Raw genomic sequence first — 259,559 nt, forward strand, 5'->3', positions numbered from 1 at the left:
ATATTACATTTTAAAATGTCAAAATATATTGTCTACTCACTTCCCTGCAACAATAAAAACGTAGCATTGAAATGTATATTCTTTGCATAGAGCCAAGAGGTCAGCATCCTCTCGTCATATGGATTCGCAGGTCAGAGTTTGCCAAACTTGAACTCTTGTAATAGGGGTGTGGAGCAAAGCCGTTAGGTGTTTCTCAATGCTAAGAATGCAGAGAATGGACTTGCATTCTTATGTAGACCAGTCTTGTCAAGCTACAGTATCTTGGAAGAACGGACTCAGAAGGACAGGAGGACATAGAAGGCATCTATTGCGAGCTTTGAGATGTGCTGTGATCTTTCTGTTGCGCAACTGCCCGTCCCAGCACATTTGTAGCTAGTGAGAGAACTACTGGCATTATCACACATCAGTGATAGCATTATTATCATCACACCAGTGAGGTATTGCAGGACTAGTGATAGGTTAAAAGAATAAAGTCTGTGAACAATCGTTTCCTCCATGTGTTTTTACATTATTAAAATAGTCAGCATTTGTTGTTTTGCTGGGGATTGAGTATGAAGACTCAATTATTGTTTTAAAAAAATAAGAGGAATCATAAAAATTGCATTTTGTTTTTTATTTAGTACTGCCCTGAAGAAGCTATATGACATAACAGATAATCACATATATTCCACAAGACAAAATAGTAACTGAATTTACAAAGATGATCCAGTTCAAAAGTTTACATTTCCTTGGTTCTTAATATGGTGTGTTGCTTTCTCTATGATCAGTGGCTGTTTTTGTGTAATACTGTCATTGTTCATGAGTCCCTTCTTTGTCCTGAGCAGTGAAGCTGTCTACAGTGTTCTTAAGAAATATTTCCCCAACTACTGTACATTCTTTGGTTTCCCGACATGTTCTGCTCATTTGAGTTCTTCCCAACTGTGGCTATATGATATTAACATCCAGCTTTTGACACTTTGGAAAACAGAGGGACTCATACACAACTATTACAAAAGGTGCAAACATTCGTTGATGATCAAGAAGGCAAACCAAGAACCAAAGGGATGCAAACTTTTGAACAGGAAGATTTGTGTAAATTAGAGTTAATGTTGTGTTATATAGTTTCTGAAGGGTAATACTACATAAAAAATATGATCTTTTATCTCTTATATTTGTATACAGTCTGAAAGGGGTGTGCAAACTTCTCCACTGGTATAGTTTGTGAAAATTTATATTTTATTTTATATTTTGATTTTCACGATTTAACCAAATTTTTGCTTTTTTATGTACAAATTCCATGTAGTCTTTTCTATTCTTATGATGTCAAATTGCATGTGTAATTGTGAAATTACTTGTAATTTTAAGTACACATTTTAACACGAAATTCATTGGAACCTAAAATGTAGAATGCAATCCTCACATCTCAACATTTAAGGGCTTGTACTATGTAAAAAGTGCAGTGTAGCTGTCTGAATATGACATTGTCTTATACACCTATTTGGTCATGGGGAAATGAACATTCACAGTGACAGCAAAACACCTCACTTAGATTTTCACGTGTTGTTCGAATGGACAGCCTCTTTCAGCTCATTGTTGAAAACGCATTTCAATTTTGGCATTTCTAACTTGCACTGACTGACAGGACGATAAAGAGCACAAGCACCAAGCGTATGAAGTCATTGCCATGGTAACCAGATATATTTCAGATGATTTGCGGCACAACAGAATTGCTTCTCTTCTCTGCAAAAGATCCCAGAGACAGTCTGGTCACCCTAGTAAACATGGGTTTCTTGCATTGTCTGTTTTTTGTTTTGTTTTGTTTTTTTTTGTTTTTTTTTTAATAAGCTGGTTTTTGATTGTTATCAGCATATTGCTGTGCATGTAAATATGCTCAGTGTTGGCTGGGAGGGGCTTGTCTGTTAAATGTAGCTGTGAGGCTAACTTCCTGCTCTCTTGCATTGCCTTGCATTTTTTGCGAGTTCCACCAATTACTAGTGAAGGGAAGTCCGATTCATTTCCGCGAACTGGTTCTTTCGAACAGTTCATTTCCGCGAACTGGTTCTTTCGAACAGTTCATTTCCATGAACTGGTTCAAAAACCTGTTCAGCGGTTCTTTTACGTCATCATGCAATGATGTCTCTAGCGTGTAATTCTAACTTCCTGTCATGGTTGTCACGCTCAGAGGTGGGTAGAGTAGCCAAATACTGTACTCAAGTAAGAGTACAATTACTTTAAAAAAGTAATTACTCAAGTAGAAGTAAAAGTACTAAAATAAATAATTACTTGATTAAGAGTAAGAAAGTATCCAATTAAAGAGTATTCAACTAGTGAGTAACTTGTTACTTTCACAAATGACATAATGGACGTTAACTCCCTACATTCCATTACATAATACACATTTAACATGTATTACAGAATTATTATTATTATTATTATTAATGGAAATGGAAAAATTAAAATTATCTCATCATTTACTCACCCTCATGCCATCCCAGATATGTATGACTTCCTTTCTTCTGCAGAACGCAAATTATGATTTTTAGAAGAACATTTCAGCTCTGTTGGTCAGTAAAATGCACATAAAGAAATCATAAAAGTAATCAATAAGACTCCAGTAGTTAAATCCATATCTTCAGATGTGATATGATGGTTGTGGGTGAGAAACAGATCAATATTTGTCATTTTTTGCTAGACCTTCTTCTCCCTTCCCAGCAGGGGGTGATGTGCAGAGAAGAATGTGAATCACCATAAACACAAGAAGAATGTGAAAGTGATCTGTTTCTTATCCACACCTATCACATTGCTTCTCAAAATATTGATTATCCACTGGAGTCTTATGGATTACTTTTATGCTGACTTATGTGATTTTTTTTTTTTTTTTAGCTTTAAAATGTTGGCACCCATTCACTTGCATTGTATGGACCAAAATTGCTGAGAAATTTTTCTACAAATATTTTTCATTTGTGTTCAGCAGATGAAAGAATGTCATACACATCTGGCACGAGGGTGCATAAATGATGAGAGAATTTTCATTTTTGGGTGAACTATCCCTTTAAGGGCTCTTGTCAGATCTGGATGAATTTGTCAATATGAAGAGAGGTTTTGGAAACAATTCAACCCCGGTCACGGAACACTCGCTGTGTCTGAAACCACCCCCAATCCACTATATAGTGCACTATTTCGGGTGTACACCATTTTGTAGGAGTGTCTGAATTCTGAGTGAGCCACTCGTTCCCTACTTTTGTTCACTTATTCTTACCCACAATGCACTCTAATTCTGAGTGTACATTTGATGTACACTCCACGATAATCCACTGCAGGGAAGATGTACGAGCTGGGAGTTTACTGCTTCCTTCACTCCTGCAATGTTTTATTTCATGCTGATTATATTAAATTACTTTTTTACTAATTATTACTTGATTAAAATAACGTAATAACATATAGAGGGGCAAAACATACAGATACATTTTAAAATGTACTCTTTATTTATATTTATACAGAATTGTGCCATTAAGCTGAAGAATTCTTTATTTACTAAATAATTCACTGAGGTGATATTATTTTAACTCAGGAGACTGCTTACAGTGGAAATGATAATTCTGTGGATGATTTACTTTGGTACGGTTATGGTCAGATGAGGGCGCTATGCGCCCAGAAATGCTTGTATTGGAGTTTAAAGATACTAAAGTATAACAAATAAATACAATAATGTACATTTGATAAAATGTGTTTACTCTTAATAGTAACATATATATTAAAAATGACAAACAGAATTAAGATTTATTGTATTAATATATCACTTAATAAGAATAACAAGTAAGGCCCAAGTATTGTAAAAGTTCATTTGTGACGTTGTTTCTGCGACAGCCCCAGAGCTCCGACGCTCAGTGCATACGTCAGCATCTGAATTCACTCACACATTTTGTTCACTCACTGCTGAGATATAGTGCACTCACTGCCATTCACTATAAAGGAAATAGTGAATGAGTGAACGATTTTGGACACAGCGACTCTCTTCGCTGTGGATGCACATAAATGCTGTCTGTTCACGCTCCAGTTGTCAATCACACAAACGGCAGAGCAAAAGGCATACACACTTGGATGTTTACATGGATTTATTCAGTTAATCAGCCCGAAGTAGCTGCGATGGCGCGGGGTAAATGCTTAAATACTGCTCATGACATGTGGGACAAAGCGCACTGATATACTGCTGCAATGATTTAAAAATGTACACTTAAAAACTGATGTCATAAGAGCCCAGTTACAGAATCACCCTGAAAATGACCATCACCATGTCACAGAAAAGCCCGCGTTATCATTGGAGCCACAACTTACCTCAGCGTGCTGCCATAAGTTGGAGCTTCAATTTTAATCAGAATCAGAATCAGAATTGACTTTATTGCCAAGTAAGTTTTCACATACAAGGAATTTGCTTTGGTGTTTGATGCATACAATAACAATAAACAATAAACATAGTAAGATAAATAATAAACTATTTAAGATACAATATATAGAAAAAAGTAAACTGACTGGTTTTAATAAAGGAGCTGTACAGTTGTGCAAAATATGTGCAGTTGTGCAGGGATGTGCAAAATATGTGCAGAATATGAACCATAGAATGTGCAAATGTTCACTGTTCACAGTTCACAGAAAAGTTCACAGTTTGAGTATAATAAAAAGTGCAATAGACCAGATAAATGTTCTTTACGTTGACGCAAGACAGATGTGGAAACTATGTTAATGTAACTGTGAAGGTTCTAACAGGAAGGAAGCGGGAAGCGGGTTGGCAGTCCAGGTAAATCAGCTTTTATTCAAGCATTCAGCTTCACAGACAAAGTATAGATTTTTCAGCTTCATAAACAAAGAGCAGGCTTTTCAGCTTCACGCAACACTAAACAGGCTTTCAGATACAGACGTGGCTTTTCAGCTCCACACAACTCTCTCTGCCTCACTCGCATTCTCGGCGGCCTTTTCAAGCCCATCTCCGTCATCACTGTAGTGAGAAACAGGTGTTACGCATCATTAATCACCAGGTGATGGTCCTTACCACTTCCTCTCTCCCCAGTGACAGACACACAACCACGTCCCGCTCCACAGTAACGTGTAGTGGCTATGGAGGTGGGATAAGAGACAGTGTCAGAGGGGTCCTAGGACTTGTTTATGAGGCCAGCTGCAGACGGGAAGAAACTGTTCCTGTGGCGTGAGGTTTTGGTCCTAATGGACCATAGCCTCCTGCTGGAGTGAGTGTCTCAAAGAGATTGTGTCCTGGGTGGGAGGGGTCAGCCACAATCTTTTCTGCCCACCTCAGAGTCCTGGAGAGATGGCAGATTGCAGCCAGTCACTTTCTCAGCAGAATGAATGACACGCTGCATCTGCTTTTGACCTTGGCATTGGCAGCTGTGTACCAGATGGTGTAGAAGTGCACCATCATTGTCTTTGGCAGGTTGAACTTCTTCAGCTGCCGCAGGAAGTACATCCTCTGCTGTGCTTTTTTAATTAGAAAGCTGATGTTCAGCTCCCACTTGAGGTCCTGGGAGATGATGGTTCCCAGGAAGCGGAAGGACTCCACAGTGTCAACTGGAGAGTCACACAGGATGATGGGGGTGGGTGGGCCAGGGTTCTTCCTGAAATCTAAGACCATCTCCACTGTCTTCACAGCATTGAGCTCCATGTTGTTCTGACTGCACCAGGTCATCAGATGATCAATCTCCCACCTGTAGGTGGACTCATCCCCACCAGAGATGAGCCCAATGAGGGTGGTGTCCTCTGCAAACTTCAGGAGCTTGACAGACTGGTGACTGGAGGTGTTAGTGTACAGGGAGAAAAGTAGAGGGGAAAGAACACAGCCTTGAGGGGAACCAGTGCTGATGGTCCGGGAGTCAGAGACATGTTTTCCTAGCCTCACGTGCTGCCTCCTATCAGTCAGGAAGTCTGTGATCCACCTGCATGTGGAGTCAGGCACACTCAGCTGGGACAGCTTGTCCTGCAGCAGAGCCAGGATGATGGTGTTGAAGACGGAGCTAAAATCCACAAATAAGATCCTGGAGTAAGTTCCTGAGGAGTCCAGGTGCTGGAGGATGAAGTGGAGGGCCATGTTAACTGCATCGTCTACTGACCTGTTAACTCTGTAGGCAAACTGCAGGGGGTCCAGGAGTGGATCAGTGATGGCTTTGAAGAGGTAATCTTGAAATATCCGCTTGTCTTGGAGGCATTGCATGAAAATGAAGGCATTGCATGAAAAATCTATTCTTTTTTCACTGTGCGGAGCGAAGAAAGTGTTTCACTTTGAAGAGCTTGATGTTTCAGCAGTGATAGACTTGGCTTGAGTGACAGTCTGTGACAGCGCGCTCAGCTGTGTGAACTTCCACTGCTGTAAATGTCCCATTCAATAATCTCTCAATAAATCATGCATTAATTAAAATTAAACCCAGTAATGTAATGACAGGAATGCCGCCCATTGTAATGAAATAAAAGTTAAAAAAAAATTCATTACAAATTTTCTTGAGTGAGAGTAAAAAGTACCCACTTTTAAACCTACTCTAAAAGTCAAAAGAGTTACTCAAGTAAATGTAACGGAGTAAATGCAGCGCATTTCTACCCACCTCTGTTCATGCTCAAACATTTAAATAAAGCCATATGTGAATGCACATTGCTGATTATTACCTTTTATTCAATTCAAGTTATAATAATAATGGCGTTTATTGACATCAGTGTTTCATTCTGTGATCCTGCATGTCAAATTTGACTGATATTGATTACATCTTGGATAAGTTTCCTACATTAAAGTTTTGCACCTAAAGCAACCAATACAGAGACTGATGCACAAATGCGGATATGTTCAACGTGTCTTAAATTTTATTTAATAAAACTACTTATAAGAATATTTCCAGTACTTTTGGTTGTCGTTAAAGAAACTTACAGTTCGCTCGTTCATGTCCTCGGTACACGCATGCTCATAGGATCAGCAGCTCACTCATCAGACTCCTCTGTAAATCTCTGCAAACTTCGACTGTTTGTGGACCAGCTCTTTCGGTTCTTTTTGAGTTGGACATGACCGAAGAGCTGATTTTGATTCTGCCTGTAGGTTTGATTCCTTCATTTCAAACGGGTTCTTTAGTTCAATAACCAGTCTAGAAACTCATAAGAGCCGCCTGCCTGTATGAATCCAACTCATTCATTTCGAACTCAATGTCAGGCTACTAGTCATCTGCATTTAGTTAATGAAATTAAATTTCTTGAAAATATCCATCACAGTTAGCCACACAATTCATGAAGTCTAATTAAAAAATGCAATTACAACTAGAAGACTAATATGTTATTAATAATTTGTATTAGTAACATAATTGAGTAAAAATGCCTACTTAATTCTCGAGACCTTCATTTGCAAATATTTTTAAAATGATTAAAAAATAACACAGAAAGAAACCTCTGTTTTCTAAATCTGTTTTATAAATGTTTTATTTGTATACTATTAATGTCTCAACGCATTGCAAGTCCTCGGTAATCCTTGGCAAACTTCGCCAGTTCATGGACCGTCTCTTTTGGTTCTTTTTATGTCGGACACGACCGAAGAGCTGACTTTCGATTCAGCCTGTAGGTTTGATTCCTTCATTTCGAATGGGTTCTTTGTGTCACGCTCAGGTGAGTTCGCCGATTTGTTTAGATTGTTTTGTCATTTTCTCTCCCCCATGTCTCGCAGGCGCGGCCAACATGCATAATTGGTGTTTCCATGGGAACATTGATTGTTCACAAGGAAACACTGATCACGCCACTGATTAGCGTGCCGAGCAACACCTGTTCTCCTCTAATTCACATCCTTCTTAAGCCCGTCGTGTTCTCAGAATCTTTGCTAGATTGTTTTCTTTTAGAATTTCTGTGGCTTTTTCTTTGCAATTCTTCCCATAAGGCCTGCACCCCTGAGTCTTCTCTTTACTGTTGTATGTGAAACTAGTGTTGAGCGGGTAGAATTCAATGGAGCTGTCAGCTGAGGACATGTGAGGCATCTGTTTCTCAAACTTGAAACTCTGATGTACTTATCCTCTTGTTTAGTTGCACAACTGGCCTTCCACATCTCTTTCTGTGCTTGTTAGAGCCAGTTGTCCTTTGTCTTTGAAGACTCTAGTGTACACCTTTGTATGAAATCTTCTGTTCCCTGTCTGTCACTCACTCGATGTTGTGTCGATGTAGTGACACTAGGGGTTTGATCTTGAGAGCCCCGATCACCTTTGCTTAAAATAGAAAAGGCCAATGAAAATTGGCGAGTGGAATTTGCATGCCACTCTCTGCCCCGGACATAAGGGTATAAAAGGAGATGGCATGCATCACTTATTCAGATTTTTTCTTCGGAGCCAAATGCTTGTGTGTTCGTCCTCTTACCCTTTACTATGCTGCTGGATTCTTACGGTGCATATCAGTGGTCACCCTCACACAGTTGAGTGCTGTGTTTCCCCTGGAGTCTGCAGGTGCTAAAAGAGTATATTAGAAAGAGTATATTTCCTTCTAAAAGAGCTCACGCAAATGCTTCTTTTTAAATATCCTTTTAAAATATGTCCTTCCGCGTTTGCGCTACTGGATGTGGCCGTTATCTCTCCCCTCCAGATACCCATGAAGTCTGCCTCGAGTGTCTGGGGTGCCAGCACGTTGAGGCGGCTTTCGTGGAAGGGTTATATTCTCATTGCGAGAACATGCCCATGAGAACATTGCGGTCACGGCTCACTTCCTTCTTCATGAAGCAAGGAGCCACCGCGGCTGCTCCCCAACCCGGTCCGTCCTGGGCTGACGCTCAGCCGGACGGGTCGGCAATCCGTGGGGATCTGGATGTGGACATGGGAGCATTTCTGCCGGCTCAGCCCCCACGGACCTCCCATCCCCCAGTACGCTCGTTCTGTCCAGACGAGCTGTCAAGCGATGCAGGCAGTCTGCCTCAGGGTGGGTTTAATGAGTCGTTCGCGGCTCGCGAAGTCGTGGAAGGTACCTTTTACTGCCTGTACACACTTTGCGGGCTCGTCCACTCTGACTACACTCCACAGCGGAGTGGCTAAGGGATATGTTGAGTTTCCCCAGGTAGAGCGCGCCGTAGCGGTGCATTTATACCCGCAGGCTGTAGCCAACTGGCGTGACCGACCAAGGCTTCCTTTCAAGGCCTGTAAGTTCTCTTCCTCTTTAATGACGAAGGCTTACAAGGCCACAGGTCAGGCCGCTTCCACCCTGCACGCCATGGCCATCCTGCAGGTCTATCAGGCCAAGGCACTAAAAGACCTGCACGAGGGTAGAACCGACCCAGGGCTGATGCAGGAACTGCGCACTGCGACTGACCTAACTTCGTCGCACACCCTGGGGGAAGAAATTCACGCTTGTGGTCCAAGAGCGGCACCTGTGGCTCAACCTTGTGGAGATGCATGATGCCGAGAAAGTCCACTTTCTTGATGCAGCCATCTCCCAAGGGGGACTTTTTGGCGACACCGTCGAGGATTTTGCCCATCAGTTCTCAACGGTGAGAAAGCAGACCGAGGCAATTAAACACATCCTGCCGCAGCACGACCCAGCCGCCTTCAGGCCACCAAGGTCCCGCACCCCATCTGCTTCATGCCAGAGCCATTCCCCTGCGGTGCCAGCCCCGGATCCTGTACCATCGGAGCCCACACGCCGGCCTCAGAGAAAAATATCCTCCCACGGGAAGTCGGCTCCACCTGCCAGTCAGCTGGCCCCCAAGAACCACAGAAGGGCTTCGAGGCGTTCCTGACTTGGCCCGCCCAGGGATGAGGTGACCGCTCCTTGCCTGGGACATCTCTCCAGCCCCACCATTGCCCCTGGTCCAGCGTGTGGTGAGTATGACATTTCCAAGTGCCCTCTGGGCCTCGGCACCCACATGGTCAATAAAAGAGCAGTTTCCTCATTCCCTGGGCCAGCACACTCGCAACGGCCAGGCACTGGAAGTCTTTCCGGTCAATCAGGCGAACGCAAGTACTTCCCGTTCCCTCATTCTCCGTCGAGAGACAGCCGGCGAACAGGTAAGTGTGCTGGTCTCTGGGGCCGCTCGCCCACTCCAGTCATCAGCCACTTTTGCAGGCTTGTGGAGCAGCACGTCCCCCTGGACTGTTTTCCAGGTGGGGCGCCTGCTCTGCCTTGCCGCGAACCACCCTGCCCGGGCACGGTAAGTCCAGTCGTCCTCCTGGTGCTGCTGTCATGGAGACTGGAGTCCTGGTTAGAGCTCTCCAGCCCCTCATGGTGGCTCATCAGGACGATTCGCTTTGGCTACGTGATCCAGTTCGCCAGACGCCCGCCCCAGTTCAGTGGTATCCTCTCCAATACGGTGCAGGGCGAGGGTGCCTCCGTATTTCAGGCATAAGTTGCCACTCTTCTGTTGAAGGCAGCAATAGAGCTTGTCCCCGTAGCCGAGTTGCACAAGGGCTTCTACAGCCCTTATTTTAACGTGCCCAAGAGAGGGGGTGGGTCGTGCCCAATCTTGGACCTGCATGCCCTGAACAAGGCCTTACATAGGCTTCTGTTCAGGATGTTAACACAGAAGCACATCCTGGCATCAGTACGACATCAGGATTGATTCGCAGCCATCAACCTGAAGGACGCGTACTTTCACGTATCGATCCTTCCTCGACACAGACCCTTTCTTCGGTTTGCTTTCGAGGGACGAGCATACCATTACAAGGTCCTCCCCTTTGGTCTGTCCCTGTCCTCTCGTGTCTTTACCAAGGTCGCAGAGGCTGCCCTGGCCCCGCTAAGGGAGAAGGGTATACACATTCTCAATTATCTCGACGACTGGCTAATCCTAGCTCACTCGCGAGATCTATTGTGTGCACACAGGGATCTTGTGCTTCAGCACCTCGACTGACTCGGGCTTCAGGTCAACTGGGAGAAGAGCAAGCTCTCCCCTGTGCAGAGCATCTCTTTTCTCAGTATGGAGTTGGACTCGGTCACTCTCAGGGCACGTCTTATGACTGAACGTGCTCTGTCAGTGAAGACCTTCAGGCAGAAGGTAGTGGTGCCAGTGAAACAATTTCAGAGGCTCCTGGGGCATATGGCATCCTCGGCGGCGGTTCTCCCCCTCGGGTTGATGCATATGAGACCGCTTCAGCACTGGCTACAGACTCGAGTCCCGAGGTGGGCATGGCACCACGGCACCCAGTGTGTGACCATCATGCCACAGTGCCGTCAGACTTTCAGTCCTTGGTCAGACCTGCCGTTTCTATGGGCAGGTGTTCCCCTAGAGCAGGTCTCAAGGTGCGTCGTGGTCACGACAGACACCTTGAACTCGGGCTGGGGTGCCGTATGCAATGGGCAGGCAGTGTTGGGGCTCTGGACGGGGCCCCGACTCCATTGGCACATCAACTGCTTAGAGTTGCTGGCAGTATCACTGGCCCTGAAGAGGCTCTGGCCGTTGATTCAGGGCAAGCATGTGTTGGTCCGAACTGACAACACAGCGACCGTAGTGTACATAAACCGCCAAGGCAAGTATGCATTTCCTCCTGTGAGTCTCATTGCACAGACCCTGTGCAAAGTCAGGGAGGACGAGCAGCAAGTCCTGTTCATTGCACCGTACTGGCCCAACCGGACTTAGTTCTCAGATCTGATGCTCCTGACAGTAGCACCTCCCTGGCACATTCCCCTGAGGCAGGACCTTCTCACTCAGGGGCAAGGCACGCTCCAGCACCCACGGCCGGACCTCTGGAATCTCTATGTCTGGCTCCTGGATGGGATGCGGAAGGCAGGTCTTCCGCCAACGGTGGTAGACACGATCACTCAGGCCAGAACCCCCTCTATGAGGTGGCTGTATGCCTTGAAGTGGTGTGTCTTCGCTAACTGGTGTTCTTCCCATGGGGAAGACCCACAAAGATGCTCTCCCTTCAGAGGAGGAAGACCCGGCCCTGTCGTTGCTGTGTCCAGTTCTTTGTCTGTTTTGGAGGACAGCAGAAGGGGAAAGCTGTCTCCAAGCAGAGGTTGGCCCATTGGATTGTGGATGCCATTTCTCTTGCATACCAGTCTCAGGACTTGCCGTGCCCCTTGGGAGTCCAGGTGTACTCCACTAGAAGCGGTGCGTCCTCCTGGGCACTGGCAAGGGGGGCCTCTCTAGCAGACATATGCAGAGCTGCGGGTTGGGCTACGCCCAATACCTTTGCGAGGTTTTATAACCTACGCATAGACCCGGTTTTGACCCAAGTGTTACATGGTAACAGCAGGTAGACCGGGCGGCCGGTTGGGTGTACCGCTTGCATTGCGCCTTTCCCCTTTTTCAAAGGTGATATTGTGCGCTTTTTGTCTACAACAGTTCCCCGTACCGGTGAACTCCGGACGCCTCTTTAATTCTTTAGCACTGTCCAGTGACAAACTCAGCGGAGGAGTAATGCCACCAGGTCCAGTACTCGTGGTATTCCCCTTTTCAGGTGAGCCCATGTGCTTGGGCTCAGTGCTCTATGCGTGGTGATTCCCCTTTGGTAATCCCGTATGATGAGTTTCCACTGTTCGGTTTCCCCCTTAGGTGAAACCTGTGTTTCCCCTCATCAGAGCTTTCTCTGTCTCGGCCACTGTGCTGCGTACCCTCTCTGTAGATAGGGTCCTCCTGTGGTATCATTCCATATGTGTACTTCCCTGTTGGTAAGTCCATGTGAGGTATGCTCCACATGTTAACCTCCCTCCGGCAGGATGTGGTCTCTGTAGTGCTCTCCTTCCTGGAGAGGGAAGAGCACTTCCCAGCACTATTCTAGAAAATGCTCGGCGAGAGATTGCTTAACAGAAAATTAAGAAAGGCACCGCCGGTAGCCTGCTTGGGTGAGTGCCCTCTCGCCCCTTAACGGGACTAGGGAGACACCTTACCTAACTCACTGGAAGGTCGCGACATGGTTAAGTGCTTGCTGCGAGGCACACAGCAGCTTGCCTGTGTCCACTCTTCCATGACTCGTGACACGGTTCAGCGCCTGCAGAGTTTCTTATAGGAACCCTAGTGTCACTACATCGACACAACGTCAAGTGAGTGACAGACAGGGAATGTCTTGGTTACTGATGTAACCTCTGTTCCCTGATGGGGGAACAAGATGTTGTGTCCATCCTGCTGCAGCGCTGAACCGGCCGCTGATATGGCCGGGACTCTCTATCGGCTCCTCAGCATAAATCTGAATGAGTGATGCACGCCATCTCCTATCATACCCGTATGCCCGGGGCGGAGAGTGGCATGCAAATTCCACTCGCCAATTTTCATTGGTCTTTTCTATTTTAAGCAAAGGTGATTGGGGCTCTCAAGACCGAACCCCTAGTGTCACTACATTGACACAACGTCTCGTTCCCTCCATCAGGGAACAGAGGTTACATCAGTAACCAAGACGTTTTTCGGTAATTTCAAGCATTGTATAGCCTTCATTCCTCAAAACAATGACTGACTGATGAGTTTCTAGAGAAAGCTGTTTCTTTTTTGCCATTTTTGACCTAATATTGACATGCCAGTCTAATTCATACTGTGGCAACTCAAAAACAAACACAAAGACAATGTTAAGCTTCATTTAATGAACCAAATAGCTTTCAGCAGTGTTTGATATAATGGCCTGTGTAGATTTGATCAAAAATTAAAAAAAATTTATGGTGCTGTTTCTTTTACATCAGTAATATCCTGACTATACTTTGTGATCGGCTGAATGCCACTTTGGTGAATTAAAGTACCAATTTCCTTCCGAAACAGCAAAATCTGTACACTATTCCAAACTTGAGTCAAGTATTTTAAACTTGCAGATACCCTGTTTTATTGATAAGCAGTGTTACAATTTCTAAGGCCTTGTTGAATGTGTGCCCCACATGCCTCACAAAGTATCTGTGATACATGATTTATTTTGTGGGTTTGTTCTGTATGGACATGCAGTATTAATTTTATTTGTTCAGGTCTAAAAAAAGGTTTAAAAAGTCTTCATTTTTTTAAATTAAGATTTTAAAAACTCTGCAGCAAACCTAAGATAGAAATCAAGTATTTTTAGCCTATGTAAGGTACATTTTAATTACCACAGAAGCATGTCAAGTCTTAACCAAAACACATAATGAGACGTTTTTGTCTGCAAGTTCAAAGCAATGCTTGATGCTAGTGTTGACGCCTTGATGCAAATCATGAACATGGCTTCACAATTGCTGTAGCAAAGCGGATAGCCACAGTTTACCGGCAGATTAATATTTTGGAGGATGAGAGTTTATGTGGGGACAAGTTTTTAAAATTATTTATCCTCCGATTTAGACTTTGGAAAACATTAAATGTTACTTAAATTGGGGGTATTTTAGTGCATTCCTATCTTTATACTGTGGAAGGCTTTATTTCTAAAATGTTAATAAAGCATTCTATTGTCATATTTTGTTTTGTTTTCTTTCCTGAGATGGAAATAAATGCATTTTGACAGGAAAATAAGTATATGTATATAGTGTCAAATTTCAGCACCTTCAAAACCTGCGATTAATCGAGAGTAACTACAAAACAAAAATTATGCAATTTAATCATGATTCAAAATTTTTATTGACTGACAGAACTAATTCTTATATGATAAAGTTTGGGGAGAAACAATCCAGGTATGTACAGTAAGTCATTATTCAGGAAAAATCTTGAATTTCATATAGGTTTTTAACAACATGAGGGCGAGTAAATAACAGAATTTTCGGGGGCCACTGTATAAATAATGTGGCTATGCATACCTCTTTTGACTTTTTTCTTTCCAAAATGTCCTATGAACACTTCAGCAAGCAATAGATGTGACTTATGTTATTGTGAATATGCTCATAACTGACAGTTGGCATGGGTTACACTCTTCCCTCAAGGGCCCATTTCACCAAGAAGTACCATGATGGAAAAATACTAGGGCAAATTTGAACAAGTGTAGCCTTGGCATTATATAGGAGAGCAGAAAGACTAGAAGACAGACATACAGCATCAAAAACTGCAGAGTGGTTGGAAGAGCCTGTTTTAAAATTCTCCTAACAACATTATTGTCATTGTGCATGACAGTGATACTAATATTATGGATGCTGCAAATATATTGGAAGAGAACCATGGGTGGTGCAACACCTGATTAAAAGACGGCACGCATCGAAAGAGCCACAGTATTTGGGATGTGGGATATTTTTTTACAGAAGATAAAAGATAAAAAGAAATTAATGAGCAGACTTGGGAACTATTATGCTCAGGGTGTAAGCATGAGATGGAACAGTACACTGTATGTTTAAACCATTGAATTAATGAAGGCGGTCTGTAACCTAAACTACTGCAGGCCTACCTGCATGTGCAATTAGGCCTCTGCAAATGATCCATAATGAAGCAGCACGTCTGGTCTTCAACGTACCAAAGAGAGTGCATGTCACAACACTCCTTGTCTCTTCCATGATCACTTGGCCATGCACACATTAAAAATGAATAATAATAATATATTATTATTGTTGTTGCACTCTAGTCTCTCTTGATACTATTATGCAGTTGAAACTTTGTAATGCAGCACTTTTCATACTACTGTCTCCTTAAGATGAATCGCTTATGATGTATTATTGCTCTTTTGTAAGTCGCTTTGGGTAAAAGCATCTGCCAAATGAATAAATGTAAATCTAGAAAAGACTCGAGATGACTGGAATTAATACAAATGTTACATATCATTTGGTGTAAGCCCTGTCCTATGTTTCAGCACTCAGACACTTTTGAACCATCATATCCTGCCAGAGGCAATGACGGCACTGGAAGGCAGCTTACTCCAAAGGAATTAGAACCTTATTTAAACCTATGCCCCCAAAAGGAAAATAAATGAAATATAAATAGAAGAAGAAGAAATATAAATGAATGATGCAAACATGAGCCTGTATATGACTGTACAAACATGCTACTTTTGTGCTATACCCTGCAGAAGGGTAGGCTAGCTTATGAGAATTGTTGAGTCCTTGCGAATGGGTGAGACTTATTTGTGCAATATCTTTCCAGAAGGATAAACAATGCTTTGTGATTGAGCCCTTCGATAAGGGTGAATGTTGTTTGTGCAATACTCTTTGCTGAAAGATAAACAATGTTTGCATTTCAGCCCTTCAAGAAGGACAAACGTTGTTTGTGCAATACCCTTGCGGAAAGATAAACAACATTCTGACCTCTCTGGCCTGAGCCTTAACCCCCCCCCTTTTCTGGAGAGGAGCCGCTGCCCTTTCGGCCGACCCAGTGCCGGATGGTTTTCCCCGCCTCTGTGAATCCGGAACAGCTCTAGGGATAGGAGAGGGGGAGGGAGGAGTGAGAGAGAATGAGAGCGAGAAAGAGCAAGAGAGAGGGGGAGAGAGAGAAAGAGATGGAGAGAGAGAGAGAGAGAGAGGGAGAGAAAAAAACTTGTCGGCTCCCGGACACGCCGCCCACTTGGTCCTCAGCCAGCTGGTCCACCTCCATCCCCGATGCCAGGCGATGGCACTGGTCTCGCTCAGCCAACCCTTTCGGTAGCCTGCTGACGAACCCGTTGCGTCTCACCAGATCATGTATCCTTGGCACCGCGTTCTTGAGCCAGCAGCGAGGACTCCAGGACAGTGTGATCCTCCTCCAATTTTCCCGGGTTTCGGCACCAGTGTAAGGCAGTTCTTGGAAAAGGAGAATGCTGGAGCCCACTTGACAAACACATAGACATTATTGTATCGCACACAATAAGGCTGCTTTTCAGCAGTACACAAAAGGTTTGGTTTTCAGCTTCACTACACATACTCTCTGTTGGTTTTTCAGCTCAACACTACACAGCTTCATTGAGTCTCTCTCTTTCCCTGTGTCTCTCCCCAACTGCAGCTCTCACTGCAGCTTTATCTCTTGCCCATTAACGCTGTAATCAGCCACAGCTGGGCAAGATAATCCGCTGCAGGTGTGCAATGCGGCCTCGCTCCGCATAGTCGCCGCTCGGCCTGCCCCGCTCTCCACAGTGTAATACCTTTGCCAAAAGATAAACAACTTTCTGTGGATGAGCCCTATGATAAGGGCAAATGATGCTTGTGAAATGCCATTTGCAGAAGGATAAACAACATTTACTTTTGAGCCCTACAATGAGGGTGAATATTTTTTGTGCAATACCCTTGTCAAAAGATATACAAAGTTCTGTGTTTGAGCCCTACAATGAGGGTGAGTATTGTTTATGCAATACCCCTGCACAGATAAACAATGATTTGCTATGTGAAGAGAATTAAATGCTTTATTTGAAATCTTAGACACCAGCTCGCTGGTCAAGCTCCGTCAACGTGGCTTTCGAACAGCATTGCTGACTATTCATCTAGTGAAGCTCTGCTCTCTTCGTAACAAAACGGACAAAGTACATCTCCTCACCCATACAAACAAGGACTTTTCAAACTCTGCTGCCATGTGCTTCACAGAAACCTGGCTGAGTGAAGCCATTCCGGACAATACGTTTCATCTGCCAGGCTTTCAGCTGTTCAGAGCGGATCGCATTGCAGGGTTAACGGGGAAGACAAGAGGTGTTGGAACATGCTTTTACATCAGTGAAAGTTGTTGTACAGATGTAACAACGTTGAAGAAGATGTGCTGTCCAAATTTGTAAGTGCACTTTATCAACTGTAAGTCTTTCTACTCGCCGAGGGAGTTTTCCTAGTTTATTCTGGTGATTGTTTATATTCCTCCACAAGCGTGCATTAACGCAGCACTGCAACAATTGGCTGATCAGATCACTTATTATTCTCTGTGATTTTAACAAAGCCAGCCTCACCAGAGACAGAAATATACTGGATCACTGCTACAACCCCTGGCAAAAAATATGGAATCACCACACTTAGAGGATGTTCACCCAGCTTTTTTACTTCGTAGCAAATAAACGAATCACAGATATGACACAAAACAATTTTTGTTTAATAGCTGAACATTCTGGCTTCGTGAAACATCCCTAAAACATTAATGGCATATTTTTTTCCAGATCAAGTAGAGGAAAAATGATAAAATCACTCAATGTTGAGGAGAAAGTTATGGAATCATCAACAAAAAAAATCACAATTAGTACTTTGTTGCTCCTCCTCTGGCTTTTATGACGGCCTGAATTCTTTGAGGCATGGACTTCACTAATAAAAAACAATATTCTCCATCGAGCTGGTTCCAGTTTTCTCGAATAGCGGTTGACAGATTATCTTTGCAGGATGGAGCCTTGTCATGGACCAATTTTTTCAATTTCCAACATAAATCTTCAATCAGATTGAGATCCGGACTGTTTGCTGGCCATGTCATTGAGTTGATATGCCTTCCCTGAAGAAAAGCTTTAACACTCTTTGCTCTGTGGCAAGATACATTATCATCCTGAAAAATGACTTAATCATCACTAAACCTATTTTCTATCAATGGAATGAGAAAAGTGTCCAAAATTTCAATGTACACCTGTGCATTGATGGTTGAGGTAATGATTGCCATCTTCCCTGGTCCTTTAAACTGACATGCAACCCCATATCATAAATTACTTGGGAAATGTTATTGTTTTCTTAAGGCAGTCATCTTTATATGTTTCATTAGAATGGCACCAGACAAAAGTTCCAGAATTATCGCCTTGGCCAATGCAGATTCGTGATTCATCACTGAATATCACTTTCATCCAATCATCCACACTCCATGATTGCATCTCTTTAGCCCACTGTAGCCTTGTTTTCTTCTGTTTAGGTGTTAGTGCTAGTTTTCGTTTGGCTTTTCTATATGTAAATCCCATTTCATTCAGCCGTTTTCTTACAGTTATGTCACAAACATTGACTCCTGTTCCCGCCCATTTGTTTTGTTGTGTATTTTCTATTTTCAAAGCATATTGCTTTGAGTTTTTTTCATGACGCTTTGTCATCTGCCATTTTGTTTATACTTGCACCAAATTTTATACACAGCTGACTGGGAACAGCCAAATTTTGCCACACTCCGTGTTGGATTTCCTTCTTGAAGGAGTTTTATAATCCTTTCCGTTGTTTCAATTAACAACTCGCTTGTTGGGGCCATGTTTCCTTTCAACAGCCCCAACAGCTCGTTAAGGTCTGTGAGCATTCTCTTTTAACTGCAAACTAATTAGCATTTTTAGACTTGTGCTGGTATTTGTTTTAGAAATGCAAATTACAATGTGATTCTATATTTTCTTCATCAACATTGAGTGATTCCATAATTTTTTTCCTCTACTTGATCTGGAAAAAAAAATGCCATTAATTAAAATAATGTAATATAATTTGTTTGAGGAAAGTTTCACGAAGCCAGAATGTTCAGCTATTAAATTTTTGTGTGTGTGTCATATCTGTGATTTGTTTATTTGCTATGAAGTAAAAAACTGGGTGAACTAAGTCTGTTGATTCCATAATTTTTGCCTGGGGTTGTACACTACATTAAAGGATGCATATCGCTCTGTCCTTTGAGCAGCTTTGTGACTCTCTGATCACTGTCTCGTTCATCTTCTTTCAACCTATATTGCACAAACTTAAATCAGCTAAACCTGTAGTAAAGACTGTAAAAACTGATTGGAGTGTTTTTGAGGCTGCAGACACCAATCTGGACGAGCTCACAGATACTGTGACATCATATATCAGTTTCTGAGAGGATATATGCATCCCTACTAGGACTTATTTAACATAAAGCAATGACAAACCATGGTTTACAGCAAAACTCAGGCAGCTTCATCAGGCCAAAGAGGATGCTTACAGAAGTGGGGATAAAATAGTGTACTATCAGGCCAGAAACACACTGACAAAAGGGATTATGCCAGTTCACACATCCTCTGTGAGCGTGGCGTGAGCAAGGCGTCAGAGGCACGTGAGAAACAGAAACGCCTCTGCGCAGGAAATACAGTTATCTATGGAGTCCTATGCCAAATAATTTCCTAAATAAGGTTGTAATAAGCTACGGTTATTGCTGCTTCAAGGACAACAGCGGGCAGTCACTTGCACTTCATCGTTATCAGCACACTTGGTTGTGATTGGTTAATGTTGAGTCTAAACTGTACACCTATACACAGAAAGGCAAAAGGTCCGGCAGTTTATTAATTCTTTATTTATTTTATTGAGTTTACTTGCATGCAGACATATACATTTTAGTGTACTATAGGTTCGGTTTGAATCATTTTGATTTGCTTTTATGTCTTTTCAGTAATCTCCTGATTATTTTAGTGTTGTACTGCACCTTGAGCCACTGAGCTCAGCGTGAGCTGCACGGCAAAAATAGGATCAATGCCAAAACTATCCGCTCACTGCTGCATGTGGGACGCATCTGGGACGCTTCACCTCGCGACTCACATTTGCAGTGTAAATGCTGTCATCTGTTAATATGGATGCTGAACAGAAAATGCGCCACTCACACCTTGCTCATGCCTCGCTCACGGAGGATGTGTGAACCCAGTGTTAGAATGGCTAAAAGAAGCTACTCTGAGAAGCTGTAAAACAAGTTTTCAGCTAATGACCCTGCATCATTGTGGAGAGGCCTGAACTACATTACAAACTACAAGACACCATCCCCCAACACTGTAGGGAATCAACAATTGGCTGACAACCTGAACGTGTTTTACTGTAGATTTGAAAAGCCCAGCCTCACACCCTACACCCAATCTAACCTTCACTTCACACAAACATCAACACCTCCTGTGACTCCCCTCCCCTCCCCCCTCCTGCTATTCAACCTGCACTTAAGATCTGTGAAGAGGATGTGTGCCGGGTCTTCCGGAAACAAAAGACAAGGAAATCACAGGGCCCAGACGGTGTTTCACTCACTTGTCTAAAATCCTGTGCTGACCAGCTGGCCAGCATCTTCACACAGATCTTCAACAGATCACTGGAGCAGTGTGAAATTCCCTGCTGCTTTAAATGCTCCATCATCATCCCTTTCCCAAAGAAACCAAAAATCACAGGACTTAATAACTACAGACCCATCGCTCTGACGTCTGTGTTCATGAAGTAATTTGAGAGACTGGTGTTGGCCCACCTGAAGGACATCACTGGACCCTTTCTGGATGCCCTTCAATTTGCTTATCGAGCAAACATGTCTGTGGATAATGTAGTCAACATGGGATTGCATCATATTCTGCAATATCTGGAAAGACCAGGGACATATGTAAGGATCCATTTTGTGGACTTCATTTCAGCTTTCAACACCATCATCCCAGCTATTTTTCAGACTAAGTTAAACTAACTCTCTGTTCCCACCTCTATCTGTCAGTGGATCACCAGCTTTCTGACAGATAGGCAGCAGTTAGTGAGAGGGAAAATTCACTTCCAGCACCTGTACGATCAGCACTGGTGTCCCCCAGGGATGTGTGCTCTCCCCACTACACTTCTCCCTGTACACAAATGACTGCACCACTAAGTCCCCTCTGACAAGCTCCTGAAGTTTGCATATGACCCTACTGTCACTGGCCTCATCCAGGATGATGATGAGTCTGCATACAGAAGGGAGGTCAAACAGCTGGCTGTCTGGTGCAGTCAAAACAACCTGGAGCTGAACATGCTCAAAACAGTGGAGATGATAGTGGACTTTAAGAGGAACACCCCGCTCACCATTCTGAACAGTGCTGTGGCAGCAGTGGAGTCATTCAGGTTCCTGGGCACTACCATCTCACAGGACCTGAAGTGGGAGACCCATATTGACTCCATTGTGAAAAAGGCCCAGCAAAGGTTGTACTTCCTTTGCCAGTTGAGGAAGTTCAACCTGCCATAGGTGCTGCTGATACAGTTCTACTCAGCAGTCATTGAGTCTGTCCTCTGCACTTCAATAACTGTCTGGTTTGGTTCAGCTACAAAATCAGACATCAGAAGACTGCAAAGGACAGTTTGGACTGCTGAGCAAATTATTGATTGCCCCCTGCCCTCCCTTCAAGAACTGTACACTTCCAAAGTGAGGAAAAGTGTTGTAAAAATCACCCTGGATCCCACTCGCCCAGCCCTCTACCTTTCTGAACTGTTGCCATCTGGCTGGCGCTACAGAGCGCTGAACACCAGGACCATCTGGCACAAGAACAGTAATTTTCGCTCAGGCCATCCATTTCATGAACAGTTTAAACTGGCCCATTGAGCAGTAATTATATGCAATACACAGCTTAGTCTATTTATATTTATCCAACATATCCTACCTCTTCTGCCATTACATTCCCTTGCACTATCTGTATAGATGGTGTATTTGTACATATGTTTATATGATATATATATATATATATATATATATATATATATACACTGCTGGCCAAAAGTTTGGAATAATGTACAGATTTGCTGTTTCGGAAGGAAATTAGTACTTTAATTCACCAAAGTGGCATTCAACTGATCAAAAAGTATAGTAACGACATTACTGATGTAAAAAACAGCACCATCACTATTTGAAAAAAGTCATTTTTTATCAAATCTAGACAGGCCACATTTCCAGCAGCCATCACTCCAGCACCTTATCCTTGAGTAATCATGCTAAATTGTTAATTTGGTACTAGAAAATCACTTGCCATTATATCAAACACAGGTGAAAGCTATTTGGTTTGTTAAATGAAGCCTAACATTGGCTTTGTGTTTGTTTTTGAGTTGCCACAGTATGCAATAGACTGGCATGTCTTAAGATCAATATTAGGTCAAAAATGTCAAAAAAGAAACAGCTTTCTCTAGAAACTCGTCAGTCAATCATTGTTTTGAGGAATGAAGACTATACAATGCTTGAAATTGCCAAAAAACTGAAGATTTCATACAAAGGTGTACACTACAGTCTTCAAAGACAAAGGGCAACTGGCTCTAACAAGGACAGAAAGAGATGTGGAAGACCAGATGTACAACTAAACAAGAGGATAAGTATATCAGAGTCTCTAGTTTGAGAAATAGATGCCTCACATGTCCTCAGCTGACAGCTTCATTGAATTCTACCTCATCAACACCAGTTTCATGTACAACATTAAAGAGAAGACTTAGGGGTGCCGGCCTTATGGGAAGAATTGCAAAAAGCCCCTTTTGAAACAGAAATCAAAAAGAAAAGGTTAGAGTGGGCAAAGAAACACAGACATTGGACAACAGATAATTGGAAAAGAGTGTTATGGATCTTAACCCCATTGAGCTTTTGTGTGATCAGCTAGACTGTAAGGTGTGTAAGAAGTGCCCAACAAGACAGCCATATCTATGGCAAGTGCTACAGGAAGCGTGGGGTGAAATGTCACCTGAGTATCTGGACAAACTGACAGCTAGAATGCCAAGGATCTGCAAAGCTGTCATTGCTGCATGTGGAGAATTTTTTGATGAGAACTAGAACTAGAAAAGTAGTTTAAGAAGTTTTGGAGAAAAAAATCAAATTTTAATAGTAATTTTTCATGTTATTAATGTCTTGACTATACATTGTGATCAGTTGAATGGCACTTTGGTGAATAAAAGTAACCAAACCAATTTCTTCCCATTAGAGCAAAATCTGTACATTATTACAAACTTTTTGGCTGTCAGTGTATATTTATATTTTGTCTTATTGTGTGTCTCTATATATACTTATATTTTCTATCCGCTTTTTATTTTTATTCTATTTATTTATTATCTCTATCTTGTTGTTGTATTGTTTGTGCACCGGAAGCTTCTGTCACCAAGACAGATTCTTTGTATGTGTAAGCATACTTGGCAATAAAGCTCATTCTGATTCTGATTTGTGAACTAGAGCATCCAAGCCCAGTGGAGCATGTTTCATGAAGTACCAGAGGTGACAGTGCGTGGTCTATGGGAGGCAAACAGTTTCACCTGTGCTTTCCCGAATACCTCCCAAATCCTCTGAACTAACGGCCTGGCACCCTGACACAAAAGTAAATCTGCTCTGCAGTTCAGGTGGCTGAACACGTGCACCACACATATTGACAGGAGAAACGACTCACTTCAAAGGAATATTCGGTGCACCAGATTCAACATTGGGGATGACCGCACTCCTCCTTTGCGATTTATATATGCCACAACAGCTGTGTTGTCCAGGTGGATCAGAATGTGAAAAGGTACACAAGGTTCTAAGAGCCAGTGGGATTGCAAGCACTTTCAAGCAATTTATATGCCATGCAGTTTGCACACCTATCCTGTTGCCGAATGCTGGATGATCATCGCACAGGGCTCCCCATCCTGTGTTGGACACATCTGTTGTGACAACTTTGCATATTACTATTTGGCGGAGCAAAATTCCCTTCAGATAAAACTTGGGCATCCTTCAAATAGTGAGCATGGCTCAACAGTGACACATCATTAGGAGGCGAAGGCAACCGTGTTGTCTAGCGTGATGAAGGACCTTTTAGTTAAGCTAACACTGGATAGGTCTTATCTTTAACAAGACTTATGGGGTGATGGAGGCTGCTTCAGCCATATATTCTAGTGCTTGTTGGAGCCAACGCAGCGGTAAGGCTATCCCCAGCTTGAAACTCATCAAGCATAAGAGGATAGACTAAATGCATTTGTCAGTCAAACATGCTGACATGGTTACTGAGTTTCATTCCTAAGAAATAAACTTGCTGAATAGGTACCAACAAACTATTTGCCCAATTGACTCTGATGCCCAACTGTTCAAAATGCGTGAGCAACAGGTTTCGTAAATGTGCGAGAAGCCAGGGACAACCCAAAGTATGGAATTCTGTTCCCTCGAGGGTGAATCTTAAAAATGGTCAGTGGCAATTTGTACATTAAAGTACGAGTCTTTCAGGTCAATTGACACAAACCAGTGCAGAGGGAGGACAAGAGACAAACTTGTTTCTGGTCACAATCTCTGAAAGTAGACTTCCTGAGTGTACAACTCAAATGCCTTAAGTCTAGAATGGGCCACAGTCCACTGCTCTTTTTGGCGATAAGATAATAATGGCTGTAAAAGCCTTTTTGCTCTTTGCCACTTGGTACACATTCTGTTGCATCTTTGGCAAGGAGACTGTACTTCAGAGCATAGAATTAGCATGTCCTGCACCGACACAGTGGAGGAGAGTACACAGTTGAAGCGAGACACTTGGAGACTGCATCATGCATCCAGGTATGCGTGTAAGAGGCCAGTAAGGGCAATCTTCCTTTTAGGCCCAGACCACTGGGGCATCACCTGTGGCTCTGTCTCTACTCTTTGGGGAGGAACAGGAGTGACGTTGGCACTCTGTTGTGCTGGCCACTGCCCTAAAGAAAGCGTGAGTGAACTGGTTAAGCTACGGCACCATCCCACCTTAGCAGGTTTTATTTGTATGCCAGCAATTGCTTTTTAGATGACTGGAACCTCTCATTGAAGGCATTAATAGCTTCACCAAAAAGGCTGTCAATAGGGTTTCCAACTTTCTACCAGCCAAATACAGGACATTCCATGAGACACTCTGCAGTGGTTAAAGAGGTCCACCTAGAGCTTGTTTTCATAGAAAAACAATTAAAAAACAGCATGGACTGACGCAAAAAATGTGTTCGTGGTGAAAGCCTCCTAAGACGCTTTAAATGAAAGCTGCTGTAATACAACAATCAGAAAGAACCACATTTCTAGCAATCTTAACTTTTAATAACTTTTTTTTTAAATAACAAAACTGCAAGCAATGAAGAAAGACCATTTTTTTCTGTCAAGCGTATTCTTCCCCATAATTAAGCTTAAAGCTTTTTCGTTTTTAAAGCTCAACAAACTGTCTTGCTTGTAGACAATATACAGTATGTCTAATGTGTTAAAAAATAGTATATATCACAACAACCAAAAAATATTTGGCCTTTCAGGGCCACTGTCTTAGTTCTAATCTAGGTACTGCTTTAAGCAAGCAACCATGCATTATAATGGATTTTTATGTAGATTGAGCCTTAAAAAATAAATAAGTAAATAATATTTGTATTTAGACCCCCAGTGACCAAGCTAAAGGTGATGTGGCAAGGAACACAAACTCCATCAGACATTGGTTAATGGAGAAAAATAACCTTGGGGGAAACCAGGCTCACTGTGGGGTTCCATAGTGGCTAAACAGCATGAATATAATGCCAGTATTAGTCATTTATGTACAGTACAAGTCAGGATTTAAATGAGTAACTAATTTAATTAAACTAATTAAATGTAAGGGGCCAATGTTTTAACAAAATGTTGTTGAATGAAAAGTATGATTTATAAATAAAAGTCTTTGAAGTCCATCCGGAATTGACTGTGTAAGTGAAGAAGATGCATTGTCCTTTGTTATTTGGCTGTTGAAGGCTTTAGTTGGCAATTAATTTATTGTTAATATATTCCATTTTTAAGAGAGTGTAGTCCATCCTTTGACCAAGGTAATGAAGGCAGAGGTCAGTGAGGTGCATCACAGTTCGACTGGAAGCTTGTGACAGTTCATTTCGGTAAAATCCATCCTAAATCCAAGGTTCAGGCAGTGGCAAGTGAAGTATCCCATGTCTTAAGGTTGGAGCTGCCATCAGTTCATCCTCTATGAAGTCCATTGTAGTAGACTGAAGTGATGTCTGGCTGGCACAGGCTGCAGTTAGTTGTCATCACTCAGTGACATGTAGCAGTGGGAGTCAGACATCAGTCAGGACTGGCACTGGACCTAGCAGGCTTTGGTAACCTCAGGACATGTATCCCGAGGTTGAGACAGGGAGAAAAGTAGAATAATATTAGCGTAGATGCCATTCACTTTAAAGCATATTTATAGAACATGAGAATTGTTTCTGGATCTGGCAGACCTGACTAATGCATTATAACTATGAGTTGATGGATAAATTAGGTGTATGCCTTACTGAATAGGTGAGTCTTTAGTCTAGATTTAAACTGAAAAAGTGTTTCTGAGTCCCGAACAATAAAGAAGACTATTCCATAGTTAAAGAGCCAAATGGGAAAAGGATCTCCCTCCTTTTGTGGAATTTGGTATTCAAGGTATTATTAACATGCCAGAATTTTGAGATTGTAGTTAACGTGAAGGAATATAGTGTGATAGAATGTCGGTTAATTACTGTTGAGCTGGACCATTCAAAACTTTGGAAGTAATTAACAGAATTTTAAAATTAATATGAAATTTAAGAGGTAGCCAATGTAGCAATGATAAAATGGGGCAAATATAATAATATTTCTTGGTTCTAGTCAGCTCTCTAGCTGCTGCATTTTCAAGCAATTGAAGTTTATTTATGAATATTTTATTTGCACATGTGTGTGAATCTGAAATGGACAAACTGTGTCCTGTATGGATTTCATATGGAGTGCAACTTTGTTCCCTAAAATACAGAACGATTCCTTATTATATGAGATGGTTGGCAACACTGCCTGTCACCCAGATCTGACATATTAAGACAGATATGGCATTCAGCGGACACCAGGCTTCCCATAGATCTTCCAATAGCCTGGTGAGTGATCTTGGTTGCCCGGCGTGCTAAATCTGAGGCGGGATGCAGCTTCTGAAAGGACTCGGGGTCTATGCCACTTTCATCCAAGTCCTTCAGCAGGTCCGCTTGGTAAGCCTGCAACACCACCAGCCTGTCCTGTTGAAGGTTTGGCCTTACCCAGCAAAGTGGATGTGAGCCTACATGGCTTGGATGGATGCTTTGGCTTAGATTTCCACACCAGTGCAGAAGCGATGGGGTATAAATGGGCTGCGACTGCCTCTTCAATCAGGGGAAGCTCGGGAAAGAACGCCACCAGACAGTGTGATGCGTGATCATGCTGGTTTGGTAAGAACTTTTCATGCAGTAGAGAATGCTCGGGCGCAACATGCCAGGGCTATTCGAGCAGCAGTCTCACGACTGCCCAACCAAGACACTCCATCAATTCAGTCCCAGAAGGAGATCTTGCACTGTTTTCCATCGCACAAGAGGAAATACTAGCACACTTCTTGACTGAGTGTAAACAGGTCTCAGCATAAGAGGCTTCAAACGATATAGCATATCCTTCATTGTCTTCGTTGCCAAATGTGATAGAACCATGCGTGCCAATGATGGGGTGCAGATCATCACCGGCGACAAATCCTCCTCATAGTCTCCATACTTAGCATCCCGGCCTTGCTTGCCTCCCCTATGCGGTCCCTCGGGAGCCTCAGAAGGAATACAGTGGGAGGGAGGGGAACCGTCTTTGGCTTTCAGAATGAAAGTGAGCTGAAAGCAAAGCATCTAGAGTTTAAAGTGATGACAGTGAACAAAATCAGTCTCCCCATGCGCTGCTTCAGTATTAGCTCAGCCCATGCATAAAAGTGCTCGTGCCCATCAGACAGAGGGATATATTGCTTGCATGGTGAAAAGATCTAGTGTTGAAGTGACCGACTTGAAAGGGAACTATATACTTATTTATATAAATTGCAGTCTTTGCCATTTAATAATCACTCTAGGACATATCACGATTGTAATTTGTTTGCAGAATGTTTACGCAATGACGTTTGTAGGTCAGACATTATTGGTTTTTGGTTTCGGAGCATTTTTATAAGTATGAGTACAAGTACGTGAGCACAGTATCGGACCCAATTCCGATACTGGTATCGGGACATGCCTAATTTTAAGAAACCATTGCTTTCTCTTAAGAATGCTTTTTTATATTGGACCTTTTTTGTTGGAATTAATGTAAGGAGCAATAGTCTAATTTATGTGGTAAATAAAACTGGTATTGAGGAAGAGAGAGCAGAAAAATAATGAGGCATGAATAGTGTGCTTTTGTAAATGTCTATTTTTGTTTTAACCCCAAATCCATTGCCATAAAGAGGAAAAGACTGGGACATAAACTGATCATTTTGACATCCATCACTTCATCCATCTATCAATATTCTATAGCTGCTTATCCTACATAGGGTCACAGGTAGTGCTGGAGCCTATCCCAGCTGTCTCAAGCCGAAGGCTGGGAAACACCCTGGCGAGGTAGCCAGTCCATCACAGGGCTAACACAGACAGACAAAGACATTCACACTCTCACTCAAACATACGAGCAATTTTAGAGTCTCCAATTCATTTGACTTGCATGTCTTTGGACTGTGGGGGAAAATGGAGCAGCACTATGGGAACAAGGGGAGACCATGCAAATGTCCAGGTTCAGCCGGTGACTTGCTGTGAGGCGACAGTTCTACACACTGAGCCACCGTGCCACCCTAGGGTGCAACATGTCCAAAACAAAAGACTTAAATTATAATTTTGTAGGTGTCATCTATCATAGCTGCTTTCTTCATCACTGTTTTCAGAAGAAATTTAATGTTGTAGTAATTGTGTTCTATTAAGTATTTATTGTGTATAACCAGTGAGAAGAATTAAGTATGCAAATGTGGAGGCATGGATTATATGGCAAAAATGCCAGGGTTCAGGGTCAGAAAAGGGCAGGGTGGCCATATTAGGTGGTCCAGTCTAGTTGGTTCCAGAAATAAAATTACAGGCATATTAAAGACCCCTTTAGAAGAGATAGCTGGGACACTAAATGCCTAAATGTACTACGCAAGTATGTGAACACAGACGCTTCTAGCGATTTTGTGCATTTTTGCATTTCAAAATGTGGAAGACTGCAATTCATAAAACAACACAAGTACATGTTGCATTCTCAACATTGCCACAGTGGGCGCTACAGCAGACATTAGTGTGAATTATCCGCTTCTACGGTGAGTTTTCTCTTTCAAATCAACTACTGTAATTGTGGAGCAATAGTTTGACAAGAATATTGCTATTGCAGTTAAGTTAAAGTCAACATATGTATAGCAATTTACTAGAATGATAACACATCCAGTTTAAAGGCACTGACGTTTGTAACTCTATGGCCCCCTTGAGTAATGAGGTTTGTTCCCGCCACTACTGCAAGAATGCAGGTTAAGCATGTTCAGCTGGATCTTGTGTTGGCAGTAAGGTGCCCTAGCGCTCGCATCTGCGTTCAAGTACTTGCGGCCTTAATGCTCCTTTTTTCATTCGGCTGCCAATTGATTATCCAGGTTAGTCAAGAGGCAATGGAAATTATGTTGAATTGCTTACAAAACAGGACTAGAGCTGTATGCTCTGAATTTGTTGTACTGTCTTAAAAAAGTAAATAATATTGTGCATTCAATCAACATTATTCTTTGAATATAATCCCATTTTGAATCTAATAATTGTACTATTTATTTGAGAACCTGAAATCTACCCACAAGATCTGTCACAATGTCATTAGAATTTTTTAAGTGTCCTGTTGTGCCCTGAGATTTCCCCAGTATGAACCACAATTCCATTAAACAACCATTGATACATGTAGTTACATCAAAAGGAACACTACAAACAATTAAAAAAGTAAACATTAACAAAAACATTTTAACCAACCGACCAGAGTAGCAATTGTAAACTGGTGCTGTTTTTCCATATACAGATATGATATCACTTATGATAATAGGTGGTCAAACAAAGTCTAATTAGCACGAATGTAATATACTGTAATTGGGCCCTTGGTGATGTCAACTGTCTCTTGGTCCACTCTAATCTTAGGCCTGCACCCCTAGAGTGCTGCTTAGCGTGTTTACTAGCAAGATAGTAAGTAACTCTGACCCTTGTTATAGCAACAAAAACTTGAGATGAGGGCCCTTGAGATGGGTCTAGCCAAATAAGCAAAGTCCATTAATGAGAATTTAAGAGTTAAGAGTTGCCTAACCTTTTTTTAAAATGAGTAAAGTTAAACAAAGTCTATCTTCATGACTTAGCAATGTTAATCAGTTCCTTCAATAATTGCTGGGAAATTATTTTAAAAGTGACACAATACAAAAGAAAAGAATACAGTTTGTGATGATATGTAATTAGTGGTGGCAGAAGACATATAAACACATTAAAGCTTGATATAACTCTTAATAAAGCCTATTTCTATTTCATCCATTTTTGTATAAATACAATGTACATGACTTAACAGGTTACATGCAGGCCAACATGGCATTCTTGAGAGTGCATGATAGAAGCTCATTCACACTGCTCTCATGAAAACTTTGCATGTATTATAAGAATATTCTAATTGTTAAATAATAATGAATACTCTGTGAAGAGCTCATTCACTGGAATTTTTAATCATTTTGTTATTAACAGTGAATTCGCAGAAACGCATTATTGTATGCAATACCACAATGGCTATTTGGTCTAACACTGAAAGTATCCTTCTGTAGTGAACAAAGTGTATTAAAATAGAATACTGAACTTCTTCTTTTTTTTTTTTCTTCATCTTTTATATTTGTTTGAATAAAACACCACCTGCAAAGGAGCTGATCATATATGCATAATAGGTTTGCATAATATTTAATTCACAGACTTCAAACTAATTATTTATTCCTTTTCTTCTGATGTCTATCACAGCTAATTCTATTATCATATATTTAATCATATCTCAAAAGTCTCTACACTCTCCTATGTACTGTATGTATTAATAGGACCTATAGCAATTTACTGGAATATTTTTTGTACCTAACATGCTCCTTAGCTTTTTATTTAATTGGAGTGCGATATCTTTAGGTGGTTGTTTGATACAAATGTTTTACATTCATTATGTTGGAGCATTTCAATCCACTTTGCTTTTGTGGATGGCGCTGGACCATTACTTTGTGATAAGCAAACTTCTTTATTTTTATAAATATATGGAAATCCCCATTTTTCTAAAGTTTGTTGTTACACCATTAATCAGAAATTGACTAATGAATATCACGATGGTCTCTCTGGTAGGAAGACTGTCATTTTGTGTAACAAATGTTATTGATCACTGTTTTTGTGAGCACATGCATTGGTTAAGGTGTTGATTCAGTTAGCATGTGGAGATATATCCATTAACTTTTGACTGCTTTTCTTATACCAGCTGCAGATATTATTCTGAAAACTTTTCCTATGTTGTCATTTTTGGCTCTGTGTTCAAATCTGGAAAGGCCCAAATGAAGGCTATTGACACATGTATTACGTATAACATTGTTATGACAGGTAGTTTGATTTTTACCTTGATTGCATTTATGCCTTATAAAATAAGAAATCATTTTTAAACTAGCAGTCGTGTATTTGTGAGCACAACGTACTTACTTTTTCCAAGTTTTAACCCAATTATTTATGGGGTAAGAACAAAAGAAATTAGAAAAAAAGTTTCTACAGTTGATAAATATTGTAAAGGTTCTACCCTTGTAATAAATCCAATAAAGATAGCTTTATTGGAACTTAATATAAATTAATATAAACTTGAATATAAGGAGATATTGTTTTGCTAATGCTATAGCATAAAATAGCTACTGTACCGTGTATGTGAAATAAATATTTACAGTCCTTTGAGATCAACAAGTTTGATACAATAAGCATGTATAGCTTTGAACTTAGAATAATGAAATACCATCAATACCATGGTAAATGTTTAAAACTGGATGGGGTAATAAAGAATTCCATTCAAATTCGAACAAATGCCCACAAATTGAAAATATATAATTTGTATATTGATGCTAAACCATATGATTTTGGAACTTGTATGGAATAGTGTGGGAAATACTGTTGAAAGATATATGCGCCTTTAATGCTTCAGACATAAGGCTGAATTCCAGTAAGTGCATCATTGTGACTGCCATTATGTTACTCATATTACTCTACTAGTACTAACTTGACACTGAGTGGACAAACACATAGCACTCTCCATCAGCTTAAGTGCAAGGATCACTTTACCAACATCTCTCATGCCTACCTAATATGTCCTACAAGAATGTGTGTACTCTTTAGTGCTATGTAAGCTCTCTCTTTGTGAGAGAGATAAAAATAGTTGACTTTTCTGTTAGTGCTTACTTATCTATGGATGGATGGCTGGATGGATGGATGGACCCTGAGACCAAATTGATTTAAAGTAATTCCAAAAATGTGCGAAGTGAATTTAGTTCTGTGAAAAGATCTAGCATCATTTGTTTGCAGAAGCAACATGATTTTCTTTCTTCTGCAGAACACAAACAGAAGATATTTTCAAGAATGTATGGGGTGTTTTTGTCCATATAATGCAAGTCAGTAGAGTCCAAAACTTTCAAGCTCCTAAAATGACATGAAAGGCAGCATAAAATGTATGCATGCATTCGAAACCTTACTTCTGAGAAACTGACAGAGAAACAACAAATGCTTCCGTGTAATAATAAAAAAAAAAAAAAAAAGTGTTCAATTTGAGGCAGTACTACACTTTGAAAGTTCATACACTAGATGGCTGAGTGAACTGTGCATAGTGGTAGTGCAGAGTGCATCATTTTGGACACACCATGTCTATTGTTTTATCATTTAATACCTAACAAAATTCCTCTGAATTTGTTTTGCTTGAAATTGCACTTATAAATGCCACTTGGTTTTAATTTATTTTTAATGTAATGACATTTATTCATTTTTAAGCATGGCTTAAATTACACTCCATCTCATTGCATGTTATTCTCTGCAAATACTGCAGCTTCTGTTACCAAGGACAAATGTTCATGTGAGCATATTTAACCATTAAAGTGCTTTCTGATTCTGAATGTCAGCAGATGGCACTATTTAGACAAAAACTGTTTTGAGTGGGTAGGGCATAACATTTTAATAGAGTGCAAATAGACAGTAACTATGCATATGCAGCACCAGCATACAGTTAAACAGTAATAGTACAAGAGTGCAATGAAACATTAGATGTACACGTAAAAGGCCTTATTCATGAAAAACACGCAGAACAAATGTCTGTGTAAATTGTAATTAAAAACATTCTTGTGTAAATTCTCACATTTACCTGTAATTTAATTGGACAATATGAATAGATTTATGATTTACACAGAATTTTTTTCTTCTGCTGGTGTTTCACAAATAAGATCCATGTATCAGTAGATTAGAAATACTGATTTAATGCAGAGTCGTCAGACGTGTCCTTATAAAAGCCTTTATAATAAGTCTATCTCGGAAAGATTGACCAATTAAATTGTAAAATGTATTCCTGAGAACTGTAGGCCAATGATAGGCTTATGTTCAATAATTTGGAAATAAACAATATATTTATTTTTAAACCAAATTTTGGATCACCTAATCAATACTGTACTTGACTGCCACTGTAACGATGGGTACTCAGAGTGGAAGAGACGCAGGAGTAGACACTTTAAATCTTTTAATAAACACTGGCGTGGAACAAATAATAAAGCTAAACTTCACAAAATAACCATTAAAGGACTGACAAATGAATAAACAAAACTAGAGGGTATTTATACACAAGGAGCTAAATGAAGGAATGGAATACAGGTGAGGATGATGAGGAGCAGATGGAAGTGATGAGGGAAGTGAACTATGGGAGATGTAGTCCAGGGGAAAACTTCAAAATAAGAGTCCTTGAAGAACACGAGGGAGATGGACTGTGACAGCCAGAGTAATGTTACATATTTTAAATATCTTATTATATTTACTGTACACATTACGTGTATCATTTTTTTAATATGATTATTTATAATATTTTAATCATTATACTTTGAATTACTTTTATTTGGGGGCCTTTCTCTACAAATATTGATTGTATGTGATTAATTGTGATTAATTGCCAAATCATGTAATTAACTTGAATTCAAACAGCCCTAGTATAGATATATCAGTATATCATGTGCATTGAAAATCAGGTCAGATATTACACAAAGTAAACAATACCCACAATAATAGTGGAGTTTTTGGAAAGAAACAAATATCATTTTCATCAATGGTCAAAATGCTCAAGTAGTGACTGCTACCAGGAGAGGGCATACAGCAATGCGTAGGATCTATGGACAAAGAATAATATGAACTTGCATCTCTCTTGATTTTTTAAATTATTTTTGTCTTCTTTTCCTTCAGATATTATTCATTGATATTATTAATAAAAAGAGTGATTATTACACATACAAGAGAGAGTCTACCTCAAAATAATTAGTGCACAGCTGCACACATTCTTAAATCCTGACAAACACCCTTAGATGTTTACACAAGTAAACATATACATGCAGCTGATGTAATATGTCATGGTTCATATTGTTTAAAGGAATAGTTAACCAAAAAATTAAAATTCTCTCATCATTTACATTACTTACCCTTATGCCATCCCAGATGTGTGACTGTCTTTCTCCTGCAGAACATAAATAAAGATTTTTAGAAGAATATCTCAATTATGTAGGTCCACACAATGCAAGTGAATGGTGACTAAAATTTTGAAGCTCCAAAAAGCACATAAATGCAGCATAAAGCAATCCAAATGCAGGGTTGGGGAGAAACAGAATACATGTAGTGGTATTACGTATTTAAAATACAAAATATAAGTAACTGTATTCCACTACAGTTACAATTTAAATCATTGGTAATTAGAATACAGTTACATTCAAAAATTATTTTGATTACTGAAGAGATTACTTTGCATTTTATTGTCATTTGTTTCATTTAATATTTAGTCCTTTCAGATGGAAAACATTTATACATATAAATGATGTGATCTAAGGTGCATTTGAACAGCGGTGAAACACTTTCTTAATGATGTGTTACATTCATACGAGCAGACAGAGAAGTACGTTTGAAGTAAGTTTGGAGCAGAAGAAATAGAAATAAACCTTGTGTAAATTGTCAGCTTTACGCTAAGCTAAAATGCTATTTCTAGCCATTTTACATGCACGATACGATCATATTTTTTTATCAAGAAAATTCACGTTGGATGATAATTTCTTTTTTCTGGTAAGACCTTTGATATTAGGGCAAAAATCGTATCCTTGATAATAATTTTTGTTCTGTTTTCCTGTAAAAATATCTAAAAATCCTTAAAACAAGATCAATTAGATTGATCTTGTTTTAGAAACAACACTGCATAAGATATTTAGGTTTTTCAGAGAATGTATTTTTAACATGTGTATTTTGTCTTACTGTACTGGCAGAGTTTTTATAGTGAAAACAAGTGAAAAAAATCTACCAGTGCTGAAGAAGTAATCCAAAGTATTTAGAATACGTTACTGACCTTGAGTAATCTAATGGAATACATTACAAATTACATTTTACAGCATGTATTCTGTAATCTGTAGTGGAATACATTTCAAAAGTAACCCTCCCAACCCTGTCCATATGACTCCAGTGGTTTATTCCATGTCTTTTTCAGTGATCGAATCGCTTTTGGGTGAGAACAGACCAAAATATAACTCCATTTTTATTTTCCATCTTTTCGTTGCAGTTTCTAGGCACGATTGTGATTTCAAGCTCGATTATCTTTCTAGTGCTTGACGTTTGTGCAGAGTGCTAGATGGTGCTTGGAAAAGTAATCAAGCTTGAAATCATGATCGCCAAGAAGACTGCTGATGTCATGATTTATAGTGAAAAAGGAGTTACATTTTTGTCTGCTCTCACCCAAAACTCATTGGATCGCTTCAGAAGTCATGTATTTAACCACTGGAGTCTTATGGATTACTTTTGTGCTGCCTATATGTGCTTTTTGAAGCTTCAAAGTTTTGGTCATCATTCACTTGCATTGTATGTACCAGCAGAGCTGAGATATTCTTCCAAAATTCTTTGTTTTTGTTCTGCAGAAGACAGAGTGTCATATACATTTGGGATGGCATGAGAGCAAGTAAATGATGAGAGAATTTTCATTTTTGAGTGAATTATCCCTTTCAAAGTATAGTATACATTTAAATCGACTAACATTCACACTAAATACGGCCAGTAGTGTAGTAATTTTTTCCTCATTTAAAAAGTTTAACTCCTGATTTTGATTTTGTTTGATTTGATTTAAATACCTGTGTAAACACATATGGGTGTTTCTTCAACTTCGGGCACTTTCATGTCCCAGGGGTTTCAAGGTTTTTTGTTTTTTCATATGAAGAAGGACGTAACCACATATTCAGGATTGGTGGGGACCAAATGCAATAATTTAATAATCAACCATAGAAAAACCTATACCAGTAGAGCACTATTATGAATATTGGGGGGACATGTCCCCCTCAATGTCTATGGTGGTTACGGCCAGTAGTGTAGTCTAGGGCATACGCAGGCATAGGCCCACCTATCTTTCAAAGGATTCTGCGTATGCCCACCTAAAATGAATTATGATACATATAGCCACCAGAACAGTGAGGAGGCTTTTGACCCATAACTTTTAATTATACTGAGGTGATGCCAGAATACAGAGATTCTGTCTAATCATGCACGGAGCAGCGGGAGGTGGGAGCGCTGAACTGAAGGCACGGGCAGAACTGACAGTATGACTCAGCTGAGCTACCAATCAGAATGTTCATTTTAGACGCGGCTGGATATTTTCTAACCAATCATATTTTCCGTTTCAATAAGGGGTGGGACAATTCTAGCATTTACAGTGAAATGCAGATGCGGCACCAGCGCTGGAGTCACCACAATTTTTGCTGTATATTTACTTACTTTGATGCTAAAAGTAAAAATATTAATGCATTTAAATAAAAACATATGCTATTAAACTTTGGGAAAATACTGAGTGTCATTGCACCCGTGCTTGTTTTTTATGCTCTTCACAGATGGCAAGCTGTCCCATAATTGTTTCAAATGTAATTTTGTTCTGTCTTTTAAATTCACAGTATGCCCATTTCTTCAGTCATTACTACACTACTGGTTACGGCCCTGTGAAGATCTCAAAACTTAATTAGAAACCTTTTTACCAGGCCCTTATCAAAAATGTTTGGAACTTTTCATGTGCCTTTTATGAACAGATTTTACAGTTTTAGCCTCGTCCCAGATGCAGACTTTCAATATTAAAGGTGCACTCAGTAATTTTTTCCTCATTTAAAAAGTTTAACTCCTAAAGACATGAATTGTAATTTTGCAATATATGTAGGAAATCATGAGCACTCACATTAAAATGAAGACTCCAGTCATATCAGTAACCTTATAAAAGTTATAAAAATATTTATTTTACATGGAGAGGGTCCGCACATGGGGGCTGCCATGTTAGAATCACATAACCAGCTGAATACTACTCACTTAATCTCAGTAACCGTCCTGTTATTTGACACTTTCACTCATTGATTAAAGTAATCATGGCTGACTGTGAATAGTACATTTCTACAATGGCATCTGAAACTGAAAACTATTGATTTTAAATGATGCTGCATCCAAGCCACTAGGTGTCACTGTAAGTCCAAGATGACACAAAGACAAAAGTTACTGAGTGCACCATTAAACTATGAATATCCATTATAAAAAATTTAAATAAAAATATTACGTTTAACACTATAATAATCTAAACAAACAGTGAAGTTAAACTATTTTAATAGTTATTGTGTGAAAATGTTTTCTATCAATATTTAAAAAATTACAAAACAATTGTGGCGTCATATTCACTACACCAAACAATTTTCCCCTTAATAAAGTTTTTTCAAAAGTTAGTGTACTTGTTTACCAAGTCAACAAAAGTGTCAGCGAAGAGCATTCTTGAGATGAAATATGAGACAAGTAATGAAGAATACAAAGAAAAATCACACGAAATATCACTTGTCAGCAGAACATTTTTACTAGCCATCAAAGAACAGACTAAAAGTATTTTATTCCAAAACATTAAAAATGTAATTTTCATGACTTTCAGAAAAAATGATAAAATGTGCTAAAATTGCCTGAAGTTGAAGAAATGCCTGTATTAAATGCAGACATGAGTGCATTATCAAGTATGGTAGTATAAGTATGGTCAAGTGTGCATAGGTCAACAATATGAGTGAGTGTCTCTGTTTTAAATACTGTAGTTCTTTTTTCTCTCTCTCTATTTTCTTTTTTTTTTTTTTCTCGGATGTAGGTAGATATTTTGCCATTTATTTTACATGGCACTTTACTTGAGAGATCTGGAATTCTTTGGGCTACAATAAAGTATTTATGACTACATTAAAACAAAATGAATCAATGCTTACAGTATATCAACCAGTTTATAAAAGAAGTCTATTCCCCTGCATGATGAAACAATTATTTTTTATATACAAATTCCAAAACAAACAGGTTCAAAGGCAAGAAGTTACACTGCATTACTTAACTGTCTTACTGTAATAATGTCACTGCCACTGTAAAGCTATAACTAATTTTCTCTTATTTTTGTTATTAATCTTTAAAGCAATTAGAAATACATGACACCCCACAGGTAAACAAATGAACACAGACAAAAACAGAAATATAATTGCTTCATCTACCTGTTTAAGTGGATGCAGGGAGGTCATTAGAATATATATGAGGTCAAGTCAGCCGTTGTATAGTTTGTTCTGTAATTCCTTCGGGAGTACAGGTCAAACTCACTGTATATATGCTCTCATTAGAATTACTTCAGTTCTTAATGGAGGGCCCTGCTCTAGAGGTGTATGACCAAGCGACAGAGAAGCCAAGAAACTCAGCCAGGTATGTCTAAATTTGAGTAATTATGACCAAAGTGAAAATTTTCAAGTAGGATGTAAAATGGATAATGGTTCTTGGTTTGTTAAATTCAAATGTTGTAATGGATATATTTGGGAAACTTAATGCCATTTTTTTTGTTGTCTTGGTAGATGTTTTCTTTTAAACATTAATTACAAAAAAAGGATTTAATATATTGTTCTTGCAGCTGAAGTGAAGTGCCATCAAGAACATTGTGTCTTAAAAAGACATCTGCCAGAAAGTATCAAACAGTTAAGATAAATTTGCTTTATGTTTTATCTTTAATTCTTTTATCTCATTGATATTTAAGTTAGGTATTTGTGGTGTTTAGTGTACTATGTGACAATGGCCACTATTGGCTCATCACCAACATAATGTGCATTTTTCCCCCATCAATTGACAACTATTGATTCATTTATGTGTACTTACCCCCAATTAAACAGGTTTCAGAGACCACTTTCAAAGTGCCATGATTGAAGAACTCCAAAGAGCCAACATTTCACATACAAAGTTCATATTTATGGGATTTCCGGAGACCTACAAATACAGACGTCTGCTTTCCCTGCCATTTTTTGTCACTTACATTTTGGTTGTGGTGGGGAATTCTTTACTACTCTTTGTGATAAAAAATACTGAAAGTCTTCACAGTCCCATGTACATTCTAGTGTCTGCTTTAGCAGTTGTCGACATCATTGTACCCACAGCCATTGTCCCAGCAATGCTTGTTGGCTTTCTCTTTGACTTGAATGAGATATCTTTAGCTGGATGTTTGACACAAATGTTTGTTACTCATTTCTTCTCTTCTGTAGAATCCACCATACTTTTAGCCATGGCTTTAGATCGCTTTGTAGCCATTTGCAAGCCATTGCATTATACTGAAATCATGAACTCGTCCATGTTTTTGAAACTGCTTCTTTTAACATTGATAAGAAGTGGCACTATAATGTTCACTCTTGTCGGTTTAGCTGCAGCTTTGTCTTTTTGTGGGTCTAATGTTATTCATCATTGCTACTGTGACCACATGGCTTTGGTTAGTTTGGCTTGTGGTTCAATAACCAAAAACCATGCGATGGGACTAGTTGTGATCATCTGTTTTGTGGGAATTGACATATCTGTCATTTTCTTCTCCTATGTGAAAATTTTGCATGTTGTGTTAGGAACTGCAGCAGGAGAGGATCGTTGGAAAGCCTTCCATACCTGCAGCACACACTTAATGGTTATGATGTGTTTTTACTTTGTGGGCAGCATTACATTTCTCTCACGGAATCTTAACATTCCAATTCCAATTGATGTTAATACTTTTCTGGGTGTCATGTATATAGTGCTACCAGCAAGTGTCAATCCGATCATTTATGGTGTGCGGACAAAAGAAATAAGAAATGCTTTATTGAAAATGTTCAAAATAAATATGAATAGAGTTTCCATTGTAAAAATTTCAACGATAAAGATTTGAGTCCCAGTTCAGTCTTTCATTTTGTCCATCCAGTAATCTCAACCAACGAAATAGAAAATTTGAAGTCGGAATGTGTTTTTTATATCAGAAACAGTGATTATAACCAATTTAATCATAACCATGTAAGTCTGTAATATGTACCCTCATTTGAATTATGACAAAGTATTTCGGGTCTGTTCAACCTTTACCTTAACTCTCCTGATTTTCTGTGCAGATCCTTTACATGCAAAGCATAGCCTAATCCTGTTCCCTATCGCCTATACATTCTAATAAATGATTGTTTAACATTTCAAAGAAATGACAGAAACTGTGTGGTTGTGGTCTAAAGATTACAGATCTGTTACCAATTCAATTACTGGTTCAGTTCTAAGTTATGGTGACGCAGGAGTTACTAAGAAAACAGTCCTTCTTCATCACAATCAAGGGCATAAGAACAATCCAAAAAGTTGGGGGAACACATTATAAATATCATAAGTATTACATGGTTTTAAATCCTAGTTCAATAAAGAAGCACACACATCCAGTATTTTGTGCCAGATCAAATCATGAAGCGATAAATTATAAGTAATCAAATAGATCCGCACACTGTTATATTATTCCCATTTTTTGATTAAAACTAATGTTTCGTTCAAACTGATCTTCATCAGCCACACATCAGTAGGCAACAAATTATTCTAAATACATTTTGTTAAGCTCAATTGACAGCATTTGTGGCATAATGTTGATTACCACAAAAAATAATTTTGACTCATCCCTCCTTTTCTTTAAAAAAAAGCAAACATCAATCGTGACAGTTAGTCACTTACAATGGAAGTGAATGGGGCCAATTTTACAATTAAAAAAAACCCCGCATTAATTCTTCTGTTAAAACTTGTGTATTATTTGATCTGTAAAGTTGTTTAAGTCTTCGTATTTGCAGTCGTTTAAGGGTTTAAGGCATTACTTCGTCATAGCAATGAAGTTGTAAAATTGGATATAACTTTACACAGAAAAGGTTAGTAAGTGATTTTATCACACCAAAATAATGTTAACATGCATATTGTTTATGTCTTGTGGATATACTTTTACAACATTGAATATTTAACGTATACAGATAAGCCCATTCACTTCATTTGTAAGTGCCTCAATGGTGCCTTTTTTAAGGAGGGACGAGTCGAAATACATTTTTGTGGTAATCTACATTATGCCACAATTGCTGTCGATCGAGCTTAACTTGTATTGAACCCGGAATATTCCTTTAAGACAAAGTAACATAACAAAGTCTATCCGTTCTTTTTGCATTCTTGTGGACTTGTTTGACGTTATCAACCACTTACAAAAAAAATACAAAAGTTGTAGGATTTACATATCGCAGCACATCTCAGAACTCGCATAGATGAGTTTTACATCCTCATTTCTTCTGAGTTCGCTCTTTCAAGGTAGTTATGCAAGACTGATTTTAACAAGAACGCATTCTTAGCATTGAGAAACATCCAATCATATCAATGCCTGATGAAGATCAGTTCGATCGAAACGTAGCTATTTTCAATCAGTAAATAGGAATAACGTAAGAGTGTGTACTTGAGAGACTTTACTTGTACATTAAATCCCTAGTTGCCATGGACACACTCATTTGAGGCACCATTTAAAAGCTTAAAATCTAAACTTTCCAGCAACATCAGTCACAGTAGCATTTTTGTTAAATAAGTTTAATAATTTGGCCTAAATCATCTATGAATATAAAAATAAATTTTTGAACTATATAAAACGTGTATAAAAATTTAAAATGTTTCTAGCAGTGGCTCAGGGCACAAACTGCGCCAGCAGTTACCCGATTTGTGCCTTTAAGCAAAATTCTTAATCCAAGGATGCTCCATGAGGATTTTCTCTGCAATTACAGTACTGTTTCTTCTAAACATTTGAAAAAAAAAAAAAAAAAAAAAATAGCAGCTCTAATATCTGTGTATCTCTTGAACAAACCAAAAAGAAATTATTCTATCAACATGGGACACTTCCTCTCCTTATACAATGTTTTTTTACAAGAGGACAGAGGTTGATCATTTGCAAACTCATTATCCTAAGGCTACAATAACCCCAACCAAAAGTCTCTTATTTTAGCTGTGAAAACAAAGTAAATGAGCTCTGGGATCACCAAAGGTCCCTGTTATCAAGTGTCTAAAGATAAGGCCACTCTTAACCAGCCCAAAGCTAATTAAATCACCAGCCACAGGAAACATCTGCTCATAATTAGTCATTTATGTTGCTCAAACAGTAAGTGCTAATAAACAGAAATTTATTGATCTGTGTGATTCCAAAATAAATTAACAAAAGAGCAATTTACATGGATGGTGTGCACTTCTTCAAGGTTTCACATATTCATGATTAAAATAACAATGTTAAAAGGAAAATGGTTTTCAGTAGTTAGCTAATAGTTAACTGTTTGAAAAAGCTTGCAGTTACCACCCTAACTTTGTACATTATTAATTAGCACTGATGTCAAACATAAGATGTGTTTTAGGCTCCACATTAATCCAAATACATTTGAAAAGAAAATTCTTTTTACGTTTCTCATCACTGAAACGTATGAAAACGGTTAAATCCCCTTACAGTGCATGTGAAAAAAAAATTGCCGTTCCATGTACGGTCTGAAACGCAATTGTCCTCATGTTCCGTCACAGGACAGCAATTCCAAGTAAATGTCTTTGAAGGAATGCAATGTGAAGGTTGTACAAAGTAACATTTATCTTTAACAATGCTAACAAAGTGGGGGTCTGGGTAGCTCAGCAAGTAAAGACGCTGACTACCACACCTGGAGTCGCAAGTTTGAATCCAGGGTGTGCTGAGTGACTCCAGTCAGGCTTCCTAAGCAACCAATTGGCCCGGTTGCTAGGGTGGGTAGAGTCACATCAGGTAACCTCCTCATGGTCGCTGTAATGTGTGGTTCTCGCTTTCAGTGGGGCACATGGTGAGTTGTGCGTGGATGCCATGGAGAATAGCGTGAAGCCTCCACACGTGCTATGTCTCCGCAGTAACATGCTCAAAAAGCCACGTGATAAAATGCACAGATTTACGGTCACAGATGCAGAGGCAACTAACATTCATCCTCTGCCACCCAGATTGAGACACATCACTATGCCACCACAAGGACTTAGAGCACATTGGGAATTGGACATTCCAAATTGGGGAGAAAAGGGGAAAAAATCCCTACAACATGGGCTGCCATCTTGATTGTTTTAGATTGAATGGATCACGTGACTGTGTCACCTGACAACAAATACGTCATCGTTTTCAGATATACGTTTCCCTGTCTACACTACAATGCGAAAATGGCATTTTCAAATTTATCCATTTGGGGTAGCGTTTTCAAAAAGCTTAGTTTTTGCTGGACAAAAATGCCATCAAAATTTGGACCAGGGTTGTGTAACATTCAGAACTGAATGAGGAATGCCAGTTCAATTCCAAATCAATTCCTGAATTTGGTCTGAATTTGAATTGAGGTAGCAAAAAGGATGTAGAATTGCAATTTGAATTTGAATTTAAGGAAGTAGAATTAAAATGGAATGAAATTCAAAGAAATTCATATTCTGTTTTTAAGTTTATTTTTTAATAATACATTAGATTTTTCAATATATCATGAAACATGTTATAATATTATCACATGCATAACAAATGGTGTATTTCCAGAAACATTGCACTGTAAAAAAAAATTCTTAGAGCAAGTAATGCATATTAATGCATTATTTTTATTGCAATTAATTAAGTTTAAATTGGCCTACACAAAAAGTTTATGTGGTTCAGTCCCATTCAGTCTCTTCCCAGCATGCACTTGGGCATGAATAATATGGTTGCATTGTTTGGTAATTTGCATGGTTTTATTTACATTTTTGTTGTTCATTTTGTCACGGTAGGTAACTTGTTTTGTGATGTCAGGATGAATTTGTTTTTCTAATAAAATTATCAATTTGTTGATTGAAACGCTTGTCACGTTTCATTTACCAAGTTTTGAGGTCTGTGCGTGGCATTTAGAAATATATGATTTTACTCCTCAAAAGTGTTCATGTGATGACTAAAAATGTGATGTTATTGGTTGAAGATAGCAAGCGCATCACTTTCCATGAAATATACATTTATAGAAATGTACATGAGATGCTCAGAGTATTGAACAGTTTAAAACCATGTAAATAAAGGAATTGTAATTGTTAAATATGTAAAATCAATATATTTTATACATATTGTACAACTAATATGTAAAAGTCATGGCAGGTTGACATTTTAAGTTCAGTTTATTTACTTAAAATTAAGTACATTAATTCAAATTTAAAAAAATCAATGCAAACCTAATTTCTTTAAGTTGTACAAACACATCAATTTTTACAGTATTAATAATCAATAATAAATATAATAAAATGTAATAATGTTTGAAATGCCACCAATAGAAATTTGATTTGATTTGATTTATTTCACTCTATTTAATACATTTTCATTTTATGGACCATGGTGCAAAACACTTCATTTCCCAGAATGCTCTAATTTTCTCAATGTATTAAACAATTAATAGATTGAAATTTTAAATCTATTTTCATGAAGTTATTTGAAATCAATGTGGTGGACCATTTCTGGTGCTGTACAGCAAAAACAAGGTATATTTTGAGCTTTATTTATTATTATTATTATTAATAATTTCAAGAAATTTTCTGTCTAAAAAGTACAAAAAAAAAAAAAAAAAAAAAAATCTATCTATTAGGGAATAAATAGGCACTTTGTCAAAAATAATAACATAAAAAGGGGCCTGGGTAGCTCAGTGGTAAAATACACTTGCTACCACCCCTGGAGTTCGCTAGTTCGCTAGTTCGAATCCCAGGGTGTGCTGAGTGACTCCAGCCAGGTCTCCTAAGCAAACAAATTGGCCCAGTTGCTAGGGAGGGTAGAGTCACATGGGGTAACCTCCTCATGGTTGCTATAATGTGGTTTGTTCTCGGTGGGGTGCATGGTGAATTGAGCATGGTTGCCATGGTGGATGGTGTGAAGCCTCCACACGTGCTATGTCTCCGTGGCAATGCGCTCAACAAGCCACGTGATAAGATGCATGGGCTGACTGTCTCAGACGCGGAGGCAACTGGGATTCGTCCTCCATGAGGACTTAGAGTGCATCGGGAATTGGGCATTCCAAATTGGAAGAAAAAGGGGAAAAATCCCCCCCAAAAAATAACATAATTATTAGTCACAAAATGTGTCTTTGACTAATGAAAGTCCAAGTAGTGACTGTTTTGAATTTCTTTTAATTGCATTTCAGTAAATTCCACTTCCTATCATTCCAATTCAACTTCCTGTGGGGCGTTGCCAATTCAATTCAAATTCCAACTCATGAATTGAAATGAAAAATGAGTTAATTCTGAATTTTTCACCACCCTGGTCTAGACGGAAGGCCAAAACATAGGCTGTGTCCAAAACCAGTAAAATGCTGCCTCCGGAGGCTGTATACAAAGGTAGGAAGGGATCAAGGCATGTCAGAATCCAATGTCCTCGTCACATCTTGTCTACTGAGATACCTTCATCTAAGGCAGCATAGATATATCCTTCACTGCCTATCAAATCCCACAATCCTATGCGTGCAGATCCACAGCGGTTGAACTGAAGAAAGAAAATGGCGGCCAAAGAGGCAGTTTATAGCCACTTTGAGGATAAATGTAAGTTTTTCCACTTTTTCCAACTTTTGATTCCATTTCTAGCAAGAAAGTACTATTGTAGTTATTACAAATATACACTTGGTTATCGCCAAAACTCTCATGATTTTGTTCTAGATTACTAGACCTTTGTGGTTCGGCTGGACTGAATGAATGCTGGTATCCTAGCAATGATGTGACATAGCGCTGCTAGGAAGCCTGTCTGAAACCAGTTTCCAGAGGTACCTTTGTACGCAAATGCTGTCTGATATGTCATTGACTGATTGGTCAGTGAGGCAACAAGGTAGCTACCTTTGGTTTTGGACGCAGCCATTGAGAAAAAGATGCGTTTTCAAACAAAAACATATTAGTGTGGATGTGGCCTTGTATGACCCCAAAAGCAAGCAGAAAAAGAAAACACAGTCTAAATAACTTTGATTCACTTACCAGAATGTGCTGTCCCTCTTCTGGTTCCAGGAAATCAACAAAAAATGTTGTTCGCTCCTTGAGACAAAAGTCATTATCCAATATCAAAACAAATATCCTTTTCCCAGATCTACAGTAACTGTATCTTCACTTTCTTTGCCATTTTTGTTGTTTCTTTAAGTCAAAAAAAGAAATGATAATAATAAATAAATAGATACAATTAAAAACTCAAGTATTTACCTAATTTAACCTATTAAAAAGTCCTATTCCAATGCTAAAGAATATAAATAAGTTTTCAAAAAGGATTTAAAAATGGCTATTGAAGAAGCTGACCTCACATGGTAAAGACTATTCCAGAGTTTACGACGTACCACAGAGAAGGCATGATCACCCTTAGATCTATAGCGACAACGAGGAACCCTCAAAAGAAGTTGATGAAAAGGCCTGAGTGCTCTGGTGGGGGAGTAAAGGATGAGAAGATCACTGATGTATTTGGGCGCGTGAGCAGATAGTGCCTTGTAAACATAAAGCAGAATTTTAAAATCGACCCTGAATTTAATGGGAAGCCAGTGTAGAGATGCTAATACAGGGGTAATGTGATCCTTCTTTCTTGACCCTGTCAAAAGTTTGGCTGCTACATTTTGAACAAGTTGTAGGCGGGATAACGCAGTTTGAGGGAGGCCATTGTACAGTGAGTTACAATAGTCTAACCTTGATGAAATTAGTGAGTGGATCACAATTTCAAGGTCTTTGTTGGAAAGAAAATATTTGACTTTAGCGATAGATCTCAGGTGGAAAAAGCTACCCTTGACAATGGCACTAATTTGCTTATTAAAAAGTAATGATGAATCTAAAATCACTCCAAGACTTCTTACATGATCTTGTACATTCGAAGACAGAGGATCTAACTGGGTGGCCAGGCCAGGTAAGCAGGACATGGGGAGACCTAAAATCAGAATTTCAGTTTTGCTTTCATTTAACTGTAAACAAACAAAAAAAAAATGTTTGCCAGCCAGAGTTTACTATCTGTTATCAAATGAACACTTCTTGTCTAAGCTCACTGGTAAGTAAAATTGGGAATTGTCAGCATAACAGTTATAGGATATGCTGTACTTCTGGAAAACAGAGCTCAGAGGAAGCATATACAAGGAAAATAATAAGGGTCCAAAAATTTACCCTTGAGGGATGCCACATGATAAATGAGCCAATGTAGAAGAGAAATTCCCTACATTTACAAAAAAACGCACTATCTTTTAGATAGGAGGCAAACCACTGGAGGGCCATACCCTTGATGCCAACCCTACAGTCGAGACGAGTGAGAAGAATGTTATGGTCGATAGTGTCGAACGCGGCACTAAGATCTAATAAGAGTAAGACAACATGTAAGCCTGAATCCATGGAGAGAAAAATATCATTAGTAACCTTGAGCAATGCAGATTCAGTGCTGTGCAAGGGTCTGAAGCCAGACTGAAATGTGTCTAAAATGTCAAATGTATTTAGATAGGAGTAAAGCTGTGAATAGACAACTCTCTCCAAGATCTTGGAAATAAAAGGCAGTTTAGAGATTGGCCTATAATTATTGTGTATTGCCGGATCCAAAGAAGGCTTTTTTAACAAAGGATGTAGAATCGCATGCTTGATGAATTCGATTAAAGGAATATTTCGGGTTCAATACAAATTAAGCTAAATCGACAGAATGTGGCATAATATTGATTATCACAAAAATGTATTTAGACTTGCCCCTTCTTTAAAAAAAAAAAAAAAAATCTGGGTTGCAGTGAGATACTTACAATGCATGTGGTATAACATGATGTTTAACTGGCATCTCACAAAACCAGAAGTGGTTATGCCCACACTTGTTTAACTGGAAATCAAACATGGCAATTATATGCTAGTGAGCCTAAGGGCTTTGATTGTCTTCTTAGCCTTTGATTGTTTTTTGTCCTAGAATCCAATCAGGAAACATAGAAATCTCTTTGCCTTTCAATAATTTTGCACATTTGGGTTTGCTGACATGTCTTTAGAGGGCGGGGTTTAATTCTGTGGCTAAATTTGTGGAAGTTAACAAAATGCCTAGGGCTCTATTTTAAGTGCTCTAGCACTAAGCGCAGCGCTATGCCATAAGTCACACACACAAAGTCATTGGGCATGACCATGAAGTTTTGGTATTTTCGTGCAAGCAAGCGCTAAGTCTAGGCACAAGTGGGTTTGGTGAAATTATGCGCACAAAGCGCTAATGGGCTGGGTCAAGTGCAATTTAATTCGGAGGTTCTTCTCCGGCACCATCTGTGTCCTGTTATATAGTCCATTCCCTGTCAAGCACCAGCAATATAAAAAAAAACTGCACATTCATAAGAAGTTTGTAGTGTAAATGGACTGTATGCAATGATTTAGGAGAATAGAAATATGGACTTTTGTTCTTTTGTGCGTTAACCCTGTTGAATTTCAGGCATATTTTTATGACAGTGACATGCTTCTTGTTGATATACGCTCCATTAAATTATAGAGAATTTAAGTATTATCAATCATTTTCATCTACTGACACACAAATCATAACTAGTATTAACAGTGAATGTATTGGAGCGCACTTCATTTCTACCGGTCGATTTTGATTTTGAAAATTTTACTCATTTATTGAAACACGAAACATTTTTACCAAACATATTTCTAAATTCAAATGACACTAAACAAAAATATAATAAAAATAACAAAGTGGTAAAAAAAATAAAAATAAAATCATACCAAATCTAAACATTTTACTCTTTCCAACTTTTTCCACCGGCCCCTTTATGACAACAGGTGGAAAAACATCAATACAAATTAGATCATAAATACACATTTTAATATAAACAACATAATAATAATAATAATTGAAAAATAAACCATGATCTACTGTAAAGGAAGTTTAACATAAATCTTATAAATATTTGTTTCATACTACAACAGTGATCGTCATGGACATAATTTGATGTTCCACTGTTTTTCAGAATTTAGAAATGGACTTTATTACCACCTACTGATGGAATCTCCAAACTGCAAATGCAGGAACTGAGTTTAGATGACATGCTTTTGAAACGTCTTAGCGAAATTACCTATTTCTTAATCAGGGTTGGGAGGGTTACTTTTGAAATGTATTCCACTACAGATTACAGAATACATGCTGTAAAATGTAATTTGTAACATATTCCGTTAGATTACTCAAGGTCAGTAACGTATTCTAAATACTTTGGATTACTTCTTCAGCACTGGTAGATTTTTTCACTTGTTTTGACTATAAAAATTCTGCCAGTACAGTTAGACAAAATACACATGTTAAAAATACATTCTCTGAAAAACCTAAATATCTAATGCAGTGTTGTTTCTAAAACAAGATAAATCTAATTGATCTTGTTTTAAGGATTTTTAGATATTTTTACAGGAAAATAATACAAAAATTATTATCAACAATATGATTTTTGCCCTAATATCAAAGGTCTTACTAGAAAAAAATTAATTATGATCTAACGTGAATTTTCTTGATAAAAAAATATTATAGTGCCTGGTAACGTGCATGTAAAATGGCTAGAAATAGCATTTTAGCTTAGCATAAAGCTGACAATTTACACAAGGTTTATTTCTATTTCTTCTGCTCCAAACTTACTTCAAACGTACTTCTCTGTCTGCTCGTATGAATGTAACACATCATAAGAAAGTGTTTCACCGCTGTTCAAATGCACCTTAGATCACATCATTTATATGTATAAATGTTTTCCATTTGAAAGGACTAAATATTAAATGAAACAAATGACAATAAAATGCAAAGTAATCTCTTCAGTAATCAAAATACTTTTTGAATGTAACTGAATTCTAATTACCAATTATTTAATTTGTAACTGTAGTGGAATACAGTTACTTATATTTGGTATTTTAAATACATAGTCCCGTTACATGTATTCCGTTACTCCCCAACCCTGTTCTCAATTAACATACAATACACCCACAGTTTGCGGCCATACACCCCGTGATAGTGCAAAGACTCTCACCCATGGCCACTTGCATTTCCAGCACTTTAATCTAAAAAGTGAGCCAAGAAAGTTTTAGTAAAATAGTGACACCTCTTTTAAGCATGTCATGCAGTAATAGTAGACAATAATGATAAATAATTATCCATAATACAAATCATTATTGAGTTGCCATTTTATACATAAATTATTTTGATATAGTCTACTGTTTGCAAATACATACACAAAGAATATAAAGAAGAGCCACAGACTTATTTATATATACAACATAATGGTTATATATTTAATTTATTGTAATTTCTCTTACATGAATTCTTCCATACCATTTTCTTTTGACACATTATTTAAATAATCAATGTTTATTTATTTATTGTTTGTGGTTCATTCCACTCAGAGAAATTATAACATTTCAATTAACTGGTCAACCAATTTTGTTTTCTTTTTCTATTCTTTTCTTTTCTTACTTTCTTTTTACAAAATTTTTCATTCACAAAACATACAAATTATTGACATGTTTCATGCATTAAGTCAAGGCCTCATTCATATAATATCATCTTTGCAATGTATAAATGGATACATTTCCAGACACATTTAATCTGATTTGAGTAGTTCTCCAGCTCAGGGATTTGCTGGAAAAGTCTAGAAGAGTTGGACAATTATGCAATTGTCCATAGAAGATTTAAGGATACTTTACTTTGTTCATAATATACAGTAGGAAGAGTAATTGGAATGTTTGTAGCACATGTCTATTCATAGGTGTTCTTTTTGAAAAGCTTCAAATTATGTAAAAATATCCTATAGCAATATATAATCCCTCAAATGTATATAGGTATGGTTTATAATTGATTTCATAGAAAACCATTGCAACAAACTATTGAATATTGTTAAGAGGAAAAAAAATATACTTGTTGGATTGTGACTTGTAGTCTTATTATCAGTAGTGTGTCCATGTCTTTTGTTAGGCAATACAGATAATTTTCCCTGAAAAAGTAAAAAAAAAAAAAAAAAGAAAAACTATTTTTAGTCAACATCTGCAATGACTAATTCAAAAACGTACTAAAAGTTCAGTGGGGGATGATACATTATAAAGGTTATTAAATTTGGCAGCTTTTATAATAAACATACTAAATCCAAATCCTTTTACAGTAATTAAAACAGAACAAATTCCATTAATTATGTTTTCAATACTAAGTCACGCCTTTCAAACTCCTCTGTTCTAATCAAAGGAAGAATCTATAAAACAAAGCAACAACAAAGGCATGCTACCACTGACGTTTAATTTAGCTATGATGAAAAGCCTTTGCCTCAACCTCAAAAGACCCTCAAATATAAGAGGCACTCAGTGGTTGGTCTATCAGCTAAAACCTTACCTTCTAATCGCTTTGACGACAAGGTCACATTTTTCTACACTTAAGTTTTATTTTACACCCTTTCAGGATGGAAGAGAAGAATGTGAACAAGAACACTACAACTGCACCAATGTGAGTGTGTTAAAGGGTGTCCCACTTTTCCAGGTTATCTCAAAAGGGTCTCTTATATGTCATAACACAGTAAACACTCAAATGTTTTGTCTATCTGTCATTCAGCTTGGGCGAATCGGCACCCTCCTCATCTTCATCTTTGTCGTCTTTTGGCCCGATCAGTCGTTGTCGAGCGAAGTCCTCAAAGATGATGTCATCGTCACTAGGGACAAACAGTAGAAAACATTTACTTTTTTCCCCTTAAAATCACGTTTGTTCTGTTTATTACTAGCTTCTTCTTTTTTTCATATTAGATATAGACCAATAATAAGTTTGAAACAGATATTCACACTTTTCTTTTACAGTAAATAGGTTATCAGTTTTTTGATAATGTATACCAATAAATGGCAATATTTGGTAAAGAACAGCATCCATCAATGGTATTACACCACTGTGAGTTCAACAGGAAACAACAGAATTCACAGTTAAAGTTACTTCTTTCTTCTGCATTTCATTCTTAGGGCCATTTTTTACATTTATGAGAGAAATTTTCTAAATATACACTGATGAGCCAGAACATTATGACAACTCACAGGTGAAGCGAATAACATTGATCATCTTCTAACAAGGCCACAAGTCAAGCTCTGTGTAGATTAGATGGTAAGCGAAAAATCAGTTCTGGTAGTCAACATGTTGAATGCAGGAGAAATGGGCAGGAGTAAAGGCTTGAGTGACTTTGACAAGGGACATATTGTTATGGCCAGACGACTGGGTCAGAGCATCTCTGAAATGGCGAGTCTTGTGGGGTGCTCCCGGTCAGCATTGGTGAGTACCTATCGACAGTGATCTGAGCAGGGACAAACCACAAATCAGCGACAGGTTGTTGGGTGCCCAAGGCTCATCGTTGCACGAGGGCAATGTAGGCTATCCCGTCTGGTTCGAACCGACAGAAGGTCTACTGTGGCACAAGTCACAGAAAATGTTAATGATGGTTATGGGAGGAATGAGTCACAACACACAGTGCACCGCACCCTGCTGCGTATGGGGCTGCATAGCCACAGACTGGTCAGAGTGCCCATGATGACCCTTGTCCACCATCAAAAACGCCTACAATGGGCACTCGAGCATCTGAACTGGACCTTGGAGCAGTTGAAGAAGGTCACATCACATGGACGGCCGTGTATGTGTGCGCCGTTTACCTGGGGAAGTGATGACACCAGGATGCACTGTGGGAAGACGACAAGCCGGTGGAGGGAGTGTGATGCTCTGGGCAATGTTCTGCTGGTAAACCCTGGGTCCATTCATGTGGATGTCAATTTGAAATCTGTCCCCTACCTAAACATCATGGCAGACCAGGTACACCCCTTCATGTTAATGGTATTCCCTGAAGGCAATGGCCTTTTTCAGCAGGATAATGCACCATGCCACACTGCACACATTGTTCGGGAATGTTTTGAGGAACATGATGAAGAGTTCAAGATGTTGCCCTGGCCTTCAAATTCCCCAGATCTCAATCCAATTGAGCATCTGTGGGATGTGCTGGAGCAACAAGTCTGATCCACGGGGGCTCCACCTCGCAAATGCAGGATTTGAAGGATCTGCTGCTATGTCTTGATGCCAGATACCACAGGACACCTTTAGTGGTCTTGTAGAGTCCATACCTCGGTGGGTTGGTGGTGGTTTGGCGGCACGTTGAGGACCAACAGCATATTAGTCAGGTGGTCATAATGTTTTGACCACGTCTTTTTTGGTTAAATGGTTAAATTTAACCAATTCATTAACATAAGAAAAAAATGCATAACTAGGCCTAGAACTGAATACTGAGACCTATATTAGATGTTACAAATAAAAAACAGTGGAATTCATTATAGGGGCATTTTTTTCACTATTAGCGGCGTTTGTCCCTGTGCCCCATTCATTCTCAAGTGAGAAATGCATAGCATTCTAAGCTTAACAGTTAGGCCCCCAAAAAAGATGAAAATACATTTGCAACAATTTAAATCACAAAACAAAATAGCAAAATTATTTTGCATTGTTATTAATATTGTTGTTATTTTTATTATAATTTCACCCTTAAATGCATGGGTGTTTCGCCATACATTATTACATACTCGTGTTTTTAGAGACCCGACACATATATCTATCACAAATGGATCTATAAAATGCCCAGATAATGTAAAATTATAAAAATAAAAAAAATCAAGACAATTAGAAAATATAAGAATATAATATACTCTGATATGTTTTGATGTTTTATTTTTCAAATATCAAAAAGATGATGCAACAAATCTAGAATAGGATTCATTACTTCCACACTGAAATTTTATGAGACACAACTGGCTGTCAAACACATACTGAGCTACACATAACACATAATCTACACATAACCTACACATATGTATTTTCTCAGGCACTTTTTGAGTTTAACCCTCATGGGTCGACGGACACGTCGGCGCGTCCTGCTGGATTTTTTCCTCATAACAGCGGAAACAACTTAAAATACATTTTTGGGCATACAGATAAGTGTAAGACATCATTAGAGACTATAAAAGGTCTACTTTTATTTGTGTACACTCACAATAACAACAAAACCTTGTGCTTTTGTAAAATAAAGAAAATAAACAGGGTGCACTTTCAGCCGTCTCTGTCTCCGCGAGCATCTTTCTGAAACATGTCACAAAAATGAACTGAAACTCCGCGAATACTTATCACACAAACATGAAACATATGTCTAAAGAAAGCTTAAAATGTCTACTTTTAAATAAAACAATTAAAATGTAAAAAAATATTCTCCTGCAATGTAATTTGTATGAAACAAAGCAATGTACAGTTTCTCCTGGCTCAGCTCATTATCGCTAATGTGACCACACCCAGCAGCAGAGCACGCTATTCATACGGTAATGTGCTGAGGCAATCAATGCAAATGGTAAACGCCCCCAATAGTGCCTTAAAAAGCATCAAGTTCATTCACTTTCTTGCGCGTTTGGAAGATGGCACACTACACAGGTGAGGAAGAGTTCACATAAGAGCGGGACTCCGATGAACGTTTGCATTTTGAAGAGCGACTTGATCCAGCCGAGGATACAATTTCGGATGAGTAAGTCATTTAGTTTTACTTACATATTAGTTGACATGTATTTTATATAAACATGTACATATTTTACTAGTTGGACTATTTCCAGACTTGCCATCCAGTATTCAGTGTATTGAAATTTGAAATATGTCCTCATAATTGTTGTTTCAGTTAAAGCAGGTATTTAAATTGTATGCTGTATGATATAAATATGATATGTAATATGATATAAAAATAATGATGAAGTAATGATGCTGAAAATTCAGTTTAGATCACAGGAATAAATTGCATTTTACAATATATTCAAATAGAAAAAAGTTATTTTAAATTGTAAAAATATTTCATAATATCACTGTTTTTGCTGTATATTGGATCAAATAAATGCAGCCTTGGTCAGCAGAATATTTTTCTTTTAATACATTAAAAAATCTTACCAATCTAAAACTTTTAAATGGTAGTGTGGGTCTAAAGTTTTTAAGTAAAGTCTTTATGTAAAGAAAATGTATAGTCAGATTATTTCTTTTAACTTCAACTTGATTTTGTGAATAAACTACAAACAATACATTCAATCATTAAGTCTCCTCACATTCATTCTCTTTCAGTCACATTCCTCATTCATAGGCCCAGGGGAGGGGTCTTTGTCTCCTCAGGTGTGAATCACATCAATATTCATGATCATTCATGCCTCCTCGCATATGGCCTTTCTAACACTAAAAGTGTCTTACAAAAGTTAAATGACTATATTGTTTTGTATGAATGAGTGATCAGGATGGTTTTCACATCATTTTTGTCGTAAAAACTCTAGGCTACAAGATACAGTTCTCAAAAGTCTTGTGAACAAATGTTTAGTATGTGTTATATGGCCTGATTTCAGTGACTTAACATTTTTGTTTTTTCAAAACCACGCATAAATGTTATTTTCTCAAAAATACAAACATGTACATACATGTAGTTCACATTATTGTAGTCCAGTTTATGCTGAATACAGTGTTATCAGACTTTAGCTATTAATATGCTTTTAAGCAACTGAAAAAATGCACAAATATCAAGGCATCTCAAAACTTCTCCAGGGCCCAAAACACCCTCAGACCCCAGAGGTTTAAATAGATGCACAACTTACATAATTTCAATAGTACACCCAAATGGCAGAAGCCAAATCATGCTGTTCAAGTGTTACACTTGCTATAGTTTACTTTCACATTTCTTCTTCATCAAATAGCAATGTCAAATGTAAATCAAGTCAATTAATGACACATCAGTGCCACCTAAAGTAAGAAATAGCATGTATAATATGTATTTGTACACGCATATGGAATACTGATAAATCACCATGGTCATACAGAAAATTAACGTGATATAGCAGTCATTTGTATGAATATAGTACTCATTTGCCTTGTAATAAACAAAGAAATATGTATCCTGTGATTAAAAATTATATAGATATGAAATAATCATATAAAAAAACAACACTACATAAATAGGGTATTTAATGGCGCTATACACTTTTGTTTTTTGTCATTTTTCCTCTCTCATTTTTTGTATTTTATTTTTATTTTTTATTTTTTTTGTTACACTATTCAGAAGAGAAAGATTTAGGAAAACTAAAGAGGCGTGGGCATAACTCCAAAAAAAATGGATGAAGTACAGGGGGGTAAAATGAGGTCCCAGGTCACAAAAGACCTTTTTTTTTTTTCATCCAATTTGGAATGCCCAATTCCCAATGCGCTTTTTTAAGTCCTTGTGGTTGTGTAGTGATTCATCTCAATCTGGGTGGCAGAGGATGAATCCCAGCTGCCTCTGTGTCTGAGACTGTCAACCTGCACATCTTATCATGTGTCTTGTTGAGCATGTTGCCACAGAGACATAGCATGTGTGGAGGCTCCACTGCAGCATCCATGCTCAACTCACCATGCACCCCACTGAGAGCAAACCACATTATAGCGACCACAAGGAGGTTACCCCATGTGACTCTACCCTGCCTAGCAACTGGGCCAATTTGGTTGCTTAGGAGACCTGGCTGGAGTCACTCAGCATGCCCTGGGATTTGAACTAGCGAACTAATGAACTCCAGGGGTGGTAGCCAGCATCTTTACCACTGAGCTACTCATGCCCCCTATTTAGCTATTATTGAGTAAAAACAAATAAAACATTATTGCATATCTTCATCTGACCAAAAAAACTGACATCGGTATCCATTGTAAACAATATTGGTCAATCTCTATTTGTAATTTATAAAAGAGGTTGAATTTGCCATTAAGCATATGATTTTATAATGTACAGACAGCTGTCTATAAATCAATAATTACTCTCTGCATCTTTCCTTAGTTTTGATTTAAAACTAAACTTGAAAGTAATTTTAAGTTTGGACTGATAATGTTTCTTTTTTTAAATTCCTGCGAAAGCATGTGACTAGGCAAAAAATTCATTTTGTACTGCTATTGGAGAAAAAGTTGACTAAATAATTAACCATAACCATAATTCAGAATATATACCAGACCAATATGGTCACACAGGAGGTCGGCATGTTGTTTCCGATAGTTCCAATATGTTAGGATCGGTGACATTATGCCAACTCACGGACCGCCTTCATGTCCTCACAGACATGTCTGCAACGGCTCCTACTCAATTGCTTTCCCCTGTGGCGCACCCAGAAGCATGTTGCATCTGGATGTGTATCACATAAGTGAGGAACACCGAGGATCAAATCCCGTTGTGGTCAGCGAGTAATCGCGATCGCATAATCAGTGACAGCCGCGATACAGATGTTGCATTTTCACATTTAACATTACATTTTTCATACATTAATGGTTAAGGTTAGGTATAGGTTTGGGTTGTAGATTTTATAAAACAGTCATTCCTCATATGTGCCTGTACAGCAGAAAACAACTCGCTTCGCGAACATTACACCCAGAAGATGGCACTCACACGTGACCATACGCTCAAGAACATTTATCGCTTTGGCCACATGGGGCAGCGTTCTGAATTTCAGTAAGTATATGCCGATTTTAGATAAAGAAAATTCTACCTACTCTTTCTGATCTCATTGTGAGATCAGTCTGACCTGACATATACCACAAAGTTTTTGCTGGAGAAATTTAAACCAGAAACATAGCATGACAAAATGTCCAATTGGAATAACTGTGCAATCTGAGAGCTTCTCATAACTGAAAAACCACATAGCTCCAGGCAGATTAGCAAGTCATTATCATGTCTAATAAAAAAGATAAAAGACTTACTTTGTGTCAAATTCAATGAGGTTTGTATCGATGGGGGCATCGTTTTCTGGAACTGGAACAGAAAATTATTTTTAGATAATGTCTTAAACTGAATTTCTGATTTTGGAAATGTCTTAATTTAAATTAAAGAAACTTTATTTAAACAAAGGGGGGAAAAGGTGTCTGCACATAAAGATGTTTTGATTTGTCAAATGTATATATTTTTTTACTTCAGAATTGGCAAAATTTCGGCAGGAATGTTTTGGGTTAAATACAAGCTAAGCTCTATTGAAAGGATATGTGACATGCTGTTGATTACCAAAGAAAATAACTCTGACTCGTCCCTCAGTTTGTAAAAACAAGCAAAAATCGCAGAAATGCACAGTTGGCTATTGGCAATACATAGCACTGGGGTAATCGTTAAAATACACACTGTTTCGAATGTATAGCCATAAGACTTATACACATTAACATGAGATTTGTACTTACCTTGTCTGTGTAAAGTTATACGTAATGGACTACTTGCACGGAGCCTCATGACATAGGTTATATACGTTTGATTTATTATTCAGGAGCTGTGTGTAGCTACATTTGGAAAGGATAAAAATTAATTTAGAGGCAAATTTTAGCAAATCATGAATTTGAGATCAGTCACATTAACGCCAAAAACATGGTATATTGTTTTAATGAACTAAAAGCCCTAAAAAGTAGAAATAATTTGCCTTCCCATGAATAAACCTCTGCATGTACAATAGATGCGTACAGTAGATGTGCTGAACGCTATAACCGGAAATGCCTGAGCTGCATGACGTAGAACGTGGAAGCAGTTGTGCAAGTAGTCAATTTTTCAACTCCATTCATGACTATGAAAAGCCCAATTGTAACCTTAAGGAGCTATTTCTAGGTGATCTAACCCTTAAAAAGGGTTTTGTTGCTGTAATCTAAATCTAATGTATTCATGTTGCTTCAGTGATTTTAAAGGAATATTCGGGGTTCAATACAAGTTAAGCTCAATCAGTAGCATTTGTGGCATAATGTTTATTCTTCAAAAATCTGGGTTACAGTGAGGCACTTACATTGGACGTGAATGGGGCCAATCTGTAAACATTAAAAATACTCACTGTTTCAAAAGTATAGCCACAAGGTGTAAACAATATATGTGTTAACATGGTTTTAGTGTGATCAAAATCACTTACTAACCTTTTCTGTGTAAAGTTATCTCCTATTTTATGACTTTGTTGCCATGGCTATGAAATGTCGTAAGCCCTAAAACAACCATATAAAAGATGATTTAAACAACTTTACTGCTCAGAAAATACACACGTTTTAACAGAAGAATACATGTGTTTTAATAAAATTATAAGCTTCATGTTTCTACCTTTAAACCCACCAACAATTGGCCCATTCACTTCCATTGTAAGTGTCTTACTGTAACCTCGATATTTGCTTTTTTAAAGAAAAGGGCTGAGTCGAAATTATTTTTGAGGTAATTAACATTATGCCACAAATGCTGCAATTCAGCTAAACTTGTTCTGAACCCGGAATATTCCTTTAAATAATATTTTTCAAACAAGTTCATTTTAATGTTCCCTCATGAAGTACATTTTTAGGTTAACCTTTTTTCAGTGTACATAGAGAAAAATCCACCCACAGGAATTATGTCAGGTACCAATAACCAGAAGGCAATTTGCCTATAACACTTGCCCCTTTCACTTTCATAGTAAGTGCATTACATAAGTGCAAACACAATTTTAGATAGTTTTTACAAACAGAGGGACAACAAGTTTAATTATTTTCTGTGTAAATCGATAGCATGTAATAGATGCTATTCATAGTTCAACTAGTTTTGAACCTGGAATATTCATTTAATGTGCTATTACAATTAATATCCGTATAGTCTTTTCTACAACAACCTGTAACACGGGACTGCAGTATTAACATTTACTGATTTAACATCTTAATATCACATGCTCTATTAGCATGAAAATATCAAAGTGACACACCTGCTAAAAACAAATCATAGGTTTTAACTAGTTCAGCGATATGGAAACAGATCAAAGGCATTCAGGCACACACCATCTCTGTAGATCGATTCCTCCAGTGGTTTGGGATGCATTAATGTAAAGGGGAGCTCAACAGAAACATCACTGGATATAGAAACACAAAGCATGAGAGTAAGACATCAAGTGAATATGATAATAAACCCTACCCTTAAATAATGAACTTTGCCCAACCCTCAGTCTCATTACTCATGATGTGCTGCTAATAGAGTGCTGAAACCAACAGCCTAAAAGTATCAGCACAAGTGGTCCTGTAATTGGTATCTAAGCCTGTTTGTATATCTGGCCAAAAGCTTGGCCATTTAGGAATCTTTAATGTGTACAATTGAATCTGACATCACTGACAGTTGGCACAACGCATACAGTCTTTTCAGTATATGGTCAGTCAATGAAATTCACCAAATCAAGGTTTAAACAAAAACACACAATTTCTGGAATATACATCAAGATCACAGTACCTTGAGGCGAGATCTCCCAGCAGCCTGAAAACAGGCATTTAAAAAAAAAAGGAAAAAAAAAGAGATCAATTGTTTTTAATAAGTCCACAGTATGTGTAAATGGTGAGCTTTTAAATTGGAGTGTGAAAAATGCCACAGAGTTGAAGAGGTTAAACTTGTTCTTACTAGTTACTGTCATTTGTTTAACCTTAATGTAATCGTATTACAATAGATCATCAAAATGATTTATCAAAACATTTACTCAGCCTCATGTCATTCTAAACCCATATAAAGTTCTTTCTTTCATGGAACACAACAATAAAAGTTTTGAAGAATGTTCAAAATGCTCTCTTCCGTTCAGTTGTACTTGGACATTCTGCTATAAATAACTCTTTGTGTTCCACAGAAGAAAGTAAGTCATAAGGGTTTGGAATGACATAAGGGTGAATAAATGATGACATAATTTAATCAAACTACAAACTTACCCTCCACGAGAAACAACAAGCTTCACCTTCACTTTATAAGACACAATGATGCCCAGAATTTCCTTATTGGCTCCCTCTCTTAACCTTTAGAGACAATAAGGTCATTGAGATGTGAATGTATAGACCCCCCAAAAAACCTAGTCACCCATCACACAATCCAAAAGCTATGTTCAAATGAAAAATGAGAGATTGTACTTACAATGTACTCGAGGCTAAATTTGTGTCTTCGTGTTTGAGCTTGCCATCCAAAGCCAAGCCGCGTTTCTCTCGGTTGTTCACAAGAAAAGGGGTAAGAGTGTATACTTTACAAAATGTTGAACTGGGTGCCACAATATCACTAGAAAAGGACACAAAACAGTGAGTAGAATAAGCCAGACTGTGTTCTTATACTGGTGCTTAGTGTTTAGTATACAGTACATACTCTGTTTCCTCTGTTGCCACTGGACACTTGTACTGGGCAGTGTTGAAGAGACAAATATCTGCATATTGACGCACTGCAATAATCAATAACATAAATAAGAAGTGTTATTTTCAACAGGTTTTTAACAAAAAAATTATAAATATATAAAATGTGTCCATTCACTATAAATGATTGAATAACCTGAAATCTTTATTTTTTTTACTGTCTTGTTTGTGTTGTTTGTGACATGGACATTGACACTGATTGGTTCACCATGATAGTAAATCTGAAAGACAACAAACAACAACAAAAAAGGGTTAATGGCAGCTAGTACCTCTGTGTTTCAGAAGAAAGACTTATTCTGGAGGTCTGTCATTATCTATTCCTGACAAATTAACTCGCATGTTCTGCTCAGTGTTCGACGGATAACTCAAAATCAGATTGATAGTTCATGACTTTTAACAATTTTTTGGTAAAAACCTTATTGTGAAGTGTTTCCCATTATCACATAGCCTACTATTCATTACATTGCACCTGTAGCATTCTAGTTGCAATGCTCTACATTTACCACTAGATGTACTCATTGTCATTGTCTTGATTAGTAATCGTTAGACTCCTACTAATATTGTCTTCCCACAATAGTAAGGTGTTTAGAAGCTTCTCATGGCCAGCTGAGGAACCAGATGGTCTCACCTCTTTGTCAAGGGAGGCTTCCAGGTGTAAAGGTTTGTCCGACATGAGAAACTGCCTCGTGGTCTCAGCCATTGGCTGTGGGCCCGGCTTCTCTGGAGCGTATTGCACTTTTCTGATAACAAGACGCACTGAATTCCTGTATTAGGGCCAAGAATGAGAGAAACATGCTATATTTTGTGACATTTAATTAGGTAAAAACTAGATTGTTACAGTAATGTGAGAGTGGTACTTCATGAACAACTCCAGCCATAATGCAAGGGTGTTGTGAGTGGTAGCCAGGGTGTTACTATGACGTTGCCAAGGTGTTTTGAGGGTTCTTGGTGCATTTCTATACAGTTGCTATGTGTTATGCAGTTTTTCCATGCAGGGAAAACTGGATTGATCCAGTTGAAACTGTGCGCGAAAGGTGTTTACACAGGAATTGCTTCTAAATTAAGTTAAAACTGCTCATTTAGAGAAGTGAGTGAAATGGTGGCGTAATCAGACAAGTTTTTTAAGGTGAATGTTAGATGGAGGTTTTAATGAGTAAAACATACCTCCCTAACCTAAAACTTCAACCTAAACCTAACCAATACTGTCCAAAAAACAAATGAGAGGTAAACAAAACAGACATCCTTACCCTTAAACAATGCCTTATCATAATCCAAAACAAAATGCAAAATGAAAAAAACATTTTCGAAGCAACAATGTCATGCGTCAGTTTGCATGTTTGGCTGAGCTCAAACCACGGTCTTCCTAACCCAAAGTGCAACACTCCATCAAGTGAGCTACCATGGAAGCTTATCACATTGGAATGCGTGTTTAAATGTTGGTGAGTCTAAAATACAAGCATTGAAATGTATTGTTTTTCAAATTATGCTTTATAGTACAAGTATTTTGATATGATAACATAGCAGTAGGGGTCGACCGTTTATCAGCCTGGTCGATAATCGGATCCGATATTCATAATTTTTCTAATCATTGGAAAAATGATTTTGTCTGATCTGATTGCCAATTAAATACATACACTTTAAAATGCGCTCTGTTGGCTCTGAAGCCACCGCCTCTCTCTGAAAGGCTACTGCTTGTAGTCTGGCTCAATGTCCCACCCACAGTATTATCGGATTGGTTATATGTCACAAGTAAATTGCCAGTCAACACTCTACTCCGTATTCATGGGGGAGAGGTGGGAAAGAGGAAACCAGCAAGAGAAAGATGCATCACTGAGAGGACATGCTGTGTTCAAAGGTAAGAATGCAGATACTTAAGTTACAATAAACATCACAATACTCTCTGCTGAAGTTTCAATAAACATCACAAACATCATAATCCTTTTCTATGATGACAATACCCAGTTTCAATTTTTTTGGGGAGGCTAAAGGTACTCCACTGAAAATGCCTGAACTTGTTATGTTTGGGTGTAGCAAACTAGCAGGAAAAAAGAGACATTGGTAAGCAACTTTTCAGGAAACCCCGTTTAATAAAGGGCAAAACTGATAAGGGGTTTACAGGTTAAATATAATTTGTTACCATACCACGAATGTTAGCTATCTCTAGTTGCATTAGCACTGACGTTACACAAAATGCCACTGTATAAACAAACTCAGTGAACGGTAGCGCTATCTTTTACTGCAACGGAGTTCATTATGCAGGGCCTAGGGCAGCAAAGATAAGGACTGATTTAACGGAGTACTAAACTGTATGAGTTGGTGTTTTCACATGTTATAGCTGATGATGGCATTAATAGTGGTAGCTAGCTAACCAACATTAGGAGGTTTAGCAAACGTAACGTCGACTTAGCCTGCATTAAATCTTTCACCTCTGTTGTGAATAAAATACCTTTGCCCTTTCTGCACTTGACTAAAGGGGCTAGCTAGCAAGCTAAATGAAGTGTCAACTCTAATAACGATGAGTCTCGTCTGTTATCACGTGTTAATACATAATACTTTGGGGAGCTGTTTAGTTCATTCTTTTTATATATTTAAAGTTTCAGTTCAAAAGAAATGCTGCTACGAGCTCCCTCCACTTAATTTTTGAAAAAATAATGTTGATATGTTGTTTTCCAGTATTTTTCAAAAGATTATATTGAAATGTTCTGTTTTGCAGTATTTCATGAAACATATGTTCATAGGCGTTTTGTAACGTTTTGTGTAAATTTTGACACAAAAATTTACATTTTTACTGCAAATGTATATTGGCCCCCAATATCGGTTATCGGTCTCCTTTATTACTAATAATCAGTATCGCCCCTGAAAAAATCATATCGGTCGACCCCTACATAGCAGTGTGTGAGTAATAGTGTGAAAAGTGTTTATAAAGTAATAATCAGCTGTTGTACTCATGACTTGTGTGAAAAAGAATAAAATGCACGGTTGTTGTAGCACCTTTAGTGTAAATTTAACCAGGAAACTGTGGTGAAACGTAGAAAGCAGCACTTTAAAGTCAGTTTGCATAAATGTAGTTAGGTAGGTTGGTGAAATCAATGAGCTTTCAAATGAAAATGTATTCGTGTGGACATGGCCTTAGACTTGGGGGGTTATAGAAATCACAAATCAGTTTGTCTTGTTTGCCCTGCACATTCCATTAAGATTTCGCTTTCCTTTGTTGTGAATATGCAGTTTCACATCTAAAATCTAAATCTAAAAATGCAGTTTGTGTGTTGCTCTATGTCAGTTACGCAGTTGGGTGCATTTGTGAAAAGCTGTACCTTTTGTGAATTTTTTCTTCAACATTTTCTGCACAGAATGCTTTGACTTCAAAGTCGACCCCACAGGCCTTTACAGATGAGAGAAAAGGGAAATTCAAGTCTCTTACACTTAATTGTTTTCAAACCTACATCATTAAATACTGTACATACAGTACTGTGCAAAAGTCTTAGGCACATAAGATGTTTCACAAAAGCATTTGTCTTAAGATAGTTATGTATATTTTCAACTTTAGTGTGTCAATAGGAAATATTAATTTTAGACTCCCAAACATTACTTTTGTAAATAGAATAGATTAGAATAGAAGAACAGGGAGCCCTACAACAGACAGCATGGCCCCCACAGACCCCCTACTGAACATCAAGTCAGTCTGGGATTAACTGAAGAGATAGAAGCAACTGAGACAGCCTAAACAGTTATAAGAACTGTGGCAAATTCTCCAAGAAGCTTGAAACATCCTTTCTGCCAACAACCAAGAAAAACTGTGTCTAGGAGTACCTAGGAGAATTGGTGATGTTTTGAAGGCAAAAGTGGTCACATCAAATATTGATTTAGCTTTTTTTAAGTTTACTGAACTTTGTATGACATTAATTGATAAATGACAACTATTTATGGCATTATTTTTGAAGACATCCTTACTATGCAACATTTTTCACCAGTGCCTAAGACTTTTGCATAGTACTGTATATTTGAAGGAAAATTTACCTTCCCTGTATCTTCTGGTCCTGGCTGTAACGTAACAGAACAGGGGAGGTTCGGGGGAATCTGTGAAAAAAGGTTTGACATTTAAACTGGAGATCTGACAAAGAGACCACATAATCGCTGTAGAGGATGATTGTGTTATAAAATAAAGGAAAAAGTAAGAAGATTTACCTCAAAGGTGAAGGGGTAAGCATGCTCTCCAAGCTTTTTTATCAGTCGCTCTTGTAGACGTGTCAAGTTCTTTTTCTCCTCGGGCACAGGAGGAAATGCCTGGATGTTGGCCACAAAGAGGTCCTTTCGAAACGTCAAGCCAAGAACATCCAAATCCTCCCGTCCATAGCGGAAGGCACACGTCAGTGTCACAAAAACTGGGTGAATGAAAAAGACAGCAAGGACACTTAGCATTAGTTCTGCATCATAACTGTCTGTTGGTTATCTTATGCAAAAATGCTGTCTTAAAATCGTCCTCACCTTTTCTCTCCTTTAAGTATTCTGGATCAATTAAAACCACGCCATCTGCAATAGGAAAGAGATACAACAGGTAAAAAGCCAAGTGCAAACCTGTTCGGATTAGAAAATGTGATTTTTTTTAAATGGATAGTTCACCCAAAATTAAAAATGATGTCATCATTCAATCACCCTCATGTTGTTCCAAATCTATGTAACCTTTTCTCTCTTTCATGGAACATAAACATTATATTTATTTTTAGAATATCCTGGCATCATAATGAAAGTAAAAGGGAACAGTGCCTGACAAGCTCCAAAATGACCAAAAAGCACTATAAACTGGGTAGATTTGAATACAGCTGCTTCTTATAGGGGAAAGGGGAAGAGGAACAGTAGTCTAGCGCATATGCAAAAATATGTCATACTGTATGTTATCCTATCTTTCTAAGGACTTTGCGTATGCTCACCTGAAATGAATAATGGTACTTATAGCCGCCAGAACAAAGAGTAGACTTTTGACCTGTAACTTTTCAAACTACTGAGGTGATGCTGCAGCACCATTGAAAAAATTGTGATATTTTTATTTAAAAAATCAACAGAGATTCTCTATCTAAAGATGTATGGAGCAGCGGGAATTAGGAGTGCTAAACTTTAGGCCCAGGCAAGATAGACAGTCCAACTCAGCTGAGCAACCAATCAGAACATTTGTTTAAGCCATGATGGGATATTTGCTAATCAATCATATTTTCCATTTCAAGAAGGGGATGGGACATTGCCCTGCAGAGTTGTCCCGCAATTACATAAAATGTAATTTCTTCTTAGTCAGTGCTTACTGCTCTCAGTGGTGCCTTTTTGTCTTGTTATCTTAAATCATTTCCATTTAAATATATTAAGCTGGCATCACACTAGCTGATTTTATGTAAGCTTCATTTACATAATCTATAGCATATATATATATATATATTTTATCCCTTTTTCTGCCCAATTTGGCTTGACCAATTCCCACTGCTTACTAGGTCCTTGTGGTGGCGCTCACCTCAGTAGTCTGAGTAGTTACATGTCTGAGATAGTCAGCCCTTGCATCTTGTCATGTGGATCGCTGTGCATGACACCGTGGAGACTCACAGCACGTGGAGGCTAATGCTATTCTCCGCGATCCACGCACTACTTACCACGTGCCCCATTGAGAACGTGAACCACTAATCGCGACCATGAGGAGGTTTCCCCATGTGACTCTACCCTCCCTAGCAACCGGGCCAATTTGGTTGCTTAGGAGACCTGACTGGAGTCACTCAGCACACCCTGGATTCGAACTCGTGACTCCAGGGGTGGGCTTCATTTACATAATCGCCAGCCAGTAGGTAAGAGATGGAATGCGCATTAGCGTCTGCGAGCGAGAGGCCGTTAATCCCTTGACCGTCAGGACTCCCTGCTGAGTTAAGGGTTCAATTCACCTGGAAAAGCACATCAAAATAGTTAGAAAAAATCTTTCTGTCATTGGGGCGGGCTCTTGCGTTCTCATCAAATGACCAATAAGCTTCTTCTTTTACTTAAAGGGGTCATGAGATGAGCAATCAAATTGTCCTTGATCTGTTGACATATAAGAGGTCATTATACTATAAAAACATACCGTAAGTTTCAGAACTGAAAACTTACTCCTTAATAGAAAAAGAGCATTTATTTAAACCAAAAACTTTCAAAAATGGCTAGTTTGGATTTTGTGAAACTTTTGACATCAGAAGGACCAAAGACATCTGCATACGACAGCCTCTTGAGCAAGACATCAATGCCTATTTTTCCTCATTGCACCCTTGGCCCCGCCAAATCACACTCAGTCAGTCACACAGGTGAAGAGGAGAGAGTTGGGCCTGTCACTGGAGATTCATCTACACCAAAGTGGACTATGTGCCTAATGTGGATTTAAATGTTTTTCTACATACGTGCACTAGATTGACGTCTTTGATTGTATTGATGCTTTTCCTCACAACACCACGTTTTAAGAACTTTTAAAAACGTGTCTTATTCTGCTGTGCCACTGACTGGGAGAAACACATACCATTTTGTGTGTAAACAAACCGGGAAAATGCAAGATGTCACTCATGTGAAGGCTAGACGTCATGCTAATCAGAACATTTTCATCAGAAATCACACTCTGCTGCATATCACCACAAATGCAGATTGTAATTTATAGTGATTCTGTCTCCAAGTGTTTTTCCTGGGGTTCTCCTACACTAAAATGACTAATGAAATGACAAAGCGGAAGCACAACAGCCTGTTTTTACGGAAAGTGGTTTATTTATTCACTGAAAGCTGCATATGGAGATATGTGTTCTATGGCAAGCCTCGAGGGGATAAATACACAATCACACATATTCACAAGGCAAAGTTACTACATGGATCAAAACTTAAATCACTCTATTACAATTGTTTATGTTTACGTGATACTAATGTTGTTATTTCGGTGAGCTGACTCTCTGTGGTAATTAAAAAGTAGGGGTGTAACCCCGCTGTCCAGGCCAAATTCCATCATTGGCTCTTATTAATCATGGCCTCCTAATAATCTCCATTCATGAATTGGCTCTGTCACTTTACTCTCTCCTCTCCACCAACAGCTGTTGTGTCGTGAGCCAACTGGCGCACTATAACTGCCGTTGCATCATCCAGGTGGATGGTGCACACTGGTGCTGGTTAAGGAGATCCCACTGTTCTCTATGCAAAGCACTTTGAGTGTAGAGTCAGAAAAGCACTACATTCAAGCACAAAATTCACCCAACACTTATTGATTCTGTCAGAGCATATTAAGGATAACTTTAAAATTTTCAGTTTATCTACACTCATTTAGCACTTTATTAGGAACACCTTGGTCCTAATAAAGTGCCAAATGTGGTCTTCTGCTGTTGTAGACTGTCTGCCACAATGTTTGGCGTGTTGTGCATTATGAGATGCTTTTCTGCTCACTACAATTGTACAGAGGGGTCATCTGAGTTACCGTAGCCTTTCTGGCCTTTTCTGTTGACCTCTCTCATCAACAAGGCAGTTACTTCTGCAGAACTGCCACTCACTGGATGTTTTTTGTTTTTGGCACCATTCTGAGTAAACTCTAGAGACTGCTGTGCGTGAAAATCCCAGGAGATCAGCAGTTACAGAAATACTCAAACCAGCCTGTCTGGCACCAACAAACATGCAATGGCCAAAATCACTGAGATCAATTTTTTTTCCCCATTCTGATGGTTGATGTGAACATTAACTGATGTATATTATATATAAAAATACACAATAAGACAAAAATATAACATATGTACACATACAAATCTGTTTTGTTTTGACATACACTAACTGAGCATTTTATTAGGAAGACCTGTACTTATTCATGCAATTATCTAATCAGCTAATCATGTGGCAGCAGTGCAGTGCATAAAATTATGCAGATATTGGTCAGAAGCTTCAGTTAATGTTCACATCAACCATCAGAATGGGGAAAAAAATTGATCTCAGTGATTTGGAGCATGGCATGATTGTTGGTGCCAGTTGGGCTGGTTTGAGTATTTCTGTAAAGCGGCAGTGAGCGGATAGTTTCAGCATTGAGCCTATTTTTGCCGCGTGGCTTACGCTGAACTCAGCGGCTCTGTGTGCAGTACAACACTAAAATAATCAGGAGATTACAGAAAAGACACAAAAGCAAATAAAATTTATTCAAGCCGAACCTATAGTACACTACAATTTACATGTCTGCATGCAAGTAAACTGAATAAAATAACTTAATAAAGGAAAGAATTAATAAACTGCCAAACATTTTGCCATTCTGTGTATATAGGTATACAGTATAGACACAACATTAACCAATCACAACCAAGTGTGCTGATAAAGATGAAGTGCACGTGACTGCCTGCTGTTGTTCTTGAAGCAGCAATAACCCCAGCTAATTATGACCTATTAAAGAAAAAATTTGGTGTAGGACCCCATAGATAATTTTATTTCCTGTGCAGAGGCGCTGCTGTTTCTCACGGAAGAGATGCGGCCAATGTGAACGTCCAACGCGACCGCCCGCTCACGCCTCGCTCAAGCCACGCTCACGAAGGATGTGTGAACCGGGCATAATATGATCCTTTGAATAAACCATAGTTCATGAGAAGCGAGTCAATTCCTACAAACACCGCTAATGTCACAGGCATTGAGACCTGCGCCAAGCATTTTATCAATGTAGCATAGCAGTAGAACATGCCCGCAAAGCACAGATAGACCTCCTAACATTGTAACATCATTGCAGAGACAAGACAGCTGCCATTTGAACACCAGCCTCACACTGCGAGGCACGGTGCGAGCGCGAGGCAAAAGTTGCGAGGCGCGGTGCGAGCGTGAGGCAAAAGTTGTGAAGCACGGTGCGAGCGCGAAGTGAAAGTGCGAGGCGATCGTTTGTGTTCTGCGACTGCTACCGGGTCCTTAAATAACATATAACGTGCAAGTAAGGGCAGCCGGTGGAGTTTCTGGTGCCTCCCTAGGGAGTTGGTGCCTTACACATACTGCATAATATGCGTATAGGGAGCGGCGGTACTGATTACTGGCTAACGGAAACCCTGCAGCTGTCTCCAAGTTTCTGTCACAGCATCTCTGTTTGATAGTGCATTAGCCAATGCAGAAGTTGGAGACATTGCTGGAAACCTACAGGTAATCTACCCATTTAATCCCACCAGCTACAATTGTGAGTTTTTGATGTATTTTGCACAGAGTTGTCAATTGTAAATGACAGTGCAGACTTTTTTGCTTGTCTGTCAAAACTCCATATAAAGAAGCAAATAAATCCTGTCATAATACACATACAACTACCATATTTTGTACATAATTTGATTTGAGTTGAGCAGTGTTCATTTTCTGTAGTTCAACTCTGTTAGGGTAGCTTTTTATCACAGTATGCCCACCTCTTCATTCACCACTACACCACTGAATAGGAAGACTTGGAATATAAAGTTGTATGGACTACTTTTATGATACTTTTATTTTATTTATTTTTTATTTTTTTCATTTTGAAGTTTGGAGTGAAATGAAAGTGATTAAATGATGACATAATTTTTGGGGGTGGAATGTTTATAAAGCAGTATAAAAGCAGTTTATACTTTAAACTCTGTGTAAGAAATCAGATTTAATTTCTACTTCAATACAGAGAACGTTTTGGTAACTCTTTGCAATACAGTGTCCATGTTGCACATAATGCATGTAATCATAATGGCTTACAGAATTAATAATGCTTACCAAGTGTATTTAGATTTTTACGTGCAGCTTTATATAGTAACTACACATTGCATGTTCTCAGTCAGTAATTACAATGTAACTACAATGTAACATGATTTCTTTAATGTAAAATGTGACTATAAGTTTAGAAAGTCACACTTTATATTAGGTGGCCTTAACTACTATGTATTAACATTAAATACATATAGGACTATGTATTCACTGTATAACTACATATTGTTCTGCAAAATGCCCACATTTGCTGCTACTGAGGTTGAGGTATGGGTAGGTTTAGGAGTAAGTGTAGGGTTAGGGTTAGGATAAGAGGTTAGAGTTAGGTTTTGGGGTAAGGGTTGGGTTAGGGGTAAAGTTAACAGTGTAACTACAAATGTAATTAAATGCAAGTACTTTAAATGTAATTTCAAAGCAACAACATGTATGTACATAATAAGTACATTTTATCAAATGGTTAAGTACATAGTAGTTAAGGCCACCCATAAAGTGGGTCTGTTTAGAACAATGATGTATCATATTGCCTACCAACTGGCTCCACAAGGTCCACGTGGTCAACAAAATCCCTCTTACCAAGGTACACAGTTAGCTGAAAAGCATAAAATTATGAATTAATTACATGAAATGCCAATTAATTAATAAAATGAACAACAATTAATCACATATCGATATGTTATGAGAAAAGCCTCCAAATGAAGAAAATTCAAAGACGTTACATTATTGTGGCAGACCAGTAAATTGTTAAGTAGATATTACAAAGGGTGGCTTTAAAAGTCAATGTATAGCATGTTTTATTTTTATATAATTGAACATCATATAGTGATATAAGCCCATATGTGTAGCTATTGTGTTGTGCTGAGTTTTGATAAAGCCTTGGCTCTTTTGCAGAAGGCTGGGTGCACTTGCTGAGTCACATGCACCTTTTTCACATTCGCCCCATGCTTGCTTCCTGCTCAAGGACTGTTGCGGTGCACCACAGGCCTCCCTGCTAACGATCAACATATAGACTCATGGCTATATGCTCACCACATAACCATTGTGAGCTGGCTTCCCATCTGTCTGGCTAACAGTGTCATAAGATATGCATTAAATCAAATTTAGGAACAAGAGATACTTTGTTGCACGATGTTTGTGGTTATTCAGTCATTACCATGTTATACCAGACTGCAGTGCTGAGAGAAATCACTGACAAAAAACCTGTGCAGTATCAGGTTCAAAAACAACTGACACTCTCACTTTATGGATAGTCATGAAAGACAGGAAAAATATGCATAATATTACCTTTCCATTAGGACTTGCCTTCTTGAAAACCCTGTGGAAAAAGAAGAGTGAAACATGAGCTGAAGACATATGCTCAATTTTAAATAAGATACAGTTACTTAAAGGTGCTGTTAGTTTTTTTTTTTTTTTTTCATACAGTCTTCCTACCACAAGACAGGTATAACTGAAATAGTGGTCAGTCCTGGGCTCTGTAATCCAAAGAGACTTAATCCCTGATAGCACACGTGCATCACCCAGACGTCTATTTGATGTGTGTTTACATCTGAAAGATGTATTTTTTAGGTTGTTTGCTCATCTGCAATGCGTCTGTAAATACTAATAGTTATCTAAAATTGTTTTAAAAAATTGTACTCAACTTAAGCTTAATATTTTACTATTCTTAGATGTTTTAATTTAATTATCGTTACTCTCTAAACCCTAAAGTTGTCATTAATGAAAACGTTTAAGTGGTCACATTTTGGAATGATAACTCAAATATATACGTTCTTTAAACTTTGGCTTTGAGTACTACTAACTCAACATTATCAAGTACAAAATTGCAGCTGTGTGGAATACCCACAAGCCCTTGTGCTTGGATAAATTATGTATGTTTGGTCAAAACAACAGAATTTGTTTTGCACACTAAGAAGTACTGAGAATGTGCCACATGGCTAACTGAGGTTCCAGTTACAATTTCCCTTATACTGTCTAAGACTGTCACAGTTTGTCAGGAAGGGCCCAGGGATACGGAGGAACACTAACACAGTTTATTGATGAGAGGTTGCTGTACAGATGATAAACACAGATGCAGCTGACAGGGGAAAACTGTAGTAACAACAATGGTGCAGGTACAGCAGCAATGAAGACAGCAATGACAGCAGCAATGAAGACAACAGTGACAGCAGCGATGAAGATAGCGATGACAGCAGCGAAGATGGAGCAGCGTGGGACACCCGGGTGGCATGGAGGAATATAGGCTGCACGGTAAGTAAATCCAGGTTTGTTATCCAATAGAAAGTACACTGGAGATGAAAACTCAAACGGGAGACAACTGGAACCAACAAAAATAAAAACTAGACAGGGAGAAAACAAGAGAAACAAGACTGCACTAGACTGGAGCGGTGAGACTGCACACAAACACGGATGATCGATCTGGCAATGAGAGAGAGAAAGGAGAGGGTATTAGTAGGCTGAGAAAATGAGCAACAGGTGTGGGTAATTAGCTTGTGAATGGCGCGAATAAGCATTCCCATAGGAATGTCAGTCGTGCCATCCACATGGAGGAGAAAAACACACGAGGGAACAATAAACAAGCAAATACACAGGAGAAAAACAACAGACCCTCTGGAACCATGACAACGACAAGCTTTAACTCAATTCAAATAATTAAATAAAAACGATGATACTTTAATCACAGATGAGTTAAGTTAACTTGTAACTAGTTAATGTTACTTTACAAAATTAAGCTCAGTTTAATTGAGCCAAATACAGTAAGTATGTTTACTTAAAAAAAAGCAAGCAAACCGATTGGCTTAAAAAATCTAAATAAGGTCAACTAATTAGATTTTACAATGTGTAAGACAATTCCCTTTTGGATGTCAATTAGACATTCATTAGGAGTCTTTGAGACAGTTTAATGGAAATTGTAACTGGAATCTCGGTTAGCCATATGGCACATTCTCAGTACTTCTTTATGATTTAGAATGTTGGTAAATCTGATCTTTTTAAGATGGTTAGCAGATGTTAATTAGAATGTGATGCTTTCCAGATGAAAAGATCTAAAACAGACATTTCTGAGATTTACGTGTGCTATCATTCATCTAATTGACAATTGCTCAGCTGGCACATGCAGGCTAGGAAGTATGCAACCTAGGATGTATGCAATCTTGACAGTCATCTTTTCTTCATGGGCACTCAGTTCCAGAACAATTTATTTTTAGAAAATCATCTGAGTCTAAATGCCATGTGACTGATCACTCTATCCACATTTTTCCTGACCAACCACTGGGTGGTGCCATGATTATTCTGATTGCAGATGGATTGTTTTCTGGTTCCGGTCTCCATTAAGAAGTAATGTAAAAACTACCGAAACAAGCAATCCACACGGAGATCAACAACCATATTAAAGGTGTTTGAAGTCACAAGGCTTAATCAGTTGTTGGCTGTCATAACATCTCGAAATAGTTGATGATATTATCGTAACTAACCTCAGGCTATTGCTTCATGTCATTAATCCACTCCTTAAACTAGGTGAGGCACTTTTAAAGGACAGTCATCGTGACTCTGTAAAGTATTGGAACGATGGAGCCACATGTTTTTTATTTGGCAATTTTTACAAATGTAATACCCTAAACATCACATTATCTGCTAAAAATATACGCCAATGTGAGTGGAAACACTGGTGATTGAAAAATGAAAAGAGTCTTCCGTATGAATCGTGAAACATTTCCGTGTTCAGGAAAAAGGTGGATATCAGAAATCATTTCAGCTGTCAAAGTAAAAGATTTCTTTGTAAAACTGGTCTATTTCTCTTTGTTAAGAGCCCTCCAAAAATTGGGCACTGGTGAAACATCTATTATAATGTAATGTAATTTTTTTGATTTATATGTTGCTGTAAAAAAAAAAAAAAACATTTGTTCAGAATACAGGGCTATTTTTGAATGACCGTCTGTGGAGAAACATAATAATAGCTGAAGCTATACAGTCAAACTTAAAAAGCAAGCTTTCAAACTTGAAAAGTTTGAAAAAGTATCATAAATGTAGTTCATGTCACAAGTATTCTGAAGGCATATGATGTTTAGGTGAAACAGCCTGAGAGGGAGAGCTGGCCCAGAGAGGTATCCCCCATATGTCCACTCCGACCGTAGGGTCTGGTTGAGGAAGTAGCATTCCCATGTGGGCGGCTGAAGAGTGTGCACCTCCGGCTCTGGACTCCATGGTTGGATATGAGCGTGGGAGGAGGTGCCAACAGGGTGACGCTTGGGGGGGAGTGATCTGCCCCTCCGGCTCGTCATCGTCACCCCGCCTCTTAGGGCCACCCTTCAGCCAGGCTCACGATAGGAGTTGGGCAAGAAAGCGAGAAGAGGTGCATAATTAATAAGCCTCGTTCTGACAGCAGTGAATGAAGCACACCTGATGGGAATAATGCTTCATCACCGCTGTCTTTAAAATGCAGAGTGCACCTCTTCTCGGGGAGCTGGCTTCAAATCTCCACATGTGCACACACTGGCATCCTTGCACGCCCAGGACCAGAGCTGGGAGGGTTCGAAGTTGGATGCGCTGCCGGACCCATTCCTCGGACCTCCGGACGCATTAATGAGTCGCCGGGGATGAACAGCTCACGTCGCCGCAGATGGGCTAGATGCCGGGCCGCCTTCCCCTCACACCTGCCACGGCCCTGAGAAGACAGGCCACCAAGGATGCCGCCGCCCCTCACACCATGGACCCTGGAGGGGAGCGTGAGCGGCCGACTGACCCAGCTCATGCCTGGGCCATTCTATGGACACTACCCTGCCCTTCACAGAGCCCCGTCTCACCGTGAGGATGCCAGATTCCCCCTTTATTTTGAACACTATCCCCCCTTATTACCCCTTTTATGGACATGTTATTTTTATTATTATTTCCAATAAATGCCTCTCCAAGGCTTGACGCCACACCCACTGTGTCTGTCTCTTGCTCACCCCGCCACACAGCCTCATACGCAACAGGGTGAGATGCACTGTGTGTTGTGACACATTCCTCCCATAACCATCATTCACATATTCTGTGACTTGTGCCACAGTAGACATCCTGTTGGTTTGGACCAGATGTGATAGCCTTCCTTGCCCTCACTCATCGATGAGCCTTGGGTGCCCAACACTCTGTCACCGGTTTTTGGTTTGTCCTTCCTCGGAGCACTGTCAGTAGGTACTCACCACTGCTGACCGGGAGCACCCCACAAGCCTTGCCATTTTGGAGATGCTCTGACCCAGTCATCTGGCTATAACAATTTGGCTCTTGTCAAAGTCGCTCAGGTCTTTACTCCTGCCTATTTCTCCTGCATACACTTTACTTCACTTTTATTTTCACACAACCATATACACAAGCACAATAGTGGGTGAAAGTCTTGGGTGCAGTTCCGAGCAACATAGCAGTTGTGATAGTGATGAGACATAGAAGAGACATATACCAATTTACAATAAACAGATTTACACATCAAAATTTCATTTCTAATATACACATAATTACACACAACACAATATACAAATAATAATATACAATATACAGCATACATTACACACAATATAGAATATTGTACAGTATACAATACACACATTATAGAATACACATACACACAATATAGAATACACATTATACAATAAAAAAGTATATATAGTATATATAAAATATACAGTAGGTTGTATTGTACTGTATTGACATTCAGGCTGTCGGTTGATAGTCAGTTGCCAGTGTGTTGTTAAGAGAGAATATAATTTAAGACAGTCCAGTGTGAGATAATAAGTTTAATAAAGTGCAGTGCTGATGTATATTGATCGTGAGAGGTCAAGAGTTCAGAAGTCTGATTGCTTGGGGGAAGAAGCTGTCATGAAGTCAGCTGGTGCGGGTCCTGATGCTGCGATACCGTCTGCCTGATGGTAGCAGTGAGAGCAGCCCATGGCTTGGGTGGCTGGAGTCTCTGATGATCCTCCAAGCTTTTTTCACACACCGCCTGGTATATATGTCCTGGAGGGAGGGAAGCTCACCCACGATGATGTGTCTGGTAGTTCGCACCACGCTTTGAAGGCTTTGCGGTTGTGGGTGGTGCTATTGCCATACCAGGCAGTGATGCAGCCAGTCAGGATGCTCTCTACAGTGCTGGCGTAGAACCATGTGAGGATGTGGTGGTTCATTCCAAACTTCCTCAGCCGTCTCAGGAAGAAGAGGCACTGATGAGCCTTCTTCACAACGGCCTCAGTGTGGACGGACCATGTGAGTTCCTCAGTGATGTGGACACAGAGGAACTTGAAGTTGCTGACTCTCTCCACTGTTGCTCCATTGATGGTGAAGGTACTGTGTTCTCTGTCTTTTCTCCTGAAGTCCACCACAAACTCCTTTGTCTTGCTGACATTGAGGGAGAAGTTGTGCTCCTGACACCAGTGTGTCAGAGTGAGCACCTCCTCTCTGTAGGCCATTTCATCATTGTCAGTGATCAGACCTACCACCGTCGTATCATCAGCAAACTTAATGATGGCATTGGAGCAATGTGTTGCCACACAGTCATGTGTGTACAGGGAATACAGGAGTGGGCTGAGAACACAGCCCTGAGGGGCTCCAGTGTTGAGGGTCAGTGATGAGGAGATGTTGCTGCCCATTCTAACCACCTGGCGTCTGCTTGACAGGAAGTCCAGGATCCAGCTGCACAGCGAGCTGTTTAAGCCCAGAGCCCGGAGTTTCACATAAAGCTTGGCGGGCACTATGGTGTTGAATGCTGAGCTGTAGTCTACAAACAGCATTCTCACATAAGTGTTCCTTTTTTCCAGGTGGGAGAGAGCAGTGTGATTGTAGATGCAATGGCATCATCAGTGGAGCGGTTGTTGCGGTAAGCAAACTGCAATGGGTCCAGTGATGGAGGCAGCACAGAGCAGATGTAATCTCTGATTAGTCTCTCAAAGCATTTGCTGATGATGGGGGTCAGAGCAACTGGACGCCATTCATTTAAGCAAGTGATTTTGAATTGCTTTGGTACAGGCACAATGGTGGACATTTTAAAACATGTGGGGACCACAGACAAGGAGAGGGTAAGGTTGAAAATGTCCGTAAAAACACCAGCCAGTTGGTTCACGCACGCTCTGATGATGCGGCCCGGAATGCCGTCTGGACCCATGGCTTTATGGATATTCACCCGTCGGAAGGATCGGGTTACATCCGCTACAGAGACGGAGAGTGAACTAACCTCTGTAGCTTCAGCCGTGAGAGCTCTCTCCACGAGGGCGGTGTTATTTCCCTTGAAACGAGCATAAAACGTATTTAGCTCATTCGGAAGAGAGGCAGCAGTGTTCATGGCAGAGTTTTTATTGCCTTTAAAGTCCGTGATGATATTAATTCCCTGCCACATGCTTCTAGAGTTGGTGGTGTTAAACTGTCCTTCAATCTTGTCCCTGTACTGGTGTTTTGCTGCTCTGATAGTTTTGTGGAGTGCATAACTGGCTTGTTTATGCTCCTCCGCATTCCCGGAATTAAAAGCAGAGGTCCAAGCATCAAGTGCAGCGCGAACATCGCTATTTATCCATGGCTTCTGGTTGGGGTAGATCCGTATTGTTTTGGTCGGAACAACATCCTCTACGCACTTTCTGATGAAACACGTTACGCTATCAGCGTACACCTCGATGTCGTCATCAGAGGCGGACCGGAACATCTCCCAGTTTGCGTGATCAAAACAGTTTTGTAGCGTAGAATCTGATTGGTCCAACCAGCACTGGATCGTTCTGAGGGTGGGTGCTTCCTGTTTCAGTTTCTGCCTGTAAGCGGTCAGAAGCAGAATGGAAGAGTGGTCTAATTTGCCAAATGGTGGGAGGGGGAGGGATTTGTAGCCATCCCAAAAGGGAGAGTAGCAATGGTCCAAAACCCGGTCCCCTCATGTGTTGAAACTGATGAGTTGGTGGTATTTTGGTGCGATTGATTTAAAATTGGCTTTGTTAAAGTCCCCGGTCACAATGAACGCGGCCTCAGGGTGCGCGGTTTCCTGCTTGCATATACTCCCGTACAGTTCCTTGAGTGTCTGGTCTGTGTCGGCTTGTGGGGGGATAAACACAGCTGTGATAATGACCGCTGTGAATTCCCTCGGTAGCCCGAATGGTCGACAAAGAAGCATGAGAAATTCCAGATCAGGAGAGAAGAAAGACTTGATAGAATGTACGTTCTTCTGATCACACCAGGATTTGTTGACTATAAAGCATAATCCACCACCTCTGCTTTTACTTGAGAGGTCTTTCGCTCTGTCCGCTCGGTGCACAGAGAACCCCACGGGTTCGATGGCTGAATCTGGAATCTCAGCAGACATCCAAGTTTCCGTAAGGCAGATAATGCAGCAGTCCCTCGTCTCTCATTGGAAAGAGATCCGCGCTTTCAGCTCACAGAGCTTGTTGTCCAGAGACTGAACATTTGCCAGTAGAATACTGGGTAGCAGAAGTCGATTGCACGACGTCTTACTCTGATGAGAACGCCGGCTCTAGGGTATATATTTCATTCAACACACTGACTACGATAACTAATTGTTCGCTAATACTATGCACTCAGCCATGTAATGTATGAATTTTCCAAGGGTATTGTCCCAAATGGAACACTTAAAAAAAATTTGCTACACGGAAGCATTCGTCGTTAACAGCTGACGGAAGTAACGTTTCAAGCTCACGTGATGCGTTGTTGCTAGCTTTAGCACGTTAGTGCCAACCTCAGTTTAACACTTGTATCTTAAACACCGTACATATTCACAGAGTGTGGGGTGATGGTAAAGCATTCAACTCAAATTTGTAAGATGCTGTATCGACTGAAGTTTTGCTAGCTGCAAAGTCTTCATTATTTACAACTGTTTTGTCAGACAAGCAGTGTAGCCAGGTAACTCTGCCCCTTCCGCTATGTACAGCAAGCTGTGTGCACAGAATGCATGAAGTGTCCAATATTCCACACTCCGTTTTGACGGCTGAAAAAGTGCATCATCCGGGTACATTAAGTGCACTTCTTTTTGCTGCATTTTCAGTGTTAACGTACTACTCGCACTACTTACACTACAAAATGGCGAAGAATTGTGCAGAAGTGTGCGGTTTAGAACGTGTCAATTCAATTCCTAAAGACTAAGAGAAGTTAGCTAAATAACTCAGACTGCAGAATGCTCATACATGGTACATAATCAAAAGAAGCTTGTCAGTGCCTTACAGTGTCCTATGTAGTAATAGCCTACAGGCAAGTTTATTCTGTTAAAGAGAGTCAATTAAATTAGCCAGCTTCCCTCTCTGTTAAGTTCTAATCCTGCCATAAATTAGCCGTGGTGTCTCCACAAATCCTCCTTGGCACCAGCATATCCTTTTGACTCTGCATCCTTATTAGAGGAGTGTTCTCATTAATGGACATTATGGTTTCAGAGGAAGCATTTTGGTACAATAAAGCAAAAAGTGTGCAGAGCTGGAGATATTTCAGGCAGTTAGCAAAAAACTGTTTACTGTTAGAGCAAAGAGTATGAACCATTAGCCCCTTTCAAAACAAGAGTTTGTGGGTTGTTTATGGCTTCAGCATTAGAGGATGTCTTTGAAGGGTTTTTAATGGTATTTTCTGCCGAGATGGCAACTTTGTTCAAAACTGAAACAGTTATGATACAATCAACCACAACATGCTTCTAGGGCACACTTAATCTATTCAGACAACAGTAAAATATAACAATAACAATATATTGTAAAAATGGACAGATTAAACATGTATTTTTCTTTTCAAGTGAATCATTTCTGGTAAAAGCTGCCTGAAACAGATGACAGCACCTGTCAGTTAATTTGAGAATGCGCAAACACATTATCTGGACCAGCCTTAAAAATAGGGTTTTTTGCGTGATATAAGCTAAACAAACACAATTTATGATACCATTGTTTTCAGATTTTAGGTTATTTGATCGTAATCTTGATGAACCGTATTTGATAGTTTGGTATTTCCCCATTCAAGAATATAGGAGCTGTACTTTTATGCCACTTGTATCCATAGAAAATAGCTGCCCCGGGATGTTCCCAAGATGGTTGCAGAGTGGGGTATATGATAAGTGTGGGTGAGAAACAAATCAAAAAGTCCTTTTTACTGTAAATTCTCCTCCCTGCCTAGTAGGTGGCGATATGCATGAAGAATGTGAATTGCCAAAATGAAAAGAAGAAGAATATGAAAGTGGAGATTAATAGTAATAAAGGGCTTAAATATTGATCTGTTTCTCACCCACACTTATCACATCGCTTCTGCAGATATGGTTTTAACCACTGGAGTCTTAAGGATTATTTTATGCTGCCTTTATATTCTTTTTGGACCTTTTGGAAGTTCTGGCCACCATTCACTTCTATTGTATGGACATAAAGAGCTGAGATATTCTTCTAAAAATCTTAATTTGTGTTCTGCAGAAGAAAGAAAGTCATACACATCTGGGATGGCATGAGGGTAAGTAAATGATGAGAACATTTTCATTTTTGGGTGAACTATCCCTTTAAGTTAAAAGGATCTTAAGAGTGTGATTTGCACCGTAATGGGGAAACTATGGTTACAAATTCTACTATTATCAATAACACTGTATAGGTATGTATGTTGGGTTTTCCATGCCATAGCATCTTATAATGTAAGGGTTTGTCTTTAGTCATCATCTGGGAGCATTAACCATGTGACCAAGACTTCTTACTGCATTTCCAAGAGCCAAATAAGTCCTGTCTTACTACCAAATATCTGCTGGCAAAGAGTTGGTTGGCAGCTACTGTGCTTCTGATTATGTCATCCATATGCAAGCACCTGTGAATAGAGTTAACTGCTCAGCTGGTCTCTCTGGCATCTCCAGAGTCAAATTGCTCTCATCTAATGCAGTGGAGCCTCTTATTATGCTCATGTGGTTGAGGCACACACAGACAGCACACTAATGACAGACAGTTATTTTGATCACTTATGGCAATAACAGTGAGAATTATTCTGCCTCACACCGAGCACCAAATGTTCTGTTTTCAACCAGCTTGCCTGGGCGATTTTATGATGAAATAAATGGAAAATGGCACGGCTTTGGAATCAAGATTTATTCATGATGAGGAAAGGGCAGGATATGAGATAAAACATGGGGTGTGATTATATCAAGTGCTTCTTCATTCAGTCTTCTTTCTGAAGACTGGTTGTAATAATACAAATATTTTCAATGTGGATATAAGAATAGCACAGGTGTCTGTGCTGAATACTCAGACACAACTATCCAGTGGCCAGGCTCTTGTTTCAGCAAATGATGATAAACTTTAAAAGAAAAATACTTTCTTAGTGGCAAATTTATTTATAAATGGAGTCCAAATGGGACTTCTAACAAAAAAGAAGAAAATGGAATAAAACAATAAGCCACACAAGGCTGTGAGTTACAGTGATCTTACCACAGGTAAGAGGCCTTCTTTCAATCCCCCTAAATCAATGTAAATTCACTGTAACACACAACCTAAAAAATTATCACATGGGAACTCGACATACCGAATGTTCCAGTACCCTGACATCGACCCCATTCCTCTGAATTACTGACAAGTGGCATCTCCCATCAGACATTTTTGCATGAATTCAAATGTATTTACCTTATCCTGTGGCGATACTTATAGCACGTTGTGCGAGCAGCCTCAGAAATTGGTTTTGGTCACATGTGAAAACCAGGAAGTAACAATATATTCGGACGTATGTTGTTTCCGAGAGTTCCAGTACCCTAGGATCAGAAACATTATGCCGACTCACAGACCAGTGCCATCTCCTATCACACATTTTTGCATCTGCTCAAGTGTGTTTACCTTCCCTTGTGGCACGACCTAAAGTACGTTGCGTCAGCAGCATGGAAGACCCAGGCTTGGATCTCGCATTGAAACCAGGAAGTAATTGCACTCGCATAATCAGTGATAGTTTAGGGGTTTGGTTTGGTTTGGTTGGGTTGGGGTTGGGGTTGGGGGTCAATTAATAAAATATGCATTCTTCTTCACTGTATTACATCCTGTACAGCTGAAAACATCTCGCTTCAAAACTTGCTTTTAGCTCTCCACTTTGGACATTTCACCCAGAAAGTTAAGCACACACGTGCCCATACACCCAACAACACTTACCATATTGGCCATTGAGGGCATTGTTTCAAATTTCGGTTAGCACAGATTGATTTTAGCTAAAGAAACGTCAACTTGCTGTTTCCGATTCCACTGTGAGATCACCAATCTGACTTGATCTCTCAGAAACAACATGCCGACTTCCTGTGTGATCATGTTGGTGTGACAATGAATGAGGAAATATAGACATAGGGTGGTTCTCAATTCTACACTGTTCTTGTGAAAATCAGTCTCATCTAACTACCTTGAAAGATCGTTTTGAGATGTGCTGCAATATGTAGATTCAACAACCTCTTAACTATATTCTTTTTTTCGGAAGTGGGTGATGATGTCAAACAAGTCCACAAGAATGCAAGAACACAAAAATAACGCACATTGAGAAACAGCCCTTATTTTCACTTTGCTGAGCGGAAAAACATATGTTTCTGTGAAAAGTGTTTTTAGAAAGTAGCTTAAAAGTACTTTGTAATGTGATTGCTTTTTCGATTTAGTAATAACTAAAGTTATTAGTAGATTACTATCTTAGAGAAGTAATTAGCAATTTGTAGTGGATTACTTTTTTGAGTAACTTCTCCAACACTGTTTGTGACTGCCTCTGCGCTTAATGTTTTAATATTTACGTTGAAATTGACTATGTTTACATGGACACAAGAAAGTGACTTATTGCGAGAAATAGGTGTATTGAGAGAAAGTTGTGTTCCCATTTACATGCACTGTATAAGTGGCATACTCTTTACTCCCGTATACATGTGGCATGATCACAGCTTTCTCCACAGCAACGTAATTTCTCTGCGACCATCGAGTAAATAACGAACTTTGGAATCCAAGGAAGACTTAAGTATTTTATTTCCCGTTGCTTCACTTTATTTCCAGATATTCCAGAGTTATTGCTGTGTTTGTTTCTTTAACTTTCTATTGCAACCTGCAGCAATAGCAATAGTGGGTTTTCCCTCTTACGTAAAACTCTGGGATTCCCCCAAAGTGCGAGCGCATATATGCGAACGTTAGGGACTGTCAATATTTTACATTAGTGTGTATAAATGGGTATAGTTTATAGTGTATGTGCTTTTCCCTCTGTACTCCCAGAAATGTTGAATTCTTTCTGCTGTGTTAACTTGTTGTTGGGCTCCATCCTATGACATGTTATCCGGTCTGTTCAAGCACATGCACACTCCTCAAAAACCTGTAAAAATGCTGCTTATGCATTTACATGTCCCCATAAAACGCGTTCCCTATTTGTCACTCACTCGACGTTGTGTCGATGTAGTGACACTAGGGGTCACTCTTGGGAGCCTGAGACACCTCTGGTCTTTGATAAAAAGCCAATGAAAATTGGTGAGTGGTATTTGTATGCCACTCCCCCAGACATACGGGTATAAAAGGAGCTGGTATGCAACCACTCATTCAGATTTTCTCTTCGGAGCCGAACGGTCATGCTCATTGAGCTGAATACTACTGTTCATTCAACTCTGCTGGATCTGACGGCACATTTCAGCGGCTTCTCCCTCCTCTGCACTGGTGCACTGCAGAGAACGCCCCTAGGTGCTTCGGCAGAAAAACAAGAGAGTATATTTTCTGAAAGAGCTTTTCCTCCTCTAAAAAGAGTATATATTTCTCTAAAAGAGCGGCACATATGGAACGTCTTTTTAAAGATGCGCCTTTTAAGATGCCTTTCCGATTGTGTGTTATTCCTGGTTGCGGTCGTTATCTCTCAACTTCGGATGGTCATGATCGCTGTCTTTCATGTCTGGGCGTGACCCACACGGAGGCAGCGTTTGTGGATGGTTCATGTTCTCACTGTGAGAACATGACCATGGCAACGTTGCAGTCGCAGCTTGCTTTCGTAAGACCCCAACGGCTCCCCGCCTCAGTCCTTTTACCTACGGATATGAGGCCAGCACGGCTAGCACTGGGGGCAATTTGTGGACCCCAATGGGATCGTCTCCGCCGGGTATCCCCCCACGAACCTCCCATTCCCCGGCACACTCGTCTGCCCAAATCAGGCTTCAGGATGAGTTCGCCGGCTCATCTCATGGCGAGTCTGGCTTCTTGTTCGGAGCCCGTGAAGATGATGAGATCTCGAGCGCAGCATCGGAGAGCGGGCTTGTCCATTCGGACGCAGAAGCCTCAGCTGGGCTTCCCCCTTCGGGGATGACTGCGCAGTCACAGGCCGATGCCGAAATGACGGACATGCTTTCCCGGGCGGCCGCGAGCGTCGGGTTAGAGTGGAACCCTCCGCTCTCCCCTGAACCCTCGCGGCTTGATGATTGGTTCCTGGGCTCGCAGCACCGCTCAAAGCAGCCACGCCCCGTTCCAGTGCCATTCTTCCCGGAAGTGCACGAGGAGCTGATGAAGTCGTGCGAGGCACCTTTTACTGCCCAGCCCCGATTCTGCAGTTCCCCACTCTCACTAACCTCGATGGTGGGGCGGCCAGGTGGATAAGGTGCTCACGGTGCACCTATGCCTGCAGAGCGCCGCCACCTGGCGCGGACACCCTAAGCTCCCGTCCAAGCCCTGTAGGCTCATGTCGTCCCTGACGGCTAAAGCCTACATCCCTGCTGGACAAGCCACCTCTGTCCTGCATGCCATGGCTCTCCTGCAGGTCCACCAATCCAAGGCATTGAAAGAACTGCACAAGGGTAGTTCCGCCCCAGATTTTATGCAGGAACTGCGCTCGCGACTGACCTCACTCTCTGAGCAACGAAGGTCACGGCGCGGTCTCTCGGGCGGACGATGGCCACACTAGTGGTCCAGGAGCGCCACCTTTGGCTCAACCTGGTTGAGATGGGCGAGGCCAACAAGACACGGTTCCTTGCTGCCCCCATTTCCCAGGCGGGCCTATTCGGCGACACCGTCAAGGACTTTTCCCAGCAGTTCTCGGCGGTGAAGCAGCAGAAGGAGGTAATCCGGCACATCCTGCCCCAGTGCGGCTCAAGATCCCGCACCCCGTCTGCTCATAGCCAAGGGCGTCCCCCTGCGGTGACTGCACCGGCTCCGCCCCAGCTCGCCCCTTCAGCCCGGCCCCGGCGTGGAGCCCACCGCAGGAGGCAGATGCCACCCGTCTCACAGCCGGCGCCTAAGAACCCATGGAGGTCCTCAAAGTGCCCCTGAGATGGGCGACTCAGGGATGAGGGAACCCACTCACGAGGAGCTGGTAAAAAGACCACTCCATCCCCCGGTGGAGTGCTGGGTGGAAAATCTTTTGTTGCCTTTTTGTTTGATTTCGCCGCATGCCCAAGTGGCTGCGGTACCCAACAGTTCAGCAAAAGAGCGGCTTCCTTCCTCCCTGGGTCACATACCCGGTGTGTACGGTCATCACCATGACTACCGTCTACGGGTTTTTTCTTGCAGGATTGGTGCTCCAGCGGTGGCCTTTCCACCCCTGAGCACCCAGCTGTGGCACACAGCCACCCCCGATGTGGCAGTCTCCACAGGTTACGAGGACAGGCCTCTTCCTCCCCCATCCCAGGCTGTTCCGGGGGTGGTCACAAGGAGCCAGGTAAGTGCTTCGATGTCCCTAGACTCAGCACGGCTACGACGTGGTGTGGCACCTCGAGCTCTGCCCCGCCGTGAGGCCCCACCTGCCGGTACGTCCGATGACATTGTACCCTTGGTCCCCCTTGCGCGGAACTTGGACCAGTGGCTCACGCTTTCCAATCTATCACGATGGCTGATCCTGACCGTCCGACTCGGCTACGCAATTCAGTTCGCCAGGCGCCCACCCAGGTTCAGCGGTATTCACTTCACCTTGGTCAAGAGCAAAAACGCTGCCACCTTGCGCGCGGAGATTGCTACCCTCCTACAGAAGGGCGCGATAGAACCTGTCCCTCCAGACGAGATGAAGAAAGGGTTTTACAGCCCCTACTTCATCGTACCGAAAAAAGGCAGTGGGTTGCGGCCAATCTTGGACCTGCGAGTACTGAACCGGGCTTTACACAGACTCCCATTCAAAATGCTGACGCAAAAATGCATTCTGGCGAGCGTCTGGTATCAAGATTGGTTCGTGGCGGAAGACCTGAAGGATGTGTACTTCCACGTCTTGATCCTTCCTCGACACAGACCCTTCCTGCGGTTTGCATTCGAGGGTCAGGCGTATCAGTACAAAGTCCTCCCTTTCGGCCTGTCCCTGTCACCTCGCATCTTTACGAAGGTCGCAGAGGCTGCCCTTGCCCCGTTAAGGGAGGTGGGCATTCGCATTCTCAACTATCTCGATGACTGGCTAATCCTAGCTCACTTTTGAGACATGTTGTGCACACACAGGGACCTGGTGCTCTCACACCTCAGCCGACTTCGGGTCAACTGGGAAAAGAGCCAATAACTATGGCATATCTCGCCCAGGACATGCCACCCCAGGTAGGGCTACGAGCCCATTCTACCAGGGGTGTAGAGGCTTCCTGGGCCCTGGCCAGAGGTGCCTCTCTAACAGACATTTGCAGAGCAGCGGGCTGGGCAACACCCAACACCTTTGTAAGGTTCTACAACCTCTGGGTGGAACCGGTTTCGGCAACACAAGCAGATAAGCCCGGGATAGCCGGCCGGATGTATCGCTTGCACATAGTGCCTTCCACCTCCTTTTGAGCTGAAAATGTGTGCCATTAATTCCCAGTAGTGTTCACAAGTTTGTTCCCTGGTTGACTTCCTCCAAGCCCTGTGGCAGTCGAGGTTTCAGAGAGATTCGCTGCCGGCCCAATACACGTGCTAACTAAGAGTCCTGTTCTGGGGTAGGTGCTCTGCATGTGGCGGTTCCCTGTAAGGCTAACCCCATGCGATATATTTCATCCGCTAATTCGTTTCCTTGTTGGCAAACTGCGTCTTCCTTGGGCAGAGCACCTCTGCCCCAGTCTCCATGTTTGTAGTAACTCCTCCCCCATTGGGCAGGATCTACCTTGAAGACTCTCCACATGGTTGGAAAGACAATGTGACGTATCCTTCCACTTAAATATCCTCCCCTCTCTTTGGGCGAGGTGTGGTCTCCGCTGTGTCTTCCCCTTGGGAGGGACACCCCCCGACTAGACCTGGCAGCCCAGTCGGATAATCCCCCTTCTTATTTAGGGAGTGGAAAAAAGAGAAGGAGACCACGACTGGGTTAAGCCTGTCTCTATCTCTTGGGTAGTCGACTTGTCCCCAAAAAGGGATGTTCGACACTCATAACTATGTTGGGGGAGGTTACATGTCAACCTGGTGTGCTGGCTATGAGGCACACAGTAGTCTGCCCACCACACACCGCCAGTTCACGTAACACAGTTCAGCCAATTGTGGCATTTTGTATAGGGACCCCTAGTGTCACTACATCGACACAACGTCGAGTGAGTGACAGATAGGGAATGTCATGGTTACTTGTGTAACCTCTGTTCCCTGATGGAGGGAACGAGACGTTGTGTCCCTCCTGCCACAACGCTGAACTACCCGCTGAAATGGCCGGACTTCATATCGGCTCCTCAGCATAAAACCTGAATGAGTGGTTGCATACCAGCTCCTTTTATACCCGTATGTCCAGGGGAGTGGCATGCAAATACCACTCACCAATTTTTATTGGCCTTTTATCAAAGACCAGAGGTGTCTCGGGCTCCCAAGAGTGAACCCTAGTGTCACTACATCGACACAACGTCTCGTTCCCTCCATCAGGGAACTTAGGTTACACAAGTAACTATGACATTATCCAGGAGAAATTTGGGTGTGTTAAACCGCTTTGTCTTAATCCCTTAAATGCATAAGGCATTCTTGTTTACATGATGTTTCAGAACGCCGCTTAATGCAAAAACTCTGGAATAAACCATTTTCTTAAGTGCATGTAAACGTGGTTATTGTCACATTATCAATATATGCATACTTGCAGAACATTAATTATACATGCATCATCCACACATGTTTTTCTTTTTTTTTTTTTTTTTTTTTTATAACTCCTGGCTGCCTCTACAGATTCAACCAGGAAGGAATTAAAAATGAATTATCATATTAGCAGAGCACATATTGCTGTCATGCCATAAAGCCCTAAGTGATCTTGAGGAGAGGAAATTTGTTTTAAAGGGATATTCCCATCATTCATATCCTGTGTTCATTATGTTTTAATGAAAACATGTGTGGGCTTGATGCATAAACAAGGCCATAAACAAAGAACATAAAATGGTCACAAGGTTAACTTTGATTTACTAATTTTCTTCTACAGTGGACCAAAATTTCACTGACATTGCACACAGTGAAATATTGATAAGAAATTTCATTATATTATTTTTTATAATATTTATTATATAATTTTTTTATTGTAGTAAATTTCCTAAATAAAATACAGTCTTCAGATTGCTGATAATTCACATATGTTCAACCACAAGACCAAATGAACTAACCTGATTTTGAACATTTGAAGCTGAAGTTTATGGGCTCTGTGATTGTTTTTTTTTTTTTTTTTCATATATATTTAAGTAATGTTTATGAAAGCATTAATTACCTCAATATTATATTAATTTTTTTCATTACACAACAGTTAGTTTTTGTCCACTAATCTGATTATTGCCAATTTTCAATGGCAGATCACAAATAAACAAAATAGTTTACCATATTGTGTCTAAAATTTAAGTTACTTTACATTTACTAAGTGTTAAACTGTTGTATAATATTACACTTACAAGAGTGCTGTTATATTGTATATTCAGTACAACAGCATTCTTGCTCATGTGATATAAAGAAATGCATGAAATGTTCAACCATTTTCAAAAATAATTAATGTTGATATTTTGAATCTTAAGTGTTTATATATAAACTTTATGTAAAACTATAAGCAATAGTGTACCCAACAAGCTTTAAAATGGCAACTTTGACAATACATAGGCATCTAACTTTCCATTAAAACATTAAATTATGTGTTAACATGAACATGCGACAGAGAAAGGTTTCATGAGCACTATAAGCTTCAGGAAGCTTTCAGGTCATTATGTGCTTTCTCACTCCAGGTTTGAATAGCCATGGAACATACAGTAAGTGATGTTAAAGTGTATGTATGAATTTTTAAATAAGTGCATGCAAGAGTAAAGCACAGGCAATCTGTACTTTTCAGCTACTGTAACTTATATTACGATATATTACAAGTCTAAAATGGATAGTTCACTCAAAAATGAAAATTCTCTCATCATTTACTCACCCTTATGCCATCTCAGATGTGTATGACTTTCTTTCTTCTGCTAAACCTGAACGAAGATTTTTTAGAAGAATATCTCAGCTCTGTAGGTCATTTCAATGTAAGTAAATGGTAGTTAGACCTTTGAAGCTCCAAAAATCACATAAAAGGCATCATAAAATTATTCCATAAGACTCCAGTGGTTTGTTATATGTCTGTATGTGTGATGCAATATGAAGTGATGCAATTGCTTTGAATGAGAAACAGATCAATATTTAAATAATTTTTCACTATAAATCTCCACTTTCACTTTCATTTTCAGAATGTGAAAGGGACTTAAATCTTGATGTGTTTCTCACCCATACCTTGCATTTCGCTTCTAAAGACATCCATTTAACCACTGGAGTCGTATGGATTACATTTAGGCTGCCTTTATGTGTTTTTTGGAGCTTAAAATGTCTGGCCACTATTCACTTGCATTGTATGGACCTACTTCTAAAAATCTTTGTTTGTGTTCAGCAGAAGGAAGAAAGTGATACACATCTGGGATGGCATGAGGGTGAGTAAATGATGATTTTTGGGTAAGCTATCCCTTTAAGCCTTATGATAGCTTTGTGTGAGGAAAAGAGTGAAATTTAAGTCATTATTCATTGAAAATGTTTTTCTGCGTCATAGCTCTCATATCTCATTTGCACTTCGGCATAATAAAATGTGCCACTTTGCAATCATATACATGAGAAAACTAGCAGCATTCAGCATCATTGATGTTAAACCTGGCACAACAGGTCTTTACATGGCATATCCGTATATACGTGAACACAAATAAGATTTAAGAACAATAGAAAAAGGGGACATTTTCAGTGAATAGCTAATTACATTTCCATCTCTTTCTCATACAGTACTATTGTATAGCTTCAAAAGGTTTGGAATATAGTGCATAAGTGGTATGGACTACTTTAAATTGTGCTTTTGTGGAACTTTTTTGTCATTTTGCACCTTGATAACATCTATCCACATTCATTTACATTGTATGGAAAAGAATACCCAGGACACCTTTTGTGTTCCACAGAAGAAAAAATCATATAGTTGTTAAACAACATAAGGGTGAGTAACTGACGACAGAAGTTTTTATTTACGGTAAACTTGGGTGAACTGAAGTCTCTCATTTCATTTCACTCTATTAAGGGTAACACTTTACATTAACATTCCCTTTGTTAAAAGATTATAAAGGGATTCTGTAATGACTAAGTAATTTACAAATACATTATAAATTATTGATATGTGGTTAAAACAACATGCAAAAGGTTGATATTCATGCAATACCTGCAAAATAGTGAGCCATTTTACCTCACACGTTAAAAATAAAAAGTTACAGTACATGAAGACCTAAAAAGTAGAGGACTTTAGGTAATTACAGTAGTAATTGGTAAAACCATTCTTTTACATCAACATGGCAAGGAAAGTGACAACACGAGAGTCAAGACATTACAGTAATTAATATAAACACAAAGCTGACTGTAGCAAAATGGCATAAACCCTCCTTTTCATCTATCTATAATAATCTATTTTTGCAACATAGTGATTTGTCATAAATTAGGGCATTTAATGTTTTTGATTAATATAAGTATACACTGGCGCCCAAAAGTTTGGAATAATGTAGAGATTTTGCTCTTATGGAAAGAAATTGGTACTTTTATTCACCAAAGTGGCATTCAGTTGATCACAGTGTATAGTCAGGACATTAATAACGTGAAAAATTACTATTACAATTTGAAAAAAAACAAAAAAAAAAAAAAACAATTCAGAACGTCTTAAACTACTTCAAAGAGTTCTCATCAAAAAATCCTCCACATGCAGCAATGACAGCTTTGCAGATCCTTGGCATTCTAGCTGTCAGTTTGTCCAGATACTCAGGTGACATTTCACCCCACACTTCATGTAGCGCTTGCCATAGATGTGTTTTGGGGTGAGAACAGACGAAAATGTAACTCCTTTTTCACTGTACATCTTGTACCAACTGGATTGCTTAAGAAGACATTGATTTAACCACTGGAGTCTTATAGGTTACTTTTATGCTGCCTTTAGAGTTCTGGTCACCATTCACTTACATTGTATGGACCTACATAGCTGAGATATTCTTCTAAAAACCTTTGTTTGTGTTCAGATGTGCAAGAAAGTCATACACATCTGGAATGGCATGAGGGTGAGTAAATGATGAGAGAATTAAAATATTTGGGTGAACTATTCCTTTAAGAAATCAACAGACTGACTGTCTTTGAGCTAGCTAGCATATTTGTCAGCTAGCCACCTACTTGGCAATGTTTATGGAGTGATGGAAATGAAGGATAATGTGAAAGATGTCACTGCAGACAAAGCAGAGCTGTAACTTTTTCAGTGTAAAAATACTTTGTCCTATGCCAATGAGGTAGGTTCTTTTTCTCACAAACTGTAAACACTGTGTCTGTGGTGGTAGAAAAATTCCTCTGTTTGTTTTAAGGGACCCGTCCAGCCCGACAAAACAACAGCATTGACTCAACCAATGGTGTGAGTTGGGGGCGGGACCAATGGCGGACTGGCCATTGGGAGAACCAGGACTTTTCCTGGTGGGCCGGCCGCGAAAAGCAGAACGTGCCACAAAACGGCGCCGATATGCAGAAAAGGACAGCAGCTCTAATGGCACCAGTTTGCAAACGATGCTGCAAGACATATAACGCCTTAATCAAATTAATCAAACCTCACAAAGCATCTGTCCAATTTCCATTCAAAATTATAACATTTGAAGTAAAGTGAAGATTGATAAAATTATCTGCTAGACCAAGAAAGTCTTGCTGGTTAAGCTAGTTAAGAAGACTAGGTCAAACACCAGCTCACCAGTTGCCAAAAGCATCCAAAACACAACATATGCTGCGGTACAGCTATTCTGGTCTTTTTTAGTGGGGTAATGCCCTTGTTGAATCAAAAATACGTCTCCTACAGAAGATTGTCTATACCAGTCTAAATATATTGCATGTATTTGAACAGCATCAAGTATGAGCTCCACTTAAACACACATGTTGCTAAGAATGCCAAGGTTATGGGTTTCTTACCATATGCCAATTGAATAAAATATAAATCAAAACCAATTCCACTTGACCATTACGTCTAAGAACAGGTTAAATCAGTGTTCAAATGCCTCTTCTTCATCACAGGCTTCAGTCCCCTGCCTTCAAGACCCCAGTGAAGACACAGGATGTGCGGTCCAGGAACAAAGAGCATGGGTGGGATCGAGGCAGGTGGGGGTTGACTGGAGGAGGAAGCGGAAAGGAGAGATGACAGGCCCTCTCTGTTTAGCACGCTAAGCATGACTGCCATGCTTACCGCTGTCGGTCTTACGTATGCAAGTCTTCATTCTCCTGACTATCTGGATTTCAGTATCCATTCTAACAGGGAGGAAAGGGTAGAAAACACTTCCCAGATAGCACACGTACATCTCCGAGATGTCTGTTTTAGATCTTTTCATCTGGAAAGCATCACAATTTAATTAACATCTGTTTAACATCTTAAAAAGTTCAGATTTACAAACATTCTAAATCATAAACATCTCAAAGACATCTGCTGAATGTCTTATTGACATCCGAGACATACTTATTGACATCCATTTTACAGACTTATTACAGATGAGCAAACTACATTAAAAATACATCTTCCAGATGTAAACACACACATCAAATAGACGTCTGGGTGATGTACGTGTGCTATCAGGATTGTGCATCATCCTGACAATGTGAAAACAGTGTTTCTTGAGATATGGGACAAAAACTGCCCCACAATTTAACCATATTTACTACGATGTCTTGACAGAAGGAAGAGGTTAAAAATACATCTCTTTTATAAGGTTTCAGAACTGTGACCCCACTTTTTTGTCAACACCCTCAGATATAAATGAAAATGTTTTAAAAACCGGCCATTTCAAACACATTGTACTGACCTTATCCTCAAGGGGTTTCTTTTGTGATTACCACTAGCTCAGTGTACATTATCTCACTTATTACATGGCTGCTTACCAAATAAATAAATAAATGGAATGATTTGAGTTTAAATTACTATGTGCAAATAAACAGACAGAAGAAACACTGAATTTAACCTCCGATTTGGTTTGTTTGTGTTTATATTGCCAAAATGGCTGTGTGACCATTCATTATCCACTTATTACGTGACTACTTACCAAATAAATAAATAAATGGACAAGAAATAATGATTTGAGTTTAAATTGTTATTATGTGAGGAAAAAAGAGTCTGCAGAGTCTCCAGAAACACTAAATTCAACCTACGGTTTGCATCAGACTTTTGTTGGTGTTTATATTGCGAGTTTTTACATGACTACTTGACAAATAAATAAATAATTGGACATTAAATATTGATTTGAGTTTAAATACAATTTTTTAGCTTTCTTGTAGAGATCGCAAAGTGATACGAGAAGTAGGAAACATGACTCGCAATACCCGGATGACCGGTGAAATATCACTTTGTGATGTGCGGTCTTCATTCAAAAATATTTGACAGATGAATGTCGCCACTTGACCAATCAGAATCTAATATTCCAGAGAGCAATTTAAGAAATTGAAATAATTTTCAGTGTCACAACCATTACATGTCAGCTCCCAAATGTAAAGAAACCAATTTCGATTATTATTTTTTTACATTCCCTTTTTCCTGTTTAGTAGCTAGCAACACCAGAAAAAACTAAATGGTTCTGCATTTAATACATGTGTGATATGCAAAATATAGTTTTTGTTATTTCTATCAACATAAGATTTCAACCTGACAGTGGTTTCGAGTCATCCTGTATTCCTAATTCATTCTTGATTCGTAGTTAAATGCTAGACCTTCCAGAATTCCATATATTTGTCCACAAAATATCTGACATGACAGCAGACACTGTTTTTGTCTCTGATGGTGCTGACCCATATAGGCAAGGAAAAACAAATTTTGTGACAAAAAGGAAGTAGGTGGAAATGTTGCATTAAAAAATGTCTTTGAAAACGTTTTTTTTTTTTTTTTTTTTTTTCAGGTATTTTGCTTCTTTTGTCCCATGTCTCAAAAATCAGTGACAGACCACAGTTCATAAATTAAATAGTGTAGCATGTTTTGAGTCCTATAATACAGCTGGGAGTTGGCTCTCTTTAAGGGAGGTTAGTAGGCCAAGGACATCACTAAGTAAGCCCTGTCGTGCATTTGTACAAGTTGTGCTAATTATGATAATAAGCTAATCAGATGTAAAACAATAGAAAGGCATTCTCCAACAGTCTATGAACAAAGCGAACAATATGACAAAACACAAGTGAAGACAATCAGTTTATTGGCAGTCGCTTGAGACTATCTTGCTGTGGCAATAGATTTTGCTCACAGTTATGTCAGAGGCTTTCAGGCTGAATCAATAAATGAAGTCAGTGCTCTTAACAAACAGTGGTCATGCCCTTTCAGGTAGGGGGGTTCACTCCCTCCCTTTGCAACCTCACCTCATCCAACAGACAGACACTGACCCTTTACATCAAGCAAACATTATTATTGCTAATCACACATTAAAATGGAAATGTCTGGCATTCATTGGGATTAAAATATCTAAAACTGACACTCTTAGTCTTGATAAACTGGACAAAAAGCTAGCAGTGACTATTTGCACTGGGCAACTATTTCCAAAGCATGGCTATTTGCAGCCCAATAGTCTGATGAAAAAAAAAAAAGAAGCAATTTGTCTGAATAATGGCCTGGAGGGTTCAAGCACATGCACTGGTATTTTTGTGTAGGCGACCCTATTTAAATGTGGCATGTGGCAAAAAACTAAATTTACATAACTATTACCAAAAATAATAAGAAAAATAAATATTTATATGAAATATATTCAAATGTGATTTTTTTCCTGTAAATTAACAAACTTAAACTTTCTTAACAAACATTCCAACTAACTTAAATCAAACAGTATTTATTTAACCTTAAAAGTATATGTATTGTCTTGTTTAATAAAAAAAATAAAAAATAAAATAAATACCAGAAATTAAGTTAGTATTAAATTAAATGAATGCTTTTTACATCTAAATAATAATAATAATAATAATAATAATAATAATAAAAATACAATAAAAAAAATTAGGGCTGTCGATTTAACAAGTTAATTTAGTGTAATTAATTATATAAAAAATATTGCATTAAAACATTAATACTATAAATCATGCTCCATGACCCATTTGTAAATTCCATAATAAAAGTACCCAAGCATGAAGTACATGTAACTTCATGTTTTTATGAGCTGCGTCAGCAGGTGGCAGTCAGCGTGCCTCAACAAACTTCACAAGCATCGCAACCACAGAATGAGAGCTGGTCAAACAGGTCCGGACGCATTCTTGAGAGTTAGATGAAGCACAACAGAATGCAGAGATCTCAAGATCTCATTTCAATTACTTTTTGACAGCCTCCTTAAAGCGTCAACCAGCTCCAAAAGCGGAATCTGATGCAGATGGAATCTGATGCATTTGTACATAGATGTCAATTAAAAATAGCGCAGATGGAACTCAAAAACACATCCTGTGAGAACAGGGCAGAATGACCAGGGATGCGTTTCCCAAAAGCATAGTTAACCAACTATAGTCTTAAGTTCCATCATTACCAAACAGTTCAACAATTCTGTGTTTCCTGAAATCATAGTTCCAACAAATATTTGCAAACAGCATTACAAGTTGTGTGGTTTGAAGTACAGCTCTCAACCTGTGGTTAGAAGCATAGTTTCTTGTTTGTTTTGCGACTGTTGTCCGTACGGCAATTAAAGGATTATGAGAAAGCGATTTAACACACCGAAGTTTCTGTCAGAGAACGTGGCCTATGTGGCCATTTAAATGTGTAAGCAGTGTTCTTATAGGTTTTTGAAGAGTGTGCATGTTTTTATGTGCCTTAAATGCGCTGGGGAAATCCCTGGAGTAGACATGAGAGGGGAAACGTACTGACCCGCATGTACTGTATATGGGGGTAAAAAGAATGCTGATTACTCAGTACACACAAATATGGACGCTGCTTTAGTGTCTTAAGCAGCCTTCTTGCAATAAATGGCTTTCTGGTGTAAATGTAAACATGCTCTAATTTGAAATCCATTTAATTTCTGCAGAAATGATTCCTCCACCTCCTGCGTAACATTATCAATAACAGCTCTACAGTATATTGTTGAACCAATGTGGTTCAAACGATGGATATGTGACATAATTACTACAGCCAGTTAATTTCTCCACTGATGCATTGTACTATGGTAGTTAAGCAGTGAGTTAGGTCGTTGTACGGGAAACACACCCCAGTATAATTGGTATATGGATTGCTGTCATCTGTAGGCCTTTTTAGTGATATGGGAATAAAACAAACAATATATTGATTAATCAGTGCTTTACTCATATGTCATAATAATGCAATATATTTCAATCTGAATAATGATATTATGTATTTGACAAATCTAATGGCTTCCTCTTGTCATAAAGGTAAAAAAGGTCCAATTAAAATATCCAGTGGTTTGACACAGGGCCGGCCCGTGGGTTTGTGGGGCCCTAGGTGAAATCATGAAAACAGCCCCCCGGTGTGAAAGTTGTCATAACTTTAAAATCAATATACAGTATAGCTCGGTAGATGACAAATAACATGTCCAATGGCTTTTTTTCCCCCAACATGAAGATATTAGGTTAAAATGTACATGCATGCATAAGGGAATGTGTGTATTTTAGGTTTTACAAAAAAGTTTGCATTATGTATCATTAACAATGTATTGTACAATTTTCCAGCATTTATTAATCTTGGCTAATGTCCATGCTAACTAATGTACAGTAGTTAACAAATACAACCATAAATGTTACCCATTAAAGTAACACCAAATTAGAAAATGCTGTTTAAAATAGTTTTAGATTTTAATAGTATAAGACACTGCTGACAATGGTTGAAATTAAATTTCAACTACCCACATGTGTAAATGTTTATTTAGAGTAACAAAATAACACAACACCTCAAAATACATATTTGTAAACAAATGTAAAGAATAAACACATACCTCTTAGAGAGCAGACATCTTTGCAGATAGGATGGTTTGGTTATTTTCCAGATTAATTGCTCATATTTTCACTCTGTGAGTTTTTTGCATCTTTACATCGGCAGTGTCTGAATTCCTTCCCCAGCAGATTATTCTTGAAAAAACGTGAAAATCCCTAATGATTTTTCAGGTGCTGTTTCTGCTGTCCTTTACACAAAATAAGCCTCAAAGACTCAAATAGCCACAAAGCAACTATAACTTATTTCCTGCGTTTCTATCAGGCATGCGCATTATTCAGCAAGGTGTGTGATCTGTGTTTAATAATACTATTATAAGAAGCAGCACTCAAGTACCAGCAATGCTTTGCGTTATGAATAAATTACGCAGATTAGTGTGTACTACCTAGCTTTACTTCTTGCCGATTTTAGATATACTGCTGTTATTTTAGTTGTTGTAACATTTAGTTATTTGTCATTTCGAGATTATTCACGATTGTTATGTTGTTTTTAGTTTTCACCATTGCACGCTCTCCTGAAGTACATGCGCAGTAGAAAGCATTGGACTGTGAAGAATTTCAAAATAATAGTCACCACTGTTTCTTAATCTTGACTTGTTCATTTACTTTACATGTGTTTGCGCCTTTGCGGGGCCCCCCAGGCACATCGGGGCCCTAGGTGGCCGCCTATTTCACCTGTAGGACGGGCTGGCCCTGGTTTGTCACATTGAACAATACATTTGTGTCAGTCATTCTGAAGTGTCTAAACACTGTTCACACTCAGCAAGACTTGCCTGATACTAGTCTTCTCAACAATAACTCAGTATTGTCAACATCACATAGACATCACATCAATGAGATACTCATTGTTTTTGTACCAGATCAAGTATTATGTATTAAGTATTAAGTGTATTAAAGTATTATGTATTAAGACATTGTATCATCTCATAGCCATGCATTATAATATATTGCCCCCTTAAATAGCTTCAGTGTTGTTAACTACTTTTTGTTAATAGCTTGTAATGTAGCTACTCTTTCAGAAGAGTAGATTGATTGTTGTTTAACTATGTTACATTATTATTCAACAAGAATGAATTGTGCCCGGTAAAAGTGCTGTTTACTTGCACACGCTGTCTGCGCTGGTTTAGCGCCCTATTCACTAAGGAATTATGCAGATCAGACAAACGTACCTACAAAATTTGTGCAAAATGCAATTTGCAATTTGAGAACCAGACACCTAAGTCATCTCTTTAATATGCTGATAGTGCACTTGACTACACCATGCATCTATGTAGATATATGCCAGGTTATAATGCTTTTCTCCATCATTTGATCATTATTTGATGAATTACCAACACATTCTCACAGCGAAATGGTAAGGATTCATATGACTTTTCTAAATTCGGCTAATTCGTATGATATCGTAAGACTGCACTCATATGAATTCATACAACTTCACTACAGCCAATGACGTCGCTGGACATCGTCTCCATCTAATACGCGACAATTACTTGCTTCTGTCACACACAACAGCTTCCTATCATGTTTCCACACACTTCTGATCGGTTAGGTTTAGATAAGGGGTTTGGGTAAGGGCACAATATTAATAAGCATGTTCTTGACATCTTGCGCATTTGCACGTGATAAAAATCATATGAATTCATACAAACGAAATCATACGAAATCATACGACATAGCCAACTCGTAAAATATATAAAAATTTTCATGAGATCGGGTTGGAATTACTGCTGCCATGACTGATAGAAAATGTACACAATTCTGCTTGGGCAGAAATACAACGGGGTATTGTGAAGCGCAATCTATAATGAGCCTAACTTACATAGAAATGAGGCGTGTTTACGTGGAAAGGACTGACAGTGACTTAAATGATATACTCAAGACTGAGCACTGCTTTAGCACTGATTGCGCTGCTTAAACTGGATTTCGGGTGGTTAGTGAATAACACGCAGGTTATTGCGCTGAAATACTACATGTAAAAATGGCGCACCTCTTGATGTTTACAGACCCAATGAAATAAAAATTTACGTTTTATGTCTCTCAGTCCATGTCTATTTGCTTTGAGGCAATTTGAAAAAGTAAACAAAGTACTTTTTAGCAGATCTATGCATTTAAAATTTAGTTTTTTTCTTCCGAGAAAACGAAAGAAAAATATTGATCACTTATCAACTTCGTCTGGAAGTATAGAGGCCAAATTTTTGCCCTTCAGTATGTCTCAGCCTACTACCTGTTTCAGTAAGAAATACATCAACACAGGAAAAAACAGGACTCGTCAAGCCATTTAACAGTGTCTTTACTATACAGTTATGTGGAACAGGATTTTTGACCAATGATATTTCACTGTAGTGACTTTTTATTTTGCCTTTAAGTTAAAGACCTTGTCATTGGACTAGTTTCATAATTCCTCCTTGTCTTGTGACTTGTCAGTATGAGGGCATTAAGATTAGTAGTAGAATAGTGTCCCTCATTTAAACTTCAGTAACGAAAATGACGTTAGAGTTGTTTGTCTGATTAATTTCCAAGAATTCTACTCTAACAATTCTATCTACATAAACACAAACAAAAGCTTTGAAAGATTAAAGACATGTGTTATTGGATTCAGTATAACTCTAATTTGGTTGCAGCTGCCTCTTAACAGATCAAGGACAAGAAAGAACTCGAATTCAAGTGGCGTGTCCACATCGCATTTGCATCAGATTGGCAGAAGAGATGACAGTAGAAATTAAATGGCACTAAAGAGCCCCACAAAAAGACACTCAGCCAGATACAATTGCTTAAAATCATTCAAAATAATTAATGAATGGGAGCATTTTAAATCTATTTCAGGTATACTGTGTGCATGAAGGATGCCAGTCATGAAATCACAGCACAGTAGATCCATATCAGATAACAGCATTTTAGAAATGAAGTCTTTGGGGCTACGAAGAGTTACAATAAACAATTAAGGAAAACAATGAAGTAAAAACTTGCTAAATGCACTGGCAACTTAGAAATCAACTCTGGATTTAAAGAGCTTTTAACTGGCCCTAGGCCTAGCTTCTGGACTGAATAGAGTAATACAATATAAGTAATTCAAGACTGATAACCTGACTCAGTAGATTTTCCAGAGGTTAAACTGACCAAATACATTAAGAACATGCGTTTTTCTACCACACTGAAAAACATAATTTGGGCTTTAGTAAATTACGTTATTAAAATGTTGTCCTTTTTTTCCATTTATTTAATTAATTATTTTTACTCAGTAATAATGGTCAGTTTTTAAATGTATTCTATTGAACAGGCTTTTTTCAATTATTTAAAGTTAATTAGAAAAGAAAAACCCAGTTGTTTCAGCTGAGCTGTGTTTGGAGGAGTGGCTATTAGCTCTTGCACCCACATTTTTGATTATGGGGGTTTATGTGGAGCTTAAATAGTTGTTGGTAATAAATAATGGTTGTACTTGTGTTTACAGTTCTGTTTAGTGTTACCAATGCTGTTTTGTGTTCAATTATAGTGTTTTATTTGAAGTCACCATCATGAAGATTAGTGTTCCTTCAAACTAAGATAAACCTTGTTCACAACATTTTATCAGCTTTTTTTAATTAACTTGGTCAATGTGAAAAAAAAACAAACAAAAAAAAACAGATACTATAGCTCTAATGGTATCTGAAAGGATATTAATACAACCACATTACCTTCATATCAATTACAGTTGGACTATACACTAATTTTGTTGTATTTACTCAATATAATTGAGTTGTTTTAAATATATATATATATATATTTTCAACTCAAAATAAATAAATAATAAATTCTGTGCAACCAATTACCTTAAAAATATTGGGTGAATTCAAAAGCTTTTTAAGTGCACTTACACTTAATTTTATGTAGTGCTGAGAAAATCCCCCACGTGCTCTGCCTCTAATGGTCAAAGAACTGACATACATAGGGACACTGGAAGCTCTTTACATACCTTACAAAGAGCTTTTGTTGAAGGATCTTGGGCCTTCCATTTACCACACCTCATGATTAACTCATTTAAAGTCTAGGTATATTGACAATTTAATCTAAGAACTCCAAATGGACTGCTATTGCTACTCCAATATCGGTTGCTTCAGGTAATAGATTATTAGGATATCTTTTAGCTCTAAATGACCTGTAATTGTCAACTGCAACAAAGCAGATCCTTTGCGAATTCATTGTTGAAAAATAACAACTGCCATCTCTACAGAGCAGGAGTTCTTAACCTCGGGGTCACATAAGCTTTTCCACTATCGGGCCGGTGTGAGCCAGGCCAGCTGGGGCCAATAGCCTGGAACCTCGAGACCAAAATCGCTCTGTGTTCCCACCATTGGGCCAATAGCGTTGCCCTAAAACCCGTCTTTAACACGCCACCCTGGTGCCAATGTCACACACCCCACCCATTTCACAAGTAAGAGGGAAGCTCAAGCTGAGGTATCATGTTTTTTAGTTATCTAGAATGTCAAATTTATATAGTTTGTAAACATTAGCTAGCTAGCAAGATAAGTTAGCATTGACAACTCACCGACTGTAACTGCCATGGCGTCCCGAGTGGTCTCTCCACTAACAGCGGGACAATGTCCCAGCACACCGTCAGTTACCTCGAACCATGCTTTGTCCTGTATCTGCAATTATTATTATTTTTTAATTCTGTACTGTTGTGTGTTGGATACACAACCTGGCAAGTTCAGCAAACTCCACCTTTGACATTGATCCCACCTCACTCCCCAGTTGCCTTGTTTGGCCCAAGGGTAATTGGTGAGCCAAAGGCCATAAGCCATTTTTGCAAAGTAGTTTATTCATCAGTAGTGTAGTCTTCGTTTCAGATGACATGTCTACTCAATCACAGTTTGATGCATCTGATAATGATAATCTCAGCGCAAAGTCTAAAATCAGTTCCTGAATTTGCAGTTTGGAGATTCCACCAGCAAGTGGTAATAATGTTTGTGTCCAAACACTGAAAATATAGTGGAACATCAAATAATGTCCCTAACAATCACTGTTGTAGCCATTTTATAAAACAAAAATTTATGAGATTTGTGTTAAACTTTCTAGAGGTCATGGATTATTTTTTTCAATTATCATTATTATTATGTTTAGGCTATATTTACAGTTGTATTTATAATCTAATTTATATTTGTATTTTTCCACCTGTTGTCTTGGGGGCCGTTTACACGACAACGTTTTCAACTAAAAACAGACAACTTTTTATACGTTTTGGTTGTTCGTTTACACGACAACAGCGTTTTGGAACCTGAAAACGCAAACTTTTGAAAACGGGTATCAAAGCGCACGTTTTTGAAAACAATGCCGTTATTGTCTCTGTGTAAACATACAAAAACGCGAATTTGTGAAAACGATGACGTCATGCGCACGCATATTACATGTTATATAAAGAATGATGGATTTATAGGCATCAATTTGAGAAGAGGGTAGAATGGAAGAATTTTTGGATTAGATTTTTTATTTTTTACTTATATTTTTTTACCATTTTGTTATTTTGATTATATTTTTCTCTCTTTTAAAGTGTAATTTGAATTTACAAATATTTTTGGTTTAATTTTTTTGTGTTTTAATAAATGAATGTAAGCCCACATCCAAATCCTGACCAGAACCACATTTTCTATGCATATAAAAAGTGTCACTGGGGAAATGCCTGATATTCAACAAGGATGCAGTTAATGCGCAAAAGAAAGTAAGTCTATATTTCTATTCCTCTAATTCATTGCATACAGTCCATTTACACTACCAGCTTCTTATGTATGTGCTGTCATTGTTTATATCGCTGGTGCTTGACAGAGAATAGACTATATAATATAATGAAGATGGTGCAATAACCTGAGTAAAACCTCAGAATTAAATTGCACTTGACCCAGCCCATTAGCGCTTTACGCATGCTATTTTGCCAAACCCACTTGTGCCCAGACTTAGCGCATGCATGCATAAAAATACCAAAACTTCATGCAGTTGATTTTGCCTTTATGACTTAAAGCAAAGCGCTTTGTGCTAGCGCACTTAAAATAAGGCCCTTGCTTGGTAGCTAAACGCCTCTTAGATGGAAGGATCATAAGTCACAGGGGATTTCTCTCTGGCTATAGCAGATAATGCAGAGTGAACTATTCAGTTGTATCATAAAGCTTTGTTATTGCCATCAGCATTGAACTGGTTCATTATTCTGCTGAGAGTATAGAAATAGATGATGTGGCCTGGGCAAACATGCTCTTTTGTGAAATGTCAAATATCAGTTGAAATGTTGCTACACCAGAACAGTATGATACACCTACTGCCCTCTAACGCCTTCTTAGAGAAAACAAGGTCCCTAAATAACAGATGAAACAAATGATTGTAAAAAGGTGGAGAAGGTGATGTAAAAATATTCTAAAGCCGTGGTTCTCAACAGGTGGGTTACGGACAGCAGGGAAAAAAACAACGCGAAAAGCAAATTATAAAATGCAGCTAACTAAAAAAAAATATGTATAGTTAGAATAGTACAATAAATAGGCCTATCAACTTTTAAAAGAGTTGCATCCAATATTATTTTATTTTTTTTGACGAAATAAGGCTTTTGCACACCAGAGACAACACGATTATGCAAAATGAATGCAGACGAACGCACTTTCACATTAAAAGCAAGGCGAATGATCGCCTTTAACACCTTTACAATAGGTGCCGCTAATCAACAAGCATTTTTACCTCGGTATGGTAGGTGGCGCGAAGCACCTATCAGCTGGTCTGCCCTTTGCCCATCACAGATGAGAAGAACAACTTTTTGGCAAGTTTGCAAAACAACCAAGAAAAGCAACTGAGTTCTCTACCGAGCAGATCGAAAAAAGAAACTGATTTCTCTACAAGCTGCAACAGCGATGATGAGTGTGTTGTTGATTTGCTCAACAAGAAAGAAAACATTGAAGACACATTCACAAAGTATTTCAATTCACCTAGTGGACATGTTGACTCACAGTATTATTATGTATGCACAGTCTGAGAGGTGATTATATAGAATCATGTGTAAAAAATTATATTAACAGTTAAAACATGTTATCAATTGGAACAATACTGATTATATGCCCCTGCCACGCATACTGTATATATTTGTGCTATGTACATTTGTTTAAAATCACTGCGTAATGCACACATTGTTAGAAAACATTTTGTCAATTGGAACAAAACCCTGCATGTTAAGAATTAAACGCAATGAGAGCTAAATGCTCCAAGAGTCTATATAATCCATACGAAAAAAACAAATCACAATCAACAAAACCCATCTTCAGTCAGGCCCATTATTAGATACTATAAAACTTAATGACAGCACAGCTGTTAATGACTGTAAATGATAGCACAACCTTAACAATTAAATAATTTTGTGGAGACACCACCACTTTTTTGGTATCCAAAGGCACTTTGGCTACAAAAGTCATATATACAGAGTGCACTGCAAGTCTAGTATTAATATTATTAATATTTGGCAAAGAAAAACACTTGAGATCTGCAAAGTCGTTTGTTAAAAATGTGATACAAAGGCAAATATGCCAATATTAGAGAACTCACACAAGATTAAATGCAAAGGCAAAAAATGCAGCAATATGGAATACATTATGAAAACAATCCACATAAGATCAGAGTTTCTTTTTTAAAAGGGATGCAAGGCAGTGATGCAGCAATTTACAGAGAACGCATATGTGAAAATTCTGTTTTAAGGCATTTGATGCAAATGAAACACACATCCTAACTGCTGCTTCAGGATTTGTTCATCGAGTTCCTTTGGTGTTTAATGTTGTTGGTCAAAACAGCTTTCTGTGCTTTAGCGCCACTAGTACTGCTGGTTTTGGGAACTGCAGCGGCTTCTGACACGTAATCTAAAGCTCACATTTTAATGGTCAGGGCATTTCAACGTGGAGCGGAAAAAATAATTGACATACTTACTTTGTCAGCAAGCGAATGTTTACTCCTGGTGTGAATGGCTTCATATGAATCTATTGTTTCTATTCAAAATTTTAATTGTGGCGAGAATTGCAGCGAAAATTAGTGTTTTTGGTGCGCAAAGGCCTTTAGACAGATGACTGATGTCAGGAAAGTTACATGACTGTGGGACTTTTTTTGCAAAATAACATTACGTTGGTCATAACATGTATCCTGACAGTTCCAAGGTGAAATGTCCACTGTGTGTTGCTAAGTGAGTTAAATGTTCTTCCAAACAGATGAGGGTTTTATGCTATAAGGAGTTTTAAATCAACAAAAACTACCTCCCTGCCCTAAACCTTAAAACTAAACCTTATCGATAGTGTCCTAAAAAGCAAATGAGAGATCAAAAATGTACTTGCTGAAACACCCATGTCAATTTATGGTGCTCCTTTCGGCTCACGTGCCTACTCGCGTGCTCTTTAGGACTCGTACCCAGGTCCTTTGCATTGCAAGTGCAACGCTCTATCAGTTGAGCTACCACATAATTTGACCACACTCAAACAAGCTTGTTGGTCATGTAATGCAAACGTTACAATTTATCGCTTTACAAGTCATGCGCTATAGTTAAAGTGTTATGATCTGCCATTTTACTTTGTGTGAAAGTGACTAAAATTCACCATTGTTTTAGTGCCTAATGTTCATTTTACCAGGAAACTGCCACTATGAGCCACACAAAAATAATTTAGCATTACCATAGGTATAGTAACGTGATTCTATTTGGCTAGATTGTTAATTCTGTACAATAAACACAATTGGTACTGTGTTGGGTTGCCACTTGATGGGGTCCTGAAGCAAAACCACTTGAGAACCACTGTTTTAAAGGTGAACTCTATGTTAGAGTTGTGGCGTACTCAGCAGTGCATGTGCTCAAGGGGAAACAAGTTTAAATTCAGTCTGTTCACTGTCCCGATCTCATTCCCCTACTGTCTCAACTTTTCCAATTCTACTGTCCTTTCAGTTAAACACAAGTAATTACTTGTGAAGCAGAATGAATTTAGATAATGTCTTGTTTTCAGAGAAATCTAAAAAAAATTGGTGGGGTTTATGCTTTAAACAAGAAAAACTATTTGCCAATGGGGCAATAAAAATAACCAAATTGATACGTTTTTTTCTTGTTCTAAGCATAAATATCACTAAATTAGATTTCCCTGAAAACAAGACCGAATATCTTGTCATGTTGCTTCTCAAGTACATGTATCTTATTTTAAAAATGGTTATATATATTTACTGGAAAACAAGACAATAATGCTCATTAAGAAAATGATTTTTTTTGCAGTGTAACTCCATAATGAAGTAGGTGGTTAAATATTGATTCTAAAGACCATGGAATGCATGCTCTGGAATCTCTCATTTTTAACCCTCTAATACATAAATAAAAAATTAATGCAAAACAAAAATATAATCATTCCTAATCTTTTTATGTGAGAGTTACACATATGTCCACTGCAATACACGATAGTAAATACTCCAGAAGTATGTTGTCATAAATAAAAAAGAAAATGACATAAAGACGAAAGTCATGCAGAATTACAGTATGGCTAAGTGTCAAATATAATCGCCCAAAACCAAGATTTGTCACTGTATTGGACACCATACAGAGTTAATAAACTTAGTCTGGTATTCCCAAAGCTGCTACGGATACAGATGCATACTGGGATGCAATACTGGCTGCACTGAGCCTCAGTGCTTTTAATTGGCCAGTTGCATTTCTTGCAATCACAGCAAGCCACTGAAAACGAAGAGCCCTCACAAAGAAATATTGCAAAGCCCTACAGTTCTCCAACACCAGCTAATCCATCTGAAACACTCTGCTTACCTTGTGCCTTTATCACCCATCGCAAAGATCTGCCTGCGACAGACGTTCCACCAAAACTCTTCTGCTGGGGAAAAAAAGAGGAGAGGTTGCAGAGAAAAAGAGAGGAAGGTAGAGCCGAGGAAAACAGGGAGAGGGAGAAAAAAAGAATTTACTGTGCACTCAGTCTGTTCTAGAGAGAGCCGCTGTCACTTAAGCAGCTCTCCTTGCGGTTTTAGCGCTTTCCAGTGGAATCCAATTACAGGAGCATCTCCACGACTGCTTGCCAAAAGGCAAATCCCCCTTTTCCCAAATAAAACAAGCAATAGCCTGTTATTCCTCGTTGTCTTCCTTGGCTGTCTTGTACCAGTTTAATTAAGTGTCCTTCAGATGGGAATGTATGAAAAATAAAAAAATAAAGGCTGCTGGGAAAATCATAAAGGGTTGAGAGCTTCCGTTTGCTATCCAGTGGGAAGCGCTGCCTCACACTGTCTGTCTACCAGATCTACGTCCCTCCCTTCAGCTGTCTTTTTCTCTCTGTTTCTCTCTCTCTTACACGCACACACAGTCGCTCTCTCTCTCCCCTCCTCTCTGGATGTGTGAGGGTATGTGTGCAGGCGAGGTGAGTGGGTGGTATTCTCCATCGCTGAGTAGATATTCTCTGCTCATCATCATTCACAGAGGCCATGAAATGAGCAAACGCACATTGTCACTGCTGCAATGGATGGAGCATTGTTTACATCGTAACACTGACATCATTAAAGTGGTCACATTTCTGTTCCAAACTCCCTAAGGTCGCAATAAATCAATACTTATATCCATTCAACAAAGAAAAATAATAAAAAAATAAATAAAGTGTGGGTGTGTTAACAGATATACTGTACAGCTGTTCCCTTGATAACTGTTCTTCTATTTGGAGAACCCCCTACAATGGTCCAATGGGTGCAATAAATACAAATTCGGCAACATAAAGCATTGATGGCATGGTTTTATTAATTGGAAAAGCATCCCTAATTCTATTTTTAGTGTTTTATCATGTCTTTTTGAAAAGTTGGTGGCTAATTTACCCAACCTGGTCTCATAACAAGTTGCAATAATAGTAAGAGATGGTGAAATTGAACGAAATGGCTCGTACAAAATGTGCAACTTTTACTCCCCAATGGAACCAACGAACAAGGTTAAAATGATTTTTCCTAGGTTTAACCCCTAACCTAAACCTAACCATAAAGTCTAACCCCTTTACCAAACCCTAAACCTGACCAAGATTTTAATTAGGGATGTCCCGATACCTCATTTTTGGTATCGATACAGAGTCCGATACCTGATTTTTTCATATCTCCATATTAACAGCTTATTTTAATTTTATCATCAAAATGGTGTTTAAATAAATGAATTCATGAAAATATAACAATTATTTTCAACATAATATTGTACTATTTTAAATCAAATTAAGTGCTTATGCACAGAACCTCACAGCACAATCCAAAATACAGCACTGGAGTTATATTTTGTCAAATAAAGTGCTGCATAGCACAGCATCACAAATGAGATATTGCTTGAATATAATACAATTACTATTGATTTATTATGGAGATCAGACAATAGGTGGTGCTATAACAATTAAAATGCTTGTGCTATCTCGTTTTACATGCGTGTGAATGGTTGCATATTGAGTTGTTCAGGTTGTAGTCCACAAACCCGGAAGATAATTCGCCATGGGTTCCCTCTGTATTTTCCTATGTGTTTTTCTAATGGGGTTTGTATAAAGTAAGGTCTGTGGTAAGCATTACTTGTTGATACGTGGATGTTTTGTTCTACAACATAAATTACACACAGTCATACCTCAAACGTGAATTTTGAAGCAGCTGTTTGTTTTAAAAAAAAAGTATGTAATTCAATACGGCTTCTCGTTTGAGATGTAGAACAAAACCTCCACGTATCATGAAGTAATGTTTACCACAGACCTTATTTTACTCATAAGTTCAAAAACCCCATTAGAAAAACCCATAAGAAAATCCAGAGGGAACCCATGGCGAATTAGACATCCGGGTTCGCCTACAAATTGACGTCACGGCTGAACAGCTCTATTCTGAAATGTTTCACACAGACACACGTTATTCATGTCATATGATAGATCTCCTCATTCTGAACAACTTTGCCTCAAGAACCATAGGTGTCAATTATATTGTTTGTTAAATATTTGAGATTATTAAAAAAAAACTTTTTTGTGAACAAGTCCTAGGTTTTTCACTTAACCCTCACAAAACCAGTGTAGTACAATTCTTTGAACTTCTACATCAATAATTATAAAAATCTTAGAACTTTATTTTAAATGGCTATATTAGGGTACTTTAAACATATGTGTGTGGCTTAGTTTACCCAAAAGCAAATAACTCCTAAACAAAGGCTCCGACTGAAATCAAATTTAGTACACAAATGAAACGTGATTCCAAAGAAGCATGCAAAATTTGGTATGGATCGGACAATAGGTGGCGCTATAACAGTCAGACATGTTAAAAAATGTGATTGTTTACCTGAGAGTGCTGAAAATTATATTGCTTTATCTCTATTTTAGGTGCTTACAGGTTATCAGAATATGCAAACTATATATTTATCTAATTAAATCGCAGCTTCTGTGGTTAGAAAATCTCACTAGGACATAACATGGTTTTAATTTGTGTGCTGAATGTTTACATAAGGACATTTGTACATCACGTTATCGATTTTGGTATCTGAGAATTTTTATGAGCTCGAGTACGACGAGTACATTAGCGCGGTATCAGACTCGATTACAATACCAGTATCGGTACATCCCTAATTTTATTAGTAATATAACTTTTGTACCACGGAAGAAAGACAACATTGGGGTTTTGATTGAGACAAGGGAAGCAGATTACTGGTTATTACATACATCAGTCATTTGTATTGCATAAATCTATTTAATGAGTAACCAAATTTGTTTCCTTTTTTTTTTTATCCCCTTTTCTCCCAATTTGGAATGCCCAATTCCCACTACTTAGTAGGTCCTTGTGGTGGCACGGTTACTCACCTCAATCCGGGTGGTGGAGGACAAGTCTCAATTGCCTCCACTTCTGAGACAGTCAATCCACACATTTTATCACGTGGCTCGTTGTGCATAACACCGTGGAGACTCCGCATGTGGAGGCTCATGCTACCCTCCGCGATCCATGCACAACTTACCACGTGCCTCATTGAGAGCGAGAACCACTAATCGAGACCATGAGGAGGTTACCTCATGTGACTCTACCCTTCCTAGCAACCGGGCCAATTTGGTTGCTAAGGAGAACTGGCTGGAGTCACTCAGCATGCCCTGGATTCGAACTTGCGACTCCAGGGGTGGTAGTCAATATCAATACTCGCTGAGCTACCCAGGCCCCCCATTTGTTTCCTTTCTTAAAATAAAGTGTTGGATTGGAGGCTAGCAAAATTTGACACCTGTATTGTATTGATTTGAAATTCTGTTTGTTGATTGGTTGGTCTAAAAGTCGCACATTTTCGCATGAGCCAAGTCGTACCATATATTACGATTTTGCCATCTCAGCTAATTATTATGAGTTGTCATGAGTCCATGTTGAATTTACCAGTTCATTTATTTACCAGAAAATAAAATGCAATTGCAAACCATGTCAAACAGCCACTGCAATTAAAAGATGTTTAAAAAGGAATATTAGGATTCTTGAACTGAGTTTAAAAATAACACAAACATATTACTGTACAAATGACATATGACAAAACATTACAAACTCCAATACCCATAGCATCATTACTTCCGGTGTTATGGCAAAACGTGCAACACTTAAAAAAAAACTAAAGTCTGACAAAAATACATGTTAATAAATGTTCTTAGTTAGCACTTTCCACTAATAAGGTACACTTTGGTGTCCAGTCACATTTTTCTTAATGCATTAGGCACAAATCCCATGTTTTTATACCATGTTGTGAGCTATTTTGAACTATTAGATATGTTAGATAAACTAACTAACATAGAATTATTGTAGCATGAAAAGTATCCTGTTTTAAACACCCCCTTCCCTTAATTTTTACACAAATATTTGTGTTGACTGCATTCGTCAAGTGCAAACATTCAACCCTGTTATCAAGGTATTGCAAGAATAAATGTCTTTAATTTATGGGAAATATTATCAATCATTAAAAACCAACATTTGGTCCCAAACTAGTAAGCCCAAACTAAATGAGAGCTTAATTTAGGCTATATTTACAACCTTGTCACCTTTTAAAAATCTATTACAATCACACAAATAAAAATCACAAAAAGAGATTTAAATTCTATCCAAACATGTCCGGAATTTTGGTAACAGGGTTGCAAGAGTTAAATAGAAAATAAATCCACTCATAATACTTAGCTTGACCTGCCTGAGGTTGACAATGACATTTTCTTCTTTAATTGTTGAAAAATAAATTACTTAATTTCTAAAGAATTTCAGGCCCTATTTTGTACCTTATTCTTGGAAACTGGATCTTACAACCATAACTGTTGGACTGTTTGTTTTTATTCTTTGCATTCCTAACCACTTTGTCAAACTCTCTGGTTTTGGTTTTTACTCTGTAGTTTGCTATGGCATCCTATAATTTATTCTGTTTATTTCCCTCAGAAAACATAGAAAAAAAGAAAAGAAAAAACTATGAAGCGGTTTTACAAAAGTGGGTGTGTTGTTTACAGATATAAAGCTGTTCCCTTGATAACTGTGCAACTAGAACAATCCACATATGGAAAGGGAGGGTTCTTGAAGTTTACAGCGGTAATAATATAATTAATAAAAGAAAACGTGTTCCTCAAACAATAAAATGTCCCTTTTAGGGGTAAACAAATACTGTATATATTTAATCTCAAATCTATTCCTCCAAGTAGTGCAACATGTAAGCATCCCTGTATGTTTATTTCCTGTGCACAATTTTGCTATTCAAACTAATTTAATTGTACATCTAAGGTATATCCCACCATTTTTGACCAATGAAATTGACTTTTTCATGACCTTTTCAGTAATTTCAGATTGCTGAAAATCATTTAGATTCAGACCAATTTGCTCAACCTAGTCTCATAGAATAAATGTTACTACAACTACATTTTTGCAAACTGAGTTTTACATGCCGCTTTCTACATTTTGCTGCAGTTTCCTTATGAAATGAACACTAGAGGTGCTAAAACAACTGTGCGTTTTTTTCACTTACACACAAATCACTGGTACTATGGCTGTTTATGATTTTATAAACTGGTATTTTTCACTCTATTACCCACACCCTGCTATGTTATGATATCAAAACACTTTTACTCTAATGCATCATTCGAAAAACGCTACATTTTAATGCTTGTATTACAGACCACTTACATTTACACACATATTCCAACATGATTACCATGGTAGCTCCCCTGATAGAGTCTTGAACTTTGGACATGGAGACCGAGCCTCAAGCCCAGCCAAGGACCACTTGGAGTGAAAGTGAAGCAAAAGTGCCATAGAAGCAACACAAATTGATGTGGTTGCTCCAGTAAAAGTGCTTTCATGTGGAATTTGCTTTTAAAACACTAGGTTTAGGCATTGGTTTGGGGTAAGGATGTCTGTTTTGTTCACCTCTCATTTATCTTTTAAGGCACTTGGTTGTGTTTAGGTTGAAGTTTTAGGTTAGGGAGGTTTTACTCATTAAAACATCCATCTAATATTCACCATAAAAACCTAGTCTGATTACCAGAATTAACATATTAACATAATTTCACTCACTTTTGGCACCCCCTGCTGGACATTTCACTCGAAAACTGCAGCCAAGCGTGTAATGAAGCACGTAATTTTGGTTTGCAAAAATGTTGCCATTGTCACGTAAATGTCATGAGATCATGCTGAATAATAATACGAATCGTTCAGACTGATTTGTGTACCATTTTCACAAATTCAGTGGCTCACAAGAACAATTTGTTCACAAATCAGAATTTACTACGGCTTGCAAGTTTTACTCTAAAGCGAAATCTAGCTGAGATATTTTTAGGCAGAAAAATGTACACTCACTGAGCACTTTATTAGGAACACTATGGTGCTAATAAAGTGCCCGACGTGGTCTTCTGCTGTTGTAGTCCATCTGCCACAAGGTTCAACTTGTTGTGCATTCTGAGATGCTATTCTGCTCACTACAATTGTACAGAGTGGTTATCTGAGTTACTGTAGCCTTTCTGTCAGCTTGAACCAGTCTGGCCATTCTTTGTTGACCTCTCTCATCAACAAGGCGTTTCCGTCCACAGAACTGCTGCTTACTGGATGCTTCTTGTTTTCGGCACCATTCTGAGTAAACTCTAGAGACCTTTGTGTGTGAAAGTCCCAGTAGATCAGCAGTTACAGAAATACTCAAACCAGCCCGCCTGGCACCAAAAATCATGCCATGGTCGAAATCACTGAGATCACCTTTTTCCCAATCTGATGGTTGATGTCAACATTAACTGAAGCTCCTGACCCGTATCTGCATGATTTTATGCAGTGCACTGCTGCCACATGATTGGCTGATTAGATAATTGCATGAATATTTAGGCGTACAGGTGTTCCTAATAAAGTGCTCAGTGAGTGTATATTCACTATAGAAATTTCCATGACTTTTCCAGGCCTAGAAATCTAAATTTTATATTTCCCTTATATTTCCAGATTTTTCATGACCATGGTAACCCTATATATCAGTTATTCAACTTCAACCAAAATGTCTAGTATAGTTATTCTTGTCAACTGGACATGTTTCTCTGTTGTTTAAGGCGTTTCGTCACTAATCTAAGTGGCTTTATCAGTTTATCAGTATTTCAAGTCAAATTTTTTGGACGAATCTCATGACACTTGTGAAGAACATGTCAACAATATGTTTTTATTTGACCACAAAATCAAACGAAAAATACTGTATATTATTTGGAATAGTATTTTAGTATATTTATATTTTGCCGAGAAATGAAGCCTATTTTTAGGACCATTAAGGTATTATGCATTGTGAAATTATACAATAATTAAACCCATTTCCCCTACAATTATCATTACTGCAATGCAAATTAATCTCATTCTAATTACTGTAAAGCAGAAAAAGATACATTTAATTGTTAAGTATTTATACATCATATTTGTTTTACTGCCTTTAATTTATTCTGATTTTAAGAATAAATCATACAAAAAAATCTCACTAAGTAAAACATTAATGAGAATGTTTTAAATGGTCATGAAAATAATTTTTCACAACACAAATTCTTAATGGTACAAAAACAGTTTTCATTTTCTTTGTGCGAACAACTGTATAATTTCTTTTGATTTTTGAGGTGAAATATGACCCATCTGACATGTTCTTCAAGACATCCAACCTTTGATATATTATTCCATTATACGATAAATCTATTGTAATGATTTTTGTGGCACTTTCTTAATCATAGCAACGAGCTCAGAGGCAGTGCTAAATCTATAAATATCAGAATTCCACACTCCAATATTTTATGAGCCAAGCTGACAAGTAATAAGATGGGCATTAGACTTTCCTCATCTAAAACATAGTTAACATGCAAACGTAGGCAGCAAATCAAATTACGTGCCAATCTGCATTACGATGAACTTGTGTGATGTCTGATGGCAGTCATTTCGGTCTTCAAAGTCAGTGAGAGTGGCGCGGTGTGATTCTCATCAGAAAGAGGGCTCTTTTAAATGCTAATCAGAGCGGAGTTTAGCAGTGAGCATTCTGGGTCTCTATGACAGCACTAAAGAGCATGGTGGAGGGCAGGCTTTCTTCTCATTCATTTTTAAAAAGCTTATCAATCCAGTATAACTAAGCACTTCCCTGAGGCTGTGTTTAAAGGGATAGTTCTGCCAAAGATGAAAATTCTGACATCATTTATTCACCCTCAAGTCGTTCCAAACCTGTATGATTTTCTTTCTTTTGTAGAACACCAAAAGAGAAATTTAGTAGAATGTCCAAGCTGCTCTCTTCATTATGATGAAAATGGATGCAGACTAGGGGCTGTCAAGCTCCAAAAAGGACAAAAAGCACAATAAAAGCATCATAAAAATAGTATGACACTATATAAGTCTTCTAAAGCCATACAATAGCTTTGTATGAGGACCAGACTGAAATTTAAGGGCGTTTTCACACCTGGCTCGTTTGGAGCGTTTGTTTCAGAACCTGGTGCTTTTTCTCCCTTGGTTCAGTTCATTTAATCATATATGAACACGGCAATCGCACTCGGATCCGCACCAAAACAATCGAGCGGTCTCGGACTGGGGCGGTTCGCTTGTGGTGAGAATGCAAACCGACCCAACGGACCAACGAACCAAACAATATCCCTATAAAAACCATGAATATAACTGAGGGATCTTTGGAAAAGACATCTGTAGATCAGCACTTCTCTGTAATTCATCATCAAAACGTGGCTATGGCCTTTTGGCAACTATATTAGATATAATTGCATGTTTAAAATAGGAGCTGTTTTATAATTCCTGAGGTAATTTTAGTACGATCGTTTCTCTCTTCTGGATAGCGGCAGAACACCGGTAGGACAGCGTTAGCAACTTTTTGACAAATAAAAAACATTTTTTTACACAGCTTTACTCTGCTGTTTGTTTGTCAGTGTGTGTGCATGTGTGTACGTGCGAGAGAGTTGGAGAGAGAGATCTGTGAGCACAGGCACGTTTCAATGGAGAAATAATGCACAAGCAACTAATGATGGATAAAAATAACCATGACGGAAACTTTACAACTCATATCCATCCGAGTGATGGATAATTTGTATTTGGAGCACAACCTCTAACTGGCAACGCTCGAAAATTCTCTAAAATTTGTAATGGTTGACGCATTTTTTTACAGGAATATTATTTTAACCGGGATATCAATGGATGAGCTTAATCCTGGAACAGCGAACAAACATAGTGACCAATAAGGGGACAGTTTGCTCACATGTGACTTTTATTGACATAGTTTTGGTCCGTTTTGAAATGTTGCCTTGTGAAAGCGAACCGAACCAAGAAGAAAATGCAACATTGTAACAAGTTAGTCCCTGTTTCGGAACAAAGCAAATGGTCTACAGGTCTGAAAATGCCCCAAGTCTTTACTGAATATCTTGCTTGCCACCATTCACTTTCATTGTATGGAAAAGAGCAGCTTGGACATTCTATTATAAATAACTTCTTTTGTGCACCACAGAAGAAAGTAAGAATGTTTCGAAAAACATGGGGGTGAATAAATGGTGAGAGAATTTTCATTTTTGGGAGAACTATTCCTCTCAATTATATACAATATAATTATATATAAATTCCCACATAATCTATATATAGTATTGCATTTAAGAATCTCAATGTCAGTATGTTACAATATACAATGGTCGTTCTTGTAGCAGGCATTCAAAATTACATTTCGGGTTTTGTATTCTAAAAATAGGACTGATATGTGGCAGGGTTGAGTTTCCACGTATTCAGAAATGTGCTGTATTGGTCTTAAAAATGGTTGGCTTCATTTTGTTCATGTTTTCTTTTGATAGAAAAAGAGTTTAAAAAGAGTCGTTGATAAAACAGTTCAAAGAGAGGTCAAATTCCAAAGCTGCTAACAACTACAGTACAAAAAGTCAAGTGAGATGAAGGCTTACAAATGTTTCGCCACCATCTGCGTCAGAAATGCATCTGTAACAAGGTTTCATAACAAATCCCAGAGCTCCACGCCACTGTTGCCAGACCTCTGTAACATTAGCACATCTGTTTGTGCTTACGAACAACGAGGCTTCTTAGCAACAGACTGTCACACACTGTAATAGTCTTGTTGATGAGGGAGTGCAGAGTGTGAGATTTCCCACCCAATGAGACTGTTTTGATGACATCCCTGAGTGAATATCCAGGAGTGATTTCAGTTGATAAATTCTGTTGTTCGTCTTCGGTCTCAGATGTCACTCCAGAGCACAGCTCGACGGCTCTTGTCCACACTTGCAACATATTCGCCCGACAATGACCAAGCCACTGCACATATTGGAGAACTGTAAGAAGAATGTAATTTTTGAGTTGAAGGAATATTCCGGGTTCAGTACAACTTGAGCTCAATCGACAGCATTTGTGGCGTAATGTTGTTGACCACAAAAAATTATTCTGAATTGTCCGTCTTATTCTTAAAATAAATCAAAAATCGAGGTTACAGTGAGATACTTACAATGGAAGCGAATGAGGCCAATTTTTACAGGGCTTAAAGGCAGAAATGTTAAGCTTATAATAATAAAAAAAAACACTTACATTAATTCTTCTGTTAGAAATGTATAATTTGAGCTGTAAAGTTGTTTAAATCGTCCTTTTTACAGTCGTTTTAGGGTTTGTTGACATTACATTGTCATGGCAATGATGTTGTAAAATTGGATAAAACTTTACACAGAAAAGGTTAGTAAGTGATTTTATCACACTTAAATAATGTTAACATGCATATTGTTTATGTCTTGTGGCTACTCTTTTGAAATAGTGAGTATTTTAATATTAACGGATTAGACCCATTCACTTCCAGTGTAAGTGCCTCACTTGAACCCAGATTTTTGCTTTTTTTTTTAAAGACAAGGAGGGACGAGTCAAAATAAATTTCCGTGGTAATCAATATTATGCCACAAATGTGGTCAACTGAGCTTAACTTGTATTGAACGCAGAATATTCCTTTAAATCACCTAATTTACACTTCAGAGGCAAAGTCCTCACTAGTTTAATGCAAAATTGGGCTTCTAAGTACTTTGGTATCATTGTACAGTGATGGTATCAGATGGTAATACCATGAAACCTTGATATATACTATGAATATAATTACCATATTCATGTACTATTTTATTTCAAGATAAAAAAAGAATACCACTGGTACTACTATGTTACATATCCAAAAAATGTACAAAAAACATGGTATTGCCATAAAACTATGTCAAAGGTCAAGGTATGGAACTTTCTGAAATGTTTTTTGTTAGTATAATGGGCTAATATTCATATAAATGCTTATAATGTAGTGATTAATGTAAATTATAATGAAAATATAGTGAGGTTTATGCTAAAAACAATAACAAATATTTGCCAATTTTTATTTAATTAAGTTTATTTTTCTTACCTCATTGGCAAATACTTTTTCTTGTTTTATCCTTGTGCGCCTCACATGCGTGGACATTGTATTTTGGCTTCCCTATATGCAACGCATAATTTAAATTCATTAAAACCGACTGATCTCAGTTCAGGTGACTTTGTGCTGTCAGTAAAGGGTTAAACTTTCGAGTCATGTGACAAAACAACATGGCACCGATCACAGCGGAGTTTGACTTTGGGAGAAACACCAACAAAACTACATCTGGTAAGAAACCTAGTTACGTTTTTACACTGAAACCTGTTTGAATCAAAAGATTAGAGTCTCTATTTTTAAAATGAGCGATTTATCATGAAACGCGACGCTGCTAAACACAATGTACACTTATGTGCACTTTAGCGCATTTTTCCCTTAGAAATCCTGTATTTACTATGCATTATCATATTGAGAATCAATGGGTTCATCCAAAAGCTGAAAAATGTTGCTTTCAGAGGCTTTATATGGAGTTAGGATGAAAATAAGGTGCATTTCGAAATGTTCTGAGACCAGTGCAGACAGACAGTACCCTGGAGGTTAAGTCATTCACTAAATAAGGAGCAAGGGAGCATCCTAGAGCTCTCTATGAAGTCCATTCAATCCAAACTTCCTATCAAAAGTTCAGTTTCAGGCTGCAGATGACTGTCTGGACCACTCAACATGTTTGGCAGACATTGGACAATGTTAATAAGTACATAAATTCAGAATTTATAATGTATAATTTTATTTTAACATGGTTGGCAGTGATTGGATGATGCTGGCCATTACTTTGAATCAGAATTAATTATGCTAATTTCTGATGTAATATCTGTAATGTCTCAAAAACATGAATAACCAACACTCCTAGAAACATAAACAATCTGATAAAAAAAAAAAGGACTTTCTATAGCTTGGTATTATTTAAAATTTCACAACTTACTCCCGCTGTCCACATATGTTGCCGTCAATTTTTAGAAAATCAAATAGCTCTAGAAATATATATATATATATATATATATATATATATATATATATATATATATATATATATATATAATTTTTTTTTTTTTTTTTACCTGTATATTAGGTGCCACTAGTTACACATCAAAAAGGGAAATGGAAAATACCCACAGCAGTCACAATCGTGTCTCAGGAGTTTAAGCATAAACCTCATTAAATTTTTTTATATTTCTCTATAAACAAAAATAATAATAAGAGTAATTTCGCGGTTTCAAGTAAATGTATCGTGTTTTAAAGGAAATGTTTTGAAGTGCAGCAACCATCAGTTAGATATTTTTAATGGAAAAATGCAGAAACCATCTTTTATCATGATGGTTATCTATACATTATAAAATAGTGCATTTCAAATGTACCAAAAACAACTGTTAAATCAACAGGCAAACATTTGGCAAGGTAATAAGATGCTATTTTTATCCTGTTTCATCCTCAACAATAGCCATGAACTAAAATACAACGTTAAAAAGCAAGAAGCTAACATTTGCATACAGAAATAACAAACTATTATGTTGAGGAGTTACCTGTGCATGTCAGGAAGCCGTTTTTCCAGGTTTCCTTTGTTCACACTCCATATGTACAAGGCACCGTCTGCAGAGCCAGCAGCCAGATAACTCCCATCCGGACTGGAATAAAAAGAAAACTTTCTAACTGATGACTATAGACTCAAATGTGTGTCTTTTTGAACCAGTCTTCTCTGGCAAATTCCCTGAAATTTTAGAGACCAATACAAGATACTCAAGGCCTGTTCCAAAACCTGCCTACCTAGACAACATTTTAAAGAACCATATAGGCCTCCTCTAGATGTTAAGACATGAATTATGTTGCCCACTAAGATACCTTACATTTTAAGGAAGTATTCTTCACTGATAAGGCAATCCCTGAATGCACTGAACTGATCTCAGTAAGAAAAGGATCAAAGATGGCAGACAGAGTTGAGAAATGTTGATATATAAATATATCTTCTTCAATACTAAAAAGTATGTGCACTGTGGTAACATCTAAATAAATTTTCTATATTTTTATATAATATTTTTACTTTAATTTGGCTATATACATGTCGAAACATCATCAAAATATTGTTTAATATTACTTAAACAATCTGACTACATTAGGTTACACCATCAAGTCATTTTTAAGGGTCAGATCAGGTAGAAACAGCTCCTTAAGGTATAGTGTAGCGATAGTGAACAGTATAGTGAACAATGTACAACTGTGCGAGCCATCTGAGTGATGTCCACTGTTTCTAATTGGCAGTGGATTGTTTCTAACATCCAGTCTAACAGATCAAGTGTTGGTGCAAGCATGCATGGCTAAGGTGGGTGTTGGCAAATGGGGAAGATGTTGAGTTATAAGACTGGCATTAGGGGAAATGTTGAAGGGGGAAGCTCTCCATAAATAACGAAGCAACCATTTGGTTACTGCTTCTGGCTCTCTCTCCCTTTCAAGTGCTCATGCCAGATCCAGCCGTGAAAAAAGACACCAAAGCCACAGTGCATTCTGGACTTTTCTGTCTCCATGGAAACTGTATATGCACATGCAGGGAGTCTGTAGATACTGGAGGTGCTAAAAGATTAATCTGTAATACTCATTCTCATCTCAAATCATATAGGGCATGTTGCATTTACTTTTCAACAATGTAGAGAAAATGCAAGGAGTAGGCTATGTAAGGAGTTCACAACATGTTATATAAAGGGTTGCACATGCTCTATGATTTGTGAATTATGAAAATACATCTCAAATAAAGCACACCATTTTTAGGCTGGAACTGAAAGCTATTACCATGCTTCTTTAATACAGCATCTTTCCCACTTGCATAGGCATTTTCTGTCAAAGCATATGAAACTAGTCTATTTGGCAATGTAATCTTACAGAGCCCCTTAGAGGACATTTATTTTCTGAAATAAATGTTTCAGTAAGTACAATCGCAACAGTTTTGCATCCCTCATAATTGTTTTGGGTTCCCTTGCAATAATTATCCATGGTTTTACTATAATGGTATTGTAGTAGACATGTTTTTTTGTGTGGAAACCATGGATTATTATAGTAATATTTAGTAACCATGACTTTAGTAACCATGTTTTTTTTGTGGCAGAAACCATGATTTTACTGTAGTAATCTTGTAGACTGTAGTAACCATGGTTTTTGGTGGAAACCATGGTTTAACTATAGCAATATTTTGATAACCATAATTGTAGTAACCATGTTTTCTTGGTGGAAACCATGGTTTAGATACAATTAACCATGGTTTTACTGTAGCAGTATTGTAGTAACCATGATGGTAGTAACCATGATTAATCTTGTGGTTACTATGATTTAATTACAAATGTCATGTGCTATTTACAGTATAGTAAAACCATAGTAACAACAAAATAATTTTTATTACCATAGTTTTGGTTTTCCTGTATTATTACTATGGTTTTACTAAGAATATCATGGTTAAAATATAATGACTGTAGTAAAACCATGGTAAAATACAGCTGCAAGCAACAATTACAGGGCCAAGCACCAACATGGCAACCACTGCACAACCCAAAGATCTCACAGAGCAAACACAGATCACATTGTCCCTACATGGATTTGAACCCACAAGTTTCTGTTCTATAGTTCATTGTGCTATCCAATGCACCACACAGCCAGAATGTTGCAGTCAACAAAGGGACATACCAAGCTTAGATGAATCACAGCCGAGCACAGCTGTTACCATGACCTACTTTAACTGTAACTTTTCAACAAAGATGCAAATCAACATTTGATTGGGGAAAAGCCCCACTTCCATTCAGTAAGCACAATACAAAAAACTCCAGAACCACACATTTCTAATACATTACTTGCTGAGGTGGGGATTAAACAGAAACCTTCCATTTGCTATTTCAATGCTCTAACCACTGCTCCACTTAGCCAGTGGACTAACAACCACCAAGAGGAACATACTATGTTAAGAAATCTTTTTTTAAAGACAAGCACAGCAGTCAATATGATCGACTTTGTATTCATGTAACTTTTCAACAGAGATCAATTTCAGAATTTGATAGTGGAACAGCCCAGCAACCATTCATTAAGCCGATACAAAAATCACCAGAACTACAGAATGACTTGTACAGGTGGGGATTTGAACCCATGACCTTTTGAACTATAAACCAGTGCTTTGACACACTAGGTTAAAATCAGCACACAAGTGTAGGTTATCTTTTGAACTATAGGTGGCAATGTCTCCAAACTTCTCAGTTATCCTCAGGACATGAAGTCGATGATGCATACCAATTTTTGTAAAGATTTATCACTTAAAAAAAATAAAAAAAATAAATATAGCCGAGAGTCTATATGGCTGATATGGAAAATGCGAACTGATTAGCATGCTTGCTGATTAGCATGCTAATCTAATGTTGCCTATCGATAACATTGTGATCAAATAGCTTAACAAATGTGCTGGTTAGAATGCTAACTGATTAGCATGCAAGCTGATTATCATGCTAAGCTAATGTTGTCTATGGATAGCATTGTGATCAAATAGCCTTATACATGCATTGGCTAGCATGCTAACTGATTAGCGTGCTAAGCTAATGATGCCCTACGGATAGCATTGTGATCAAATAGCCTTATAAGTCAGGAAACCCAACAGTTAGCATGCTAACCGATTAGCATGCTAAGCTATCATAGCATGTAGCATGATAACCATGCTAAACAGACCATGGACTTTTGAACTACAGATTATGCTGCTCCGAACTTCTAAATCCTTTCAAAAGATAGCACTCCCTTATACATATATCAGAAGAACACTTAGAAAAAGAAGAACAAGAAATATACCTGCAAACAGAAATGATCTGTGATAAGCCCTGCAACTATTCAATAAACAATACAAAGATCTCCATCACAATAAAACATTAACGCTAACACTGGTCCAAGTGGGATTTGAACCCATGACCCTTGAAACTATAAACCAGTGCTTTATCATACCGAGCCACTCAGTTGACAAGTATGGGTTATCTGTTGAACTATAGGTGGTGCTGTCTCAAAACAGCTTAAGTATCATCAGGACATGATGTCGATGATGCATACCAATTTTCTTTGAAATCCGACAATGTGTTTAAAAGATATATCACTTTTTTAGCAAATTCAATATGGCAGAGAGACAATATAGCTGATATGGGGGAAATTGTCATGATCCACAAAATCCACAGACACCAACCCCATGATTTTAGGACATACGGTTGAAAAGTTACGGGCAAAAATAGCAATTTTTTCACATCTTTTGACCCATAGGTGGCCCTGTCACAAAACTCTGCATGTGCCCTCAGATCATGGTGCTGATGAAGCATACCACATTTCGTTTCGATAGGACAAAGTGTTCCCAAGAAACCGTTTTCACGGCCACCTCGTTAACTATGATTTTGCTTAACTTCTTAACAATGGCAAAAATAATAATTCTTATTTAATTTGTGAGGCTCAGTCTGAAGATTATTTTGAGACCTTGCTTGGCAGAACTGGGTAATGTTTGAAGGAACAGTAGTGAAAAAACTAATGATATAATCCAAGATGGCAGCCACTGTAATGGGCGGCATTTTAATGTAAGGGGCCCATTTGAATCATGAATTGTGTCTCTAGGCCAAACGGTTCAAAAGATACATGAAAAAGAAAAGTGAATTTTTGACATGGTGGTGGCGCTATAGAATATTTGGTATGGGGGCTATTCATGACCACCCCTAACAGTGTGTACTATGGTTATACTACAAATATAATATTTTAACTATGGTTACTTCAATATATTATCTCCCTGTCCTTTAAGGGGCTTCGAGACAATAGAAAAAATACAAAATTACATTCAACAAAATAATGTATGCACAACTGTAGGGTTTCAAAAGAAAATATCCTATTCGTTTTGTCCATATTTATAAAAAAAAAAAATGCATAGACCATTCAAGACAGAGCTACCATGAGCTCTGATGTTGTTAAGCAAACTGCATTTTTACTGCACAGATATTACATTACAAGATTGCTGGAAAACAGCACATTACAAGAGCAAAAAGTCAAAGAGGATTTTCAAGGATTTTTAGTCTTGGAGCTCCATCTAGTGGACAATTTCGGTAATACATCCTTGATTTACCATGCATAAATGAGATTTTGGATTGTTGGACAATTAAATCAGGAAAAACTGAACTTGAGGAAAAACTTAAACATATTTCATAGGGCTCTTCATTTGTTGGATAGCTGTTGCTATTTTTACTGCACAGATATTACATTACAAGAGCAATAACTCAAAGTCAGAGGATTTAATTGAATTTCTTAACTTGCTGCTCCATCTAATGGACAAAATCAGTAGTACATCCTTCATCTGTCAATTACAGTTGAAATAAATAATATTTTTATTTGCTGTTGACAAAAGGAAATTGATGAAATTTAGCACATGTCCTCAGACTATCCTGGTATCTATATGTTTTAAGTTTTGTCATGTTTGGATGTTGTGCACACAAAAAAGGCATAGTAGTAGTTACAGTTCAAACCAAAAGAATTCATTGGCTTACATCTTCGAAACAATTTGACAAATCAAAATTCCGAAAACAATGTTTTGTCAAGATGGTCCCTAGATGATACGTGCAAAAATTTGAGCAAATCGGACAAATGGTCTAGGAAGAGTTTGCAAAAGTATGTTTTCAGAAAATCCAAAATGGCTGAAAATTTTTAGGGGCGGAAATAAAATCAGATATATACACTGGCGGCCAAAAGTTTGGAATAATGTACAGATTTTGCTGTTTCGGAAGGAAATTGGTACTTTAATTTACCAAAGTGGCATTCAATTGATCACAAAGTATAGTCAGGACATTACTGATGTAAAAAACTATTTGAAAAAAGCCATTTTTGATCAAATCTAGACAAGCCCCATTTCCAGCAGCCATCACTCCAACACCTTATCCTTGAGTAATCATGCTAAATTGCCAATTTGGTACTAGAAAATTATTTTATTACTTGCCATTATATTAAACACAGCTATTTGGTTCGTTAAATGAAGCTTAACGTTGTCTTTGTGTTTGTTTTTGAGTTGCCACAGTATGCAATAGACTGGCATGTCTTAAGGTCAATATTAGGTCAAAAATGGCAAAAAAGAAACAGCTTTCTCTAGAAACTCATCAGTCAATCATTGTTTTGAGGAATGAAGGCTATACAATGCTTGAAATTGCCAAAAAAAACTGAAGATTTCATACAAAGGTGTACACTACAGTCTTCAAAGTCAAAGGACAACTGACTTTAACAAGGACAGACAGAGATGTGGAAGGTCCAGATGTACAACTAAACAAGAAATAGACACCTCACATGTCCTCAGCTGACAGTTTCACTGAATTCTACCCGCTCAACACAAGTATCATGTACAACAGTAAAGAGAAGACTCAGGGGTGCAGGCCTTATGGGAAGAATTGCAAAGAAAAAGCCACTTTTGAAACAAAGACAAAAAGAAAAGGTTAGAGTGGGTAAAGAAACACAGACATTGGACAAAAGATAATTGGAAAAGAGTGTTATGGATCTTAACCCCATTGAGATTTTGTGGGATCAGCTAGACTGTAAGGTGCGTGAGAAGTGCCCGACAAGCCAGCCACATCTATGGCAAGTGCTACAGGAAGCGTGGGGTGAAATATCACCTGAGTATCTGGACAAACTGACAGCTAGAATGCCAAGGATCTGCAAAGCTGTCATTGCTGCACATGGAGGATTTTTTGATGAGAACTCTGTGAAGAATTTAAGAAGTTCGGAATTTTTTTTTCCAATTGTAATAGTAATTTTTCATGTTATTAATGTCCTGACTCTACATTGTGATCAGCTGAATACCACTTTGGTGAATAAAAGTACCAATTTCTTTCCATAAGAGCAAAATCTGTACATTATTCCAAACTTTTGGCAGTGTATGTTTTGTTCATCTTGACTCAAGGAATCAGAGGAAATTATTTATTTATTCTAGCCCTTATAGATAAGAAGTTATTAGCTAAAATGCAAAGCTCATTACAGCACCACATTTTCAGAATTTTCACTAAATTTGGTATACAGCCTAATTTTGGCAACCGGTAAGTTCACCGTAAATTTTTTAACGATCAGCCATTCGCAATGCAAGTTATTAGCTGCTGAAATTTGATTGGCTGCTGGCGGCCATTTTTGTTTTGTTGAATCGTTTTCGTAAAGATATGCTAGCACATTACCCAGAGATGATGCATGCCAATTTTCTATTTTTTTCACTCAAACGATTGCAGAGTTATAAGGAATTTTAGCTGTTTCGCTCCTTCGCAAAAGTACGTTTTTCAGAAAATTAAAAATGACAGAAAATATTTGTAGATAGAAATAAAATCGGAGATATTATGTTCGTTATGTTTTTGTTCGTCTTTATCCAAGGAATCAGATGAAAAAATAATTTTGATTCTAGCCCTTATGGTTGTGAAGATATTAGCCACAACATAAATGTGCTTAGTATAGCACCACCTAGAGTCGTATGGGGGTGTGTGTATGTGCCTGAGCAGTGGGGGGTATTTAAGACCATATTGCCAAGTTTGGTGTCTCAAGGACTTGGTTTTGGCTGCCCATACGCTTTTAGGGCAGAAAAAGAATAATAATAATAAATATAGCTGCAAGTGGCAATTGTCGGGGGCCAAGCACATATGGCGAAATTACCAAAATAATCAAATTTGACAGAAAAGATCCTGTGGATGCTGTGGACACAGCCGTTTTTGGTGTGACATTTCACCTGCTTTGAGCACAGTTGCAAAAATAGGATTTAAGTTATAGCGCCCTCTAGCATAAAAAATAAACGAAACTGACATGTTACCTCAGAGTGTTCTCTTGTCCATGTGTCCAATTTTTTGTTAAGTTTGAAAATTGCACTCACAAGATATAGGCTAATTAGTCATAGGCCACGGCCAAAACATATTTGCTTATATCTTTGGAACAATCCGACGCATCAGAATTCTTTTGACAAATTTTGTCAGGAGTGTCTGTAGATGATATATACCATGTTTCGTGAGAATCGGGCAAACGCCCTAGGATGAGTTTGAAAAAGTAGGTTTTTCGAATAAATTGAAATTGTAAAAAACTTTTCTTGTGGAAATGGTAATTCAAGTGACCATATGATTTGGGGGCACTGGTGGATTCAGAGAAGCTACAAAGTTTTCTTGTAGCCTATATGGTTCCGGAGTTATTAGCAAAAATTATTAATAATTAGCTAATTATAGTGCCACCGTGTGGCTGATTGTCACGAGAATTGATATGCAGCTTAGAGTTGACACCCTGCTTGTGTGTAGTAATTTCCATAACCCTCAGCCATTCCCAATATGAGTTATAAGGTGCTAAATTTTGATTGGCCATTGGCAGCCATTTTTGTTCATTTGTCAAATTGATTTTTTAAGAATATGTTAGCATTTAAACCAAAGAAGATGCATATTTAATTTTAACTTTGTCGCTCAAACTGCTGAAAAATTATGACAGTTTTTTAGTTGTAGTGCCCCCTAGAAGCAGAATTTACAAAACTTTGCTGACACCTTCTAAACATCCTGTTGACTATGTATACCGAGTTTGGTTACATTTGGAGTTTGCGTTGAGTAGATATTGATCAATTACTATTTAAATTAAACCGAAGGAATTTTATCATTAGTATCTTCAAAACGATTTAACGTATCAAAATTCTTTTGATAACTTTTTGTCAGGGGGGTCTGTAGATGATATATAACAAATTTCGTGCCAGTTGGACTAACGGTCTAGGAGGAGTTAAAAAAAGTAGGTTTTTCAAAAAATTCTAAATGCCGTATAGACGGAAATGAAAATTATTTTGTAGGGCTTGACTCAAGGAATCAGAGAAAAATTATTTTGATTCTAGCCCTTACAGTTGCAGAGATATGAGCCAAAATGTAAGTGTTTATTATAGCGCCACCTAGGGTCAGATGGGTGTGTATTTATGCGCCTGAGTAGTGGGGGGATTTGGGACCATCCTGCCAAGTTTGGTGTCTCCATGACTTACGGTCTCTGATGCACAGACATTTTTAGTGCAGAAAAAAATGAAGAAAGAAGAAGAAACCTTCGGTGCTTGGACCCCAAATAAGAAAATCAGTACGGATACAATAGGGTTCCAGCACCTTCAGTGCTTGGACCCCTAAAAAAACATGTTTAATATCAGAAATCCTGGTGAAGAACTACACTACCCATAATCCTGACGAGAGATCCACCAATCAGTGAACATGCTGTTAAATCTTGGCAAAAAAGCTCAGCAGATACTGCTCACTCCCCTTTAGCACTTTGAATAATGTAGTACAGTGCCTCCTTAAATCAAATCATATCAAACAAGTTATAGATTTGTATATGTTTGAATATTTTGCAATAAATAAATACAAAAATATAGTATTTTTTATGTAATCAAGAGTTTTCCATTCAACCATCGCTTTTGATACGAATACGTAATTCAAATAAGCCTCATAAAAGAAGACAGTCTTTTACCTCTGTCTTTTTCCCCTAATTTTCATACTTTCTTGCTCTGAATAAATTTGACCTTTCTTTAGTCAATTGACAAATTGTGTTTTCTTGTTGCCAGCATAAACCACATTACATTTAGTTATATTTAAGCTTTAAAAAATTAAAAAACTAATTGCCGATGGGGTAAGAAAAATAAACTTACATTTACAAGATACATTCTCTGAAAATAAATCTTCTTAATTTTCGAATTTTGCTTCTCAATTTATGTTTTAAGGATGTTTGGATATTTTTATTGGAAAAAAGACAAAAATTCTGATAATGACTTTTTTGTGTCTCGCCCAGTGTGAGCATTTGATAGAAAACCCCAAACAAGACGTGACATTTGCTGAAGCTCTGGAAAGCAAGCGTAACCAACAAAATCCATCTCGCCAACTGCCTTTACCCAGGGGGTCATAGCCTTTCCCCATTCATTACAGTTGCAGGATTGGATTTTCCATCTCCATGTAAGTCCACATGACCTCTTCAAAGACTGAGAGAAAAAAGTCAAGACTGCGAGATACGAAAGGGATGCTTTAGACACCAGGAGCGTTCAAGAGTACAGCGGTATGTTTCAGGGACTATAAGCATCACAATTAAGAGATAGCACGAAGATGTCCTATTACTACACAGACAGTGGTGAACAAATTTGATACTGATGGATGGTTAGTGACAGGTCGTAGAATCCTGTTTTATTTCACTCACCTGAAGATGGCCTTGGTGCTGTCACTTCCACATTTGAAGCCCTCTGCCCTGAAACAATACAAAGAGAAATTCTTAAGTGTTTTTCAGAATAAACAACAAAACTAAAAAGTATTTATATACACATATTTTTTAAGAGCTTCTGGCCATATTCTGTATGTATAAGTAGCTTTCTTGTAATTGCAGCTTTACTTGCTTTAAAACAGAGAGAAATGCTGAAATAAAAACATTCTGTTGTCTTTGTGGCAGCCACAGTTGTGGGATCCTTCACTAGAGAATTCAATATGCATGGTTAAAGTAACCAATTCATTTCTCAGTCTCTAGAGACAAAATAAACACATTCATCCATCCATCTATCTATCTATCTATCTATCTATCTATCTATCTATCTATCTATCTATCCATCCATCCATCCATCCATCCATCCATCCATCCATCCATCCATCTATCTATGGATACAAGCAGCATATAAGTGCAGCTCCTATCTACTTGATTTGGGAAAGACCAAAATCTCCAAAATAGTTGGTCAAGATTATGATCAAAGAACATATTTCAAATCAGCAGTAAAATCAATCTATCTATCTATCTATCTATCTATCTATGAATTTCTGTTTCCATATTTTTTTTTTAGTTTAATTGAACTCAACATTGTGCAAGATCTTTATATCTGCAGTGTCAATCTCATTTCATAAACTCAGCAAAAAAAGAAACTTCCCTTTTTCAGGACACTGTATTTTAAAGATAATTTTGTAAAAATCCAAATAACTTTACAGATCTTTATTGTAAAGGATTTAAACAATGTTTTCCATGCTTGTTCAATTAACCATAAACAATTAATGAACATGCACCTGTGGAACGGTTGTTAAGACACTAACAGCTTACAGACGGTAGGCAATTAAGGTCACAGTTATAAAAACTTCTAATGACTCTGAAAAACACCAAAAGAAAGATGCCCAGGGTCCCTGCTCATCTGCATGAACGTGCCTTAGGCATGCTGCATGGAGGCATGAGGACTGCAGATGTGGCCAGGGCAATAAATTGCAATGTCCATACTGTGAGACGCCTAAGACAGCGCTACAGGGAGACAGGAAGGACAGCTGATCGTCCTCGTAGTGGCAGACCACGTGTAACAACACCTGCACAGGATCGGTACATCCGAATGTCACACCTGCGGGACAGGTACAGGATGGCAACAACAACTGCCCAAGTTACACCAGGAATGCACAATCCCTCCATCAGTGCTCAGACTGTCCGCAATAGGCTGAGAGAGGCTGGACTGAGGGCTTGTAGGCCTGTTGTAAGGCAGGTCCTTACCAGACAACAATGTCGCCTATGGGCACAAACCCACCTTCCCTGGACCAGACAGGACTGGCAAAAAGTGCTCTTCACTGATGAGTCGCGGTTTTGTCTCACCAGGGGTGATGGTCGGACTCGTGTTTATCATCGAAGGAATGAGCATTACACCAAGGCATGTACTCTGGAGCAGGATCGATTTGGAGGTGGAGGGTTCATCACGGTCTGGTCCACCTCCTCCCTCATGTGGTACCCTTCCTACAGGCTCATCCTGACATGAACCTCCAGCATGACAATGCCATCAGCCATATTGCTCGTTCTGTGCATGATTTCCTGCAAGATGGGAATGTCAGTGCTCTGCCATGGCCAGCGAAGAGCCCGGATCTCAATCCCATTGAGCACATCTGGGACCTGTTGGATCGGAGGGTGAGGGCTAGGGCCATTCCCCCCAGAAATGTCCAGGAACTTGCAAGTGCCTTGGTGGAAGAGTGGGGTAACATCTCACAGCAAGAACTGGCAAATCTCTGTTACGAGTTTATTACGATATTACACATTGACTCCAAACAAAATCCCTTTCAAGGCAAGTCAGTCCACACTGTGGCCATCTTGGGAACACTCCTGGGCAGTTACTTTCTATGGATACAAGCAGCATATAAGTGCAGCTCCTATCTGCTTGAATTGGGAAAGACCAAAATCTCCAAAATGGTTGGTCAAGATTATGATCAAAGAACATATTTCAAATCAGCAGAAAAATCTGCCATCTATCTATCTATCCATCCATCCATCCATCTATCAAATACTGTGCTTCTTTAACTATTTTACAGCTGGTCCAGCTAATGCACATGCGTATTATCGAGTTAACTGACAGGTGATGTCTGTATCTATAAGATAATTGGCTCTTTTACCTGTAAGGCGAGACTTTCGGGCTAAATAGTCTCTGCTCCAAATGTTGTCGTTACTGAGATACAGCCCTTATGACAACTTCCCCAAGTAACAACTATCCCCGGTCTCCCCTAGATGCCTTTAGCAAGATTTAGGCCAGCAACTACAGAAATGATGAGTATGTATCTTAGAACCTACACATGATCCTATAATGAGCTATTTCAGTTGTGTCTGTGGTATGGAGTAGAAAAGGCACTGCCACCTGTAGCTAACCCTGTCTCAGGTGTGAGTTCTACCTGAAGGCCACCCTATCGTTGCTCTTTCTCAGGTCCACCAGCTGCAGGACGTCATCCCTGGAGCAGCTGAGCAGCTGCCTGTGGTTGGGGCAGAGGTCCAATGATGTCACCCTGCCCTGAAGAGGCACTTCTTGTGTGCACGTCGCTGACCTGTGGAATACAGACATGGATTAATTTACTAAATATCATTTTTAAAGCATATTTTTGTGTACTTCCTCATTAAAAAGTAAAGCTGGTATAAAATTAATCAATATTGCTTTTTTTAAGGAATAATCCACTCAAAAATAAAAAATTCTTTCATCATTTACTCACCCTCATGTTGGTCCAAACCCATATGAGTTTCTTTATTTCGTGGAACACAAAAGGAAATTTTAGGCAGTATGTTAGTCACAAGCACCATTCACTTTCAGTGCATCATATATGTGTTGGGGAGTAACTAACTAAAAGAAGCAACACATTTTTTAGTAGCGTGACATTAGTTCAGCCATTTTTCCAAAAGTTTAGCTTTTCCAGTAACAAGCTACACATTTCAATGAGTAGCTCTGTAGCATCACAAATGCTACTTGTCCCATTGTATTGCAAACGCAGCAATAGAGAGCTGGGAAATCCAAATCATTTAAGTGAATCAGAATTCATGTACATGAACTAGTTCACATAAATAATTCATTGACTCACTTTTATTTTCATGATTTTAAATTTAAAGAGGCCCGTGCAGCTGCTTTTTTTCACTATTCAATTTAGTTATATAGAATAAGATGTTTTCTAGATTATTAATGAATATAAAATGTACATTTACGCACATTTAAATGTTGTTTCCCTATTTGTTTAACCCTTATTAAAATTAACCATGTTTTTTTGGTGGAAACCATGGTTTTGCTATAGTAATATTGTAGTAACCATAGAGTAACCATGGTTTTACTATAGTAATATTGTAGTAATAATGACTGTAGTAACCATAGCTAATTTGGTGGTTACTATGATTTTGCAAAAAATAGCATGGTTAAACTATGGTTAACTTTCATATGGAAATGCCACCATAATTAAATATATAACTATCAGGTGATATTACTGCATTTTGCAATCAGAATGCAGAGTGAAATAATACAGTCTGATTGTTATATACTGTATCTGTATCTAAAAATATTTTCTTCTTTAAAGCTTCACTGTAGTTTGGCTAGTAGCTTAAAGTGTAGCTAACAATTTTTTAAAAGAGCAGTTTGACTAGTTTAACTACTTCAATTTATGAATAGCTTGTGTAGTTTTAAAGTAGCTTTCCCAACTATTTTTTATTTTTTTTCTCTCCATACAATGAAATTGAATGGTGACTGAAGCTGTCATTTTGACTAACACTTCCTTTTGTTTTTGATGTAAGAAAGAAAGTAATACAGGTTTGGGACAACAGGAGGGTGAGTAAATGCTGACAGAATTTTCATTTTGGGTGAACTATCCTTTTAACCCCTTTGCAAATTTTATTGATAGGAACAAAAGAGAAAATTACAGTGAAACGTTAAAAACATATAGTTCTGGTCCTGGATGCGGATTGTTTTATTCAAGATAAAGAACAGCTCTGACCTCTTCACTGAACTTCTATTTGTATCACGCCAAAGCACCCACAGCTGACAGTAATTCTTGTTGCCTAGCAACATTCTGTTTACTGTTTACTGCCAGGAACTATATTTTCTGGCAGAAGGATGGCATTTAATGATTAATGAACATTTGTGTCAATACAATTTTTATTATGTGGTGACATTGCTTCGCATCTTGCCTAACAACGCCCTTCAGCCGTGACTCTATTCACAGTATAGCATGGCCTCTCATACCTTATTGCTTAACTACAACATACAGGTTTAGAATGACATGTGGGTAAATAAACAGAATTTACATTTTTAGGTGAACCATTCCTTTAATGATTTTCAATGTAGAGAAAAGACTTTAAAAACAAAATCTTGTCTTGGAGCTGCTTCTGATAGTTATCAATATCAGTCAAAATTGCTATCTGGCCTCAAATTATTTTGTACTGTATATTAGGACAGATCCAATCAAAATCAACTTTCCCTGAAAGCCTGAAATCTGACAACAGCATCTCTCTGACGAGTCTTTAAGCAGATTGATGTCATGATGGTTTGTCTCATTACACACTGAGTGATGTACTTGTGAAGACAGGGGAGGCAACTGCAGAACTGCAGCCTTAAGGTCTTAGTCTGCCTTTCATATACTAACAAGTTATCATATGGACAAGGACAAGAGGGAAAGATTTGCAATCTCTAGGCATTCAATATGTATGACATGTGGCGTAACACTGAGTAAACCACAAAAGCCTTGTCTTTCTAAATCACAGAAATGAGAGGGCTTGAGTGTGTATAGCCTCTTAATGAGACACAGAATCTCGTAAAGCCCACATATTGCGTATGCATATTATACAAGGGATGTTTGGTGAACATGTACATCTTCGAAATTGCCACTGGAATATACTAACTCTTCTTCACTACAAGAATAAAAAATGGTCAAAGCAATGCATGGTGAAAAATACAAATGTCATAATATAGCACAAATCCCATTACAACAAGATTAGAAGAGAGACAATTATGTGGGCTGACGGTTGCTAGGAGACAAGCGAGCCGTCGACTCGGTGGCAGCTGAAAGCTGTGGTTGCTGGGAGTGAATGAGAGATGTCAAGGACTGAGCTGTGGTGTAAATAATGGCTCTTTTTTATATCTCCATGCCGTCATCTATATTGTCCATTTTGTGCTGAAAGGAGAATCACGCAAGCCTTGATGCTTTGTAGCCTACGAATGGCAAAACTTTGATGGACCAACATCCTTGGTGCTATTATTTCACTTCTGTTATCCAATCAGAGCAATCGAAACCCAGAGAGATGCTGAATAACAAGGGTTACACAACAAATTCACCATATTATTACAGAGCTGCTTCAGCCGTTAAGAGGTGATTTCCAAAGCAGCTTTATCTAAGAAAAAACTGACCAGCTCCTGTACGGCAAAAGAATTATGTAACACCATTAATATTTAGTAACGAATGATGAAAACTGTGGTTATGGTAACACTGTAATTAATCAAAGAAAACTGTTTGGTTTAAATAAGCCCTGTTTACCTTTGTTCAAGGTTTACGTTTTTAGTCATTTTGCAGATGCTTGTATCCAACAAAAATATCTGAGAGAAAAAAAAAGAAAAAAAAGAAGAAAAAAAATAAAGACTATCATATGGAGTCCTTAAGAGGACAGGGAGGTCATTTGTTTTTTCTAGTTATGTTTTGCGTTCCCTCACAAAAATTTTGAATTCCCTTGCAATACGTTTTCCAGTCCCTCGCTTTTATTTTGGGTTCCCTAGCAATAGCGTTATTCATTCCCTACTAAAATTAACACTATTTAATACAGTGTTTTACTACACTAACGGTAAGGGAACGAGACGCTGCTCCAGTTGCTGATGCTATGGGAATCTTCTCCAAGGAGTGGTGATCTCTACAGCCCTTTAAAATCACACCAATGAATTGGCAGATGGCCCTTGATGCTTCACCCCTGAAGCGTGTCACAGCGAGCATATAAACTGGAGCACGGCGCCATTTCATCAGGATTTTGACTGAAGGAAAGAGAGTGTTCTTGAACCCTTAACAGCGAGAAATCAGTAGTGCAGCAAGCGTATGCAGCATCTCGTTCCCACCTTTCAGGTAACCAGGGTTACAGACGTAATCATAACATTCCCTTTCAATTCCCTTCTACGCTGTGTCAGTTGTTGACGCTATGGGAATCCTATTCCATCACACCTTGCTACCAGTGGCGTATCCAGGACATTTTTACTGGGGTGGCCAAGATGGGGCACAGACCTAGTGTGGGGTGGCGATACCAGGAGAACCTTTATGAATGGCACATGATCAAAATGTGTAAATATCGCATTGCTTTGCTTCAACATCTACACATGTAGAATAAATGAATTCTTAAACTCATGTTAGCATTCACTGAATTGTTTGTATTCAATATCAGACTGTTGTTTTGACATTTGACAGTTTTCTATTCCTGTTCTATTTCAGCCTATTACAGTTTCTGGGAATCTCTGGTTATTTTAACATAACATCCATTTTTAAATCAGTAATTGTTTAGGAAAAGTCAGTTACACATTTTTAAGAGCTATTCTCATTGTAGAGAATTAATCTGCGTATAACATCAGGTATAGTGTATAATCATAAAAAGATAGAAGTACAGGTGATAACTGATTGAGGCGCAATTCAATCAATCATTCAATCAATTATTCATTCATTTATTAGCTATAACTGCACTGTCCAGCAGAAATATTGTTAAACTGGGTACAAATCAGTGTGTGAAATTGGCTATGAGGGCTTATAGGTGTCTGTCTGGAAACCCCAAAATTGCAGATTGAGCTCTGAATACAGTAAAAAACAAAACTCTATTTACAGTGTCTATTCAGGTTTATTTTCCACATGTTCTGATAGCTTCAATTACTTTGAATATTACAAAATAAAATAGTTAGTCAAATCATTTGCAGCATTTAAGTGCAATTTGCCCTGCCTCTGCATATTTAAAATGTCAAATAATAAAAACTTTGAAGATTTTATTGGTCTGACTGACCAATAATACACATAAAGAGCTCATAAATAACTCATGTAAAGATTTAAAGTACAGTCACAGCACAAACCCTTCCATTTCACACACAGGTTAGCCATATATATAACTTTAGCTATTGAACATATACATCTGTAAAACGCTTTACACATCTCTGTCATTAAATCAGAGAACATGGCATTTCATATTTCATGTCAATATAAAGATAACATGCTGAATGTGGTGTAGGGTCTAGCTTACTCTTTAACCTTGCTACTGTAACAATGAAATTTTTTTTTCACATTCACATGGAAATTCGGGATAAATTAAACGATAGATTAGATGAACATACCTCTCAAATAACAGCTTTCTTTTTGACCACAAATTGACGTCGTCAACTCATTGGAAGTTGGAGGTAGACGCTAGCTCGTGTCAGCTTCGTGCTTCTGACCGACCATTATACTCCAGACCTGGCACCCGCTGCCCGCGACCTGCGGCACCTGCCTGGCCACCCGCGGCCTGCCCCTCCCCCCACTGATCAAAGATCAGCTCACACAGCTTCAGTCCCACCACTACTATAATGGTCAGAAATATAAAACTGACCCTGGGTCAGTGTGGCTCTAAATCAACAAATGACCTGAGATGTCATCTTTGATTGACAGGCGTTTTTATTGGTTCTTCGTTCTTGTGTTGATGAACATGATGAACTACCAATCAGTTCTGGGGTGGCCACAGGGTGGCCAATGAGATTTCAGGGGTGGCCAAGGCCACTACAGGCCACCCCTAAAATCGCCACTGCTTGCTACTGATCAGCATGCACAAGCAATGCCTACTAGCTAGAAGGGTAGTAAAATGCATTGAAAGAATCTCCCCTTCATAATGACCAATAGGAAGGAAAAGAGAGATACAATTCTACAATTTAAGACAAACCGGTTAGTGAAGCACTGTGCAACTGTATCCATACACACCATGGTGGATAAAAAGGTTAGAGCGGTCCACGATCGACAAATTGACATAACGCTACGAGCCAACAGGGTAGTAGGACATTAAGCATTATTCTTCAAACTGGAAAGAGCCAAGAATGACATGGTCATGAGACCAATAGTCAGAATATAATGCACTAGCTATCAAGGTAGTGAACATTGAGAAATCAACCCTCCTTCGCAGTAATGACCTGGGAAGAGAGGGAAGAGACATCCAAGTTATAAAACCTGGAAAAAGTTTTATAATTTGAAGCCCAGCCTGCAGCCAGACAGATTTGCTCCAAGGTTACACCATTAGCCCAAGCCCATGAGGAGGTCATGCTCCTGGTAGACTGAGCCTTAACACGCATGGGGGACACTGCATGCCTTGCGAATCAGAAGTGAGCACAATAACGTCAATAAAACCCTGTGAGAACGTCTTTGTTTGGAGATGGCCAAACCTTTTAAACAGCCTCCAAAGCAGACTGTTTCTACACCTTATCCTATATGAACAGAGGAGGAGGGAAAGCTTGTAAGGTAACAGTGGCCAAAACATTGGACACATAACTCTTCCGAGGCTTGAGAACGGCTTTTGATAATCCCTGTCTAAATTCTAAGCAAGAGTCATTGACCGATAAGGCCTGAAGGTCCTCACTAAATTTGACTGAAGCCAAAGCTTGAAACAGTATAGTCTTTAGAGAGAGTACACACAAGCTTACTGTGTCAGATTACTCAAACAGGGAACCCATATTTAGTACAAGCACTAAATCCCAGACCGGGACAGTAGTGGGCGAGAGGGGCTCAACCGTCTCACTTCTCACAAAAACTTGATGACCAGGGAATGTTTGCCCACAGACAAATTACCCAAAAGTTTGTGGCCCAATGCTATAGCAGCAACATACACTTTGAGCATGGATGAAGTAAGTCCTCCATCCAAATGCTCCTGTAATAAGTGAAGTACAGTCCGCACAAACATGAACAAGTTTCCACAGCTCTGGCCGAGGATTCCGGGTCATGCCTCGTGCCTGCCGTGTCTCTGGGGAGGCAAACAGGTCCACCTGTGCTTCCCCAAATACCTCCCAAATCCTCAGAACAGTCTGAGGGTGAAGTCTCCATTCCCCCAATATGACATATAAGGTCTCCTATCTCTCGCACCAGAGGAGAAGCTGGCACACGAGGTTCAACACTGGGCAAGACCACACTCCCCCCTGGTGGTTTATGTACACCACAACTGCAGAGTTGTCTGTCCAGATCACGTGAAAGCCCTGCATGACTAACCGAAAAGCTTGGAGAGCTAAAAAGACTGCAAGCAGCTCCAGGCAATTTATGTGCCACGACACTCGTGCACCTGTTCAGCCTGGACGACCGTTGCACAGGGCTCTTCAGCCTGTGCTGGACGCGTCCATAGTGGCAACGCCTTTCTGATAAAATGCATTCATCCTTTATTCTTTTTTTTTTTTTGAGGCTCAAGCAAGAAACTTCAAGCAACTCAGTATCAGAGGCCGCTTTTTATGTTTAAGGTAAGTGTCTCGCCTACTGCAAGTGCGTACATGTCTCACTAATGAAAGCCCAGTGACAAAATATCCCTGACATAATCACCACCGCGGAACGTAAACGTAGTGTGAGCTCAGCCCAGGCAATGACAGCACTCATACTGGGCGAAGCCGCTTGATATGAAGCAGAAGAGCCATGCAAAGAGGCTGGGCTGAAGAGGCTGGGCCTGCGACAAATTCTCAAATCTAAGCGCTGTATTCACTGTCTTCATGCGCCTCCCTCATGCAGTTCCTCAGGAGCCGCAGAAGGAATATGGTGGGAGAGAAGGGGACTGACATCGTCCTTCAGAAGGAAGGAGAGCCGAAAGCGAAGCGTCTTGAGTTTCATGCACTCGCAGTGAATGCAATCAGTCTCACCAGCTTGGCCCAGGCATATTAAGCAGCAATTGTGACTGTCAGACAGAGGAATATAATGCTCATATAGAGAACATCTGTGAAATGGCATCTTTAAAAATACGTTTTTAAGCAAACAGCTCTTTTATGTGCTTTACAGACAATAAAACACAAAATAAAATAACAAGCAATAGCGTTTCAAATGAGTAAGATATATATAAAGTATATGCTGTTTGTCGGAGCACAACTGAGAAGTAGAAAATAATCCACTCGCTGTGAAGGTGTGCAATATCAACGATGAAGCAAGTATCTGCCATCTGCCAATAAATTTGTGTGATTTTAAAGGGCTTCAGAGATCGTCACTCCAGGGAGGAGTTTCTTATAACGTTAGCAACTGACGCAGCGTTGAAGTTACTGACTTGAAAGGTCACCGACTTTAATTCCCTTAATGTTAACAAATGGAACTTCATTGTAAAGTGTTATCAACACAAAATTACGACTTAATACTAAAAATACATAAAACACAAAAACACTAAGAATTTTGCTACCGTTCTGGAAAAGAAAAACCCTTAGGCAACTGATTTGAGAAAAAGTAATGCAAAATTAACTAATGCGTTACTTCCCATAAAACAGAAATGTAATTCAGGTTTTTTAGGAGTAACACAGTAATGTAACATGTTTCTATAACAGTAATGTTCTCAACAGCGGCATCGACTATAACACACAGCAAAAAATTATTTTCTTATTCATTATTTTGTTTTGTTTTCCAGTAGAAATATCTAAACGTCCTTAAAAGAAGGTAATGGTCAAGTTTATTGGTCAAATTCATTGGGTAAGTGAGCAACAACAGTGTGTTTAATTATTATTTTAGTTACTGTTTAGGAGTAATTACGTTACACCACATTTGCATTAGGGAGGGAACTTCTTTTTTAATAGTTTTGCGTTCCCTTGCTATAGTTTGTTTTCCCTCACAATTATTTCAGTTTCCCGCGCAATAGCTTTATTATGAAAATTAACCATGGTTTTACTATAGTAAAGTACTACATAGTTCAACTATGTTATTTATAGTAAAACCATAGTAAACACAAACTCTACCATGGTTTTACTAAAGTAATCATATTTTAACCATGGTATTTGTAGTAAAACCATAGTAATAATAAAGGAAATCCCAAACTGTGGTAATAAAATTCATAATCATTCTGCTAAAAAGCATTGTTACTAGAGTCATGGTTACTGCAGTTTCTACAATTGTAAAACCATTGTTAATTTTGGGCAGTGGCGTGTTTTTTTTTTTTTTTTTTTTTTTTGGTAGAATCCATAGTTTTAAAAACAATGGTACTTGCACTACAAACTAGCCATGGTAAATACATAATAAAACATAAAAAAATATATATATTTTTTGGCAGAATTATCATGATTTTATTACAAAGGTTTTAACCCTTTTCCTATGTTATTACTATGGTTTTACTACAAATATCATGGTTAAAATATGGTTACTGATTTTACTGCAAATGATACCATAGTTGAACTATGGTTAACAACATTAGTTAACTTAAACTAACAATAAACAATCCTTTTACAGCATTTATTAACCTTGGTTAATGTTCATTTCAACATATAGTAATACATGTTTCAAATCAAAAGTTGCTTATGTTAACATTAGTTAATACACTATGAACTAACATGAACTAACAATGAACAATTGTATGTGTATAACCTAGCATTACTTTTCATTGCATGCAGTGTCACACACAGTGATGTCTTTTTGAGAAAGGCAAAAAGAGTTTTTTTGTCAGCAAATAATGTTTTTGTTGTTGTTGTTGTTTGGTTTGTAGCTCTCATTATTCTCAATGGTGATTCACATTAGATTCTCATTACTATAGGACAGAAATATTTTTTACTTTATTAGATAAAAACCACTATTGTAATACAATGATTTTTTACATTTAAATCAGCATAACGGAAGTAGAACAAATGCTACCATGATGCATACATACTTAACAATTTAATTTATATAATTTGTTATTTTTATTTTTTGCATTACAGTAATGAGAAGGATATTTTTTGGCATTATGATAATGAAACTTGGTTGGGAAATGTGCATGAATATGACCCAGACATGACCTTGACAGGTTTCGTGTGATTCACACTTGACACAGAAAATCTTTAATTGAATCCAAAGCATCACAACATTTAGCCTTAAGATAAAATCGCATCTGGAAAGCAAATTCCATGCAAAGCAACATGAACGCCTTTGAGCGTCAACTGTCAACTTATATATAAGATGCTCTGCCTGTACGACTAAGTGTGTGGACCAACCTCACGCATTACCACCAAAGTGTTAACAAGCTGTCTCTCTCCAACAATGATACCACACACACCTGAGGCTACATTCTTTTAGGTTGTCACGTTAGCTGGAAATGTGGTGATGGGCACTGAGAACTGCCAATTCAAGCACTGCCAGCTGGGTTCATTATTCAGATTTAATTAGGCCAATTACACTCAAGTCAGTCCTGGAACCCATGGGATTGGACATTTGAAGTGAATAGCGCTATATCAATTAAGACTTTTATAGTATGATGTAAAATTTTCATGATTTAAAATTTTCTTGACATTTGCCAATATTGTTTATATGCATAGTCAAACAGGTATTCTTTTTGATATTCTCTCGATTATTGTTTTACTCCTAATAAAAGTAAATTATTAGCTTTGTTTATGTTTTTTTGTAAAGTCATGTTAACTATATATGTAGTTGAAGTCAGAAGTTTACATACACTTAATACATTTAAACTCAGTTTTTCACAATTCCTGACAATCATAGAAAACATTTCCTGTATTAGGTCAGTAAGGAGCACAACTTTTTTTTAAGAATGTGAAATGTCAGAATAATAGTAGAGAGAATTATATATTTTTATGTTAGATATTTATACATTGGATATTCGACTGGGCATGTGATACGGGCTAAGATGTCCCGGCTAATACAGGATAGTTGGCAACCCTAACTCCAAACAAACACAATAAATTCAAAATATTACTAATTTAATCTCGTAATGCTAAGACTTTATTCTCAAAACTTTTTGTCTTTACTTTGGTAAAACGCCTACTATTAGATTATTCTCAAAACATTATGATTGTATTCTCAAAACCTTTTTTGAAGATTTTTTTTTCTGAAAACAGGCCAAGCGTCTATTAAGACATTTTTTTATGTTGTCACAAAGAGGTGTAGGCAGTTATAATTATCACTTATATATTTAATTAAGGTGGTGCTTTAATTACCCTGTTCTTACCTGCTGTCAAAAAAACGTATTTTTCTGTCATAATGGCCACTGATGATTAGGTACTCAGAGCACACCACATCACTGCAGTAAGACAAAACCTCAATGGTTTGTATGCCTGGATGAAGTAGAGAGAGGATTAATTAGATAGTACAGATACAGTAGTAGCGGTCAATGGTGGCTGACATCTAACGTAGAAAAAGAACTCATGATTAGGGTTTTAGGACAAGATCCATGTTTTGTCAACTTCCGCAACCGAATTACTTTCGGTTCTATTAATGGTTTTTGAATGAGCATTTGTCCTATAAAATAATAAAATACTCTGACAGAGTTTCTACCTTTATTAAGCAGCGCTGCAACTTAATCTATAGCACAAAACATTCCGTATGACAAATGTAGCCCGATTCCTAAACAAACTGGTTATTGAACTCAAACTGACTCACTTATTGAACCATTTATTACATGTTATTAACTCGTTAATTACACATTTTAAGTTATGTTGTAATAAGTGGTATTTCACTACAAAATACCATATATCTATCTACCTGTCTACCTGTCTATCTATCTATCTATCTATATATATCTATATCTATCTATCTAATGTGTCTGCCCGGAGTCATTGCACTGATGCACACTTCACAACACACACGCTGATTTCAGAATTGCGTACTACCATACTACTCTAGTACTATGGGTTGTATGCAATTCCGAACTCAGCGACACACAACAGTGCTTCTGTGTCAGTGATGAGCGCAATTTTGATCAACAAAACCAGCCCAGATGTGACTTGTGATAGAAATCAAGTATTTTTCAGCCTATGTAAGGCACATATTAATTACCACAGAAGCACGGCAAGTCTTAACTATCACCAAAACGCAGAATGAGACATTTTTGTCTGCAAGCATAGAGTTCAAAGCAGCGTTTGACGCTGGCATTGACACTCTGACACAAATCTTGAACACAGCTTCATGATTGCTGTAGGAAAGCAGATAGCCACAGTCTACTGGCAGATTAATATTGTGGAAGATGTGAGTTTAAGAGCTTTATTGCCCACTGCAATGAATATGCAACCTATGGGGAGACTAGTTCTTTCAATTAGTCAAACTCCCACTTAGTCTTTGGGAAATGTTTAATGTTACTTGAATTGGTGCTATTTTAGTGTATTTCTTTCTTTATATTGTGGAAGGCTTTGTCTGTAAAATGTTAATAAAGCATTATATTGTTACATATTATTTTGTTTTCTTTCCTAAGATGGAAATGAATACATTTTGACAGGAAAATAATTATATATGGTGTCAAATGTCAGCATTTTCAAAATTTGAAATTAATCGCGATTAACTACAAAAACTTATGCGATTAATTACTGATAGCACTAATATATATATATAATTGAAGTCAGAAGTTTACATACACCTTAGCCAAATACATTTAAATTCAGTTTTTCACAATTCCTGACAATAGCAGAAAACATTCCCTGTCTTAGGTCAGTTAGGAGCACTACTTTATTTTAAGAATGTGAAATGTCAGAATAATAGTAGAGAGAATTATTTTTTCAGCTTTTATTTCTTTCATCATATTCCCAGTGGGTCAGAAGCTCACAAACACTTTGTTAGTATTTGGTATCATTGCATTTATATTGTTTAACTTGGGTCAAATGTTTTGGGTAGCCTTCCACAAGCTTCTCACAATAAGTTGCTGAAATTTTGGCCCATTCCTCCAGACAGAACTGGTGTAACTGAGTCAGTTTTTTTAGGCCTCCTTGCTCGCACACGCGTTTTCAGTTCTGCCCACATATTTTCAGACTGAGGTCAGGGCTTTATGGTGGCCACTCCAATACCTTGACTTTGATGTCCTTAAGCCATTTTGCCACAGCTTTGGAGGTATGCTTGTGGTCATTGTCCATTTGGAAGACCCATTTGTGACCGAGCTTTAACTTCCTGGCTGAGATGTTGCTTCGATATATCCACATAATTTTCCTTCCTCATGATGTCATCTATTTTGTGAAGCGCACCAGTCCCTCCTGCAGCAAAACTCCAGTGTTGTAGTACTTGAGATCGGTCTTGGTCTCGAGACCACTTTTTGAAGGTCTCGGTCTCATCTCGGAATCGACCGCAGTTTTACAAAGAGGACTCAGGATTTTGTTTCAAGACCGGTCAAGACCACAACTGCGGGGATATCACTAAATTGCCTGCGCATTGTCTGATTTATTTGTTAACATCATTCCTGTGATTGGATGCAAGCAATAACTTGACTCATTTCTAATTTGCAATTTTTGTTACTGTTAACAGCTGTCACCCCTCCCCGCCCCCCTTCACACGCACTCCAAGAAAGTGAATGCGGGAGACAGGAGAAGAAACTGTGGCTGTCTGAGAGATGTCAACCAAATCTTCTGTAATACAATTTGGCTACCTAAACCAGTGTTTCCCAACCACTGTGCCCACTAGTGTGCTGTGAAAGATTGTCAGGCGTGCCATGGAAAATTATCAAATTCCTCAAAATAAATAAATACATTTTTTTCCCAGTATTTTAGTGAAGGCATAGAGATGGTAGAAGAGTTTTAAAGTTGCCAATTTAGTATATTTTCCATTACAAAGTATTTTATGCAACCAGTTTAAATATTTTGTCCATCATAACATTATTGTTCTAGCAAACTCTAGTCCGCTGTCAAACACAACTCTTCGCATGCCCACAAAATGATGCTTCATCAGCACACTTGTAGTAAAAATATTCAGTCAGTGAACCGAATTAATGAATAGAATACAACAGGTGTATTGTTTTACTCAAAGACTAAAAGCTGTTTATTTGTGCACAGCATAGAGTTACAGATGTTATGAACAGATGTGGTTTACTCGTCACGTTTCTCTCATGAAAAATAAAAAGAATATGAGAAACTGTTACATACGACTACTAACAGCAAATTCTCCTGTTTTAAACAAGTCCAAAAACACTGTGATACGGTGTGTAGTTCATGAGGTACTGTAATCTTAACGGAGCTCGTCTGACATCTGAACCGGTGAATGGAGGCCGGGTGGATGCTATCGGGTCCTAGTGCCTGCCGGATCCAACATCTGTCAGTGTGACTTGTGTTTTTTCTCTCTATCAACAACGTGAATTTGACCCGGTGCGTCTTATAGTCAAAAGTGCGACTTTATTTCTGGAAAATACAGTAAATAAATAAATGTTTTTGCAACAAATAAAAATGTATTTGCTGTGCCGTTGCAAGAATTAATTTGCAAGAACAAATCTACAAATTAGCGCTGTTGGCATCTGTGACCTCATTATACAGTGTATAAGAGCCTATGATACTTGCGTTTTTTGTATAGCCGAATTTCAGTTCACGCTACTAAGACAGACAGAAAACACTGACATGTTCTTGAAAAGGAAAACTATCAACAATGGTTATGTGGGATAGTGGTGTGCCATGGGATTTTTTAATTGTAAAAAGTGTGCTGTGGCAGAAAAAAGGTTGAGAAACACTGACCTAATCCACAAAGAGTTCATCTGCAAAAAAGAGTCCAAAAGAAAACACACAGCAGTATGTAAATTTTGCACTGCAATGCTTACTGAGATGGCTGGGACCACATCAAACTTTTATCAGCACTTAGACAGGAAGCATAAAGAAAGGTAAGCTAAGTGTAAGTGATGCTAGCAAAGCTAGCTAGCTAACGTTAGCAATCTGCCTCTTGCTGCATTCCATTCAACCTGGAAAGTTACTATATTGTTTAAGAAAAGACAGAGAAAAGTGAAGACTTGAGTATTGAATAATTGTTTGATATATTCTTTACTTAATGACTCTTCTAGGGGAAGAGTCATCCAGAAAACCTGATGCGATGCTTGCACAAAAGTTTATTGTTTTAGGTGGATGGTAAAACTTGGAAAAGAAGTGTTGAATAAAGATGGTTAAGCTGATTTCATCTTAGTGTTTGTTTGTATTTGTTTGCTCATAGAAAACAAAGGAAAATTCACACACATAAAATTCACCTCAAGAATGCCTTTTGATTATTTTATCAAGACATTTCTCATGGTACACTGATACACACACACACTATCACACATATATATATATATATATATATATATATATATGGTAATAAAAGAGGTGAATGAAGAGGAATCTTCATTAGTTTTCTGTGGGTGTTTTTATGAGAATGTGGATCTTTCAGATCAATTTGAGGAGTGCCTATGGTTTGCATGTTCCACATTTTATCGTAAGTGTGTCATGTGGGACTTGCACTGGTCTGATCTTTGTCTCGACTTGGTCTCAACCCCTCAAAGTCTTGGTCTTGTCTCAGTCTCGATACATTCTGGTCTTGGTCTTGACTTAATCTCTGTTTAGGTGGTCTTGACTACAAAACTGCAAAACACCCCCACAACATGATGCTGCCACTCCCATGCTTCATGGTTGGGATGGTGTTCTTCGGCTTGCAAGCCTCACCCTTTTTCGTCCAAACATAACGATGGTCATTATGGCCAAACAGCTCCATTTTTGTTTCATCAAACCAGATGATATTTCTCCAAAAAGTATTATCTATGTGCACTTGCAAACTGTAGTCTGGCTTTTTTATGCTGATTTTGGAGCAGTGGCTTCTTCCTTGCTGAGCAGCCTTTCAGGTTATGTCGATATAGGACTCGTTTTACTGTGGATATAGATACTTGTCTACCTGTTTCCTCGAGCATCTTCATAAGGTCCTTTGCTGTTGTTCTGGGATTGATTTGCACTTTTTGCACCAAACTATGTTCATCTTTAGGAGACAGAATGCGTCTCCTTCCTGATCAATATGATGGCTGCGTGGTCCCATGGTGTTTATACTTGCGTACTATTGTTTGTACAGATGAACATGGTACCTTCAGGTGTTTGGAAATTGCTCCCAAGGATGAACCAGAATTTTTTTCTGAGGGTAATTTCTTTTGATTTTTCCCATGATGTCAAGCAAAGACGCACTGAGTTTGAAAGTAGGCCTTAAAATACATACACCTCCAATTCAGTACACCTCCTATCAGAAGCTAATTGTCTAAAGGCTTGACATTATTTTCTGGAATTTTCCATGCTGCTTAAAGGCACAGTTAACTTAGTACATGTAAACTTCTGACCCACTGGAATTGTGATATACAGTAGTCAATTAAAAGTGAAACAATCTGCCTGTAAACAATTGTTGGAAAAATTACTCATGTCATATACAAAGTAGATGTCCTAAATGACTTGCCAAAACTATAGTTTGCTAATATTAAATCTGTGGAGTGGTTAAAAAATGAGTTTTAATGACTTCAAACTAAGTGTATGTAAACTTTTGACTTCAACTATATATATATATATATATATATATATATATATATATATATATATATATATATATATATATATATATATATATACATATATGGTATTGTGTGGTTAAATACTACAGGTGCATCTCAATAAATTAGAATGTCGTGGAAAAGTTCATTTATTTCAGTAATTCAACTCAAATTGTGAAACTCGTGTATTAAATAAATTCAATGCACACAGACTGAAGTAGTTTAAGTCTTTGGTTCTTTTAATTGTGATGATTTTGGCTCACATTTAACAAAAACCCACCAATTCACTATCTCAAAAAATTAGAATATTTTGACATGCCAATCAGCTAATCAACTCAAAACACCTGCAAAGGTTTCCTGAGCCTTCAAAATGGTCTCTCAGTTTGGTTCACTAGGCTACACAATCATGGGGAAGACTGCTGATCTGACAGTTGTCCAGAAGACAATCATTGACACCCTTCACAAGGAGGGTAAGCCACAAACATTCATTGCCAAAGAAGCTGGCTGTTCACAGAGTGCTGTATCCAAGCATGTTAACAGAAAGTTGAGTGGAAGGAAAAAGTGTTGAAGAAAAAGATGCACAACCAACCGAGAGAACCGCAGCCTTATGATTGTCCAGCAAAATCGATTCAAGATTTTGGGTGAACTTCACAAGGAATGGACTGAGGCTGGGGTCAAGGCATCAAGAGCCACCACACACAGACATGTCAAGGAATTTGGCTACAGTATTCCTCTTGTTAAGCCACTACTGAACCACAGACAACGTCAGAGGCGTCTTACCTGGGCTAAGGAGAAGAAGAACTGGACTGTTGCCCAGTGTTCCAAAGTCCTCTTTTCAGATGAGAGCAAGTTTTGTATTTCATTTGTAAACCAAGGTCCTAGAGTCTGGAGGAAGGGTGGAGAAGCTCATAGCCCAAGTTGCTTGAAGTCTAGTGTTAAGTTTCCACAGTCTGTGATGATTTGGGGTGCAATGTCATCTGCTGGTGTTGGTCCATTGTGTTTTTTGAAAAGCAAAGTCACTGCACCCGTTTACCAAGAAATTTTGGAGTACTTCATGCTTCCTTCTGCTGACCAGCTTTTTAAAGATGCTGATTTCATTTTCCAGCAGGATTTGGCACCTGCCCACACTGCCAAAAGCACCAAAAGTTGGTTAAATGACCATGGTGTTGGTGTGCTTGACTGGCCAGCAAACTCAGACCTGAACCCCATAGAGAATCTATGGGGTATTGTCAAGAGGAAAATGAGAAACAAGAGACCAAAAAATGCAGGTGAGCTGAAGGCCACTGTCAAAGAAACCTGGGCTTCCATACCACCACAGCAGTGCCACAAACTGATCACCTCCATGCCATGCCGAATTGAGGCAGTAATTAAAGCAAAAGGAGCCCCTACCAAGTATTGAGTACATATACAGTAAATGAACATAATTTCCAGAAGGCCAACCATTCACTAAAAATGTTTTTTTTATTGGTCTTATGATGTATTCTAATTTTTTGAGATAGTGAATTGGTGGGTTTTTGTTAAATATGAGCCAAAATCATCACAATTAAAAGAACCAAAGACTTAAACTACTTCAGTCTGTGTGCATTGAATTTATTTAATACACGAGTTTCACAATTTGAGTTGAATTACTGAAATAAATGAACTTTTCCACGACATTCTAATTTATTGAGATGCACCTGTATATATATATATATATATATATATATATATATATATATATATATATATATATATATATATATATATATATATGGTATTGTGTGGTGAAATACCACCTCAAATTACACACACACACAAACACGCATTTTAATTATAATTTGCATTTAATTCTAAAGAGCCGGAATCTTTAAAAGGAATCTGAACTTGAACTAAAATTGTTACATTCCTTATAATTCCTATCCCTACTCATGACCAATAATATGTTCAGAAAATGAACAAAATGACACCACATATGCGCTAATGTATTGTGTAATTCTATACAGACACATGCTAACTGTTAAAAAAATGCATGCAATTGTTTTTTGTACGCACATGCTGCTCGTTGAAGGTCCCATATCTTTACAGTCCGGTCTGCACTGCCCGTGACCACCTGTCTCTGACTGTACTTAAACCTGGCTGCTGTCACTTTACGAGAATGGCCAGTCAATGTAACCTATAAAGACAATAAACATACTTATTTAAGAGAGGGAAAAAAGGTGAATCTCATGAAACCTGTCAAGAACATGTCTGGGTCATATTTCAGCCCAAAGTAAAAAAAAAAAAAAACAATTAAAAAAAAGGAAATAAGCAATTATATAATATATCAAGAAATTATATAAAGATATCCGGATATATTATGGTAATGAAAATTTGAAGGGAAATGTGCTTTATTGTCATGAAAATAATGTCACAATGCAAAAAAAAAACTTAATCCCAAAACTTCATTTTTTAAATTTATTATTATTTATTTATTTTATTTATCTGGATACTAGGAAAATATGTGTGTGTCCTAGAAGTAAATGCTGTTTCCTGCTGTTTGATTAAGATAGTAGACATGAGTGTGTTTATGACAATTTCATAAAGGTCCTTTATATGTCTTGGCAGGTCACAGTACTCAACGAAAGCTTACGTGATAAAAGATGACACCTGGATAGAAATGTGTTCCAACCATAAAATACTATTATTGTCATGTCTTTCCCAGTTGTGTTTTGCTTTTTATCTTTATATGGATGCAGACAAATTTTCAGACAATTTATATATAACATATGCATCATTCCGGTAATGCATTACCTTTTGAACTCTTTTGTACCTTTTGAAATTACTTTTAATTTAATAAAGTATTTATATAGAAGGGGCAGACTTTAACAAATAAGCTCTGGTCAAGCTTAGGAAATTCGACTTTGTTAATTGCCTAGTGACTTATTACTTTACTATTCTTTCGTAGCATCACAGCCATCAATCATGAGAAAGACTGTAATTCTTCTTCAAAGAGAAAACCTATCTACTAAGAGTTAATTCTGACACTAAATGACATGGACTAACTAAAAGACAAAACACTGCCATTTTTTAATACATTTTTAATTTCAGAAGTTGGACTTGACATAAATGGCAACATCCACTCAAAACAAAGTACCAGCATGCTTTAAAATTCACCCCATGATAGATTATCTTAGATGATAGATTCTTTGAACTTGTTATCTGTTAGCCAATCAGCTCACTCACATGTGATATGTCAAGCCAATAGGCTCACATGAGGCCCTTTCTCATTGGCAGTCCTAAAGCCCATTGTAGGTACTTTCCCCCGGGACTAGTACTTTTCGTCGCTTTCGCACCTAAGGAACTATAGTTCCTCGGAGCCGCTTTTGGGGGATTTTTAGCTCCTACACTGGAGTAGGTCCATTGGGGGCATATAGGGACTGTTGGAGACTGTGGGAGGTGCTGCAGCCTGTGATTGGTCAAAAACCTATGATGCACAATGCACTGAGAAATGAGAGGAGTCCACAGCCACCATTGTAAACAATTAGCTGCTAGGATGCTACTCAGACGATTTTACAATTCCCTTCACAGTAATAAAATAAAACCAACAAAGTATACAAAGAGGATCACCCGTTTCACATATATGTGTGTGTGTAACTACAGTTTGAGTTTTCATTGCATCTGTACTGTTTGTACTTTCACCCAAGTAGGCCAAGGCACACTTGGAGATTTAGTTCATTAGCATTATGCCATTCGGCCAGTGTCCAAGGCACACCTAGCTAGCACACACCTGGTGCACATGGCTCTTCGGCGCTGCAGCAGTACACAAGTCTTAGTGGTAGATCTGCTTGTTTTGGGGGTTGTGTTTTATGTTTTGTGTTATGCTTTTGTGCAGCTTACCTGATTTGTTGGGGGATTTATGTCTAATTCTGCAGCACCATGTCATACATGATTGATGCAGCATGTTTTGTGTTTTTCTAACTGTGCAGCAGTTTCGCTCACATGTGATATGTCAAGCCAATTGGGTCACTTGATATAAGCTGAAAGGTCCTTTGACATATAATCGGGTAGTCAAGCAATTTGCATGCTCTGTCTTTGCCTAACATATAAATTTGCTCAGTTTGCAAGGTTGCAGTGCACTGCAAGAGTTTTTTTCAGAAACCCTCCCCAGCTCCAACTGTCTAGATTGGCTACATGGGGATTGCATTTATGTCTAATTTTACAGCACCATGCTATACATGCTTGATTCAGCATGTCTTGTGTTTTTCTAATTGTGCAGCAGTAGCAGCATGTCGACATGCTTTACTCAGTTTGTCTGTGTATGTTCTAACAGTAACAGCAGCAGCAGCAGCAGAAGCATCGTAGCAGATCTAGTTGGCCAAGACCAATATCCTATAAATATGTCATACCCACATTAACAAGCTAAAACTTTCTGAGAGTTGTCATGACTGAATCCAATGTATCCAATATATTAAAACATATATGATGGGGGCATTAAAATGTATCGCAAAGTAGAAATAACCCATATTTGGTCTGTTTATCTTAAAAATAATGTGACATACTAATTCTGTCCCATAAAACTCTCCCATGTTTCACTGTCATGTAGAACAACACCTTGAAATGTAAGGAGGCACAGCAGCAAACATCTTTCACATGGCTCGCTCTAGTCTGTCTCATCAGATGATGCTCTGCTGTAATTCAAAGTGACAAGCCAGCACATGGGAGGTTACGGTGGGTGAGAGTAAAGCTCCATTACCTTGGGAACGCTGTCCTCTAGCCTCCAAAATAGAGCTGACTTGTCATATGACGCAGCTAAAATCCGAGTGCCCTGATGGAAAAGCACAATGACACAACCCACAATGCATTAGAGGAGTGACCACAACAAAATCAACTCAACAGCCTTACAGGAACAATCTCCTTTTATTACTATTAAAGACCCTTCGAAGGCAGAGGGCCCTTTAAGAGATGACAGCTCATTGGCATGTGCTAATTGGCATGACTCAAATGAAGTAATCTGGAACCATTAGAAGATCATCTAAAATCCAATGAAGATCAACAGCAAGCAACAATATAAACAATTAGAGATGAATTCACTAAGAAGTACACCTACTGATAACATGGTTTATTTACATGCACTGTCTGCATTGTTTTAGCATCTGATTTGATAAAATAATAATGGAATTCAGGTAATGGTGCAAACACAGCCAAAAATCTGTGCTGAATGCAATAGGGCACAACAGTACCTTCACACTTTTACAGCCGAATACAGCAAAATATCCAGATATATACAAATACATAAGTAGTTTGAGAGTGTAGGAAGACGACTCGATAGCATCATTCAAAGAGCATCATGGGAGTGGGCGGTCGCTGCAAAGCTCTTTTGCTGCAGTTTATTGGCTGTGATTTTCTGATTGGTGGATCGTTTCCCTTCAGCATCATGGGTAGTGTAGTTCTTCACCAGAAACTGCACTATTAAACACAATTGTTTTTTAAATGAAGGTATATAATGGAGACTAATGGCTTCAACAGAAGCATATACCATCGATTAACAACCTCGGAGCTCACGATGTGTCTGTCTTTAAAGGTTTATAATTTATCATTAAAAGTCACGACCGGAACTAGACTGTTGCGCTCTATTCTGCTAGGCAAATAGTGCTGGCTTTAGTGAATAAGGCGCAAAGCCTAATTTACATAGAAAGGAGGCCTGTTTGTGCTGAAAACAATGACAATGACTTAATTTAAATACTCATGATGCAACACTATTTCAGCACTGTTTAAGATGTAGGTTGTTGCGCAGAAATACAACAAGCATCAAAGACAAAGTTTTGTGTGTGATATGTATGTACCGTAGGGTCGAACTCGATGCTTGTGATGCCCTCATTACTTCCATCTAATGTCCCTCTGTTCTGAAGAGTTCCTGTGAGGACAAAAACACTGCAGTATGTTACAATGAGGTATGTTGCAGTATATTCATGACTATTCACTAACTCTTGTAGTGTGTTCATTAAACATTTTAGAACACATCAAATGAGACCACTGTCTGTCTTAAAGTTGTGCCACTAGCGCATAACAGAATTGTGGAACTAATTAGAATTGTACATTTTCTAGGATGTTGTGAGAGTGGTTGCAAGGGTGTTTCTATGTGGTTGTTAATGAGTTCTGAGCGGTTGTAAGCATGTTGCTAGGGTGTTCTGGGTGGTTGATGGGTGGTTACTTGCTTAAGCTTTTTTACAGTGTATAACCCACTCCAAATATTACCCAGTTTACACCTGGTATTATTCATGTGATTTGAAGTGGGCAGCAGTCAAAAGTTTTGTGACTGGGCAGAGTTTATATACAGTATGAGACACATTTGAGATGCATATTAATTAGAGCTGTCGAAATTAACGTGTTAACGCATGCGATTAATTCAAAATATTTAACAATTTAATTTTTCTTTAACATGAGTAACGCATTTGAGTCCTGAACACTGGCTGAAATAGGGTGGAACTTTTGTGATGTGTCTGGGGTCACTACACTGACGCACACACCTCAAACACACACAACAGTGATTCCGTGTCAATGATCAAGTGATGGAGAAAGGACATCTCTTCTATCTATTTTCTGTACAAAACAAACCCAGACGGGACATGTGAAAAGCTGGATTCACATGACTCACTGGAGTGAAGCATCAGTGTTTCCCTGGCGAAGTGCTGCGCTTCTGTCTTGTGGGACAATTCGGATGAAGTGTCATTAACGTGCGCAATGACAGTGCTCAGAGCAAAACAAGACGTTCTCTGCAGCGCTTTTCATGTTGAGTTCAAATCAGCACAAATCATGTGAATGCACATGTTGAATCTTGAAGGCTACTACAGCAGAAGACCACATCTGGCACTTTATTAGGACCATAGTGTTCCTAATAAAGTGCTCAGTGAGTGTATATACAGTGTATATATATAATTTTTACACTTTTTTTATTATAATAATATATTAATTATTTGTATTAATTGTTTTGGTGGTGGGGATGATAAAAGTGTTCATAGGTAAAAAATCTACTGGCCTGACAAGCATAGCAACAAAATGAGCCCTGACTGGAAAAAAAATGACATCACCTTTAAAAAACTAGTGTTTTGTTTTTGGGAGTGCTGACATCTGGTGGTGGTTACAGGTAGTCACATATAAGGGCACGACAAGTATGTTGCATTAATTGATGTGGCTCTTAGTCATCTATGACAACCTAGTTTTGTAGTATTTTCTATCCTGTCTAAAGCTAACGATGGGACACTTTCCCAAATCAGTTCAGTGATGTACCTGATTCAATCTCCCACAGTTTGATGACTCTATCAGTTCCCCCTGTGGCCAGCAGGTTTGACCTGGTACTGAACCTCACAGCGTTGATGCCAAGCTCATGAGCATCCTGAGAAACCACACACAGAGAAGGTCAGAATAAGTGTTAGATGGTAATGTGTTTCTAACATATTTCTGATTGTGCATTGAGTAGCAAGTCGTTTGAACTGATAAGTGAGTCTCTTTAAAACGAACTGGCTCAGAGTCATTCATTCACGAATAAGACTGCAATGGTCTGGAAAGATGTCTATTCATTTTTTTATAATTTCACATTTCACTAAATCTTTGATCTCTTTGGATTCAATTCAGAATAACTTTAAAAAAAAAAAAAGAAAAATGTAGAAAGAATTGATTAATAGCTGAACACTGAACACCTGTAATTTAACTGCTTTACTAATGGGTTAATTAACTCACTTAAATCATGTGTATATATATATATATATATATATATATATATAAGGGCTTAACGCATTAATTCAGTGCGATTAATTAAAGAAAAAATAATGCGAAAAATATTTACGCAATTACTCATGTCCTCGGACCGTAATAAGAAAGATTCATGAGCAATTCAAGCTTGAAGTACCACCTGTTTTCTCCGGGGGGCAGTAAGCAAAACTTCAGCTGTATAGGCAAAGCGCAGGTTATCCAGAAAACAAACCAACTCATCTGCCACAATAATCCATTAATTATCTGAATACTATTTTTTTAAATAATAATAATAATAATAATAATAATAATAATAATATTTATATATATATATATAAAATTATTATTGAAAACTGTATATATATATATATATATATATATATATATATATATATATATATATATATATATATATATATATATATCCAGAGTGAGGAAACGTGCAGATAGAATCACTCTGGACCTCACATACCCTGCCCACTCCCTTTTTGAACTGTTGCCCTCTGGCCAGTGCTACAGAGCACCCAGCACCAGGATAACCAGATACAAGTACAGTTTTTACCTTCAGGCCATTTATCACATGAACAATTCAACTGCATTCAGGACTAAAATCGACTAAAATTAAAAAAAGAATATTGACTAACTTTAAAGGACATTTTCTTGACTAAAACTATGACTTTGTAAAAACTAACACTGTTTGTGATAAAGTGAGATTATGCATTCATAACTGAGTGCACAGATAACCACGTATCTACATTTTTGAGGAACTTTGTGGCATATTTTTAGCACTGCACGAATGATTATTGTTGTGCCCAATGTTATTTTCATATAGTGTGCTAATGTGAAACTAAGGAAGGGGAAGAACCTATATTAAAGTGTGAAAACAATAAAAACAGGCCGTATGTTGTCAAAGGGAAATTAAAGCTTAAAGAGATAAGGCGTTGCAATAATACTGCAAACAAATCTTGAAAATAACTATTGTGACTAGAAATATCTAGCTAAACACCATGCTATTTAGAAGAAAAAAAAAAAACTTTCAACAATTCGGTCGATGTGCCAATAAACACACAATCAACAAGAAATGCAAATGAGCATTGTAACATATCTCCTTGGAAATGGCAACTCCTCTCCATACCACCACTAGGGCTGGTTCCTGGTGTCAGCAATTCAAATGAAAACGGAGCTGCATGTGACAGAGCTGGAGCGTGCCACAGAAAGTCACTGTCTGACAGTGACACACAGACGCTTTGTTCCATTACAGCCACCAGAGCACCAGTCACCACTAATGGGTGTGGTGAACAATCGGACCAGATGACATTCCATGAGCCAGTTTATGGCAGAGCTCCTCTCTAACTTTCAAGGCAAAGAAAAGTTGCTCCATTTTGACTGGATCGTGGCAGGACCAACACAAACAAATGTCAAGCACAGAGATCAGATTAGCTGCTCGGACAACTGCCAGACACCCCTCACAAGGCAGGAAAGATCTTCCAACATGTTGGAAAAGCCTTCTCATTGGTCAATGAGAGGTTACTTAGCAAAATCTTAAACCCCATATCCTAAGGCCAGAGGTGAGAAGGACCATAAAATTGTTTAAGACCTCTTGAAGCAGCATTAATTTACCATGTGGCAAAAGCTAAAATAAAGAAGCCACAAAGACAAATCTTTACACGCAAACTTTTATTCCTAACATGGACACCAACTGCAACACATCCACTCCATGTTTGTTCACAGAACTGTTTATGTAAATTGCAATTATTCAATTAGCACATTAGTTCACATAAACTGAACTATGGTGGTATAAATTAATGCATGCATAATATTTCATATCATGTTTGTTCTCTAAGAGTTCGCCAAGAGTATTTTTGAAGAGGTTTGGTAAAGGAACAATGAATAGATGAGACTTTAAAACATTGTTCTAACTATGTACTTTAAAATATGCAAATGTTCCACACAGAAAAGGGAGGGTGAGCCACACTGTGTGGGCCCGCTCCGATGTCAGCAGCCAATCATAATCCTGAAACAGGAAGGTGCCAAAACTGAAATCTCCTTCTCATCAGGAAGGTAAAAACTATCCTCTGGATGACCACACCTTGGTTCTGGTCTCACTCTACAAGAGAGAGGCAATAACAGAATAATGATCAATGTTCTGAGTTCCAGGCTGTTCGAGTTTGGGAGCAATAACAGAATAAAAATCAACATCCTGAGTACCAGTCCAGAGGGTCGTTAACAGAATTCAAACCATCCAACATGCTAAGTCTCACTCCATGAGAGACAGGATAACAGATCATCCAATGTTCCAAGTCTCCATCTGAGAGACAGAAGAAGATCGACCAAATACCAAGTCTCACTACAAGATTAGCTCTGGTGAGCAAACCTTCTCTTCAAGTTTCGTGCATATGCGTGTTCCAGATGAAGAAAACTGCACTGACATAAGGGCTGTATATTTGCATGTTCCAGATTGCAAGAACCCTCTCTGTGCTTCCAGGAGATCAGCATTCCTCAGCTCCTTCGTGTCCAAGGCTGTTAAAACGGAATCCAGCTCCTTCCCCAATGTAACGTGGCCCTGAGCCCCAGTGGAAGACGTCGCTATCACGACGAACTCATCAATCGATCAAGAAGAACGTAAATATCATTACCTCATAAATTTCTTTCCAGAGACCTTGGCATTAGTGTATACTAGCAATGTATCAAATGTCTTGCAAATAATCTTGGAGTTATTTGTTTGAATAGGAATACGTTTTTCACCTTATTAATTAACAGAGAAACAGCAAATTATCTTTCATAAGATAATAGCCATACTTTACCATTGCTACATCCAATTCAACCACTTGCATCTTTCCATCCTATGCACATTATTTACCTATTCGTCTATTTTTTTCTTTTAGCATATTAGTACCATTTTGTAGTTTTTGGTAGTTATTCTTGTTTATCTTTTTGTAAATAAAACTAATTTTATTACAACTGTGTGTTCCTTGTGTTGATGATACAGAAGAGCTCTAAAGGGTTAGGCCAAATCTCATGAAGCCTTCAGATGACCAGCTCCCTCTAATTTACATATTTCTAATTTATTGAATGGTCCATTTGAATCATTCTTTTACTGTTAAGGTGAAACTCCTCAGCTGGTATCCCGAGGATGGAGGGAGGGGGCCATCTGATGTTAATAAACACACATACACACCTTAATTGACATGTGATCAAAAATCACCACGTATTTTGGTGTCTTGTGTGAGGCCCAGTTCATTTCAGTTGGTGCCAGTGTGATTCTCACTATATGGGATTGCACTTTTAAAGAGGTCATATCGTACATTTTGCTATCATTTAAGCTTTTTTCCCCGTGGTCCACATTGTTAGTCAAATAATTTTTTTGTCATAATTTAGTTTGTTGTGACCATTAGCACCCTGTCTCTGAGTTTTACATTTAAATGGGCTTACAGGTTTCTAACATTTCTTTTAATGACTTGAAAGGAAGTTTTGAAATATGGAATTTACAGGGTTTTTTTACGTAGTATATCAAACTCTTTTATTTCAAAATATTAAAGGCAATTCATCTGACCCCTATGACCCCTATAAGAATTCCAAGATAAATATTATATCTGCTTATTTGTTTGTTTAGTTTAGTTGATTTGTTTAGATTTTATAGTCGTTTCTCCCTTTCTAACCATGAATAATTTATCTATGCAACTGTTTAGCCATCAATGTAAAGTTTAGAAGGTTTCAATTGGTCCATCTTTGCTTGATAGACCAACAACACAAGGAATGTACCGTTGAATTGGCTGATATTTATCAGCCAATTATTGACCAAATTAAAACCATCGGCATATCGGTTATAAGCATGAAAATGCTGATATGAAAAACTGATGGTTGATTTAAAATTAATTAGTAACACACTTTGTAAAAACTCTGTGAATTTAAATGCACAATACAGAAATAATAAAACCCACAATATGAAGGGTTGGCACTCCTAAGAGCATGTAATAATTCTGTTCTTATGTTAATGTGGAAAAACCACCATAAACAGATGTGACAGTTGTGAAAACGGCACTTACCTATAGGTTACATGAAGACGGAAACCATTCAAAACGCTTTGAAACCAGCAGACTTTGACTTCTGAGACATCAGTATGATATCCATTAATGCTGCATGACTGATTGAATTAAGACTGAATTTGCAATATGGCCTTGTGCGATTTCTAAACCTTAAAGACAGCATTTCTGCATTCAGCGCTTCAGCCTGTGTGAGCAAGCGGCGCCCTCTAGCGGTCTAGCTGGAATAATCCATTATCTATTATACTACTATAATTTAGAATTTAAAGGTTTTGTTACTTTTCATTTTTCCATCATGTGGTTGACATTTCCGTGGAATTGACCAATATACGCATAGTATGAATTTGTAATGTTCTATCATATACAGTACATTCATGTTAAATGTGAGTTCTGTTGTTTTGAACTGCAAAAACAGAAGTGCAAAAATGTTTTAGAAGTACAAAATAACCTTTTTTTTCATATCAATCAATATCATATTTAGTTATTTTTTGTGGCTCACTTAAAACTTTTGGCCTGTCATGTGTTCAACAGATCCAATCCATGTTCTACTTAAATTATTTATTGTTAGAACTGTAAAAAAAAGCTTTTGCACCTCTTTGTACATGGTTAAAGCATAATTCCAAAGTAAAATAGTGATCTGATGACAAAATAAGGTAAATGGCAAAATATCGGTATCGGCCTATGTTTTTTGTTAAAATCAGTATCTGCCAAAACATTTTCATATCGGAGCATCCCTAAACAAGACCATAAATAAACTCAATATATAATGCAAACATTAAAACAAAGCTTGAAGGAATGGCGACACATGGTTTGTTGTGAGGAAATTGCTTATGATATAGCAAAACTACAACGTACCATTGCGAAAATGGCCTTCATTGGGACCCTTGCAGCCAGACAAACCCCCAATGGTATATAGAGATCTTCCTCTGAACTGCAAACTGATTTTCCTCTAATCTTCCTCCTGGACACAAACATGCACACACATACAATAGACCAATGGTCAGTATTACTTATACAGAAATACAGAAAAGTTGCAGTGTTTGGGGTATCAAGTACATAATCAGATTACTTCCTGGATTTCTATTTAGATGTTATTTCTGCGTAGTTATTTACTCATAAATATTGAAACTTGACAATTTAAAACATCTTGCTTCCCTATTACTTAATTAATTTCAAGTGTGAAAAGCCCACTATTTTTTACTGTTTTTGCAAATGAAAATTGTTCCAAATGAAGCCAAAGCAGGATCAGCGGTTGCGTGTTGCCAAGCAAAGCACATACTGGAACAGTCTGGAATGCCAGCAACACAGAAAAGTGTAGTGATACAAAAAGTGACTATGTTTACATGGACACCAGAGACCAGCCTAATGCGAGAAAGCGGCTTAATGCGAGAAAGCAGTGTTCCAGTTTACATGCACTGTATAAGCAGTGTGCTATTTACTCCTGTATACATGTGGCTTGATCAGTAAGCAGCTTTCTCCACAGCAACGTAATTTCTCCGCGCTGCTTTTGTACATAACAAACATGGCAACCGAGGAAAACATTGCTATTTTTTTCTCCGTTGCTTCATTTTATTTCCAGACTTAACTTTCTATCACTACCTGCAGCGGAATTGCACTGCAATAGTGGAGTTTCCCTCTTACGTAAAACTCTGTGATTCCCCCAATGTACGAGAGCATATATGCAAACGTGAGGGACAGTCGATATTTTACACTGGTGTGTATAAATGGTTATAGTTTATAGTGCATGTACTTTTCCCACTGTACTCCGAAAAATTTTGAATTCTTTCCGTTGTATTGACTTGTTGTTGGGCTTCATCCAATGACATTTGTTATTCAATGTCGAAACTCTTCAAACACCCATCAGAACGCTGCTTATATGTTTACATGGCCAAATTAAGCCACGTTCCCCAGGAGAAACCTAGGTGTGTTAAACAGCTTTCTCTTAATCCCTTAAATGGTGTAAGAATGTCTGCGTTCTCGTTTACATGATTTTTCAGAATGCCGCTTTCTGCAAAAACCCTGGGATAAACAGTTTTCTTCAGTGCATGTAAAGTGGTCAGTGAATTGTTCAGTGATATTACACTAAATATCAGCACTCTTGGAATGCCATCTGTCCAATCAGATTAGAGGACTGGAAATAGCTGGCTTTTTATGCAACACAGTGATCAACATCAACACATTAAGTTCTTTCTGTTAAAACTTACTCAAAAAGACCTCTGAGGGAGCTGATGATACGGGGGGATGTAGCTGAAGCAGACCTGAGAGTGAAGACAACACCTTCAACTATCAGAACAATTATCACATTTTGAATTAACACAATTATCTAGCCTGATCTCATGAAAATAAAGCGATGGTGGAGCCATATATCCAAAATGAAATTACATGGTTTATTACACATATCACGGTCCACAGTTCCAAGGTGAAATGTCCACTGAGTGGCGCTAAAACTGAGTTCAATGTTCTACCAAACAGATGAGGTTTTAAAGGATAATCCTTTGTCGAGTTTTAAATTGACATCAAAGTAAAAGTGTTTAGATGTCATAAGATTGCATTGTGTGAGGAACAGGGTGAAAAGAAAGTGTGTCTGGACTAATAATCGGCCATTTTACTTGTAATGTGTGTGAAAGTGAATAAAGCTCATTGTTGTTATAGCGCCTCTAGTATTTATTTCAACAAGAAACTGCTGCGATACATTCAACAAACCATGTAAAAATCCTATCACGCAAATATAGGCATTGTAAGGTGTTTATATGAGACCAGGTTGCAATTATGCAATTATCTTTTAAAGTATAACACCGAATTTATAAAGTCCAAAATATTTAAAAAAAAGAAACAAACAAAAAAAAAACATCATGGGCTAAAAAGACATAAAGATTCTACAAAATTATATTTCATCAATTATAACTCTCCCACACCTGTGATCATATTTTAGTATTAGTATGGCTTTAAAGGAATGACCTGGGTTAAATATAACAAACTCTATGGACAACATATATGTCATGCTCCTGATTACCACAAAAAATTATATAGATTTGTACCTCAACATAAAATGCGTTTACAGAGAATACACTTAAAACAAAAGCATACTAGGCAAGCAGAAAGCACTGCAAACGTATAAAATAGAGGTCGACCGATATATCGGATTTACCGATTAATCTGGGCCGATAGTGGACTTTTTTTTTTTTTTTTTTTTTACTATCGGCTATCGGAAAAACCCCAAAACTGATAGTCTCCGATAGTTAGAATTAATTCGGGGGTGGAGGGTTCTACAGTCTAAACTTGGTTCTACAGTATAATGGCGCCCTCTAGAGGTTAAATAAAAAACAACGACTGACTCCGCGTGGAATTTGTTGTGCAACTTGACCAGGCGATGCAGAGAGACAGACACTTCAAAAATGTATTTAAAACACTGACAGAGAAAAGCCAAGGTATGTTTACAACACATGTTATTATTATATATAGTCAAAGAACAATAAATCAATCATTTAAGACAACCAAAGGTGGTTTGATAATTAACTTGTTTATAACTAATCGCTGCACTGAAGAACTGAATTGCCAACAAGGCTGCCTGAGAATTTTATAGTTTTCTGTTTTATAGGTTTTTTTTACTATAAAGTGTCCCAAAAATGAACTTCTGTCCAAGCTTCCTAATTGTATAACGTACTTATGTACAAAGAAACATAAGAGCATGGTAAAATATATATACATCTGAAATATAAATTTTATATATTCACGAGAGGGCACATAGATATGATATATAATATATACAGTGTGTTCATGTAAGGAGAACATGGATATATATTATAGACTATGTCTTTCTAAAATTAAATTTAAAAATATAAGACTTCAGTTGATTTTATTTCTATCCCTTTTTCTCTCCCTTTCTTGTACATCATTTATATTGTGGCGAAGATGCCGGGGCAGTAGTGTTAAGATCCATGTGCAGTTTAATAAGGCAAATAAATAGTAAAAACAAAGTAACAAAACAAAGAGCAAAAACAAAGGCAGGCAAGGGATCGGTACACAGATAGGCAGTCCAGAAAGGCAAACAAAGTAAATCTGATAGGCAGAGGGGTAATCCAATAAACAGGCAGTAAATCCAAAACACTCACAAGAAAGCTGGGGAATTCGGAGAACAGGCAGGAGTCAAACACAGGGTAATCAATGATAGTAATAACGCTTAGAATTGTAGACTAGGCAAACAAGACTTCGCGTTGAATGTGTGGAAACTGGGAACTTAAACAGACAGGGTTAAATGTGATACAGGTGGAAGAGTAATCAGTCTGACTGGAGGATTATGGGAAATGTAGTTCGTGAAATGATAAAACTCAGGTGACCGCGACCTCTGGCGGCTTTTGGGGGAGATGGCAGGTGCTGCGGGTGTAACAGAGCACACCTCCCCCCAAACGCGAACGGCTCCTGATGTGAGGAGGTTGTCTACGCCGGGGTCTACCTCGACCTCTGGGAGCGGGTCGATGAGGGAAATTGCGGTGAAACTCATTGATGAGATTAGGGTCCAGAATGTCCTCAGAATTAGTCCAGAAACGTTCCTCAGGACCATAGCCTTCCCAGTCCACCAAATACTTAAGTGTCCGACCCCGGCGTCTAGAGTCCAGGAGCTTGTGTACCCGAAAGGCTTCTTCTCCGTCAATGAGGGTCTCTGAGGGTCTTGAGAACCTTCTTCTCTCAAAGGTGCTGTAGGTTTGAGCAGGGACACATGAAATGTAGGGGAAATACGGTAGTTAGCAGGGAGCTGAAGTTTAAATGATACAGGGTTAATTTGACAGAGAATTTTGAAAGGTCCAACATACCTGGGACTTAGTTTCTTGCACGGGAGCTGTAGACGAAGATCTCATTGTCCAGGAGCATAGTTGGGACCTGGGCAGTGATGGAGATTGGCTTGTTCACTTTGTCGACGAATGGCATGTAGTAGGTTGACATGAGCCTGGTCCCAGATAGCCTCACTGCGTTGCATCCAGTTGTCGACAGTGGGAACATCAGAAGGTTCCCCGGACCAGGGAAAGAGTGGTGGTTGAAACCCTAAGATGCATTTGAACAGTGTGGTTCCAGTGACAGGTTTGAAAAGAGAGTTCTGAGCATATTCAGCCCAGGGTAGGAAACAGTTCCAGTCGTATTGGTTGACTTGACAATAGGATCGGAGGAATTTACCCAGGTCCTGGTTTAGCCATTCGACTTGACCATTAGATTGAGGGTGATAACCAGAAGTTAGACTCACGCTGACATTGAGTAATTTGAAGAATGCGGACCAGACTCGGGAGGTGAACTGGGGACCACGGTCAGAGACGATATCCTCAGGAAGGCCATAAAGGCGGAAGACGTAATGAAACAGGCTCTCTGCACATTCCATGGACGAAGGAAGTTTGGGCAGAGGGATGAATCTACAGGCTTTAAAGAACTGATCCACCACGGTTAGGATGGTAGTGAAACCCAGCGAGTTGGGTAGATCCGTGACGAAGTCCACTGCGATATGGGACCAAGGATGTCGAGGGGCAGGAAGAGGCTGAAGGAGACCAGACGGGAGCTGTCGAAGAGATTTAGTGGTGGCACACACATTGCAGTTTTTAACATAGTCAGCTACTTCAGTGGCTAGGTTTTCCCACCAAAACCGGTTTTGCACTAACCTGCATGTAGCTTGAGCGCCTGGATGTCCCGAGCAGGCCGAGTCATGAACCCACTGAAGAACCCTGTTCCGTAAGGGACTGGGGACAAAGACTTTGTCAGGAGGGCAGCCAGCGGGAGTGGGTTCTTGGTTCTGAGCTTGGGTAATATCAGCCATGATATCCCACTGTATGGGAGCAACGAGTTGGTGGGATGATGGAAGTCACAAGGTTGTTGTCACTGGAGGAATCATAAATGCGGGACAGAGCGTCGGCCTTGGTGTTCTTAGACCCAGGTCGAAAGGTGATGGTGAAATCGAATCTGAAGAAGAAGAGAGACCATTGGGCTTGGCGAGGATTTAGGCGCTTGGTCGATTGAATATATTCTAGGTTACGGTGATCCGTAATCACCAGAAATGGATGGTAAGCTCCCTCTAGCCAGTGTCTCCACTCCACGAAAGCCGTTTTCATGGCCAAGAGTTCTCAATTGCCGACATCATAGTTTCTCTCGGCCAAAGATAACTCGCATGAGTAGAATGCACAGGGATGGAGTTTAGTGGGAGATCCTTGTCACTGGGAGAGTCAGAAACATCTACTTCTAGCACGAAGGGTCGAGAGGGATCAGGATGATGGAGAATAGGGGCAGTAGTGAAGCGACGCTTGAGATCATCAAAGGCTTGACGGGTGGAAGGTGTCCAGTTTAATTTTTGGGCTTTACCACGGAGCAGAGAGGTGAATGGGGCAGCTACGGAGCTGAAACCTCAAATGAAACGTTGGTAGTAGTTGGTAAAGCCGAGGAAGCATTGTAGTTCCTTATTAGACACCAGTAAGGGCCACTGCAGTACCGCTTGTACTTTGGAAGAGTCCATGGCAACCCCCTCAGGGGAGATGATATACCACAGAAAGGAGATGGTGGACTGGTGGAACTCACATTTCTCCATCTTGGCATAAAGCTGATGTTGAATAAGACAGTTGAATACCACTCTGACATGTTGAACGTATTCATCGAGGGAAGACGAGAATATAAGGATGTCATCGATGTAGACTAGAACCCACTTGCCAATAATGTCACGGAAAATGTCATTCACGAAGGTTTGGAAGACAGAAGGACTATTGGAAAGTCCGAAAGGCATCACCTGATATTCATAGTGGCCAGTGTGTATAGAGAAGGTTGTTTTCCATTCATCCCCCTCCCAGACGAGGATCAAATTGTAGGCATTACGAAGATCCAGCTTAGTGTAGATTTTGGCGTTTCTTAACTGCTCTAGTGCAGGTGGTACCAGAGGAAGGGGATAGTGATACTTGATGGTCAATGCATGGTCAAAGACCCCCGTCCTTCTTTCCTACGAAGAAGAAAGCCGCCGAAGCTGGAGAGGTGGAGGGTCGAATGAAACCCCTTTCTAGGGATTCTGCTATGTATTCTTCCATTGCTTTAGTCTATGGCTCAGATAAGGGTAAATTTGTCCGCGTGGAGGAGAGGAGCCTGGTAAAAGGTCCATAGCACAGTCACAGGAACAGTGAGGAGGAAGTTGGGTAGCTTTAGCTTTACTGAATGCCTCCTGGAGATCCAAATAACATTGTGGCAGGGTCGACATCTCCTTTTCTGGGAGGACAGTCATGGTACATACCGGAGGGAGAGAGATGGGTTCAGGGAGGTTGAGGCAAGACTGGAAACAGGAGGTACTCCAACGAGTAATTTGTCCATCTCTTCGGAAATCTCAGGGTTGTGAAGTCTTAGCCATGGTAAGCCAAGAACAATCAGGTTTTTTGGAGAGTGAGTGACCAGGAACTGAATTTCCTCATGGTGAAAGAGTCCAACTTGGAGATGAATGGGTTGAGTTATCTGCTGAATCTTGCCGGAGCCCAGGGGTCGTCCGTCTAGCGCTGCGACATGTAATGGAGGGACAAAAGACAATCTTAGATTCGTGGCGAGGGCCAGGTCAATGAAATTACCAGCAGCCCCAGAATCTAAGATGGCTGACATCTGCTGTTCACTATTCTGAACATGCAATATGACAGACAATTGAAACTGATCAATATAAATCAAATTACAGAATTCAAAACTCACCGGCGCACCCCCCTTCCTAGGGGGGCGAGTAAGGCAGGCAGCCAGTAAATGTCCCGCCTGTCCGCAGTAGATACAAAGTCTCTCTCTGAGACGGCGTTGTCGCTCTTCGGTGGTGAGGGAGGAACGACCCACTTGCATGGGCTCGTGAAGACTGGTAGCAGCGATGTCAGAAGGAAGTGATTGCAGAGAGCTGAGTGGACGTGAGGTTGTCCAGGGGCTTGGCAAGTTTGACGAATTCATCCAGAGATCTTCCCTCATCACGACATGCTAGTTCCGTTTGAAGTTCAGGGTTTAGTCCTTTACGGAACAACAGTTTTAACGTATCCTCCACCCACACGGTTTGTGCTGCTAGAGTGCGGAATGATAAAGCAAATTCAGCGGCTGACTTATTATTCTGCTTTAGACACAACAGAAGTTCTCCAGCGTCCTTACCACCCTCGGAGTGCTCAAAAACTTCCCGCAAGCGAGTTAGGAAGTGAGACAAAGAACCTTTTAAGATGTTTTCTTGACTCCAAACCGCCGTAACCCAGTCTAGAGCTTTGCCTGACAGCAGTGATATAATGAAGGAAACACGAGCTTCACTGTTGGGATACATGTGAGGTAGTTGCGACAGAAAAAGTTCACATTGTAACAGAAATCCTCGACACTTACTGGGTGATCTGTCGAACTTCTCTGGAAGTGAGAGTTGAGGATTAACAACAGCCATAGAGGGCATTGGGCTGCAGGCGGAACTGCTAGTGGAGACCCCCTTCGGAGATACACATGCGTTGGGTTGCACGGATTTGAAGAGTTCTTCCGTGATGGATGTGAGCTTGCACAGCTGCTGATGGTGACTAGTCAGCATGGCTGCTTGCGCTGAAACAAGCTCGTGTAACTGTTGAAAAGCTGCTGGATCTAGGTTTGGCGAAGTCTTCTGTGGCGGTGCAGTAGTGTTAAGATCCATGTGCAGTTTAATAAGGCAAATAAATAGTAAAAACAAAGTAACAAAACAAAGAGCAAAAACAAAGGCAGGCAAGGGATCGGTACACAGAAAGGCAGTCCAGAAAGGCAAACAAAGTAAGTCTGATAGGCAGAGGGGTAATCCAATAAACAGGCAGTAAATCCAAAACACTCACAAGAAGGCTGGGGAATTCAGAGAACAGGCAGGAGTCAAACACAGGGTAATCAATGATAGTAATAACGCTCAGAATTGTAGACTAGGCAAACAAGACTTCGCGTTGAATGCGTGGAAACTGGGAACTTAAATAGACAGGGTTAAATGTGATACAGGTGGAAGAGTATTCAGTCTGACTGGAGGATTATGGGAAATGTAGTTCGTGAAATGTTAAAACTCAGGTGATGGCGACCTCTGGCGGCGTTCAGGGGAGATGGTAGGCGCTGCGGGTGTAACACATATATTTCATATAACAATAAAAAACAATATTGTCAGTAGTGTTGAAGCATACAGTCACTATTTGGCTATGTAAGGCAGTGTTTTATGTTACTGCTGAACAACAAACACATTTGACCTGTAATATTTTCATTAATATTTTCATTAATTTCAGATGGCAAAGGCTTTGAAAAAGATACCAGTGTGGGAGAAATGTACAAAGTATTGCCATTGAAAGTAATACTTACTACATTTACATGCTATTTTACATTGAATGAAATGTTTAATTCATATTATAAATTTGAAAAACTATCGGCCGATTAATCGGCTATCGGACTGTTTTACCACCTCAGTCCCTTGCTGCAAACTTGCTGCAAATTCACCACTAATCATTTTCATATGCAAATGAGCTTTGCGGCAAACTTGCGGCAAATTGTGCATTGTTGCCAAAAGTTTGCTACAGGTTCACCGCTACCAGTAAAGGGCTGCAAACTTCTGGAAAACTTCTGGCAAAGATTTGCGGCGAATCACAAGCTCACATGCATGTGAAAATAACGTGTCGCAAATTTGCGGCTAGTTTGCCAGGACTCTAGAGTTTTTGTAAGGGATTTCACATTTATATACAGTAATGCCTATTTCAATGAGAATCACAAGACCATATCCACATACTGCTTAAAATGATGATGATTACTGTAGTAAAAATGCTTAAAGGCCTCCTTTTACCTGAAAAGTGGTCCATGGCATCTCTCGAGCCTCTCTGAAGTTTCACATTTTGGTGAAGATGGATTGGGAGTTGACACATTTCCAGACTCTCTGGATAAACAGAGCATAGCAATAAAAAAGATTGTAGATTCTACTTCACATTAATTTTCTAATGCACCTTTTGAAAGTTTTGTACATGTTGACTTTATCGTTTTGTTCATGTTGTCTTCATAAGATGATTATAGTCTCCCACTTGACTTCAATTAGTACCTGAAAGATGCAACTGGGAAATATCTGGTCATTTCCCATAAACTTCTGAGTTCAAAGCCCATTATGATAGAATGCATTATATCTCAACAAAGTCACATTTATGGAGGTTACTTACTCATCAATAATCACGTCCTTACTGGCAGCTATCTGAAGTTCTTTATGAAGACTGGCCTCTCTGGCTCTAGAAAACAAGAGGAAATGTGATCAGCGAGGATGTGGCGTGTATGGAATGGGCAGAATTTGCTCCCAGGATGTAGGAAATGGGTATGAGAGTGAATTATTTTTACCGAACCTTAAATTGTTATTATTTGCCAAAAATACCACTGCAGCCGAGATTAGAAATGTTGTCTTTGTTGCATAACAAAATACCAATTCATTAATCATATTAACATCTTTTGAGCCACTTATTTTGCATAAATATGGCATCTTCTGTTGTTTGACATGGCTTTTATATTGCATACTTTCTTGCTGACAGATGTTACATGTTAACTACATACTACTTGTTTACTTATTAGCTACTTGTTATTTAGTTATTTATACAATTTGAGTAACTTTCTAGAACAGGGGTCTTCAACCTTTTTCAGGCTAAGGACATGGAGCATAAAGAAACAGAGCAAGGACCTCCTTTGACATATTGTACTAACTTAGGTTTTACATTTTCAGCCTGGCCTGTAATAATGTCATGTAGCACAATAATAATGTATTTTCTTTGTTATGACGCTTGCATTGCTAAGCCATAAAAATAATAATTACTGATGTACAGAGTAATGTACATTACATTCTAATTTTCCTTAATACCATTTTGATGTGGAAAGGACAATGGAACTTATTGCTGAACTTTAGCTTCTTTAGCTTTGGTTGCAAATAACTGTAGTTAACCCTTAGTTTTAGTTAAAAATTAGTTCGAGATTAAACAACATTTGGCGGACCCCTGCAATATTGCCACGGACCCCCAGTTAAAGACCTGCTCTAATTTATAAGCTGGGTCAAAACATCCAATCTTGAAGTTAGCTGCTAGGTTTTTAACCATTAGGCTAAAATCACCCTCAAACATAACAATATGTAGTATTACAAAGCCTGCCCAGAAAGTGTGCTTGCCAAAATCTGCAGAAACTTCCACAGAATTCTGTAGAATTGAAAACATGTTATTCACAAAGTTCTACACATCCCCACCCCTCGGTGTGTTTATTCATAAAATACAGGTACCAATTAATGTGTAGTACTCTCAGCTCCAATGTTTTACCATATATACACTCACCGACCACTTTATTAGGTACACCTGTACACCTACTTATTCATGCGATTATCTAATCAGCCAACTGTGTGGAAGCAGTGTAATGCATAAAATCATGCAGATACAGGTCAGGAGCTTCAGTTAATGTTCACATCAACCATCAGAATGGGAAAAAATTTGAATTCAGTAATTTCAACCGTGGCATGATTTTTAGTGCCAGACAGGCTGATTTGAGGATTTCTGTAACTGCTGATCTCCTGGGATTTTCACATGCAACAGTCTCTAGAGTGTAAAAAGAATGGTGCCAAAAAAAAAAACATCCAGTGAGCGGCAGTTATGCGGCTGGAAACACCTTGTTGATGAGAGAGGTTAACGGAGAATGGCCAGACTGGTTCGAGCTGACAGAAAGGCTATGGTAACTCAGATAACCACTCTGTACAATTGTAGTGAGCAGAATAGCATCTTAGAATGCACAAAAAGTCGAATCTTGAGGCGAATGGGCTACAACAGCAGAAGGCCACGTTGGGTTCCACTTTTGTCAGTCAAGAACAGAAAACTGAGGCTGCAGTGGGCCTACCATCTGTATACCTCAGTAAAACTCGATATTCATCAGACCAGGCTATGTTTTTCCAGTTTTAATTGTCCAGTTTTGGTGAGCCTGTGCCCACTGCAGCTTCAGCTTTCTGTTCTTGGCTGACAGAAGTGGAACCCGACGTGGTCTTATACGTGGACTGATTTTATGCATTGCACTTCTGCCACACAATTGGCTGATTAGATAATCGCAAAAATAAGTAGGTATACAGGTGTACCTAATAAAGTGGTTGGTGATTGTACCTCAGAGTGAAGTTTTTTACTCACCTGTACGTACTGTAAATAGCACCTGCCACACAGTGCAGCTATTTGCACCATAACAGTCTGATGGAAACACAGATGTTTATGACGAACTGCCACAACTGTATCAATGCAGTGGTGTGGGGTGTACAGTAAAGGCGATGTGGATGTGTTTTTGCATGCGAGCGACCCGAGTTCGATTCCGCCTTTTGTCCCACTCTTCTGCCCACCCTGTTTCGCTCCTTTTGCAAATGTCTTGGGAAAATAACCCTTTCAAAAATTAACCATGCTTTAGGTTTAGGATTAGGGGTAGAGGTTGGTATAGAGTCTATTGGACTCTAAATAACATGCTGATGCCCCTATATGGTGTGTTGGTTTTGAATACGGTTGCAAATACTATCTGCCATTATTTGCACCGGGGTCCAAATAGCAACTACCTATTTACACTTGGTGTAAATAGCATCTAACACTATTTGGACTTAGTGCAAGGAAGATGCTTTTTGTGGCTATTTACACTTAGTAGCATCAATCACTATTTGCACTTAGTGTAAATAGCTTCTGCCTATTTTAATTCATCCAACAGAATTTTGCAGAGTTCCCCCACGATTCAGCCTGGAAAATGTGAAAAAAGTATGTAGATTGCTTTGAGCAGCTCCTACTGACGATAATGCACCACACTGTGTTCTAACCAGACACAACATGTAAGATTCCTGCGATATGCAATTTGTCTGTCCACATTGGACACGACATGGTGGGCATATCCTTTACTTAATGACTAATAAAATCAGAAAAGTCAGGCGAAACAGTCTGTTTATTGAACATAAATCCTTTACTCACTGAATCTGTGTATTGACATACTCTAAGGTGCATCCCAAACCGCACACTTCTGCACTATTCTATGACATTTTGTAGTGTAAGTAGTGCAAGTTGTATGTTAACATTGAAAATGCAGCAAAAAGAAGAGTACTTTAAGTACCCGAATGATGCACTTTTTCAACCATCAAAATGGAGTGTAAAATGTTGGACACTTCATGCAGTCAGAGCACGCGGCTTGCCGTACATAGCAGAAGGGGCGGAGTAACCTGGCTGCGCTGCTGGTCTGACAAAACATGGTAAATAATGGAGAATGTAACAATTAGCGAAACTTCAGTGGATACAGCACCTTACAAATGTGAGTTGAATGCTTTACCATCACCCCATGCTTTGTGAATATGTATGGTGTGAATATTTAAGATACAAGTGTTGAACTGAGGTTGGCTAATGCGCTAAAGCTAGCGGCAACACATCACGTGCGCATGAAATGTCACTTTTGTCAGCTGTTAAACGGCGAATGCTTCCATGTAGTAAAAAACCGTTAAGTGTTCCATCTGGGATGATACACTTTTAAATTCATACACCACATGGCTGAGAGCATAGTATATTTTGAAAGTGCATAGTGTATAGTGTGTCATTTAGGACACAGCTATACTCTTTCTACAGCAAGCCCAGAGGGGATAGATACGCCATCACACACACACAGGGCAAAATTATCCTATGAATTGCATCCTAATTCAGTCTATTTTCATTGTTTATGTTCATGCAGTACTTCTGTTGTTATTTTGTCGATCTCTACGTGACAGGGAATCAAAGAGAAAGTCAGAAAGAGTTGGTATCACCTCTCCTCCATTCTTAACTGGTTTACGTGTGACAAATCTCTGACTGAAGAGAGACCTCAGACCTCAGCAAAAAAGCCAGTAGGTATGACACCCTCAGCCAAAATCAAGTTTTTTGAACCAGCTAATGTGATGCCTGAGTTGTGCCGAAATCTGACACCCCACCAGAGGGGGAGTCAAAAATAAGCACGACACCAGCTTTAATGTACCTGTAACATGTTCTCTGTGTCTGTATCTTTGGACTCTTATTTTGAAATATAGTTTTGGTTTCTTGTCTTTGTTATGTTCCTTGTTTTGTCATGTGACTTCCTTGTCATGTGACCCTCATGTTTCATGTGTCCTGTTATGATTGGTATTTAGTTTATTAGTCTCGTCTGTTCACTGGTTCCTGCTTTATTGTCTTGTTATCTCGTTAATAGTCCTGTCCTGTCATTGGTTGTCTTGTTATCTTGTTTGGCCATGTCCTTGTATTTAAACCCTCATGTTTGCCATTGTCCTTGGTTGAGTACTGTTATCGTTACATTGGTGTCCAGTCTTTCGTTCTGTTCTTGCCTTTGTTTTGTTTTTGTTACACCTTTTTTTAATAAATACTGCACTTGGGTTCTCACAACATCATCATCTCATCCTCATCTGTTCCTGCTCTGCCTGCCAGTGCATTACAGTACCATTATGAGAAGGATTTTAGACCAATGAGAGGATATAGAAACCAAGAAATCGAAAAAATGTCATTTTGTTTATCACTTGTCGCTGTCATGGCTGGTAAAAACAAAAACTCTGATTAACATTTTTAACATTTAACATTTTTTATCGAGTGTCGTGTCACGTCTGGTTAGGACACGTGTCAGAGAATATAGCCTAGCATTATTGCTGTGTACAAACCTTGGGTACTAGAATTTTAACGTACTGCATACTATGGGTGTAACGATCCATCGATCTAGATCGATGTATCGAGTAAATAACCAACGATGCGATGTCATAGGTGCAACGTGTAAACATTAATGTATTTTTTAAAATGCACATTTATTTTCACACTCTCATGCCAGCCTCGTCAGTAGGCATTTCCATCGACCGTACTATGCATTTCCGTCTAAGCGAGCGTCATCTTTAAACTGTACAATAAGCGCCAAGCAGTGCAGCAACCTAGCACTCTGAGCAGTAGCAGCGGGGAAAAAAAAACACGGATAACGTATACTCTCCTGTCAGAAACAGGTTGTGGGTATTAAAGTAGCCTATTTTGGATTTAGAAGAAAAGATGGACAGACAGACAAAACTCATGTCAGTTGCAAAGAATGCCGGTATGAATTCAGATACTCTGGAAATACAACAAAATTGTCAGGACACCTGAAAAGGAAACATGATTTTGACGCCACTGCTACGGATAATGTGAGTGAGACCCCTAACCCTCATCTGCCTTGACCAACTTTTTCCCACACAAATTGAACCACAACTCCAAAATGTACATATTATTTATTTTTCTGTATTATTTTTTTCAACTACTAAAGAACCTTATTTTGCTGTGGATGTCCCAATGTGGATACTGGATTTGTACTTTTCAGAGAGCTCAATAAAACTTTCAATTTATATTTTGGATGCATTTGAGAATTAAAAGAAATGTACCTAATTGTGTAAAATAGGCACATAAAATAATTTCATATCGATCTCAGTCCCCTGAATCAGACTGAATCGAAATTGCATAGTGGCAGACTTGGAGGTATTGGCATACATCGGATCGCTGTCTAAGAGAATCGATATAAGATGATTAAACTTTTAGTTGAAGTTACACCCCTCCTGCATACTATTATATTAAATTGTAATGGGAAACTATACAAACTATGCAATATGTGATAAGGATAAACATTTCAAACAGCAGTATGCTACATTGTTGCCACATGACCTCATTAAATGCATTTTTTAAATCCATGAGTTGTGTCGTGTTATCATCTCAAGAATAAAATACTTTCTGTATTTTCTCTGAATACTTTCTAAATGCACTGTAACCCTTGCAGACTCTGTTGTTCATATAAAAAACATTTTTAAAAAAACGACGGATCATAAAAATTGCTTTTGTTTTTAATTTAGTTCTGCCCAGATGAAGCTATTTGACATAACAGATATTTGCATATATTCCAAGACAAAAATACATACATCATTTAAATTACCCAAATTATCCTGTTCAAAAGTTCATACACCCTTGGATTTAAATATTGCGGTTGCCTCTTCGAGCATCAATGACTGCTTGAAGCCTTTTGTGATGGTTATGCAAATATGATCACATGGTAGGGATGTCGCAATACCATTTTTTTGAGAATGAGTACAAGTACCGATATCTCCTTTTTGGTACTCGCCGATACCGAGTCCATTACCTGTTTTTTGTTTTCTTTTTTCTGAATTCCATATCAAACATTTATTTCAATTTTATCACCAAAATGGTGTTAAAATAAATAAATAAATAAAAACTTTAATCAAATGAAAATATAACAATTTATTTTCAACATATTGTGGTATTATTTTTTATCAAATGAAGTGCTTTTATACAGAACCTCACAGCACAATCCAAAATATTGTTATTTTTGTCAAATAAAGTGCTGCATAACAGAGCATGACAGATTTGAGTTATTGCTTAAAAATAATACAATTACTATTGATTTATTAGTATCTGTAGTAGTATTACAGTGAATATTACATAACTATACAGTAGTGATCTACTGTTTTTCTATCGTACTTTTTTCCAATTAAATTGAGCTTTTATTTTGGTAGAGCTTTTATTTTGAAGTCTTTCTCTGTTGCTATGGATTGACTCTCAATCTGGAAAAGCCGGTCCCTGTGTGACTCAGTGATTATTCAACTGCAAAAGGCTGCTATTTAATTAAATAAATATGTAGTCTGTATGTGCCTCGCACTACAAAGTGAATTAGCGCTCTGCCTGCTGTCATCTGCTACAAACAGAGTGGGTGATGCTCATGATGGTGTTTTCCGTTTATGAGTCAAGGATCTCTAAAAGGTACAGGCACTTTGTGTCTTTATGTCAGCACAAAACCGGCTCCACACATTCACAGGCTCTCACATTTGAAGCGCACAGCTCATGCAAACTATATACATTTATCTTATTAAATCGCCTTTGCAGTTTAATAATCACACAAGGACATAACTTCATTTTAATTTTTGTGCTAAATGTTTACAGAATGACATTTGCACATCAGATGGTTTTGGTTTTTGGTATCGGTACATAAGTGCAGTATTGTTATCGGGACATCCCTATCACATGAGAAATTGAAATGCCGCTTCTGAATGTTTATGTACCCTGAAATTGATCCATTCTGCTGAATTTCTGACAAGCACCATCCCCCATCAGACACTTTTGCATCAACTGAAATGTGTTTACTTTTTCCTATGGCGCTACTAACAGCATGTTGTGTGAGCAGCCTTAGAAACTCTGGTTTTGGTCCTATAGAAACCAGAAAGTAAATGTATTCACATAAACAATGGTCAGCAAGATTTACTCCACTGATGGTTAGGTTTAGGGTTGGGTTTTGGGTTAGGGGGTAGGGTTAATCAAATATGCATACCTGTTGACTGTATTACACAATTTACAACTAAAAATACAACTTGCTTTTGGTGCTACTCTGTGGAGATTTCACCTGGAAACAGGAGCTCGCAAGTGCCCATACATTCAACAACATGTTCAGCTTCGGCCACTGGGGCAGTGCTTCGAATTTCGGTAAACACAGACAGATTTCAGCAGTGGAACCTTCAACCTCCTGTTGCCGAATTCAAAGCGTGATCAGTCTTGTTGTGCAATGAGATCTTAGTTTATCTTGAACTTTCCATTGTTCTTCACAAAAATCCTTCTGTAAGTTTTCCTTGCATGTTCTGCACTTTTGAGTTCTCCCCTAAAGTGGCTCAATGATTTTTGACGGACAATTGAGGGACTCATACATCACTATACACTACCGGTCAAAAGTTTTGAAACACTTGCCTGAAATGTTTCTCACGATCTAAAAAATCTTTTGATCTGAAGGCGTATGCTTAAATGTTTGAAATGAGTTTTGTAGACAAAAATATAATTGTGCCACCATATTAATTTATTTCATTATAAAACTAAAATTAAATGAAAAAAACAAGTTTTTGAAAATGATGACTTGGACCAAATAATAAAGAAAAGCAGCCAATAAGTGCCCAGCATATAGATGGTTAGTAAAATACTGTTTAAAAAGTATCCCAGGGTGATACCTCAAGAAGTTGGTTGAGAAAATGTCAAGAGTACATTTCTGCAAATTCTAGGCAAAGGGTGACTACTTTGAAGATGCTAAAATATAACACAGTTTTGATTTATTTTGGATTTTGTTTAGTCACAACATAATTCCCATAGTGCCATTTATGTTATTCCATAGTTTTGATGAATTTACTATTATTATAAAATGTGAAGAAAAAAAAGTAAGTGTTTCAAACCTTTTGACCGGTAGTGTATATACATAACTATATATATATATATATATATATATATATATATATATACAGGTGCATCTCAATAAATTAGAATGTCGTGGAAAAGTTCATTTATTTTAGTAATTCAACTCAAATTGTGAAACTCGTGTATTAAATAAATTCAATGCACACAGACTGAAGTAGTTTAAGTCTTTGGTTCTTTTAATTGTGATGATTTAGGCTCACATTTAACAAAAACCCACCAATTCACTATCTCAAAAAATTAGAATATGGTGACATGCCAATCAGCTAATCAACTCAAAACACCTGCAAAGGTTTTCTGAGCCTTCAAAATGGTCTCTCAGTTTGGTTCACTAGGCTACACAATCATGGGGAAGACTGCTGATCTGACAGTTGTCCAGAAGACAATCATTGACACCCTTCACAAGGAGGGTAAGCCACAAACATTCATTGCCAAAGAAGCTGGCTGTTCACAGAGTGCTGTATCCAAGCATGTTAACAGAAAGTTGAGTGGAAGGAAAAAGTGTTGAAGAAAAAGATGCACAACCAACCGAGAGAACCGCAGCCTTATGAGGATTGTCAAGCAAAATCGATTCAAGAATTTGGGTGAACTTCACAAGGAATGGACTGAGGCTGGGGTCAAGGCATCAAGAGCCACCACACACAGACATGTCAAGGAATTTGGCTACAGTTGTCGTATTCCTCTTGTTATGCCACTCCTGGCGTCTTACCTGGGCTAAGGAGAAGAAGAACTGGACTGTTGCCCAGTGGTCCAAAGTCCTCTTTTCAGATGAGAGCAAGTTTTGTATTTCATTTGGAAACCAAGGTCCTAGAGTCTGGAGGAAGGGTGGAGAAGCTCATAGCCCAAGTTGCTTGAAGTCCAGTGTTAGGTTTCCACAGTCTGTGATGATTTGGGGTGCAGTGTCATCTGCTGGTGTTGGTCCATTGTGTTTTTTGAAAACCAAAGTCACTGCACCCTTTACCAAGAAATTTTGGAGCACTTCATGCTTCCTTCTGCTGACCAGCTTTTTAAAGATGCTGATTTCATTTTCCAGCAGGATTTGGCACCTGCCCACACTGCCAAAAGCACCAAAAGTTGGTTAAATGACCATGGTGTTGGTGTGCTTGACTGGCCAGCAAACTCACCAGACCTGAACCCCATAGAGAATCTATGGGGTATTGTCAAGAGGAAAATGAGAAACAAGAGACCAAAAAATGCAGATGAGCTGAAGGCCACTGTCAAAGAAACCTGGGCTTCCATACCACCTCGGCAGTGCCACAAACTGATCACCTCCATGCCACGCCGAATTGAGGCAGTAATTAAAGCAAAAGGAGCCCCTACCAAGTATTGAGTACATATACAGTAAATGAACATACTTTCCAGAAGGCCAACAATTCACTAAAAATGTTTTTTTTATTGGTCTTATGATGTATTCTAATTTTTTGAGATAGTGAATTGGTGGGTTTTTGTTAAATGTGAGCCAAAATCATCACAATTAAAAGAACCAAAGACTTAAACTACTTCAGTCTGTGTGCACTGAATTTATTTAATACACAAGTTTCACAGTTTGAGTTGAATTACTGAAATAAATGAACTTTTCCACGACATTCTAATTTATTGAGATGCACCTGTATATATATATATATATATATATATATATATATATATATATATATATATATATATTTATTAGGTTAATTTGTGTAATTTCATTTCTTATTTTATTTTTTGTCTTGTAGAATATACTTAATTATCTACAATTTAGCTTCTTCAAGGCAGCATTAAATAAAAAAATAAAATTTTTATGATCCCTTCTTTTGTTAACTTATGAGCACAACTGTACATACTATGTGCTGCAGAAATAGTAAAGTAGTATGCTAGTATGCTATTCTGAACATAGCCCTTGTGTGTAAGCCTTCAATATGTATCCCATCAGCACTCTGACCTCACTCTCCTCTCATTCCGATGGTTCATGCGGACAGCAGCCTGTTGTTTGGGTAGGATCATGCGCTCCAAGATCTCGGAGCTGTGGAGTTTCTCCTGCCGGTATGTCTTTTCCATGCGCTGGTGCTCCTCCAGCAGCGTGTCATATTTCTGTTTCAGCAGCCGGTTCCCTTCCTGCACCTCCGCCACGCGTTCCTGAAGAACACTGTGCTCTGATGCCACAACACTTAGGCACTTCTGAACCTCATACAGCCTAATAAAAATAAAAAAACATTATCAATGAGCCAGACCTACAATAACATCCACTTTTCCAACATTTTGGATGTTCAGAAAATTGACAGTCAGGATATATGTGGGTTTTTTTTTTGGGGGGGGGGGGTTTGCGCTCTTAGCCAAAATTCTGAGAAAACAGCATTTTTTATTGTAGAAAGTAATGAACACGCTACTTTCTATACAAATAATGATGAATTTAATTACTTTTGTAATCAGTATCAAAACAATGTAATGTGTTACTTTATAAGTAACATTCCCCAACTTTGCGAATTAATAAACAGAACCTGAACTCCATAATTTTTTAAATCTATGTTTTGTCAAGTCCGGGTTGTTATAGTCCTAAACATATACTAAGACCCGAAAATGATACACTGATGAGCCAAAACATTACGACCACCTGCCTAATATGCTGTTGGTCCTCCACATGCCGCCAAAACAGCGCTGACCTGCCGAGGCATGGACTTTACAAGACCCCTGCAGGTGTACTGTGGTATCTGGCACCAACACATTAGCAGCAGATCCTTCAAGTTCTGTAAGTTGCGAGGTGGAGCCGTCGTGGATCGGACTTGTTGGTCCAGCACATTCCACATATGCTCAATCGGATTGAGATCTGGTGAATTTGGAGGCCAGGACAACACCTTGAACTCTTCATCATGTTCCTCAAACCATTCCCAAACAATGTGTGCAGTGTGGCAGTGTGCATTATCCTGCTGAAAGAGGCCACTGCCATCTGGGAATACCATTGCCATGAAGGGGTGTACCTGGTCTGCAAAGATGTTAAGGTAGATGGCACGTGTCAAATTGACATCCACATGAATGGCCGGACCCAGGGTTTTCCAGCAGAACATAGCCCAGAGCATCACACTCCCTCCATCGTATTGTTGTCTTCCCGCAGGGCATCCTGGTGCCATCACTTCCCCAGGTAAACGGCGCACACGTACACGGCCGTCCACGTGATGTAAAAGAAAAATGGGACTCATTGGATCAGGTGAACTTCCACTGCTCTAAGGTCCAGTTCCGACACTCGCGTACCCATTGTAGGCGCTTTCAACAGTGGACAGGGGTCATCATGGGCACTCTGAACGGTCTGCAGCCACGCAGCCCCATACGCAGCAGGGTGGGATGCACTGTGTGTTGTGACACATTCCTCCCATAACCATCATTAAAATTTGCTGTGACTTGTGTCACAGTAGATCTTCTGTCAGTTCAGACCAGATGGGATAGCCTCCATTGCCCTCGCGCATCGATGAAACTTGGGCGCCCAACACCCTGTCGCCAGTTTGTGGTTTGTCACTCCACGGACCACTGTCAGTAAGCACCCCACAAGCCTTCCCATTTCAGAGATCTCTGACCCAGTCGTCTGGCTATAACAATTTGGCCCTTGTCAAAGTCACTCAGGTCTTTACTCCTGCCCATTTCTCCTGCATTCAACATGTTGACTACAAGAACTGACGGTTCGCTAACCATCTAATCTACCCAGACCTTGACATGTTGCCTTGTTAGGAGATGATTAACGATATTCACTCCACCTGCACGTGGTCATAATGTTTTGGCTCATCTGTGCATATTTAATGCTGTTAAAGCATCACACAAGCAAAAATGTTGTTGTTCAGAATATCAGCGTCTGAGGTCCACAGGTAAAATCAAATGACTGATATTTATTATATGACTAATATTATTTGCAGTGCAAACTCTCAGTACAGCCTACACTTATAACAGCCCCTTGAATTGGTTCAAGGATTGAAACAGACCAAATTTAAAGGTGATATTTACTAAAAATTCTCTAGTGAATAATATGAGGGTGAGTAAATGATGACAAAATTGTCATTTCACTGGGTGGGGGGATTGATTTTGAGTTTACACTGCCGGTTACACTGTATGTTGACAGTGTTTTTGTGCTATACGAAAATAAGGAGGTTTACTTGGTATGTTGTTCATCAAGTGCAGCTTCCTTTAACTGGATTCTCTGCTGCAGTTCCACCACTTGATATGCAAGCTGCAAGAACAAAATCAGACAGACAAAACAGAAAAGGAAAAGTGCTATAAATGAAATGTTGCCACTTGTTTAAACTATTAACTTATACTTTACCTACAGGATTTATTCAGTGCTTATTAGTTATTAGGTTTGCTAGTAAATGGGGGAAGAGGGCTTGTGTGTTGATAGACTACAAATATGCAGCAGGTTTTTTCACATGCTTTTACTAAAGCTTTCCAAATGATCCTGAGACAGCTTCAATGCAAGACTAGGGAGTGTTAGAACTGGTTATGCCTGATGCTACCATGATAATATCCAGTACAAAGCAGTCCATTTATTTCCCCAATATGTGTCCTAACTGCATTTTACATTCACTATAGAATAAATATATTCTTTTGAATAAAATCAGAGCATTTTTTTTATGGTTGGAGGACAGAAGTTCAGGTGGCACTTTGCCACTACAGTGGGATTGCTGGTTGGAGTTTATCTGCAGGAAACAACAGGCAGCTTGTAAACACATTTAGTTAAGCAGGTCACAACTTGAGTCATAAAATTCAGTCTATTTCATAAACATGCATTTGTAATCCAATGATCAAACTGAAGTGCTTGTCTGATTTTTTTATGGGATGGTTTGATTCTGTACAGGTTTTTCCCACATACACTATCAGTCCAAAGTCTGGAAACACTTGACTGAATTTATGCTTCTTATCCAACCCCGTCTCATGACAAGTCATAACAATAGTACGAGAAATTGCGAAATTGTGAGAAATCATACGAGTTCGTACAAAAATGTAGGACGTTCCCTCCCATAGAGAACAATAAACGAACCAACAAATAATATTATTACGATATTTCCTAACCCCTAATCCAAACCTAAAACTAACTTTAACCTTGTGTGACCCCGCGTACACATGCGTGGACACTGTATTTTGGCTTCGCTATATGCAATGCATAATTTAAATTAATTTAAGCCAACTGATCTCAGTTCAGGACGCTCTGTGCTGTCAGTAAAGGGTTATCGTGTGACAATACAACAAGGCGCCAATCACACCGAAGCTTGTCTTTGGGAGAAACGCCAACAAAACTACATCAGGTAAGAAACCTAATTACATTTTTACATTGAAACCTGTTTGAGTCAAAAGATAAGAGTCTCTAGTTTCATCCGATATGCCATTTCTAAAATTAAATTTTTTTTAAACTGTGCATCATCACATTGAGAATCAATGTGTTCATCCATAAGCTGAAAAATGTTGCTTTCAGAGGCTTTATATGGAGTTAGGATGAAAATAAGGTGCATTTCGAACGTTCTGAGACCAGTGCAGACAGACAGCACACTGGAGGTTAAGTCATTCACTAATAAGGGAGCAAGGGATCAAGGGAGCATCCTATAGCTCTCTATGCAGCTAAGTGCATTCACTCCTAAAAGCCCAAAAATTTAGTTTCAGGCTGCAGATGCAGTTTGGATCACTCAACTTGCTTGGCAGGCATGAGACAATGGTAATCAGTACATAGATTCAGAATTTATAATGTATCATTTTATTTTAACATGGTTGTCAGTGACTGGATGATGCTGGACATTACTTTGAATCTGACTTAATTATGCAAATTTCTGATGTAATGTCTGTAACATCTCAAAAACATGAATAACCAACACTCATAAGGAAACATAAACAATTTGATTTAAAAAAAAAAAAAAAAAAAAAACGGACTTTCAATATAACTTGGTATTATTAAAATTTCACAATTTCGTCCCGCTGTTTTTTTTGCATGTTTATTAGGTGCTGCTAATTACAAATCAAAAAGGGAAATGGAAAATGCACACAGACGTCATGCTCAGGTCTCAGGAGGATTAAGTCTAACCCATAAACCTAACCAAGATTTTAATAGGAAAATCACTGTTGTGTATCATAGAAGAAAGAGAAGCATTGTGGTTTTGAACAAGTATTCTTGTGATTTTTCTTAAGTTTAACTCTTAATGCAATAATTAGGCTGGTACGAGATAGCTTGTACAAAAACATACGACTTTTACTCCCTTAGAGACAAAAAACAAACCAACGAACGATGTTATGCCTGTATTGCATCTGTTTGTTGACTGGTTGGTCTCTACGGGAATACAAGTTGTACCTTCTTGTACGAGCCAAGCTGTACGATATCTTGCATACAAATTATTACGAGTTGTCATGAGACTATGCTGTCCTTATGCTAAAAACCTTTTTGAACTAAAATCTTATGCTTAAATGCTTACCAAATGAATTTTGTAGACAAGTGTGAATTGTGACATGATATGAATGTCTAAAAATGTAATTAAGAAAATTGTAATTGGCACGGATAGTGAAGGAAAAGCAGTCAAAAAGTGTATAGTATACATAGGAACTACTTCAATACTGTTTAAAAAGCATACCAGGACCTTATGCAGTTGGTTGAGAGAATGCCCAGAGAGTTCAGATTTGTAATCTAGGCAAAGGGTGGCTACTTAAGAAGATCAAATATATTAGTTAAATAGTTTTGATTTCTTTTACATTTTTGTGGTCTCTACATAATTCCCATACTTCCATTTGTGTTGTTTCAAGTATTGATGACTTTACTATTAGTGGAACATGTGGAAAATAGGTGTGTCCAAACATTTGACTGGTTGTGTATGCCCTCATCTACCTCGCCAGTTGTTGTCTTCAGAGAGGTCAAAGAATCCTCAGTGGGGGGCACCCCTGAAGACCTGCAGGAGACAAAATAAGAATTCTTAGAGCATTTTGAGATCAAGATGATGGTAAATGGAAAGGTAAAATAGTACTGAGTACTGTATGAGTACTCTATGCTAACAGTAATGGTATCACTGGTACTGTAATCAGATGGCAATACCATAATTCTTTGATTTATTACACAGCTCTCTGGAATACTTGATCGTGATTGGTCAATCGCAGCATTTTGCAGTCAAATATTTGTGTACAATGACCGCTAAACTGTATTTTAGACCGTTCTCCCTGGCCACCAGTTCTCCTACGCTGTGCTAGTCTCTCACTCTTTCCTCTCACATTGTTAAATACATTTAAATATTTCACATTTCACGTGCATTTATTTATCGGAGTGTCTATTTACACTAAGTGAAAATAGCCCATCTTGTTGGCAGAGGCTATCTACACTAACTCACCCACCATTGCTGAGACCAAGCACAAGACAGCCATGACAAATTTCTTTAGGGTCAACTGCTGGTCAAATGAAGGTGGGCATATTTGAATTTTTCGCAATGGGGCAGAAACGTTGAACTGGAAATGTATTTTATTTGGCAAGTAGCCATGTAATAATAACGATTCTCATCAGAGTCCTAGTCAGGGTTTATTTTGCAATAATGACTGGATAACTGTACATTATCCCTTCCATACACCATGGTACAAAATGATTAACTTTATGGTATTTATATACTACATCAAGGTACTTACTGTACTACCATGGTACCATGTCCAAAAACTATTATATTATATTATATAGTTTTTGGTCATTTTTGTTAGTTGTGTCACTAACAAATAAGGTTGTCCAAGGTGATAAAGATTGATAAATCTTTTTAAAATCCATTTTAAAACTTGGTCAAGTTTGGAGAAATTACATTTTTGTGTCCATGTTGATTTCAAAAATATTTGAAAAACATATATTGCTGAATATATTACTTTCACTGATTTGCTTTCTCTTTTTTATATAAATAATGTGGCTTTTTTTTTTTTTTTTTCTTTTAAAGATCTTTATGTTATCTTATGTATGTGTGTGGTTTACATATACATATATATATATATATACACAGTTGTGCTCAAAAGTTTGCATACTCTGGCAGAAATTTTGGCATTGATTTTGAAAATATGACTGATCATGCAATTCAACTTTTATTTAAGGATAGTGATCATATGAAGCCATTTATTATCACATAGATGTTTGGCTTCTTTTTAAATCATAATGATAACAGAAATCACCCAAATGGCCCTGATCAAAAGTTTACATACCCTTGAACGTTTGGCCTTGTTACAGACACACAAGGTGACACACACAGGTTTAAATGGCAATTAAAGGTTAATTTCCCACACCTGTGGCTTTTTAAATTGCAATTAGTGTCTGTGTATAAATAGTCAATGAGTTTGTTAGCTCTCACAAGGATTCACTGAGCAGGCTAGATACTGAGCCATGGGGAGCAGAAAAGACTTTCAAAAGACCTGTGTAACAAGGTAATGGAACTTTATAAAGATGGAAAGCTAAGGATATAAAAAGATATCCAAAAATGCCATTCAGTACTGTTCAATCACTTATTAAGAAGTGGAAAATTCGGGGATCTCTTGATACCAAGCCAAGGTCAGGTAGACCAAGAAAGATTTCAGCCACAACTGCCAGAAGAATTGTTCGGGATACAAAGAAAAACCCACAGGTAACCTCAGGATAAACACAGGCTGCTCTGGAAAAAGACGGTGTGGTTGTTTCAAGGAGCACAATATGACGATACTTGAACAAAAATGAGCTGAATTGTCGAGTTGCCAGAAAGAAGCCTTTACTGCGCCAATGCCACAAAAAAGCCTGGTTACAATATGCCCGACAACACCTTGACACGCCTCACAGCTTCTGGCACAGTGTAATTTGGAGTGACGAGACAAAAATAGAGCTTTATTGTCACAACCATAAGTGCTATGTTTGGAGAGGAGTCAACAAGGCCTATAGTGAAAAGAATACCATCCCCACTGTGAAGCATAGTGGTGGCTCACTGATGGGGGGGGGGGGCTCTAAAGGCACGGGAATCTTGTGAAAATGTATGGCAAAATGAATACAGCATGTTATCAGAAAATACTGGCAGACAATTTGCATTCTTCTGTAAGAAAGCTGCGCATGGGACGCTCTTGGACATTCCAGCACGACAATGACCCTAAGCACAAGGCCAAGTTGACCCTCCAGTGGTTACAGCAGAAAAAGGTGAAGGTTCTGGAGTGGCCATCACAATCTTCTGACCTTAATATCATCGAGCCACTCTGGGGAGATCTCAAATATGCGGTTCATGCAAGACGACCAAAGACTTTGCATGACCTGGAGGCATTTTGACATCCAAGACAAATGGGCAGCTATACCACCTGCAAGAATTTGGGGCCTCATAGACAACTATTACAAAAGACTGCACACTGTCATTGATGCTAAAGGGGGCAATACACAGTATAAAGAACTAAGGGTATGCAGACTTTTGAACAGGGGTCATTTAATTTTTTTCTTTGTTGCCATTTTGTTTTATGATTGTGCCATTCTGTTATAACCTACAGTTGAATATGAATCCCATAAGAAATAAAAGAAATGTGTTTTGCCTGCTCACTCATGTTTTCTTTAAAAATGGTACATATATTACCAATTCTCCAAGGGTATGCAAACTTTTAAGCACACCTGTATAAATATATATATATATATATATATATATATATATATATATATATATATATATATATATATATATATATACACACACACACACACACACTGGCGGCCAAAAGGTTGGAATAATGTACAGATTTCACCAAAGTGGCATTCAACTGATCACAAGTATAGTCAGGACATTACTGATGTAAAAAAACAGCACCATCACTATTTGAAAAAAGTTATTTTTGATCAAATCAGGCCCCATTTCCAGCAGCCATCACTCCAACACCTTATCCTTGAGTAATCATGCTAAATTGCTAATTTAGTACTAGAAAAATCACTTTCCATTATATCAAACACAGTTGAAAGCTATTTGGTTCGTTAAATGAAGCTTAACATTGTCTTTGTGTTTGTTTTTGAGTTGTCACAGTATGCAATAGACTGGCATGTCTTAAGGTCAATATTAGGTCAAAAGTGGCAAAAAAAAAGAAACAATCAACTGTCAATCATTGTTTTGAGGAATGAAGGCTATACAATGCTTGAAATTGCCAAAAAACTGAAGATTTCATACAAAGGTGTACACTACAGTCTTCAAAGACAAAGGACAACTGGCTCTAACAAGGACAGAAAGAGATGTGGAAGGCCAGATGTACAACTAAACAAGAGGATAAGTACATCAGAGTCTCTAGTTTGAGAAATAGATGCCTCACATGTCCTCAGCTGACAGCTTCATTGAATTCTACCCGCTCAACACCAGTTTCATGTACAACAGTAAAGAGAAGACTCAGGGGTGCAGGCCTTATGGGAAGAATTGCAAAGAAAAAGACACTTTTGAAACAGAGAAACAAAAATAAAAGGTTAGAGTGGACAAAGAAACAGAGACATTGGACAACAGATAATTGGAAAAGAGTGTTATGGATCTTAACCCCATTGAGATTTTGTGGGATCAGCTAGACTGTAAGGTGCGTGAGAAGTGCCCGACAAAACAGCCACATCTATGGTAAGTGCTACAGGAAGTGTGGGGTGAAATGTCACCTGAGAATCAGGACAAACTGACAGCTAGAATGCCAAGGATCAGCAAAGCTGTCAATGCTGTACGTGAAGGATATTTTGATGAGAACACTGTGAAGTAGTTTAAAAAGTTCTGAACATTTCTTTCAAATTGTAATAGTAATTTTTCATGTTATTAATGTCCTGACTATACATTGTGATCAGTTGAATACCACTTTGGTGAATAAAAGTACCAATTATTCCAAACTTTTGGCTGCCAGTGTGTGTGTGTGTGTGTGTGTGTGTGTGTGTGTATAATTTTGGTTTGTTTGATCAAATAAATGGAAGAGCTATGATGAATTAAATGTTATGTTCTACTTATTGTATGTATAAGCATGTTATTTGACTTGGCTTTTCAGTACAATAATAAAATATTTAAATAGCAAAAAAGAAAGAAAAACAATTATAGCATTTTCAACAACAACAACAAAAATTGTTAATGACTACAAAAATGTCTTTTAATGAGACCTTGACATTTTTTTCTTTTCTTTTTTTTCTTTTACAATTACACCACATTACATTTTTTTACTTGAAGCTCCAGAAAAAATATCAAAATAACTGAACACAGAAATTGAAAACATGTTCATCATAGAATTATTGTTTTCAAGTAATTTTTTTTTATGTAATTTTGGAAAATTTAATAAATCTAGAAAAAAATAAAAATAAATGAGCGTCACGTCATTTACCCAGTAACAGAAATGAGACATTTGAGAATTCTGGTGTCTCAGAAAAACTGTGCTTCTCTCAGTTTTGTCATTGTCATATAGTGTAAAATGATTAACCTTTACAAGACAGTTGTGCAGTAATTCATCATTTATTACAATTTATAACAAAGTTGATTGTTTTTAACACTCAAATATACCGTGACTCAGTGTAAAGGTTACCTTGTTCCTGATCCCAGAATACCTTTGGTAATGAGGGCTCTTTGCTTAGACTTCTCAAGCAGACTGTGATCTAGGAAGAACAATAAGTGAAACGTAAAAAATTGATTTAAAAAAAAAAAAAAAAGCCAGCTAATGTTTGCATACATGCACCCAAAGTGTGTTTGTAACTGAGGTTTTCCATATGCACCCAAGTGTCAAGATTTAAAGATAGTGTGAGCAGTTTCTAATGCACAACTCTGAACTGTTTAACTGGACACATACTCAAGATTAGAATATTTCTCAGGTTATGCAAATTAGATATTCCTGATTAATTGCATATTCTTATGTTCTGCGACCATAAGCTAAATTAGTGCATACACATGGAACTTAAGACATTTAAGCATGTTTTACTTTGTATTTTAAATCTTTTGCATTTAGAATATATTATAATACATTCTCAAAGATATAAAAAAAATCTTAATATATTTGAATGTTTATATTTCTAAAATAGATTATAAAAAGAGTGAAAACACTTCATTGTAATACAATCTAATATGGTGATATGTTGTATTTCTAAATGTTTTGTATTTAAAAATGCAACCATAATGGAAGAATGCCAATACTTCCAATAAACTTCTATTCAGTCTCTTCCTTATATCTCTTGAGCAATGCATGACCTATAATGAAATGACAGTAACAGCATTAATAAAACTTACATGACTCTATAATATCCTGGAAGACACTCGTCTGTGACATGTTGCGAGATTTCAGCTGTCTGATAATGTGACGCTTCCATGTTTCGCTCTGTTTCACTTCAGAGTTTCTTGCGCACTCCGACGCGGCCATGATCATATAAAGTAATAACGCAATAACAATAATCCACTTTTTTAGACATATTTCATAGATGTCCAGCCGTCAACTGGAAGTGTTACGTTTGTTTTCCATTCTCATGAAGTGCTCAGGAAACCGGCAGAAAGTGAGTTGTCGCGCAGCTGTGCGTGCTGAGACGCGACGCGTCACTACAGTGGCTGTAAACACATGGAAAGACACGCCTGCTGATGCCGCTGATGATGAGTAATCATGAAAAATCTGTTATCGCGTGTCAAACACAGAAATTAAATAAGTGGAATGGCCAATAGCATGAACAGCGTTACTTAAAATGGGCGTGGACTGGCTCGGCCCGGATGTTGTCTCTGACTGGTTCCTAAATAATACAACTTCTCTTTTTAATTACTAATGTTTCATTTAACCCTTGTGCGACCTTCGGGACATTTTTTTTTTTTTTTGATCAATTTGGCTGTGTTAATGCCAATGGCATAAATTTGGCCAAAGGTGTGTATTGTTTGGGGAATTTTGATATTTCAACCTCAGTTCTTTTAATACATCTATAGTACACTGTGTACACAAAATAGATACACTCTGGTCCTTCAGGACAAAAATGTCCCCATTGAAACCCATTAAAACTGCAATATTTGATCCCAGTGCCATTAAAGCGTAAAATCATTCATTCTATGATATTATGCTTTCAGTCCAGAACCCTGGCTTCAAAATTTAAATTGTTTATATTTTCCACCAGATTGCGCCATTTTTCTCATGTTTAGCCTATGGAGCAAATACATGCTTTTTTCCTATTTTCTGTTTGCTGTATTATAGAGTACTATCAAGGGGCAGTGGTGGCTCAGCAGTTAAGGCTTTGGATTGCTGATCAGAAGGTTGGGGGTTTGAGCCCCAGCACCACCAAGATGCCACCATTGGACCCCCAAGCAAGGCCCTTGACCCTATCTGCTCCAGGGGCACCATATCATCTCTGACCCCAGCTTAGCTGGGATATGTGAAAAAAGAATTTCACTGTATATGTGTGATAAAATCATTAATTATTATTATAAATGATGCAGCTAAAATTGTGTGGGTGTGTTGGTATGGATGTCAGAGTGTGTTTTGTATGTGTGTATTGAGACATTTGTGTGTGTGTGTGTGAAAAACAACAGTGGCATTATGTAAACAAACTGGCATTTAAAGGGTTAAAATCCTGAAAATTAATTAATATTTGGTAGTTATGATCAGGACTGATGTTGGTTAAAAAATTAACTCATTGAAAGTGGAAAATAATATTAAAATATAATATTAGTATGGCAGATTTTTGACACGGACATTTTTGTCCTCTAAGGACTTCTGAGTAACTTTTTTAAATTGACGCACAAGGGTTAAATTGCCTATTATAGTTTCTTATTAGCATTATTAATTTTGGAATAATTGTGCAGATCGCCGCTTAAGTAAACGCATTCTCACGTTGTAGCTGTTACTTTTCTCAGCGCTAGTCAGAAAAGACCAATCATAGTTGATTATGATTATTCGATGTGGATCTTATTAATAAAAAAATAAAAAAAAAATTTTTTTTTTAGAGATTTCTTTCTATAAAGTGGGGAATATTTCGATTTGTATGCCACGTAACAACCATTTGAAGTAATATATTTCGATTGCTATCCCTTTCATGTACAAATACAAAAGACAAACAAAACGTCTAAAAGGATTTGGATGCGGTGCTAGGAGGATTCAGCCATCTGAGCCGCCAAGCGTCCCCTACTGGTGGACATTTCGTGTGCTTTAGGAAATGTTATTTTCTAGTATCACTTGCCACCCAATGCTGTCAAGTCTGTGGGGTCGTTCACACCGAACGTGTTTTTGCGTCCGTCTGTGCTGTTTTTCAGTAGTTGTTCTGTGTAAACATGCGCTAGACGGAAGTCTTTGACCGTTCCGCCGCGTTTGGCGGTTTTTGTTAGCGTCTTGCGCAGGACGCTGCGTCCATATAACATGTTACACGTAGTTATGTGTGAGAGGTTTAGTTTGTAAGCCTTTGGAAGCATCGCAGGAAATTGTTGCTAATTAGAACAGTATAATTTATCTGTCAGTGAATTTTAATTCCCCTTGTTACAGCACTTATATACCTTAAAATAATAGTGAACTGTCATTTTAAATTACATAATGATGACTAAGTGACATTTGAGTTTCCAGAGGATTCCAAAAGTTGGCAGGTTTCAATTTTTAGCATTTTATTGCTTCACAAGATCTGTCAGGCACAACATAGCCACCCTATTACATAAAATGGACAGGAAAAAAAGTATTTAATTGGTTCTACTATATCTAGAAAACTAATATTGTGGACTGTTGAATGCTAGTAGTACAACGCCATAACCTTTGTGACAGGGAAAGCATCGGGCATTTTAGCTTGAAATGTTCCACCTCGTCACATTTCTCCCATCATACGTTAGATAGAATATCATTAAGATTGCAAAATACAATTTATTAGCACTTAGAGACATTGTCTAAATGTTTAAATAGAGTTTAAATAGTTTAAAAAAAGAGACCCAGAATTGCAATGTTTGTTTAAAGTAATTAAATAATAAATTGTATTCATTAAAGGGATAGATAATCCAAAAATGAAAATACTCTCATCATTTACTCACCCTCATATGTATGACTTTCTTTCTTCTGCAGAACACATACAATTTTTTTTAGAAGAATATCTAAACTCTGTTGGTCCATACAATGCAAGTGAATGGTGACCAGAACTTTGAAGGTCCAAAAAGTACACAAAGCCAACATAAAATTAACCCATAAGCCAAAAACAAAAGAGAATTAAAGTGAAAGTGGAGATTTATAGTAAAAATAATAATAATAAAAAAATAAAATAAAAAAAAACCACACCTATCATATCACATCACTTCTGAAGTTATGGATTTAACCACTGGAGTTGTGTGGGTTCCTTTTATGCTGCATTTATGTGCTTTTTGGACCTTCAAAGTTCTGGCCACCATTCACTTGACCTACAGATCTGAGATATTTTTCTAAACATCTTGGTTTGTGTTCAGCAAAAGACGACACATTTGGGATAGCATGAGGGTGAGTAAATGAAATAATTTTCATTCTTGGGTGAGCTATTCCTTAAAATATGGGTAAAAACTACACTACATTACATTGTGATGGGTACTTTTGAATACAAATACAGTATATGATCAAAATCAATAGTCAAAACATTTCTTAACTGTTCATGCATTTAACTATACTGCTTGTAGTAAATTATTGTTCATATACTGTTGTGTGTTGAATTGTTATCAATGCAGAACTTCCACTTACTGTCTAAAAAATGTGGTGAATGTTGCAACCCTAAATGTCAAGTGTTGCAAACGTCACCACAAAATTCAGAGCGTGTTGAGTGACTCCAGTCAGGCTTCCTTAGCAACCAATTGGCCTGGTTGCTATGGTGGGTAGAGTCATGTTGGGGTAACCTCCTCGTGGTCGCTATAATGTGATACTCGCTCTCTGTGGGGCGCGTGGTGAGTTGTGCGTGGATGCCAGAGAATAGCGTGAAGCCTCCACACACGCTAGGTCTCTGTGGTAACCCACTCAACAAGCCACGTGATAAGATGCATGGATTTACTCTCTCAGACGTGGAGGCAACTGAGTTTCGTCCTCTACCACCCGGATTGAGGCGAGTCACAACGCCACCACGGGGACTTAGAGCACGCTGGGAATTGGGCAGACAAATTGGGGAGAAAAAGGGAGAAAATCCACCCCCCCCAAAAAAAAGAAAAAATAAAGAAAATAGCAATTCTTGGGCCTCTGAGGGTTAAATATAACCTTTATAAATGGAAAATGTCACCAGTTTCATAGAGTGACTCTGCTACCTTTCCTCTAGATGTGCAATTTCCCTGGGTGCATAAATCAATGTTGTAAACCTGCTTTTGTATTTCAAAACAATTAACAAAAAAACAATATTTTAATGTTTAATATTTAAAAAACAATGCAAATTGCTGATTAAAACACATTTAAAGTCTTCCTAAAAATGATACATTTTCAGTGGGGAAAAAAAAAAGACCACATCAACATGACACATTAAGGCATAAATAGCACTCTAGTGGCAAGCAAATTGTGAGTCACAGCCTGACACTTGCGAAAATTTCTAATCATTGCTATTTTGAGGAACAGTCAACATAATGCACCACACATCATAGCCAGTCTGCATGGCTGTGATGTGAAATGGTGTAAAATTACAAAAGCTCAAGAATTTTGAACACAAAACTCATTGCACATTATTGTATGGGTTCATATTTCAAAAGTAATACTGTTTCCAAACTGTACAAGAAATACCATTGGGGGTGGGGATGTCCTGAATAGTTTGCCTCGATACAGTTTTAAAAATCTATAAGAAAAGAGCAAATGTCAAAGTGTATGTGACCAAATACATTTAGGTATTAAAATTGTAGTGTACAAACATACAAAATAATTAAAAACGCTTATCGTATAAAAAGAGAAAGCGACAATGTTAAAAACTGACAGACCAGTTAAGAAAAATGTCAAGAAATGTCATTAATCCAAATATGCATTTGCATGTTTATTTTGGTTTAAAAACTTAAAACCAAATGTAAGACAAGGTTTAAAAGTGCTTCTATGCCTTAAAAGGCTCATTTAGGTCAATTCAATTATGACAATTAGGACTGTTCAAAACCAAACAAAGATCCAAGGAGCCGTTACTCAAGTGCAACCTGTGCACCTTTTTCCGTCATCCGCAAGAGCATCTCCGAGTATTTTTCTAGAAGTGCCACTGTCCGGTCGTCCCTCAGCTGACGGCCGGGTGAGTCCTCTGGTACAGGACGGGAGCTCTGTGTGTAGGGGCATGTCTGAGGGCAGAGGACGGTTAATTCACTCTGTACGCCCACAAACGTCTCCTGCAAAATGCTCTTCATTTGCTCCTGCTGCTCAGACAACTCCGGGATTGAGCACAGCTACAGAGAGGAGTGAGTTAGTTTCCATTAAACGTGTCTTAATGCTAAAAGCAGCAAGTATTTCCTAATATAAATATAGCACACCATCATCATAGTGACTAATCATCACACTTTTATTTATTTGTAGCTGTAAATGACCATATATAGCCACTGTGCAATGTAAAGATGGCTATAACTGGTTAATATATGCAAGGTAGACAAGACCAGCGTAGTCTTCTTATAAATTGTCTAAAAGAAAGGTTAAAACGCTGACAGAAGTGTAGAGGAAAATCACCTTGCTATAAAAGCTAGTTGCTTTATGGATTGTGTGCCACAGTTCATTTACCATCTCCTTACACATCTGGATGCTCAACATCTCTGCAGACAAACCTGGAAGAAACACACATGAAATAACCATCAATAATGACTAAAATGGAAATATTTTAATTGTAAATGAATGGGTCATGTAATCTGGTTAACCCGATTGCCAAACCCTGATTAAGACAATATTCGGTTTAGCAGAAATCTGAATAAGACAGTGGGATCCACCTTTTTCCTGAACATGGAAGTGTTCCACGATTCATAATGGAAGTTATGTGTTTTCACTCGCATCAGCATATGTTTTTAGCGTGATGTTTAGCGTATTTAAACTGCCAAATAAAAAAACATGGCTCCATAGTGCTGATACTTTACAGAGTCACAATAACCATCTTTTGACAGTGTCACCCTTCAAAGTTTAAGGAGTGGGTAGGTCACATGAAGCTACTGCCCGTGGTAAGTAATGTTGATATAATTAACTACTTAGAGTTATGACAGCCAACAACTGTACAACTTGAGCCTGAACTCACTTTTACTCAAACTAACACTTAAAATAGTGGCTGTTCTCCATCTGGATCACTCACTTGGTCGTTTTTACATTCCTACTTATGGAGACCGGAAACAGAACACAGTCCAATGGCTATCAGAATCATAATGGCGCCACCCAGTGTTTGGTCAGGAAAAATGTGTATATGCCTGTATTAATCTGAATTTTGGGGTATGTTAGCACCTTATGTAGAATATCTATTTACATTGGCGCATGCCCAAGCAGTTCTGGGTGCTTCATGAAACAGGCTGTTAAGAACACTAAAACGGATGAAACATGGAGCAAGGATGAGATTTCTAACAAAACATTAAAAAAAATTCATAGAAAAATATGGGGAATGTGCTAATTACATGCTTACAGGAATATTCCAAAAGCTGTTGAGTACGTAAACCTCTTTTGGAATAAAGGCTTAAACAGAATATGGAAATATGGGAATATTCCAATAGCTGTTAAGTACATAAACCTCTTTTGGAATAAAGGCTTAACCAGAATAAGTAAATATGCTGATTACATGCATAAAGGAATATTCCAATAGCTGTTGAGTATGTAAACCTCTTTCAGAATAAAGGCTTAAGCAGATTATGAATATATGGGAATATTCCAATAGCAGTTGAGTAAGCAAGCCTCTTTTGGAATAAAGGCTTTACCAGAATATGGAAATATTTCAAAACCTGTTGAGTTTGTAAACCTCTTTCGGAATAAAGGCTTAACCAGAATATGGATATATGGGAATATTCCAATAGCTGTTGAGTATGTAAACCTCTTTTAGAATAAAGGCTTAACTGGAATAAGGAAATATGCTGATAACATGCATACAGGAATATTTCAATAGCTGTGAAGTATGTAAACCTCTTTCAGAATAAAGGCATAACCAGAATATAGAATCGGAAAACTGTATGCAAACATGGTCAACGACTTCTTTGAGGATGAAATCTTAGGTTGTCATATTAAAATTTGTAAATGCACATTCAAATGCAAAAACAGAACCGTGTGCATGAGTCAAGAAAATCTAGGTGGTGCACGGTCAAGCCACGTGGCTGTGCTGATGACGCAATTTGCATCACATATACTGTGCGCGGAGCAATCAGCAACGCGGACACGCCAAGTATACTTTGGCCTTAAGTGCCTCACAACATAAACAATGCATTTTAAAACGCTGGGTCACAAAAGGAGTTACATTTAAAAAAATGTTCTGTCCCAATTTGTTGCACTCCATCTAACGTCCTGATTGAACAGCATCTATTGTAGCACTGGGCTCAGATACATGCCATTACTGCGGTGAGGCCGAATACCACTACTATCTGGGAATATTACTACTGTACATATAACTGTAATGAATGAAAAACACTGTGGTACCGCTAGTATTTTGAAACTTGAGTAGCTTCTTTGCAATAAACCATATAGCACAGTGCTGTTTAGGTTATATTTATTCGTTGCACACTCTTGTGGACTTAAAAGACAATGTTCATTTAAAAAACTGGTGATCACTGGTGCCTTGAAACATTTTTCCCTTAACGGAAATAATGTTTTTGTAATATTTAAGTGAAAACTTTGAATTTAGTTTCTCAGCCCTATTGACAACCCTAATGAAATCACTGCTATTTAAAATGCATTTTACTGCACAGGATACACAGTACCTGTATCCTCTTGTGTGGAGTCCGTTTCTGTAGATTTCTCTCTGTCCAGAGTTACAGAGTTGGTCATTGCAGTCTGACTCAAGGATGGTGCAATTTCACACAGCCCTGAAAACTGGTTGCCTTCTGTGGTATGACTGGTTTCTGACACCGCTGGGTTCCCGGCAAACATTTCACACCCTGAAGAGAATCTGCTTGTAGTCTTAGGAGTCAAACTCTGCTCAATAGTACTGATCTGCTTCCGACACTCTTTACCCAGTGATCGCATTTCTGTGGGCGTCACCATGGCCTGACGACTGGGCGACTTGGCATGTTCAATTTTTCTAAGGTGACTCTTGAGTGACGCAGGTGATAGGCTGGCACGATCTGGGCCAACAAGGTCTAATCGAAGGGCTGCCCTGGCGCTGTGGTTACTCAGGGCAGGAAAGGAGAGAGCTTGGATTGGATGGGGCTGTCCCAAAGAAAGAACTGTAGATGAAGCAGGGGGCATGTTCTCTTTACATGATTCTACACTAGGATCCAGAGACGAGACTGGGGCATTTTGATGAATCTCTTTCACAAGAAGGGTCTCCTCCGGTGCGCACACATTCAAATTGTCAATAGAGTTGCTTCGTGACAACTTGGCACGTGAGCTGGCAGTAGGACCCATGTAGCTTTGGCGGGAACGTCCAACAGATGAGTCACTTGAGTTGCTGGCTGATTTGGTGGTGAGAGTGCTTGTAGTGCTGACAGCATTATGGGCTTTAGACTGAAGCGTCTTGTTTGTGATTTCTGAAAATAACAAACATAGCATAAGCTTCAAAAGGAATTTTATGAGTTAAATAGAGGTTAAAGGGATAGTCCACACCAAAAAAAAAAAAAATTCCAAACACATTTGACTTTCTTTCTTGGAACACAAAAGGAGATGATGGCTAACATCTACTTATGTGTCCCATGAAAGAAAGTCAGTTAAATGAGTTTTAAAATGAGAGTGAATAAATGACAATTTTTACTTCTGTCAACCATCCCTTTAAGCTCTGTCAACAGCATTGGTGGTATAAATGCGGATTACCACAGAAAATTGATGTTACAATAACGCACTAACATTGGAAGTAAACTGGGCCAGCATTCCAGAGGCTTTAAAAGCAGAAATATAAAGCTTGTATTTTTGTTAAAGCACTTCAAGTAATTACTCCGAAGAAATATGTTCATTATTTGAGCTGTAAAGTTGTTAAAACTGTCCTTTTTGAGGAGGAAATGATAATGATTGTTGTTCAGCCCCTAATCAGCACTTGTGGCATAATGTTGATTACCACAAAAATGAATTTCGACTCATTTCTCCTTTTCTTGGGCACTTGCAATGGGAGTGAATTGGGGCAAATTTATGGAGGGCTTAAAAAGGCAGAAATGTGAAGCTTACAACATTATAAAAGCACTTTAAAGTTGTTCAAATCGTTGTTTTTGCGGCAAACTTATGTTCTACGTTATGTCGTCATGGTAACAAAGTTGTAAAATTGGAAATAACTTTACACAGAAAAGGTTAGCAAGCGATTTAATCACTAATGTTTATGGATTGGCCCCATTCACTTCCATTGTAAGTGCCTCACTGTAACTTCGATTTTTGATCTACAAAAGGAGGGATAAGTCAACAACATTATGCCACAAATGCTGTCGATTGAGCTTAAATTGCACTGAACCTAGAATATTCCTTTAAAATAAAATCAAAATGATTTCTGGTGGTCATCGACATTAAGCCACAAATGCTGTTGACAGGGCTTGTACTGAACTCTGAACATTCCTCTAATACAAGAAAAAAAAATTACACATTGATTTAATTTGGCCTCAACTGCAAAGGACAGCCCAGAAAGAGAAACTGCTAGGTTTACAGAGTAAAATAGAGAGTTAAACAGGTATGAGAACACAGAGAATCCAAGTGAAAAATGTGAAATCACTTTGACTTGGTGGCTGTGTGACCCCAGACAGTAAAACCCACCCAACAAACTCTCACAGACCTCCCAAAGCGTTTTTCCAGCGTAACATAGTTAAGCTGCGGCAAGATTTCCGACCAGACAATGAGGAACGTTTCTTGTTAACTGGAGGACGAGATTTCAGCAAGTTATATATGAAACGACTAAAAAGATTTCCAGTCTACTACTACTACCTGAAAATCACTAAATAAAAAATAAATAAATAAATAAAATTGTGCTGTCGTTATGGCTACATTATTGTCAAGTTTAGCATTATACAGTTGTAGTAAGTACATGTTTAATAAAAACATGACAATATTGTCCATCTTCCAGCTAGAAAATATGAGAAAAATAGGCTGTGAGCCATAAAAAAAATAAAAAATAAATAAAAACAAAATGTTTGGGGGACAAAATAAATAACTGCACCTACCACTCTTCTCGCTCTCCTCCTTAATGCTCCCATTTGTGCTGCTGTTATCTGGAAGAAGCTTGGATTTATCCTGATAAGCAAGAAGATAGGAGAAATAATTGAAGTCTTAGTCAACAATAAAATAAAAATTTACCTTATTTGATTCCTTAAATGTATCTAGGGCTGTATGTATAGTTTAGAGTAAAAAACAAAAAGTGTTGAGAGCAAAATTTTAGTCTACAGTATGTCAAAATCATAAGAATGATGCCATTTGGCTCTTATTCTTAGAATTCAGAATGAGTGTTATGCATGTCACAGTTCCTAAACCTAGTTAAGAATAGATGACAGAGTTATGAGACCACACACTCTCAGAAAGAATGTGTTGGGACTCATACGATAGTGGAATTTGGGCAAATGTGATTCACAGTTGAGCAAACAAGTAAAACCATTCTACGAAACTGAAAATAAATAAATAAAACATCTTTCATGGTTATTAAAGTGCCAAAAAAGTACGTGAATCCTTTGGAATTATGTTCTTTTATGTATAAATCTGTCTTAAAGGTGCAGTATGTAAGACTCAGAAACCCTTGTTATTAATGACACTTGTGGCCATTAAGTGAACTGCAGTAAGCTGCCTGTTGCTCGTTCACACACTCCACAGGGACGCGAGCGAGCATCGACCAAAACAATGACGTAGCGTACAAAGAGGCTGAACGTGATTCACCGGCATCATGTTGACAGATGAGGTAGCATAATTAAAATTACACAGTTATGATTGTTTTACTACAAACTTTGAGACTGCATATTATATTTGAATCTCCAGTGCTGGAACAGGGCTAAAACAAAGTGTGGATATAGGTCTGACTATGCCAGACTGTACTTTGAAGTAATCACTTTTCTTTGCATGATACATTGACTGCATTTATACAATAGCCTATGTCGGCGTTAGTTAGCTAGCCAGCTTTATCAACAGCTGTTACCTAAATTTGGTGGATAATGACAGTAGCTGTTTATAAAATAGACTGTACATTATAAATATGTTGACACAATTCAGTATTGATGTGATTCCATCACAGCTGTCATTTTGATATAATCGATGCGCTATTGTTTTTTAATAATAGAATGAATATATTTTCTGTATAACCAAGTTACGTTACACTAATGAATGGAGCTTTTTGCATTATCTTGAACATTAACTAGCATTCATTTCATGTATTATTGTAGTTTACCTTGCTGAATAATTACAGATTAACATTGACATTAACCTGACTTTTAGTATAAAGAGAAGATCGTTGAAATTATTTGAAAGTTACGAAGCAAGGTAGCTTGCAATTCGTCAGCGTTAGCAGGCAAGATCAAGTTAGCTAAAATTACACAGATCAGTCCTTATGACACTATATTTCACATGCTTTGCAGTTTTGTAAGTTTACCTGTCCAATAAGAAGAACGCCAATTCAGGGTCGCTTTTGATCCCCAAAACCGGTTTTGATCCCCAAAACCGAACGAAGGTCCCTCCAGGAATCAAATGCCCTGCTGATGTTCACTCTAGTTTTCGCTCGACCACGATCACGTTCCCGCTTAGCCAGACGGGATTCAGCAGATAAATGTTTTTTTTTTTTTTTTTTTTTTTGGCTTACTCTGAGTTTGTGTAGGAGTCGGTGTTGTGCTGGGAGCCGACCGTTTGCTGGATTCCATCTCTAAGATAACGTTACCTAGTGTTGCAGACTGTCTGTTGACGCTGTTGAATAGCGGAAGAGAAGCTACTGTCTGAGGCAAGGCTCTCGGGAGCGCGCAAAAACGTCACATCCTTTGGATTTTCCTGGCAAAAGCGACCTGCTCCCTTCGCATGAAAATCAGTCTACAGGCTTTAATAGGCAACCTAGGAAGTCTGGGAAGGGCTTTTAAGTTGCGTTACAAGCCGTTCACACATTGGTAAAAAAAAGGCGAATATTACATGCACAATGTTACATATTGCACATTTAAAATCTGGTTTGATCTTCATCCGAGTTACAATAATGAACAAACACAATCTGTTTTAACTAGTAACACAGAAATTATTGCATTCTTGTACATATTTAATACATACCCCTAGGCTAATGATGTCAACGAAAGCTAATTAGACTCAATAGTTGGCAAACCTGGCATCCAATTAATGAAACTAGATTGGAGGTGTGGTTTTGAGCTACTTTGACTTATAAAAAGCACTCAAACATTGAGTTTGCTATTCACAAGAACCATCTGCTGATGTGGACCATGCCTCGCAAAATAGAGATCTCAGAAGACCTACGATCAAGAATTGTTGCTTTGCATAAAGCTGGAAAGGGTTACAAATTTATCTCAAAGTGCTTAGATATTCATCTGTCCACAGTTTGACAAATTGTCTAAAAATGGAGACGATTTAGTACTGTGGCTACTTTCCCTAGAAGTGGCCATCCAGCCAAGATGGCTCAAAGGGCACACAACAGAATGCTCAATGAGGTAAAAAAGGTCTTAGAGGACAATGTCAGGGTGGCTTGGTGCCAGCTGAAGATCAGTGGAAGTGATGCAGCAGGACAATGGCCCTAAACATCTGAGTAATTCCACAGAATGGCTTCAAAAAAAGAAAATCCACCTTTTGGAGTGGCCCATTCAAAGCCCAGACCTTAACCCAACAGAGATGCTATGGAATGACTTTAAGAGGGCCGTTCACACCAGACATCCTAAGAATATGGCTGAGCTGAAGCATTTCTGTAAAGAAAAATGGTCCAAAATTCCTTCTGAACATTGTGTAGGTCTAAGTCGCAGCCACCAGAAACGCTTGATTGAGGTTATTGCTGCCAAAAGAGGATCGACCAGTTATTAAATCCAAGAGTTTGCTTTCTTTTTCCACAGCACTGTGAATGTTTATGTTTGTGTGTAGCTTAAGCGCATTGTTTGTCTATATTTGTGACCGATGAAAATTAGATCACATTTTATGACCTATTAATGAAGAAAACCAGCTAATTTCAATGGGTTCACATACTTTTTCTTGCCACTGTATACATTGTATGCATCATACCATCCTGCTGTCCAGCATTTGACTGTTATCACTGGACTCATCTGGTATACTGGGTAGGCAGGCTGCAGGCCGGCAAACACTGCTACCAGTCCCTGTAGTGCTGAAACAGCAGATACAAATGTAATCACAATTTAGTCTACACTACATCTTACTTCAGTACTTCATTACACAGCAATCATTCCTTTTCTTTAGATTTCACAAAGGCAAAGAAGGAGCTTAGGAGATGTCAGGCAAACAGAAATCTATCAAAACATATTTCATCAGCCTGTATGGGACAGACACTGATGTTGACTCACCGGAAACGGCTCTGAAAGCGCGAGAGGAAACGTGTGGAGATACTGAGACGTGGATTGAGGAAGTTACTCTCTGTATTGGGCTGCAGACTGCTGAGGTCAGTGTTGAACTTTTCTACAAAAGAGTTAACAAAGAAGATTGGATTAATCTAATATGAAATAACAATGAGTAACAATGATTTCCCAATTTTAACACCGTGTTAGTAGCTGCAATCATATACTAAAAGCCCTATAACATATTTAAGGATAATACTCATATCCTAAGCATAATGACATTTGTTAAAGCCCTTAAAGCAATATTTCACCCAAAAATGAAAATTCTCTATCATTATTCATGTTGTTTCAAGCCTATAAGCCTCAAAACAATCTTAACTACAGATAGGAAAAGAGTATTACAGAAGCTTCCTAACTTGCCAAAAATCTTTAAGAAGTGTAATAACTTAAGATAACCCCACTAGCGTCCTATCTGAAAACTTATTTGAAAGCCAGCGATTACAGTCACATTACAATACTATGTGTCAAAACTATAGCACTAGATTTTCCCTGGCTGAAATATTTTGTGAGAACTTTTCCTGTGCATATAAGTATGCAAAATCCACACAATTATTAGTGAATAAGACCCAATGGGCCTCGTTCATGAAACACGAGCAGGAAGAATTGTTGTGTAAATCGTTTTTGTGTAAAACAACTCTGCTTACTTCCAGCAGAAGTTCTTGATATAGGTTTGCGTTTGATTTTCTCGAAAAAAGAAAAAGAAAAAAATAATGACCTCTAACGTGACTGGCTGGACTTTTTATTTTATATATGCTGTTTTATTAGATTTCATAATTTAGTATAGGCATCGGTAAATCGCGTTCAGTTGATGTGGTCAGTGGTAAAACCTCAAATGAACATATCGTGGGCAGGTGCATAAACAAATCAACGGAGAAAAAAAAGCCTGCATGCTGTATTAAATCTGTAATATCTTACAACATTTCGGTCAAAGACCTTCAGGTATTCTATTAATTTCTTTGAAGATTGTTACTGTTGTGAGGGAAGTATATCACTGTTCTGTCTTAGATTTATTCAAGAAGTTTCTCCAATGACTCTGGCGATGCGCTCAACTGAACCAGAGAAGGTGGACATCCTCCTGTGATCTGTCGGTATGAACTGAACATTTTTTACACTAAAGCTTCATGTCAAACTATTTTTATTGACCTCTTGGAGTAATTCACAAAAGAACCTCTGATGACAGCAAATGACTGTAAGTTCCTCTCTTTCTTTTTAGATGCGAGTGTTTCCTATTCTCATTTACTTGCAAGTCTGACGCCTTCCTTATATGGCTTTTTCATGGGCGTGGATTATAATAATCGTGAATGAACATGTACGCGCGTTCTATTTCCGAATGTTTGGAATTCACTTACATACACATGTTGTACTAACAAATCTGGGGAATACGAAGCGTCGTGAATCGTGTGGAAAGTTTATGGGAATCTCCATTTTACGCGGAAATTACTCCCAATTCTTTTGAATATTTACGAAATTTTCATGAATGAGGCCCATTGCGTGTAATTATTTGTGTGTAATTATTATTATAAAAGCCCCTGGACATAGGCAGTTCTCTGTAACAGTGCTCTTTAAGGGCCTTTCACACAGGGCGCATTCTTAATTCGACTGCAATATTTTCACATTTTTAAAAAATGCAAACATGCAAAGGCTACTGGTCTTTGACCATTACAACTCATCTCGCACCAAGATTTTAAGACAGCATCATGTTGAAAAGTTAAACTGCTATTGCGTTGTGCTCTGTTCAGCCGATTTCAGAATAACACACAAAAAATATCCCTACTGCTTGGTAAACATGGTTTATTCTCCACTGGAAAATTTTCGGCCAATGCCGAAGCAAATTTAATTATATATTGCATTCGGCACTTTATACACACTAAATATGCTTCTCAAATGAAATGCACATTTGCATGGCACGGGGAATCAAAGAACCACTCTCGCAAATTATCTGCTTTGCTCTAACCTACTGTAAATCTTGAGCATGCACGTCAACCAGGCTCACTCGATATTGCGATGCAGAACACAAAACGTATGCGACCCATTTGAATTATATGGAGAAATTTCTATTTTAAAAGCACTATAGAGGAAGTCAAACCTTTCAAACAGCCCAGACATTATAAAGAGCCATGAAAGAGAGACAATACTGTACCAAAAGTACGCCAAAATAAAGATTTTTCAAATTGCACCTCATCACCCTAACTAAATGTATCACGATTTTACAGTAGTAACAGTAACTGTGGTATTTTAAAAATATGAAATAGATTGTGGCAGTTGTAGTTAAAGATTCAAAATGTGTTACTATTTTTTCATAAATAGTATATAGTATATATTAAGGCTGGGAAATTTAACTGTAGAATTTACTACAGTTCATTTCTGATAAATAGTTGACACGTAAAAAAAATTAACACAATTAATGCAGTTTCCGTAATTAATGCAGTAATTGAAGTAATGCAGTTTTATTTGTTTGTTTCACTTTTTGAAACTTCACTAATGATTTTCCCCACTTCCTGTGGCTAAAATTGGCATATATACATTTCCAGGAGGTACACACTCAACTGATGAAAGGATAACAATATCTGCTATGGAGGAAAAAAACATTTTCACTTACTTAAGTGGTCTACTCATGGGTACAGTCGGAATATTATAACTTGTACTATAGAAATAGGTGTTAAATTAAATTATGTTTAGTTTGATTTCACAGTTCAGTGTCGAATTCAAAAGGGTCCTGACGCTTAGATAATATAATACATAATACAGTATAATAACTCGTATCCAATGGAAACATGAAATTAAATTAAGTAATTTTGTTATATATTGACTAATTCTAATTATGCAATAAATGACCGTCACAAGCTCAAAGTATATGTCAACCACCAAAGACCCCCCCCCCCAAGAAAAAACATGGTAGATATCATTGAAATAAGTGTCATAAGAAAATCACCCCTGTCTCTGTAGCAGCCCTAGACCCTGAAAACATGAGTGAGCAAATAAATGGCAATCATGGCCAGGTCTAAAGGGGGAGCTAGGAGGTGCCCCACTGGATTTTCCTTGTGCCCCCACCAGAAACCTCTGACACCCCCCTACTGGGGGTACAACCACTTGCCCACCCTAAAGATCAAAATGCACCCCCAAAGATCACATTTTAGTCCTGGCGACAATTTTCATTTTTGGGTGAAATATTCCTTTACAACATAGTATAATATCTCGGACCAGTAAGTGATGAAATTACAAACATCTTATACCATTACTGGCCACACCCAGAGTATCAAAGTGTTGGCGAAGCAGAGTTCCAGATTCTTCTTCATCCTCTTCCTCTTCAACTCCTGAGCTTCCTGTCGAACTCACCTGACTCAGGGAGTCCGTGTCCTCTACAGAAACAACCATAAACCAAAAGGTGGACTTTTAAAACAACTCCAACTCTTCTAGGTATAAGGCACTTCTGGCATGTTATACTACCTTAAAATATTTCTTACTTTCATACTTCTGACTATAGCACCTCAAACTCCGTGTGTAATGTAACTCACGGTCATGAGGCTGGTCGCTATGGGAGGCTTGGCTTTCGGCTGAACAACCACTATCTGGGCTTAGCTCCTCTTCATCAGGGTCGCCAGCTGCCTCCTCACACAGAGCTTTAACATCAAACTCTCTGGAGGAAGAAAAACACTGGACTTTTCAGACCGTAAAAAATGGCTTAGACTTCATATTTAATCTAGTTCAAACTGGACTTTGAACCCTGAGTAAACTAGACAAAGTATTCAAGGAATATTGCAAGGCTGTTTTCACACTTATAAATGCACCAATTTCCTAAATGGAAAATGAACCAAGCCAAATATTCACTTGGTTGTTCTAAGATGTTTACCCTTCTCCAGTGGACAGGGCAGTACTGTTTGCTGGGTACAAAATGTAGCCAGTCTTCTCTGGTGAGCTGAGTTCTGGACCGAAGTTCTCCTCTCCCTCTGGCAGCTGCAGAAAATCTGCTCCTTGGAGCGAAGAGCTAAACCCATCTCTGGAGACCTACAGCAAGCAGATAAAGACTTTCAGATTAGGACAGTATTATTGTATATAGGCCTACATGCATTTATGTAAAACTTACACCACAAATCTTATTCTCCTCCAGATCATCATCATCAACGTCTTCATCCAGCAGACTGTCCAAACTCTGCGGGTGGAAGCAAGAGTCTTCTTCAAACTCTTCCTCACCCATGGCTCTGCAGGGGGTGTGAGAGAGGGGCAGCTGCATGCTCTTCATCTCCAGGACAGCACGGACAGCTAGCGGGTCTGACTGCACCGCCCAGCGTCCCTGCGGCTGGTACTGAGCTCTGCCACTTAAACCCCCACCATCATCATTTTCACCTCCTCCACCCTGTAACATCCAGTAGATCCATCCATTATATGTGGAAGGTTTGGCAGATACACATACGGTCAACTGTATGATGATATTCACTAAAGACACGTACCAGTCTGCGGACCCACATAGGCATTTTGCCATTGGTTTGGAGCACCACAGCATCCAGAGAGGCTAAAACATAATTCAATGCATAACAAGTCAAGGTGTATTCTAGATATTGATCTTTTGTATACCCAACTTAAAGATGCACTCAGTACTTTTTTCCGTCATTAAAAATGTTTTACTCCTTATGAATTAAAAATGTGAAATCTATGTATAAAATCATGTGCACTCACATGAGATGAAGACGCCATTCATCTCCGAAACCTTATAAAAGCTTCTTTATTCCATATAGAAAGGGTCCCCTCATGCCATGTTGACATCACATGACCAATCAAATAGTACTCGCTTGATCTCAGTTACCACCCTTTTATTGGATACTTTCACTCTTTGGTTAAATTAATCATGGCTGACAATATATAGATAACGTCTACAATGGCATCTGTATCACCACGTCTACACCTGACGTGTCTGTTGACACAACATGACGTGACGCAACTGCTTGAGGCTGTCTACACTGAAAGCATTGAAGTGAACATTCTAAAACGAAGCACAGACACTACAGACTAATCAGCTCTGAACTCGAGTAATAAAGTGGCTAGAGTAGCTCTGCAGTGCATCAGCAAAAGAATGGGGTATCCGTTCACTTTCAGCTCTACGCAGCGCGCTGCAGCGAACGCTTGTGGTGTAGACAGCATCATTGATTAGAATGGGAAGGATATGCTTTTGCTACATGCGTCCGGTGTAGACAGAATGTAACTGAAAACGACTGATTTTGAATGATGCAGCATCCACACCACTAGGTGTCAGTGTAAGTCCAAGACAACAAACAAAAAAAAGTTACTGAGTGCACCTTTAAATATATTTCCATATCCTTTGACCAAAAATGTTTGAAATGGAAAATATGGCCCAGTTTACACATTTTCCATCCAAAGATTGCTATCCTTGTTCTCAACTTTGGGAACTGCGATGTTAGGCACTATGTTGTTATCAGCCACCATTCACTTTATTCTTTTTTTTAATGGCTTAGAACAGATTTTTATGAAGGTTGTTATGGAATCAAAATGGTAAAAAAACTTCCGGAACCAAAATGGCTGAAAAAGTGGGTGGGCACTGTTGCGCTCTAGTGACTGAGGCTGTCATTCTGCCTGAAATCATCTTTTGTGCTCCATGGAATAAAGAAAGTAATTTGAGTTTGAAACGATATGAGGTTGAGTAATTGATGATAGAATTTTCATTTATGGGCGAATTATCGATTTAAGACTGCTCGAAGGGGTGTAACGGTTCACTCATCTCATGATTCGGTTCACGATTCTTTAAACTAAGCCTGAATCAAGAAAAGTTAAGATTGAAAGTTTTATTATTACTACTTTATAGTCATATGCAAAACAGTTTGTTTCCTTAAAAAAATGTAGCTAAAAGTACAGCTCTTAAAGTGCTAAATAATCGACCAGTGCTGAACTAGGACTAAAAACAGCCTAGAACAGGGTGATGGTGACACCAAATGGAATTATTAGCTAATAATTCTGCTTATTATTACTGCCACAGGAGCTGCTGACACAATTCTACTCGGAATCAAATCAGACAGAAGGAAACTACAACTGACAGTCAGGACTGCTGAGAGGATTATTGGTGCCCCTCTACCCACCCTCCAAGACCTGCACGTCTCCAGAGTGAGGAAACTCTGGACCCCACACACCCTGCCCACTCCCTCTTTGAACTGTTGCCCTCTGGCCGGCGCTACAGAGCACTGAGCGCCAGGACATCCAGGCACAAGAACAGTTTTTACCCTCAGGCCATTTTCCACATGAACAATTAAACTGTATTCAGGACTCCCCCATAGTGCAATAATGTAAATTCATATCTCATGTACATATGTATATTCGCATATTTAATTCAATAACTGTACATACACCTAACATGCACACATTACCACTTGCACATACGCCATTCTGTTATATGTCCTATTATTTTTGTCTATCTGTACTCTTACCTTGTTATATTTATTGTGTCTCACTGTAATGTTCTGTGTGCACTTGTTTCTCATATCAGCAAAAAAAATTCCTTGTGTACATGAGAACACTCGCCAATAAAGCTCATTCTGATTCTGATTATTGAAAATACAGAATCATGTTAGATACATATGCTGCTCAGTGCTTAAACACTGTCACTGATTACTAACATTTAAAATATTTTAAATTAAAATAGTATTTTCTCTAATTACATCTAAATATTCTTTTCAAAAACAGACATGACATTAGGATTATATTCCCCCATAGCATTATTATACATAATATTCAGCATTATACACCAACAATCATACCTCGGTCCAAACCACTGAGATCACATTTTTCCCCATTCTGATGGTTGATGTGAACATTAACTGAAGCTCCTGACCCTTATCTGCATGATTTTATGCACTACACTTCTGCCACATGATTGGCTGATTAGATAATCGCATGGATGATTGTTGGTGCCAGATGGGCTGGTTTGAGTATTTCTGTAACTGCTGATCTCCTGGGATTTTCACACACAACAGTCTCTAGAATTTACTCCAAATGGTGCCGAAAACAAAAAACATTGTGAGCAGCAGTTCTGCGGATGGAAACGCCTTGTTGGTGAGAGAGGTCAACAGAGAGTGGCCAGACTGGTCCGAACTGACAAAGTCTACGTTAACTCAGATAACCGCTCTGTACAACTGTGGGGAGAAGAATATAATCTCAGAATGTTATTCTGAGATGCGGGTCTGTTTTGCTGGCATGAGGGAGACCTACACAATATTAGGCAGGTGGTTTTAATGTTGTGGCTGATCGGTGTATATAGTAGATTAATATGGCACTCTCATTAATCCTCTGTAAACTTTAATTTTCTCTCGTGCTATCAGAGCAGATCATTCTTGCGCTTCAAACGGACATTCAATCCCTCGCACTGAAAAGGCGCATCTCTCTCCCGCTCCTGGTTTCACTTTCAGCCGAACTCATTGTACAACACCTGTGGCTGCTAATGTGCAACTGTATTTTAGAGCTACTTGTGTCCAATGAAGCGATTTCCATGTGTATGCCCGAATTACGTAGGCGTAGGACATTTCGCGTATTGAATAAACAGACGCTAAAATAATTGTAAACTTTTTTTTTTAAAACCTCCCCATCTCCATGATGCACATAGTCACATTTTTGAACTGCGATGCATCATGCCACGATAAACCGTTACACCCCTAACTGCTCAAAAACATGCATCAGACACTGTCTATCCACACACCATCAGTGGAGTTGGGTCTGTCTGGAGTTCTGCTGTCCTCTCCAACATCTTCAGTATTGTCGACAGGTATCAGGATGTCCTCCTCTTCCTCCAAGTGAGGCAGCACACTACAGGGCACAGCAATGTACGTCTCTCTCCTGAACACAGATGCAGCCCACAAGTATAAGACCAACCTTCATGAATGCACAGACATGTTAAACACTTATAGACTCAAGTCATTTTCACACAATGGATTCCCTCCTTACAAAAAACCTAAACTTGCCACAAAAGTTTACCGCTTGTTATTTTCACATGCAAATGAGCTTGTGATTCACCGCAAATGTTTGCATCATTAGTGGTGTACCTCCGGCAAACGTTTGGAAACAACGGACAATTTGCCGCAAATTTACCACAAAGCTCATTTGCATATGAAAATCATCAGTGGCTAATCTGTGGCAAATTTGACATGGATTGCTGACTTTTGTAAGGGCGGGCATGGCGCTATTCATACCGGGTCCCACAAATCATCCGTTGACAATCCAAAGGTTCTTTTTATGGATAGCAGTCCGATTTTTGTTTTCTTCAGACTGCAATGAAAACTGACTGATCAAATTACCCCAACCCCACCCACCCCCCCCCCCCAGAGTCGCTGCTGTGGCACAATCGAGCACATTGGTGGCACTAATCAACTGGCAAACACATCTGCTGTGCTCTTTTACTCGTCTCACGCACAAGAAACTCTGAATTCAATACAAACATAAAATAATTAAATAAAGAAAAGACCATAAGGCTGTGTCTTCTTTTATATTATTATTTTTTGTTATGTATCATATTTTATGATATACCTGTTTTACTTAATGTACAACATCCCAAGTGTATTTATATTTCTGTACTGATTTTATCGAGGCATAAATATAAAAAAAAAAAAAGAGAGAGAGATGCTGGGTTCGGAAGTATGTTTGGAATATACTCGTAGCAATATGCATGCATAAAAATAAAGACAGAAGACACAGGGGGCAAAAGCATGTCTGGGGAAGTGTGGTGGAGAATGATGATAAAATCAAGTAAAAACAATATATAAAAAAATACAAGAAAGATGTAATGTAAAGAGAAATTAAAATTAGGAAAAGAGCCGTGTCCGTTTGAAATCATGTGGGAATACAGTAAACTGAATTTTCTGAAAGCACAACTAGACCTGCCTGTGAAATTCTATATGCTCAACGGATGCCTTTGTCAGAGTGTGGTGCAGAAAAAGTGTACATTTTCTCAACATTTGATTGCATGAAAAACATTGTGTTTTTCTCTCTACATTTTTCTTCCGTAGAAGGTTCGCAGCATTCAGTTGCAGTGTAAGCTCTTGTGTGTAGGTGTCCTGTGACTGCCTTAACAATGAACCCACTCACTGAATCCAAGTCTGCATCAACACCTCTAGTGTGACAGCAACATAAGAGGAGAACAGATTTTACAAGGGTTCAAACGACAGTACCTTACAGCTTGCTGTTTGCTGGGGGCCCTTTGAACCCTCAGACCCGCTCTCTGCTTCCTCTCTGCCAGCCTCTTCCTCATGGAGTTGGTCATCTGAGAGTCCAGCCGCCACACAAACACACAGCTGAACACATATACAAACAACATTTTAAGAAAGCATGTCAATGTCAACATATGTGTAGCCTCTGCTATTAAAATTTCCTATTAAAAGAATGTAATGCTATCTACCTCTTTTTGCCTGATTATTTTTTTCTTTTAAGCCTATTCCCTTTTTTATTTACCTAATTTTTATGAAGTTTAATGTGACTCCTCGGTGCCTCTGTATTTTTCACATTTTTGTGAGAAGCCAAAGACAAATTTTCACAGTAGTAGAAAATAAATTATTATGTTATCCGTGTAGTATGCATGTCCAAAATATTTAACAAACAGATGTACCTGTCACCAGATACAGTGATTAGATGCCTGCAGTCCTGGCTGAACTTCATACCTGTAACAATTTCTAATGGGGAGAAAAAAGTTAAAGTTTGTTGAAAATTAAGGGGGAAAATAAACAGTACACAAGATACAAGAATTTTACCTGAATGTCCAAATAAGGTGGCCACACATTCTCCTGACTCATAGTCGAAGATACAGATATTTTTGTCTGAACAGCTGGTGGCCAGAAATATCCCAGAGGGATCCAACTGGACCTGAGAGAAGACAGACAACAACACAAACGTGTGAACTGGAAAGGCTTTTAAATGCAGATCTGCTAGTCAGAATGTACATCCTCCAAACATCATACACACACTCTTATACACACCTTGAGTAGTGTACCGTCATCATTGAGGGAGCCCTTGAAACATTTCTTCATCTTGCCACTTCTCACATTGTACACTCTGAAAATGCAAAACAGTCTTTAACAGTGTTCAGGCACGTAATACTGTGAAATATAGGTAGACCGATATATTGGTTTTACCGATTAATCTGTCCCGATAGTTCAATTATGGAACAATCGGTTATCTGCAAAAATCTATGCCGATAGTTGTTTTTATTCCTCCATGTTCTCCTGTGGTCAGCGCTTGAGGATTCTACAGTTAGAACGGCTTGGTTCTACTTTATAACAGCAGCCACTAGAGGTAAAATAAAAATAATCACTGAACAAAGCACATTGCGACTAGACCATTGCAACGGTGCAAAGTCTCCACCATTCCAAAATAAGAGTCCCCGGTGTATTTTGGGCTTGTTTATAGTTAAAAGTCCTGCGTTACACACCAAATCTTCATTTTTTTTTTTTCGGTCATTATTGGGATTTTAGTTGCACAGCAAACTGCCTTTGAGATTTCATTCATTTTGGACTCTTGTAGCATCTATGTTTTTGCCCGTCATAGTAATGAAAGACTGAGGACTCACAACGGCCATGCGCAACGTCTTATCTAGTTTTCGTGAGAGTGCTCATTCTAAACGCAATTTTCCTGCCAGCGCAAAGCGTAAATGGCATGGGTGGGAATGTTTGTACTTTAGGTGCGTGTATGCGCACAAACTCTGGGTGTTTTGTATGTTAATGAAGTGATGCAAAGTGCAATCTGCTAATTTCCTGCGAAATAGGTCATTGCGCTAAGACATTTCAGAAGCAAATCTGTTTTCATGGCCATGCACATTGACTATGCGTGTATGACTTAATGCATAGCACTGCGCTCAGCACTAGCACTCTTAAAATAAGGCCCAGAACCTTTTTTTTAACATTCTAGAAAACGAAAAAAAATTAATAATAATAATCGGCCTATTGATCTGTTATTGGCCCTTTCCACCATCTTAGTTATCGGTATCAGCATAAACCACTATCGGTCGACCTCTACTATGAAGAACAATACTCTTGTCATACTTCATAAATGCCCAGTTACTAGGGCTGTCAACTGATTAATAAGTTTAACAAGGTAAAAGGTTATCTGCATTATTTTATTTTTAATTGTTGGTAAATGTACACATGCAGACTGGTATGGTTTTCATCCATTGAAAATGTGTAAAATGTAACAATTCTCGGATGAAGCCACATATCTCTAGTATTTAACCATTTAGGGCTTTAAATATGAAGATTCCAAAAGGAGCGTTTGTTTTGAACCAGAATCTAAAAGCTATTAATATATCTTGAATACTTCCAAAGTTAGGCACTTCAACTTCAGAAAAGCAACATAAATGTGTACAGTACATCTTACACAAAGCCTTACCTAATGTTTCGGTCCTGGCATGCAATTGCAGTGTGCGTGCGTGTGGCGTCCAGGTCCATATCATATAGAGTCGTCTTCTCTACTATATGATGGGATCGTGAGAAGTTCAAACCCTCAGAGGTCTTTTAGAAGAGAAACACAACAAACAACAGAAAGAAAGTGTTAAGCTGATATTGAAGGCTAATTAATGGAAAACAAGAGCTAAGGTTGATTCAGGGCTGGGTGACATTGTATGCCAACCACAACACGAGAATGACAGATATACAGCATATATATATACACATGCGGCCAAAAGTTTGGAATAATGTACAGATTTTGCTGTTTTGGAAGTAAATTGGTACTTTAATTTACCAAAGTGGCATTCAACTGATCACAAAGTATAGTCAGGACATTACTGATGTAAAAAACAGCACCATTACTATTTGAAAAAAGTCATTTTTGATCAAATCTAGACAGGCCCCATTTCCAGCAGCCATCACTCCAACACCTTATCCTTGAGTAATCATGCTAAATTGCTAATTTAGTACTAGAAAATCACTTGCCATGATTTTAAACACAACTGAAAGCTACTTGGTTTGTTAAATGAAGCTTAACATTGTCTTTGTGTTTGTTTTTGAGTTGCCACAGTATGTAACGGACTAACATGTTTTAAGGTCAATATTAGGTAAAAATGGTGAAAAAGAAACAGTTTTCTCCAGAAACTCGTCAGTCAATCATTGTTGAGGAATGAAGGCTATGCAATGCTTGAAACTGCCATTAAACTGAAGATTTCATACAAAGGTGTACACTACAGTCTTCAAAGACAAAGGACAACTGGCTCTAACAAGGACAGAAAGAGATGTGGAAGGCCAGATGTACAACTAAACAAGAGGATAAGTACATCAGAGACTCTAGTTTGAGAAATAGACACCTCTCATGTCCTCAGCTGACACCTTCATTGAATTCTACCCACTCAACACCAGTTTCATGTACAACAGTAAAGAGAAGACTCAGGGGTGCAGGCCTTATGGGAAGAATTGCAAAGAAAAAGCCACTTTTGAAACAGAAAAACAAAAGGAAAAGGTTAGAATGGGCAAAGAGAAACAGACATTGGACAACAGATAATTGGAAAAGAGTGTTATGGATCTTAACCCCACTGAACTTTTGTAGGATCAGCTAGACTGTAAGGTGTGTAAGAAGTGCCCGACAAGACAGCCACATCTACGGCAAGTGCTACAGGAAGTGTGGGGTGAAATGTCACCTGAGTATCTGGACAAACTGACAGCTAGAATGCCAAGGATCTGCAAAGCTGTCATTGCTGCACATGGACGATTTTTTTGTTGAGAACTCTTTGAAGAAGTTTAAGAAGTTATGATTTTTTTTTCATATAGTAATTTTTCACGTTATTAATGTCCTGACTATACATTGTGATCAGTTGAATGCCACTTTGGTGAATAAAAGTACCAATTTCTTTCCATTAGGGCAAAATCTGTACATTATTCCAAACTTTTGGCCACCAGTGTTTATATTTTTTATCTGTTTGCTATCCTCACCTTCTCTGCAGATCGAAAGTAGATGCTCTTGTCAGCACCACAGCTGACCATACAAACCTCTGAACTCAGTCCTACAAAAATACATATTATGCATGTGACATGTTATATTCTGATCAGCAGCAATCTTACTTGTGTGATATTGCTTAATTATTCCATTAACTCACCTGTGAACTTGATAGCTGTGATGGAGGCTGAATGGTCGTAAACTGTCTGTACCAAGTTGTAGTTCCTCTCCATGTCAAAGATGTGAATGAGTCGATCACGACTCGCTGAAGCTAAGAGATGCAAACCTAACAGAAAAACACATTTATCTAAACTGTAAAAGTCAGATTTCATTAAACCATTCGAAGATGTATAACTGCATGGTTAAATTGCAGGAAAGAGGAGAATCTTACAAAAACTTTCAAGAAACCTTTCATAGCAAGTCATAGCAGGTGTTCCAGATAATTTCTGTTGATTTGTTTGTTGTATTTAAAGCTTTAAGTGTTGGGGGGCCTGGATAGCTCAGTGGTAAAAGACGCTGGCTACCACCCCTGGAGTTCGCTAGTTCGAATCCCAGGGTATGCTGAGTGACTCCAGCCAGGTCTCCTAAGCAACCAAATTGGCCTGGTTGCTAGGGTGTGTAGAGTCACATGGGGTAACCTCCTCGTGGTCGCTATAATGTGGTTCGTTCTCGGTGGGGCGCGTGGTGAGTTGAGCGCGGATGCCGCGGTGGATGGCGTGAAGCCTCCACATGCACTATGTCTCCATGGCAACACGCTCAACAAGCCACGTGATAAGATGCGCGGGTTGATGGTCTCAGACACGGAGGCAACTGGGATTCATCTTCCGCCACCCGGACTGAGGCAGATCACTACGCCACCACGAGGACTTAAAAGCGCACTGGGAATTGGGCATTCCAAATTGGGTGAAAAAGGGAAAAATAATAAATGGGGGAAAAAAGAAAAAAAAAAAGCTTTAAGTGTTTAAGCTTAAAGTAACCATTTTAGGGGGCCCGAGTAGCTCAGCGAGTATTGACGCTGACTACCACCCCTGGAGTTGCGAGTTCAAATCCAGTGTGTGCCAAGTGTCTCCAGCCAGGCCTCCTAAGCAACCAAATTGGCCCAGTTGCTAGGGAGGGTAGAGTCATATGGGGTAACCTCCTCGTGGTCGTGATTAAGTGGTTCTCGTTTCATCAAAAATTACAAACTCGGGCAACACGGCATGTATATCTAACACCCAAATGACAAAAGCCAAATCATGCTGTTCATGTGTTACACTTGCTATAGTTTAGTTCCACGTTACTTCTTCATCGAACAGCAATGTCAAATGTAAACCAAGTCGATCACTGACACATCAGCACCACCTTGAGTAAGAAATAGCATGTATAATATGTATGTGTACACACTTATGGAATCCTGATAATTCACCATCGTCACACAGAAAATCAACATGATATAATACAGCGTTCGTACAGATGCTTCAAAGTTAAATTCAAGGACTTTCAAGGGCTTCAAGCACATTTTAATTTGTTTTCAAGGACTATGCTCGAGATGTCATTAAAACAAATTCTTTAATTGTTAATTTGAAATAAAAATATTACAAGTACAACATACACTACATGGCCAAAAGTTTGTGGACACCCCCTTCTAATTAACGAATTTGGTTACTCCATTAAATCCATTAAAGAAAAATCTTAATGTTTCTTTATGTAATGGCTTGGGCTTTGTGTGCTTCAAAATTTGTGGCAACTGTTTGGGGATAGTCCTTTTCTGTTCCAGCATGACAATGCCCCTGTGAACAAAGTGAGGTCCATAAAGAAATGGTTTACTGTGTCTGGCGTGGAAGAAATTGACTGGCCTGCACAAAGCCCAGACCTGAACCCCACTGATCACTTTTGAGGTGAACTGGAACAGCAACTGTAAGTCAGGCCCCATCGACCAACATCAGTTCCTGACCTCACTGATAGCCTTGTGTCTGAATGAGAGCAAATCTCTGCAGCCATGTTACTACATACAGTATAGTAGAAAGCCTTCCCAAAAGAGTGGAATCTGTTATTACAGCAAAGGGGGAAATTGATATGTAAGGTTTTGAAATCAAATGTTCATCAAGCACATATGGTGTCCACAAATTTTGGCCATATAGTGTATCTCAATGTGCATCTTTAACTACATATTCTCACAGTGACAATTCTTGGTTCATTCATGACGAAATTGATGTGCAATTGTAGTGTGCTCCCTTAAAACGCACTTCGCTTTTTCAACAAAAGTGAATAACTGGGCCCGTAACCAGCAGTCCATATGACTCATGTGCTATGTTCCATGTCTTTTAAATTCACACAACAGATTTATGTGAGGAACTGACCGAAATTGCAAACGAGTCATTCTCAAATTTTGACGTTCCAACTTACAAAATATTTAAATTTTCCGTTCAGTTTAGTTTTTGCCCATAAACGCTGGGTAAACATTTTGTAACATTAATTTTTATTCATAAAAGGACAACTTGACTGTTGTTCTTTTCTTTTATTATTTAATTTTGTTTAAAAAATGAAGCAAGTTAACACTAAGTTAACACTGAGGATTAAATGGGTTAAATAAGGTTTTAAAATTGTTAACACCGATGCCATGAAATCAAGGGACAAACATTCTTTTTAAATCATTTAAATGATTAAAAAATAAGTTTAATAATTAGTTTTGCTTTTTTGCACACTTGTTCGGCCTTGCACTAATGCTTGTATTAAAAATAAGTACAACATAAACACATAAATAAATGTCATAAATGTGGTGTACCAGATGAAGGGGACAAGGAACAACAGACAACTTCAAATATATTTTCAGAAAATGTGCAAAACAGGGTCAAGCCATTTCATGAGATTAAAGGTTAGGTTATAGAATGATACTTTTTAATATATATATATATGTATTTAAAAAAAAATGTTTTTTATTTTTTGCTATTTGAAGGCTTTTTCATGACTAAAAAAAAAAGTCAAGGGACATGTTTGTCAGCATATTTTGATACTGACCCAAATGTCAGAAATAACCTATTTTGTGAGACACAAAGCTTTTTTTTTTTACACAAGGAGGTGCCAGACGGCTCACAAAACTGAATCCTCCACTGATCTGCATTCAAATCTCAGAACGTTTTACATCTCATCTAATTTTTTCACTCTGGATAGTAATTTGTAATTAAAACTGACAGTTGTAAGGATTCATACTTATTTAATCTGCCACAGCAGTATCTATAAAATATATATTTTAAATCCTCCAGTAACAATTGATTGTGATTGGCCCATTCTGAACAGTGCTGCCAAAAGTAACAGCTGCCACGTGACAGCGCTGCTTCAGCAGTGGTCTGGACCTCTGCCCATATAGTTAAAAAGAACCGACTCAGAGTCATTTGTTCATCAATTTGACTCTACTGGTCATGTTTCTTGCTGCACATGCAACTGAACAACGTGTCTCGAAACACTGTCACAGTGCGTTAGTCCGGTGTTTCGTCTGAACAATATGTTTTTGAACCGTTAACGGAACCGACGGTCATGAAAATCATCTGGTATTTCTTTAAGTGTTTCTGTATAAGAAGCATAGAGCACAAAGAGAGAAGTATGCAAAAACATATTCAAAAAAATACTTTATTCTCCATGATTCATGACACGAGCCGTGTGTGAAAGCAAGAAGTGGGAACAGGGGGATCTATTGTTTGGCTGTTGCAGCGGGGGGCGTGTCGTCGTGTTTTTCCAAAAATATATCACTACATTTATTTAAATTAAATTTAAATTATTTAAGCAACGTATTTAACGATTTTCTATCTCTTGGTAAAAATGGCTATTTTCAAGGGTTTTCCAGGACATACATTTGAAAAAGCCAAATTCAAGTACTTCAAGCACCTTGTACGAACCCTGATAGTAGGCATTTGTATGAATATAATATTCATTTGTCTTGTAATAAACAAAAAAGTATATCCTGTAATAGTAAACTAATATAGATATGATATGAAATTATCATAAAAACATAATTTATGGAAGAAGAAGAAAAAAAAAGCAAGACAACAAATATCAGGTCTTAAATAACCCTATACACTTTTGGTAATAAAAATATACATATATCTTTTGCAATGATTATTATTTATTTATTTTTTTTGGAAAACTACAAAAGCTCACCATTCACACATACTGTGAAATAATTGCAAAAAATTGGTCTCTTTTTTCAGAGAACCCCCCCCCCCCCCCCCCCCCCAAATAATAAAAAAAGACTTCAATTATTCATATACTATTTTATGAGTTTATAATCTTATGATAAACAGGAAAAAAAAATAAAAAAAATAAAAAAAACCTTTGTAAACATGTAATTCTGGTCTAAGTCTAGTTTTATTCCAACAGGTGTCAGAAAGCACTAGAAAAAAAATTCTCTATCACATTCCATCACAATATACAGATATGAAATGTACTGTAGGTGGCACTCTTAACGCATTTTAGCCCTCACAGATGTGCTCGTCCATAGACATTCAGTCTAATTTCCAGTTCAAGCAGCACCCTTGTTGTTTCATTTAATATCTTAGCCTCTGAGTAGACTAGAAGCTCATTAGAAAGCGGAGATCCTCCCCTTTGCGATGATATAAAACATTTTATCATCAATAGTTGAAAACATATTTTCGGATGATTTGCTTAGCATGCTTTTCCTTCTGGATGAAATATTTTGTTCTAGACATCTGATAGCGAGCTCACAGACAAGTAAACAATGGCTCAACTTCCTAAGGTAAAAGCTTAAATTTTTTAGATATTTGGGGTATTTACAGCAGCAGTTATCGGAGCATAAAAGAGATGTTTGTATTTGATGAATTACAGAAATCATATTTCACTGTGTGATTCTTTTGAAAATCATTTGAACTGTGGTATTAGGGCAACAAAATTCCTGAGAGTGAGAGCTTTCATTTGACATATGACTTGTCTATTTAGGTGCTATGTGAAGGACTTTTATTTTTTATATATATATATATATATATATATATATATATATATATATATATATATATATATATATATTCTAATTTTCAGCCTTATTTTGTTATTTTAAGTAACACACATGCAGAGGTGATCTATGAAAAGCTCAGATTCTAAGCTTTCCAATGATACCTCATATGCCTGATTTATGCATACGGAGACTTTAGCGCCCCATAGAGATTAAGGGGTGATTTAAAAAAAAAAAACAAAAAAAAAAAAACATTAGTATAACAGGATTTTTTTTACCGTAATACAGTATAATGCGAAAACAATCTATTATTTTAACTGTTTAGTGTTTTTACATCCATGGTAGCATTTTTTATATGGCCTTTAATTTTTGCTGATTTAAACAAACTTATTGGATTACAGTAATTTTTTCATAATACAGTAAATTACTGAATGAACTAATGAGAATCTAATAATAATCATTATTGAGAACAATAGGAATTACAAAAAACTAAAGCGTCTGACTAAAGTAAAACGTCTGGATGCATTATGTGCTGAGTGACTCCGGCCAGGTCTCCTAAGCAACAAAATTGGCCCGGTTGCTAAGGAGGGTAGAGTCACATGGGGTAACCTCCTCGTGGTCACGATTAGTGGTTCTCGCTTTCAATGAGGCGCGTGGTAAGTTGCGCATGGATCGCGGAGAGAAGCATGAGCCTCCACATGCTGTGAATCTCCGCAGTGTCATGCACAACGAGCCACGTGATAAGATGCGCGGATTGACGGTCTCAGAAGCAGAGGCAACTGAGACTTGTCCTCCACCACCCAGATTGCCGTGAGTAACCACGCCACCACGAGGACCTAGAAAGTAGTGGGAATGGGGCATTCCAAAATTGGGGAGAAAAGGGGATAAAAAATAAAAAAAATAATAAAACAAAAAAAGAGAATATGGGGTGAAAATGTGCTCAGTGGTCAATAAAATAAAATAAATGAAAAAAAAAGTTTTTTTTTTTTTTGATTGGTCCCAAAATAGGCTTCATTTTTATGCAACATTGTATCTTCTTTTCATTTTGGGGTGAAATGTGACCTCAACATGTTTTTGTGAGATTCACCCCAAGAGCTTAGACTAATCTTGAAGCATTTTTCAACTTTTAATAAGCTTTGGTACTGTTAAGCACAAAGCAGCATGGATGACTAATGAAAGACAATGGCCCCGTTTCCACCTGGTATTACAATGCGTCTCAGGTGATCCAATCACATGTGGTCAGGTGAGATACATCGCGGTTTACACCTGGTCATTTAAATGAGTCTCCTGTGACCACTTGTGTTTGGATTTGGAGGGGAGGGACTCTGTTTCATGACGACATACATCAAGCAATATGTCAGTGTGTTCTGCATGATAATAAAGTGAAATAAAGTCAGAAAAGACAAAGCGCGAAAAAACTTTGTGCTGTTTCTCCTAGGTGTGGTTGAAATTTAATCGAAGCACAAACACAACATGTCAAGCAGAATTATCCGTTATTTTAGTGGATTACCTGTTTTAAAGGAGCTTCAAGTGTTCGTGCATGTCATCTGTGTTGATATCTGACACACTAAAGAAGATCCGTGAAGTTCTTTTGGTTGTGTATGTATCCGCTTTTTAATATTTTCTGATCTGACTTTTATTTCCATTTAAAGCCACTAGTAAACAGCAAAGTTTAAACTCTTGTTTTAGCGCAGCGGTTGATTGACAGGTGAGGGGTGGCGCTTCGCTGCTGACGAGATGCATACAGGACGGATTAACGTTTACACCTCAAATGTGATGCAGTCACATGCCTTTTTGACCACATTCGGTTGTGTTTTTTGTGATCCGATCACAAAACGGTTTAGACCCTGTTTAGACCTGTATTTAGGGCTGACCACATGTGATTGGATCACCCGAAACGCATCCAGGTGGAAACGGGGCCAATATTTCAGTGCAATACAAGATGTTTAAAGATACTTAAGAAATGGCATTCTTACCAGTCTCTTTAGGGGAGAACGCAAGACACAAGACCTCTGAATCATGGGCCTCGATTTTCAGCAGCTCATTCATAAACTGCAAACCGAAGATTCTGAAGAACAGACTTGATTTAGCACTTGAGCATTTCTTCAACTGTGTGCATTTCTGCTTCAATTGCGTTAAAAGTTTCTCACCTCAGGTTTCCACTGCGGTCGCCAGCAGCCAGATGTTGCCCATCTGGGCTGATGCCCAACACCCTGATCCCAGACTTCCCATCCTGGCTGCAACCCTCGGCCTTCTCAGCCTCAACTTTGAGGAACTGTGTGTCTTCATCCACATACACGACCCTCACAAGGTCCTGTAACACATGCGATCATGTAAAAAACAAAAAAAAGTCATCAGACATGACTAGAATATGTATTTGCAAGCTATCTATGGGCAGTTTACAAAATGGGCATGGACATTCTTAATAAAAATGTATAATCTTTTTCGACTTCAAGATTTTAAATTAAAATATATTATTTTTTTTTATAAACTAATGTGTATTTTTAGATGATTTTAACTCAATTATTTTTTGCCCTTATTCGAGTCCTTAGCCCAAAAAACGCTAGACTGATGGTTTAAATTAGGCTAAATCTTCAGTGTAGCAGTTGTTCGTACCTGACTGTAAAGGTTGTTGCAAAGGCCGTGACTCTGCTGAGACTCACTATTCCACAGGCGAATGGTGTTATCTGAAGAACAGGTGAGGAAAGAGCCAGGAGTAAAACACGCCACTGACAAGTCTTCTAGCTCAGGGTAGGTCTGCAAAGAGCATTTAAGTATCAATAAAACACTTTGAAGGTGCCCACCATATTACTTAGCAGATAATCTCAAAGTTTCAAAATAATGGCCAACAAAACGTTCCATCATTAACATACCTCCACACTCCAGACACACCCACTGTGGTACAGAGCAGAGTAAACTTTCCCGATGTTTCGAATGTCCCGCACATCCCATACATATACACTGTGGTCATTATACACACACGTCAAGTGCCTGGTCACAGGGTCAAAGGTTAAAGCCAGGGTATCTGGATACTCAGCTTCTGGGTTTGCACCAAACAGATGCCTATAAAAATGGTAAGAACCAGGTATAGTTAAAACAATTATACTAATATGATGATTAAATCATAGGAATTAAAAGGGTTTGTTTACCCAAAATTGAAAATCCTCTCATGATTTACTTACCTTTAAGCCATCCCAGATGTGTATGACTTTCCTTCTTCAGCAGATATACAAGCACATTTCAGCTCTTGTCCATATAATACAAGTAAACAGCCATCAGGCTGCTGGCTGTGTGGCGATCCAAAAGGCATGTTTAGGCAGCATAAAAGTAATCCACATGACTCCAGTCGATCAATTAATGTCTTCAGAAGCAAATCAATAGGTCTGTGTAAAAAATGTTTCAATTAACACTTTATTAATGTAAAAAATTAAAAATAAAATAATTCGCTTCTTGACAGGAGTCGACGCTTCACGTGGCTGTCGTGTGATGCAAGCGTAATGGCGCGTTCACACTAGAAGTTGGAAGCACACATTTTGTATACAACAGAGGAACGAACGTCATGCGAGAGTTAGGTCATTTCAAACAGCAATCCAGCATTGGCCGGAAGTAACGTTTTAAAGTTAAAAACGTTTTAATTAGCGATTTGTTTCTTACACTAACCTATTGTTTTGCTTCAGAAGACATTCATTGATCGACTGGAGTCGTGTGGATTACATTAACGCAGCCTAAATATGACTGTTGGACCGTCAAATAGCCAGAAGCCTGATGGCACCTGTTTACATGCATTGTATGGACATACAGAGCTGAAATATGCTTATAAAAATCTTCCCTTCAGTTCTGCTGAAGAAGGAAAGTCATACACATCTGGGATGGCTTAAAGGTAAGTAAATCACGAGATAATTTTTATTTTTGGGTGAACTAACCCTTTAAGAAGAGTTGTCAAAGTTATCGTGTTAACGCATGTGATTACACTGATGCACACACCACAAACACACACAACAGCTGTGTCAGTGATCAAATGATGGTGAAAGGACCTGTTAATGCCATTTGTTGTACAAAACAAGCCCAGATGGGACTTGTGACAGAAATCAAGTACTTTGCAGCCTCTGTAAAGCACAATTTAATTACCACAGAAGCACAACAATCTTAACTATCACGAAAATGCAGAACAAAACATTATTTGCAAGCGCTTTTCATGTGGAGTTCATAGCGGTGCTTGACGCTCGCATTGACGCCCGAACGCAAATCGTGAATGTGGCTTCACGATTGCTGCAGCAAAGCGGATAGCCACAGTCTGTGGAGGATGACAGTTTTAGAGATTTAATGCACATTGCAATGAATATGCAACTTAAGGTTGCATAGTTCTTTCAACTAGTCAACCTCCCACTTGCAAAACGTTTAATGTTACTTGAATTGTTGCCATTTTAGTGCATTTCTATCTTTATACTGTGGAAGGCTTTGTTTGGAAAATGTTAATAAAGCATTATTGTTACATATTGTTTTGTTTTCTTTCCTAAAAACGAAATAAATGCATTTTGACAGGAAAAGTATATACAGATTTAAATTTCAACACTTTAAAAAACTGCAATAAAAAAATTTTAATCGACTGACAGCAATGAATTTTTAAAAGATGCAAGTTATCGCATTAACTTGAATGCATTGTAAACAAGCTTCACTCACAGCACTCATGAACGCGCAACGGACGTCCAGATTTTCATTGCAAAATTACTTAAATTTTTTAATTAAAATGTCCTTTTTTTAAACAACAGAGACATTATTCACTGCCACTGTATAGAAGAGATATTCATTCAACTATGTCCTTTCATGTTTTGCATAAAGCCTAGCGCACACTTCATGACCCAAGCTCATCTTTTTTGATTCTTTAAGCCAGCAACTGGTCGGCGACTAAAAGTCACAAAATGCAGGACTGACGGTCGTGTAGCATGTGCACTCCTACAACTCTTCCCAACAAGTTGCAGATGCTACAACAGATTTCAAACCCAAAACTGTTCCAACAAGCGAGAGACCGTCAGGGACAAATGGTCATGTAGTTGATACACCCAGTTGCTGAAAATAGGTTTTCTTGCATTATATGTAAGACCCATTTACACCTGGTATTAAGATGCATCTCAGGTGATCCAATCACATGTGATCAGTCGAGACACATCGCTGTTTAAACCTATTCGCTTAAATGCGTCTCCTGTTACAACTTGTGTTCGGATTTCGAGGGGAGGGTCCCTGATTTCATTACGACATACATCAATCACTATGTAGTGTGCTACTTCAAAGTAATAAACTGCAAAAAAAAGTAAAAAAAAGACGAAGAAATTGTGAACAAAACCAGCGCACTGTTTCTCCCAGATGCAGTTGAAATTCAATCGAAGCACAATCGCAACATTTCGAGCAGGATTATCCGTTGTTTTAGTGGAGTAACCTGTATTAAGCTGAACTTCAGATGTGTGTGCTTGTCATCTATGTGCCTGCATGTTGATATCAGACACACTGAAGAACATACATGAAGTTCTCGTGATTGTGAATGTATCCGCTTTTTCAAATTTTCCAATCGGACGGTTATTTCCTTTACAAGCCGCTCGTAACCAGCAAAGTTTAAACTCTTGTTTTAGCACAGCGGTTGATTAACAGGTGAGGGGTGGCGCTTTGCTGCTCTCTGGGACGCATTCAGGATGGATTATCGTTTACACTTCAAATACGATGTGGTCACGTGAGTTTTTTACTACTTTTGTATGTGGTTTTTGTGATCCGAATACAAAATGTTTTGCACCTGTTTACACCTGTATAAGGCTGACCACTTGTGATCGGATCATTTGAAACATATCTTAATACCAGGTGTAAGATTTCAATTAAACTGTTAAATTGTAACCTAAATTTGATGTCCTACAGCAATTGTTTTATTACAATGCACAATTTAGTAAAAATGATTAACTAAGTTTAACAACAGTTTATGGTAAACAATGGTTGCACTGAATACAAACAGTTATGCAAAATGTTATATCTCAGAATGTTATTCATAACATTTAAAAATGATAGATTATAGAACAGCAAAATGTAAGTTGTGCGGCAACTTACATCTCTCAAGTGCATTTTTCAAAATGACTTTTTCATACAATGCATTTTTCACTACTTTAAAGTGTCGTCACTGGTTTTCCATACCACAGCGCACAGCCAGCTAATCTATAATAAAAAAATAATCAGCAGCAAATTTCATGATCAATTGTTATCTGTTAAATTGTTGAATCCCTAATTCAGTCCATGCTTATGTGAAAGTGTCTTACCCCGGCTTTGTGCCCTGTGACACATCCACACCTAAACAGTGCGGCCGGTGTAGAGTGGTGATGTAACGCAGGTCTTGTGGGCTGAAAACACGCACAGTACCATCTGCACATCCGCAAAAAACAAACGCCTCGCTCACTGACAAGCACTGTGCTGATGTCGTCTAGAACAATAAAAAAAAGACACAATGTATTGATATGTTAGAATCTAATGTGAATAGAATTGTGCACGCTGTCTCCAAGACATGTCCTGAATTGCTTGAATATCAAAGTCATGTAAGACTATGTTTTAATTCAAGTTATGTGCAGGCTTGGAAAAATTCGGTAACACTTTACAATAAGGTTGTATTTATTAACATTAGTTTATATTAACTAACAATAAACAACACTACAAAAAAACCTGGGTCAATGTCAACATATAATAATGTTTTTTTAAATTAAAAGTTGTGCGTTAACATTAGTATATGCAAAAAAGCTGTAAAACAATTTTGCTCCTTGTTAGTTCATAATACCCAATACATTTACTAATGTAATCAAATAGAACCTTTTTATAAAGCGTTATCAATAATTCAGAATAATCATTCAAACAAATTACTATATTTCAAATCAGTTATATAAAATATGGTGTTTTCTAGTTTTATTAAAGAACATTAAGCATAAATTTATGTTCAGTTTAATGGCACAAAATTTGTTGGTTTTATGGTTTATGGTTTTACTATAGCAATTTTGTAGTAACCATGACTATAGTAGCATGATTCATTTTGTAGTTACTATGGTTTTACTACAAATAACATTACTAAAGCTGAAGTATGTAACTTTTCAGTGTAAAAATACTTTCTTCTATCCCACCTTAATATGGAGAGACAACTACAAGTAAACCATTCATAGGCTAATGTTCTCGAAAACTGTAAACACTGTGTCTCTGTGGCGCTATAAAAATACATGTTTGTTTTGAGCGATCTGCTTAGACCACGCCCCAACTGTGTTACTCAACCAGTGGTGTGAGTTGGGGGAGGGGCTATCTTTTTTTGAACAACTGCAAATGAGGGGCGTATTCAGAATGCTGTTTTTTATTATAATTTTATTATCTTCCCTGAGGTCTAATCACAATGTTATAAAAAGTTTATTTGCACCAAAACAGTCACAATTTAGTTATATATAATCATTTTCCACCCTGTTTTTGGACTTCTGTCTGAAACGCTCGGTTTTGGCCTAAGCGCCTCCTTAATCTTCAATGTAAACGCCCACTGTTATGATTGGCTAAAATCATACAGCCCCTCAAATACAGCAAACTCAATTGGAAGAGAATGAACAAGCCCCTCAATATTATAAAACTAAATTTCAGGGTTTACACAACGCACATATAACACATCGCATCCGAATATATTAAACTGTTCATCTCAAGCACAACTGTTAACACTCAGCACCATAAACTATCAAAGAGTCATCACATTTGATATATTCATGAATGAAACGGTTTACTTACGTTTTTGATCGTGTCCAAGTGTTTTTAACTGCCCCATTCTTCAATAACAATTCCTTTGTAAAGCTTGAATCAATTAACTGGTTTAGCCGAAAAAAAACGAGCACATCATAGTCCAAAGCACGGTGAAATAACGCACACACATACTGTAGGCCCACATCACCGGAAACATATTGAAACTGTCAAAGACATCCATCTAGTCTATGTTTACATACACAAACAATTAAAAACAGCGCAGATGGGAGGTTTTTTGCTCAAAATAACAAGAGGCAGCAGCTGAATGAAAGAGAATTGCTTCTCCCTTTCAGAGTTGTAACTTGACACTGCATCTTTTAAAACCAGCGAGATACATGGCAGCGGTTCAAAGAGTCTGTGTAGTTCATGTTTATTTACAAATTATTAAAAAATAGTCCAGATGGGTCCCCTTTGGTGTTATGTTAGGAATAGTTAGCCACTGAAGGCCTGTTCTCTTGACTTGAACTGCGCACCAGTGGGCGGGGCCAAGCATGCGACGACGCATGTTGTGGGATGTGTAAATACAAATGAGCAATGTGTTGTGACGTCACAAACAGACAGATTTCAACACGAGACGTTTCAGCAGGGTGTTAAATATAAATGCTCTTTTTGGACTGGGGAGGAAGTTTTGAGTTCTGAAATGTACAGTATGTTTTTACAGTACAGTTACCTCTTATATGTCTATATATCAAGGGAAATTTGATTCTCCATTTCATGAACCCTTTAAATCATTGTTTATTTTCGCAATTCCATTCGGTGGTGCTTGTGTCGCAGAAATCACACACTTCAGCTTTAAACTATAGTTACTGTAGTAAAACTATGGTTAATTTTCACAAGGGAATGTCATCCTAATTAATACATAAGTACCAAATAAAATTACTGAAATTTGAATTAAATAATATCATACGATTGTTATCTAAAAATATTTTCTTCTTTAAATAGCTTCAAAGTAATTAGCTACTTTTTGTTAATACTACATAGTGTTGCTTTGCTTGTCACGCCAATTCAAAGAGGCTATAAGTGAAATGAGGCAGAGCATTCTACTTGCCTTGAGGTCAACCCAGGAATCCAGTTGCCTGTTGCTGTTGAACTGGCACAGCAGACCGGTGTGTGTGATGCAGTAGGTGCTGCTGGCCATTGAGCCACGGCCACAAGCCAAACCGCAGAACTGACTGTTCTGATGTTCCCCTAGCAACCCTGAGCGACCAATCAGAGGCACTGTGCTGTTAACCTGTAAACATATGAATATCAAAAACAAATTCTTTAATGATATAAAATAAAGATTTTATTTTGATCATTTTTTTAATTTTGATTAGGGACCCCGGATTCCATTTTCTGAGAACGAGTACGAGTGCTGATACTTTTCGGTACTTACCGATATCTGTTTATTTTTTGTATTCTTTTTTTTAATTCCATACCAACAGTTTATTTAAACTGTATCATCAAAATGGTGTCTAAAAAAATAAACTCAAATAAACCTGTACTATTTTTATCAAATAAAGTGCTGCATAACAGAGCATCACAGATGTGCAATATTGTGTAAATATAATACAATTACTATTTATTTATTATTAGTAGTAGTAGTAGTATAGTGAATATTACATAACTATACAGTAGTGACACATTTATCGTACTTTCTTTCCATTTAAATGTAGCTTTTATCTAAGGAAGCTTTTAATTTGGAGTGTAGCCCTTTCAGTTACTGTGTGTTTTTGACAGTAGCTTCTCACCTCTGGAAAAGCAGATCGCTACGTGACATACCCTGCATTCCGATTGAGACAAATAAGTCTCCAAAGGGTACTTTGAAGGGAGAACAATCATGATACTCATGGTGTTGGCACAAAACCGGCTCCAAGCATTCAATTTGAAGCATGCAGGACATGCAAACTACATATTTATCTCAATCGCAGCCTTTGCGGGTTCATAATCAGGACATCAGAGAGTAGCATGAGCCTCAACGTCTGCGAGTCTCCGCGGTGTCATGCACAACGAGCCACGTGATAAGATACGTGGATTGACGTCTCAGAAGCAGAGGCAACAGAGACTTGTCCTCCGCCACCCATTTGAAGTAACCGTGCCACCACGAGGACCTACTAAGTAGTGGGAATTGGGCATTCCAAATTGGGAGAAATGGGGATTAAAAAAAAATAAATAAATAAAAAAGATCGAGTACATGAGTGCGGTATCGGATCTGATTTCGAAACCAATATCGTATCGGGACATCCCTAATTTTCACTGGAATGTCATGAAGGTGAGTAAATGATTTTTTTTTTGGGTGATGTACAAGGCTGAAGCAGTGCCAAGTGTCCTTCTCACCCTTCTCTCCTTTGAGGCGTCAAGGTACCAGAACTTGACATGTCTGTTCCCTGCGGTTACAAAGTAGCTGTTATCCTCCGAGAAAGAGACGGCAAGCACTCGACTGGACACCTTATTGGATGCGATAACAGTCCCCTTCTACAAGAAAAAAAAAAGGTTAATTTATTTGCATTTGTAAAGTGGACTGATACTGTGTTAATATGAGTAAACAAGTACACTTGATTAAATCTTACGTATGCTTTTCAGAAAAGTAATAGCAAACCTCAACAAGCCACACAATGAGTTATCATTCAGTTTGCTCAAATCACTAACCCCAAGTTTGATAGCAATAGCAATAATGAAACAGTGAAACACTAATAATGTTTTGAGCTCCAGAGTACGGCTGCACAACTTCATAACTGTTCATTGCGATTAAATTAGAGGGGAATATATTACATTAAAATATAAATTTTATGTGGGGCATCTTCATGCCATTTTCTTTATGTAGGCTGCACATCCACAACAAGCTGAGAAATGTGTTTCTGATTGACTTTATTGCAGTTTTATACATCAGTAAATCCAGGTTTTAGTTATATGAAGGTAACATTCAATTTAAAATTGACTTGTAAACCTTAAACAATGTCTTAATTTAGTTTTTGTCCTTGATTGTTTTAGCTTTGTCAAAGACTTTTAATTTTAAACTATGAACATCCATTATAAAAATGAATGAATTACTACGTTTAAAGCCACATCCACACTATTTCATTTTCGTTTATATTAGAAGTATTTGTCCACACTGAGACAGCGTTTTTGACAGCAAAAACTGACATTTTTGTAAACGCTCTCCCAAGTGAATACATTTGAAAACACCATCTTCGCATTGTAGGGTGGACAGAGAAAATGGAGATATTAGAAAACGATGAGGTATTTGTCATCATGTGATCCATTCAACCCAAAACAATCAAGATGGCGGCCCATTCTACCACCCCTGGAGTCACGAGTTCGAATCCAGGGTTTGCTGAGTGACTCCAGCCAGGTCTCCTAAGCAAGCAAATTGGCCCGGTTGCTAGGGAGGGTAGAGTCACATGGAGTAACCTCCTCGTGGTCGCGATTAGTGGTTCTCGCTCTCAATGGGGTGCGTGGTAAGTTGTGCATGGATCACAGAGAGTAGCATAAGCCTCCACATGCGGAGTCTCCGTAGTGTCATGCACAACGGGCCACGTGATAAGATGCGCGGATTGGCGGTCTCAGAAGTGGAGGCAAATGAGACTTGTCCTCCGCCACCCAGATTGAGGTGAGTAACCGCGCCACCACGAGGACCTACTAAGTAGTGGGAATTAGGCATTCCAAATTGGGAGAAACGGGGATAAAAAATAAAAAAATAAAAAGAATGAGGCCCATGTTGTAGAGGCATTATTGTGCCTGCTTTTCACTTTGATAGCTTTGTTTGTTTTTTTTGGGATTTTCTCCCCAGTTTGGAATGCCCAATTCCCAATGCGCTCTAAGTCCTCGTGGTGGCGAAGTGACTTGCCTCAATCCGGGTGGCGGAGGACGAATCACTTGCCTCCGCGTCTGAGACCGTCAACCCGTGCATCTTAACACTTTGCTTGTTGAGCGTGTTTCCACGGAGACATAGCGTTTGTGGAGGCTTCACGCTATTCTCCACGGCATTCACGCACAACTCACCACGTGCCCCACCGAGAGCGAGAACCACATTATAATGACCACGAGGAGGTTACCCCATATTGACTCTACCCTCCCTAGCAACCGGGCCAATTTGGTTGCTTAGGAAACCTGGCTGGAGTCACTCAGCATGCCCTGGATTTGAACTCATGACTCCAGGGGTGGTAGTCAGCATCTTTACTCACTGAGCTAACCATGCCCCCCACTTTGATAGCTTTGTTAAAGATAAATGTTACTTCATACAATGTTCACATTGCATTCCTTCAAAGGTGAAGGGAAGTTTACTCACGACGGAACATTAGGACAACTGCGATTCAGACTGAACATGGAACGGTGATTTTTATACATTTCAGTGTGGACGAGCTATTTAGAAAAAGCTTGACAATGGCAGTGAGGACGGAGAGCGTTTCGAAGATGGAAACACCTTTTTCAAATGTATTCGGATTAATGAGGACATAGACTAAAACTATGATGTTCAAAGCAAAGAGTGATATAAACAAAATTTCAATATCTATTATCTATATCAGTTTTTAAAAAATTACGGCAGTGGCATAATTTACACCAAACAATATTGCCCCAAATGAAGTTTAAGTTTGTGTACTTGTAAACCAATTCAACAAAGGTTCAGTGAAGTGTACGCTTAAGATGAAATCTGAGACAAGTGATGTTTGAAGAAAAAAAAAAAGAGAAAAATCAAGATAAATATCACTTATGAGCAAACTATTTTTATTGGTGTCATTTTAAATCAAGCTGTAAGTTTGTTAAATTACTATAAAAAAATTATTTAATTGTCTGTATTTAGGATACATAAAATGTTAGCTAAAAATTTGCCTTGGGAAGACAAAGGGGTCTTTTTTAGACAAACAAGGCCACATTATTCCACAAAATGTAAAAAAAAAAAAAAAGTCATTTCCACCACATAATACTATTAAACAAGAATTGGAGATGTGGTGGAAATGACACTGTGGTGGAAGTGTGTAAAAGTGTGTTTTGGTATTTCTAGACATCCACAAGGCCAACAGTGCCCATAGATGAAGAAACAACCATAAATCATAACACATGGTTATTTGTGGACTAGAAACAACCATCATAGGCAGTCAAGCAGATGACTGTCCTTTACTACCCACCTTCCACTCCCAGACACTGACGGTCCTGTCATGTTGGTATCCCACAGACACTATATAGCTTCCGTTGAGGGAGAAAGCTACACACGCCACCCCGTACTTATGGCACTGGACCTCCGTCACCTGTGTCCGCTCTGCCACGTCCCACACCCGAACACAGGGCATGTGCCCGCTCTGCAAATCGAGAGGATAGAAAGTGAACATATTAATAAATTAAGCAGGAAAATGATAAACAATGACAACTGCGAGAGGCCGATCACTAATGCCATGATCAGCATGGAATTGCTAACGGTACAGTATTTACTGCAAACCATTTTCCAAAAATAATATTCAAAATAGTACTCACTATGCAATGATTAATGTTTCAAACAGTAGTATAAATCATTAGTGACATAACCTCACTTCACTGCATGTTCAATTCAGCAAGAGATGTCCAGTTATGTCCTCAGAAATAAATACAGTATTTTGGCAAAATAAATCAACATGGTTTAGTTGGTCATCTGGGTTTTCAATGCATACAAAAATCCTGCAGACATAGTTCAAGTAGCATGCTATTCTGAACATGGGCATGTTTTATTCTCCTAGTGTTAGGTCAGATGACGAAAAGCAAGGAGTGAAAAGAAGCAGCCACCAATAAATAACACTCTGTGTCAGAATGTAGGACAACATGTGCTGTTCACAAGTTTATATGCTAACTAACGCTCAGCTAAATGCAGCTACAGTAATACAGAAGGGATAGTTGACCCAAAAATTCTGTCACAGTTTTTCACTCTCGTTTGTTCCAAACCCATATGACTTACTTTTGTCCATTGAATCACAAAAGTAGATGTTAAAGGATGTTTTCATTTTTGGGTGAACTATCCCTTTAAGCAGAATGACAGCCATTCATCAACAATCCGTCAAGTTAAAAAAGCTCCAAAAAATTATATTCTATAAGACGTGCACCATGTGCAAAGTCTTCTAAAGCAATGCAATAGTTTTGTGTGATGAACAGACCAAAACTCACTGAAAATCTTCCCTTCCCCGACGCTAATGAAATTTCAGAGCTACGAAGATCATCAAGAAATAAACACTTACATTGGGGTCACATTTCGACTTGTGCATTCTGACACACTATTATGCTAACAGTAACCATCAGAATGGGGAAAAAAGTTATTTCGACTGTGGCATTGGTACCAGATGGGCTGGATTGAGTATTTCTCTAACTGCTGATCTCCTGGGATTTTCACACACAACAGTCTCCAGAGTTTACTCAGAATGGTGCCAAAAACAAAAAAACATCCAGTGAGCGGCAGTTCTGCAGACAGAAATGCCTTGTTGACGAGAGAGGTCAGCGGAGAATGTCCAAACTGGTTCGAACTGAAAGAAAGTCTATGGTTACTCAGATAACTGCTCTGCACAATTGTAGTGAGCAGAATAGCATCTCAGAATGCACAACACGTCAAATCTTTTTTTTTTTCTCTCATTTTTCTCCCCAATTTGGAATGCCCAATTCCCAATGCACTCTAAGTCCTCGTGGTGGCATAGTGCCTCAATCCGGGTGGCAGAGGACGAATCTCAGTTGCCTCCGCATCTGAGACCGTCAACCCGTGCATCTTATTACGTGGCTTGTTGAGTGCATTACCGCGGAGACAAAGCACGTGTGGAGGCTTCACGCTATCCACCGCGGCATCCACGCACAACTCACCACGCGCCCCACCGAGAGCAAACCACATTATGGTGACCACGAGGTGGTTACCCCATGTGACTCTACCCTCCCTAGCAACCGGGCCAATTTGGTTGCTTAGGAGACCTGGATGGAGTCACTCAGCACGCCCTGGGATTCAAACTCGCGAACTCCAGGGGTAGTAGTCAGTGTCTTTACTCAGTTACCCAGGCCCCACACACATCAAATCTTGAAGCAGATAGGCTACAACAGCAGAAGACTACGTCAGGTTCCACTTCTGTCAGCCAAAAATAGAAAGCTGAGGCTGCAGTGGGCACAGACTCACCAAAACGGGACAGTTAAAGACTGGAAAAACATAGCCTGGTCTGATGAATCTCGATTTCTTGTACACAGGTGGTAGGCCCACTATGTTCCCATTGAGATGACTGTATTTTGCCCGCGGAATTTCGCTGTGCGAAAGTATGCGTGACTGCGCCTTAACAACGTTACTCAACCAATGGCATGATGTGGGGGCAGCACTATCTGACTGTTTGAACAACTGCATGTGAGTGGTATATTTAGAAAGCTGTTTTAAAAACATTGTTTATTTTTGCAATTACGTTCAGTGGCTCTAGTGTCACAGAAATTACATACTTCAGCTTTAACACTGACATAAGTAAGCTTTCCTCAAAAATATGGCTCTTATAATTTAAAAGAGAAGCGCTGTCATGGCACAAAAAATTCTTTCTTTACTATGGCAGGCAAAGACAATGAGTCTAAAATGAATAAAATCCCAGATGCAGTTTTTTGTTCAACCAAAATCCTAATAATGCACCACACGTCAAATCTAGAGGCAGATGGGCCACAACAGCAGAAGACCATGCCGGTTTCCACTTCTGTCAGCCAAAAACAGAAAGCTGAGGCTGAGGCTGCAGTGGGCACAGACTCACCAAAACGGTACAGTTAAAGACTGGAAAAACATAGCCTGGTCTGATGAATCTCGATTTCTGGTACACAGATGGTAGGCCCACTACATAAAATGAATAAAATCCCAGATACCTTTTTTTGTTCAACCAAAATCCTCAGAAAAACAAAAAAAAAAACAGAAAAAAGATTTGTTGCATAACACGGGATTTTTAAGTATGAAGAAGCCCAAAACAAAATAATTAGATTTATTTCTCAGACATGTGCTTGTTTTTCTGGAAAATGATTATTGTTAACAGTGTAAATAAAGAGTAATTTTACCCCTTTTTTGCAACCATAAAATAAGGTTGGTTGAAAATGTTGTTTTAGAAATGGTGCACACCTCATGCAAGTTGGATAAACAATAACATTTCCTAAAAAAGTCCATTATAGCACTATAATACCATGAAATATAGACCTAACCAAACAATTTAAGGGGGGTTTTGTTCCTTTGCTCAAAACTTTATTTTTCCCACGGTACGGTTGACATTTCTGATGAATTGCCCGAGTGGAAATTAATTTTGTGGTAATCAACATTATGCCATAAATGCTGTCGATTGAGCTTTAACTTGTTCTTAACACAGAACATTCCACCAGCTCCCCTCCACAATATGCACAATTATTAGTCAGTTGCCTATAAAAAGCAAACATGCACTGCAACCCATTTGTGATCTCCCGTCGCTACAACGATTCTCTGTTGGTTTACCAAGTTGGGACAGACACTAGGCCTCGCCATGGAAACCAGGGGAGCTGGAATGTGTCGGAACACTCAGGACAGATGCATGAACAGCCATAACAAATCCCTCCTCTACCACATCATATACACAATAAACTCTTAATAAACTTTTCACACACACTTCAGTATAATAATCACTAATAGACTGCCTCTTGCCCCACACAAGCACCACAGAGAAGGGCATTTTACACTGACTTCATTCTTCTAGTCCTTATAAAACATCTCAGAGAACTTACCTCACCAGTGACCAAATATTTTCCATTCTGTGAGAAAGCCAAAGCACTGAAAGTTTTCCTGGGAAACAAACACATAATTTGGACTTAATTTGGTACTATGTAGGACATTATGACATAAAAGTAAACAAGAGAATACCAGCATCATATACCTGGATGTATTGAATATGTGAGTCTGCTTGTTTTTCTTGGGGTTCAGGATAACAATGACACAACTGAAACAACAGCACAGCATTAGTTTACAGAGAAACAAAATTAATACATGGCCCCAAAAAGTGTTTGGACACTTAGGGGATTATTACGAAACAGTCAATAAAATGTCCTGGTCATATTCAATATATACATTAAATTACATTTTGCATGAAGTAAACGAAGCCTAAAATTAGGACCATTAAGATTTTTGCATTGTGACATTATTTTCAGGACACGTAAGCACATTTTCCAACACAATTCTTATTACCGTAGCATGTCCTGAAGTTTTACTTCTACTACTTCCACTGTTTTCAATGATGATTCTCCTTCATGTAATGGAGTCGTTTTAACTGTATTTCTGTATTGTTCAATGATTTATATATTTAAGTTAGCGAAAAATTTAAAGCAGTACCAAGATAATACTACTGTGATCAATCACTTACTAATTTAATGACAACTGGGGGGTAAAATGGGTGTAACTGTTGTGAAAATAATGTTGCAATGAAAAAATCTAGATGGCCCAAAAAATAGGCTTTCTTTGTTATATGCAAAATATAATTTCATATTTGTTTCGTTTGAATTTGTAGTCAAATAGAACAAGGACATTTTCTTGACAGGTTTCGTTATAAATCGCCCACTTAAAGGGATAGTTCACCCAAAAACGAAAATTCTCTCATCATATACTCACCCTAATGCCATTCCAGATGTGTATAACTTTCTTCTGCTCAACACAAATTAAGATTTTTAGAAGAATATCTCAGCTCTGTAGGTCCATACTAAGCAAGTCAACAGGGTCCAAAACTTTGAAGCTCAAAAAAGCACAAGGAGCAGTATAAAAGTAACCCATATGACTCCAGTGGTTGAATCCATGTCTTCAGAAGCGATATGATAGGTGTGGATGAGAAACAGATCAGTATTTAAGTCATTTTTTACTATAAATTCTCCACCCTGCCCAGTAGGTGGCGATATGCACGAAGAATACAAATCGGCAAAAACAAAAAAGAACTCTTAGGAGGGCTGTTTAAAAGTTAAATATTGATCTGTTTCTCACTCACACCTATCATATTGCCTCTGAAGACATGGATTTAACCACTAAAGTCATATGGATTAGGGATGTGCGAGAACAGTCGACTAAATGGTACTGATGCTGCTAGTCGACACTGGAATAACTAGTCGGTCAATATTTTTCTCCATTAAACTGTTCAACATTTTTACACATTTATGTTTGGCTTTATATTTTTACAAAGGCTGGGCTTAAATTACTGTCATGTTTATGTTACATTTTAAATATAATTAATAATACTTATTTTTTTAAAGAGGATATCTGGAGCAGATGTATACAAAGTTTAATTTCATCTCAGGCTGTGTGTGCTTCTTCCCTCGCTCACTCGTGGCGCACACAGAAAAATTTCTTCTCGAGAGACAAGTACAGAATCTATGAAAATCACTTTGTTCGCGGTTATGGTGCGGGAAGCAGATTTTCTTAACGTTGGCTTGCAAGTCACTATGGATATTTTCACATTTGAGTCTTCTTTAAAGTTGCACTCAGTAACGTTTGTCTTTGTGTCATCTTGGACTTACACTGACACCTAGTGGCTTGGATGCAGCATCATTTAAAAACAATAGTTTTCAGTTTCAGATGCCATTGTAGAAATTTAGTATTCACAGTCAACCATGATTACTTTAATCAATGAGGGAAAGTGTCAAATAATAGGACGGTTACTGAGATTGAGTAGTATTCGGCTGGTCATGTGATTCTAACATGGCAGCACCCATGTGCGGACCCTCTCCATGCAGAATAAAACAGCTTTTATAAGGTTACTGATATGACTGGAGTCTTCATTTTTATGTGAGTGGTCTTGATTTCCTACATATATCGCAAAATTACAATTCATGTCTTTAAGAGTTTATTATGTTAAGTAACTTTTGGTGAATTCCTTTTAGAACAGGCTATTTGGGTTGCTCTACTGGTCCTGCACTATTCATTCAATTGTTTGCAATAAATATGCCTGTATTTGCTAACGTTGATTCAATGAATGCGTGTCATGTTCTATATTTAATGTACAATGAATGATCATAATGCAAGGCAAGCATGTCGCAGATTAATATCCCTTTTCATTGTAATTTAGTGTTGGATTTGGCTGTTGTTGGAATAGAATAAGTATTTTAAATGGCTGCATGAACACACAATGTTTTTTGACAGTGTTCTGAGAGCTTCTTACTTTTTAGATTAGTCGACTCCAAAATTTAAACGTCAGTGAAAGGAGTCATTCTGCAGATCCCTAGTACTATGGATTACTTCTTTATGCTGCCTTTGTATGCTTTTTGAGCTTCAAATTTTAGGACCATGTTGACTTGCATTGTGTGGACCTACAGAGCTTAAATATTCTTCTAAAAATCTTTGTTTGTGTTCAGCACAAGAAAGAAAGTCAGATACATCTGGGATGGCATAAGGGTGAGTAAATGACATTTTGGGGTGAACTACCCCTTTACGCTAAACAAAATGCATCAATGTCACGGTGTTAGATAAGAAAACTACAAACCAAGTGGCATCTGCAAAAGTATCATGCTTGATCTTCTCTCAATTCACTTTTCTCAGCCATTTTTTGCAATAACTTTTAACCAGCAAGTGTCAAGGTGGTTTTTACAGGATATTGAAAGTACATTCCCCTCAAGTTCACACAGTCATCTTTGCAGAGTAGCCACATGTGTGGTTCAGAGCATTATATGAAGGTGACAGCCAAGTGTCCAAAGTGTCTTCATTTTTAACAGTATATATATATTTTAGGAAATGTTTTGCTTGACAAGTATGCTTGTGCTATCATCTATGTTTAAAATAAATGCCACTCAGTTTGATGTTGTTATCTTATGCATTGACATTCATACTTTTGGTGTTGCTTAAATGCATAGCACACCCAAAAATAAAAACTGTCATCGTTTATGCTAGTGGTTCCCAACCCTGTTCCTGAAGGCCCCCAACACTACACGTTTTGGTTATCTCTCTAATCAAACACATCTGTTTCAACTCATCAGCTAGTTAGTGGAGATTCCAAGACCTGAATTGGGTGTATCAGAAAAGGGAGATAAACAAAATGTGCAGTGTTGGAGGGCCTCCAGGAACAGGGTTGGGAAGCACTGGTTTACGCACCCTCGTGTTGTTCCAAACCTGTATGACGTTTCTTTCCACCGTGGAGATGTTAGGCAGAATGTTAGCCTCAGTCACCATTCACTTCCATTGCTCTTTTCTTTTCTTTTTTAAACAATAAAAATGAATGGTGTCCGAGCTTAAAATATTTTGTGCCCCACAGAGGGAGAAATTAATTAAAGTGGAGCAACATGAGGGTGAGCGAATATTTTTGGGTGAACTATCCCTTTAAGTGTCCCAATACTTTTTGTCCCACTGTGTTTAGTTATTATAAGCAGTTTATTTTTGGTTGAATCTTGGCTGAGGGGAGTCAGAACACAGAAATAGTCCTACCCTGCAGGATATGCCACTAAACCAGAGTTGGGGTCACAGGCTAAAGCACTACTGTTTGAGGCAGTGATGCCCAAGACTTTCTCCAAGACGACCTGCAATCATAAAGCAATATCAGCATTTATTTTACGGATGATGCAAACAACACACTTCGCTAATAGATATAAAGTCATGTTTCGTACGTCTTTGTCAGGCGCGTTTATGATGCATTGATCAGTGCATGAAAATGAAAACAGGAAGACTCGTTTCAAAAACACTGTGTTAGTTTGGCCTGGTTTAAACTCCAGTAAAACAAAGATAAAACAGGATGAAGTGTTTCATGTCGATCATACCCGGTTATGAATGTCCCTCCTGATACTCTGTCGAGTCTTTCTTCGCATGTTCGCTGGTACCGACATACTACTGTTGTTGTTGTTGTTGTTGTTGACTTTCTTTACTCGCGAGGTCAGACAACTTGAGTTTTGACCTGATCCAAAGACAGCTCCATCCGCCATTGTGTCAGGCTGTTCTTAAAACGAGCTCAATCAATAAACCAAGACTTTCTTCACTCTCCGGTTATAAACATAAGCACATTTTACCAACACGCATCAGTTTGCATTAAAAACAAATAATACTAATAAATACATAAATAAAAAACGTGTTGAATGTTGTTGGTCAGAAACGCGAATATTTTACTGTAATGTACTCCGACAGTCCTTATAATACTGATTGCTGTTTACAAAAAATGTATTCTAAAAAGTGCAATGAGATTTACTTCTTTTTTTTTTCGGCTGAAAACGAAACTCCGTCACTGTATCCAGCTGTAAACAACGAAATCCGGAATGTGATCTGACAGTGGCAGTTTCAAACATACACCGTCCTTTCTGATTGGATGAATCTCGAACAGGAGGCGGGATTAATATTACTTCACATATAGCACCACCCAGGAACCTTACAATTTACATATACAGTCGATAATCATAATCAAAGCACGAATCATTTACAATACCACAAAAATAAAATCGCATAATAAATGTTTAAAAAATGTATTTACAAAAAAAAAAAAAAACACACACCACACATTAAATCACATGTACATAAGTATTCACAGCCTTTGCTCAATACTTTGTTGAAGCACCTTTGGCACCAATTACAGCCTCAAGTCTTTTTGAGTATGATGCTACAAGCTTGGCACACCTATTTTTGGGCAGTTTCTCCCATTCTTCTTTGCAGGACCTCTCAAGCTCCATCAGGTTGGATGGGGAGCGTCGGTGCACAGCCATTTTCAGATCTCTCCAGAGATGTTCAATCGGGTTCAAGTCTGGACTCTGGCTGGGCCACTCAAGGACATTCACAGAGTTGTCCCGGAGCCACTCCTTTGTTATCTTGGCTGTGTGCTTAGGGTCGTTGTCCTGTTGGAAGATGAACCTTCGCCCCAGTCTGAGGTTCAGAGCGCTCTGGAGCAGGTTTTCATCAAAGATGTCTCTGTACATTGCTGCATTCATCTTTCCCTCGATCCTGACTAGTCTCCCAGTTCCTGCCGCTGAAAAACATCCCCACAGCATGATGCTGCCACCACCATGCTTCACTGTAGGGATGGTATTGGCCAGGTGATGAGCGGTACCTGGTTTCCTCCAGACATGACGCTTGCCATTCAGGCCAAAGAGTTCAATCTTTGTTTCTCATGGTCTGAGAGTCCTTCAGGTGACTTTCGGCAAACTCCAGGCGGGCGGTCATTAGCCTTTTACTGAGGAGTGGCTTCCGTCTGGCCACTCTACCATACAGGCCTGATTGGTGGAGTGCTACAGAGATGGTTGTTCTTCTGGAAGGTTCTCCTCTCTCCACAGAGAAATACTGGAGCTCTGTCAGAGTGACCATCGGGTTCTTGGTCACCTCCCTGACGAAGGCCCTTCTCCCCCGATCGCTCAGTTTGGCCAGGCGGCCAGCTCTAGTAAGAGTCGTGGTGGTTCCAAACTTCTTCCATTTACGGATGATGGAGGCCACTGTGCTCATTGGGACCTTCAATGCTGCAGAAATTTTATCTGTACCCTTCCCCAGATCTGTGCCTCGATACAATCCTGTCTTGGAGGTCTACAGACAATTCCTTGGACTTCATGGCTTGGTTTGTGCTCTGACATGCACTGTTAACTGTGGGACCTTATATAGACAGGTGTGTGCCTTTCCAAATCATGTCCAATCAACTGAATTTACCACAGGTGGACTCCAATCAAGTTGTAGCAACATCTCAAGGAGATGTCAGAAATCAGTGGAAACAGGATGCACCTGAGCTCAAAAAAACCTGAGTGTCATGGCAAAGGCTGTGAATACTTATATACATGTGATTTTTTTTCATTTTTTATTTTTAATAAATTTGCAAAGATTTCAAACAAACATCTTTCACGTTGTCATTATGGGGTATTGTTTGTAGTATTTTGAGGAAAATAATGAATTTAATCCATTTTGGAATAAGGCTGTAACATAACAAAATGTGGAAAAAGTGAAGCGCTGTGAATACTTTCCGGATGCACTGTAAGTGACCATTTGAACCTAATTCTGTCACTTTCACTCTTTTAAAGATGCTGTAAGCAATTTTTTAATGATAAGGTATGCAAAAAAAAAAAGAGTGTCATGAGACAGTCTCTGTGACAGCTCTAGACTTTGTAAACAGCAAAAAAAAAAAAAAAATTGTACACAATCTCTGAGGTTTTCTGCCTGTTAATAATTTTGCATGTTCTCATAGTGTTGTCACTGCAGCGAATTATGGCTTATTGCCATATAAATGTAAATTTATGTGTCAACCCCTTTACTATCATAACTCCTACTTATTAAAATAATGTACAATTCCATAAACAAAACACTTGCCATAATGAGTTCATCCTCCTCTCAGGATGCGAACTCAACAAGTAAGTCTTTATTTCTTTATTTTACTTCTTTATTTTTTATCTTTGTTAGTAGGGCAGTGATTTTCTAAACAACTGATAAATAAAAAATGGATATTTGTAGAAATACCAGCATTAAATTATCTTTCTAATAAAAACCTTGTAGTGTCATTGCCTTAAAGCTGCACTCAGTAACGTTTGTCTTTGTGTCATCTTGGACTTACACTGACACCTAGTGGCTTGGATGCAGCATCATTTAAAAACAATAGTTTTCAGTTTCAGATGCCATTGTAGAAATTTAGTATTCACAGTCAGCTATGATTATTTTAATCAATGAGTGAAAGTGTCAAACAACAGGACGGATACTGCGATTAAGAGAGTAGTATTCGGCTGGTCATGTGATTCTAAAATGGCAGCCCCCATGTGCGGACCCTCTCCATGTAGAATAAAACAGCTTTTATAAGGTTACTGATATGACTGGAGTCTTCATTTTAATGTGATTTTTCATGATTTCCTACATATATTGCAAAATTACAATTCATGTCTTTAGGAGTTAAACTTTTTTAATGAGGAAAAAAATTACTGAGTGCACCTTAAAAGGCAATTAAGCTCCCAACATATATGAAAAAACATTACATTTAGCTTAATAAGGCACAGTGAAATGTATTAACCCTTAAATAAATTCTTTGTCTAATAGAATGTTTAAAATCTTACAGGAATGTGTTTTTAAAAATCACCCTTTTTAAATGCAAAAGGCACCGGTTTTGTGGAATGACCCTTATACGGTTGTTACTTTGTTATTTGTCATGTGGTGATCTCTGAGTTTTCATCTTTTACTTATGTTGATTTTGTAGTCACTTAAATTATGGTTTGTGTTTTAAATGATGAGGTCCATGTGAGAAGGAGAGCGAATGGCTGCGTTACCCGAGGGCACCCTCTGTTGCTCGGCACGGAGCAGCTGCATTCATCCTTCCACCTGCATCCTTTCACACTCGGCTCAAACATACAGCACAGTGTGCTATTACAGTACGAACAGACTTTAATCCTGCTGTATAGAGATATTTTAGGACTTTAACATGCTTAGCACCGTACTAAAACAACTGAAAAGCCACCCAGCTGTAAGTACTTCTGGTCTGTTATTTATGATGCTCGCGTACAGGTTCGTTTCCGATCTCAAATTATTTGTCAGCATTTATTTATTTATTTATTTATTTTTCAAGCGCAGCATATGTCACTTTCGCGCTCTCGAAGCATGTATTTTCATTTGTTTATTGTGTCTAATTTTAACGATAAATATAAAATTGTATCGCCGCAATGCGGAATGGCTAATCATGGATTTCGTGTGGCATTCCACAGCAATTGTCATTCTGAGATTTTTGTGACAGGGTGAGGATATTTGTTCCTTCAGTCTCTATAGTGAATATTCACCATATAATAACAGTGCTTGAGCACGTACGCTAAAGATCGCTTTATCTTTCCTGTGATTGCGCTGTTCTATGAATTATGGACAGCTATTTCAAGGACATTGAGGACAGAGAGGTGAAATCTGTGTGACTCTCAGTCATTTAGCCGATGTACTTTTTACCAAGACTTTTTTAATATAAAACATTAGGATATAATATACGGAACGGAATTTGTCTTTTCTTTTAAGTAGCTATTTGAAATAATCAGTCTGTAGTTGACAATGTTTCTATTTGGTTGTAGGCTAGCTAATATTGTGCCTTAAAGTTGCAGCAAATGATATCTTTCCAAGAAATTAGCTTTCCTTCTTTAAATAATTGAGTGAAATCAATATAAAAACTCTCTTCTAATTCCAGAGAGGATGCATGTAGTGTCTCAAAACCCAGTGAGCTGCCTACAAAGACAGCATTCATGAGTTCATTCTATGAAAAGGGTGCCTATTTGACCTTTTTGATGAGGTGATTTTAAAATCATTTTTATGTAAGATTTTAAACGGTCTACCACATAAATAATGATTTTCAGGGTTAATACATTTTGTTGGGCTATTTCAGCTAAAGTAATACATTTTAGTACATAGATGTCATTTATAAAAACATTATGTCAAATGAAATGTAAATATAGACTAAAAAAATAATTTAAAGATTTTTAAGATAATTTTTTCGCGTTTCAATTTTGTAATAAAATTCAATCAAATTGAATTGAATAATCTTTAAAAAAAAATGCAATGAACTACTATTTTTATTTTAAAAATTGCACAATTCAAATTGTATTTATTTTATTTATTAAATTGTAATGCATAAATCTTAAAAATAAGCGTAAATATTTTTTTGATTGTATAGCGGAAGAGTAATTACAAAATGCAAGCATTAATATCCATATATTTTGTTTTCATCAAAACGTTCATGTTTGCCAGCAAGGAGAAGTTGGAAACACAGGGAAACAAACAATTTTAATTTATAAAACATAAAGTTACTGGCTTGTGTTGACATAAAATGTCTATTAACACATGGTGACTGGCATTCAGCTATTCATTGTTGAAGTCATTTTACACATATGTACTGTACACCGATGAACCAAAACATTATGACCACTCACAGGTGAAGCGAATAACGTTGATGATCTCCTAACAAGGCTTCATGTCAAGGACTGGGTAGATTAGATGGAAAGCGAACAATAAGTTCTCGTAGTCGCGTTGAATGCAGGAGAAATGGGCAAGAGTAAAGACCTGAGCGACTTTGACAAGGGCCAAATTGTAATCGCCAGACGACTGGGTCAGAGTATTTCTGAAACGGCAAGGCTTGTGGGGTGCTCTCAGTCAGCAGTGGTGAGTACCTACCTACAGTGGTCCAAGGAGGGACAAACCGCAAACCGGCGACAGGGTGTTGGACGCCCAAGGCTCATCGATGCATAAGGACAACGAAGGCTGTCCCATCTGGTTCGAATGGACAGATGGTCTACTGTGGCACAAGTCACAGAAAATTTTAATTATGGTTACGGGAGGAATGTGTCACAACACAGTGCATCGCACCCTGCTGCGTATGGGGCTGCATAGCCACAGACTAGTCAGAGTGCCCATGATGACCCCTGTCCACCATCAAAAGCGCCTACAATGAGCACGCGAGTGTCGGAACTGGACCTTGGAGCGGTGGAAGAAGGTCGCCTGATCCGATGAGTCCCGTTTTCTTTTATATCACATGGACGGCCGTGTACCTAGGGAAGTGATTGCAACAGGAGGCACTGTGGGAAGACGACAAGCTGGTGGAGGAAGTGTGATGCCCTGAGCAATGTTCTGCTGGGAAACCCTGGGTCCGGCCATTCATGTGGACATCAATTTGACACATGCTACCTACCTAAACATCGTTACAGACCAGGTACACCCCTTCATGTCAATGGTATTCCATGATGGCAGTGGCCTCTTTCAGCAGGATAATGCATCCTGCAACTGCACACATTGTTTGGGAATGGTTTGAGGAACATGACAAAGAGTTCAAGGTGTTGCCTTGGCCTCCAAATTCCCCAGATCTCAATCCGATTGAGCATCTATATGATGTGCTGAGCCAACAAGTCCCATCCATGGCAGCTCCACCTCGCAACTTACAGGACTTGAAGGGTCAGGACACCGTCAGGTGTCTTGTAGAGTCCCTGCCAGCATTGTTTTGGTGGCACGCGAAGGACCAACAGCATATTAGGCAGGTGGTCATGTTTTGGCTCATCAGTGTATATAAGGGACACAAATGGCACCTGTCTTATACAGTAGAATAACTTAATGGGCATCATAGGTGGGTTATTGGGTACCCAGCCTTAGTGTTAGGCAGTCATGCTGTTTTACTGTTTCAGATTTGAAAGTAACAATTATAATTTTCTCTTCCTCTTTGAAGTTGATCCCTCTGTTTGTGTTCATTGGTGGTGGTGCAAGCATGTCTGTACTTTACCTATGCCGCCTTGCGCTGAAGAACCCTGACTGCTCGTGAGTATCCATTTAATTTCAATCAATGCCTCATCAAACAGGTCACAGACTTTAAATTCTATGATATCTTTATTGTATACCCTGTGTGTGTTTACATCTGGAAGACATTTTTTACATTGTTTGCTCATCTACAATATGTCTATAAGACGTATTTCAGTAAGATATTTATCAGATGTCTTTGAGATGTTTATGATGTAGAATGTTTGTAAATCTGATCTTTTTAAGATGTTAAACAGATGTTAATTAGATTGTGATGCTTTCCAGATGAAAAGATCTAAAACAGACATCTCGGAGATGTATGTGTGCTTTCTGAGTATTAGGGTACTGATTGTGAAATCTGTCACAGATGGGATCGAAAGAACAACCCAGAGCCTTGGAATAAACTTGGGCCAAATGACCAGTACAAGGTGAAAGCAACATTTACAAAGAGCTCTTCAATTTACCAATTTTTGACTGTGTCCAGTTTTTAATCTATTTAGTCAATATAGCCTAATATAAGCCTAATATAGCAATAATATAGTCTAATACAGATAAAAAAAAAAAGATCATATAATTGGTTTATAATGGCTGACTAACTGATTAAACCCATTTATTTTTTACCTCTCACAGCTCTTCACGGTCAACATGGACTACTCTAAACTGAAGAAGGACAGGCCTGACTTTTAAACAGTTCGGTGAATGTGTGTTTTAAACGGTGCACTGTCTGGAGGTCTGTTAAACACACAACCAAATACCAGAAACCTCTTTAACATTTAAGTCTTTGTTTTAAAGATGGAATGTAGTCTTTGGAAACACACATAAACACAAAGATATGTGATATAAATGTCTATCTCAGAAACAATATTTTAACATACAAACAGTATATTCACACTATAAAGAAAATGTATCTCCATACCTTTGCTTATTGTTATCTGTAATTATCTTCCTCTAATCCAAATAAACTAGACAGACAGCAATATAGGATTGTGTTGGTGTGTTTTTGAAGCATTCGCTACTTTGAACATTGGTTATTGTTCTGTTAAATAAATATTTTTACATTTTTAGCATTATTTCAAGTAATCTTACACTAGAAAAAAGTGCAAGTGTTACCTCAAGGATCCATTTCTACCTGATCTAATACATAAAAATTACTTTCTTAACCTAATTTTTCAGGTTGATTAGTCAGATTAAATAACATTTTGACTTGAATAAAACCAGTTCATTTAGATTTTACCACATGAAGCATGTCCACATATTTTTTCTTGTTTTAGATTTCTGCAGATCTGCAATTTTATTTTATTTTTTTATCCCTTTTTCTCCTAATTTGGAATGCCTAATTCCTGCTATTTAGTAGATCCTTGTGGTGGCGCGGTTACTCACCTTAATCCAGTTGGCGGAGGACAAGTCTCAGTTGCCTCCGCTTCTGAGACATCAATCCGCGCACCTTATCACGTGGCTGGTTGTGCATGACAACGTGGAGACTCCCAGCATGTGGAGGCTCATGCTACTCTCCACAATCCACGCACAACTTACCACACGCCCCATTGAGAGCGAGAACCACTAATCGTGACCAGGAGGAGGTTACCCCATGTGACTCTACCCTCCCTAGCAACTAGGCCAATTTGTTTGCTTAGAAGACCAAGCTGGAGTCACTCAGCACACCCTGGATTTGAACTCGTGACTCCAGGGGTGGTAGTCAGTGTCAATACTCACTGAGCTACCCAGGCCTCCAGATCTGCACATTTTTAAGAATTTTTAAGGATGTGGAATATTTAATTTTAATGTTATGACATTTCCAGTCCTATTTTGCAATATTGCAGTTATTTGGTGTCAGTGATGAATACCCTCTGCTTATAGTCTTCTTAAGGATGTAAGGATGTGGTGTCTGGGTAGCTCAGTGGTAAAATACGCTGGCTACCACCCCTGGAGTTCGCTATTTCGAATCCCAGGGCGTGCTGAGTGACTCCAGCCAGGTCTCCTAAACAACCAAATTGGCCCGGTTGCTAGGGAGTGTAGAGTCAAATGGGGTAACCTCCTCGTGATCACTATAACATGGTTCGTTCTCGGTGGGGCGCATGGTGAGTTGAGCATGATTGCCACGGTGGATGGCGTGAAGCCTCCACACGCGCTATGTCTCCGTGGCAACGCGCTCAACAAGCCACGTGATAAGATGCGCAGGTTGACGGTCAAAATGTCCTTTGACTTTAATATATCCCATGCAATAGGTAATATATTAGACTCTCCCTCACTCTCTGACCTGCAGCCTTGTGGTTATGCATCATCTTGAATGGAACCTAGCAACCTAGCAACCAGGCCAATTTGGTTGCTTAGGAGACCTGGCTGGAGTCACTCAGCACACCCTGGATTCAAACTTGTGACTCCAGGGGTGGTAGTCAGCATCAATACTCGCTGAGCTACCCGGGCCCCCTCGAAATCCAACATTAATCATTTTTCATTAAACATGGGCTCTCCCATCGAACGCTGTGCGGTCCCATGCTTAAGGATTCAGCTGGTTCATATCGCAGAGGGGCTATCATTTCAACGCAGTATAAATACTTGTCTGCTAAAATATGAGCTCTCCTGTCGAGCGCTGTGCAGTCCTGTGCTTGAGCATTCAGCAAATTTGCAGTGATGAGTGAGCTCTTGTTTGAAATCCAGAATCAATTATTTTCATGCGAATAGCATACGCTCTCCCGTCGAACGCTGTGCGGTCCCGTGCTTGAGGATTCAGCCCAATCATTTCTTAAAGGGAGGTCTCTCGTTCTAAAGTAGCTTTAATCATTTCATTCGAATGCAGTGTGGGCTCTCCCATCTGAATGCAGTGAGTCACCACGTCCAGGCCGTGGGCTCTCCCATTCGAATCGCAGTGCGGGCTCTCCTGTTTAAATACAACACAGGCTCTCCCGTTTGAATGCTGTGTGAGCTAACTCATGTCTAATATATCATGGGCTCTCCCATTCAAATGCAGAGAGGGCCCCCATTCAAATGCATGCTGGGCTAACCCGTTCGAATCGCTGAGTGAACCGTATGTCAGTGTGGTGCTCCCATTCGAATCGCAGAGTGAGCCCTCCCGTTTGAACTACTTGCATCCGGAGCTGGCTTAAAGTCAAGTTCAGGGCGAGGTGGGCCTGCCTGCCTAAGAGCAGAGTGAATCATTCGGATTCCTCCTGTGCAACAACATCTCCTGCAAGAGCTAATTTCCAAGTGGCTGTAACCGCCACCCCAGATGGCGCACATACGTCTCCAAGATGTCTGTTACAGACCTTTTCATCTGGAAAGCATCAGTCTAATTGGTATCTGTTAAACACATTAAAGATCAGATTTGTAAACATTCTAAATCATAAATGTCTCAGGGATATCTGCTGTATGTCTTATTGACTTCCGAGACATGCTTACTCAAATACGTGTCATACACAGATTCAAACACACATTAAATAGATGATCTGGGTGATGTACCTGTGCTAACGGGGACTGATCATGATGCATTATTTAAGTATGTGACAATTTGGTTTATTTAAACTGTAAAGGTGAAACTTGAATTGAAACTATTGTACCAGATGTAAAAGGGGAGGAGAATTTAAGCGTGTATCAGGTGCTTCGACCTAAAAGTCTTCTGCATAGGATGCTCTATTGCTTCCTCACACAAGCGTCCTCAGTAAAGATTCCTCCGTCCTTGGTCCTTGCCTTCTCACGGTGCAGTTAGAGAATTGATACATCCTTAATGATGGCGGACTCTCCGGACTTTCTCAATGTTTCTGGGTCACAAGCTCGAGGACGGAGGAGCCAGGAAACGAGGATGCACAATTTAAGAAATGAGAAGCACCCACTGTGTCCCGCAAGACTACTACAAGACATGCCCACTACAAGGCACACCCACCACGAGTTACGCCCCATATCACAAAGTGGCAACCGTGAGGAGAAATGTAAAAGTGCAGAGGTTGTTATCTCAGTAAATAATAGAATCTCTGGCTAAGCTAATATGCTAACCGGTTAGCTTGTGAGCTTACTGGAAAAACACAAAAAGAGTAGAGAAATGCGTCATTTGATTGTGATTACACACATGATAACATTAGTGTAAGTGAACAGTACATATAATGTCTCAAAACAAGCTCATTTTGATGCTGTGAACTGTTTATTTACTGTAGCTTTTACTATAACATGAATCAGTACATAAATTATTTAACGTTAAGTTATTAGCTTTAATTTACCTTGGAGGAAATTTAGGTGTCCTTCGTGTTTTACATTTTTGGATAATTTTGATAAAATCCCACTTAAAACTACTCAAACACACATTACTCCTGTAGGCTCTCAGTGGAAAATACCAAATGCATGTCAGAGTGATGGTGGCCTGGCAACAGTTGCTAAGACAGGATTGGTCAAAAATACTTTTAAGCTAAGGGTCAGTTAACTGGTTTTATTTTCATTTGTGGGGTATACGTTTTATATTAGGTTCTTGTTTCCTTTTGGATATAAACTCATCTACCCTGCCGTCATCATCTTCTGGCTGGATTGGATGGTTCAAATCAAATCAAATCCAATCAAATCACTTTTATTATCACACAACCATATACACAAGTGCAATAGTGTGTGAAATTCTTGGATGCAGTTCCGAGCAACATAGCAGTCGTGACAGTGATTAGACATACCAATCTACGATAAACATCAAATTTACAGAACACAATTTAAAATCTAATATACACATAATTACACACAACACAATATACAAATAATAACATACAATGTACATTATACAATACACACAATATAGAATACACATTATACAATAAAAATAGTATATATAGTATATATAAAATGTACAGTAGGTTGTATTGTACTGTATTGACATTCAGGCTGTCGGTTGATAATCAGTTGCCAGTGTGTTGTTAAGAGAATATAATTTATGACAGTCCAGTGTGAGATAATAAGTTTAATAAAGTGCAGTGCTGATGTATATTGATCGTGAGAGATCAAGAGTTCAAAAGTCTGATTGCTTGGGGGAAGAAACTATCATGAATTCGGCTGGTGTGGGTCCTGATGCTGCGATACCGCCTGGCTGATGGTAGCAGTGAGAGCAGCCCATGGCTCAGGTGGCTGGAGTCTCTGATGATCCTCCAACACCGCCTGGTGTATATGTCCTGGAGGGAGGGAAGCTCACCTCCGATGATGTGTCTGGCAGTTCGCACCACCCTTTGCAGGGCTTTGCAGTTGTGGGCAGTGCTATTGCCGTACCAGGCGGAGATGCACCCAGTCAGGATGCTCTCTACAGTGCTGGTGTAGAACCGTGTGAGGATGTGGCGGTTCATTCCAAACTTCCTCAGCCATCTCAGGAAGAAGAGGCGCTGATGATCCTTCTTCACAATGGCCTCAGTGTGGACGGACCATGTGAGTTCCTCAGTGATGTGGACACCCAGGATCTTGAAGCTGCTGACTCTCTCCACTGGTGCTCCATTGATGGTGATGGGGCTGCGTTCTCTTTCTCTTCTCCTGAAGTCCACCACAAGCTCCTTTGTCTTACTGACGTTGAGGGAGAGGTTGTGCTCATGACACCAGCATGTCAGAGTGTGCACCTCCTCTCTGTAGGCTGTTTCATCATTGTCAGTGATCAGACCTACCACCATCGTATCATCAGCAAACTTAATGATGGCATTGGAGCTATGTGTTGCCACACAGTCATGTGTGTACAGGGAATACAGGAGTGGGCTAAGAACACAGTCCTGCGGGGCTCCAGTGTTGAGGGTCAGTGATGAGGAGATGTTACTGCCCATTCTAACCACCTGGCGTCTGTTTCACAGGAAGTCCAGGATCCAGCTGCACAGCGAGCTGTTTAAGCCCAGAGCCCAGAGTTTCTCATCAAGCTTGGAGGGCACTATGGTGTTGAATGCTGAGCTGTAGTCTACAAACAGAATTCTCACATAAGTGTTCCTTTTTTCCAGGTGGGAGAGAGCAGTGTGTATTGTAGATGCAATGGCATCATCAGTGGAGCGGTTGTTGCGGTAAGCAAACTGCAATGGGTCCAGTGATGGAGGCAGCACAGAGCAGATGTAATCTCTGATTAGCCTCTCAAAGCATTTGCTGATGATGGGGGTCAGAGCAACAGGGCCCCAGTCATTTAAGCAAGTGATTTTGGATTGCTTTGGTACAGACACAATGGTGGACGTTTTAAAGCATGTGGGGACTAAAGACAAAGAGAGGGAAAGGTTGAAAATGTCCTTAAAAACACCAGCCAGTTGGTTCGCGCACATCTGATGACACGGCCCGGAATGCCGTCTGGACCCACAGCTTTACGGATATTCACCCGTCGGAAGGATCGGGTTACATCCGCTACAGAGACGGAGAGTGAACTAACCTCTGTAGGTTCGGCCGCGAGAGCTCTCACTGCGAGGGCTGTGTAATTTCCCTCGAACCATGCATAAAAAGTATTTAGCTCATCCGGGAGAGAGGCAGCGGTGTTCACGGTGGAGTTTTTATTCCCTTTGAAGTCCATGATGATATTAATTCCCTGCCACATGCTTCTAGAGTTGGTGGTGTTAAACTGTCCTTCAATCTTGTTCCTGTACTGGTGTTTTGCTGCTTTTTCGGAGGGCATAACTGGCTTGTTTATGTGCCGCGTGAACATCGCTATTAATCCAAGGTTTCTGGTTCGGGTAGATCCATATTGTTTTGGACGGAACAACATCCTCTATGCACTTTCTGATGAAACACGTTACGCTATCAGCGTACACCTCGATGTTGTCATCAGAGGCGGACCGGAACATCTCCCAGTCCGCGTGATCAAAACAGTCTTGTAGCATAGAGTCTGATTGGTCTGACCAACACTGGATCGTTCTGAGGGTGGGTGCTTCCTGTTTCAGTTTCTGCCTGTAAGATGCAGAATGGAAGAGTGGTCCGATTTGCCAAATGTTGGGTGGGGGAGGGATTTGTAGCCATCCCGGAAGGGAGAGTAGCAATGGTCCAAAACCCGGTCCCCTCGGGTGTTAAAACTGATGTGTTGGTGGTATTTTGGTGCAATTAATTTAAAATTGGCTTTGTTAAAGTCCCCGGTCACAATGAACACGGCCTCAGGATGCGCGGTTTCCTGCTTGCTTATAATCCCGTACAGTTCCTTGAGTGCCTGGTTTGTGTCGGCTTGTGGGGGTATGTACACAGCTGTGATAATGACCGCTGTGAATTCCCTCGGTAGCCAGAATGGTCGACACAGAAGCATGAGAAATTCCAGATCAGGAGAGCAGAAAGACTTGATAGAATGTACGTTCCTCTGATCAAACCAGGATTTGTTGATCATAAAACATACACCACCACCTCTGCTTTCACCTGAGAGGTCTTTCGCTCTGTCCGCTCAGTGCACGGAGAACCCCGTGGGTTCGATGGTTGAGTCTGGAATCTCCGCAGACATCCAAGTTTCTGTAAGGCAGATAATGCAGCAGTCCCTCGTCTCTCGTTGGAAAGAGATCCGCACTTTCAGCTCGCAGAGCTTGTTGTCCAGAGACTGAACATTTGCCAGTAGAATACTGGGTAGCGGGGGTCGATTTGCGCGACGCCTTACTCTGATGAGAACGCCGGCTCTGTTTCCTCTTTTCCTTCTGCGTTTTCGTGGCCGGGCAGCCCAGACAAAGGGCTCCGCTGGTTTGAAAACAGCGGGTCGGCATTGAGGAATTTGAAGTCCGGTTTACGGTGTGTAATTGCAGAACCAATGTCCAAAAGTGTTTGTCTGTCATAGACAATAAGGCAGACAACATCCAAGATAAACAAAACAAACAAAAAACTACAATGTTGTTTCGGAGCTCGCAACGCAGCAGCCATACTCGGCGCCATCTTGAGTCCTTTTCGAGCGAGAATCTGAGTGCTGAACCGTAGGATGGTACTTTTGCCAATGGAAATTATTCTCTCACTTTATTTGCATTAATCTTTATACTCTCTGAGTCTTTCTGGAAGAATGACAACGAAGCTGTGAGGGATAGACTTAGAGTCTCTTCAATGGATTGTACAGTTGTTTAAAGTATTTTTGGATCATTCTGTTGAAGAAACATTGAAAAAATATCTTTCCAAGAAATTTCAGTAGACAAACTCCAGATAACAAGAGTTGTGAAAAAATTAAATGTGACCTAGGAGCTTTTTGATAGCTTTATACAGTTCATGTCATTGAAGAGACAGAGGGCTCTATTTTCTTAAGCGTGCAAAGTGCAGTGCTATGCGCTAAGACCGTGTGCAATGTCGCATGAGCGCTAATTCTAAGTGCAATTTTTGTGCCAGTGCAAGTGGGTGTAGGTGGGAGTTTTTTCTGTGGGAGTATGTGCACAAACTGAGGGTGTATTTCACTAAGATGTTTCAAAAGCAGTTCTTATCTCAGCACTAAGTCTAAAGTCAGTTCCTGCATTTGCAGTTTGGAGATTCAACCAGCAGGTGGTAATAAAGTTAATGTCCAAACTCTGAAAATATAGTGAAAATAGGCATTTTAAAGAAAACATTTTTATTAGATTTGTTTTAAACTATATATAGGTCATAGTTTATTATTCAATTATTATTATTATTTTTATGTTTATATTTACAATTGTATTTATGATCTAATGTGTATTGGTATTTTTCCTCCTGTTGTCACAGAGTGATTTTTAAGTCACTGCAAAAGGGGTCGGTGGAAGAAGTTGGACAGAGTAAAAAGTTTACATTTGGTATGATTGTTTGACCACTTCATTATTTTGATTATATTTTCATTTGAAATATAATTTGAATTTAGAAATATTTTGGTTGAATTTTGTTTGTGTTTTAATAAATGAATGTAATTTTTCAAAATCGAAATTGACCGGTTGAAGTAAAGTGCATTCCAATACAATCACTGTTAATACTAGACATTATTTGTGTGACAGTATATGAAAATGAATGATTTAATATAAAAGGAGCATGTCACTGTCAAAGAAAATGCCTGGCATTCAACAACGACACAGTTAAAAAGAGGTAAATCCATATTTCTATTCTTCTAATTCATTGCATACTGTCCATTTACACTACCAACTTCTTATGAATGTGCTGTCTTTATGTCACTGGTGCTTGAGGGAATGGACTATATAAAAGGATGCAGACTGTGAAATAACTGGAGAAGAATCTCAGAATTAAATTGCAGCCCATTAGTGATTTGCGTGCATAATTTTGCCAAATCCACTTGTGCCTAGACTTAGTGCATGCTTGCACGAAAATACCAAAATTTCATGCCCACTGACTTTGCACTTATGACTGAAAGCATAGTGCTGCTCAGCTGGTAAGTCTATCCCTCACCACCTTGTCTTCATTCATGTCAAAAATCAAACATGGCGTAAAGTAATAAGGTATATGTACTGATATACACATTTGCGAACGAAATGACTGAATCATTCAGTCATCTTGGTCAAGAACGAGGATCTGCTGACAAACTGAACGAGAGGAGGCAAGCTGTTCATTCAGTTCAATATGTGAGTCATTCACGTTCAACAAGGAGAGAAAGGGATGAAATGCAAAACGAGTATATAGGTATGCACATAATCCCCAATTTATTAATATGTCAAAATGACAATACAATTAAAATGACATGAATTAAGAATGGAAATGTTGTGCTTTGCATTTTGCACTGTGTAATATTTTTAGGATTTTCTTGAACTTGATAAAGTGAAGCCCATCATTTGACAAAATATAAGAAAAATAAGACCTTTCTTGTCACTTGTGGCGAAAATGGTTATGGTAAGTGTCTCCGTACATTTGTTAACATGCTAATTCAGTTCAACAATCTTGTTCAACAAGAAAAGGGGCTGGTTGAATTATGAATAAAAGTGAGTGATGACCACACATTACAATGGCATATGGAAATGATTGAAACTCACAAAAAAATTTTAGTCTTTTTTGTGTAGCTTGATAAATAGTTGTGCTTAGCAGTTCACAATATAATAGATATGCTTTGTTGTCATTTGAGGGAAAATGCTTATTATGCTTAAACACTCTGTAATGCTCAACTCTCTTAGTAGAACTATAGACATGCACATTTTAATAAATGATAATTAGGCTTGTTCCGGTCATGAAGGACACTGTGCTTTTGGTTTAATGCAATTACTCTTTCAAAATGTTAAAAATGTCATGTAACACTATCTACTGATGCTGAATAATCAATG

At 38.5% G+C, this 259,559-nt stretch overlaps 5 protein-coding genes and 1 pseudogene across 7 annotated transcripts; 3 read left to right on the forward strand and 3 right to left on the reverse strand.

The window, feature by feature from the left end:
• The first annotated feature begins 31,097 nt into the window (after nucleotides 1-31,097).
• On the forward strand, nucleotides 31,098-31,979 carry LOC127422112 (olfactory receptor 52E8-like; annotated as a pseudogene).
• A 7,613-nt stretch (nucleotides 31,980-39,592) lies between these two features.
• or55e1 (odorant receptor, family 55, subfamily E, member 1) lies at nucleotides 39,593-40,588 on the forward strand. The gene has a single exon (XM_051665474.1). It carries the CDS (start codon nucleotides 39,605-39,607, stop codon nucleotides 40,586-40,588), a length of 984 nt encoding a protein of 327 aa, XP_051521434.1. The 5' UTR covers nucleotides 39,593-39,604.
• Nucleotides 40,589-50,915: 10,327 nt separating this feature from the next.
• arrb1 (arrestin, beta 1) lies at nucleotides 50,916-109,362 on the reverse strand. The gene is made up of 16 exons (XM_051665301.1): nucleotides 108,569-109,362; nucleotides 72,833-72,863; nucleotides 72,080-72,140; nucleotides 66,338-66,382; nucleotides 66,038-66,234; nucleotides 65,870-65,929; nucleotides 65,167-65,234; nucleotides 62,481-62,616; nucleotides 61,989-62,073; nucleotides 61,809-61,881; nucleotides 61,587-61,724; nucleotides 61,388-61,471; nucleotides 60,924-60,947; nucleotides 60,482-60,552; nucleotides 58,427-58,478; nucleotides 50,916-52,340 (listed from the first exon to the last, which is right to left on the reverse strand). Exons 1-16 carry the CDS (start codon nucleotides 108,586-108,588, stop codon nucleotides 52,229-52,231), a joined length of 1,257 nt encoding a protein of 418 aa, XP_051521261.1. The 5' UTR covers nucleotides 108,589-109,362; the 3' UTR covers nucleotides 50,916-52,228.
• Nucleotides 109,363-112,136: 2,774 nt separating this feature from the next.
• Nucleotides 112,137-191,750, reverse strand: LOC127421995 (protein Atg16l2-like). 2 transcript variants are annotated; one of them, XM_051665290.1, is made up of 18 exons: nucleotides 191,402-191,748; nucleotides 190,707-190,776; nucleotides 186,058-186,118; nucleotides 183,353-183,426; nucleotides 181,159-181,410; nucleotides 171,165-171,230; nucleotides 170,801-170,890; nucleotides 163,227-163,280; nucleotides 161,878-161,983; nucleotides 156,518-156,623; nucleotides 155,074-155,144; nucleotides 153,984-154,055; nucleotides 151,304-151,424; nucleotides 143,990-144,095; nucleotides 133,285-133,434; nucleotides 130,817-130,864; nucleotides 121,162-121,263; nucleotides 112,137-118,547 (listed from the first exon to the last, which is right to left on the reverse strand). In XM_051665290.1, exons 1-18 carry the CDS (start codon nucleotides 191,535-191,537, stop codon nucleotides 118,454-118,456), a joined length of 1,779 nt encoding a protein of 592 aa, XP_051521250.1. In that variant the 5' UTR covers nucleotides 191,538-191,748; the 3' UTR covers nucleotides 112,137-118,453. The 2 variants fall into 2 exon arrangements, 1 of the variants encoding a protein (XP_051521250.1); XR_007894126.1 differs by having other exon boundaries at nucleotides 118,513-118,547; nucleotides 130,817-130,859; nucleotides 191,402-191,750.
• Nucleotides 191,751-195,456: 3,706 nt separating this feature from the next.
• Nucleotides 195,457-243,481, reverse strand: LOC127421986 (mitogen-activated protein kinase-binding protein 1-like). 2 transcript variants are annotated; one of them, XM_051665276.1, is made up of 31 exons: nucleotides 242,997-243,481; nucleotides 242,668-242,759; nucleotides 239,150-239,212; nucleotides 239,001-239,058; nucleotides 235,424-235,594; nucleotides 232,635-232,772; nucleotides 231,367-231,549; nucleotides 228,824-228,984; nucleotides 225,404-225,593; nucleotides 225,147-225,287; nucleotides 224,681-224,844; nucleotides 224,507-224,598; nucleotides 217,749-217,874; nucleotides 217,585-217,655; nucleotides 216,053-216,174; nucleotides 214,648-214,723; nucleotides 214,423-214,534; nucleotides 214,281-214,344; nucleotides 213,847-213,969; nucleotides 212,382-212,518; nucleotides 209,134-209,195; nucleotides 208,770-209,039; nucleotides 208,536-208,690; nucleotides 208,201-208,322; nucleotides 207,919-208,044; nucleotides 204,635-204,746; nucleotides 204,339-204,438; nucleotides 201,323-201,392; nucleotides 198,950-199,717; nucleotides 196,743-196,837; nucleotides 195,457-196,468 (listed from the first exon to the last, which is right to left on the reverse strand). In XM_051665276.1, exons 1-31 carry the CDS (start codon nucleotides 243,156-243,158, stop codon nucleotides 196,214-196,216), a joined length of 4,581 nt encoding a protein of 1,526 aa, XP_051521236.1. In that variant the 5' UTR covers nucleotides 243,159-243,481; the 3' UTR covers nucleotides 195,457-196,213. The 2 variants fall into 2 exon arrangements, with proteins under 2 accessions (XP_051521236.1, XP_051521235.1); XM_051665275.1 differs by having other exon boundaries at nucleotides 208,150-208,322.
• A 2,978-nt stretch (nucleotides 243,482-246,459) lies between these two features.
• ndufa4b (NDUFA4 mitochondrial complex associated b) lies at nucleotides 246,460-250,406 on the forward strand. The gene is made up of 4 exons (XM_051664910.1): nucleotides 246,460-246,640; nucleotides 249,362-249,450; nucleotides 249,797-249,857; nucleotides 250,060-250,406. The coding sequence occupies exons 1-4, from the start codon at nucleotides 246,599-246,601 to the stop codon at nucleotides 250,114-250,116; spliced, it is 249 nt and encodes an 82-aa protein (XP_051520870.1). The 5' UTR covers nucleotides 246,460-246,598; the 3' UTR covers nucleotides 250,117-250,406.
• The last annotated feature ends 9,153 nt before the right edge of the window (nucleotides 250,407-259,559 follow it).

The sequence above is a fragment of the Myxocyprinus asiaticus genome, chromosome 31 (assembly GCF_019703515.2).
Source record: "Myxocyprinus asiaticus isolate MX2 ecotype Aquarium Trade chromosome 31, UBuf_Myxa_2, whole genome shotgun sequence".
Taxonomy (NCBI): Eukaryota; Metazoa; Chordata; class Actinopteri; order Cypriniformes; family Catostomidae; genus Myxocyprinus; species Myxocyprinus asiaticus.

Excerpts from the sequence above, each read along its gene's own strand:
- ndufa4b (XM_051664910.1), top strand. The coding sequence starts at position 246,599 with ATGCTTAGCACCGTACTAAAACAACTGAAAAGCCACCCAGCT. Across the intron at positions 246,641-249,361 it reads AACTGAAAAGCCACCCAGCT|TTGATCCCTCTGTTTGTGTT; the intron begins GTAAGTACTTCT and ends TCCTCTTTGAAG. Across the intron at positions 249,858-250,059 it reads GGCCAAATGACCAGTACAAG|CTCTTCACGGTCAACATGGA; the intron begins GTGAAAGCAACA and ends TACCTCTCACAG.
- or55e1 (XM_051665474.1), top strand. The coding sequence starts at position 39,605 with ATGATTGAAGAACTCCAAAGAGCCAACATTTCACATACAAAGTTCATA.
- arrb1 (XM_051665301.1), bottom strand. The coding sequence starts at position 108,588 with ATGGGTGATAAAGGCACAAG. Across the intron at positions 61,725-61,808 it reads GTGGCAACAGAGGAAACAGA|TGATATTGTGGCACCCAGTT; the intron begins GTATGTACTGTA and ends GTCCTTTTCTAG. Across the intron at positions 58,479-60,481 it reads GGAATCGATCTACAGAGATG|TTCCAGAAAACGATGCCCCC; the intron begins GTGTGTGCCTGA and ends TTTCTGTTCCAG.
- LOC127421995 (XM_051665290.1), bottom strand. The coding sequence starts at position 191,537 with ATGATCATGGCCGCGTCGGAGTGCGCAAGAAACTCTGAAGTGAAACAG. Across the intron at positions 183,427-186,057 it reads TGAAGACAACAACTGGCGAG|CTTGCATATCAAGTGGTGGA; the intron begins GTAGATGAGGGC and ends TTGTTCTTGCAG. Across the intron at positions 118,548-121,161 it reads CGGCTTCCTGACATGCACAG|TTCTCCAATATGTGCAGTGG; the intron begins GTAACTCCTCAA and ends TTCTTCTTACAG.
- LOC127421986 (XM_051665275.1), bottom strand. The coding sequence starts at position 243,158 with ATGGCGGATGGAGCTGTCTTTGGATCAGGTCAAAACTCAAGTTGTCTG. Across the intron at positions 231,550-232,634 it reads ACGCCTCAAAGGAGAGAAGG|GTTAACAGCACAGTGCCTCT; the intron begins GTGAGAAGGACA and ends ATATGTTTACAG. Across the intron at positions 208,323-208,535 it reads GCCCTGTCCACTGGAGAAGG|AGAGTTTGATGTTAAAGCTC; the intron begins GTAAACATCTTA and ends TTCTTCCTCCAG.